This window comes from Leucoraja erinacea, chromosome 36, assembly GCF_028641065.1.
Source record: "Leucoraja erinacea ecotype New England chromosome 36, Leri_hhj_1, whole genome shotgun sequence".
Lineage (NCBI taxonomy): Eukaryota > Metazoa > Chordata > Chondrichthyes > Rajiformes > Rajidae > Leucoraja > Leucoraja erinaceus.
The window spans coordinates 11,425,149-11,710,744 of NC_073412.1; the positions used below are offsets into that span (position 1 = coordinate 11,425,149).

The 285,596-nt window shown below is 45.5% G+C and overlaps 8 protein-coding genes across 22 annotated transcripts in view; 2 read left to right on the plus strand and 6 right to left on the minus strand.

Annotated features, from left to right (window-relative positions):
* LOC129713554 (hydroxylysine kinase-like) overlaps window positions 1–4,241 on the minus strand; it is a 27,626-nt gene extending 23,385 nt beyond the window's left edge. The window contains exons 1-4 of one of the 9 annotated variants that reach the window (XM_055662691.1): window positions 3,406–3,885; window positions 3,087–3,170; window positions 1,106–1,442; window positions 804–943 (exon numbers count right to left, since the gene is read on the minus strand). In XM_055662691.1, the coding sequence (XP_055518666.1) occupies window positions 804–943; window positions 1,106–1,442 (477 nt within the window). In that variant the 5' untranslated portion in view covers window positions 3,087–3,170; window positions 3,406–3,885. Of the gene's footprint in view, window positions 1–803; window positions 944–1,105; window positions 2,495–2,516; window positions 3,049–3,086; window positions 3,171–3,316; window positions 3,886–3,995 lie in introns of those variants that run through there. The other 8 variants (XM_055662688.1, XM_055662689.1, XM_055662693.1 and 5 more) reach the window with 8 other exon arrangements.
* A 7,680-nt stretch (window positions 4,242–11,921) lies between these two features.
* Window positions 11,922–16,665, minus strand: LOC129713556 (hydroxylysine kinase-like). The gene is given in 6 exon segments (XM_055662694.1): window positions 11,922–13,121; window positions 14,670–14,853; window positions 15,809–15,948; window positions 16,111–16,454; window positions 16,456–16,625; window positions 16,627–16,665. Coding segments are annotated over 6 exon segments (1,353 nt in total). The 3' UTR covers window positions 11,922–12,645.
* A 38,547-nt stretch (window positions 16,666–55,212) lies between these two features.
* On the minus strand, window positions 55,213–66,383 carry psma4 (proteasome 20S subunit alpha 4). 2 transcript variants are annotated; one of them, XM_055662695.1, is made up of 9 exons: window positions 66,302–66,383; window positions 63,449–63,474; window positions 62,557–62,599; window positions 62,294–62,456; window positions 61,538–61,615; window positions 60,023–60,111; window positions 59,114–59,244; window positions 56,812–56,935; window positions 55,213–55,550 (listed from the first exon to the last, which is right to left on the minus strand). In XM_055662695.1, exons 2-9 carry the CDS (start codon window positions 63,449–63,451, stop codon window positions 55,396–55,398), a joined length of 786 nt encoding a protein of 261 aa, XP_055518670.1. In that variant the 5' UTR covers window positions 63,452–63,474; window positions 66,302–66,383; the 3' UTR covers window positions 55,213–55,395. The 2 variants fall into 2 exon arrangements, with proteins under 2 accessions (XP_055518670.1, XP_055518671.1); XM_055662696.1 differs by having other exon boundaries at window positions 63,449–63,473; window positions 66,306–66,354.
* Window positions 66,384–77,001: 10,618 nt separating this feature from the next.
* Window positions 77,002–93,690, minus strand: LOC129713559 (hydroxylysine kinase-like). Of its 2 annotated transcripts, XM_055662697.1 has the most exons (5): window positions 93,322–93,690; window positions 87,224–87,560; window positions 83,779–83,921; window positions 82,569–82,752; window positions 77,002–78,992 (listed from the first exon to the last, which is right to left on the minus strand). In XM_055662697.1, the coding sequence occupies exons 2-5, from the start codon at window positions 87,558–87,560 to the stop codon at window positions 78,511–78,513; spliced, it is 1,146 nt and encodes a 381-aa protein (XP_055518672.1). In that variant the 5' UTR covers window positions 93,322–93,690; the 3' UTR covers window positions 77,002–78,510. The 2 variants fall into 2 exon arrangements, with proteins under 2 accessions (XP_055518672.1, XP_055518673.1); XM_055662698.1 differs by lacking the exon at window positions 93,322–93,690 and having other exon boundaries at window positions 87,224–88,926.
* A 5,262-nt stretch (window positions 93,691–98,952) lies between these two features.
* ireb2 (iron-responsive element binding protein 2) lies at window positions 98,953–169,791 on the minus strand. The gene is given in 23 exon segments (XM_055662700.1): window positions 98,953–99,842; window positions 103,218–103,403; window positions 103,494–103,616; window positions 103,703–103,850; window positions 104,904–105,046; window positions 111,254–111,358; window positions 116,795–116,919; window positions 117,016–117,172; window positions 119,512–119,596; window positions 121,676–121,811; window positions 125,059–125,218; window positions 128,244–128,360; window positions 129,685–129,785; window positions 129,882–130,053; window positions 130,152–130,291; window positions 132,673–132,847; window positions 132,850–132,858; window positions 135,207–135,276; window positions 137,489–137,713; window positions 139,410–139,547; window positions 142,865–143,030; window positions 145,224–145,316; window positions 169,710–169,791. Coding segments are annotated over 23 exon segments (2,904 nt in total). The 5' UTR covers window positions 169,729–169,791; the 3' UTR covers window positions 98,953–99,731.
* A 316-nt stretch (window positions 169,792–170,107) lies between these two features.
* Window positions 170,108–197,769, plus strand: slc25a44a (solute carrier family 25 member 44a). Of its 3 annotated transcripts, none has more exons than XM_055662703.1 (4): window positions 170,108–170,387; window positions 181,205–181,860; window positions 183,970–184,097; window positions 192,640–197,769. In XM_055662703.1, exons 1-4 carry the CDS (start codon window positions 170,305–170,307, stop codon window positions 192,826–192,828), a joined length of 1,056 nt encoding a protein of 351 aa, XP_055518678.1. In that variant the 5' UTR covers window positions 170,108–170,304; the 3' UTR covers window positions 192,829–197,769. The 3 variants fall into 3 exon arrangements, with proteins under 3 accessions (XP_055518678.1, XP_055518676.1, XP_055518677.1); XM_055662701.1 differs by having other exon boundaries at window positions 170,110–170,383; XM_055662702.1 differs by lacking the exon at window positions 170,108–170,387 and adding an exon at window positions 172,046–172,329.
* A 27,534-nt stretch (window positions 197,770–225,303) lies between these two features.
* On the minus strand, window positions 225,304–266,889 carry crabp1a (cellular retinoic acid binding protein 1a). 3 transcript variants are annotated; one of them, XM_055662710.1, is made up of 5 exons: window positions 266,740–266,889; window positions 249,560–249,653; window positions 239,878–240,056; window positions 232,722–232,835; window positions 225,304–225,754 (listed from the first exon to the last, which is right to left on the minus strand). In XM_055662710.1, exons 1-5 carry the CDS (start codon window positions 266,887–266,889, stop codon window positions 225,704–225,706), a joined length of 588 nt encoding a protein of 195 aa, XP_055518685.1. In that variant the 3' UTR covers window positions 225,304–225,703. The 3 variants fall into 3 exon arrangements, with proteins under 3 accessions (XP_055518685.1, XP_055518684.1, XP_055518686.1); XM_055662709.1 differs by having other exon boundaries at window positions 266,734–266,889; XM_055662711.1 differs by lacking the exons at window positions 249,560–249,653; window positions 266,740–266,889 and adding an exon at window positions 244,930–245,238.
* Window positions 266,859–284,039, plus strand: skic8 (SKI8 subunit of superkiller complex). The gene is made up of 11 exons (XM_055662707.1): window positions 266,859–266,990; window positions 267,330–267,377; window positions 267,472–267,499; window positions 267,612–267,717; window positions 269,112–269,284; window positions 272,159–272,307; window positions 276,013–276,106; window positions 279,166–279,259; window positions 279,372–279,464; window positions 283,488–283,566; window positions 283,673–284,039. Exons 2-11 carry the CDS (start codon window positions 267,366–267,368, stop codon window positions 283,760–283,762), a joined length of 918 nt encoding a protein of 305 aa, XP_055518682.1. The 5' UTR covers window positions 266,859–266,990; window positions 267,330–267,365; the 3' UTR covers window positions 283,763–284,039.
* The last annotated feature ends 1,557 nt before the right edge of the window (window positions 284,040–285,596 follow it).

A 285,596-nucleotide genomic window follows, 5' to 3' on the forward strand; every position in this document is an offset into this window, starting at 1 on the left:
GTAGGCATTTACTACAAAACAGATAAATGTGCCCATATACCATGATATAAATATATACACACATGAATAAATAAACTGGTAAAGTGCAATAACAGAAAGTGGTTATTAATAATCAGAGTTTTGTCCGAGCCAGGTTTAATAGCTTGATGGCTGTGGGGATTCCTGTTCCTGAACCTGGTTGGTGCAGTCTTCAGGTTCCTGTACCTTCTACCTGAAGGTAGCGGGGAGATGAGTGTGTGGCCAGGATGGTGTGGGTCTTTGATGATACTGCCAGCCTTTTTGAGGCAGCGACTGCGATAAATCCCCTCGATGGAAGGAAGGTCAGAGCCGATGATGGACTGGGCAGTGTTTACTACTTTTTGTACTCTTTTCCTCCCCAGGGGGAACGTACATTCTACGCACTTCCACGAGTTTGATTTTTTTTTTAAACTCGGGAGAGCTCTTGAATGATCTCGTACAGTAGGACAGGGCTTTTAGTCCCGTCTCTCCCCCTTTTCCAGCTTTCTTCTCCTCTCGCCTCTCCATAATCAGTCTGAAGAAGGGTCTCGATCCGAAACGCCACCTTTCCACCTTCTCTAAAGACACTGCCTGATCTGCTGAGCGACTCCAGCAATTTGTGACCTTTTGTGTAAATAAGAAGGAAGCCTTTTAAAACAAACTGCTTCAAAATGTACTGATTGTTTCAAGATGCAAAGTAGTTCTGATCTGTCACCACAAGATGGCGCTTCTTGAACAACACAAGCAAACTGGTTTCAGACACGGCTTATTCAGAGAATGGCTGGAAGTTGAATAAATGGATTTACCGTCAGAGCTTTGTTAATCTGAGCAAGTGTTCGGCCAATTTTGTACAGGATCTGTGAGTCTGCAGAGATCCCCAGTAGTTGAGTTCCTGACAGGTAGGTCAACAATCGGACCATGTAGTTCTTATATTCTTCACCACAACCTTCAATATAAAGAATACAGTTTTCTTGTCATGTACTCTGTTTTATCCTTCTGAAGCTGAAAATATGTTTCTGATTAGTTCTAGTATTTTCAGAGAATTATGAAAATGTGGACAATTGTCAAACATCAGAAAATGCAGAGAAACCAAATGAATGAAACTCACTGATTGTCTCCAGGGACAGAATCTTGCCATCAATGGTTGGGATTGGTGTGGTTGTAGGAAAACCTTTCTGGTTTAGGAACATCATGACTCGCGTTTGTACTTCCACCAAATCAGCGTATTGGCTGTCGTCAGTGTTCAGAACCTTGAGGACGTAGCTCTCCCCGTGATCTCCACCTTCCTGGGTCTCGCACACCAGGACGTGGAAGTTCTGGTCCATGTAACTGGGCAGTGGTTTGACTTCTGAAACCTTCAGGCCGTACAACCGTCCGACCAACTCCACCACCTGGGCCTCACTCAATGAGGGTCTGATTACAGCAGCTTCATCGGAGTCAGACATCTGAAAGAGGAGAAGAATGAAACACATTAAATAAGTGAATGTCACACTCTGTGGAAACTGCAGTATGACCAAGGTTAGGATAGCTGTGCAGCACAACAACCTTTAGTCATTCATTGACGAACATCAATGTCCCTGATAGGTACTCATTGACGTACCCCAACCATACTACATGGTCCTTGATATTGAAAAGTAAATAAAGGATTAAATAGAATGTAGGTTTACTTGTATTAGTGTTACTGCATTTGTATATCAATGTTTTGAGAACGTATTGTTATTGATGATAGGAAATTAGAAAGTGTGCACAATTCCAAGGGTCAAAATCTGTATTAAAATTTAACTGTTCTGAGTATTGAAGGGTACTACAGACTTTCACTAAAAACTGCACATATGAGAACTAACTATGGAATTCAACTGACAACTTTCACACAGACTTTCACAATTCTATTTGGGATCTTGTTGCCTGTGGCCTTGAGTTTGCACGCTGTTCTTTACCACTGTGTTCAACTGACTTATTTTCAGACATTTAACCACTTTGAGTGAACTGACCCCATCAATTCTCTGCAAACTCCTACAATTTGTAATTTGCAGATGGATCTGCCCCCTAGCTGAACATGAAGCACGGGCACCCCCTCAACAGCGTACACGTCAATCCGCAGGGGAACATTTTTTATAATCCAATCCTATAATAAATCAGAATTTGGAATTGAGGTTTGGAAATTGTTGGACTACTCTGGCATTTTTAATATTTTACATTTTCACACTCAGTCACAGTCATAGCATGGAAAGGCCCTTCAGCCCAATTCATCAATGCTGACCAAGGTATCTTTTGCTCGTCCCATTGTCATCACCATGCAACTGAACTCTTACAATTTGTATTCTTTCCCCAAACACACTTTAATTACCTGTGCCCAAGGTGAGCAGCACAGTTCAGTTTCCGCACTGCTCTAAAATTCAGCTCGCAAACATCTGCCTTTACACAGATATTGACTGATTTAAATTTTAAATCACAATAAGTTCTTAAAAACACTAATATCTAAAAAAAACTACTTTCAGAGTCCGAAGAAGTGTCTTGACCTGAAAAGTCACCTATTCCTTCGTTCCATAGATGCTGCTTCACCCGTTGAGTTTCTCCACCACCTTCAATTTTACCAGCATCTGCAGTTCTTTCTTAAACATGATATTCAATACTCTATTTGTATTTAATCTTGGTAAAGAGAACGCTCTAGGGCTTGTCATGTGTTGTTACAGCTGGCTGCGCTTCAAATGAACTTCTTCTTCTTTCATGTGGCGTGCACAGCCTAAAGTTGTTGGACAATTTGTTCTATTTGATCTTCCGTTTGTGCACGTCGAGTTGATTGCATTAGTCGAAACATGGCGGACCACGTGAAGGTTGCAATCTTCCACCCCACATCAAAGGATGACTCTCAAGAACCTTGTACTGTACGGTTCAACGCATGTTCAATATGTTTAAAGTCTGGTATCCCCACATCAACCAAAACTCATTTCAAATCAGCATGTCAAAAAACAGGCCATTGTTAGCTGTAGCTGGGTGAGAATGAAAGCTGCTGTGATTTGGGAGGGGGGAGGGATGGAGAGAGAGGGAGTGCAGGGGTTACTTGAAGTTAGAGAAATCAATACTCATACCACTGGGCTGTAAGCTGCCCAATCAAAATATGAGATGCTGTTCCTCCAATTTGCGTTTAGCCTCACTCTGACAATTGAGGAGACCTAGGACAGAAAGGTGTATGCGGTAATGGGAAGGAGAATTAAAGTGTTTAGCAACTGGCAATTTAGCTAACATTTCATAATTCACCCCGTTCCCTTCCAACCATATCCCTCCCCACGACGTTACATTCTAATATATTCATACTTACTTTATTAGCCAAGTATGTTTTGCAACATACGAGGAATTTGATTTGCTATACAGTCATACTAATAAAAAGCAACAGAACACAAAAAATACATTTTAACATAAACTTTCACCCGAGTGACTCCTCCACATTCCTCACTGTGATGGAAGGTGAAAAAAAGTTCAATCTCTTCCCTTTTTGTTCTCCCGTGGTTGGGGGCCACTAGCCTTCCGTTGACGGGATGATCTTGACTCCAGTAGCCGGCAGCGAGCCCTCCGCATCGGATCGATCAGCTCCTGCATCAGTGGGATGTCAGCTCCCCCACGCCGGTGATCGACACTGGGTCGGGGCTGGTCAAAACCTTCTGCGACTATGAAGCTCCCGACTCAATCTCTCCCGAGACTGCGAGTCCTTGAGCTTAAAGTCTGCAGGCCGCGGTTGGAGCATCGATCCCAGGCAAGGGATGTGCCCCGAAGGTAAGTCCACGCCCTGTGGTGGGGCTGAAAGTCAGTCAAGTCAAGTCAAGTCAAGTCAAGTTTATTTGTCACATACACATACGAGATGTGCAGTGAAATGAAAGTGGCAATGCTCGCGGACTTTTGTGCAAAAAGCAAAACAACCTATAAACACAATCATAACACACATATACCTTTACATAATAAATGCAAACACATTAAACACGCATTTTACTATCATAACATACCAGCTCTGTAGCCGTATCTGAGTGTTGTTCTCTGCTTCAACTCAGGTTGGTACTGTGACTGCAGAGGAATTTCCACAGCATACATTTTATTTGTAAAGAGCAGCCCTCTGAGCAGACCCGAGCTAAGGAATCTAGGAGTCATAAATAAGAGCACAGCACCAACAAATCAGGTACTAACACCTGAGATGAAACAGACTGTTCAACACCAGAACAACTTCAGGGAGTTATTTTGTCCTCCAGCAAACAGCCAGATACGTCCAATTTCTCCAACACATTCAGTTGCCACCCAGTGTGCTTCATCAGGGAGTGTTGGATAGATAAATAATGCAGAAAAAAAGGGTGTGCAGAATGACAAAAGTTGTATAAACAGGCCCCGGGTCAGTAATTTAATTCAGTGTTACAAAGCTGATGACCCATAACCAAACGTTTAAGTGAAGCATTCGTTCCTTGGCCATCATCCCACCATAAACAAATAGAAATAGGGAAGATGGAACGGGTGGAAGATAAATGTACAGAGGAGGGGAAAGGAACAGAGTGATGGGTGGTGGGAGAAATGTGTCTGCACTTTCAGGTTTTGTAACACTGAAAGAATTAGAATACTGATTAGACCGATCGCCCCCAATTGGGCCCCGCGCCTAAGGGGGGCCCCGCACTAGAGTAATCCAAAGCTCCGCTCTAGGATTTTTGGAGTAATGTACTCTCGGCTCGGGTAGATCTACCCCGGGTGGAGGGGGGAGAGACAGGTGGAGAGAGAGTAGAGGGGTGGAAGGGGATGAAAGGGGTAGACATGGAGGACGGAGTACGGGGGAATGGAGAAGGGAGAGAGGAGGCGGTCTCTCACGGTCCCAGGGCAGCGTTCCCACCCCTCCAGTCGCCGTGCTTCATGCACACAGCCCCGGCTCCACCCCTCTCTCTCCCCAGGAAGACACGGTGAACAATACAGGGAGGGCCGGACCGGGGTTTGGAGCAATGTTTACAAACCTCGGCCTCAGCCACATGCGTTCGCCCTGACCCCGGCATCCGCTCCCGCCGCCGGCCCTCTCCTCTTCCCTTCCCTTCTTCCCTCCCTCACTTCTCCCTCTCACTTTTCCCTTCTCTTTTTCCCTCCCTCCCTTCTTTCTCTCCTTCCTCCATTCTCTCCCTCCCTCCCTTCTCTCATTCCCTCCCACACACACACACATCACGCACAGACCAACTCACATACACACATACACAACTAAGTTAGAGTGGGGTAGAAGCCCAAAGGGTAGGATGGGGCTGAAGCTCAAAATTTAATGCCTGGACTGGTTTGACAGGATCTAGTTAATTACATTTTTTTTTTCATTTTACAGTCACTAAAACAAGTGTTATTGTAACTATGAACTTTTCAGAGGTGAGCTACACATTTTGTTTGTTACTTGTAGGCTTACATGTATGTAATTTTATATTAAAATGTAGCTTAGATCTGTTTGGTCCATGAACTCGCAGGCACTTTTTAAGCACACATTTTGATTACTATCCATTCTACCAGAGATATGAAGTCTATAATAAACTTTATTTGTATTTCTATGATTCTACAGACCTTGGCTGGGAACCTGGGGCTCACCAAAATTGTTCCCAATTGGGCCCCGCAACTCCTAAGGCCGGCCCGGATTCTACTCCTCTAAAGAGGGTGGTGTTGCCTTCCCATGGATTCCAGTGGGCTGTAACACAGAACGTGTAATCTTCACAGTCAGAGAGATGTCTGCAGTCCTATTCTGAGAGTAAATCCTCGATTATCCCAGTAGTCAGCGCAGAATGGAAAGCCAGCAGGATTCCATTCATTATTCCATTCCATTATTGTCATGTGTCCTATCTGGGCCACATGATAATAAACTCTCTTGAATCTTGAATCACTATCGATCTGCTGTGGCAGTAAGCAAATTGAAGTGGGTCCAGGTCAACACTGAGGCAGGAGTTGATTTTGTACCACAACCAATCTCTCGAAGCACTTCATCACAATGCGTGTGTAGGAAGGAACTGCAGATGCTGGTTTACACTGAAGATAGACGCAAATTAACTCAGCGGGACAGGCAGCATCTCTGGATAGAAGGTTTTGGGTCGAGACCCTTCTTCACAATGGTGTGAGTGTCACTGTTCAGTGGCTGTTGAGGAATGTCACCTTGCTCTTCTTGGGAACCAGCATGCTAAATATCTTTCCGAAGGGAGCAGGGACGTCCGATATGGCTGCCTGTTGGTAGAGTTTCTGTATTACCAGCAAGATTCCTACATCCAGTAGTTTTATTCCACCCAGCCCTCCACCGAGGCTGTTGTTGTCAACCACCTCAATTAACAATTGAACGTAGATGCACTGTACCATTCCCTCCATTCCGCTGCTTCATTCAAAGCTATTCTGACAATATTTTCGGCACAGGTGCCTCTGAGATTTTTTCCTTCTTAAACCATGGCTTCCCCTCCACCATAGCTAAGAGTCCTTTTGCATGCACCACTGTATCTCTAAACTAAACTAAACTAAACTAAACTAAACTAAATTCCCAGGTGATGAACAAGACCGCTCACCCCCAACAGACTGGTTCCACCAAGATGCAGTACAGAATTTACCACTGGGTGCTTTCTCAGTCCAATGTGGTATGTTGCACATCCTCAGGGAAATACCTTATAACATTGTCAGATGAGCTGCTACTTCAACTTATCATCTGTGACCTGGATGCGCAGTTTCATCCTCAACATTAAAAAGGCAGGCAAACAGATCTACACTCTGATAAAATGGAAAGATGAGGCTGGAATTTCAACCGTCGAGGAAGAAGAGTGGACGAAAATCAGAACAATAACCCAGTTAGCATGACAGGGCAACAAGACACTTCGTAACAAACACAGTGATTAGGCAGGAGAGGGCCATTCTGCCACTCAAGCTTGCCCTGCTATTCAATATGATCATAGCGATCTCTAACACAATGTTTTTCTGCCTGAAGGGCCTGTCCCACTTGGGCGACCTACTCCACGAGTTCTGGCGAGTTTGTCCTCGACTCATACTCGCAGCATGGTCATCACGAGGTCGTGGGAGGTCTTCGTAACTCTCCTTTATGCTTGAGAGTGGTCTCCGCGTACTTGAGGCCTCAGCTAGGTTGCGGCATTTTTTCAATATGTTAAAAAATGCTCACGAGTAAAAAAAGGTCACCATGGAAAAAAATCAATACTTATTTTACTCATAGGCTTAGTTGTAGATCGTAGTAGGTCGGCATGTTAGTCATAGGGTAGTTGAGGGCATTTGAATGTGATCAAAGGTAGTGGTAGATAGTCTTCATCATAGTAGAAGGGAGGTCGAAGGAGGTCGTCTTCACATAAGTAGGGCATCCATTTCAGTACCACTTTCTCATGGTTTTAAGGAATATATGTAAAGATAAACACAAAGTGTTGGAGCAACTCAGCGGGTCAGGCAGCATCTCTAAAGTAAACTGAAGGGTCCCGACCCAAAACGATACCCATCCTTTATCTTCAGAGATGCAACCTGACCCGCTGAGTTTTTCCAGCACTTTGTGTCTAACGTTCGTCTAAACCAGTATCTGCAGTTCTTTGTTTCCTCATGGAATATGTCTACAACCTTATTGAATATATTTAATAACTTCACCTCCAATGCCGTCTCAGGTGGACAATTCCAACTTTCAGTGGCACAGCTGGTAGAACCAAATCTTTCTGTGAAATCCTCTCCTCTCATTTCTTCCACATTCCAATGAATATATACCTAACCAACTCATTGTCTCCTCCTTGCTCAGCCTTGCTGTCCCAAGGTAGACAAAAGTGCTGGAGAAACTCAGCGGGTGTGGCAGCATCGTTGGGCCGAAACGTTTCGGGCTGAAACCCTTCTTCAGTCTGAAAGCCTGAAACATTGCCTATTTCCTTCGCTCCATAGATGCTGCCACACCAGCTGAGTTTCTACAGCACTTTTGTCTACCTTCGATTTTCCAGCATTTGCAGTTTCTTTTGAACACTGCTGTCCCAAGAATCAGTCGGATGAACCTTTGTTGCTCTCTGTTCATGAAAAGAAAATCATCCCTTATGTAAGAAGAGCAAAACTGGATACAAAATTCCTGATGGAGTCTCACCAAAGTGCTGTCGAGCTGCAGCAAGGCATGCTCGCTCTTGTACTCACATTCCTGTCATTTGCTTTGCTATCTGCTTGCTGCACTTGAACTTGAACACTTGCATGGCACGGTGGCGCAGGTAGTGTTGCTGCCTTACAGCACCCGAGACTCGGGTTTAATCCTGACTATGGGTGCTGTCTGTACGGAGTTTGTACGTTCTCCCCGTGACCTGTGTGGGCTTTCTCCGAGATCTTCAGTTTCCTCCCACACTCCAAAGATGTACAGGTTTGTAGGTTAATTGTAAATTGTCCCTAGTGCGTTTAGGATTGCGTTAGTGTGCGGGGACCACTGGTCGGTGCGGACTCGGTGGGCCGAAGGGCCTGTTTCCGTGCTGTATCTCTAAACTAAACCAAAGTTTGCTTTCAACAATTGGTGCACAAATACAGCCAGATTATGATGCATCTTCCCATTTCCATTTGGATAATAACCTGGCTTTTATAATCAACATTTAGCAACGTTAAATATTTGCCATGCATTTTCCCAATCACACAACTAGTCTATATCACTTTGAGCCTCATTGCATCCTAATCACGGCTCAGGTGCCCTCTCCAGCTTTGAGTTGTCAGCAAACTTGAATTCAAATCCCTCATCCAAACCATTGATGTACAGTATGAGATACTGTGGTGTAAACACTAATCACTGCAGAAAGATGGCATCTGCAGAGTTTGAGTTATGAGGAGAGGCTGGATAGGTACGGATTTTTCTCGAGGCTGAGGAAGCTGAGGGGAGACCTTGCAGTGATTTTTAAAATAATGTGAGGCATAGCTGAGTTACTCCAGCATTTTGTGTCTATCCTTGCTTAGTTGTTGGCCATGAACTGTGTACAAGGCTAGAAAGAAACTAGAGTGAAAGACTCGCTGACTATTTGCATATCCTGATGATTTAACATCTGGCTCATCAGATGATATTTGCCACTCTCCTTCCCTCACAGTGAGATGGCAGTTCGCATGTTCCCTTTAAATATCCCCAGTTTACTGGAGAGTACATTATGGTATCATGCAATATAAAAAAAAAAATTAAATGTGTGGTGGGGTAATTTAGTTTAGTTTAGAGATGCAGAGTGGAAACAGGCCCTTAGGTCCATCACGTCCACGCCAGCCATCGATCACCCGTTCACACTAGTTCTATGTTATCCCACTTTCTTATCCACTAACTACACACTCGGGGCAATTTACAGAGGCCAATTAACCTGAAAACCCGCTCGTCTTTGGGAAGAAACCAGAGCACCCGGAAACCCATGTGGTCACAGGGAGAACATACAAACTCCACATGGACAGCACTTGAGGTCAGGATCGAACTGGGTCTCTGGTGCTGTGAGGTAGCAGCACTACCAGCTGCACCACTGTGCTACCGAATAGAATAACCTACAAGAATCCAGAAAAACTGCAAATACAGAACCACCTGAGTCGTGAGCAGGCCAGATTAATGGAATTTTATTGTACAATCATTTGTACATCATCAGAATGTCCTCGATGCCATGGAAATACTTCTGTAAGGTAAGAAATCCTGCATCGCCAAATGTAATATTGCTGTTTTATTTCTTTGTATCAAATGTTCCATCAAACACATTAGTGACACACACACACACACAGTGGCACACTCACAGTGACACACTGCCCAGTGATGCACCTCCCAGTGACGCACTCACAGTGACACACAGTGGCACATCGTCCAGTGACACACTCAGTGAGACACTCACAGTGACACACTCACAGTGGCACATCGTCCAGTGACACACTCAGTGAGACACTCACAGTGAGACACTCACAGTGACACAGCCAGTTATCTTGAATATATTAACTGCGTAGTGTAATTGCAATAGTCAAACTATCATGTTTGGAGAGAAATTGTATGAGGAAAGGAAGAAGTGTTGGGTCAAGCGTTCTTTAACATAAGAAAGTTTGATGAGCGGTTTTAGCAGGTCTCTAAAGGCAGCAGGTTGTGCCTTACTGTCTGGGCAAGGCCAGGCAACATTTGCTCTCGAATTAACAAGGAAAAGATGATCCAGAATCAATAATTTTGCAAAGATTATGCACTTCAATCAATTAAATTAGTACCTCTAGAGTGGGTTTATCTGGCATAGTAGTCCCAACGAGACCACTTGAATAAAGCCAAAGTTGGGAAAACCCGCACGTCTTTGGGATGTGGGAAGAAACAGGAGGAAAGAGTCCCAGGGAGAACATGCAAATACCTGCCAATATCTGTCACACAGACTGCACCCAAGGTCTGGAGCAAACCCAGATCATGGTGCTGTGAGGCAGCAGTCCTTTCAGATGTGCCAGTGTGCAGCCCCTTGTATTTCTTCATTTGTTAAATTTTGTCCACACAGAAATGGGAAAAGTAGTAGAGATGGAAGATTTTATCACAGACATTGAGAGCATTTAACAAAAAAAAGACTTGACTACTGTGAAGAAATTTTAGTGATAAAATGCAGCCTGAATCCAAGTGTAGTTTTTTTGCATCCGTTCACTTCCCTGGAATTGAAAATATCTTTGTGTGCTCACATTTCCAGTTCTGATAAAGATCATTCATGTATAGTGTTAACCCTATTTCTCTCTCCACGGATGCTGCCTGAGCTACTAAGTATCTTCAGTGTTTTCTATTTTCTTTCTATGTTACGTTATGGTATAAGTTTAAAAAAAAATAGAATTACAGTGAGAAGTCCCGCCTTGCATCACACAGGTTAAATTAAAATGAATGTGACAAATATTTTTATCAATTTTATTTTTTATTGCATGTGACAAAGCTGCTCATAGAAATAATATCAACATGGTGTAATTTACAGGGCTTTTTGCAAGGTTGTACTCGGTATTTATTTTATGGTACTTTATCATTTCATAAATGTTGATCTGATTGAAGGGTGAAAGGAAAAAAAGGCCCTGAACTCCACAGTGGTTCTGTGCAATTTCTATTAATATCCAGAGTTATGTCTGGTTCTTGAAATGTAATTCCCATGTATTCAAAATCAGCAACTTTAGACGTTTAGAGATACTGCACGGAAGCAGGCCCTTCGGCCCACCAGGTTTGTGCCGACCAGCGATCCTGCACTCTACCCAACACACACTAGGGACAATTGAACAACTTACCAAAGTCAATTAACCTGTAAACCTGTACATCTTTGGGATGTGGGAGGAAACCCGAGCCCCTGGAGAAAACCCATACGGTCATTTATATTTTTATCTTTCCGGGTTTTGGGTCATAACACCAGGAGCACTGCATCTCGCTAGGCTTCCATATCCTCACAGTATCAAATCATTATATCATCCCTTCACCATATCCATCCATAATTATATAAAACACACAGTTAAAATGCTGCAAATGTTGCATGTGTATAAAATCACGAGAGGAATAAATCAGGTAGATGCACAGAATCTCTTGCCCAGAGTAGGGGAATCGCGGACCAGAGGATATAAGTTCAGGGTGAAGGGGAAAAGATTTGATAGGAATCTGAGGGATAACGTTTTCACACAAAGGGTGGTTGGTGTATAGCACAAGCTGCCAGAGGAGGGAGTTGAGGCTGGGACTATCCCAACGTTTAAGGAACAGTTAGACAGGTACATGGATAGAACAAGTTTGGAAGAGACTGTGCAAAGGATAGTGCACAACAAAGGTGCCTGCATGGAGTTGAAGTGGAAGAAGATGAATGAACTTTGACATTACATGAGGAAAGAAAAACGTGGCCAAATGGCAATGAAGAAGAAATTCTCCGAACTGCTTTGCAATGTGTACATCGTATGTGAACTGGTCTTCAAAGAGCATTTCACAACAGATCTTTGGGTGAAGATTCAGCTATTGACATTGTAAATCAACATGTGGAGGCGTTTTGGTGCAATTTCAATCCCATTCATGTACAAATTGTAGATCATTTACAAACACAAACCTGACAGAAAATTACCCACTATGTAATTGGGAATGGTATGAGGTTTGGAGATTAGTTCCCAGATTTGTGTTCCAGTATGTGCAGGACAATTAGACAGAGGATAGTGAGACTATTTACCAGGCATCACATCTCATGATGGTTGGCTGCACCGTTTCAGGTCCACGCAGGGGAAGCTCTAGACTGGGACTCAGTGATTGTAGAGAGGTTCACACTTGGACTGTTGATTCAGTTACAGTCGAAAATGTGAATGAAAGATGGCCAGCGAAAAACATAATCCAGAGAGCAGTGCTGAAGAACTATATACCTCTTAGTTGATGCTTGGACTATCCTTGATTGGACTTTGCTGCCTTTACCTTACATTAAACGTTATTCCCTTATTAAGTATCTATACACTGTAAATGGGTCAATTGTAATCATGTATTGACTTTCTGCTGACTAGTTAGCATGCAGCAAAAGCTTTTCACTGTACCTCGGTATAGGTGACAATAAACTAAACTAAACTAAAGGATGCCAGTGAAAAATGACAAAATCCATCTGGATATAATTTCAAATGGTAGGAATATTTCTCGATTGTGTTTTAATCTTTCTTTCAAATATGGATGTTGTGGGAGAGGCAATGATACTCCGGCACTGAGAACCAATGGAGGTTTCACAGGGTGAGGTAGGACTTGGCCGTCTCAAACCAAATCTTCTCCACTGCTTCTTTTCCTAGCTCCCAGAGTTGGTGCAAATGCTTCCAGCCAGTTCTTGTTGCGATCTGTAGGTACTCTTCATTGTCTGGGTAACGCAGAATATTATATGTCCCTAAAACCAACGCCTGGGAAAACCTGCAAAGAACCAGCAAATACAAGGCATCCCTTTCCTGGAGAGTTAAAGGGATCACACTCTCGAAACCTGCGAGAATATGGCCTCCAACATGCAGGGGGTCTTCGCTGTCCAGCATGAGGTGCATTATGCAGATGGCCAAGTCATACACATAGTAACCACAAGCCGTGTCGCCAAAGTCCAGGATGCCAGAAATCTCCAGTTCCTGCTGCATGTGACCTGCTACGTTGCAGCAATCAGCTGATGAATGAAGAGGCTGCACAAGAATGTTGGTGTGGCTGAAGTCCCCGTGAATAATACCTGTTGGACATACAAATGTTGCAACATTTTACCATCTATACACAACTAAAACTCTAATCTTGATATCTTCCGGTTTGCACGGTCTTTCTATTTGCGCAAAAAAGGTACGCGATAGTGCTACGATTTTCTGCCAACTCACTCACCGTTCTCCTGTGCTGTGAGTGTACCGTTGCGTTCCGATCGGTGGCATAATGTAAAAGTTAGTGAGGTTTAAAAATCTTAAAAATCGCGCATCCGCAGATCGATCTCCTCTCCTGCCAGTCAGCGCCGCGCGGATTAGTCTCTTCTCCTGTCACTCCCCGGGATAGAAACATAGAAACATAGAAAATAGGTGCAGGAGTAGGCCATTCGGTCCTTCGAGCCTGCACCGCCATTTGATATGATCATGGCTGATCATCCAACTCAGTATCCCATCCCTGCCTTCTCTCCATACCCCCTGATCCCTTTAGCCCCAAGGGCCACATCTAACTCCCTCTTAAATATAGCCAATGAACTGGCCTCAACTACCTTCTGTTGCAGAGAATTCCACAGATTCGCCACTCTCTGTGTAAAAAATGATTTCCTCATCTCGGTCCTAAAAGTCTTCCCTCTTATCCTTAAACTGTGACCCCTAGTTCTGGACTTCCCCAACATCGGGAATAATCTTCCTGCATCTAGCCAGTCCAACCCCTTAAGAATTTTGTAAGTTTCTATAAGATCCCCCCCTCAGTCTTCTGAATTCCAACGTGTACAAGCCGAGTCTATCCAGTCTTTCCTCATATGAAAGTCATCCCAGGAATCAGTCTGGTGAACCTTCTCTGTACTCCCTCTATGGCAAGAATGTCTATCCTCAGATTAGGGGACCAAAACTGTATGCAATACTCCAGGTGTGGTCTCACCAAGACCCTGTACAACTGCAGTAGAACCTCCCTGCTCTTATACTCAAATATGGTCCAACTCATCCTGCACCATCGCATCTTTACTGGAGCTGAGGGACGCTCTGGATGGCCAACGGAGGTCTCCAACCGGACGCAATTTCGGAGGGACCGTAAATGGCCCGGCCCAGCCCAGCACATCGCCGGCACGGCACGCCCTGGCCTAGGCCAACCCAGCCTGGCCGACGCAGAGTCGACGATGTTTCCAACGTCGCCAAATGGAAAGCGTAGACTCTGATCCCGGCAGAGGAGAATGACCATCGACCAGCGCCCAGCAATTGTTTGGCAATGTAACTGCTGTGCCACCACCATACCCCAACTGTGATTAAAATGCACATCAATCAATAAGCAAGATCCAACTGTGGAAAGTTCCCTTTGCCTTCTTATATCTTGAAGTGGGATCTGCTATGATTGAAAATAATAGTAATGGTATTGGTTGTTGATTGAAATGGGTGGGAACAGACCAGCTAGTTCTATGAGCACCACAGCCAATATTCCATTCCATTGTGCACTATGTGTCAGAAGGTGAAGCGGGTGTACCATGGCCCACTAATACCTCTATTTGTTCACAACTCTCCATCTGATCTGAAATGTCATTCTGTTACCCTCATGATCAAGAAAGATAGGCACTTACTTTTATGAAAGTTGTTGATATTTGGAAGTATCTTCTTCATAAATTGCTGAAAAATTTGCTCCACAATTTGGCAATCGCTGGTATTCTTCACTGCGGACAGGTACTTGTGCAGCTGGTGAGTGTTTGAAAGGTTCCAGATGTCAGAATCTCGCTGCAGACTCTTAATGTTGGGGTGCTTGAATTCCTAATAATTGGACAAGTCCGTTAAGCTCAACCATCACCAGTGCAGTTTTGAGGTAACGTCAAGAGAATTGTCAAGAAATGTTTTCTTTCTATTAAAACTTAACAACAACCAGGGTCAGATACTGACAGTAATGCCCCTGTCCCACTTAGGAAACCTGAACGGAAATCTCTGGAGACTTTGCGCCCCACCTAAGGTTTCCGTGCGGTTCCCGGAGGTTTTTGTCAGTCTCCCTACCTGCTTCCACTACCTGCAACCTCCGGCAACCACCTGCAACCTCCGGGAACCGCACGGACACCTTGGGTGGGGCGCAAAGTCTCCAGGGGTTTCCGTTCAGGTTTCCTAAATGGGACAGGGGCATTAGTCATGTTTAGAGGATAGATATTTAAAGTTGGGTCAAGATGAACAGATCAATGCACTTTAGATAATGGTGAATGTGAGGCTAACTCATTGTACACATGAACTCCCAACTATTTCTCCCTTCCCCACCCCCTATTACTTTCCATCCTCTAGCTTCACAATCTGCAACTCTTCAACCCTGCCTCACACCTGCTTTTCTCTGGCCTTTGTTCCAACCACCTGCCCATCAAAACCCCCCCTGGCCAGTGTCCACCTATTAGTTGCCACTTAGTCCCGCCCCTCCCCCTTTTCCAGCTTTCTTCCCCCCCCCCCCCCCCCATAATCAGTCTGAAGAAGGGTCTCGATCCAAAATGTCACCTTTCCTTCTCTAAAGACGCTCCCTGATCTGCTGAGCGACTCCAGCAACTTGTGACCTTTTGTGTAAATAAGAAATAAGCCTTTTAAAAAAAATTGCTTTAAAATGTACTGATTGTATCAAGATGCAAAGTAGTTCTGATCTGTCACCACAAGATGGCGCTTTAATTTGAACAACACAAGCAAACTGGTTTCAGACACGGCTTATTCAGAGAATGGCTGGAAGTTGAATAAATGGATTTACTGTCAGAGCTTTGTTAATCTGAGCAAGTGTTCGGCCAATTTTGTACAGGATCCGTGGGTCTGCAGAGATCCCCAGTAGTTGAGTTCCTGGCAGGTAGGTCAACAATCGGACCATGTAGTTCTTATATTCTTCACCACAACCTTCAATATAAAGAACACAGTTTTCTTGTCATGTACTCTGTCTTATCCTTCTGAAGCTGAAAATATGTTTCTGATTAGTTCTAGTATTTTCAGAGAATTATGAAAATCTGGACAATCGTCAAACATCAGAAAATGCAGAGAAACCAAATGAATGAAACTCACTGATTGTCTCCAGGGACAGAATCTTGCCATCAATGGTTGGGATTGGTGTGGTTGTAGGAAAACCTTTCTGGTTTAGGAACATCATGACTCGCGTTTGTACTTCCACCAAATCAGCGTATTGGCTGTCGTCAGTGTTCAGAACCTTGAGGACGTAGCTCTCCCCGTGATCTCCACCTTCCTGGGTCTCGCACACCAGGACGTGGAAGTTCTGGTCCATGTAACTGGGCAGTGGTTTGACTTTTGAAACCTTCAGGCCGTACAACCGTCCGACCAACTCCACCACCTGGGCCTCACTCAGTGAGGGTCTGATTACAGTAGCTTCATCGGAGTCAGTCATCTGAAAGAGGAGAAGAATGAAACACATTAAATAAGTGAATGTCACACTCTGTGAAAACTGCAAGGTTAGGATAGCTGTGCAGCACAACAACCTTTAGGCATTCATTGACGCACATCAATGTCCCTGATAGGTACTCATTGACGTACCCCAATGTTTTGGGATTGACGCACACTACATGGTTCATGATATTGAAAATTAAATAAAGGATTAAATAGCATGTAGGTTTACTTGCATTAATGTTATTGCATTTGTATATCAATGTTTTGGGAACGTATTGTTATTGATGATAAGAAACTAGAAAGTGCACATAATTCCAAGGGTCAAAATCTGTGTAAAAAGTTAACCGTTCTGATTGTAATTTCAGAGTCCAGTGACTGGGACAGCGCTGCTCTCCTTGTATACAAGTAAATGAAGTGTGATGTCTAACCTTTAGTTCCACTATACGGGAGAACAACTGAACCGATCACTGGAACGCAGATTTCTTCCTGTGTAGAGTAGTTGAAGTACGCCATCACATTCGTAGCCATGAGAGATATTGGGGACAATTGCAGCGCCAGACCGGGAAGAGCAATTGCGATGGGTGGTTTGGTTAAGGGCTTGACCCACTTGGACGACCTCATCCATGAGTTAAGAAGACACTAGACGAATTTAAAAAATGTCAAGGTTGTGTTGACTCACAAAAATAAAATACCTTCTATGACCTCCTACGACTATGTCTACGACCTCCTATGACCCCCCTCGACCTCAGTCTTCCACAACTACGACTAGCTATGAGTGGAAAATGATCACATGATAAAATGATGTCATGTTTGCATTTTTTTTCTCGGGCCAGTTACCGACCTACGACTATCTACCATCACGACCTACCCACGACCTACCCACGACCTACCACGACCTACCCACGACCTACCCACGACCGACCCACGACCTACCACCACGACCTACCACCCACGACCTACCCACGACCTACCATGTAAAAACGACCTACCAGAGCTTTGTTAACTCAAGTGTTCGCCAATTTGTAAGGTCCGGGGTCTGCAGGATCCCCTAATGAGTTCCTGGCAGGTAGGTCAACAATCGGGGGGGCATGTAGTTCGTGTATATTCTTCACCACAACCTTCAATATAACGCCTACCCGACCATTTTTTTTACCATGGACATTTTTACCCGACAGATGAGTAAAAAACGCCGCAACCTACGACCTACCCACGAGTACCGGAGACCACTCACGTCATTGTTTTTACTTGAGGAAGAGTTAACTACGACACATCGTTACCGACCACGCCCTAAAAGTTAACCGTTCCCAAGACTGGGACAGCGCTGGTATACAAGTAAATGAAGTGTTAATCGGTTAGCCTCCTATAGGCCGACCTCCCACCAACCTTTTTTTTACCCATGGTGACCACGAAGTAGATGTAAAAAACGCCGCAACCTACTTTAGGCCACGAGTACGCGGAGACCACTCACGAGCTTGAGGAAGAATTACGAAGACTTCCAACGACCTCCCACGCCCTCGTGGTGACCATGTTGCGAGTATGCGTCAAGGGCAAACTCGGCGGGGGTCGCCAATTAGGTCGTGGAAGTGGGACAGGGCCTTTAAGGATCAAGGTCCTGTTAGAGCCACAAGCGTCGAGGTTGCAGTCTTTGACTATCTATCTGTGCGCTGTGTCCAGTGTGAGTGTGAATGAATATGATTGTAACTAAAATGGCCCAGTCTCCCCAAGGGGACGCTAACAGCTATAAACAAAAATTGTGGAGTTTAGTATCTTGAGACAAATTCTAATATTGTAGTATTAATTAGTTATGATGAATTGGCAGTGTTTCAAGCTTTTTACTCAGGCACAGTGTTTGTGTGGTATTGGAGTGGAGTATTTCACTAAAAACTGAACATATGAGAACTAGCAAAACAAAACAAAAACGATGGAATTCAACTAAAAACTTACACACAGAACACAGTGAACACACTGCTGAGAAAACATTCCTCCTTATAAGTGTGGGATGATTAGGATATATTAAGTGCTTCCATGTCATAAAGGGATTTTCACAGTTCTGTTTGGGATCTTGTTGCCTGTGGCCTTGAATTTGCACACTGTTCTTTACCACTGTGTTCAACTGACTTATTTTCAGACATTTAACCACTTTTTGAGTGAACCAACCCCATCAATTCTCTGCAAACTCCTACAATTTGTAATTTGCAGATCGATCTGCCCCATCTGTCCCCCTAGCTGAACATGAAGCACGGGCACCCCTTCAACAGCGTACACGTCAATCCGCAGGGGATCCGTTTTTATAATCCAATCCTATAATAAATCAGAATTTGGAATTTGAGGTTTGGAAATTGTTGGACTACTCTAGTATTATTAATATTTTACATTTTCACACTCAGTCACAGTCATAGCATGGAAAGGCCCTTCAGCCCAATTCATCAATGCTGACCAAGGTATCTTTTGCTCGTCCCATTGTCGTCACCATGCAACTGAACTCTGACAATTTGCATTCTTTCCCCAAACACACTTTAATTACCTGTGCCCAAGGTGAGCAGCACAGTTCAGTTTCCGCACTGCTCTAAAATTCAGCTCGCAAACATCTGCCTTTACACAGATATTGACCGATTTAAATTTTGTCCACTTTCTAATTCCTTAGGTGTAAGGAAAAATATGAGATGCTGTTCCTCCAATTTGCGTTTAGCCTCACTCTGAAAAATGGAGGAGACCTAGGACGGAAAGGTCTGTGTAGGATGTCAGGGTTATGGAGAGAAGGCAGGACAATGGGGTTGAGAGGGAAAGAGAGACCATGAGTAGATTTGATGGGCAGAATGGCCTAATTCTGCTCCCATAACTTATGTACTTAGGTTCACTGTCAAATACTGCCAGCTCTTTGAAAGAACTATCTGATCATTCCCACTCTTAAACTTTCTCCAAATATCACTGTAAATATTAATGTTGATTTGCATCAGAAAGAAATACATGCTGTCACCTAGCTGATAGTAGAAGCTCAGGATATCTCAAACTGTTTTACAGACAACAGCCAATAATGTACTTCTTAAGTGTGGTTATTTTGTAGAATGGGGTGTGTCGCTGTGAGTGTGTCACTTTGAGTGTGTCACTGAGTGTATCACTGTGTGGTGTGTCACTGAGTGTATCACTGGGTGGTGCATCACCGAGCGTTGTATCACTGTGAGTGGGGTACAGTGCAGAATGGGGTACAGTAGCTGTGTGTGTCACTCAGCGGGCAGATTGCAATCGGACGTCCTCACTCCACCAGTTAGCTCTCTGATGAAACGCCCCCTACTGCACGCTCACGAATGTAACATGAGACCACGTGCTTTGACGGAACCGAATAAACCAGTTAGCTGGTTACTGTTATGCTGCCTTTAGTAGAGTTACTTCTATTTTTCTCTTAGATCAGCCTGTGGTGTCTTAAAAGTCACTTTGCGGAGCCAGAAGCAGCTAACCTGAAATGGGGCCATGCGTTTGGTTGGTGGCTCTGTTCCTCCTCTCCTGCTGCATAACAGGTGAGAATGATGCCAGTGTATTTTTCACAGCTTCTGGCTGCATCTCTGTGAGGGAGTGTAAAACCTGAACAATAGTATTTGTATTAGAGTCTTTGATGTTGCAGTTTAATTGCGGGCAATTGGTTAAAAATTGGCACAGGTGAGGTTATAGTTTTTAGTTCTTTATAAGATGTTATTTTTTTTAGTTTAGTTTAGTTTAGTTTATTGTTTGCAGTGAGAAGCTCTTTTGTTGCATGCTATCCAGCTAGTGGAAAGATTATGTGGAAAGACCACAGTGTACTGATACAGGATAAAGGGAATAATGTTTAGTGCAAGATAAAGTCCAGTAAAGTCCGATTAAAGATAGTCCTAGGGTCTCCAATGAGGTGAATGGTAGCTGAGGACCGCTCTCTAGTTGGTGATAGAATGGTTCAGTTGCCTGATAAAAGCTGGGAAGAAACTGCCCCTGAATCTGGAGGTGTGCGTTTTCACACTTCTGTACCTCTTGCCCGATGGGAGAGGGGAGAAGAGGGGAGAAGAGGGAGTGACTGAGGTGAGACTGGTCCTTGATTATGTTGCTGGCCTTGCTGAGGCAGCGTGAGGTGTAGAAGGAGTCAATGGAATGGAGGTTGGATGTGATTTTGTCACAGTCAATGGGTGAGGTATTTTTGAAAGGACGATAGTGTTAAAATATATATTCTCATTCCATATGAGATTATGAGATTTCATAATCATAGATAGATTATCTACCTAGATCTTTTTTTTAAATATGTGTTAAAAAGTATGTTTTAGTGTTCCTTGGTTTGTGTTATGTGGGGGGTGGGGTGGGGATGAATGGAAACTTTTTCTTCAATCTCTTACCTCGACGGAGATGCAATTTTTTCCCGTTTCGTATCTCTGTCCGCACTGCGGCCTAACATCGCGGAGTTGGCGGCCTTTCCTGGAGACCGATCCAGCGCTCCACGCCGCGGGAGTCTGCGGGATTTTAACATCGCGGAGCTTGTGATCCCTTTGCCTGGGATCGAGGTTCCAACCGCAGGGCCTGTGGACTTTAACATCGTGAAGCCCGCGGTCTCTGGTAAGAAGAGGCCGACTCGGGAGCTCCATGCCGCGGAGAGAGTTTCAACCGCCACACGCAGGCGTTTCGATCACCCCGACGGGGGCTTCGACCACTGGTTGCGGGGGCTTTGATCGCCCCGACTGCGGACTGCGGGAGAACAAAGAGGAAGATGATTGCCGTCCATCACAGTGAGGAATGTGGAATCCACTGTGGTGGATGTTTATGTTAACTTTTATGTGGTTGTGTGTCTTGTTGCTTTTCACTTAGTATGGCTGGATGGCTACAGTCAAATTTCACTGTACCTTAACTGGTACATGTGACAATAAACTGACTTTGAAACCTTGAAATCTTGAATCGAATCTACAGGGAGATTGGTGTGTACATGTGATGGGGATAGAGTCTTTAGTAGAAGCAGGGTGGGAAGAAGTGTAGTCTAGATAGCTGTGGGAGTCAGTGGGTTTATAATAGATGTCAGTTGATAGTCTATCTTCTGTGATGGATGGATGGACTGCTCTAAATCGACGTCGAGGTGAGATTGATCCCTACTGCTAGAGTCTGAGAGAAGGCTCTGGTCTGTGTGGTGTGTGGGTGCCCGACCAATGCGGGTTCCTCCCTGCACTCTGGAATGCTGGGGCAGCTGCCCACAACTTCCCCACTGTGAAGCTGAGAACACAATAGCACAAGGACCAAAGTTCCTCTCAATCTCAAGCAGGATTGTCAACCTCAAAAAAAAGAAGTTCCTGTCATTCACAGAAACAAGGAACTACAGATCTACATCCCCTTTGCCCTGTTTTCACACCTTCACACCTCCTTATCTATCTAAGGTACACAAAAAAGCTGGAGAAACTCAGCGGGTGCAGCAGCATCTATGGAGCGAAGGAAATAGGCAACGTTTCAGGCCGCCGAAACCCTTCTTCAGACTGATCAGGGGTTGGGGGGGGGGGGGGGGGGGGAACAAGAAAGGAAAAAGGAGGAGGAGCCAGAAGGCTGGGGGATGGGAGGAGACAGCAGGGGGACTGAGGAAGGGGATGAGAAGGCAAGGACTAACAACACTGGGAGAATTTGATGTTCATGCGCCCAGGATGCAGACTCCCCAAGCGGAATATGAGGTGCTGTTCCTCCAATTTCCGGTGTTGCTCGCTGTGGCCATGGAGCTCTCTCTATTGCATCGATCTCTACAAAGCTGAGGCCACGCACCAACTCTCGGACACCTCCTCCTACTTACCCCTGGACCATGACCCCACTGACGAGCACCAGCCCACCATCTCCAGCACCATCACCGATTTCATCAACTCCAACGCCCTACCCGACCGAGCCTCCAACCTCATCGTTCCCCAGCCCCGCACGGCCCGATTTTACCTTCTCTCCAAAATCCACAAACCTGACTGTCCCGGAAGACCCATTGTCTCTGCCTGTTCGTGCCCCACCGAACTCATTTCCAAATACCTTGACTCCATCCCAACCCCCTTGGTTAAATCCTTCCCACCTATGTTCAAGATGCCTCAGACACTCTCCGTCGTCTCCGTGCATTCCATTCTCTAAGCCCTCACCCCCTCATCTTCACCATGGACGTCCAGTCACTCTACACCTCCATCCCCCACCAGGATGGCCTCAAAGCCCTCCGGTTCTTCCTCGACCAGAGGAGCAACCTATACCCAGCCACTGACACTCTCCTCCGCCTAGCGGAGCTGGTCCTCACCCTCAATAACTTCACGTTCGACTCCTCCCATTTCCTCCAAATACAAGGCGTAGCTATGGGCACACGCATGGGCCCCAGCTATGCCTGCCTCTTTGTCGGTTACGTTGAGCAATCCTTGATCAATACATACCAGGGCCCCATCCTCGACCTCTACCTCTGCTATATCGACGACTGCTTTGGTGTCACCTCCTGCACTCACACACAACTGACTGACTTCATCCTTTTGCACCACTAACTTCCATCCGGCACTCAAATACACCTGGACCATTTCCAACACTTCCCTACCATTCCTTGACCTCACTATCTCCATTGCAGGTGATAGACTTCTGACCGATATCCACTATAAACCCACTGACTCCCATGGCTATCTGGACTACACATCTCCCACTCTGCCCCCTGTAAAGACTCCATCCCCTACTCCCAATTCCTCCGTCTACACCGCATCTGCTCCACGGATGAGTCGTTCCACAACAGGGCATCTGAAATGTCCTCATTATTCAGTGAACGGGGGTTCCCCTCCTCCACCATAGATGAGGCTCGCACCAGGGTCTCTTCCATACCCCGCAACACTGCTCTCTCTCCCCATCCCCCCACTCGCAACAAGGGCAGAGCCCCCTAGTCCTCACCTTTCACCCCACCAGCCGTCACATACAACAAGTAATCCTCCGTCAGTTTCGCCACCTCCAACGTGACCCCACCACTCGCCACATCTTCCCATCTCCCCCCATATCTGCCTTCCGCAAAGACCGCTCCCTCCATAACTCCCTTGTCAATTCTTCCCTTCCCTCTCGTACCACCCCCTCCCTGGGCACTGGGGGGGTTGTTGTTTCCAATCAGTTTGTGGTATTGGTGACTCCAGTTAAATGCTGCATACTGTGTCCTGTACTGTAACTGGGAAATGTGTTCTATGCTCGGGCCCTGTAACTGGGAATAAAAATCACAAATCTGCAGAAATTTGAAATAAAAAACAGATTTTATGGAAACACTCAACAGGTCGGGCTGTATCTGTGGAAGGGAAAGCAAAATGCTGCCTGACCTGCTAAGTGTTTCCAACGGTTTCTCAACGACTTCTCCCGCCCGAGTTGCGGGGTTGAGGATGACCTGGAGCGGGACCTTACATCGCCCGGCGCGACATTAACGGCCGCGGGACTTGCTAGCGCCCGCCGGGGGGCTCCAACATCATGACCTGGAGTGTGGCCTTGCATCGCCCAGCGCAGCTTTAAAGGCTGCGGGACTTATTTACCATTGCCCGCCGGGGGCTTTGACTCTGACATCAGGAGGAGAATGGGGAGTGCAGGGGAGAGATAAGACTTTGCCTTCCATCACAGTGAGGAGGAGATTCGCAGTGATGGATGTTTGTGTAAATTGTGTTGTGTCTTGGTTCTTTACTTGTTTGTATGACTGCAGAAACCAAATTTTGTTTGAACCTCAATGAGGTTCAAAAGACAACAAATAAATTGTATCATTAATGTAACAGGGGGTTCAGACTGCTCACTTGCAGTTTTGTCTAGAGACTGTAGAGACTCTGCCATTATGGACCTCTGTATCAAGCTGTATGCGAATGTAACTCCTGTCCCCAGACCTCTGAGCCTCACTTACTCACCGTGTGGGTGCAGGTAGCAGATAGCTAGCAAAGTGTGGAATGTGCCAGTGAGTGGTTGTGCATAAGGTCACAAGTGATAGGAGCAGAATTAGGCCATTTGGCCCATCAGGTCTACTCCTCCATTCAATCATGGCTGATCTATCTCTTCCTTCTAACCACGGTGCCAGAGGCCTCAGCTAATTGTCCAGCATGGGGAAAGTATACACATATTACATGGTGCACGACCCAGGGGAGTGCACAGATTGCAAGCATTTCTCTGTTGTTGCTAGTAGTTGATTCAGAGACACACAAAATCACGGTGAACTTGTAACAGCTTATAGAGCCAAAGCCTCACTGGTGCATCAGAGACCTAGGTTCAACCCTGACCTTGAATGCTGCATGTGTGGATAATAATTGGAGTGACATCCAAAAGGTCTGGAAAAAACGTTGGCCTGGCATTACCAAATGTACAAGGGTGCCAGATGATCAAAGTTTTAGTGTAGTCCCCATTTCACTTGGGCAGAGAAGACACCAGCCATATACCGGCACCGAATGATGAAGATGTGTAAAGAGATACATTGAATGGAGATTACTGTGCAATTGTAGGGAAGGAGGATCACATTACATTGAAGGCCACCTTGTTCATTGGGAAATGGAGAATGTTGACCAACATGTCCTAGAACAGGATATACATTTGGACGTATCTCAAACGCTTTCCCTTGAGGTGAAGATAAATAGTGCTGGCTACCTATGTATAATAGGCTGATGAGTTAGAGGCTGCTGGGCTGAAATGCCATGGATCCAGTTATCTATCATGATGATGGACTGGATGGTTACTGCACAGAAGGAGGCCATTTTCTCATCATCCCTACTAGAGCAACCTTTTAGTTCCATGCAATGGTTCTTTAGTTTAGTTTAGTTTTGTTTATTGCCACATGTATCAAGGTACGGTGAAAAGCTTTTGTTCCGTGCTAACCAGTCAGTGGAAAGACAGTACATGATTGCAATCGTGCCATTTACAGTGTACAGATAGGTGATACAGGGAATAACGTTTAGTGCAAGCTAAAGTCCAGTAAAGTTCAATCCAAAATAGTCCGAGGGTCTCCAATGAGGTAGATAGTAGCTCAGGATCGCTCTCTAGTTGTTGGTAGGATAGTTGAGTTGCCTGATAACTGCTGGGAGGGAACTGGCCCTGAATCTGGAGGTGTGAGCTTTCACACTTTTATACCTTTTGCCCAATGATAAGAGGGGGGATGTGAGAGTGGCCGGGGTGCGACTTGTCCTTGATTATGCTGGTGGTCTTGCCGAGACAGCTTGGGGTGTAAACAGAGTGAATGGAAGGGAGGTTGGTTTGTGTGATGGTCTGGGCTGCATCCATAATTCTCTGAAATTTCTTGCCGTATTGAATGGAGCTGTTCCCAATCCATGCTGTGATGCATCCCGATAAAATGCTTCCTACGGCACCTCTGTAGTTGGTGAGAGTTGTTGGGGACATGCCGAACTAAGGAAGAAGAGGCGCTTTTTCCGTAGCCTCACAAATATGGCGACTTCCCTCAAAGAACATAAAAGAACCACATGTTCCTGACTCCAATCAAATGCTGCAATTTTTTTTATCCATGTGCCACTTAATTCTCTTCCTCTTTCCTTTAAACCTAGAACCTCTAGTCCTCGCCCCTTACATCTAGTAATGCTCTTCTATTCGCCAGTGTGTGCTGATCCATATCAACATCTGTCAAAGCTCCCCTCAGTTTTCTCTTCTCCATAGAAAACAGTCCAGCCTCTGTATCCTGTCCTTGTAACTAGACCCTCAACTTAGGAATCAATACTGTAAATTGTCTCTGAACTTCTCCCTAACTTCTTACCAACTTCTTGTTGTGACCAAAATTGAACACAATACTCTGGTTGAGTCCAGCTGCGTTTTATACTTCTGCTTTTATACTCTGCCTTTTTTAATGAAGCCCAGATTTGTACCCCCTGTCCTCCTGCCCAGCCACTTTCAGGGACATACACCATACTCACTCCAGCAGTTTGTGTCCTTTTGTGTATTAACCAGAATCTGCTGTCCCTGCTTTCCGCAAGAGAACATGCAAATTTTACTTCGGAGTCACGTGAGTGACTACGTGAAGAAGAACCCCGCCAGGACGCATGCGTGTCATATCGCTACACGCATCGCAACGAGTCAAAGCAGGGGGGACGACGTTCCCCTTAGCGGCAGAATTTGAAAGCCGGGAACAGCAGGTAAAGAGACTCTGCGTTCCTTCCACTTACCTTACAGGTGGAGACATGGACCAGATCCACGAAGGCTGCGATAAAGCTGGTGGGGGAGAACCGCGGAGTTGCGGGCAGCCAGCAGCAGCAGCCAACGGCACGCCAATCTCCCGTAATGGGAACAGCAGTGCCCGACTTCGCTCCCGCACCGGCCACGGCCGGGCGGTAGAGCGAAGCAAAACACTAACAGAGTCGTTGACTCCGATGAGTCCGACTCTGAATAGCCGCGAGCGGCCAGTGCCGAAAGAAAAGGTTACAGCCTTAATGGAGGCTTGCAGCAAAATCATTGACATCACAAAACCATCCATCAGACTGGTGGCAAGAATAATTGGCATTATAGTGGCTGCGTTTCCAGCCACACAAATCGGACCTTTACTTTATCAAAAATTACAGAGGGCTAAAATACGAGCACTCAGAAAATTATGGTGGTCATTTTGACAGACCAATGAAGCTATCAACAGAGGCCATAATGGACCTAAAATGGTGGAAAGATGACATTAGGCATTGTTCCAAACCAAACATTATCAGCTACCCGTCTATGGAACTACAAACTGATGCCAGTGCACTTGGATGGGGTGCTACCAATTCCATCTCCAGCTGTGGGGAAGATGGAATGCACAGGAGGCATCATTTTATAAACTACCTGGGAAGGCATTTAAGTGCATTCCATGGCACTTAAGTCATATTGTTCTGGGCAAATCACCAGCATGTTAGACTACAAATTGACAACACCACCGTGGTAGCATATAGCAACCATATGGGTGGAAACAAATCAACATTATGTGACAATCTGGCCAACACAATTTGGCAATAGTGTATCCAGAGAGAGATATTTGGATATCAGCTACCTACTTACCAGGTAAACTAAATTTAGTGGCAGACAACAGGTCATGCAAATTCAATGAAAACACTGAATTCTGTTGGATAAAAATGTATTTGCTGAAATTACAGCACGGTATGGAACACCAGATATCGACCTATTCGCATCCAGGCCCACACCAGCTATCGAATTATGTTCATGGGAACCAGAACCTGGGGCAGTGGCAACAGATGCATTTTCGCTGCATTGGGGGATTGTTTATTTATGCATTCCCTCCTTTCTGCCTCATCTGTCGGGTATTTAGGAATATACAGCAAGACTGGTATTTTGATAGTACCCGATTGGCCTACTCAACCATGGGTCCCGGTGATACTCGACATGGTATTAGAACCATGCATCACCATCCATCATAGACCTAATTTACTAGTTCATCCCGCAACAAGGGGAAGTTACCCATGTCATAATTATATAAACCTATTAATTTGTAGCGTTTGAAAGCACCTCTACTACACCTGGGACTGACGGACGGAACAGTGGATATTATTTCAGCGGCCCACAGACAGTCCACCAAAAAACAGTACTTGGTGTCATCAAGAAATGGGAAGTACTGTCACAACAATAAACATCACCCACAGATCTATGAACATCCCGTCTGTTCTGGAATTCCTGGCAAGCCTCCATTACGATGAGAGGCTCAGTCATAGTGCCACCAACTGCGCCAGAAGTGCTCTGTCAACATACCTGTGGCAAGGAACAGAGTGGCATTCTGTTGGGACACACCCTGGTAACCAAACTCATGAGGGGGCATTTTTAATGTTAATCCCCAAGAACCAGGTACTCCCAAATATGGGATGTGAGCATTGTACTGACCATGTTAAGAAACTGGTCTCCAGCTACAGCTCTGCCCCTACAGAAACTAACTATGAAAACAGTCATGCTGATGGCCTTGGTCACGGCACAAAGGGTCCAGTCACTACAGAAACTAAGGCTGGACAACATGACTATTTCATCTGGAAATTTAACTTTTCACATCAATGAATTAGTCAAACAAAAAACAGACAGGGATCAGCAGGCCTAAAAACAGAATTCAGGGCCTACCCGACAGATGATCGTCTCTGTATTGTAACACACTTACTATTACATATGGAATATACTAAGATCATCAGAGGGAAAGAAATGTCACTTTTAATCAGCTACAAACAGCCACTCAAAACAGTGACAGTCCAGACCATCTCTAGATGGCTAAAACAGGTCCTAATAAAGGCTGGAGTAGACATACGCATTTTTAAATCTCACTCCACCAGGGCTGCAGCTACATCGGCAGTTATGAAGTTGGATGTTCCTATGGACCAAATCCTCAAGACAGCAGGATGGTCAATGGAGAAAATTTTCCAATGATTTGATAACAAACCAGTTATTGAACCTGGAACATTTGCAGAAACAATTTTAAGTTCTGTAATATAATTTACCCCATAAATAGGGGCTATACTTTGGTGCTAATATATTTATCGTTGGGTTTTCAATATCGTATTGATGTCTAATGATGTTAACACTATTCTCCCCATAATCAAGGCAAATGTGATGCATGCATGGACTCGTTTCCACGGCATGAAATCACAGAGCTTTAAAATCTTCACGTAGTCACTCACGTGACTCCGAAGTAAAATAGTAAGATTAGACGAGAACTTACCAGTTTGAAGTTTGATCATTATTTTATGAGGAATAACGTTGAGGGATTACGTGCCCTCCGCTCCCACCCTTGATCATATACTCAACTGGTATCTCTTCTCTAATCTTACTATGTTTAGTCATTACAGTTATCTGTGATTTCACACCGCTGCTTTGAAGAATGACACACATGCGTCCTGGCGGGGTTCTTCTTCACGTAATCCCTGAACGTTACTCCTCATAAAATAACGATCAAACTTCAAACTGGTAAGTTCTCGTTTAATCTTACTATCCTATATAGTTACAGTATTACAGGATTGAACCCGAGTCACTGTGAGGCAGCACCATGACTGCTGTGCCACTTTACATAAACATACACCAGTACAGGAACAGGCTTCTGATTTCTATCGTGAATGGATCTCTCTGCAAGCAATACCTTTTTCTATCCATGTGCGTGTCAAATATTTTGTATCGCATTAACATTCACAGCTAATCTTTCATTTCTTATATTAATTTTACTTCCCCTCCGACTCTTCTATAAAGAATCTGGTGTTTGCAACCTGACATTTGTCACGACTAACTAGCCTTCTCTCCCGACTCTGGCGGGGAGCAGGTACCACCGACTGTGGTCACGGATTGGATTGACTGAGGTGTTGTTTAGTTTAGTTTAGAAATAGAGAATAGGCACTACGAGTCCGTGCCGATTGGTGATCCCCGCACACTTACACCATCCGACATGTCTTTGGAGTGTGGAAGGAAACTGGAGATCCCGGTGAAAACCCATGCAGGTCACGGGGAGAACGTACAAACTCCGTACAGACAAGATCATCCTTCAGCCTCCTGTGTTGATGTCCTAGCCTGCCCAATCTCTCCCTAGAACTCAGACCCTACAGTGCTGGCAACACCCTTATATTTCAGAGATAAATATCTACGGGTCGGATTGAACCCGGGTGCTGTGAGGCAGCAGCTCTACCAGTTGCGCTATTGCGCTGGCCTTTTTAAGACTATTTCCCTGGAGCGAAGGACGCTGTGGGGTTGACTTTATAGAAGTGTGTAGGAAGGAACTGCAGATGCTGGTTCACAAAAAGCTGGAGTAACTCAGCGGGACAGGCAGCATCCCTGGAGAGATGGAATGGGTGATGATTCGAGAAACGCTGATTTACTCCAGCTTTTTGTGCCTATCTTCGGTGACCTTATAGAGGTTTATAAAATCACAAGGTGAATAGCCACAGTTTTCTTTCTCCAGGGTAGAGAAGTCTAGAATCATCGGGCTTAGGTTTAAGGTAAGAGCGGAAAAATGTAAACGGAACCCGAGGGGCAACTTTTTCACAGAGGATTGTGAAAGAGGAACTGATAGAGGTGAGTACAATTATAACATTTTAAATATATTTAGAGAGGTACATGGATAGGACAGGTTTAGAGGGAAATGGGCCAATTGCTGGCAAATGGGATAAGCATGGATTGCCATCTTGGTTGCCATACGTGAGTTGGGCTGAAGGCCATGTTCCCATGTTGTATAATTCTATCAACCTATGAATCCACAAATGTCAGACCGTGACCCAAGCTCTCCTTGTCTGTCTAACCTTCCATCCCTGGACTCAGGCTGATGAACCTTGCCAGAGCAAGAACATACTTCCTCAGATACAATCAATCAATCAATCAATCAACCTTTATTGTCATCTTGCAAGCAACAGTTGTACAGTGCAAAATGAAAAGACGTTTCCCAGTGAATAGCGGAGCATCGCACATGAAATTTAAAACATTTCACACATAATAACACTAAAAACAATCCAGTCCCTGATGGAACAGTATAAATAGTTAAAAGCAGGTAAAACACAATGTTAAAATACAATAAACCAATCATAAAAATGTCCGGGGCAGCTGATTTGAGTGGCCAGTGCCAGTTATTAAAATGTCCGTGCCAGCCGCAGAATCAAGTGACTGTGAGTACAGAGTGACTGTTTAGCAGCCTCACAGCCTGTGGTAGGAAGCTGTTTAGCAGTCTTGTAGTCCGGGCTTTGATGCTTCGATATCTCTTGCCTGATGGCAGGAGATCCAGGTGTATGTGGAGGGGGTGCAGTTTGTCCTTAGCAATTCTCTGAGCTTTTTTCACGATTCAGAAACTCTGAGTTAACAGTTCTTGTACCGAGGGTAGGGAGACGCCAATGATCCTCTCTGCTCCCCTCACTACCCTCTGCAGAGCCTTCCTGTCCGAGCAGTTGCAGGTGCAGTACCACGTATTTATGCAGTACGTGAGTACAGACTCCACCGTGCCCCTGTAGAAAGTCCTGAGGATGTTGGTGGGGAGTGAGGCCTGTTTTAGTTTCCTCAGGAAGTGCAGTCGCTGATTGGCCCGTTTGACGGTCCCAGTGGTGTTCCTGGACCAGGTGAGGCTGTCCGTAATTTGCACACCGAGGAACTTTATGCTCTCCACTCTCTCCACTGCAGTGCCACTGATGTTGAGGGGTGTATGCTTTGGCTGCGCCCTCCTGAAGTCGACAACCATCTCCATACGGAGACCTAAGTTGCACACAGTACTCACAGCAGTTCCCACCAAGGCCCTGTATCATCTCCCTGTGCTTGTACTCAAGTGGTCTCAGTATGGCCAGTGTACAGCTTACCTTCTTAATCACCTGTTGCATGTGTGCATCTTAAGCAACTATGCACAAGCACACCCAAGTCTTGTTGCACCTCCCATTTCTTAATCATTTAGATATTAATCTCCCTTCTTATTTTGTGTGCCACCAAATTTACCTCACATTGATCTACATTTCACTGCAACTCGTTCACATTTGCCCGGTCACTGCCTGTCCAACGCACTCTGGAGTTGAGCTGCATCCACTTCACAGCTCCCCCTCCGACCCTCAACTGCAAATTAGGAGATATTATGCTGTATTCCCTCATGTAAATCATTAATATATCTAATTATCTAAGAGCTGGGGACCTAGCACTGATCCCTGTTTATCTCACCAGTCGCCGTGATGCAACTCACTGGAGAACCTGTTTGTTCCTACTTGTTCCTTCCTGTCTGCCAACCAGCTCTCCTTCCACTTCAGTCCCATCTGCTGTAATTTGGCACACTAATCTCTTACATGCCACTTTATCAAAAGCTTTCTGAAAGCTCATATATGTTACATCTATTCAAAAAATGCCCAGTAAAATTGACAAACATGATCTCCCCTTTGTGCAGATCATCAACTAACTCCATGTACCTATTGCCTTCATCAGCAGTTGATCTATAGCTTACTGCACCTTATTGCAGAACCAAAGTAATGATTCAATTATTCTGCCATTTGTCATTACCCATTATAAATCCCTCTGCTTCCGACTGGAAGGGAATTGGCTTCAAGAACCTGTTTGCTCTCCATTTATTCATGGAAACTTTTATGATCAGTTTTTACCTTATTCTCCAAGCTTACACTATTTTCCCTGCGTTACTTAATCCCTTGGTTCTTGTTTGCTGAGTTCCAAATTGTTCTTAGTCCACACCCACTCAAGCCAGCACCGCCATTCAATGTGATCATGGCTGATCATCCAAAATTAGTACCCCGTTCCTGCTGTCTCCTCATATCCCTTGATTCCGTTGGTCCAAGAGCTATCTAACTCTCTCTTAAAAATATCAAGTGAATTGGCTTCCACTGCCTTCTGTGGCCGAGAATTCCACAGATTCACAACTCTTTGGGTGAAAGTCTTAGTCCTAAATGGCCTACCCCTTATTCTTAAACTGTGACCCCTGGTTCTGGACTCCCCCAACATCGGGAACATTTTTCTGCACCTAGCCTGTCCAATCCCTTAAGAATTGTATATGTTTCTGTAACATATCCTCTCATCCTTCTATTTCTCTCGCAGACAATGTTTGGCATTGCTTATCCACTGTCATTCCCCAATTTACCGTAGCTAACTCTTGTCCCACATAGTTGAGTGAATAGCGACAAGTCTGAGTACAGTAGGGAGATCGATAACCTGTTTAAATGATGCCAGAATAACATTCTTACCCCTGATAGCAAGACCAAGGGGCTGATAGTTGTCTTCAGGAAGGGAAAACCGAGGGTCTTGCTGTCTTCATCAGTGAGACAGTGACATAGAGAGTCAACAGCTTCAAATTCCCGAGCTTGCACATCTCTGAAGATCTGTCTTGGGTCCAGGACATTGATGCAATCACAAAGAATTAGCAATGCTCCGATTCCTCAGATGCGGTGGCGCAGAGGTAGAGTCGCTGCCTTACAGAGCTTACAGCGCCAGAGACCCGGGTTCGATCCCAACTACAGATGATGTCTGTACGGAGTTTATACATTCTTCCCCTGACCTGCGTGGGTTTTCTTCGAGATATTTAGTTTCCTCTCGCACTCCAAAGACGTACAGATATGTTGGTAAATTGGCTTGGTAAATGTGAAAATTGTCCCCAGTGTGTGTAGAAGAGTGTTAATATGTGGGGTTCGCTGATCGGTGTGGACCCGACGGGCCTGTTTCTGCGGTGTATCTCTAAACTAAACTAAAACGTAATTTGGCAGAGTTGCCGAATACTCTTATGAAGCATCTACAGGTGCACAGTGGAGTGTACACTGAATCACGGCCTGATTCAGTAACTCAAAAGCACGAGAACAAAGGAGTTGGTGGGTATTGCCCAGACCATCATGGGTATTGACATCCTCACCACTGAAGAGATCTACAGGAAGCACTGCCTGAAGAATGCAAGTTCAAGTTCAAGTTCAAGTGAGTATATTGTCATGTGTCCCTGTATAGGACAATGAATTTCTTGCTTTGCTTAAGCACACAGAAAATAGTAGGCATTTACTACAAAACAGATAAATGTGTCCATATACCATGATATAAATATATACACACATGAATAAATAAACTGATAAAGTGCAAATAGTAGAAAGTGGTTATTAATAATCAGAGTTTTGTCCGAGCCAGGTTTAATAGCCTGATGGCTGTGGGGAAGTAGCTATTCCTGAACCTGGTTGTTGCAGTCTTCAGGCTCCTGTACCTTCTACCTGAAGGTAGCAGGGAGATGAGTGTGTGTCCAGGATGGTGTGGGTCTTTGATGATACTGCCAGCCTTTTTGAGGAAGCGACTGTGATGAATCCCCTCGATGGAAGGAAGGTCAGAGCCGATGATGGACTGGGCAGTGTTTACTACTTTTTGTAATCTTTTCCTCTCCAGGGCGCTCAAATTGCCGAGCCAAGCCACGATGCAACCGGTCAGTATGCTCTCTACTGTGCACCTGTAGAAGTTAGAGAGAGTCCTCCTTGACAAACCGACTCTCCGTAATCTTCTCAGGAAGTAGAGGTGCTGATGAGCTTTTTTGATAATTGCGTTAGTGTTCTCGGACCAGGAAAGATCTTCAGAGATGTGCACGCCCAGGAATTTGAAGCTCTTGACCCTTTCAACCATCGTCCTGTTGATATAAATGGGGCTGTGGGTCCCCCTCCTACTCCTTCCAAAGTCCACAATCAGTTCCTTGGTTTTGCTGGTGTTGAGGGCCAGGGTATTACGCTGGCACCATATGGACAGTTGCTCAATCTCCCTTCTATATTCTGACTCATCCCCATCGGTGATACGCCCCACAACAGTGGTGTCGTCAGCGAACTTGATGATGGAGTTCGCACTGTGAACGGCAACGCAGTCTTATGAAGCATCTACAGGTATAGAGTGAGTACAGCAGGGGATGAGCACGCAGCCGTGAGGTGCTCCCGTGCTGATTGTTATCGAGGCTGACACATTTCCACCAATACGCCACCACCAACGGACTGTAGTCTGTGGATGAGGAAGTCGAGGATCCAGTTGCAGAGGGATGTGCAGAGACCCAGTTCTGCGAGTTTGGTAACCAGTTTGGAGGGGATGATTGTGTTAAATGCCGAGCTGTAATCGATGAATAACAGCCTGACATATGAGTTTTGTTGGCCAAGTGGTCCAGTGCGGAGTGGAGGGCCAGCAAGATCGCATCCACCGTTGATCTGTTGTGGCGGTAAGCGAACTGCAGTGGGTCCAGGTTTTTGTCAAGGTAGGAGTTGATTTGCTCCATGATCAACCTCTCAAAGCACTTCATCACCACCGGCGTTAGTGCCACTGGTCGATAGTCATTGAGGCACGTCACCTTACTCTTCTTGGGCACTGGTATAATTGATGCCCTTTTAAAGCAGGTGGGGACCTCAGACCTCAGAAGTGAGAGGTTGAAAATGTCCGTAAAAACTCCTGCCAGTTGGTCCACACAGGTTTTTAGAACATGACCGGGTATACCATCAGGACCAGGTGCTTTACGGGGGTTCACCCCTCTGAAAAATGTCCTGACGTCGGCCTCTGTGACTGAGACTGAAATGCCATCACAGCGAATGGGGGATCGGGAAGGCACATCAGTGTTCTCCCTGTCAAAGCGTGCGTAAAACGCATTGAGCTCGTCAGGGAGTGATGTTACACCGAAATTCGAGCTGCCTCCTGGTTTCGCCTTGTAGGAGGTGATTGCATTCAGGCCCCGCCTCAGCTGCCGAACATCTGTCTCATCCTCCAGCTTGGAGCAGAAGTCCCTTTTGGCCTTTTTGATGGCCTTACCAAGGTCGTATCTGGACTTCATGTAGGCCACTGTATCATTGGAGGTGAATGCCCTGTGTCTGGACTTTAGAAGAGTGCGGATCTCAAAGTTCATCCAAGGTTTCTGATTGGGAAACACTCGGAAGGTTTTTGTAGGGATGCAGTCCTCCACACATTACTTTATGAAGGCTGTAATGACTGTGGCATATTTGTTCGTCCGTTGCCGAGTCCTTGAACATTGCCCAGTCTACAGACTCCAAGCAGTCCTGTAGTTGTTCTTCTGCCCCCCTCCCCCCCCAGTGGCTCTTTAATTGCTGCCTGTAGGCAGGAAGAAGCAGCACCGCGGTATGGTCGGACTTACCGAAGTGAGGGCGAGGGATAGAACGATAGGCATTCTTGATGGTGGTGTAGCAGTGGTCGAGGGTGTTAGGTCCTCTAGTGCAGCAGGAGACATGTCGGTGGAAGTTGGGGAGTGATTTCTTGGGGAGTGGGCAGCTATTGTTATAAAAGACATACAACATATAGGCCTCCCTCTCATCTCACTGCTACCATCAGGAAGAAGGTGCAGGAGCCTGGGAACTGTGACCTCCAGCTGCAGGAACAGCTTCTCCCCTGTACACATCAGCCTCTTGAACCACACTGCTCAACATGATGTCCAACACTACCTCAGCAAAGAACCTGTTGCAGGTTGCACAATGTATTCCAGCTTGAACTATAATTGTCTGATCACCTAGTGTAACTGATATTTTATTGGGTATTGGTATTTATTGTATATTTATTGTTTTGTTGTGCTAATGTACCCATAAAGCTGGAGCAAGTAAGAATATCATTGTCCAATTCCTAGCGCCAATGACAACTAAACACTCTTGACTCTTGAGAGAGATTCACAACCTGGCCTCAGAACCAAACACCATCACTCCCCACCTGAACGAAGAGTTATAGTCAGAGTCATACAGGGTGGAAACAGGTCCTTCAGCCCAACTTGCCCCCAACATGGTCAAGATGGGACCAACATGGCCCATCTGCACTAGTCCCACCTGTGTACGTTTGGCCCATAGCCCTGTCAACCATTCCTATCCATATACCTGTCTATTTTTTTCTTAAACGTTGTGATGTTCCTTGCCTCAACTACCTCCTCTGGCAATTTGTTCCATACACTCACCGCCCTTTGTGTGGAAAAGTTACCCCTCAGATTCCTATTAAATCTTTTCCCCTTTACCTTAAACCTTGCTTCTTCATATTGGCCCATGAACAATAATATACAATACTCAGTCCAGGATGGCCTGCTCTCCAGATTAGTTCCTCAATATATTGGTCCCTAAAACAATGCTAAATACATTCCAGGAATTCCTTCTTCACGGTATAGCATCAAAGTTCATAATCATAATCGTAATTTATTAGCCAAGTGTGTTTTGCAACATACGAGGAATTTGGTTTGCTATACAGTCAAAACAAAAAAGCACCAAGACACACAACTATATAAAAAATTGACATAAACATCCACCACAGCGGCTCCTCCACATTCCCCACTGTGATGGAAGCATTAGTCTTATCTTCTTTCGTCCTTTCCTCCCGCGGTCGGGGGAGTTGAACCATCCGCAGCCAGCAATCGAGCTCCTGCATCGGGACGGCCACAACTCCTGCGGCTTGGAGTTCCCGAAATCGGTCCCTGACCAGGTACAACGAGCTTCACGATGTTAAAGTCCGTAGGCTCCGGCCTTTGGAGCTCTAGAAGGCCCAGCAATAGGTCGCCAACCCCACGATGTTAGGCCACAGTGCAGACGGAGATACAACTCGGAAAACATCGCATCCCTGTCGAGGAAAGAGATCAGGGCCGGATTTAGATGAAGAGAGGCCCTAGGCTATTCCACTTGTGAGGCCCTTCCCAATCCCCTATGTAAGGCCCCTCCCAATCAGCCTATGAAGCCTATAGGTGAACCCGGCCCTGCCGAGCCCCCCTAAACTTAAGCTTGTGAAGCTTATACGTAAATCCGGCCCTGAAAGAGATTTTAAAAGTTTCCCCCACCACCCATCCCCTCTACAAATACAAAAACTAAAGATAAGCTAAAACATACATTTTACAACAAACTAAAAACACAAAGAATGAAAAAGACAAAGACAGACTGTTGGCGAGGCAGCCATCGTGCAAGTTGATCCATTGATTACATTTTTACCCTTATTTCATACATTTCTAATTTCCCACTTAATGCCATTACTACTACAGGTACTTTTTTGGGATCTGTATTTAACTTCCAGTAACATTCTGTATTTCTTGGTTTAACTCATCCATATTCAGGGTGACAAATCACATTCATAGTGGCACTAATCTCCTCTTTAATCAACAATAGCAGCTCACCTTCCATTCCAGAACCTGCCCTTCCCACAGATCTGAATAATCTTTCTTCCAATGTTGCCTTTTTTCCCAGGGGAACTCACTTCCCAAGAGGACAGCGGAGGGAAACAATGCCCCAATTACAATCTCGTTAAATGCAAGAAAGCAGAACCTGTGCTAAATATTTCAGCTGAGCTTTCGTCTTTGCAAAAGGAACTACATGAGTGGATGGTTCAGCATTCCTGTGAATCCCCACGCTGCCAATTCTGTGTCCAGCTGACGTGTAGAAATCATTGGTTGTCTCTCTTAATAAAGGAGAAAGGTACGTAACCAGGGGAAATGTCAGCAGAGGTATCGAGCTCCAGAGGGTGATGGCAGGAAGGATTGGTGGAGAACGGGCAGGAGATTTAGAGAAGGTCGCAGGTTTACAGACGGTGCAGACTGATTTCCGGGATGGTTTCTGGCTGGGCAAGTCTCACGGGTTGGGAAATAATAACGGAAGCTTTCAGAGAATTATGTGGAGAATCAATATGAACAGAGAGTAAAGGGCGGTACCTGGGATATTTTCACAAGGACTCGTGGAACAATACAGCACGGTTGTTTAGCCCGACTGGTACATGTTGACCAAGATGTCCACCTGAGAGAGATAGTATTCTTTGCTTATGTTTAGCTCATATCCTCTGAAACATATACCCTGTCCAAATGTCTTTGAAACATTGTAATTGTACTGACCTGTACAGTTCCTTGGCAGCTCCTTCCATAGACCCTCTGTGTGAAGTTGCCCCTTAGATGCCTTTAAATCTTTCCCCTCTGTGGTAATCTCTGGATTACCCGAGCAGCTGAATCTTTGCGTCTGTGTGTGTGGCTGCAGTTCCTCATGCCCGTGGGCTGGAAGAAGTCTTAGCCTGAGTCTACATGATTAGTGCGGATGTCAAGGGTTTTGGGGCAAAGGCAGGAGAATGGGGTTAGGAGGGAGAGATAGATCAGCCACTATTGAACAGAATTGATACAGAACAGAACAGCCGTAGACTTGATGGGCCGAATGGCCTAATTCTGCTCCTATTACTTATGCCCTTATGACACGTCTGTTAAATTCCATCAGGTGAGGTATAATAGATATTAAAATGATATTTTAAAGCAGTCAGTAGGAAAATATTACAGTCTTTAGCATGAAATTACCACTCTTGTTGATAAATAGGAACTAGTGAGAAATGAGAAGTGGCCAGTTGAATATCGCGGGAGATGTCGGTGCTCACAGATTATTGAGACGGTAACACGATGTATAACTCAGTGATTCAGTGTATGTATAACTCCTGTACAGTAGCCCGTATGTATAACTCCTGTACAGTAGCCCGTATGTATAACTCCTGTACAGTAGCCCGGTGCTGATTCGTATTGTCATAACTATTTTTTCCCTCTCGTGTACAATTCATGTCAACTTTCTTCTAAACTATTTATAACCAGGAAAACAGAATTTGGTTGGACTGTGCAGTTGTAAGGGAAAAGCAGAACAAAACACTACACAATGGAACAAGTGTCTGTGTTCTGAAGGTGATGGCGGTAGGTCACCACCATGCTGCTGTGAGTCAACATCAGAAAGCTCAGAAAATCACGCTGACTCAGACGAGCAGAACAAAAATACTTGCCACTCGTACACACTGGAGGATGTTCATTGTGATGGTAAAATCCGTAAGCTTTTAAAAACTGCAGCATGCAACTCCCTTAACCAGCTGCAGCAAGGTGGAGAATCTATGTTCAACTCCGGATCAACACCAAGTCCAACAAATGGCGGTAAGCATGAATAAAAGATTCACAAATCACAAAGTGAGCAGGTGCATCCATTATAATTTGATTCAATATCCTTCACCCTTGTCCCATTCCAGATTCCAACTCGCCCAGAGTCCAGGGACTATAAATATTTATTTAAGTTTATTTTGTCACGTGTACCAAGGTAACAGGTAAAAGCTTTTGTTAGCGTGCTCTCCCGTCAAAGATACATGATTATAATCAAACCGTTCACAGTCCACAAATAAAGGGAACTGTAGTGGCACCTAGTGGTGGCCTGGGTAATGTCAAACCCTCGCTATTGGCTGGCGCAGTCACGTGAGCGTGGGAGCGTTTTTCCCGGGTTTTTTGGCAAACCATTCATTCGAGCTCCACGCGGTTCGAGTGAGCTTCGTTACTTTTGGCTGTGTTATATCGACTCGGGTAATCGCTTTATTTTCGTTTTAAAATAAAGAACTTTGTTATACCTGACTGTCTCGACTCGCCAAAGTACATTGGAATCCGATAAAGTTTAGTTTAGTTTAGAGATACAGTGTAGAAGCAGGCCCTTCGGCCCAGCAAGTCCACACTGGCTAACAATCAACCATTCACACTAGTTCTATCCTACACACTGGGGACAATTTACAGAGGCCAATTAACCTCCAAACCCACACGTGTTTGGAATATGGGAGAAAACCGGAGCACCCGGAGGAAATCCGCACGGCCACAGGGAGAACGTGCAAACTCTGTACAGACAGCACCCGCAGTCAGAATCGAACCTGGGTCCGTGGTGTTGTAATGCCCCTGTCCCACTTAGGAAACCTGAACGGAAACCTCTGGAGACTTTGCGCCCCACCCAAGGTTTCCGTGCGGTTCCCGGAGGTTCCTGGAGGTTTTTGTCAGTCTCCCTAATGATCGATGCTAGTTGCAGGTGGTTGCCGGAGGTTGCATGTAAGACCTTCCACTGCCTGCAACCTCCGGCAACCACCTTCAACTAGCATCGCAACCTGCTTCGACTAAAAAATTACCGATTTTTTAAACGGTCGGTTTTGAATTTTTTGAAATAATCGCCGGAACCTAGAAGAAGCGGAAACCACTTTCGACCATTAGTGAGACTGACAAAAACCTCCGGGAACCGCACGGAAACCTTGGATGGGGCACAAAGTCTCCTGAGGTTTCCGTTCAGGTTTCCTAAGTGGGACAGGGGCATAAGGCAGCAACTCTACTGCTGCACCATTGTGTCGCTCCAAGCATGACTAAAGATAGTTTAACGGTCTCCAATGAGGTAGAGGGGTTGTCAGGACTGTACTCTAGCTGATGGGAGGATCTTTGTAGCTGCCTGATAATGGCTGGGAAGAAAGGCTGGGAGTTGTTGTGAACTGAACCTGACGTTAACTCTGTTCTGCAGAATGGAAACATTCATCATCTGACAAGATCATAATAATCTGTGTGGTTGTGCCAATTTGCATCCTTGGGCTGGTTTGCATTGTCGCTAGAATTTGCAAAGTCAAAAGGAAAAAAGATAGGAAATCGAAAGAAACCAAAGGTAAGGAAGAGGGTAGCATTTCTGCTTTATGTTTAGAAAATTGGGTTTAAGGGCAGGTTCCTTACAAAGATTTCAAAATGTATCTCTCCTATCTCATTGCATGGATTGTGATGGACTCAAAGCCCCGGACCCAAGGTAGGGATCACCTTCAAAGGTATCAAAGGTATCAAAGGTATTTTATTAGTCACATACACATACACCGAGGTGTAGTGAAGTGAAATGCTTTTTGCCATTTTGCAGCACACAAAAAAAATACAGACGTAACACCAATAAGAGTCTTAAACACAAAGAACATCCCCCCACAATGGCTCCCACCATGAGGGAAGACACAAAGTCCAGTCCCCAACCCCAGTTCACCCATAGTCGGGCCTATTGAGGCCTCCACAGTTGCCTCTACGGAGGCCCGATGTTCCTGGCCGTTCTCGCCGGGTGGTGGTGCTCTGGCGTCGGGAGAGTCCTCACAGCGGCATGGGAATCCTGGAACGGCTTCACTCACTTTTATTCAGTTTTTGTCAGCTTTTGCTCATTTTGATGAAATGTTCACAAGTTGCATTCCCTCAACTCCAGGGCTGCTGATGTCCCAGTGATGGCAGAGACTGAGGGCAAGTCAAAAAACATTTCGACCTGCTTTTCTGAGTTGGTCTAGTAATTTGAATCTAAACGCACGTTGTCCTCTCGGTTCTTGGTCTAGTTGCTGTGTGTAATACGATACCCGGGAGGAAAGAGGAAGACAGCGGCCATGTGGCATACTCAGTGACAAAGGTTCAGGTAGAAAGGCCTGGCGAAGGGAGAGTCAGCATTTACTCTGCGGAGCATGTGTACTGCTACATCAAAGATCCAGTGGCAACAGGGTAAGGAGCAAGGCAGTGTTCACGGCCAAAAACCCTCAACTCTTAACTCTTCTTTTTGACATCGAGTATTATATAGTTATTAATGGGATGGAGAATATTGGAATCTCCATCGTGGGTTCTCCAAAGTAGAAGGCAACTCTGGTTTCTACTTTGGCTATCAGATCATGGAGGTTGAAGGGAGACCTAAGAAGAGTATATGACATTATGAGAAATATAGATAGGATAGACAATCAGAACCTTTTTCCCTGAGTGAGAACATCACAGACTGGAGGGTAAGGCTTTAAAGTAAGAGCAGCAAAGTTTAAAGGCAATGGGCAGGGCAAGTTTTTTTGTAGGGAGTGTAGGATGTCCAGAACATGCTGCCAGGAAAAGTGATGGAGGCAGATATGGTAGAGGCATTTAAGGGGCTTTCAGGTAGGCACATGGATATGCAGGAAAAGAGGGATATACTGTAGATCACGTGCAGGCAGAACAGGTTAGTTTAAATGCTTCATGTTCGGCACTGACAATGTGTGACAAAGAACCTGTTGCTGTGTTCTGCTATTCTGTGCCCTATGTTCTATGACCATCCTCTAGAGGGTTGCAGAGCTGTACAACAAGATAGCAGTCGCCTTGTACCACTTCATCCATGCCAACCAAGTGCCCAATGGGTGAGTCCCCATAGTCTACACCTGGCCCCAAACCCTCCTCTACATGTCATTATTGCACCCACCTCTACTACTTTCTCTGGAGGGCCATTCCATAGATGCACCATCTTCTGTGTCAAAAAACAATAGCCCTCTTTCTCCACTCATCTTAAACCTATGCTCTATAGTTTTAGGTCTTGTCGGACAGTGAGATCAGTGTGGAGAATACAAACATGCTCGGGTAGTTTGAGCTTGATAGTTTGAGCTTTGTACGCGGAATATCTTGTCTTACTAATGTGATTGAGTTTTTTGAGGAAGTGACAAATGAGATTGATCAGAGTAGGGCAGTGGATGTTGTATACATGGATCTTAATAAGGCTTTTAATAAGGTCCATCATATAAGACATATATTAAGATGTATGTGATTCATGAAGACTTGATCTTATGGATTCTGAACTGGCCTTTTCATAGAAGACAGAGGATTGTAGTGGAAGATAGATTATTCTGGCTGGAGGTCTGTGACCAGTGGAGTATCACGGGAATCTGTGCTGGGACCACTACTGTCCGTGATATATATTACTGATCTGGACATAAGTGTAGATTACGTGGTAAATGTAGATTATGCACATTGTTGTATAAATTCCAAAAACCCAAAATTGTAAGAGTTGCAAACAGTGAGGATGTCAGAAGATACAGCAGGATATAGATCAGCTGCTGAAATGGGCAGAGAAATGGCAGATGAAGTCTAATGGGCGGATGAAATGGCAGATGACGTCTAATGGGCAGATGAGGTGTGGCACTTTGGGAGGTTGAATTTAAGGGGAAAATACAATTATTGGCAAGATACATAAAAGCATTGAAGTGCAGAGGGATCTTAGAATCCAAGTTCATAGCTCACTGAAGGTGGCAGCACAAGTAGATAGGGTGGTAACAACATACAGTATGGTATGCTTGGCTTCATTGCTAGAGGCATTAAATATAAGAGTCAGGAAGTCATGATGCAGGTCTAAATGACTGGTTAGGGGTATTTGAAGTATTGTGTGTAATTCACCAAAATCACCAATTTTAATGTTGTCTGAAAACGTACTAACCATGCAAATTACATTCACATCCAAATCATTGATATATATAACAAACAACAGTGGAACCAGCACCGATTCTGGTGGCACACCATTTATTCCAGGCCTCCAGTCTGAAAAGTAACTCACTGCCCCCACCTGTCACCTATCCAAGACAATTTTGTATCCCATTTATTAGCTCACCATGGATTTCGTGCGATCTAACCTTCCAGACTAGTCTACCAATTGACACTTGTCAAAAGGCCTTGCTGGAGTCTCTGGGGTTTATGTATACAAGATACAAGATACAACAAGATACATTTAATTGTCATTTGGACCCCTTGAGGTCCAAACGAAATGCCATTTCTGCAGCCATACATTACAAACAAATAGACCCAAGACACAACATAATTTACATAAACATCCATCACATTGCTGTGATGGAAGGCCAAATAAACTTATCTCTCCACTGCACTCTCCCCCCCCCCCCCCCCCCCCCCCCCGATGTCAGAGTCAAAGTCAAAGCCCCCGGCTGGCGATGGCGATTGTCCCGCGGCCATTAAAGCCACGCCGGGTGGTGCGAGGTCGCACACCGGGTCTTGCTGTTAGAGTCCCCGGCGTGCGCTCGCAGAGTCCCGCGGCCATTCCAAGCCGCGCGGGGCAGTGATGTAGGCCCCGCTCCAGGAGCTCTTCAACCCCGCAACACGGGCAGGGGAAGTCGCCGTTGCGAGAGCCCTGAAAAGCGGTCTCCCTCCAGGGACCCGCGGGCTCCCGGTGCCGCCGTCCACAGACCTGCCGTTGAAGCCTCCGACTCTCCGGTCGGGCCGCAGCAGCAGCAGCAGCAGCGCTCCTCCACCGCTCCACCCGCTCCGGACTCGGCCAGCCCCGCGACGGCGACGGTGAGTCGTCGGCACCAGAGTCCCCGGTCTCTTCCTGTTGGAGGCCGCTCCTCGTTGCAGCCCCAACGATAACAGAAACCCGACGAGAAAAGGTCGGGTCTCCCGTGCAGGGAGAGATTTAAAAAGTTTCCCCCCCCTCCCACCCCCGCACACACACACCCCAACAAAAAATAACAAAAACTACATAAAAACATAGGCAGAAAATAATAAAACGCGGACAGACTGCAGAGGCCGCTGCTGACGAGAGTCGCGCCGCCCACAATACTGTGCTGCCCACAGATGGAGAGAGGGAGAGAGACAGAGAAAGATAGAAAGAGACAATGCTTGAGGTAAGAAAGACAAGAGAGAAGAAAAAGTGAGAGCAGGTACAAAGATAAAGGAGAGACAATTAGTGAATGAGAAATTGAGCGAATGAGAGATAGAGGGAACAAGAGATAGGAACAGGGGGTGAGAAGGGAGTGTCAGAAGTGAAAGAGCAAAATCACACACATGAGAGAGACGGAAGGCAAACAGGGCTCTGAAGAGTGGGTGACAGAGAAACCCACGTGGGAAATGAATGTGAGAACTTCACTCTATATTGGATCGAAATCTAGATATGGAAAAAAACTTACGTAATTAAGTCTCCACATTTAGTGTAATTTTAATGTCACTTTTTATTTTCTGTTTATTTTCTGTTTCCTAGTGATGGAGCCAAAACAGACATCCAAGGAGAAGGAAGTAAGTATGTTTTGTGTGTGTGTGTGTGTGTGTGTGTGTGTGTGTGTGTGTGTGTGTGTGTGTGTGTGTGTGTGTGTGTGTGTGTGTGTGTGTGTGTGTGTGTGTGTGTGTGTGTGTGTGTGTGTGTGTGTGTGTGTGTGTGTGTGTGTGTGTGTGTGTGTGTGTGTGTGTGTGTGTGTGTGTGTGTGTGTGTGTGTGTGTCTTCATGTTTGTCTCTCCCTATCTGCATCCATCTTGTGTTCCTCTGTTTAATATAATCCCCATTGGCCAACCCTAAAGCTCTCCGACTTGGACCATGCCTGTGGCCAGTCTCCTTCGCTTTATCCAACCAGTTGGGAGTGATCTTCATATCTTTATATCTTCATATCCAGGCAGAGACCCCGTGGATGCAGGTCAACAACCCAAAGCTTCTTCAGCGGTGGAGGAGACCCAGCGTGGCCAGCAGCAGCCTGAGGAACCTGGAGCTACGCCTGCTGACCAGGGGTATTCTGTGATCCGCCCCCCAGCTACAGAGACAGCGAGCTCCCACCCGCGGGCAGAGCCCAGAGGTGGCTCTTTAGAGGACAAAGAAAGTCCTGATCAGCCATAAGACGAGGATTCCTACACGTGACACCCAACAGAAGAAAGATGATGGATAACATGTGGGGTACAATTATTTTGAATGTGCCCCACAGAAGCACAATGGTACAAGGTGTTTATTACAATAACAAGTGGGTTAGAAATTGAATTGTTGCATAGGATGAAGTAGTCTTACAAGAGTTTTATGTGATAGGAGCAGATTTAAGTCATTCGGCCCATCAAGTCTACTCCGCCATTCAATCATAGCTGATCTATCTTTCCCTCCCAACCCCATTCTCCTGCCATCTCCCCATAATGCCTGACACCCGTACTAATCAAGAATCTATCTATCTCTGCCTTAAGAATATCCATTGACTTGGCCTCCACAGCCTTCCACAGATTCACCACCCTCTGACTAAAGAAATTCCTCCTCATCTGCTTCCTAAAGGAACATCCTTTAATTCTGAGGCTGTGACCTCTGGTCCAAGACTCTCCCACTAGTGGAAACATCTTCTCCACGTCCACTCTTTCACTATTCGGTAAATCTCAATGAGGTCACCCCTCATCCTTCTAAACTCCAGTAAGAAAAGGCCCAGTGCCTTCAAACACTCATTATATGTTCCATTCTCATAAACCTGGACCCGCCAGCACATCCTTCCACTCTTTCACTATTCGGTACCTTATCTCAATGAGGTCCCTGTTTATCCCTCATCCCTTCTAAACTCCATTGTATTTATAGAAAAGGCCCAGTGCAGGAGTAGGCCATTTGGCCCTTCGAGGCAGCACCGCCATTCAATGTGATCATGGCTGATCATCCCCAATCAGTACCCCGTTCCTGCCTTCTACCCATATCCCCTGACTCCGCTATTTTTAAGAGCCCTATCTAGCTCTTGAAAGCATCCAGAGAACCTGCCTCCACCGCCCACTGAGGCAGAGAGCTTCCTTACTACTGATTCGACTTGCAAATTAACATTTTGGGAATCCTGCACCTGCATTCCCAAGTCCCTTTGCACGTCCTATTTCTGGATTCTCTCCCCATTTAGAAAAATGTCCATGTCTTTATTCCTACCACCAAAATGCACGACTCAATACATTGCCACACTGTATTCCAACTGCCACTTCTCCGCCCACTCTCCCAACCTGTCCAAGTCCTTCTGCAGAGTCCCCACTTTCTCTACACTACCTGCCCATCCACCTATTTTCGTATTATCAGCAAACATGGCCACAAAACCTTCAATCCCCTCATCCAAATTAATATACAACGTGAAGAGTAGTGGCCCCAGCACCGAGCCCTGCGGAACTCCGCTAGTCACTGGCAGCCAGCCTGGCAAATGCCCCCTTTATTGCCACACTTTGCCTTCTGCCAACCAGCCAACCTACTATCCATGCTACTATCTCCCCTTTGATACCATGGGATCTCATCTTCATTAGCAGCCTCACGTGCAGCACCTTATCAAAGGTTTTCTGAAAATCTACTGACTCTCCTTTGTCTGCCCTGCTATTCATTTCTTCAAAGAATTCCAGCAGATTCGTCAGACAAAACCTCCTCATTCCAAAGCCATGCTGACGTTGGCCTGTTTTATCATAAACCTCTAGGTGCTCCTTTTCCTCATCCTTTTTAATGGACTCTAAAATCTTACCAACCACTGAAGTCAGACTAGAGTTTACACTCTTCTGCTTTGCTCCCTCCTTGTACCGCGCGCGGGGTAATATCTGCAATTTTCCAATCGTCTGGGACCTCATCTGTCTCTAGTGATTCTTGAAATGTTACCATTAATGCCTCCACAATCTCTAGAGCTGCCTCTTTCAGAACCCTGGGGTGCAGTCCATCCGGTCCAGGTGACTTTCAATTTTCCAAACACCTATTCCTTAGTAATAGCCACTCCACTAACTTCCACCCCTGACTCCCTTGAACTCCAGGCACGTTGCTGGTGTCTTCCACTGATGCAAAAAAATATATTCAACTCCTCTGCCATTTGTTTATTCCCCATTATCACTTCTCCTGCATCAATTTCAGCGGCCCCACGTCCACTCTTGCTTCTTTCTTGCTCTTTATGTAACTGAAGAAAATCTTGCTACCCTCTTTTATATTATTGACTAGCTTACCTTCACATTTCACATTTAATCTCCGCATTGGCTTTTTAGTTACCTTCTGTTATTCTTTACAAGCTTCCCAGGTTTCCTGTGCCAATTTTTGTACAAAGCCCTTGACAGTCTTTCTGTCACACCTTGTGTGTGTGTGTGTGCGTGCGCGTGTGCGTGCGTGTGCGTGTGTGTGCGTGTGTGCTTTCCTCACCCAAACCCACATTCCCCCCCTCATCTTCACTATGGATGTCCTCCATCATATACACCCCCATCCCACAACAGGAAGGTCTTAGAGCCCTCCACTTCTTCCAGGAACAAAGATCCAACCACTTCTGCAACAACACTCAACCACCTTGCAGAACTAACATGAACAACTCCTCTCACTTCCTGCAAATGAAAGATGCAGCCGGTGAAAAAGTTACTTTTATAACAACTAAACCAGGTTCGCTTCTTAATAAACAGACACCACACAAACTGTTTGGTAGACCAGTTCAAAACTTTACTTAACATCGGCCGTTGGAAGGGAGCGAGAATTCCAGCTAAGTGACCAATGTAGACACTCAACTGTCCTTGGTCCTCTTCTCTGAACAACAGAATTACATTGCCTTAAAAGGGTTTTTTTGTCCCCTTAGCACATTCCACAGACATTAATCATGTCAGAGGTACAGGAAAAGGTTTCCACAGATTGCATCACATCAAAGGCCTTTTGTTTACATGGTACAAGATATACTAAAAACATTGGCCATTTGCTTTAGGTCATTTTATTTCCACTTCCCTGGTTTTTCTTTGTCACTTGGTCCCTCATAAACATTGGTCATTTGCTTTATGGCATCTCACTTCAAAGATTTGACTAGCTATGTCTCTCTTCCTCTATCACCTCCTCACTTGGGAGACAATGTTATGGTATTTATTATCCCACACACTGCAACCTTAGACAAGCCTAATTTGACACTAAATATAAACTGTAAGCTAGCCCTGAAACCTATTTTAATTTTTTTCTTATTTTTGTAACTTTATTCAGCTTCATCACCGGTGGCAAACTTGTGCCCAGAAATACCAGCTTTTTTTTACTGACAACATCGGACAGCACAGCACAGGAACAAGCCCTTCGGCCCACAATGTCTGTGTTGAACATGTTGCCATAACAAACACCTATTTGCCTGCATATTGTAAATCTTATCCCTCCATTCCCTGCATCTCCATATGACTATCCAACATAGAACAGTCTTCGCCCTAAACTTCCACTGGCACCTGGCCCAATTCTTTCTCCATTACATTGACAACTACATTAGTGCAGCCTCTTGCACCTGTGCAGAACTCATCCATTTTTTCACTTCAACGTTGCTCCCAGATTCACTTGGGTCATTTCAGGCTGCTTATTCCCTTTTTGCAATCTCCCGGTCTCCATCTCAGTAGACATTCTCTCCACTGAATTTATTGTAATCCCACTGAATTGCACAGCTCCTGCCCGCTGGACTCTTAGGCCTCTGTCTCCCACACCATCACAGATTTCATCAAATCAAACCTCCTACTGAAGCCTCCAACCTGATAGTGCCCGCACCCCGCACTTTTGTTTCTATCTTTTACCCAAGATCCACAATCAGGACTGCCCTGGTTTGACACAAAGATAAGAAAGAAAATGCTGGAGTAACTCAGCGGGACAGGCATCATCTCTGGAGAGAAGGAATGGGTGACGTTTCAGGTCGAGACCCCCGCCACCACTGCTGTGGTTCGACCGGTTTCTGTCTTCCCTTCTCACAATTTTCCATCTCCTCCACATAGAGTCATAGAGTGATACAGTGTGGAAGCAGGCCCTTCAGCCCAACTTGCCCACACCGGCCAACAATGTCCCAGCTACACTAGTCCCAGTTGCCTGTGCTTGGTCCATATCCCTCCAAACCTGTCCTATCCATGTACCTTTCGAACTGTTTCGTAAACGATGGGATAGTCCCAGCCTCAACTATCTCCTCTGGCAGCTTGTTCCATACACCCACCACCCTTTGTGTGAAAACGTTACCGCTTGGATTCCTATTAAATCATTTTCCCTTCACCTTGAACCTATGTCCTCTGGCCCTCGATTCCCCTCTTGGCAAGAGACTCTGTATCTACCCGATCTATTCCTCTCATTTTATACACCTCCATAAGATCTCCCCTCATCCTCCTGTGCTCCATGGAATAGAGGGGGTGGGGGGGGGGGGGGGAGGAAGGTGTCCCCCTCCCATTGGTACGGAACATTTGCATTTTTCAGCTTGAAATTGTGCAATATGGTGCATACTGTAGCGAGTCTTTTAACTTACACTTGAATGCAATATATATGCTTTAAATTGGATTGGAGCGTTTTTGAAAGGGGGGAGGCTGTGCGATCACTGGCCTTGGGGGTACCCGGTGAGGGAGTAGAGCAACCGAGTGGGGAGAGGGTGTGGAAGAAGGGTGTCCTCCCTCCCAGGGTAGGAACCTTTTTGAAATTTGATGTATTAAAATTATGTTTTAGTGCACTGTAGAAGTATGATTTCAATGTTTTTTGTATGAAGTATTTTTAAGAGGTAACTTTTTAAGGGGTAACTTTATCCACACAAAGGGTGATGGGTGTATGGAACAAGCTGCCAGAGGAGGTAGTTGAGGCAGGGACCATCCCAACATTTAAGAAAAAGTTAGACTGATACATGGATAGGACAGGTTTGGAGGTATGGACCAAAAGCAGGTGGCGTAGCTGGGACATGTTGGCGGGTGTGGGCAAGTTGCGCCGAAGGGCCTGTTTTCACACTGTATCACTCTATTACCACATTATACCTCCACCATGCATGAATGCTTCAAAATCAAGTGATCGAGTTTTATTGCCGTATACTCAAGCATAGAAACATAGAAAATAGGTGCAGGAATAGGCCATCGGCCCTTCGAGCCAGCACTGCCATTCAATATGATCATGGCTATTGATCTAAAATCAGTACCTCTTTCCTGTTTTTTTCCCATATCCCTTGATGTTGTTAGCCCCAAGAACTAAAATGTAACTCTCTCTTGAAAACATCCAGTGAATTGGCCTGCACTTCCTTCTGTGGCAGAGAATTCCACAGATTCACAACTCTCTGCGTGAAGAAAGTTTGTTCTCATCTCAGTCCTAACTGCCCCCCCCCCCTTTATTCTTAAACTGTGACCCATGGTCCTGAGCGCCCCCAACATCGGGAACATTTTTCCTGCAGTGAAAATCTAGCAGGCAAGCAAGAGGCTTTCACCAACCACCCCCATTTGAAGTCCACTTTCTTCCACTGTATCTACCCAGTGCTTGGTACTTACTTCCAGTACTTGTCCTCCAGGATGCACTGAGCCGCAGCCTGATCCATGCCGGTCACCTGGGCGAATTCGGCACAGAGACTCTCACGGCAGCGGCGCAACGCTTCGACGCCTCCGACGGCCTGGGACTGTTGCACTGAGGCTGCTCCATGGCCGGAGCTGCAGTGAGCGACTCGCCAGCCCGGCAAACACTCGCCAGCCCGGCAAACACTCGCCAGCCCCGCTCCCCGTCCGCATCTGTCCCCGCCGCTGCTTCTGCTTCCAACACCCGCGGCCCATGCAGTTGATATGAGTTTTGAAATTTTTGTTGATCACAGAATTTCTCACAACAGAGTGAGAAATTTGTGATCAGCGTGAGAATTTGGTGAAATGCGTGATTCTCACGCTCAATGCATGGGAGTTGGCAGCCCTGCCTCTTTCTCCCCCAACTCCAGAGCTCTCCCCCTCTCTTGTGATCCTCTCGTCCCCCCTCTCTATCCCCCTCTTTTCCACTCTCTCCTCTCAAATGCGTGATCCCCCTCTCTCACGCTCAATGCTATCTCCCTGGGAGTTGGCAGCCCTGCCTCTCTCCCTCTCTCTCTATTCACCACACTCTCTCCCCCCCCCCTCTCCCTCTCTCTCCCCTTTCTCCCCCCCCTCTCTCTCTCTCATCTCTCTCCCTCTCTACCACCCCTCCCTCCTCTCCCCTCCCTCTCCCATCTCTCCTCCCCTCTACCCTCTCCTCCTCACCCCTCTTCCTTCCCTCACTCTTCCCCTCCTCCCCCTCTCCCACCTCACTATCCCCCTCTCTCCCCCCTACCTCTCTCCCCCCGTCCCTCTTTTCTCTCTCTCATTCACAGCCCCCCTCTCGCGGCAGCGGTGCCCCCTCTCGGCTCCCCACTGTCTCCCTGTCTCCTTCCCCTCTCTCTCTCTCCACCTCCCTTTGAGAGTCTGTCCCTTCGGCACAGAGACTCTCGCGGCAGCGGTGCTTCCGACGGCTCCGTGGCCCGGGACTCTTGCACTGTCCGGAGTGCTCCATGGCCGGAGCTGCAGCGTCAGCCCTGCAAACACTCGACAGCGCCGCAAACACTCACCAGTCCCGGCTCCCCGCATCTGTTCCCGCCGCTGGTTCTGCTCCCATCCCTCCCTCAGCCCCGGCTCTCCAACACCCATGGACCATGCAGTTTATCCGAGTTTTGACCAGAGCGTGAGAAATTGTAATCAGCGTGAGGGCGTGAGAGTTTGCTTGAGGGCGAGAGTTGGCAGCCCTGTCTATCCTGGAAAATGGTGCCCTAGAGCTGAACACAATACTCTAAATGCGGTCTCACCAATGCCTTATGCAACTGCAACATGACTTCTATACTCTGACTGATGATGGCCAAAGTGCCAAAAGCTTTTTTGACCACCTTATCTAAGTGCGACTCGACCTTCAAGGAACCATGCACCTGTACTCCTAGATCCCTGCTTTACAACACTACCCAGAGGCCTACCATTTACTATGTGGACATCCTGCCCTTGTTCGACGCCCCAAAATGCAACACCTCACACTTCTCTGCATTAAATTGCATCAACCATTCCTCCGCCCACCTGGCCAATTGATCCAGATCCTGTTGCAATCTTTCACAACCATCTTCACTATCTGCAAAACCACTCATTTTTGTATCATCAGCAAATTTGCTAATCTTGCCCTATATGTACTCATCCAAATCATTGATGCAGGTGACAAACAGTAACGGGCCCTGCAACGAACCCTGAGGCACACCACTAGTCACAGGCCTCCAGTCTGAGAAGCAACCTTCCACCATCACCCACAGCTTCCTTCCATGGAGCCAATTTGCTATCTGTAGATTGGTTATTTGCTACTAGCCAACTGTAGTGCTTGTTAGTAGTGGCTCTGCCCAATATGTGTTTTATATTAACAAGAGCTTGCCTACACCATTCAATATGAGTAGCTGCTAGGAACTGTAATGTCCTGCAGATCGATGCTGTAAGTAGATTTAATAAACATGTGTTGTATTTTGATATGTGTTTGACTCGACTCATTACACTATCCATTCAGTTATCTCTCCTTGGATCCCATGCCATCTAACAGAGGAACCTTGGCGAATGCCTTACTGAAATCCATGTATACTTCTATAACTCTGCCCTCATCTACCTTTTTGGTCACGTCTTCAAAAAAATCAATCAGATTTGTGAGCCACGACCTCCCACGTACAAAACCATGCTGACTATCCCTAATCAGCCCTTGCCCATCCAAATGCCTGCTTAACTCATTCCTCAAAATACTCTCCAGTAACTTTCCAACGACAGATGCTAAGCTCACCGGCCTATAGTTCCCAGCATTTTCCCTGCAGCCCTTCTTGAAAGAAGGCACAACATTTGCCACCCTCCAGTCTTCCAGCACCTCTCCTGTATTTAAGGACGACTCGTAAATTTCAACCAGGGCTCCTGCAATTTCCCTCAATGTCCTCGGATATATCTGATCAGGCCCTGGAGATCTGTCTACCTTCATACACGACAGTACCTTCAGTACTTCTTCGACGGTAACACTGACTGCTCTTCCATTGACTGCTTCAAAGTTCCACCATCCTACTGTCTTTCTCCTCTGTAAATGCAGAGGAGAAATACTCATTGAGGACTTTGCCCATTTGCTCTCTATAGGAAGCTTTCCATTCCCGGTCATCCATAATGTCCCTTTTCTACAAATGTGGGTTCTGCTCGACTGTGCTTATCAGGACATGGTCTCACATCTTCTGTTTTCTGGAAGTCTGCTCTCACCCTACCTCACTTTAGACAGAATACATTTCTCCAAGGCCATACGTTTAATCCCACCAGTCTGCACATTCCTTTCTACAATGAGATCACACCAGCCACATCTTCTCCCCACACCTTTCGTCCTTTCAGGGTCTAGGCCTCCCTCCCCCATGACAAGCTGGTCTATTCATCCCTCTCCACCCACCCCTCCTTGACCCCTGGCACATTCCCCTGCCAACTGCAAGACTTACAGTTACACTCCCTCTTTCAAATCCATCCAGGGACTCAGCCCTTCTGGTGAGGCCAAGATTTATGTGCACCTTCTCCAGCCTCATTTACTGCATTTGTTGTTCCCGATGTGGCCTCTTCATTGAGGACTCAAAGTGCAGACGGGGTCTAATTTGCTGTGGACCTGGGCTCTGTAGCCATCGTGAACTCGCGGAGGCATCCCACCATCTCCCCATGTCCAGCCTTCACCACTGCCAAGGCACTATATAAACTAGAACATTGCCCTCACATTCCCCTATTTATGTCCTTCTGACCCACACGCTTCAGATGTACCTCCAGTTTCTGTCTCCTTTCCCATATCCCTCCCTCAATCACAACACCCAATTTTATCCCCCACCCAATTCCATCCACACAGTCCAGCACCGGCAGCCTCTGTGTTCCTGCTTATTACTCTCTTCATTGCCCTGAAACATCACTTATCCATGTTCTCAGGAGATGCTGCCTGACCTGCTGAGTGACTTCAGCATTTTTGTGTCATTCACCCTCCCTTCTCCTCATGTTCTTCCACTTACCACCCATTTGCCATCTCCCAACTCCTTTGCCTATCCTTCTTCACCCCTCCTCGATCCACAAGGCAGCCCTGTCTCACCACTCCTCCTCTACCTGCCCTCTGCACTCAGTCGTTTGCAGCCTCAGAATGTTGACAATTCCTTCCCTTCCCGTGGATGCTGCTCGACCCACTGAGTTCCCGCAGCAGATTGTTTGGTCCCTCCAGATTCCTTGAAGCCACATCGACAGCAACAATGAAGTAAATGGAGAAGGTGCACGTAAATTTTTGCCTGACTTAGGATGGGGCTGTTTAGACCCCTTAGGGCTGCCTAGATTCATCATGCTTCCGTTAACTGGGTGTATTCAGCAACAAATATATATTATGAAATAAATACATTCCAAACAAAATGTTGCCTTTGTTATTTATTTAAAAACCATTTGTCAATTACAAGTCCATATATAACAGTTATGAAAGTGTACAAGTGGCTTGTGTTACCTGACGTGTCAACGTCTCTATAGAAGAACCCGCAGACAACTAGATTTTCAATAAACTCCCCTTCGGTGCTGGCATCAGCCTTGATTAAACTGCAGTTCTACTTCTCCTTCTCTTTTTGGTCCTTTTCCTTTTTCTCACGTTCCGACTTTGCTTCCTCTTCCTCGTGCCGTTTAATCAAAACTTCCACTTCCTTCTGCTTCAGCACCTTTATCCGCGTTTTGCCATTTTCTCGTGTTAGTGTTGCAATTTCCACTGCACCAGAGGGAGATGAAATGATACGTTCAAATACCCAATTTCACACGACTTCCATTCAGAGTAGGCAAATCAAGGACTTGAGGACTTAGGTTTAAGGCAAAGTGGAAAAGATTTGATAGGATTCTGAGGGGTAACTTTTTCACAAAAAGGGTGGTGGGTGTATGAAACAGGCTGCCAGAGGAGGTAGGGAGGCAAAATTGCTGAAGAAACTCAGCGGGTGCAGCAGCATCTATGGACCGAAGGAAATAGGCAACGTTTCAGGCCAAAACCCTTCTTCAGTTGAGGCAGGGACTATCCCAACGTTTAAGAAACAGTTAGACAGGGACATGGATAGGACAGATTTGGAGGGATATAGGCCAAATGTGGGACTAGTGTAGCTGGGACGTGTTGGCCGGTGTGGGCAAGTTGGGCCCGCTTCCACAATGTATCACTCTCTGACTCTAATCGCGGTAGTCATGTAGACGTGTGCACTTTCACTCGGGAGGGATGAATGAATACATGTCAGAAAGGGCAACTATTCCAGAGGTTCCATGAATAAATAAAATCAGAATAGGCACGTCTAAGTGGACTGGAATTTTTGCAATGAGAGAAATTACACTCCAAATACTCATCAAAATATGATTGTTTAGATCCATGACATTGCCATTCTCAATGTATTAACTGGTCTCAGGCTAACTGTGGATGTGAATGGTCGGGTGTTTCTGTGGGGAGGGGATGGAAAGTGGCTGCCATTCATGCACTGGGATCTCAGTAGTCGGCAAGGTGGCGCAGAGGTAGAGTTGCTGCCTCACAGCACCAGAGAGCCGGGTTCGGTCCTGACTATATGGATGCTGTCTGTATGGAGTTTGTACCTTCTCCCCGTGACCTGCATGTGTTTTCCCTGGGTGCTCCGGTTTCCTCCCACACCCCAAAGCCGTGCAGGTTTGTAAGTTAATTGGCTTTGGTAAAATTGTAACTCCCTAATGTGTGTAGGTTAGCGTTTGTGTGCGGGGATCGCTGGTCAACACGGACTCTGTGGGCAGAAGGGCCTTTATCCGCACTGTATCTCAAACTAAACGGTTCCTCAGTCCCTCAGTCTGCAGCTGGCCAACTACAGCCACACACAAGGCACGTACCAGAGAAAGAAACGTTTACTTCCTGCCGTGAGTTTTGACTTGATCCAATTGTTCTGGCAAACTTAAGTCATGCACTCATAGAGCAGCTCATGTTTTCAGAATACTTGCAACTATAACTTTGACGTAATATTTCCATTGCTTACCTTTTTCAGCTGAAAGTTTACTGACATCCATTGTCTTGTTCAACACTTTAACTGCCAATGCAAGGGCCGATTGTAAAGTCATGTCTCCTTCTTTAAAATCTTGTTTCAGCATGGAGACAGCAGCCTGCAATTTGAATTGGATCCGTAACTAAACGATTCAGCAGCCGGCTTTACAACATCACCAACCACGTTGAAATGACTCTGACTTCTGAGCAATGCTTAGGCCCTGTCACACGAGCCAAACAGTTTCCAAGTAGCCACACCTAACTTTAAACACATTAGTTCTGACCTGAGATATAGACCAAGAGGAGGTGTATAAAAAACAGGAGGCTGATGGGATGATAACTATCACAGCAAAGTGCTGTGTTTATCCACTTCTAGCTGGAAGGGCATCACAAACATCCCAAAGATGGGCTGGTTTCAGAACAATGGGAAGGGCTCACATCAATCTCAATGAGGAATGACATATTGGGAAATCTGAAGGGGTTTCAAGGCTGTCAAGTCAGGGGGATTTGATGGCCTGTAGCCGAGGGGTTTAAACACACTGGCTAAACTCACAAAGTCCTGTGGGCACAAGGGATTGGACAACTATGTATGTAACATTCTTTGAGAAAACAAGCGGAAAATATAGACTAGTTACTTCAACATCTGTTCTTGGGAAGATACTGGAGTCCATAATTAAGTGTGTCATTTAGAAAAGTTGAACATAATCAAACATGATTTTATGAAATTACGTTTGACAAATTAGCTAGAGTTCTTTGAGAGTGGATAGCGGGGAAGCTGCTGATGTTATGTATCTGGATTTCCAGAAGGTGATAAGGAGCTGTTTTGGAAGCCTGGTGTACGTTACAAAGTGGTTGAAGTGTGTTAGCACGGATTGAACACTGGGTAACTAGAAGACAGTTAGAATAAATGAGTCGTTATCAGGCTGGAAAGATGTAACTAACGGAGTATCTCAAAGATTACTCCTTAGGCCTCCATCTATATTAATGATGATCAAGAGGAGGGAGCAGCACATCAGGGCATGTTGCGATGAGGATGTATGAACTCTGCATTTGGATCTGGATAGATTTAGCAAGTGAGCAAAAATTGGGCAAACGGAGTTGAGCAAGTACTGTACTCCAGTAGGCAGTCTGGAGAATGGGGTGAGGATGGAGGGGGTGCAATGGACGGTGTGGACATAGGGACTGTTTCTGGACAGTACAACTCAATGAGAAAGTGCATTAGAGAGGAATGTTCAGTAATAAACCACAAAATGTTAGCTCGCTGACGTGGCAAATAATTAAAAGGCAAATGGCATGTTGGCTTTTGCTGTGAGGGGATGGGTTTAAATACAGAGCTTGTCTACAGTTATACAGGGTGAAGGTGAGGTAACACCTTAAATACTGTGATTAATTTTGGTTCCTTATTTAAGAAAGGATTTAAGACTAATTCCTGGTTGTCCTATGATGAACAACTAAGCGAGTTTGACCTGTATTCTTTGGCTTTTTGAAGAATATGGGGCAATCGTATTGAGATATACAGAATCACAATTCAGCATGACAGGGTAGACGTTGAGATGTTTCAACTAGTGGAAGAATCTTGAACAAGGGCACATAGTTATAAAGGAGCCATCATTCAATACACAAATGTAATTTATTTAAAGAGGGCTAGAATACAAAATCAGGAATGTGATGCTGAGGTTCTATAAAGCGCTGTTCAGGCAGCATCTGTAGTATTGTGAGCAATTCTGGGCCCATATCTGAGGAAGGATGTGCTGGCTCTGGAGAGGGTCCAGAAGTTTACAAGAATGATCCCAGGGATGGGTTAACCTATGATGAGCATTTGACAGCAATATGCCTATACTCGCTGGAGTTTAGAAGGATGAGGGGGGGGGAACATCATTGAAACTTACCGTATAGCGAAAGGCTTGGACAGTGTGGATGTGGAGGGGATGTTTCCACCAGTGGGAGAGTCCTGGACCAGAGGTCATAGCCTCAGAATTAAAGGACATTCCTTTAGGAAGGAGATGAGGAGGGATTTCTATAGTCAGAGGGTGGTGAATCTGTGGAATTCTTTGCCACAGTAAGCTGTGGAGGCTTAGTCAATGGATATTTTTAAGGCAGAGATCGATAGATTCTTGATTCGTATGGGTGTCAAGTGTTATGTGGAGAAGGCAGGAGAATGGGGTTAGGAGATGGATCAGCCATAATTGAATGGCGGAGTAGACATGATGGGCCGAATGGCCTAATTCTGTTCCTATCACGTATGACATAATACAAAGGAGCATGGGGATTGGACAGGCTTTGCTTCAGATACTCACAGCACTGTTATTTCCAATGCAGGTGGCTTTCCATCCGCCGTAGTTGCCACTGGGGTCACTCTGATACAACTGGTAGCCGTAGTGCTTGTCCCATCCCATGTATAGCAACGAAACACCAAATGGTCGCTTCCCTGTCAGTAACATACACAGATCAATAGATGTCCCCACAGGGGGGGGAGAGAGTGAGGAGAGGGAAAGTGAGAGGGAGAGGGGGGCAGACAGGCAGAGATAATTTCTCTTTGTGGAAGTAGTGTAATAATTACAATTTATTACAAGATATTCACCAAACAAACCAATAAGCAGAATAAAATGTTCTTCACACAACGTGGCGAAACTGTGGAATGTGTTACGACAGAGATTGGTTGAGGCATAGTGTAAAGGCATGCTTAAGGAGAGGTTGTTCAGAACTGAAGGGGAAGGGAATCTAAGGTAACTCTAACACACTTAGACAAGGTTAAATGTGTGGAGGCTTACGGGAAACGTTGAAGATGGCACAGAATGGTTGAGCCACATGGCGTATCTTGCACAATGTAAATAATCCTTGTTGTCTGTGTAAAACCCTTTGAGGTACAGCAACAACCAATTTTTAATGTGAAATGTAGAGACATATCCAATCGAAATTTAGGATACGTTTGGCGATTGACATGTGCATTCTGTGTTAAACCACGCAGATTAGTTTAATCGTTAATTAATAGTCGTGATAATTTCTACCACTAATAAACACAATTGCATTGTCCCATCCCATGTATAGCAACGATTCTGCAAATGATTTTCATTGTTAAAGAATATTAATAAAACTAGGTTGTGTAATTAACACCAGATTTTTAAAAACAAAGCTGCATTTGTGATTCAATGTTGCAGAAAGTCCATGATCTTTTACCAAGCAGTTTTGATTCCACTTTGTCTTACCTCCAAACTGTGTGTAAGCCTGCTTGATATCGCAGAGTGTGGTGACCAGCTGCTCACAAGGGATGGGTTCTTGGTACTGAAGGAGATACCTAAAGGAGATACAAGGCACCATTACTGCACGCTGCCCGTGGACAATCACACCCCAGGGGAAAGTGCAAAGAAATGTTAGTTTTCCAAGAACTGTTGAATATTCTGTACAATTTTCTGATTTAAAGAGGAAGACATTTGCATTAAGGTGGAACTGTGGAACCACACGAGTTGCTGTGTATTCTCATCCCTGAGAGCTGGAAACCAACACATGCGACTCTGGGAAAGCGGTTCTTGCGTTGAGTGAAGCTTTGTTTCTTATTCATCCTTGGGATGTGGGTGATGCTGCCGGCCGTTCACTGACCACCACTATTCACCCTCAGGAAGAGGCTGGGACACTGCATTCGGAGTACTGAGGGTGTTCTCACAATGTTAGAAGGGAGGCGAGGATCTCGCTGCAGTAACAATGATCAATGGCACCACAGGGCCAGGTCAGGAATGGGGAGCAAGGCTGGGAGATTTCACAGTTGTGCTGTTGTTCGAGTGTGCAAGGTTATGGATTTTAGCATGGTTAGCACGCTAGTTGGTTAGTATGCAACAAAAGCTTTTCACTGTAAATGAACTGAAAAATGTTGGGAGTATGATCACTTGTACAAACTGCAGCCTCAGTACTTTGTCTCTACCCATCCCCACAGTTTAGGTTGTGTAGGATGGAACTGCAGATGCTGGTTTAAAGCAAAGATAGACACAAAAAGCTGGAGTAATACAGCAGGTCAGACAGCATCTCTGTAGAAAAGGAGTGTGATGTTTCGGGTGGGTCTGAAGAAGGGTCTCAACCCGAAACATCATCTATTCCTTTTCTCCAGAGATACTGTCTGACCCACTGAATTACTCCAGCTTTTTGTGACAACCCACGGTTCAGGTTAATGCACAGCTCAGAGACCAAAACAATAGCTATCAACATTCCTTCTGATGCTGGCGTTCATTACCGTGGTTCAATAGGAATTGGTATCTAAATGTAGTCATGCAAGACTTGTATGTGCTACGACCAAAACCCAGTGCAACTAAATCCCCGGGACCAATAACCCTTACATGAACAGAGGGATCCCGGCGTGGGAGAAGGTGGGGGGGGGGGGGGGGGGAGGGCTGCGGAGGGCAAAGAGGGACCATTGGGGCCTGCTTTGCTACTTTGTCGGTGCCCTATACATGGCGACTCTTTGCATACTTTGTGTACGGTTTGCAAAACAAAGAATATCACTGTGACATGTCACACGTGGTAACAAAGTATCAACCAATCGATGAAGAAACATAAAATATCCAGAAGACTTGATTGAGGCTTCTTGTACATAACTTTGTACTAACATTTTCCCTGTGGGATAGCCAGGTTACTACAGATACAGCAGCGGTAAGGATCAGTAAGTGGAGTTAGGGCAGCTGTATCAGAGGGCAGATTCTCACGATTCATACAACACTAACACCTTGGCTTACCTCTGGGCAATTAGACGCAGCTCATTTGTGAGAACGTTGGCATCGGCCGTTATTCCTGCAACGCTGCACGCCATGTCACTGCAGAGCAAATTTACATGAAGCTTAGTATGAACACAACATCAACATACATGTATAAACATCAACAAAAAAATAATAATTTGAGACTATTTTCCACAGGCAATTTTCCTTAAATTACTTAAAATGAGCAAAACACCTTTCTGGTCAACTTGGTAAGATTGTGCCTAATGTATAACTGCATTGTCATTGATCAGAAAATGTAATTTGCAAAAAATAGAATGTCACTGTACATAGGTACATGTGACAATAAAGTGCCACTGAGCTCTCTGGTGGCTGCTTGTCTGCACTCATTTCACGTTCTCTCTTTTCTACGTTAACAACCACACCACACCCACCGTGTCATTTTGAACACCACCACATCATTCCATTTACAATCCATGGAATACAGACCAGTTGATGGAATTTCAGAGGGTGGTGGGTACATGGAACGAGCTGCCAGAGGAGGGAGTCGAGGCAGGTACTATAGCAACTTTTAACGGATATTTGGACAGGTGCAGGGATAGGAAAGGTGTAAGCGGAGTCAAAAAGCGGGCAAATGGGACTAGCTTAGATGGGGCATCTTGGTCAGCATGGATGAGTTGGGCTGAAGGGCTAGTTCCAATCCGTATGATTCTATTTAGGATAATAGACTGTCTCAAGACAAGCAAACACATTTGTTGTGTCCGAGTTCACACGTACTCATTCAGTTTGTAAATCTTCTCGGAAAAGAAGACTTCGTCCAGTAGCTTGTGTATGTTGCGTCTCTCTGCAGCTAACAGGACGCCATCGTTGGCCAAAATCCCCAGGCATGTTCCAGCGTGGCCGATGGCTTCCATGGCGTACTCCACCTGGTACAGTCGCCCTACGGTTAGTTAAATGTAACGTTTTAAATCAGTTGCCGCACCAATACATTAAATCAGTCAGACTGTTCATTTTCCAGAAACGTTTACTCAGATACTCACCTTCAGGTGAAAATATGGTCGTCCGTGAGTCATATCGTCGAGACTGCGGAGACAAACAAAATAATCAGCATACTTCCTACATGAATCTTTTATAATGAGGTTAGTGCTCCTCTCCCTCCTCCAGTCATGTTCTCCCCATGGAGGTTTCCACAGCACCAGTGTTTGGCTGCTGACCCCTTATTCTGTAGCCCCTGGTTCTGGATTTCTCCAACATCGGGAACATGTTTCCTGCATCTAGCGTGTCCAATCCTTTAATAATTTTATGTTTTTTTGTATGAGAGTTGGGAAACTGCTACCCCTCATGTAGCCCCCACAGTGAGGGGCAACTTCCAACATCTAGTCGGAGATGTTTAGCTCAGCATGTGACGGAGTGGTGGTGGACACATTGCCGAGTCACTGTCACCGCAAACAAGCCACCCTACCACCACAGACTGCCGTGCCATCCACCCACTGGTTGAAAGGTACAGACAGCATGGAAACAGATCCTTCGATCCATTGAGTCCACACTGACCAGAGATCAACCATTCACATACGTTCTATGCTATCAGTTTTTCATCCACTCCCTACTCACTAGTCAATTTATAGCGGCCAATTAACCTAGAAACCTACATGTTTTTGGAATGTGGGAGCATATCGGAGAAAACCTATGCAGTCACTGAGAGAACGTGCAAACTCCACACACACAGCACCTGGGGTCAGGATTGAACCCGGGTTTCTGGTGCTATGAGGCAGCAGTTCCACCAGCTGGGCCACTGGGCCACGCTACTCCCGCTCGCGATTTTACTCAAGTCTTAAGCAAGTTTTGAAAATGCTTACACACAGCATCTCATCACGCACTGTACCTAGTTTGTCTATGGTAAATATCTGACAAGGTTAAATCCCAGTCACTCACCATTGTGCCCTTAAACGGTCAAAAACCTGGGAACAAAAGATGAAACAGTTAATAAATGCATCAAGTATGGCAATAAGTGTACCTAGTGCCCTCTTAAAACCCAGACCAGCTGTCTGTGCAGACGGACAGGAGATGCTGCAGTGCAGTCCCCTGAATGAGATGACAGAATATGTCTCATGTACAAAGCGGTAATGTAATGAGGGAGAAGGAATGGGTGACGTTTTCAGGTCATGACCCTTCTTCAGACTTCTTCTGAAATGTCCTGAAACGTCACCCATCCTTCTCACCAGAGATGATGCCTGTCTCGTTGAGTTACTCCAGCATTTTAACTACATTTTCGGTTTAAACAATCATCTGCAGTTCCTTCCTACACAGTGTAATGAGGGACCTGGTTACACCTTGAAACCTCCACCTCCTCTCCTGATGGAAAGGAACAACCTGCAGGTTGGTAAAAGGTGACCTGCCTCATTGACGACTTTAACAGAAGAAATCCGTGCCCGATTTCCATATTCAGAATTATGTTTATATTGAAGCTTTGGGCTTTCAGTTTGAAGCGCAGAAGGACTTCTCAAATGTGTTTCAGGGCAAAATGTCCCATCTGAATGTAACGGTAGTATCATCCTCCCAATGGAATATTAACTGAACGCGTTTTTGTATAATCTTCCCATGAACAGAAAATCAAAAGTACTCTGTACACACAAATCCCAGTGCAATAAAAATGAACTGCAGCTGCTGGTTTATACCAAAGAGAGAAAATGCTGGAGTAACTCAGCAGGTCAGGCAGCATCTCTGGAGAAAATGGATAGGTGACAGTTCGGGTTGTGACTCTTCTTCAGACTGATTGTGTGTGTGTGTGTGGTGGGGGGGGGGGGGGGGGGGGGGGGGGGGGGGGGGGAGAACTGGAAGCAGCAAAAGACCAGGATAATCAGGGCCGGCAACAGGTAACCTCAGGCAGGGTAATTCCAATTGTAACGGTGATTCAAGGTTACATCACTGCCACTCCTCATCCCCCAGTCAGATCCTTGATCTCATGAGGTATTACAAAGTAGACTATGGACTTTGCACCTACAATTGTCATTATTCTTTCCGCATATGCTGTCCAACACTCTTCGAGTGTTTCCAAAATTCTCTATTTTTGTCTGCAGTTTTTTGTACATGGCACCAGGAGGTGATTACTGCAGCACAGTGGACACTCACAAACAACGCATGCCTTCAAACCAGCTAAAAGTTCCAAAGTACAGTGGATGTGACATCCTCAGAACATACTCAGCACCATGCAAGTATTTAATTGTCCTATCTGGGACATATGACAATAAAACACTCTTGACTCTTGAATAATGAAGACCGAGTTTTGAGTTTTATGTCCAACAAATGATTATCTGAAGGGTCTCAACCAGAAACGTCACCTATTCCTTCTCTCCAGAGTAAGTAAGTTTATTGGCCAAGTATTCGCATACAAGTAATTTGCCTTGGTGCTCCGCCCACAAGTAACAACATGACATACAGTGACAGTTATGAATGACTCAGAAAACACTAAACGTGTGTGTGTGTGTGTGTGTGTGTGTATGTGTGTATGTATGTATAAGAGATGCTCATTTTGTGTCTCATCAAATGTTTACCCTACTAGTTTTAAACCTGTACAGATCGGGTAGTCAGAACCTTTTTCCCCAGGATAAAATACAAAAATACTAGAGGGTGGAGTTTTAGGGCAAGAGGGGCAACGTTTAAAGATGACATGCGGGGTTAGATTTTTACAGGTGGTGGTGCCTAGAACACACTGGCAGGGGTGGTGGTTGAGGCCGGTGCGATAGTGGGGTTTATTGGATGGACACATGACGACGTCGTTTTATAATCCTTCGATGTCGGCTCTTCCTATCATTGTGAAGCAGAATTCACCCCCAAGCGTTGATAGTCAAAAGTGCTGGAGAAACTCAGCGGGTGCAGCAGCATCTATGGACGAAACGTTGCCTATTTCCTTCGCTCCATAGATGCTGCTGCACCCGCTGAGTTTCTCCAGCACTTTTGTCTACCTTCGATTTCCCAGCATCTGCAGTTCCTTCTTAATCACCAAGCGTTGGATTGTTCAGCCACTAATAGGGAAGGTCAGCTGGAGTCAGGTTGGGGTTGAGACCCATCGGTCTGAAGAAGGGTTTCGTCCCGAAACGTTGCCTATTTCCTTCGCTCCATAGATGCTGCTGCTGCTGCTGCTGCACCCGCTGAGTTTCTCCAGCATTTTTGTGTACCCGGGGTTGAGACAGGTTAGTTTTAGGAGTTAGAGGTCGGGCAACATCTCTCACAGGAGGGAATGCATTTCGTTGTCTCTGTACTGTACACTGACAATGACAATTAAAATTGAATCTGAATCTGAATCTAGAGGAGAGATGGGCCGTGTACAGACAGGCGAGTGATGGTCTTGGTATCGTGTGTAGACGACAGGCGCGGAAAGCTGGAGTAACTCAGCGGGTCGGGCAACATCTCTCACAGGAGGGAAGGAATAGAAGGGTCGAAACCGAAACCGTAAACCCAGCCGGCATGAGGGGGGAAAGGGGGGGGGGGTTGACCGGTAGCTGCGGCCCTCCTCTCGGTCCCCGCTCCAGCCGCCGGACCCTGGGACACCTCCCCCCCCCCCCCCCCCCCCCCCCCCCCCCCCCCCTCTCCATCCGCCGGCCGGGATGAAGCAGCAACTTTGAGGCGGCCCGGCCGACTAGGCCGCAGTCTCCGGGACCGGCGGCGGGGCTGGGTGCGGCCCTGGCCCAGCTCCGGTCCCTCTCCCCGGTGCCTCCCTCCCTCTCTCTCCCTCCATCCCTCCCCCTGCCCCCTGGCATCCCGTCGCCCCGCTCCCGCCGTCTCTACCTGTCCTGTCCCGTCCCCGCCGCCGCCTCTCCTGCCCTGCACCGACCAAGCACTGCACCCGCCACAGCGCCCCCTGTCGCCCCGGAGGAGCCGCCGCCACAGCGCCCCCTGTCGCCCCGGAGGAGCCGCCGCCACAGCGCCCCCTGTCGCCCCCGGAGCCGCCGCCACAGCGCCCCCTGTCGCCCCGGAGGAGCCGCCGCCACAGCGCCCCCTGTCGCCCCGGAGGAGCCGCCGCCACAGCGCCCCCTGTCGCCCCGGAGGAGCCGCCGCCACAGCGCCCCCTGTCGCCCCGGAGGAGCCGCCGCCACAGCGCCCCCTGTCGCCCCGGAGGAGCCGCCGCCACAGCGCCCCCTGTCGCCCCGGAGGAGCCGCCGCAACAGCGCCCCCTGTCGCCCCGGAGGAGCCGCCGGCCCAGCGGGGCATTTTCAGCCCCATATTCCCACCACTCCAGAAACATAACCAGCAGTGGCGGACTGGCCAGGGTATCAGCTTGCCTGGTGGCAAGTGGGCCCCTGTTAAATGATAGCATTGTAGTTGTGGGTGGGCCCCCTTTGTCTCCTGGCAACCAATATTTTTAGACCCAGTCTGCCACTGATAAACCAAGTCACCATTATACCCAAGGTAGACACAAAGTGCTGGAGTAACTCCTCCATACCTCAAGTTATCCCTACTTTGAAAATATCCCAGCTACACCAATCCTTCTCCCCGCAGATGCTGCCTGCCTCGCTGAGTTATTCCTGCATTTTGTGTCTATCTTCAGAGTACACCAGCATCTGCAGTTCCTTTAGTTCTCTGCCTCAGAGGGCGGTGGAGCCACGTTCTCTGGATGCTTTCAAGAGAGAGCTAGATAGGGTTCTTAAAAATAGCAGAGTCAGGGAATTTCTTCGTCCAAAATATTCCAAATGGAATTTAAACTGGATATGGGGAGAAGGCAGGAACGGGGTACTGATTGGGGACGATCAGCCATGATCACATGGCCTACTCCTGCACCTATTGTCTATTGTCTATTTACACACATTTTGTCTGCAAAATCTCATGGTGTGCCTACTTTGAAGAAGTTCTCTGACGAACACACGATTATACCCAAGATAGACACAAAAAGCTGGAGTAACTCAGCAGGTCAGGCAGCATCTCTGGAGAGAAAGAATGGGTGAAGTTTCAGGTCGAGACCCTACAGACTGAGAGTCAGGGGAGAGGGAAACGGGAGATATAGACGGTGATATATCACTACATGCAAATGAATGAAAGATAGGCAAAAAAAGTAACAATGATCAAGGAAATGGCCCATTGTTGGCTGTGCTGGGTGTAAAACACACATGGCTGTGGTTAAAATGTAGACTGAGGTGGAGAGCAGGAGGAATCCCAGAATGGGTGCAGGGTGGGAGGGTGTTGAACCCTCGTCAGAGAGAGAGAAGGAGGGGGTGCAGTTACAAGAGTACAGCACCTGCAGGAAACTTAGCATGTTGATTTTTATCCATGAATGAAATCAAAGAGAAATCTAGTGGTTAGTATAGATTTATATATGGTTAGCAGGTTAGTATAGATTTGATGATGGGACCCGAATGGCCTCCTTCAGTGCTGAAAGGAAACATGTTTTCTTTTTAGGGATACTACATGGAAACATGCCCTTCAGTCCACACAGTACATGCTGGCCATCGCTCAGCTGTTCACACTAGTTCTATGGTATCCCACTTTCTCATCCACTCCCTACACACTAGGGGGGCAATTTGCAGAGACAACGTAACTTAAAAACCCGCACGTCTTTGGGATGTGGGGGGAAACTGGAGCACCCGGAGGAAACCCACGTAGTCACAGGGTGAATGTACAAACTCCACATAGACAACACCCGAGGTCATGATCGAACCAGAGTCTCTGGCGCTGTGAAACAGAAACTTTACTGCGCACAATATGTCGCCTGAGATGCATCCGTCTCCCTCTCTCATCGGTAGGTAGTTCCATCTTGATTAAAACTTTTATTAGACTATAGATTTCTTTTAGTATTCAGGCTTTAACAAAGTTTTCTCCGCAGGAGCCTATTTACATCTTCATTCCCTCCTTTTTCTTTTTCAATTTCAATTTCAATCACTCCTCCCAATGTTCCATCCAATGAGCATCTCTCAATTTCACAGTTCTGACAAATAGTCGCATATCCAAATCGTTGGCTTTTAAGATGATGTTGGATGTGGGAGGAAATGATCGGAATTATTTGGCCAGGTGTAGTACACTGTGCCCAAGTATTGATAGTGTTCATCACCATGCATCCTGAACCTGCAAACCCAACGAGTTATTGTCACACAGCATGGAAACAGGCCCTTCGGCCCAACTTGTTCGTGCAGACCAAGATGCCCCATCTAAGCTAGTACCCATATTCTCGAAGACTGAGAGTCAGGGGAAAGGAAAACGAGAGATATAGACGGCGATGTAGGGAGATGTATATCAAATGAATGAAAGATGTGCAAAAAAAGTAATGATGATCAAGGAAACGGTCGATTGTTGGCTGGGCTGGATGTGAAACACACAAGGCTATGGTAACAAGTGTGGGTTAAAATGTGGTGGTGGAGCCAGAGAGATGCATATAACGGTATAAGTGTCTTTTAAAAGCTGTAATAGTACCTGCCTCAACCACTTCTGGCAGCTCGTTCCATGTACCACCTGCTTCTGAGTGAAAAAATTATCCCTCCGTTTCAAATTAAATATTGTCCCTCTAAACTTCAACATATCTCCTCTTGCTTTTGATTTCCATACCCAAGAAAAAGACTCTGCATTCATCCTATCTATTCCTCTCAAGATTTTACACACATTTATAAGAAGACCCTTCAACCTCCTCCACTGCAAGGAATAAAGTCCTGTCTAACCTGCCTAACCTCTCCCCCTATTGAGACCCTCAAATCCTGGCAACATCCTTGTAAATCTCATCCATATCCCGCAACACTGCTCTCTCTCCCCATCCCCGCACTTGCAACAAGGGCAGTCCCCCTAGTCCCCTCCCATTCCCAATCCGACCTCTCTGTCTTGAGTCTCCTCCATTGCCAGAGTGAGCAACACTGGAAATTGGAGGAACAGCACCTCATATTCCGCCTGGGTTGCTTGCGTCCGGATGGCATGAACGTCGAATTCTCCCAATTTTGCTAGCCCTTGCTGTTTCCTCCCCTTTCTTAACCCTCGAGCTGTCTCCTCCCATCCCCCCCGCCCTCGGGCTCCTCCTCCTCCCTTTTTCCTTCCTTCTCCCCCTCACCCCCCATCAGTCTGAAGAAGGGTTTTGGCCCGAAACCTCGCCTATTTCCTTCGCTCCATAGATGCTGCTGCACCTGCTGAGTTTCTCCAGCATTTTTGTGTACCTTCCTTGTAAATCTTCTCTGCACTTTCCAGCTTAACAGTATCCTTCCTAGAGCAAGGTGACCAAAACCAAACACAATATTTCAAAAGTGGCCTTACCAATGTTTAGTACAACTATCACATAACACTCCAACTTTTATACTCAATACCCTAATTGATTAAACCTAATGTACCAAAAGCCTTCTTGGCCACCCTAGCTACCTGTGATGCCACTTTCAGGGAACCATGTACCTGTCTCCAACTTGACATTACTTCTTTTTTTATTGCCCAATCTGAATCTCGACTCCGGTCAAAGAAAGATAGGCTCTTGCATTACTGAAACCTGCTGGGATTTGCAAGTATCTTTTCCTTAAATCGATCAATAATTTGTTCCAGCGGGTCAGGCAGCATTGCTGGAGAACACTGATAGGTGATGTTTCGGGTCAGAACCCTTCTTCAGATGACACTGAATTACTCCTGCACATTGTCTTTTTTTGTAAATCGGCATCTGCACTTTAAACTTTACTTTGGAGATACAGCGTGGAAACAGGCCCTTCGGTCCACCGAGTCCACGTCGACTAGCGATCACCCCATACACCAGCACTATCGTCCACACTAGGGACAATTTACAATTTACACAAGCCTATTATCCTGCATTGTCTTTAGTCCTAGGTCTCCTCTATTGTCAGAGTGAGGCTAAACGCAAATTGGAGGAACAGCATCTCATATTTCGGTTGGGCAGCAAATGAATATTGATTTCTCTCACTTCAGGTAATCCCGGCATTCGCTCTCTATTGTTCCCCACCCAAGTCGCACCAACTTCTTGTTTTCACCCAACAAACCTCTAACAATAGCTTGTTTCCTTTATCGTCACTACCTCTTTGCATATCTTTCATTCATTGTTCTTTATCTCTCCGCATCATCGTCCATATCTCTTGTTTCCCTTTTCCCTAACTAGTCTGAAGAAGGGTCTCAACCCGAAATGTCACCCATACCTTCTCTGCCCGTCCCGCTGTTACTCCAGCTTGTTGTGTCGATCTTCATTTTAAATCAGCATCTGCAGTTCCTTCCGACACAACCTACAAATCTGTGTGTCTTTGGACTGTGGGTGGAAACCGGAGCACCTGGTGGAAACCCATGCAGTCATAGAGTCATCTCATGTTACAGTGTGGAAACAGGCCCTTCGGCCCAACATGCCCACACCGGCCAACATGCCCCAGCTACACCAATCCCACCTGCCTGCGCTTGGTCCATATCCCACCAAACATGTCCTACCCTGTACCTATCTAACTGTTTCTTAAACTGGGATAGTCCCAGCCTCAACTAACTCCTCTGGCAGCTTGTTCCATATACCCACCACCCTTTGTGTGAAAAAACTACCCCTCACATTCCTATTCAATCTTTTCCCCTTCACCTTGAACCTATGTCCTCTGGTCCTAGATTCCCCTACTCTGGGCAAGTAGCCACCTCTATAAGATTACCCCTCATCCTCCTGTGCTCCAAGGAATAGAGACGCAGCCTAGTCAACCTCTCTCTTTCACTCAGACCCTCGAGTCCTGGCAACACCCTCGTAAATCTTCTCTGAACCCTTTCAAGCTTGACAAGGCAGTCACAGGGACAACGTACAAACTCTGCAGTTCTTTGTGTCGATGAAATTAGCAAACATTTAAAGTTTCAGCAATTGTTGATATTAAACTTTTATAATTGGAGCCACTCTATGTGCTATAATGAGGAGGGATTTTTAACAAATTCTACCAAAATGTTTACTGACTGTTTCAGACTAAAGATGACCTGACGTAGTTCCAATCTGTTACCAGCGGAGGGCGCCTAGATCTGAACCACTAGATTGGATCACAGCACTGATCCTTGGGGCATCTTAACATAAACATAGAAACATAGAAATTAGGTGCAGGAGTAGGCCATTCGGCCCTTCGAGCCTGCACCGCCATTCAATATGATCATGGCTGATCATCCAACTCAGTATCTTGTACCTGCCTTCTCTCCATATCCCCTGATCCCTTTAGCCACAAGGGCCACATCTAACTCCCTCTTAAATATAACCAATGAACTGGCCTCAACTACCTTCTGTGGCAGAGAGTTCCAGAGATTCACCTTATATGGACCTATTCACAAAGCCTTGTAAATCTGAGCAAGAATTCATCCAACTTGGTACAAGATCCATGAGCTGCAGGGATTTTCTTCAGTAGAGTTCCCACCAGGTAGGTCAACATGGTTCTTATATTGTTGACCACAACCTGGGGCAGTTTTCTTGTTCAGTAATCAGCCTGTTTTTTTTTCTAGAGATTATCTAGTTGCATCTAAGATGCAAAAAGAGAACATAAAAATATTTCTAGCTCTGCCCTACAAGAGTCCATTTGGCCAAAGTAAAAGATTTATATTCTTGTCAAAATGTCTGAAACATTCAGCTCTCTGTGAAGGAGTATTAAGAAATTGATAAGGAAAGGGATAGAGAATGAACGAGCTACCTAGTAAGAAACATGAAAATGCAATGTAATCACTTCCTTAGGTATGTGGAAAGAAAACAAGATGGCAAAGGTTTATTGCACCTATAACGTTAACTATTTTTCTTTCTGTAGATGGTGCCAAACATGCTGAGTGTTTCTGGTATTTTTGGGTTTAATAATGGCGTGTTGACTTGGAATCTTCCACAGTGTCATTTGTTAACATCAATGGGTGGTCCATGTGTTGTAGGAATGGAGGTGAATGGGGCACGGTTGGCAGAATGCAGGGAAAGCAGCAACAAAGATAAAAAGATTCCAACTCCACCTCATGTTCCTTCTCACCTTAATCTCCAAATCCCAGAAGGTAGACACAAAATGCTGGAGTAACTTCGAGCCAGCACCGCCATTCATTGTGATCATGGCTGATCGTCCCCAATCAATAACCCGTGCCTGCCTTCTCCCCATATCCCTTGATTCCACTAGCCCCTAGAACTCTATCTAACTCTCTCTTAAATCCATCCAGTGATTTGGCCTCCACTGCCCTCTGTGGCAGGGAATTCCACAAATTCACAACTCTCTGGGTGAAAACGTTTTTTCTCACCTCAGTCTGAAATGGCCTCCCCTTTATTCTAAGGCTGTGGCTCCTGGTTCTGGACTCTCCCAACATTGGGAACATTTTTCCTGCATCTAGCTTGTCCAGTCCTTTTGTAATTTTATGTGTTTCTATAAGATACCCCCTCATCCTTCTAAACCCCAGTGAATACAAGCCTAGTTTTTTCAATCTTTCCTCATATGACAGTCCCGCCATCCCAGGGATCAATCTCATGAACCTACGCTGCACTGGGCAGAGATTTGATGCGATACGATACGATAAACATTCCTTCATCCCCGGAGGGAGATTGTTCGGCCAACAGTCACCACACACAAGGTGCACAAAAACTTGAAATTAAAAGTGAAAACAAAGATAAAAGACAAGCGACTGTTGTGTGGCTGCCGTGTGCACAGCGCCTTCACCGGAACAAATGAACAAACAAACAAACACAGACTTATCCCCTGGGCAGAGGATTCTAAAACTAAAGTGCCCCCCCACACCGGGCCCCACTTTGTTCTCCCACCGTCCCTCACGGTGGTCCCCCTAGGTCGGGTCCTACACTGTTCTTCACGATGGCCCCAACATGCCGCGTCCCCATTGTCTTCCCCTACCCCACCCCCTCCATCGCCACTGAGGTTCCCGCCGATGCTCCGTTCCTGCCGAGGCCCAACCACCGCCAAGGATCCCGTTGCTGTCGAGGCTCAAGCTGCTGCTGAGGCTCCTTCAGCCCAGACAGGCCTCGCCGCCTGGCTGCTCCGCGGTTCTCTGGGAGGCCTGAGGGCCGAGTTCCAGTCATCGGCGTCGCGGTTGTTCGGTGGGTGGATCGAGCCCACGCAGCTCCCCGGGACACTGAATGAGCAGGGGTGGAATGAATGCAGGCAAGTGGAATTAGTGCACACAGGCATGATGGTCACCATTTACATGATGGGCTGAGGGGCCTGTTTCAATGCTGTAACATTCCATGACTCTGATATCAGAAGCCAGAGTGTCCAAATACAAGACCACAACGATATTTAGTGTACTCTTTATTAGTTAGAAATGAAATGATTAATGCTGGTTAAATCAATTTTGAATTGAATTGTGTTGAAAACCACTAAGAGTAAATCAGATTCTCAATCATTTCAGCTACAATCACACCTGACGTAACATTGAGCAGGGCTTGCTTGTGACGTTCCTCAATACAGGTGTAGACTGATCTAGATCTCTATCAAAGTGTCAGCTTTGATGTAGTCCTGGATCTCCACTGCTGCTGTGGGAACAAAGTGGCATCCAGCCTCTCACACGGGTTTGTCCATTCAATGATACCAGTGGTGATGTATGACCCTCCTCCATTGTGGTGGTGCCAGACTGCAGCAGGTAGTGCTGCTGCCACACGGCTCCAACTTCAGTCCCGACATCCTCCGCTACCCATTTAGTTCTCCTCGTGCGGGCTTTCTCTGGGTGCTCTGGTATCGGCCCACATCCAAGCTATGCTGATTGTTAGGCTCATTGGCTCCTGTAAACTTCCTCCAGTGTGGGTGTATGAGTGGCTTGACAATGGGCATGTGAGTGAGAATAGGTTCAATGGTGGTTTATTTACAGGAGATACAGGGAGGAATGAACAGTACGGTGGCGCAGCAGTAGAATTGCTGCCTTACAGCACCAGAGAGCCAGATTCGATCCGGACTACGGGTGCTGTCTGTACAGAGTTTGTATGTTCTCCCTGTGACCTGTGTGGGATGTCTCCGGGTACTTCGGTTTCCTCCTACATCCCAAAGACGTGCGGGGTTTGTAGGTTAATCGGCTTCCTAAATTGTCCCTGGTGTGTTGCACGCAAAACTGGAAATAACATGGAACTAGTGTGAACTAGTGATCGATAGCCAACAAGGACGCAGTGGGCCAAAGGGTGTACCTCTAAACTAAACTAAACATGGGAATATTGGAACTGCTCTGAGACCCATCAGTGAGTCAAGAACCGAGTTATAAGGTCATAAAATATAAGTGATAGGAGCAGAATTAGGCCATCGACCTGTGGCGCCTTCACGCTCACGTTGGTTTTGCGTCAGCCTGTCACCGTTGGCGAATCGCCAGCAGCCTCACGAGAAGGCCCAGCCACAAGAGCTCAATAACAACTACAAGGTCAGACGCACTAAATGGCCTTCTCTGCACACGGGTTATGATTGGTGAGAATGTAGGTAAAAGAGGCTTCTGGAATAAACGTGACATGTGGTGTCTGGCTCAGCTAAGTGTCGTTTTTTCTTTGCTTTCTGTCGTGGGATTCAGTAGGTCCCACAGGACCACCAAGTCTACTCCGCCATCCCATCATAGCTGATCTATCTCTCCCTGCTAACCCCATTTCTCCTCTCCTCTGTCTCACTTCCTTGTCTGGAAGTGTTCTAAATCCCTACCATCCCAGAAGCACTGTAGTCCTGAACATCATTCCTGAAGGGTTGGCTCGGTTTGTGTTGTCCCATTAATGGACACAAAAAGCTGGAGTAACTCAGCGGGACAGGCAGCATCTCTGGAGAGATGGAATGGGTGACGTTTCGGGTCGAGACCCTTCTTCAGACCTCGTTAATGTTCTCTGGGCCTCTCTCTTGCTTTGCCCTCTGCTCCTCCAACTGCAGTCGTGGACAACCTAAGAGGGGGGGTGATGTCTCGGTTGGGTGGTCAACTGACAGATGGCAACACACTAACCTCTGTGTCAGCGCCATGGATCAACAGCCTCATACCAGAGCCTTGAGCTCTAGTGCTCCTTGGGCTGCCAGCACTGCAGTGTGTTGTGTGCCAGAGGTATGGACATACAAATGAGAGACTGTACTCACCCCCTCAGTGCCTAAAAAACCCAAAGAGCAGGAACTTCCAGCTGGCAACCTCTCAAATACCTCTCCCTCCACCAGCACCACTGAAACAGACTGACTGCTGATTACCGAATAATTTTACTTGCAGTGTTTCTCTGTGTAATGACTGGAGTAATGGCCATATTTCTTCTGGCAGTCCTTTGAAACATACTTCTTATAATCCTGCCCTCCTGAAAAGAATCATTTTCCCACTCACCTCATCAACCTCACCCACTGTAGGACGTGACTGCTGAAACAGTGTCCGTATCACCCTTGTATAGGAAGGAACAGCAGATGCTGGTTTACACCGAAGATAGACACAAAATGCTGGGATAACTCAGCGGGACAGGCAGCATCTCTGGAGAGAAGGAATGGGTGACGTTTCGGGTCGAGGCTGCTTCTTCATCCATTCCTTCTCTCCAGAGATGTTGCCTGTCCCGCTGAGTTACCCCAGCATTTTGTGTCCTTCTTCTGAGTAAACCAGCATCTGCAAACACACGCAGATCTTGTACTGAAACACCAGTCACCTGGCCAGGCTCAATACAAGGTCATTGTGACCCCTCCTTGAGTTATCTTCATGATCTTTCAGGAAATTCTTTTGTAGACATCTAATAAATTCTGCCTCGTCCATGCCTTTTACACCGAGTAAGTCCCAGTCAATACTGCAGAAGTTAAAGTCACCCATTAGACCCTGTTGCTTTTCTATATTGTGTCCATACATTTGTTCCTGGCTACTAGGAGGTCTATAGTTTAGTATAAGGGAGGATAAGTTGCTCTCTCTCTGGTTTTGTGGGTTACGGAAATGTGCGTGTACACTCTTCCTCAGATGGTCATAAGTGATAGGAGAAGAATTAGGCCATTCGGCCCATCAAGTCTACGCCATTCAATCATGGCTGATTTATATCTCCCTCCTAACCCAATTCTCTTGCCTTCTTCCCATAGCCCTAGACACCTGTACTAATCTAGAATCTATCTATCTCTGCCATCTCTGCCTTAAAAATATCCAATGGCTTGGCCTCCACAGCCTTCTGTGGCAAATAATTCCACAGATTCACCACCCTCTGACCAAAGAAATTCCTCCTCATCTTCCTAAAAGAACGTCCTTTAATTCTGAGGCAATGACCTCTGGGGAAGGAGCTGCCTGATGGAATGGGCAAGGTGTACTGTATACTCTGTGAGATGGTGTGCTCCTTGCATCTGTTACACAGACAGACTGTTTGACCCCCACCCCACCCCTCATGGCCTTGAGCGTCTCAACACCATCCCAAATGCTCCTTCTCCACATGGGTCGGCCCTGGGTCAGAGATTCCAAGGAATGTGGAGATACTGCATTTCTTTGAGGAGGCTTGATGGACATCCCAGAACCTTTTACCACTTGGTTGTATCTTCCCACAATGGAGCTCAGAACAAAGGGAGTCAAGAGTCTTGGATTGGGATCACTTACTCGAACCCTCAGAAGGTGGGTTCAGCAAAAGAGGCTGAATGAGTCCCACCTGCCTGCACTCGTAGGATTACACTGATGAGTGTAAAGGGCCCGTCCCACTTTCACAACTTAATTCACAACCTCTGCCGAGTTTGCCCTTGACTCATACTCGCAGCATGGTCGTCACAAGGTCGTAGGTAGGTCGTAGGTAGGTCGTAGCAGGCCGTGATGCTAGTCGTAGGTACTTGTGGCATCAAGTAGGTCGGGGCGTTTTTTCAACATGATGAAAAATGTCCACAAGTAAAAAAGGTTGTGAATTAGGTTGTGAAAGTGGGACAGGCCCTTAATACTGTCTTGGTGCTGCACTGTTGACAGATTAGCTCTGAGGATGAGGAGAGAAATATTCTCATCTCTCTGGTAGAGGTAAACAATTGGGTCTTATACATAGTTTAGTGCCCCAGACTTTTACTTATTTCCCTACCTGAATTGGAGTCCCCTTAGCTCCTGAAAAACAAACAATTCTTTTCTTTAGTTTGGTTTAGAGATACAGTGCGGAAACAGGCCCTTCGGCCCACCGAGTCCGCACCGTACAGCGATCCCCACACATTAACAGGGGTGGGAGATTGCAACCTTCACGTGGTCCGCCATGTTTTGACGAATGCTATCATCCTGCCGTGCACAATCAAATAAGATCAATTAGAACAAGTTGTCCTTCAACTTTAGGTCATGCACGCCATACGCAAGAAGAACAACAGGAATGAGTGGGTTAGCGACTGATGAGCATTTGGTATCACGGGGCCTCTACATGCTGGAGTTTAGGAGGTTGAAGGGGGACCTCATTGAAACTTTCAGAATAACGAAAGGCATAGATAGAGTGGATGTGCAAAGGATGTTTCCACTGGTGGAAGAGTCTAAGACCAGAGGTCATAGCCTTGGAAATAGACACTCATTTAAAAAGGTGAGGAGGAACTTCTTTAGTCAGTGGCTATATAATCTGTGGAACTCATTGCCACAGAGGGCTGTGGAAGCCAAGTCAGTGGATAGATTTAAGGCAGAGATAGACAAATTCTTGATTAGAACGGGTATCGAGGGTTATGGGAAGAAGGCAGAAAAATGGGTTTCGGAGGCAAAGATCAGCCATGATTAAATGACGGAGTAGACTCGATGACCTAATTCTACTATAACTTGTGAACATGTTGGCTGGTATGGGCAAGTTGGGCCGAAAGGCCTGTTTCCACACTGTATCACTCTATGACTAAATATATAATATAATGAAAATAGATCTCACTGCCGAGAGAAGCATCTACTATCACCCTTTTACATCTTTTACATCTCATTTTTATAAATCTAGTGTTATTCTTAACTATATTCTGCACTGTGTATCTAATCCTTTGCTCTACCTGTTGTAATTGGTTTTGATTGTAATTATGTGTAGTATTATCTGGCTTGATTGGGTAACATGCAAAACTTAACTCTCCACTGTACCTCAGTACATGTGACAATAGTAAACCTCAACCTAGATCTTCATCAGTAGGTCCAGAGGGCATTTACCACTGACACAGACCACAGTTTGAGCGTTGGCATGACCTGCATCCTAGTCATTGTAGATAGGACTTGGCCGTATCAAACCAAACCTTCTCCACCACCTCTTTACCCACTTGCCATAATTGGCGCAGGCGTTTGCTGCCCACCTTCATTGAGACGTTGAGGTACTCCGCGTTGTCTGGGTCCAGGAGCATGTTGTGCCTGGCCATAACCATGGACTGTGAGAACCTGCAGAAAACCAGCAGGTAGATGGAGTCCCGCTCCTCCTCCGTCAGTGGGATCACGCTCTCAAAGCCCGCGATCACGTGGCCACCCACGCCAACCGGATCCTGGCTTATGATGGTGAGATACATGACGGTTATCGCCAGATCTTGCACAAAACACCCGAAGCTCATGTCCCCAAAGTCCAGGATGCCCGAAATCCGTAATGCTGATCCCGGACAGCTCTTTCCTGTTCTCTCTACTGCTTGCTCAATTGGTGAATCCAAGGGCTCCAGCAGTATGTTGTACTCATTGCAGTCACCGTAAATTAAGCCTTCAAAACAAGTCACAATAAGTTCATATGTTTTCTGAACAGAATTAGGCTAATTGGCACATCCAGTCTACTCTGCCATTCAATTATGGCTGATCTATCTTTCCTTCTCAACACCATTCTCCATTTTATGAGGATGTAGCCAGGACTAGAGGGTGTGAGCTATTGGGAGAGGTTGAGTAGGCTGGGACTATTCCTTGGAGTGGCGGAGTTTGAGGGGTGATCTTATAAAATCGAGAGGAATAGATCGGGTAGATGTACAGAGCCTCTTGTCCAGGCTAGGTGAATCGCGGACCAGAGGACAAGACTTTACAGTGAAGGGGAAAAGATTTAATAGGAATCTAAGGGATAACTTTTTCACACAAAGGATGATGGGTGTATGGAACAAGCTACCAGAGGAGGTAGTTGAGGCTGGGACTATCTCAATATTTAAGAAACAATTAGCTAGGTACATGGATAGGACAAGTTTGAAAGGATATGGATCCAACGCAGGCAGGTGGGACTTAGGTAGCTGGTGCATGTTGGGCCAAAGTGCTGTTTCCACGCTGTATCACTCTATGACTCCAACATTCTCCCCATAACCCCAGACACCCGTACTAATCAACAATCTGTCAATCTCCGCCTTTAGTTAGGCAAATTTGAAGAAAGACCTTGGTGGGTTGGAAGGAGGATTCATTCAAATGGCCTCTGGATTTTTTTCTTACAGAACTGGGTATGTTTAATTAGTTTAGAGATACAGCGCGGAAACAGGCCCTTCGGCGATGAGTCCGTGATGACCAGCGATCACCCCGTACGCTAGCACTGTCCTACACACTCGGGACAATTTACAATTTTTACCAAAGCCAATTAACCTACAAAACTGCATATCTTTGAAGCGTGCACGGAAACCAGTCACGGGGAGAACGTACAAACTCCATACAGACAGCACCTGTGGTCAGGATCGAACCCGGGTCTCAGGCGCTGTAAGGCAGCGACTCTACCGCTGCGCCACCGTGTCGCCCCTTTTGTTGCGCAAATGTGAAGAGAGACATTGGTTGGCAAGAGAAGGATTTAATTTATTCAACTTATTGGGACAGAATATCTGGTGTGTGTGGCAGTGAGGTTGGTGAGTTGGAGGAGGATGGGAAGAACAGATTACCAGAGATACCTCAAGCTCTCCATCATTGTTTGTCCCACCTCATGCCTAGGTCTGGCTGATTGCTGCAATAAGCCCTCTATCACAATCCCAGAATGATCGATAAAAGTTTCTTGATTCTTAAAATACCCTTTAAGTTTGAAATTCCTTGGAGCACAGGAGGATGCGAAGTGATCTTATAGAGGCGTATACAATCATGAGAGGATTAGATTGGGCAGATGCACAGAGTCTCTTGCCCAGAGTAGGGGAATTGAGGACATAGGGTCAAGGTGGGGAAAAGATTTAATAGGAATCTGGGGGGTAACTTTTTCACACAAATGGTGGTGGTGGAGTTATGGAACAAGCTGCCAGAGGAGGTGGTTGAGGCGGGTACTATCTCAACCTTTAGGAAACAGTTAGACAGGTACATGTATAGGACAGATTTGAGGGATCTGGGCTAAACGCGGGCAAGTGGGACTAGTGTAGCTGGGACATGTTGACCGGTGTGGGCAAGTTGTGCTGAAGGGCCTGTTCCCACTCTATGACTATGAAATACAAACAGGCAGTTGAGCATAGAAGTTGAGAGGTTATGTTACAGTTGAACAAGACATTTGTGAGACCACATTAGGAGAATTATGTTCCGTTTTGGTCACCCTTTTATAGGAAAGGTTATTAAGCTGGAAAAGATCTCCTTCCATCCCAAACCACTCCTTCCCCAGGTACTTTTCCCTACAGCTGGTAGAAATGTACACCTAGAAACATAGAAACATAGAAATTAGGTGCAGGAGTAGGCCATTCGGCCCTTCGAGCCTGCACCCCCATTCAATATGATCATGGCTGATCATCCAACTCAGTATCCCGTACCTGCCTTCTCTCCATACCCCCTGATCCCCTTAGCCACAAGGGCCACATCTAACTCCCTCTTAAATATAGCCAATGAACTGGCCTCAACTACCCTCTGTGGCAGAGAGTTCCAGAGATTCACCACTCTCTGTGTGAAAAAGTTCTTCTCATCTCGGTTTTAAAGGATTTCCCCCTTATCCTTAAGCTGTGACCCCTTGTCCTGGACTTCCCTAACATCGGGAACAATCTTCCTGCATCTAGCCTGTCCCACCCCTTAAGAATTTTCTATAAGATCCCCTAAATTCTAGAGAGTATAAACCAAGTCTATCCAGTCTTTCTTCATAAGACAGTCCTGACTTCCCAGGAATCAGTCTGGTGAACCGTCTCTGCACTCCCTCTATGGCAATAATGTCCTTCCTCAGATTTGGAGACCAAAACTGTACGCAATACTCCAGGTGTGGTCTCACCAAGACCCTGTACAACTGCAGTAGAACCTCCCTGCTCCTATACTCAAATCCTTTTGCAATGAAAGCTAACATACCATTCGCTTTCTTTACTGCCTGCTGCACCTGCATGCCTACCTTCAATGACTGGTGTACCATGACACCCAGGTCTCACTGCATCTCCCCCTTTCCCAATCGGCCACCATTTAGATAATAGTCTGCTTTCCCGTTTTTGCCACCAAAATGGAAACCTGTCACCTGCCACCTGTCCCTATACCTCCTCCCTCGACTCCATCACAGGGACCCTGGCTGTCCTTTCAGGTGAGACAGCAGTTGACTCCTCTTCTCCCCTTATCTTATACCAATTTGCCAGCCGGCAATACAGGGTATGGGTCTATTTTATTCCACTCAGCTGTGGTAACGCAGCAAGACAGCATTCTCCAGCCGGTGGTAGAAGGAGCAGGGTGACCCTCCCTGTAGCAGCTGCAACTCCACATTGACCAGAACAACTCCAAACTGGTTATTGGAAGGGGAAGAGAACAGGACCCTGGGTCTGGACCAGGCATGTCGTGTGGAGATGGACCTCAAGAGAAGCTGCTTCTAGGATGCAACACCACGACTCCTCAGGAAATGGAGCCACAATCTGGGGGGTAACTTTTTCAGTGGTGGAGTTATGGAACAAGCTGCCAGAGGAGGTAGTTGAGGCAGGTACTAATAATAATAATAATAATAATAATATCTTTTATTGTCATTGCACATTAGTGCAACGAGATTTGGTATGCAGCTTCCATCCGGTGTCAAAAAATAAATAAATAAATAAACTGTGCGCCGTGACCATCTGAGGGAGACAGTCCAGGGGGGATGGGGGGCACTCAGCAGGACCGGTTCAGAGCCGCTATAGCTCTGGGATCCCCTACCTTTAAGAAACAGTTAGGCAGGTACATGGATAGAACAGGTTTGGAGGGATCTCGGCCAAACACAGGCAAGTGGGACTACTGTAGCTGGGACATGTTGGGCCAGTTCAGACTGAAGAAGGGTCTCGACCCAAAATGTCACCCATTCCTTCTCTCCAGAGATGTTGCCTGTCCCACTGATTTACATCAGTGTTTTGTGTCTATCTTTGATTTCAACCAGCATCAGCAGTTCCTTCCCACACATTGCCAAGAAAGATGATCTTACCTTTATGAAACTTGTCCAGGTTGGGACGGATCTTTTCCTTGAACTGTTGGATAACTTGCTCTATTATTGAGAGCACTTCACCCTCCTCCATTTCATGCAGGTGCCTTTCCAGCAAGTGCGTGTTTGAAAGGTTCCACATAAACCCATCTCGATGCAGACTCTTCACAGTTGGGTGATAGAATTCCTAATTGTTACAAAATGCGTTATTGCCTCAACGAGTGTACGTTGGTGGGAGTGAGCAAATGAGAACATAGAACAGTATAACACAGGAACAGGCCCTTCAGCCCACAATGTCTGTGCCGAACATGTTGCCAAGACCAAATTTTATCTGCCTTCATATAATCCATATCCCTCCAATTCATGTGCCTATCCAATAGTTTCTTACCACTGAATGAAAGATATGCAAAAAAGTAACAATGAAAATGGAAACAGCATTGTTAGCTGTTTACTAGGTGAGAACGAGAAGCTGGTGTGATTTGGGTGGGGGAGGGATGGAGAGAGGGGGAATGCAGGGATTACTTGAAGTTGGAGAAATCATTACTCATACCATTGGGCTGTAAGATGCACAGAGTCTCTTGCCCCGAGTAGGGGAATCGAGGACCAGAGGACATAGGTTCAAGGCGAAGGGGAAAAGATTTAATAGTAACTTTTTTGCACAAAGGATGGTGGGTGTATGTCACAAGCTGCTAGGGGAGGTAGTTGAGGCTGGGACTATCCCAATGTTTAAGAAACAATTAGACGGGTACAAGGACACGACAAGTTTGGAGGGATATGGACCAAGCGCTAGTAGGTTGGATTTGATGTAGCTGGGACATGTTGGCCAGTGTGGGCAAGTTGGGCTGAAGGGCCTGTTTCCACACTGTATCACTCTATAACTCTAATGTGACTGTGCGTACAGTGTCTACACCTCTGGATGTAAGCACACCAACCAGTAGTGCTGCAAAGGCATAAATAAGACCTCGTAGATGATAATTTCTAACACAGGAGGATGACATTCCGCCCATGGATACTGAAGCAGTTAATATTCTCTTGCCGGAGAAGGAGAGATGACAATGGACTGTGTGGTATTCAGAGGAGAATGTGGCAGTATAAACCAGCAAAGCCTGGTCACACAAACGTTTAGTAACTCAGTGAAGGCCTCCCACTGTTACAGTCCTCAGTATACGGTATGTCTACAAATATAATACAGGTGAGGAATGTAATACAATACCTCATGCAGTGCTTTGTCCATTTGGGCAATGGTTCTGCCCAATTTGTAGCAAATCTGATGATCCAAGGTGAACTTTGCCATGGGTACTCCGGGCAAGTACGTCAGCAGTCTGATCATGAACTGTTTGTAGTCACTACCCTGCTCTGCAAACAGAGTTTCATTTTTGATTGATTCAAAGACACAGCTTAGAAATAGGCCCTTCGCCCCGGATCACCCGTTCACACTGGTTCTGTTATTCCACTCTCTAATCCACTCCTTAAACATTAGAGGCAATTTTACAGAGGCCAATGAACCTACAAACCTGCACGTCTTTGGGATGTGGGAGGAAACAGGAGCACCCAGAGGAAACCCACGCGGTCACAGGAAGAATGTAGAAATCCCACAAGGACCACACCAGAGGTGAGGATGGATCCCGATTACCTGGCACTGTGTGTAGGTATGTTACAAAACCTACCTGAATCGTGGCTGAGCATCTGCCCCACCCCTTGTGTGTGATTTTGGAGCTGTTTGGAGGGGGCGGGTTTAAAACCCAATTTTTACTAGGCTGTTCCAATCGCAGATGTTCAGCCTAGTAAATCATTAACGGAGAATCGCTGCAAGACCCGGTCCCAAAAGCTACATCAAATCCAACCTACTAGCGCTTGGTCCATATCCCTCCAAACTTGTCCTGTCCTTGTACCCGTCTAACTATTTCTTAAACATTGGGATAGTCCCAGCCTCAACTACCTCCCCTATCAGCTTGTGACATACACCCACCATTATTAGTTTTATAGGCCTCGAATAGTAGATATAATAAATTTAAAAGCTCTCGTTCAGTTCGCAAGCTCTGGCAGCCCCAGGGTTTTATAAAGCAAACAATTAAAGGTATGTACCTTATTTTTACATTAAATGGGGCATGTATATAACCCTATAATTATAATTTTCTATAGCGAGTAGCTCATTTTGGGCTTTTTATATCCCGCAGTATTTTTCTCGGCATTTGAGGGCACAAATCCAGCGCGATTTGAACGTTCTAAACCTGCGCGTTCCACATGAACCCACTAGAAAACCGATTTAAATGGGCATTTATTTACAGCAATTGAACACTAAATTCCTTCCATTTGGCCTATAAATTAATGTAAATTAGATATAAAAATCATGTTATATTGTGAATTATTTGTGAATAATCTTTGGACACTTAGGCTATTTAAAAATGTTAATCTTTCCTTAAGAAATGTGCTTTTGACTATCCAAGATCACAGCTTTTTTGTAATGCCCATTGAAAATCAATAGGGAACAAGATGCTAATTTCCGAGTATGAAAATGGTCATAACTTTTTTAATACTTGAGATATGAAAGTGAATTTGGTGTCAAATTAAACTTATTGTTATGCTTTATCTGATGGGATAAATTGCAGACTTGATTTTTTAAATCTCAAAATTTTGTAACATTGCTACTGTGTGGCAGACGATACGACCATCGTCACAGTTTAAGGATAAGGGGGAAATCTTTTAGGACCGGGATGAGGAAAACATTTTTCACACAGAGAGTGGTGAATCTCTGGAATTCTCTGCCACAGAAGGTAGTTAAGGCCAGTTCATTGGCTATATTTAAGAGGGAGTTAGATGTGGCCCTTGTGGCTAAAGGGATGGAGAGAAGGCAGGTACAGGATACTGAGTTGGATGATCAGCCATGATCATATTGAATGGCAGTGCAGGTTCGACGGGCCGAATGGCCTACTCCTGCACCTATTTTGTATGTCTATGTTTCTATGACCATAAGACATTGAAATTAAATAATGCCATTTGGCACATCTAGTCTGCTCCACCGTTCGATCATGTCTGATCAATTTTTCCCCCTCAACCCCATTCTGCCTTCTCCCTGTTTGACGTCCTTACTAATCAAGAACTTAGCAATCTCCGCTTTAAATATACCCATTGACTTGGCCTCTACAGCCGTCTGTGGCAATGAATTCCATAGATTCACCACCCTCTGACTAAAGAACTTTGTGTTCATCTCCACTCCTATCTGTTCTAGATAATGTCACAAGTTGAAACACAATTGGTTTCAATGCCTGTGATCCCATTAAAACATCGACAGCAGCAAACGAGATGTTGAAGGGAAATTGGGCCATGCACAGTCAGTCCTTGCCCAGAATGTGTTCCACTCTGAGCAGTACACGTTGGCAAGAATATATGTTTCATAGAGGAAGAGGACTTAACTTTCTGGTGCCTTTCCCCACAGTGGAAATGTTTGATTCTGCTGTGGGGGGACGTTTGTGTTGAACTCTATAATGTGTTGTGTCCATTTTCTTTATTTTTTTTAACCTTTTTCTATTGTATGGAAACTTATCATCTATATTATGTAAAGCACTTTTGGGTGTCAATGCGAGTTGACTTAAAATGTGCAATATAAATAAAACTTACTTACTTACTTACTATGCAGAAGGCCAAACACAAAGATGATGTCAGCAATGTAATTATAATGGAGATTAATTTTGGAAAGTCAGACTTGATGGTATTAGTGTGTTCTGAGGGAGAATAACTGTTAAAGTGCCAGCCACGCAGGAGTGGGTGGAGGGGAAGGGAATGAAGTTCCTGAACTGTTTCAATGGTCCTCAGGACTGGGATTAAATGATCTATTTGTAAATACATCGTGGGAATGGAGTCAAGGTGGGTAAATGAAGAATGTGCCAGATCCCTAGCCAGAAACTAACCATTTCCAAGATTCGATTTGCCTCCTGATACTGCAAGATCTCAAAATACTATTAACCAGTGCTTTTTAGTGACGGTAGTGACATTAGCTGACTCCTCTACAAAGTTAAACATCATTATTTCATTTTCGCAAGTTTATTAATTGTGCATACTGGCACCTTTTTATTTGCAAAAAAATTATTGTTATTAACACATTATAGTGAAGTTTTGCTAGGTGTTGCCATGTATCCTCATGCAGTTATGCTGGGGAATGTGACTATTATACCTATGCCAATTAGAAATGGCATTAAGTCAGTGAACCATTCATTTAAATGGTGAAGAACTACTATGATGGGGGAAGAGTAAATATTGGATATTTAACATGCTTTTGAAATAAATATTCTTTGATGCTTTAATTGTGTTAAAATATAATTATCTAATTTCTTATTGTTAGATTTGAGTATTCTTGACGCGAGCAGTCATTTAGAGACATTCACAGGATTTTACAGCTTTGACAGCCAGCAAAGCTTAGACTTGGCTTTTCTGACTGCTGAAGTTTCTTCAGCTCATCAGTGAGTTAGAGAACAAATAGGTCCATGAATGATAGGAGCTGAATTCGATCATTTGGCCCATCAAGTCTACTCCGCCATTCAATCATGATTGATCTATCTTTCCCTCTTAACCCCATTCTCCTGCCTTCTCTCAATCACTGCCTTAAAAATATCCATTGACTAGGCCTCCACAGCCGTCTGTAGCAAATGAATGAAACTCACTGATTGTCTCCAGGGACATAATCTTGCCATCAATGGTTGTGATTGGTGTGGCTGTAGGAAAACCTTTCTGGTTTAGGAACATCATGACTCGCGTTTGTGCTTCCACCAAATCAGTGTCTTGGCTCTCGTCAGTGTTCAGAACCTTGAGGACGTAGCTCTCCCCGTGATCTCCACCTTCCTGGGTCTCGCATACCAGGACGTGGAAGTTCTGGTCCATGTAACTGGGCAGTGGTTTGACTTTTGAAACCTTCAGGCCGTACAACCGTCCGACCAACTCCACCACCTGGGCCTCACTCAATGAGGGTCTGATTACAGCAGCTTCATCGGAGTCAGACATCTAGGAAACAATAAAATATTGAAAAAACAAACCATCCTCCACAAGTGCCATAGTCTTGATAAAATTTCCTTAGAGTGGACCATTCATTTGAATGGAGAAGAACTACTGTGAGTCATACAACACAGAACAGGCTGTTCGGCCCAACTTGTCCATGCTGACCAATATGTCCGACTGAGCGAGTTCCATTTGCCTGTGTTTAAGAAGGAACTGCAGATGCTGGAAAATCGAAGGTCACAGGTCTGAAGAAGGGTTTCGGCCCAAAACGTTGCCTATTTCCTTCGCTGCATAGATGCTGCTGCACCCGCTGAGTTTCTCCAGCTTTTTTGTGTACCTTCCATGTGCCTGTGTTCGGCTCATATGCCTATAAACCCTTTATATTTATGTATCTGTCCAAATCTCTTTTAAATGTAGTATTTACACCCACTTTTAAACGTTTCTCTGGCAGCTCGTTCCATATACCCACCACCCTTTGGATGAAAAAGTTGCCCCTCAACTCCCTCTCACTTTAAACGTGTATCCTTCAGTTTTAGATATCCTTACCCTGGGAAAGAGACTGTGACCATTCACCTTAACTATGTCTCTCCTGATATTATACACCTCAATGAGATCACCCCTTAACCACCAATGCTCTAGAGAAACAAATCTTAGCGTATCCAATCTCTCCTTTTATTTAACGCCATCCAGTCCCATATCTTCCGCACCTTTCCCAGCTTATTGATATAGAATGATTGTGGCAAGGCTTGTCAGCTTTAGTGGGCTGCGGAGCAAACTCGGGCAGTGTCGCTGGAAACGTTGCATCCATCCCCAATCCCTCAATGCATTCTGTGCCAGCTTTGTACAGAACGGTGGCATCAACCACCCACCGGCGTGCCTATACCCACAGTTACTGTCGCAGATGCCAGATCGATGTCGCTGAACGTGAAGAGCAGCTGACCCAGATGGAGTCACCGGCTCCCTCCTCTGCACCAGCATATACCAGCTGGCAAGAGTGTTCACAGACTATTTATATATCTCCCCCACCCATCCCACCAGCTTCTCGTTCTCACCCAGCCAACAGCCAACAATGGCCTGTTCTTTTATCATTGTTACTTTTTTGCATATCTTTCATTCATTGTTTTCTATCTCTCTACATCATCGTCTATATCTCTCGTTTCCCTTTCCCGTGACTTTCAGTCTGAAGAAGGGTCTCGACCCGAAACGTCACCCATTCCTTTCAAGATTCAAGATTCAAGAGAGTTTATTGTCATGTGTCCCAGATAGGACAATGAAATTCTTGCTTTGCTTCAGCACAACAGAATATAGTAGGCATGAATACAGAACAGATCAGTGTGTCCATATACCATTATATAAATATATATACACATGAATAAATAAACAGATAAAATGTAAATAAACAGATAATGGGCTATTAATGTTCAGAGTTTTGTTTGAGTTGAGTTTAATAGACTGATGGCTGTAGGGAAGTAGCTATTCCTGAACCTGGGCGTTCCTTCTCTCCAGAGGTACTGCCTGTCCCGCTGAGATACTCTAGCATTTTGTGTCTATCTTCGGTTTAAACCAGCATCTGCAGTTCCTTCCTTCATAGATACAGACAATAGTCTTTAACCTCTCATTCCTCCATTCTGAGGTTTCCACCTGTTTTAAGAAGACTCCTGTCATCCTGGTGCTAAAGGCAAGCAAGGTAGATGGCAGAATGACTACAGCCGATGTCTCAGACATCCACCACGTTTGAGAGGCTGGTCATGGTGCACGTGAAGTGCAGCCTCCCAGACAGCCTTGACCCACTGCTATTCACCTAGCGTCACAACAGGTCCACGGCAGACGTCATCTTCCTGGCACTATAATCATCCCTGGAACATCTGGATAACAGGACACCCACATCAGACTCCTATTTGTTGACTATAGCAGTTCTTTCAACACCATCATTCAACTGAACCCATCTCCAAGCTGAGTAGGAAGAAACTGCAGATGCTAGGCATAAAAGGCATAGAAACTGAAGAGGCATAAAATGCTGGAGTAACTCAGCGGGACAGGCAGCATCTCTGGAACGAAGGAATGGGTGACGTTTCGGGTCTGAAGAAAGGACTTGACCCGAAACGTCACCTATTCTCTCCAGAGATGCTGCCTGTCCCGCTGAGTTACTCCAGCATTTTGTTTCCATCTCCAAGCTGCTGGACCTGGGAGTCAGCACCCCATCTGCAACTGGATCCTTGCCTTTCTGATCCAGACACCAACCAGCAACTAAAGGTGACAAAACATGCTCAGTGATAATTCCGGTTCTTTAAGGATGTGTCCTCAGCCTCTCAGTATACTCCCTAAACACCAGAGGTGCCAAGTTTTGTCAGAGCATTTCAGTATTCTAGTACCTGAAAATCAATATTTTGCTGAGGAAATCAGTATTTTTACGCGGTGCCATTTTTCTGAATTTTTTTTCCCCGATATGTGCGGTCATACCCATTTTAGAGTACAAAAATGCATAACTTTGCTACCAATTGACATGTCTTCTATGCACCTTACTTGACAGTGCATTCATTGCCATCTCTTTGTATACTGCTGTTTCAACGGCTGCTTCCTGCTTTTAGCACCAGATGATGATGCAGAAGCCATTTTGGAAGCATCCCTCTCCCTCCCTTGCGCTCTCTCCTTCCTCTCTTTCCCTCCCTCTCCCTCCCACCCTCCCTCTCTCTTCCTCCCTCTATCCTTCCTTTCCCCCCCTCCCCCTCTTATTCCCTCCCTCCCTCTCTCCTGCTCCCTCTCTCCTTCTCCCTCTCTCCCTCCCAAACAGTCTGTGACCCTTGGCGCTATGTTTAAAGCCCAGAGCGCTCCAGCCATTAGCGCTACATTTAGAACCCATAGTGCTGCAGCCAACAGCTCTTTGTTTAAATTCCCACGTTAAACTGACAGCGCTGTTTAAACCTGGAGCGGGACAGGCAAATCAAAGCTTACAAAAATAATCATCCAGATCTTGAATTTTAAAATGCTATCATTTTTAGAGGTACAGGATGACTTTTTATATCCTTTCATTTTTTAAGCAGCAAGATGAAGCAGGAAGTCGGGCTGATTTAAAAAAAATCCGTATTTAACAAAGCAAAATCGTACATCAGTATACTTATCGCATTTTTGTACAATATACGGAAAATCCGTAATACTTGGCGGCTCTGAAACACCCACAACTGTGCGGCCAAATTCTGCTCCACCTTCACCTGCAAGTTTTCAGACGACAACACTGTGGTGGGTGGGATCTCGAACAATGGTAAGATGGAGTACAGGGAGGAGATAGTGAGCTTAAGAGCGTGGTGTTAACCCTCTGTCTTTTATGAGTAAGCCAGTTCTGAATCCAAACTATCACCTCACCATGGATGCCATGCATGTTAATCTACTGGAGCAGCCTACCATGAGAGACTTGAACAAATGCCACGCTAAAATCCATGCAGACAACATCCACTGGCCCCCCTCATCGATCACCTGCATCACCGCTTCAAAAAAAATCAATCAAATCTGTAAGACATGACCTGCCATGGACAAAGCCATGCTGATTGTCCCTCTGAAGAAGGGTTTCGGCCCGAAACGTTGCCTATTTCCTTCACTCCATAGATGCTGCTGCACCCGCTGAGTTTCTCGAGGACTTTTGTCTACCTTCGATTTTCCTGCAACTGCAGTTCCTTCTTAAAAACTGATTGTCCCTAGTTATCCCATTCTCTCCCAACTGGGAATAAATCCTTCCTGAAGAATCCTCTTCAATAGCTTCCCAACTACGAGTCTCACCGGCCACAATTTCCCTGGATTCTCTCGACTTCCCTTCTTAAATAAAGGAGCAACATTAACTACACCAAGTCCTCTGGGACCTCACCCGTTGCTAGAGAAGATGCTACAATCTTAGTCAAGGCTCCCTCTTAATAACCTGCGATAGATCCCATCAGGTCACAAGGAGTTATCCACCTTTAATGCTCTTCAGGAGCCCAAACATAACCTCCTTCCTGATCTCAAACTCCCCTTCTCCACAATGATCTCACTGTCCTCCATGTCCTGCTCCTTAATGAATACAGATGTACAGTACTTATCTAGGACCTCACCTACATCCTCTGACTCCAAACATAGATTCCCTCCTTTATCCTCGTGTGGTCCTTCTCTCTCCTTGGTTACCCTTTCGTTTTTAATGTACGTTTAAATTGCGTTGGAATTTTCTTTAATGCTGCTCGCCAATTACATTTCATAGGTGCTTTTGGCCCTTCTAATTGCCCGCATAAGTTCTTGCTTGCTTGATTTATATTCCTCAAAGCCCTGTCAGATTTTATTTTTCTACCGTAAATACAGTTCTTTTTGACCAATTTTGCAACCTCTAGGTTGGGGTTTGGGTCATCCATGGTTCCCTTAACCTGCTGTCCTTATCCTTCCCACCTACTGGAACATGCCAGTCCTGTACTTTGATTAACTGGTGTTTAAACAACTCCCAGGTTAGATGTGGACTTACCATTAACAGCTGCTTCCAAATTGACTCCTCCTGACTGCTATCAGCCTTGCCCCAATTTAGCACTCCCCGAATGTCCAGCTTGCCCTTATTCGTAACTATCTTCAAACATATGGAGAAGTGATCACTGTTCCCAAAATACTCTTCCACTGAAACACCAAACATATTTCCGGACCTATTTGCCAACAGAAGGTGCAGTCCAGGACGTCCTGTGCTCGTGTTTCAGGAAAATCTCTTCAATAGAACTAAAATAATTCTGGCCTGTCCAAATCGCTTCCACCGAACAAGTCCCAGTCAGTGTTGGGGAAGTTTAAGTCACCCACTACAACAACCCTGTTGTCTTTGCATCAATGTACATGTCGTCTGAAGAAGGGTCTCGACCCGAAACGTCACCCATTCCTTCTATCCAGAGATGCTGCCTGTCCCGCTGAGTTATTCCAGCATTTTTTGTCTTTCTACATATCTGTCCCTCTATTTAGTTTAGTTTAGAGATACATCATGCCGACCAGGATACATTAACACTATCCTACACCCACTCGGGACAATTTACATGTATACCAAGTCAATTAACCTATAAACCTGTACGTCTTTGGACTGTGGGAGGAGACTGAAGATCTCGGAGAAAACACACGCAGGGGAGAACATACAAGCTCCGTACAGACAGCACCCATAGTCAGGATCGAACTCGGCACTCCGGCGCTACTGTCCCACGGTGCGAGTTCATTCCAAGAGCTCTCCCGAGTTAAAAAAAAATCTAACTCGTGGTAAGCACGGAGAATGAACGTAGCGGGTACATCGGAGCTCGGGGACGTCTCTTAGCACTAACGGCAGGTATTCGGGAAGACTCGCTAACGGCAGGTAAGCACGGGAAGACTCGTGAAGATTTTTCAACATGATGAAAAATGTCCACGAGAGCCCCGAGTACCGACGAGTGGCCATTACAGTAAATGTCCGAGTTCGAATCAGGGCAAACTCGGGAGAGCTCTTGGAATGAACTCGTACCGTGGGACAGGAGTTTAAGGCAGCAACTCTACTGCTGCACCACCGTCATCTATCAATATTGTTGTCCTCTGACTGCACTTTGGAATAAATCCTTTCCCTCCGCTCAAGGCGACGCCAACTTGCAAAGAATCTGAGCTGGAATAAAGAACGCCAAGGTGACTTTGAGGAACCCATTGCGCACGGACTCTCACCTGCAACGTTAATGTTAAATATAACTGCAAAACGGTAAACAAAGCCCAGGTAACAACCTGTAAGCACCCCACTGATCAAAAGTCAAGAAAACAAACGTACCTGTTCAGATTTGTGGTTTTCGCTTCGGACTTCTTTAAATTAGCAGTCACTTTGGAAAAGATCCACGTTAGGTTAAAAGGCTTCTGTCCAATACAACTACAGATTTCAGCTGATAAAATTTAACTCTTTGTGAACCAACTAGACGTATTTGTTTAGCAAATTTTGACCCGGGTTTAATCCTGTATACAGCTGCTGTCTGGAAGGACAGTTCTCCCTGTGACCACGTGGGTTTTTCCGGGTGCTCCGGTTTCCTCCCACACTGTTAGAGCATGGAGCAGCATTATCGCGGATATTCCCCACCACCTTCAGCAACGATCCAGACAATCTCATTCTTCATCTCTTTTCCCCATGGCTGTGAAATAATTTCTCATGCAAATACCTATCCCACTGAAAACGTTGAGTGAATCAGCATTCATCCCGCCCTCTGGCCAGGAGTCCTAGATCATGACTGCCTGCGACGTACCTTTTATTCAAATCAAGCCCCAGCCCCAGCCCACCCTTCTGCCGACAAACTCAATTCCTAGCCTCTGGTTCTCGTGCTCTGTATTGTTTTTCACTTCCTTTAGATCCGCTAAACACTTCTAACAAATCCTCCCTTACCCTTCCCAGTTAGCTGATAGGAAGATGTAAAACTATGAGAGGCATGGATAGGGAACACTGTCAGAACCATTTTCTCAGCGTGTAAATGGCAAAGACTAGGGAGCGTAGCGTTGAGGTGAGAGGGGCAAAGTTTAAAGGAGGTGTGCGGGGCAAGTTCTTTTTACACTTGGTAATCGGTGATGGGTGCTTGGATCGCGCTGCTGGAGGTAGTCGTTGAGGCAGATACGTTAGTGGTGTTTAAGAATAGGCGGGGAATGGAGGGACATGGCAGATAAACATTGGTCATGGGACAACCAACCTGCATTAACACAGATTCCCCCAATTGACTGTGGAAATCACCTGGGAACCTACAAACTGCTGGCTGTCTGCCCTCCACAGCCTCCAACCTTACCTTTCCCCAGCCCAGCATGGCCTGGTGTTACCTTCTCCTCAAAATCCATAAACAGAACTGCCCTGGCAGACCCATTGTTTCTGCCTGCTCCTGTCCCACTGAATTTGACTCCCCCCCCCCAGGTCCAATCCTATGTCCAAGACACTTCACACACCCTTTGCCTCTTCAATTACTTTAATTTCCCAGCCCCCACTCCCTCATCTTTACTATGAACCTTCAGTTAATTCCTTCCTACACCTCCCTCAAGTGCTAGGTTCCATGAAGTCAATGAGTCACTTCCCGGGCAGTGTGGAATACATTTAAACCACCTGGCACTCAAAGGCTGTGGAGGCCAAGTCAGTGGCTATTTTTAAGGCAGAGATAGATAGATTCTTGATTAGTGCAGGTGTCAGAGGTTATGGGGAGAAGGCAGGAAAATGGGGTTAGGAGGGAGAGATAGATCAGCCATGATTGAATGGCAGAGTAGACTTGATGGGCTGAATGGCCTAATCCTTCTCCTATCACTATGACCTTATGACAAACAGTAATTTAGCCCATTGGATTGGGAAGTGGTGTTGGTGAAATACTAAGTTTCAGTTCATGCAAACTTTTTGGGGATTTTCATGCTGAATAATTTGAATAATTTAAATATTTCTTCAGTGTCGACCTGAAACATCACCCATTCCTTCGCTCCATAGATGCTGCTTCACCCACTGAGTTTCTCCAGCATTTTTGTCTACCTTCAATTTCTCTAGCATCTGTAGTTCCTTCTTAAATTCCGGAAGTGGCGGTGCTGTGAAACGGCTGTGGCTCGCCTGCAGTCTGTCTGTTTTTGCTTTTTTGTGTTGTTTTTTTTTGGTCTTGTTCAGTTAAACTTTTGGTTATTAGGTTGTGTTATGTGTGGGGTGGGGGCTGAAACATGGCTTTCTGTCTCTCCCTTCGGGGGAATGCGACTTTTTTGTCGTATCCCCCTTCTCTTCCCCGTCTGAGCTGAGGCCTAATGGCGGAGCTGGCGGCCTCCAACCTGCGACCGACCTCGAGGCTCCGGAGGTTGAGCCAGCCAGGACTTACCAACGCGAGGCTGGCCGTCTCCGAGCTGCGGCGGCGTTCAGGCAGCGGCACGACTCGGCGCTCTGGTGAGGGCGGACGGCGCGGGGCTGAGATGCTCCCGTGTGGGCGGCCCGGTGCGGGGCAGAGACGCTCCCGTGTGGGCGGCCCGGTGCGGGGCAGAGACGGTGCTCCGGTGGCTGAGGGTGCGGCGACCTGAATCCGGGGCTCGGCCGCGGGCCAGTGGACGACATCGTCGGGAGCTCGCGGGTTTCAGGCTGGTGCCACGGGTGCCTGTTTTCTGGAGCTCCCGTGGCAGCAGCTGCGTCCGCTGGACTGGAGGGCGGCAGCTTCGACCACCCCTGGGCTGCGGAGCTTGAACCGTGGGACTGACTTACCATCGCCTGGTGGGGTATCGCCTCAGCGCAGAGAGGAGAAGAGGGGGGAAGAGACAGCAACCCTAAGACTTTTGCCTCTATCACAGTGAGGAGGTGCTTGGTGAACTCACTGTGGTGGATGTTAATTTGTGTTTATTGTGTGTTGTTTATTATTACATGTATGGCTGCAGGCAACGACATTTCGTTCAGACCGAAAGGTCTGAATGACAAATAAAGGATTCAATTCAAATATTTCCAGTAATCCCAATTTTTGTTTTGCACTGTAACAACTGAATTTGACAGCTGGCTCAGACAGGAGGAGACGATGAGACGTATGCAAGTCTGCTTCATCATCTTTTGAGTGTGGGTCTCATTCCTGCATCAATCCCTGTCCAGGGAACCACATGGAGGAAGCTCCACGCCATTTAATTACGGCCTGCATTCTCATGCCCTTGGTTCAGTGCACTGTTCATCATACATTACAATTAAGTTGAAGCAGACACTTCAATACTTCCTGGGGTAATGTAATCACCCAAATTATATTACAGAACTATATTAGACAACTCCAGAAAAGCAAATCTTTCAATCCTTGCTGCTTGAGATGCTTGTAGATGCAGTAAATTGGTTTAGTTTAGATACAGCACGGAAACAGGTCCTTCGACCCACCGGGTCCGCGCCGACCAGCGATCCCCGCACACTAATACTACCCTACACAAACCAGGGACAATTTTTACATTTGCCAAGCCAATTTACCCACAGACCTGTACGTCTTTGGAGTGTGGGAGGAAACTGAAGATCTCGGACAAAATCCACGCCGGTCACGGGGAGGACGTACATACTCCGTACAGGCAGCACCCATAGCCGGGATCGAACCCGAGTCTCCGGAGCTGTAAGGCAGCAACTCTACTGCTGCGCCACTGTGCCAATTAAAAAGTGATTTGGAAGAACAACCACTCAACAGGTTTAGCTACAGCAAAGGTATTTACTCAAGTGCAGAAAGAACGAGAAGGAAAATGAGTCTAAAGGTTCCCGACCTGAAATATCACCTATCTTGTTCTCCAGAGATGCTGCCTGACCCGCTGAGTTACTCCAGCACTTTGTGTCTTTCCTTGGTAAACTAGTATCTGAAGATCCGTGTTTCTACAAGATGAAATAACGGTTCTGGTTAATGATAATCCATTAACAGTGGTAGTGAGGCGAGACTGGACGTTTAGTGAAGTGATTTTTATTAACAATAAAAACGGAACGAAAACTCGTATAATTCGCGTGTCTGGCTTAGCGAACAAAAACAGCTCCGGTTGCTGGGAGGAGCACTGATGAATTAACTAAAAAGCCCGTGAATGAACCCCCGCGATCACACTATAGTAGGAAAGAAGTAACTGGCAGCGTGCGTGCGTGCGTTCACATCTTCTCAAAAAAGCAACGCACTAACGGTAAAAATTTCACATATTCCGATATTTATCCCCTGGAGTCCGAAATCACCTTACCTGAAAATGTTGTTCTTTATTTCTCGTTTAAGAAGGAACTGCAGATGGCTGAAAATCGAAGGTAGACAAAAATGCTGGAGAAACTCTGTGGGTGAGGCAGCATCAATGGAACAAAGGAAATAGGCAATGTTTCAGGTTGAGAACCTTCTTCAGACTGATGTGAGGTGGGGGGGCGGGAAGAAGTCAGGACGAGGCAGAGACAGTGGGCTGAGGGATAGCTGGGAAGGAGAGGAGAAATTTCAGGTAGTCCCTGCTTTCTCCTCCCCTTCCCAGCTCTCCCTCAGCCCACTGTCTCCGCCTCTTCCTTTCTTCTCCCCCCCCCCACCCTTACATCAGTCTGAAGAAAGGTCCCGACCCGAAACGTCGCCTATTTCTTTCGCTCCATAGATGCTGCTTCACCCGCTGAGTTTCTCCAGCATTTTAGTATACCTTCTTTATTTCAAGTCAAGTCATGTCAAGTTTATTCGTCACATGCACATACGGGATGTGCAGTGAAATGAAAAGTGGCAATGCTCGCGGATTGTGCAAAAAAAACAAACTACAAACAGAATCACATATTCACATAGATTTAAGAGGGTTTCACTGCCATACTTTGTTAGTACTTGGGAGTTGGAACTTAGAGATTAGTTAAAAAGGCACATGAAAGTTAAAAATACGCAGTTTTCGCGGAGCTGCCACTACGGCGACTGGACAGGGCCGCGCCATCTTTTTTTTTCTCGAGTTATTTATGAAAATGTTCACAAATCCCATAAAACGTAGAAAATAAAACGTCTCTTTCGCTGATGACGTCACACTGGATCTGCCCGCCTGCCGTCTGCTCATGCTGCCAGTGACGTGCTTGCGCTGCGAGTGACTTCAACCCCCCACCTCTCCCTCTGTAAGCCTGGCCCGCCACTCCAGAGCTGTAGGTTAACCCGACAGGACAGGCAGAGTTGAGCTGGAGTTAACTCCTCTTCTCCGCACTGGCTGTGGGCCTGGGCCGCCCCGGATGTCTACGGCCACCCCCGGACGGGGGCTGTGCACTCGGGAGGGAACTGGGATGGTCCAGTGGCGGTTCGGCAGCGCGTGTGGCGCTGGAGACCCGGGTTGGATCCTGGCTGCGGACGAGGCGCCATTCCGTGTGCATGCAGCAGCACGGTTGCTGAGAGTGTTTATCACGAGTGACCTTTGACAAATCCCATGAATCCTTGCGTTTTTCAGGATACCGAACTCGCTTTATGAGCCATCCACCGCGTACAGATACATGATAAAGGAAATAACATGAATAACATTTAGTGCAAGATAAAGTCCAATCAAATATAGTCTGAGGGTGTCCAATGAAGTGGATAGTAACTCAGGGCTGCTCTCTAGTTGTTGGTAGGATCAGTTGCTTGATAACAGCTGGGAAGAATCTGTCCCTGAATCTGGAGGTGTGTGTTTTCACACTTCTATTCCTTTTGCCTGATGGGAGGGGAGAAGATGGAGTGGCCAGGATGAGACACCTCTTTGATTATGCTGCTGGTCTTGCATGTTCACCAGAGATGTTGCCTGACCCGCTGAGTTACACCGCCACTTTGTGGCTTTTGAAGCAATTACTATTTATTTTGTTGCAATAACATAGCATTGGTTCTCTGCTAATAGATTATTCCTGTTGACAAATAACAAAGACTCTTGTGTAACCTGAATACCTTCATATGGAGTCTATGCTAACAATACTCAGGAGGCTTTGTGCATTGGACTTTTCACAGACCAGTAAACGTCACGACACGGATTGATGGTTCTGATAGTTTATTCTTACAACCTATTAAAAATGTACAGTTCATCAGTAGCATTTTGTACGGGAGAATTGTCACTAAATACACCTATCCTGGACACTCATTTGTACAATACCAAAAGTTCTGATTGTAAAACTGTCATAAGGTTCTTGGCTGTCCTTTAAAAGTGTCAATCTCAAACCATCTGCCAGACAGCTCTGGCCCAAGTTTGTACACTGGGGTCTGTTTGCAACAACTACCTTTATTTCACAGTGTTTCAAATACTCGTCATCTTTTTTTTCCTTTTCGGTTTGGGAGACCACATACAGCAGAAGACTGAGACGAGGCCAAATCATGATAGAGCACGATCGACAAAAGAACGGGACATTTACAAACAAACTGGGCTTGTAGAAAAAAAACCACGAAAATCCCATGATAATAAATGTGCAGGAAAAAGGCATTAGTGAATTAAAAGAACAATGATGTCAAGTGGATGGCTCTCGGTCCGCAGAGTGGCACACGTGACATGTACATGAGATTAAGTCACAAAAAAGGTACGAAAAATTAATACAATGATTATAAAACCTAAAAGGAAGAAACCAAGTGTGGTTGAAGGCAAATTGTCCGTTCACAGCCAGTTGCGAGGTGCCAGTAGACAGTTTCTGAAATATACAGTACAGCGAGCATGAAGGATGCCAGCCACTATCTCCACCGCTCCGACAGAGCCAGAGGCAACGCCATCCATGGACAGGACCCAAACCGTGGTGCCGAGAAAGTCATGTGACTGACTTTGTTGTTATAACATCTTTCTAGCGACATAGTTCAAAATACCACCCTGTCTGTAAAAGGTGACTTCCATTTGATTGTCAAACTTTGCTGCAGCTTTGAATGCCTTTCCTGTGTTCGTCTGCAAGACAGAATATATGACAGCTTTTGATAATGAGGGCACACAATGAAAGTTTACTTCAAACTTCGCTGCAGCTATGAATGCTTTTCCTATGTTTGTCTGCAAATCTCCCCCCCCACTCCCCCCCGAAAACATATGGAAGAAAACTGGCAACCAGCAATGCTTTGCCCCTGGATTTTCATCGAGTCATACAGCACAGACACAAACCCTTCAGCCACAGGGTAGGAATGAGCTTGAAGCAACTATGATGATGTGGCATTTATGAAATCAGAAACCCCTGTTAGCCTCAAGATTGATAGGCCATTGGGTAGGAATGAGCCTGAAAATTAGTTGGTCGAATCCTTGATTTTGACAAATCTATTCCCTTTGATGCGAGACGTTACAAAAGCCCATGAATCAGTTCTGGATGAGAGCCGCAAATTGCTTGGAGGACACACAAGTAACGTTGATACTCAAAGCTTGTCTAACCTCGAAAAGGTTGATTAAAAGAGTTGCAGGGAACTCAACCCTGAATTTCAAAGATGGCAAACCCTCCTAGAAATCATGACATTCTAGAATCTGTCCCAATTCTACATTTAGTAAACTCTAAGGGTCCGAATAGTGGCACAGCAGTAGAGTTGCTGCCTTACAGCGCCAGACCCAGGTTCGATACTGACTACGGGTGCTGTCTGTATGGAGTTTGTATGTTCTCCGTGACCTCATGTGTTTTTCTCCGGTTTCCTCTCACATTCCGAATTTTGTCCCTGGTGTCTAGGATGGTGTTAGTGTACGGGGTGATCGCGGGTCAGCACAGACTTGGTGGGCCAAAGGGCCTGTTTCCGCTCCGTATCTCTAATGTCCAAACGTGATCAACGATTTGTCCCTAGGATGTAGGAACAAACCAGAGTATGATGATCATTGGTGCGCGCTGACTCAGTGGGATGAAGGGCTGTATCTCTAAAGTAAAGGTGACACTTGGGTTCAGGACTGAAACTCCACCTATTTATGTCCTTTAGAGATGCTGCCTGACGTGCTGTTACTCCAGCACTGTGTCCTTTTTCAGACGATCTAGTCCTTGAGGGACATGCCAGCTATCACCAAGACATCAATAGGTAATAAATGCAGACCATTTTATATTGCATAATTCAGCCCAATTTGCCCGTGCCAACCAGGATGCCCATCTCCTCTACTTCCATATCCCTCTAAACTTTTCCTATCCATATACCTGCCCAAAATGTCTCTTCAATGTTCTTTAGTACCTGCCTCAGTTACCGCCTCTGTGAAGGTCGTGCGCTGATTAGTGCGGAGATGAATATCTTAGCATTTTTTGCTTTTATCTCAAATTTACAGCATCTGCAGATTCTTGAAACCCATGCAGTAAGAAGGAGAACTTGCAGACAAAAACACAGCACCAAAGGTCAGAATCAAACTGATGAATGAGGGGAGGGGGATTTAAGGGAGGGCACCAGTAATTGTGTCGTTAGGGAGAGCACACATCCCATATTCTATGCCACCCAACTGACTTGAATGAAGGTGACGTGAGAGAACGTGAGAGAGAGTGAGAGTGGGTGTGAATGCGAGGTGAAGTTCACCACTGATATTCAGAGACACTATTGAATTAATCAAATAACCAAGCGAACCGCTAGAACTAGAATGAATGGGTCAGCATGGACTCAGGGGGCCGAAGGGCCTATTTCCATGCTGTGTCTCTAAAACTAAAATAAAGAGATAAGGAACTTCAAACTGTGCAAGATTTATTTCTAATTTTTGTAACAGCTACATGCCTGCCAATACTGGAAGTTTGAGATTAATGAGCCTTCATGTAAAATGCCTTTCACACAAACTCTTTCACAAGCAGAAAGCAGGCACCGTTGCTGTGCTTTTACACTCTCCCCATGCCAATTGCACTTCCTGCAAAGCTGGCATGCAAGGTGCTGAGCAAGCAAAGCCAGCACTCGATCTTTACTCTGTTCACTGGCACATTCCCTCGCCCACGGTGTTCCAAACTGCCCCATTCTCAGCTGTTTTAGGCCATATATAATCATATACAAATATGCACAAAGGCATCAGGACGGATCCAACCCACACCCCGTGCCAATGTACCTAATGTTAAGTGTGAGCTAGGCTGGAAGACTTAGGAGAAAGAAACCCTCTGGGCAGGACTCCTGCCAAGGTGGCCTCTGCAGAAATACAAAGGGGTTCAGGGAATAGCATTCAGATTTAACTGTGATGATGTTGTTGTCTAAACTGCCCCTAGCCATTTGTAAAGGATGGAAGGAACATTTGGACAGGTACATGGATAGGACAGGTTTGGAGGGATATGGACCAAATGCAGGCAGGTGGAACTAGTATAGCTGGGACATGTTGGACGGTGTGGGCAAGTTGGGCCGAAGGGTCTCTTTCCACGCTGTATCACTCTAAGGATTTGTTCATCGGATATGTTGCCGACCCCGCTCTGTGAGCGGTTGGGTAGGCATTGATGATCGATGCAGGCAGTGGTCTGTGGGAGGCCAGGGAGTAGGGAACACAATCTAGATTGTGCAACCCCTCCTCACAGTGTGACCAGGTCAATCCTGGGGAATGGATGTCACATCCCGGCAATTTTGGTCTCCTAATTTGAGGAAGGACATAATTGCTATTGAGGGAGTGCAGCATAGGTTCACCAGGTTATTTCCTGGGATGGCGGGACTCACATATATTGAAAGAATGGGTCGACTGGGCTTGTATTCGCTGGAATTTAGAAGGATGAGAGGATTTCTTATAGAAACATATAACATTCTTAGAGGATTGGACAGGGTAGATGCAGGAAAATTGTTCTCGATATTGGGGGAGTCCAGAACCAGGGGTCACAGTTTAAGAATAAGGGGTGGGTTATTTGGGACTGTGCTGAGGAAAAACGTTTGCAGCCAGAGAGTTGTGAAACTGTGGAATTCTCTGCCACAGAAGGCAGTGGAGGCCAATTCACTGGATGTTTTCAAGAGAGTGTTAGATTTAGCTTTTAGGGCTAAGGGAATCAATGGATATGGGGGGAAAAAAGCAGGAATGGGGTACTGATTTTGGATGATCATCGATGATCCTATTGAAATGCAGTGCTGGTTCGAAGGGCCGAATGGCCTATTCCTGCATCTATTTTCTATGTCTCTACCTGCGACTGCATGGACTCCCTCCCACATCCGAAAGATGTGCAGGTTTGTAGTGTGTAGGAGTGCCCTAGTGTAAAGTGGGATAACATGCAACAAGTGTGAATGGGTGATTGATGGTCCGTGTGGACTGGTGGGCTGAAGGACCCGTTTCCATGCTGTATCTCTGAAACTAAAACCTCATCTTATCTGTACCTGGCAAAGCGGATGAGCATGCAATTAAACTAATAATCTGCATTGGATTTACTGTCCTTACCGTTATGTCCACTGTTACTCCTGGAGACAGCTCTTTAGGGATAATTATTGTGTAACGCTCCTTTCCCGTGAGTCCCAGCTTATCTACAGTTTCACCCGGAAGGAACTGAAGGGGAATGACGCCCATTCCAATCAAGTGATTCTTGTGCATCTTCTCATAGCTCTCTGCCAGGATTGCCTTCACTCCCTGCACAGGATGAAACAGATGATTAGAGCAGCAACTTCAAGCAACATTCGATGGCAAAATTCTTGCAACTTGTGCGGAAACGAGTTGTACCAGCAAATAAGGCCCTTTGGCAGCCCAGTCCCTCGAACTACCCGAGCCGTATTTCTTCCCGGCTAAAATGATCAATGGAAAGCCTTCTCTCTGGTAGCGTTCTGCTGCGTCAAACACATCGAGCTGCAAAGGTAAAAAGGACAAAGCCTCAGTGAAAGGGGAAATGGACACACCTTATGGTTCAAGCATCAACCACCCCAAGTGCTCACCGTTTGTCCTGATGGGATGTGCAATGTTTTAGGTGCAGTTTTGCCAATAAATTTGTTCAGGAGCCTGATGTTGGCGAAGGTCCCTCGAGTCATCACGGCGTCGTTACCCCTTCTCGCTCCGTAGGAATTAAACTCACGGGGAGTGAGGCTGAAGGTTGAAAAAAAGGATTTGCAATAAACTTAATTATTGCTTTAATCATTGAAATTCAGTCTGAAAACTTGGCTATTGGTACGTACAGACAGCACCCAGAGTCGGATGGGTGCAGTCTGTTGGGATTTTGTACCTGGGTCTCTAGCGCTGTAAGGCAACAACTCTACCGCTGTGACCCCAACTTCTAAACATGGAAACAGTGCAGCACAGGAACTGGCCTTTCAGCCCTCATCACCGTGCATTGGGGAATTTATTCTGGCTGAACAAATTCATCCAACTCCTTCAACCAATAACTTAAACCTATAATTTTTTTAAAAGAGTATACACGAGTTTCCAAATTTAAAAAGATCTGAAAAATTAAAGGCTATGGCCCTGAAAGAGTCAAAAAAGACAAAGTGCTGGAGCAACAGTGGGTCAGGCAGCATCTCTGAAGAACATGGACAGGTGACATTTCATGGGACCCGAAACATCACCTTTCCTTGTTTACTGGAGCTGCTGCCTGATCCGCTGAGTTAATCCAGCACTTTGTGTCTTTTTTTTTGTAAACCAGCACCCGCAGTTCCTTGTAGCACCCTGAAGAAGTGCTTCATTTCAGATTTTCAGTCACCACTTATTTCTCTTTTTAAAATAACTCAATTGAATTAATTTGTTTATTTACATACGTCTGACTTTGATCTTGATTTTTTACATAATGGATCCAATGCTCTCATTTTAAACTCCATTCTTTAACAGTAGACAATAGACAATAGGTGCAGGAGTAGGCCATTTGGCCCTTCGAGCCAGCACCGCCATTCAATGTGATCATGGCTGATCATCCCCAATCAGTACCCCGTTCCTGCCTTCTCCCCATATCCCCTGACTCTGCTATCTTTAAGAGCCCTATCTAGTTCTCTCTTGAAAGCATCCAGAGAACCTGCCTCCACCGCCCTCTGAGGCAGAAAGTTCCACAGACTCACAACTCTCTGTGAGAAAATGTGTTTCCTCGTCTCCCTTCTAAATGATAAGCAGTAATAGAGTGAAAATGCTATCTCCTGTCTAGGAAGCACTCACCCCCTGGAGGTCAGGTACCGAGCTGCAGCGCTGTTGCGGGCAATGCTGCCAGCAGGGGAGATGTGGTCGGTGGTGACAGAATCGCCCAGGTATAACAGCACATGAGCATCTTCGATGGACTGTACGCAGCTGGGTTCCTTGGTCTATGGAAAGAGAAAGAGCAAGAGAAGATGAGCACACACAGAGAGCAAGCACATAAATAACTGTGGCCACGATCAGAGTGAAGACAAATGCTTGGAGTAACTCAGCGACTGGGACAGCTTCGCTGGAGGACACCGAAGCAGCAATTCAGGTCAGGACCCTTCCTCTCACTGATCCTGAAACTGGAAAAGAAGTGGAGGTGGGACAGAGCCAGCAAGTGATAGGTGGATACAGGTGATGGAGGGGGCAAGGCAGACCCACTGAGTTACTCCAGCATTGTGTGTTCTATGCAAGATTCTGGCATCTGCAACTCCTTCTAACAACAATTTTAAACCTACATATTTTTTAAAAGAGTACACATGGATTTAAAAAGAGGACAGATACATGGATAGGACAGGTTTGGAGGGTTATGGAGCAAGCGCAGGCAAGTGGGACTAGGGTAGCTGGGACATTGTTGGCCGGTGTGGGCGAGTTGGGCCGAAGGGCCTGTTTCCACACCGTATCACTCTATCACTCTATGACATGACAAAAAGGATTTGGAAAATGTTGTGCCTGGATTTTATTGGATACAAATTTTAAGTAATCTTTCTCATACCGGACACCATCTGTCCCCAGAATGGGGGATGATATACATTACAGGCTGGTGCAGAAACAGAATAGGCAGCGATTTCAGATCTAAACATTTTGACTGTTGACGTTTGGGATTTGATTCTAGCCTTGGTTTGTATTCATACTACACCGGGGTTGAAAACACTGACTTCACTGTGAACTGGAAAAAAAATCAACATCCATTTAAAGCTTGGTTTGAATATGGCTACAAATACCCAGCATAATCTTCTGGAATAGCACCTTATCCGTTCTCCAATATTGTTTAATCAGCCATTGGTATCAATGTATTCATTGTGTGGCGATTAGTAGAGAAATATGAACATAAATATTCATGTAGGTAGAGAATAAACAAATTCATTTCCCATCCTTTGGACAAAACAAACTCAACTAAACACAACGAACTGAACTCCATTAGCTGTGCACAAAACCCTGCAGTTACTTTCCAATCAAGGACAACATTGTACTACAGATATGCCCTGAGACTAAATTAGCCAACTGCCTGCTTTCATCTTCTCTAGATTGAAGGTGAAAGCTCTCAATTACCAAGTCACAAGTTCCTGGAGAGAAACCGGAAGCTGACTCGACGGTCCTGGTGCAGACAGCAATGTGAAAGTGGCAATCTGTAGATAAAAGTGGAAATCTGCAAATGCTTTCCTGATCACCTTTACTATAATTTATCATGAAATCAAACTCCATACAAACTTGTTTACAGTCGTTCATATGGTCATAAGTGACTGTGACTGGTCGGGTTGCACCTAAACTATAGGAGGACCAACATCCCAGCGGGGAGGATTGCTAATGCTACACGGGAGGGTTTAAACTAGATTGGCAGGGGGGGGTGGGATCTTGTGCAGGACAGAGGCACGCGAGAGGCTAGAAGTTGTTATGGAGGGCGGTTAGTGGACAAAATAGGCAGGTGAAAGGCAGAGAGCGAGGAAGGAGAGTTGATTTAAACTGCACATATTTTAATGCAAGGGGCCTGACGGGCAAAGCAGATGACCTTAGGGCATGGATAGGTACGAGCAACTGGGATGTTGTAGCCATGACTGAAACCTGGTCAAGGGACGGGCAGCTCAATGTTCCGGCGGGGTACAGGAGCTTCAGGAGAGAAAGGGTTAAAAGAAAAAAAAGGAGGGGGGTTGCATTGTTGGTTAAGGAGGATGTCACAGCTATGTTCAGAGGTGACATTACGGATGGTTTGTCTAGTGAGGCTATATGGGTGGAGCTGAGGAACAAGAAACCGATGATCACTTTGTTGGGGGTGTACTACAGACCTCTAAATAGTCAACGGGAATTTGAAGAGCAAATGTTGGGAGATTGCAGACAGCTGCAGGTCAAATAAGGTTGTTGCAGTAGGGGATTTCAACTTTCCCAATATAGACTGGGAAAATCATAGTGTGAAGGGTTCAGATGGGGTGCAATTCCTCAAAAGTGTTCAGGAGAGTTTTCTTAAGCAGTATGTGGAGGCCCCCACACATGAGAGGGCAACACCGGATCTAGTATTGGGAAATTGGGAAGGGCAGGTTAATGAAGTGTGTGTGGAGAAGCCTTTTGGCTACAGTGACAACAGTTTGATTCGGTTTAAAATAGTTATGGATCGGGACGGAGAGGGTCCACGTGTTAAAATGCTCAACTGGGGTAAGGCCAACTTTGGGAGTATGAGAGAAGGTCTCGCTCAAGTTGACTGGAGCAGGTTATTAGATGGGATAGGAACATCGGCCAAGTGGGATGTTTTTAAAAGTGTACCGTAGAAAGCTCAGGATGTGTACGTCCCCGTTAGAGTGAAGGGCAAAGCAGGCAAACGTAAGGAAGCTTGGCTGACGAGGGACGTTGGTCAAAAACAAGAAGGATGCATGGGGCAGGTACAGGCAGCTGGGATCAAGTGCAACCCTGGAGGAGTTTTGGGAACTAAGGAGCAAAACTAAGTTTGTTAAGGGCTTGGACATGCTTGAGGCAGGAAACATGTTCCCGAACCAGGTGCCACAGTTTAAGAATAAGGAGACGAGGAAAAACTTTTAGAACGGAGACGAGGAAAAACTTTTTCTCACAGACAGTGGTGAGTCTGTGGAATTCTCTGCCTCAGAGGGCGGTGGAGGCAGGTTCTCTGGATGCTTTCAAGAGAGAGCTAGATAGGGCTCTTAAAAATAGCGGAGTCAGGGGATATAGGGAGAAGGCAGGAACGGGGTACTGATTGGGGATGATCAGCCATGATCACATTGAATGGCTCGAAGGGCCGAATGGCCTACTCCTGCACCAGTTTTTATTATATAATATTAAAACGGTTGTGCCTGCTGGCTTTATGCCTGACTTGTGGTTGCCAGTCTGTGGGTGCCAGCCTTTGATTCGTTGCTACGCCAACGTCAGACCCAGAGACGCCGACTTTTTTTCCATTTCGGTAGAGATTTCACTTTTCATTCCAAGTATCCACTCCTCATTAAATTTTGTTGTGTTTATCTACACATTTTTAATAAAAATCATTCTTCCCCCACCGCACTCATTTTGTCGCCTCCTGCTGGCCAGCGACCATAACGGCTGCTGGCGCCCGCATCTCGCCTCAAAGACGCCAATTAAAAACAGCCGCACTGCTGATTCCTGAGCCGCTTGAGTTGGAGGACCACGTCTCCCGTGGGGGCTACGGGTAGGCAATGGCTGCATTGGGGGAGCAGACCCAACGGGTCTGCGCTTGGTCTAGTTGTCTATAAAACTAAAAAAGGAAATCAGAAGGGCAAATAGGGGCCAGGAGATAGCTCTGGCGGGTGGCATTAAGGACAATCTCCACAGATTTTATAAATACATAAGGGCGAAAAGGGTAACTAAACAGAGTGGGACCTTTCAGGAATCAAAGCAGTCACCTCTGTGTGGAGCCACAGGAGATGGGCAAGGTACTAAATTCTCCTCTGTATTTACCGAGAAAGACAGTAGGACGGAGGAAATTGGAGCAGTCACTGGAAGTGTGCTGAGAACAGTCAGGGTTACAGTCAAAGAAGTACTGAAGGTACTGTTGTGTTTGAAGGTAGATAAATCTCCAGGGCCTGATTAGATGTATCCAAGGTCATTGAGGGAAACTAGAGTGGAAATTACGGGAGCCCTGGTTGAAATTTACGAGTCGTCCTTAAATACAGGAGAGGTGCCGGAAGACTGGAGGGTGGCAAATGTTGTGCCTCTTTTCAAGAAGGGCTGCAGGGAGAATGCTGGGAACGATAGGCCGGTGAGCTTAATGGGCCTGCCCCACTTAGGCGACTCTTTAGGGGACTGCCAGAGACTAGTTTTAATTGAATAACCTTTAATAATCCTTTACAGGAAATTACAGTGCCACAACAGCTACAAGATAGACATAACACCACACATTTCCTCAGATAGCTTCAATACTTAATAAGTTAAAATACAATGAATGAATGCTACGCCATGGAATTCACCTACGACACCTGGCGACAACCTACGACAGCACCTACGAGAACCCATGACAGCAAAAATTGTCCCCACTGTCGCCGAAAAATGTTCAACATGTTGAAACTTTTGCGGCAGTCGCCTGTAGTCGCCCAAGTGGGACAGGCCCATACCATCTGCAATAGGTAAGTTATTGGAGAGTATTCTGAAGGATAGGTTATACAGTCATTTGGATGGGCAAGGGCAGATTAGGAATAGTCAGCATTGTTTTGTATATGGGAGGTTGTGTCTCACAAATCTGATTTTTGAAAACGTGACCAAAAAGGTTGATGAGGGCAGAGCTGTAGATGTTGTGCACATGGATTTAAATGAGGCATTCAACAAGGTTCCACATGGTAGGCTGCTCTGGAAGGTTAGATCGCTTGGGATCCAAGGAGAGACGGCTGAATGGATAGCAAATTGGCTCCATTTAAGGAAGCAGAGGGTGATGGTGGAAGGTTGCTTCTCAGATTTGAGGCCTGTGACTAGTGGTGTGCCTCAGGGTTCGGTGCTGGGCCCGTTACTGTTTGTCATCTACATCAATGATTGGGATGAGAACATACAGGGCAAGATTAGCAAGTTTGCTGATGATACAAAGGTTAGTGGTTTTGCAGATAGTGAAGATTGTTGTGAAAAAATGCAGCAGGATCTGGATCGATTGGACAGGTGGGCAGGGGAAATGGTTGATGGAATTCAATACAGAAAAGTGTGAGGTGTTGCATTTTGGGACTTCGAACAAGGGCAGTAAATGGTAGGCCTCTGGGTAGTGTTGTAGAGCAGAGGGTTTTAGGACTACAGGTGCATGGTTCCTTGAAGGCTGAGTCACAGGTCAAAGGTCAATAAGGTCAAATAGACTTTTGGCATTTTGGACTTCATCAGTCAGAGTATTGAGTATAGAAGTTGGGAGGACATGTTGCAGTTGTATAAAATGTTGGTGAGACCGCATTTAAAATATTGTGTTCACTTCTGGGCACCATGTTATAGGAAAGATCTTGTCAAGCTTGAAAGGGTTCAGAAAGGATTTGGAAGGATGTTGCCAGGATGGTGTGTGAGCAATAGGGGGTTGAGAGGGTTGTGTTTCTATTCCATGGAGCACAGGAGGATATGGGGGATCTTATGGCGGTATATAAAATCATGAGAGGAATAGATCGAGTAGATACACAGAGTCTTTTGCCCAGAGTCGGGGAATCGAGGAGCAGAGGACACAAGTTCAAGGTGAAGGGGAAAAGATTTAATAGGAATCCGAGGGGTAACCTTTTCACACAAAGGGTGATGGGTGTATGGAACAAGCTGCCGGAGGAGGTAGTTGAGGCTGGGACTATCCCATTGTTAAAGAAACAGTTAGACAGGTACATGGAAAGGACAGGTTTGGAGGGATATGGACCAAGCGCAGGCAATTGGGACTATTGTAGCTGGGACATTGTTGGCAGTGTGGGCGAGTTGGGCCAAAGGGCCTGTTTCCACACTATCACTCTAGGACTGTGATAGGGGCAGAATTAGGCCATTCAGCCCATCAAGTCTACGCTACCCAATCATGGCTGATCTATTTTTCTGAACCCCATTTATCTGCATTCTCCCTATAACCCCTGACACCCGTACTAATGACGAATCTATCTATCTCTGCCTTAAAAATATCCATTGCCTTGGCCTCCACAGCCTTCTGTGGCAAATAATTCCACAGACTCACTACCCTCTGACCAAATAAATTCCTCATCTCCTTCCTAAAGGAATGTTCCCTAATCCTTTAATTAAGGCTATGATCTTGGGTCCTAGACTCTCGTACTAGTAGAAACATCCACTCCACGTCCACTCTATCCAAGCCTTTCACTATTCGGTAACTTTCAATGTGCCTTCCCCTTCATCCTTCTAAACTTACGCGGGTATAGGCCCAGTGCTGTCAAACGCTCATCATATGTTCTATGTTGTCCTATTTTCTCTTCCATTCCCTATACACTAGGGACAATTTACAGAGGCCAATTAATCTACAAACCTGCATGTCTTTGGGATGTGGGAGGAAGCCCATGCAGTTAGAGGGAGAACAATGCCTGGATCGAAACCTGTTCTCTGGTGCTGAGAGGCATCAACTCTACCAGCTGTGTGACCAAGTGATAAGATCAACATGAACACAGTGGCCAATACAGAAACAGCAATCAGTTTATTAAAATATTACTTACAAGTTTATCAAAAAATGAAGGACATCTGATGTAGGTTGACTTTGAATCCCATGGATACAGAAGTGACTCTGGAGCTTCCAAGGCATTCCAGCGATTATTTCCTTTCTAGGGCGGAAAGAAAATATTTTTGCTGAATACCACTGACATTTTCACTGGGTGGTTCCTATAATGGCCGCCTCGCCAGCAGCCTGTCGAGTCCCTTCTCTGTTTTTGTTATTTTGAGTGTGTTTTAAGGGTATATGTTTGAGTGTTTCTTGGTATGTTTTATGTGGGAGGTGGGGGAGAAAATATGGGGAGACTTTTTTCAGCCACTTACCTCGACGGAGATGCGATTTTTTCACCGTGTTGCATCTCCGTCCCTACCTGCGGCCTAACAACTGGATTGATGTGGCCTTTCCTGGAGACTGGTCCGGAGCTTCAAGCCGAGGGCGCGGAATGGACTTACCATCGCGGAACGGCCGACATTTTGCCGAGGATCGCCAGCGAAAGCGCTCTGACCGCAGGGTCTGTGGACATTAACACCATGAAGCCGCGGTCTCCGGTAAGAAAAGGCCGATTCGGGAGCTCCATGCTGCGGAGTGTTCTGATCCGTCCCGACACCGGAGTTTCCATCATCCCGACACGAGGGTTTCGGACATCAGACCGTCGGCAGCGGCGACTGCTGAGGGATCATGGCCCGGACCACCACGGGTGAACAAAGGAGGAAGATGACTGAACTTTATCGCCTTCCACCACAGTGCGGAGTTTGGATTCCATGTTAAATGGTATTGCTGCTTTTCACTTAATGTGGCTGTATGGTAACTCATATTTCACTGTACCAAAGTAGTTTTAGTGGCAATAAATGCAAACTTGAACTTGACATTGACAAATTCCTTTAAAAACTAAGGAACTAAAATGTTCTGAAGAGGTGTGCTGGCCCAAAACTTCGTCTTCCCATTCCCTCCATGGATGCTGCCTGACCTGCTGAGTCCTTTCAGCACTTAGTATTCAACTAAATATTTTGGATTTCTCCCAATCTAACATAAGAGAGGAATTTAGTTTGTGTGTTATGTGTAGAAAGGAACTGCAGATGCCAGACCGTAGACAGACATAAAATACTGGAGTAATACAGGCAGCATCTCTGAAGGGAAGGAATGGGTGACGTTTCGGATCGAGACCGAAGAAGGGAATTAAAAGGTTTGGCAGTTGGAGTTCAACTTGGATGTGCTCACGTGCAACGGCACAGTAGCAGTTGACTATTAACTTGCTGCGCGTGTGAGCCACGGGGCTGTATCGGTTAATTATTAAACGGAGTGTTTACACAACGCATGGATCTCTAAACCTCCGTCTATGATTTCCTACATTGTTTCAAAATCATTATTAGCTGCAATAATGCATCTCATCTTTCGTCAGGGGACATGCTTACATCCCAGCTTGAGAAAGGGAACACCTTTGCTGCTTTGACACGGAATATGTTCATCCTGCCATTACCACACGTACATCTTGCATTGGGCATATATAAATGAGTTAATAAATAGTTGATTTCACAGAGACATGGCTCACCCCAGCTCCCCAGACTCAGCGGTCCAGCCTGAAGGTTTCTCCATCCATCACATGGATTGTACACTGGCATCTGGGAAAGGGAGAGGAGTCTGCCTCATGGTCAACTCTGCGTGGTGCTCAGATGTGGCAGGCTTATCCAACTCCTGCTCTCCACACCTGGAACACCTGGCTGTGAAGTGCCGCCCCTTCTACCTACCGAGGGAATTCACCTCCATCACCCTGACCGCGGTCTACATCCCACCCCAGGCTGATGTCCACCTGGCACTGGGGGAGCTGCACACCGCGGTCAACAAGCACCAGACAGCTTACCCCGAGGTGTTTACCACCATAGCCGGGGATTTCAACAAAGCCAACCTGAAGAAATAGCACCCTAACTTCCATCAACATGTCCCTTGCAGCACCAGAGGACCAAACACCCTCGACCACTGCTGCATGACCATCAAAGACGCCTATCGCTCTATCCCTCGCCCTCACTTTGGTAAATCCAACATACTGCGGTGCTGCTGCTTCCTGCCTACAGAAAGCAATTGAGGAGCGCACCCTCAGAGGCGAGGACAGTACAGAGCTGGGAGGGGTGGGGGGGGGGGGGGGGGGGGGGAGGGGGGGGAAACTGCTAGAGTCAGTTATTAAAGATGGGATAGCAGCACATTTGGAAAGTGGTGAAATCATTGGACAAAGTCAGCATGGATTTACGAAAGGTAAATCATGTCTGACGAATGTTATAGAATTTTTCGAGGAGTAAGGGTAGCGTGGATGGGAGAACCAGTGGATGGGTGTATCTGGACTTCCAGAAGGACTCGGCAACGGACCTGAATGAATACGTCACGGTCGTTACAGACTTTCATAAAGAAATGTGTGGAGGACTGCTGTCCTTCCAAGTGGTCCTTTTCCTAACCAGAAGCCTTGGATGAATCATGAGATCCGCACTCTTCTGAAGTCCAGATCCCAGGCATTCAGGTCTGGACTGCAATGCAGAGGTCTACAAGAAGATCCAGATAATGTGGAACCTCGATAAGGCCATCAAAAAGGCGATTGGGAAAGGGGGAAAGCGTGACTGGGTTCTGCTCATTGAAGGTAGGCTGGAGCAGGCAGTAAAGAGAGGAATGGTATGTTACGGCAAAAGGATTTGAGTGAGCAGGGGGTTCTACTGAATGCATCACCTGGAGTATTGCGTACAAGGCGAAATCAGGAGGTATTGCCATGAATTGTGCAGCGAAACTGATTCCTGGGATGTCAGGACTGTCCTGGATAGACGACTCTCTAGAATTTAGAAGTTCTCTTATAGAAACTTACAAAATTCGCTTTGATATGGGAGAATACTGATGTGCCAAGGGGTCCAGCGATAAGGGGGAAATCCCCAACTTTTTTCGCTGTGAATGGAACTCTTCAGAGTAGTCAGGTCATTGGCAGGGGCCCGACGTCAGGGGGTATGGAGAGAAATACGGGATACTAAGTTGGATGATTCAGAGGCTCGAAGGGCCGAATGGCCTACTCCTGCAAATTTCTATCCTATGTTTCTATGAGGAAGTCGTCAGGGAATGTTCAGGGACTGACCTGAATGTATACCCAGTCGTGTTCATAAAAAAAACCTGTGCGGACTGTGTGGAGGACTCCCATCAAAAACCTTGGCTGGAGCCTTGGATTACATGGACACTCTTTTCCAATCCCAGGCTTTCAGGTCTGGAAATGCTGAGGTCTGAGGATCCCACCTCGATTTAAAAGGGCATCATAATAGGCCCGGTGGGACCAAGAAGAGCTGGAGGAGAGTGCCTCACGGACTATCGTGGCAGGGCCTGAATGCAATCTCCTCCGTCTGTGGTGAAATCAGGAGGTGCTTTGAGTCAGTTGATTATGGCGACATATCAACTTCTACCTTTGATTGACAAAAACCACTGATGTGCCTTCCGAGCCCCCTGCAGTTTGCAGTCTCCGTCACAGAACAAACTGATCAACTCCTGGATGCGACCTCGACCCACTGCAGTTTGCTTACCCCTCCACTGATCAACGCTGGATGGATCTCAACAAAAACTCTGGACCACTTGGACAACAAAAACTCATATGTCAGGCTTGACTATTCATTGACTACAGCTTGGCATTTAACACAATCATCCCCTCCAAGTTGCTTACCAAGCTCTCAGATCTGGGTCTCTGCGCATCCCTCTGCAATTGGATCCTCGACTTCCTCATCCACAGACCACAGTCTGTCCATATTGGTGGAAATGTGTCATCTTCGATAACAATCAGCACGGGAGCACCTCAAGGCTGCGTGCTCAGCCCCCTGCTGTACTGACTCTATACTCATGACTGCATAGCCGGTCATAGTGCGATCTCCATCATCAATGTTCGCCGACGACACCACTGTTGTAGGACGTATCATTGATGGGGACGAGTCAGAGTATAGAAGTGAGATCGACCGATTGACCAAGGTGCCAGCACAATAACCTGCCTCTCAACACCGGCAAAACCAAGGAACTGATTGTGGACTTTGGAAGGGGTAGGACAGGGATCCACAATCCCGTTTATATCAACGATGGTGGAAAGGGTCAAGAGCTTCAAACTCCTAGGCGTGCATATTTCCGAAGATCTTTCCTGGTCCCACCACACTGATGCAATTATAAAGAGAGCACATTAGCGCCTCTACTTCCTGAGAAGATTATGGAGAGCCGGTATGTCATAAGAGGACTCTCTCGAACTTCTACAGGTACACAGTAGAGAGCATACTGACTGGTCGCATCGTGGCTTGGTTCGACAACATGAGCGTCCAAGCGGAAAAGAATGCAGAAAGTTGTGACCACTGCCCAGTCCATCATCGGCTCTGACCTCCCCACCATCGAGGGGATCTATCGCAGTCGCTGCCTCAAAAGGGCTGCCAACATCAAGGACCCACACCATCCTGGCCACACACTCATCTTTCCGCTGCCATCAGGTAGAAGGTACAGGAGCCTGAAATCTGGTACATCCAGGTTCAGGAACAGCTTCTTCCCCACAACCATCAGACTATTAAACACGCCATCAAACAAACTCTGAACTATAACAGCCTATCGCACTTTATCTGTTTATTTATGTGTGTATATATATGGTCTATGCTATATAGACACACTGAACTGTTCTGTATTTATGCTTACAATACTCTGTTGTGCGGCAGCAAGCAGGAATTTCATTGTCCTCTGGGACACATGACAATAAACTCTCTTGACTTGACTACTGCATTCATGGATAGTGTTATCTTCTGCCAACTAAGACTGTGACAGTGCGTAATGTGTTGTGGAGTAACGCAGCGCATCAGGCAGCATCTCTAGAGAATATGGATAGGCGATGTTTCGGGTCAAGGCGGTCTGACAAAGTGTCCAGACCCAAAACGTCACCCATGCATGTTCTTCAGAGATGACATCCCGAACCAATCACCTCATTCTCACCCCTTTCCCAGAGGAGCTGCCACATTCAGTCTGAAGATGGGTAGATGCACAGAGCCTCTTGTGCAGAGATAGGGAATCGAGAACCACATGTTTAAGGTGAGGGGGGGGAAAGATTTAATAGGAACCCGAGGGGTAACTTTTCCACACAAATGGTGGTAGGTATATGGACTCGACCAGTCCTGGTTGTAAATGTCATAGGATTGTGGTGTCATACAGAGAATGCTAGTCTCATGCACTCCTGCCAACCAGAACACATTGCAGGCGCAAGGAACTGCAGGTGCTGGTTTACAATAAAAGACGCACAGTGCTGGAGTAACTCAGCGGGTCAGGCAGCATCTCTGGAGAAAAGAAATAGGTGACGTTTTGAGTCGAGGATTTTTTTCTGACTGCAGTCTGATGAAGGGTCTCGGCCTGAAACGTCATCTATTATTTTTCTCCAGAGATGCTGCCTGACCCGCTGAGTTACGCCAGCTATTTGTGTGTATCTTTGGTTTAAACTAGCGTTTGCAGTTCCTTCCCACACATTAAGAGAATTAGTGCATCTTAAATTTGCTCTGTCTTTTCCTCTAAAAGAATGACTAACCTCTATTTTTTCTCTCAGTTCTCTGAACATGGATGGGATCACGTGTTGCTCCTCCACTTTCTGGATCTCCTCTCTGCTCGGCCAAATGTCTTGCAGGTAGATTTCTTTCCCGTCTGAGTTTACACCTTATATATAGTGGTAAAAATTAAAATCATTTTATCCAATTTAATCAAAATGAAGCTTTAAAAGTGTCAAAGATCACTGACAGACCAAATGCTTACCTAGAGGCTCAGTTTCAAAGTCTATGTTAACTGTGCCAGCAATGGCATATGCCACCACTAATGGAGGAGAGGCCAGGTAGTTGGCACGAATGCAGTCGCAGAGGCGCCCTTCAAAGTTTTTATTTCCGGATAAAATTCCACATGCAACTAAGTCACCCTGTAGCAAAGAGGGAAAGAGAGCAAGTCAGCTAGCTGATCACTTATAATTTTTATTAAACGGATTACCACAAAATGGAAACACATTTAAACGTTATTACAGTTAAGTTAACATCTGTAGCAGATCCAACACCATCTTTGGAGATATGGCATTTAATTCAGATGGGTGCGAGGTATTGCGTTTTGGGAAGTCAAACCAGGGTAGACTGTCAGAGTAGGAGCCTGGGGAGTATTGTTGAGCAGAAGGACCTAGGAGTGCAACTTCATTCCCTGAAGGTGGCGTCACAGGTAGACAGAGTGGTGATGAAGGATCTTGGTACACTAGCGTTTATCGGTAAGGGCATTGTGTATTGAAGTTGGGATGTTAGGCTATACAAGATAGCCAAGGCCGCACCATTGTGCTCCGTTTTGGTCACCCTGTTGTCGGAAAGTTGCTATTAGAAAATAGTGTCAAAACGATTAACCTGGAGGATGTTGCTAGAACTCGAAGACCTGAGCCGTGGGGAGAGGCTGGGCAGACAGGTTGTTTATTCCCTGGAGTGTAAGAGGCTGAAACGATTAACCTCGAGAATGTTGCTAGAACTCGAAGACCTGAGCCGTGGGGAGAGGCTGGGCTCTAAGAAATATTTACATATTCCGGTAGTGATTTATCCCGTGAAGTCAAAAATCGCCTTATCTGAAACATTCATGCATTATTTCATAAAAAGATCTGCTTTTTCCCTGTGTTTACAGCTGTGGGAACAATGGGATTGTAGCCCTGCTTGCCATTGTTGCTATCCAAGTACACCGAGTCCTGCTAGCCCTAGCAAGTGCAAATGCATTTTTTTTTAAGTCTCAGTACACCGAGTACTTTTTTTTTTAAGTTTAAAAATGAGGGAGGCTGCATAAGACGAAATGAGAAGTCCCTACGCAGTTGGCGGCTATGGGTGAATGGTGGAATATTGCGTTGGGTGACCAGGCCTCCCGTGTGACAGGGACCCAGCGGGTCCCACTTGGTCTAGTAATATTTAAAAAACAGGGAAGGAGTAGAAGACTTTGGGTTAAATGCTGGCATATGGGACTAGCTTAGATGGGGCACCTTTGTCGGCATGACCAAGGTGGGCTGAAGGGCCTGTTTCCATGCTGCTTTACTCTAGAACCACAACTTAGAGAAAAATGTGTGCATAAATCATGCTCAATGTGTCGAGATTGGTGTGTAAAGTGTGTATAATTTATCTTGTGCTAGTGTGGGTGGCACAAGAGGTGTGTGTGTGTGTGTGTGTGTGTGTGTGTGTGTGTGTGTGTGTGTGTGTGTGTGTGTGTGTGTGTGTGTGTGTGTGTGTGTGTGTGTGTGTGTGTGTGTGTGTGTGTGTGTGTGTGTGTGTGTGTGTGTGTGTGTGTGTGTGTGTGTGTGTGTGTGTGTGTGTGTGTGTATAGAGAGTTTTCACATTCTCTATATAATCCCCCCAGAACTCCTATTTTCCCCCATATTCCAAATATGTGCTGGTATGTTAAGAGGCTATTGGGGATTACCACTTTATCAATGATTAAAAAGGGATGAAGAAAGGAACCACACAAACATACAGAGCACAGACATAGACAGTTGAATTTACTTTAGAGATAGAGCATGGAAAAAGGTCCAACAAGTTCACACTGACCTTCGATCACCTGCTGACACTAGTTCTATGTTATCCCACTTTCTCATCCACTCCATACTCACGCAGGGCAATTTTACAGTGGTCAATAAACCTACAAAACTGCTCGTCTCTAGGATGTGGGTGCAAATCAGAGCCCTTGGAGGAATCCCACTCTGTCACAAACTCCACACAGATAGCACTCAAACCTGGAGTCTGGCGCTGTGCTGCTCAAGATCCTCCAGTCAAAGGACATATACTCTCATCACAAAATTTGTAATTACAAAATTCACAGTGAATGTTTGCCCTTCCCCAGAGAATATATTCTACAATAATATTGCACATTCTATCAACACTAGAACAAGGTTCATATTATGAGCTGTTCAAGAAGGAACTGCAGATGCTGGAAGATCGAAGATAGACAAAAATTGGGACCTCTAATTTCAGATAGTCCTTACTTTCTCCTCCCCTGCTTAGCTCTCCCTCAGCCCACTGGCTCCTCCTCTTCCTTTCTTCTCCTCCCCCACCCCGCCCCCCACCCTCACATCAGTCTGAATAAGGGTTTCGGTCTGAAACGTTGCCTATTTCCTTCGCTCCATAGATGCTGGACCCCGCTGAGTTTCTCCAGCATTGTTGTCTACCTCATATTATGAGCTGGTTATTCGTTTATCAACTGTCAGAAAGTAACAGAACAGCATGAGAGTTACACACAGACATCTGCATTTACCGTTTTGATTCCAGTGATAACAGGCTCCGGTAATGGGGCTGTGTTCCCCACGCAGGTGGCACAGCCATAGCCAATCACTTCAAACCTGTTTCAAAAAGATAGATCACTTTAGTTTAGTTTGGAGATACAGCACGGAAACAGGCCCTCGGCCCACACACACTAAAACTATACTACACACACTAGGGACAATTCACAATTTTACCAGGACAATCAGCCTACAAACCTGTACATCTTGAGCGTGGGAAGAAACTGGAGCACCCAGAGAAAACCCACACAGGAGAATGTACAAACTCCATACAGACAGCAGCCATAGCCAGGATTGAACCCAGGTCTCTGACGCTGTAAGGCACCGCTCAAATAAGTATAATTCTTTCCTTTAGCTATATTACATTTACCATTGGAAAAAATAAACATAAAATTAAAATACTGAAAATACTCAGCATGTCTGCCTGCATCTGCGGGTGGAGAGTTAATATTTCAGATTGAAGAGGTTAATAAAGGATTGTTGTCTTGTAACTGACTGTTTCTCTTCGCAGTCATGGCCTGACCTGCTTACAGCATTTTGTTTTGACTTCCCTTTTACCACTGTTGGGTCATGGCTGATCAGTACTTAAATTCACAGATCATTACAGCTGGATAAGATGCAGCTGCAGAACACCACTGGAGATCCTTTTCCCCCTGTGACTATCAAACTGTACAACTGCTCCCCCTTGTGTTGTGGGGTAGAATGACTCCCTCCCCTTCACCCCCCCAATCTTTGCACATCCCCAATCCTGGACTTTCCACGTGTCATTTCAATTTCATGTATGTTCCACAATAGACAATAGGTGCAGTAGTAGGCCATTCGGCCCCTCGAGCTAGCACCGCCATTCATGTGATCATGGCTGATCATCCCCAAGCAGTACCCCGTTCCCATATCCCCTGATTCTGCTATCTTTAAGAGCCCTATCTAGCTCTCTCTTGAAAGCATCCAGAGAACCTGCCTCCACCGCCCTCTGAGGCAGAGAATTCCACACTCACAACTCTCTTTTTACATTTTACGACTGTTGGCAGACCAATTTCCCTCCTGGGATAAACATTCTATTGTATGGTATAGGATTTTGGTTAGGCCGCATTTGGAATATTGCGTGCAGTGTTGGTCGCCCCTTTACAGGGAAAATGTGGACGTTTTGGAGAGAGTGCCAGAGGAAGTTTACCAGAATCCAGCCTGGTTTGGAGGGTTTCAGCTACAGGGAGAGGTTGCATACACCATGATTGTTTCTCCAGAATGTCAGAAGTTGAGACTTGATAGAAGTATATACAATTATGAGGGGTATAGATAGGGTAGACAGTTAAAACCTATTTCCAGGGTGGAAATGCCCAACACTAGAGGGCGTAGCTAAAGGTGAGAGAGGGGTGAAGGTTAATGGAGTTTCATGAGGCCGTTTTTTCACTACACAAAACAGTGGGGACTGGAACGCATTGTTAGGGGTGGTGATAGTGGTGTTTAAGAGGCCCTTAGATAGGCACATGCATGTGCAGGCAATAGTGGGATATAGATCATCAACAGGCAGATGAGATTTGTTTAACTTTGCATCGTGTTCAGCATAATCATGTGGGCCGAAGGACCTGTTCCAGTACTGTTCTGTTCTAGGTTTCATTTCCCAAGTCAGAGGGAGGCTTACACTTGTCAGCATCTTAATAGAAGGATGTGTAGCTTAATCTTGAATATTAATATAATGTAAATCTAACATCCCTAGTGAGAACTAGACTAAGTGGGACCCATTGGGTCCCCGTCACCCAGTAGGCTTGGTCCCCTAACACAATACTCCACCACACATCCATAGCCCCCAACTGCACAGGTGCAGCTCATTTCCCTCATCCCAAGCACTCTCTTCACCCTCCTTCTTCTTTCTCCTCCCCCAATCCCTCCCTCACCCCTTTCCCTCTCCTTTCCCCTACCCTCAGTCACTCCCTCCCTCCATAACTCCTCTCCCCTCCCTACCCCTCTATCCCCCACCTCCACCTGTCCCCCACACTATCCCTCCTCACCTCCTTCACTGCCCTCCTCTCCCTCTATTCCCCACTCCCTACCTCCTCTACTGCCCCCTCTCCCCACCCCTCCCTCCACCTGTTATATGGTTAAGGTTATGAGTGAGAAGACCAGTGACACGAGAGCACCTACCCAAGGCTGTGGAGATAAGGCAGCACACCGCTGGCATTCATGTAATAGGTCACCATCCCACTGCCGGGCGACAAGCTGGTTTTAATGTAAGGCTTTACAGATAGGCCCGCTTCAATGGCCTTTTTAGCCAGCAAACCTGGATGAAATATTTAAACATTTGTCAGAACCCTTTATAATAACAGGTAAATTAATGCATGAGCAAACCTCTAAAGACGTACAATAGGGAAGTTAGAACTCTCTTTACAAGCTCAGAGTTCACAAGCTCAGAGACACAAGTGGACAGAGCAGTGTCCTTGCCTGTCTTTGTCGGTCAGGTTTATTGGGACAGGGTTACGTCCGAGCCCGGGTGATATGAGAGGGGGACTACTCACTGACCAGGGGCGCCCTGGGGGATATCCGGGACCGCTGGGCACTGCCGAGGGTGGAATGCATCCTTAATAAGGGTGATGAGATAGTTGTATAATAGTATATTTAGTATTGAAGATTATTTGTTGGACTTGTGTCATGGTGGTGGGTTTTGTTTTGATTTATTTTGTACTGTACATATTTTTGTAAATAATTGAATACATTATTTTGGTTTAAAAAAGGGTTATTGAGTCCTGAAGTGGGGATGTCACAGTACAGCTGTACTATCGGTAAGGCCACAATTGCAGTGCTGTGTACAGCTCTGGTTGTCCTGCTACAAGAAGAATGTCATTAAACTGGAAAAGGCGCAAAAAAGATTTATAACCATTGAACTGGATTAGTAGGTTTGAGGCTGGATAAGGTGGGCCCTTATTTCCTGGAGTAAACTTACAAAATCAGATGTTTACAAAATCACAAGAGGGAAGATGAAATGAATAATCACAGTTGATTTTCCGATGAAAGGGAAGTCTAAAATTAGAGGGCACAGGTTTAAGGCTGGAGGGGAAAGACTTAAAAGGAACCGCAGGCAGTCTTTTCCACACAGAGGCTGGCTGGTCAGTTCGGTTTCGTTTATTGTCATGTGTACCGAGGTATAGTAAAAAGCTCCTGTTGCGTGCTTTCAAGTCAGCAGAAAGACAATACACGATTACAATATTTGTGGAATTCCCTTCCACAGAGGGTAGTGGAGGTCAAATCACTGAATGGATTTAAGAGAGAGTTAGAACTCTAGTGGCTAATGGAATCAAGGGATATGGGGAGAAGGCACGAACGAGTTATTGATTTGGGACGATCAGCAATGATCACAATAAATGGCGGTGCTGGCTCGAAGGGCCAAATGGCCTCCCCCTGCACCTATTTTCTATGTGCCATTAGTGTATAGATACATGATAAGGGAATAACGTTCAGTGCAAGATAAAGCCAGCAAAGTCTGATTATGGATCGTCTGAGGATCACCAATCAGGTAGATAGTAGTTCAGCATTGCTCTCTGGTTGTTGAAAGGATGATTCAGTTGCCTGATAACAGCTGGCAAGAAACTGTCCCTGAATCTGGAGGTGTTGTTTTCACATGCATACCTTGTGATGTATACATGATGGGAGCGGGGAGAAGAGGGAGTGGCCAGAGAATATGGAACGATCTGCTAGAGGAAGAGGTAAAGGTGGGTGCAATTACAACATTTCAGAGACACTTAGACAGGCACATGGTTAGGAAAGGGTTGAAGGATTATGGACTGGACATAGTCAGCTGAGACAAGCACAGCCTGGCAGCTTGGATGGGTTGTGCTGAATGACTCTTGGCACTTCTTGAATTGTGCAGTCATAGAATAGAGGAGCCTTGCAGACAGCTGAATCTGCTCCTCTTTTATTTTGGTGCAATCCAATGAGATACATTCCTTAACTCACTGTGGAATGTGTATCTGTGTTAGGGATGGAGTCTGGGGTGGAGTGGGTACAATCCCAATTGGTTTACTTGACCAGACCTCACAAACATCTGCCTCTGCAGTCTTGATTTCGCCCATTTCCCAATATTTCTCTTCTCTGCTCGGGCTAAACTCTCTCTGCCAACTTCAGAAAAACATCCCTGTTAGCCCCTCAAGTTCCAGGCTGTTGCTTTTCCAATGGATGGAGGGGAATTAGCCCAACACATTTTATGTGGCATTTTACCATCAGGTGACCTGAGCTCAGACTGAGGTGCTCAAGCTAAATGCAAACACGGGTAATCTTTGGCAACACCTTTTCCCATTATAGGCAAAATTAAGAAATAGGTTTAAGGTGAGAGAGTAAAAATGTAACAGGAAATGAGAGGCAGGCTTCTCACACAGTGGTGGGTATATGGAACAAGCTGCCAGAGGAAGTAGTTGAGGCAGGTGCTATAACAGCATTTAAAAGCCATTTGTAAAGGTAGGTATGTTACAAAACCTACCTGAATCGCCATTGGGAATCTGCCCACAGCCATGTCCGCGATTTTGGTGCTGTTTGGAGGGGGCGGGTTTAAAACGTGATTTTTACTAGGCTGTACTAATCGCAGATGTTCAGCCTAGTAAATCATTAACGAAAAATCGCTGCAAGACCCGGTCGCAAAAGGTATTATTAGTTTTATAGGCCTCGATAATATAGTTATAATAGTTTTAAAATTACTGTCTCATTCCGCAACCTCTCGCAGCCCCAGGGCTTTATAAAGCAAACAATTAAAGGTATGTACCTTATTTTTACATTAAATGGGGCATATATATAACCCTATATATCAAGTTACCTATAGCGAGTAGTTCATTTTGGGCTTTTTATATCCCGCAGTATTTTTCTCGGCATTTGAGGGCACTAATCCAGCGCGATGTCAACGTTCTAAACCAGCGCGTTCACATGAACCCACTAGAAAGCCGATTTAAATGGGCATTTATTTACAGCAATTGAACACTAAATTCCTTCCATTTGGCCTATAAATTAATGTAAATTAGATATAAAAATCATGTTATATTGTGAATTATTTGTGAATAATCTTTGGACACTTAGGCTATTTAAAAATGTTAATCTTTCCTTAAGAAATGGGCTTTTGACTATCCAAGATCACAGCTTTTTTGTAATGTCCATTGAAAATCAATAGGGAACAAGATGCTAATTTCCGAGTATGAAAATGGCCATAACTTTTTTAATACTTGAGATATGAAAGTGAATTTGGTGTCAAATTAAACTTATTATTATGCTTTATCTGATGGGATAAATTGCAGACTTGATTTTTAAAATCTCAAAATTTTGTAACATTGCTAGTAAAGGTACATAGACAGGAAAGGATTAGAGGGATATGAGCTAAACGCAGACAAATGGGACTCATGTAGATAGGGCGTCTTGGTTGATATGGACCTGTTTGGACAAAGTGGCTGTTTCTCTGCTGTATGAAGATGGCACTGGATCCCTAAGACAGTGATATTCTAAGCGAAAACATTTTTTTTTACTCTGAATGAACTGGTCTAACGGTACTTTACCTGCTGCGAGCATGACGGATGGGTTACAATTATTGGTACAGCTTATTACCGCAGCAATGACAACAGAACCGTGGGCAAGGTTGTAATCTTTTCCCTCAAACTCAATGGCAACGACCTCTTTCTGCTTTTCTGGAAGAACCTGAAAGCCTTTAAAGCCAACCTGCAAATAATATAAAATTTAGAATGCAGTTAGGAAGCCAACCAGGGTTAAACGGGTCCAATATAATCTCCCCAAGCAAACTTCAATGATGGTAGACACAAAAAGCTGGAATAATTTAGCGGGTCAGTCAGCATCTCTGGACAATAGGTCACGTTTTGGGTCGAGACCTTTCTTAATGATATTTGTTGCAAAAATGTTTATCTCCAACCACTGCTGGTTCAGTCCGAGAACGAAGGGGGACCCGGCAGGGCTGGTTCGCTGCTGTGAGCAGAAGATAGGACTGTTCAGTGAACTTTATAAAACATTGTCGTTGCCAGACACATGGGGGCACTTGTGTGCTGCCTAGGTGAGGCCAACTGTAAGATTTTACTGGGTTGTATGAAAAACACAGCAATACACTGTACCTAGGTACTTGTGACAATAAAGTATCATTGAATCAGTCATCCCCGAAACTTGCCGATCCACAACTGGCTGTGCGGCTCAACAGTCAGGGATCCTTCAGTGGCCAAATTAGCAATTAGTTGGTTTCAATAACAGCCAAAAGTGGGGAGGGGAGGGGAGGAGGAAAGAGACATTGCTAGGCAAAATCCTGTTGTTACCAGATACCGTGCCTAACCCGAGGCTAGGGATAGCAGTCCAGAGCAGCCAGAATAAAGATCAGCGAACCCTGCACACACTGATGATGGAGCTGGAGCTGTTCGTCAATGGGATTCAGTTACTTTTACTACAAATATGATAAATCGCTGAGGAAGAGCAATCACAGTACGAGTCTCCAGCACTGTCATCGTGCGATTAGCATCCTGATTAGAAAGTCCATTATTCAATTGATATGTAAAGCTAAAAGGAAAATAAATGACCTGGGCTGTGATTCCCAAACTCACACACTGTACAGGTACTGCTGTCAGGGTCAGAGTGACAATCTCATCATGATAAAAGTAGCAATTATTCAATAAATAATCATTTTTAAGGAGGAGATTGACACATATTCTTGATTACTAAGTGTGTCAGGGGTTATGGCGAGATGGCAGGAGAATGGGGTTGAGAGGGAAAGATAGATCAGCCATGATTGAATGGCAGAGTAGACTTGACGGGCCAAAAGGCCTAATTCCGTTCCTAGAATTTATGAACTTATTTAATGGGAAAACATTTCAGTCACAGGAGAGTTTGGATTGAGTTCAGAGCTACTGCATCATCTAAATACAGTAAAACTTCAATAATCCAAAACTTCGATCATCCAAAAATCCTGATGGGGTTTGGCATCGGCTCACTAGTTATGCCTCTTCTGCGCACTTTCCATTGCCCGGCTCTCCATTCCTGCGCTCTAAACTTACCGGGCTCATTGGAAGCCTTACTAAACTACAGTATATCACTGCAAACACATAACAGCAGGGGACCGCAGATGCTGGGATCTGGAGCAAAATAAAAAGGAGAGCAAATGGAGGAACTCAGTGGGTCAGGCAGCATCTGTGGGGGCGAAAATGAACAGTAGCTTAGGTGAAGGATCTCGACACAAAAGGTCAACGGTCCACTATGCTGACAGACCGGCTCAGCTCCCCCAGATTTAAAAAAAATTATTAGTAGTATAGTATTCAGAGGTCTGGAATGTCTGTCAGTATCCAAGCGTCTGGATCTTGACAGCGCAGGATTATCAGAGCTTTACTGTATCTAGAAGTTCTTTATAAATAACAACTACAAAATGTTCATTAAATACTCCAAGTGTAATTGGAAGTTGTGACAATTCAACCATGTATCCCACATGCACAGATTGGTACTTTGCTGACTCAGCAAGCGTTCCCAGGAATGAGAACACGAATGGAATTAGCACCAAGAGGGTCATTACAACAGGTTACTGGCATTGCAGCTATGGCACGAGTACTGTCACTCCTCCCACCACTGCAGCTTACTGTGCTGGGAAGATTGTTTCCACTAGTGGAAGAGTACAGGACTAGAGGCCATAGCCTCAGAATTAAAGGACCTTCCTTTAGAAAGGAGATGAGGAATTTATTTAGTCAGAGGTTGGTGCATCTGTGGACTTCATTGCCACATAAGATTGTGGAATTAAAGTCAATGGATATTTTTAAGGTAGCGATAGATAGTGGAATAAGCTTCCAGTGGAAGTGGTGGAGGCAGGTTCATTGGTATCATTTAAAAATAAATTGGATAGGCATATGGATGAGAAGGGAATGGAGGGTTATGGTATGAGTGCAGGCAGGTGGGACTAAGGGGAAAAAAAAAATTGTTCGGCACGGACTTGTAAGGCTGAGATGGCCTGTTTCCGTGCTGTAATTGTTATATGGTTATATATGGTTATGGATTCTGGGGTTCTGGGGGGAGAAGGCAGGAGAATGGGGTTAGGAGGGAGAGATAGATCAGCCATGATTGAATGGCAGAGTAGACTTGATGGGCCTATTTGCCTAATTCTGCTCCTATTACATGACCTTATGATTGCGCCGTGCAGCAGCAGATCACCTATGGCTCAGTGTGGAGAGGCCACTGTGGGCAACCAGGACAAACAGTGCCGTCATTAAACACAGTTAATGGGCTAATGTCACTGATCACTAGAATCAGTCTTCCGCGTCACCTGCTGGCAGATGTGATGGAACCAGATGAAAGTGTTACCAACCGGACTCTTTCATTGACTGTACAGTTCACCACAGGTCCAAGTAGTTTAGAGAGCTCCAGTTTGGAGATCGAGCACGGAAACAGGCCCTCCAGCCCACGCCGACCAGTGATCACCTCACACAGTAGCACCATCCTATACACTAGGGACAATTTACAGAACCTGTGCGGTGTTGGGAGTGTGGGAATAACTGGAGCATCACGGCAAAACCCACGCGGTCACGGAGAGAGCGCACAAACTCCATACAAACAGCACCCGTAGTCAGGATCGAACCTGGTTCTCTGGCACTGTCAGGCAGCAACTCTATCGCTGCGCCACCGTGCCGTCCCTTTGTCTGTATGGTAACAAGCTCAATGACCGTTTATCAATATTCGCAGAGCTGAAAATAACTACAACTGGACATACCTTTTCACTCAAGCTGTTCTGGAAATCTTTCTTCATATTGGTGACCATAACTCTGTCTTGTGGTCGTTTTGGACCGCTCACATATGGGGCAATAGCTGACAGATTTAATTCTATAACCTGAGGAACAGTCAGACATTGTACAACTTTAGAATAAATGAACCAAACAAGAATAAAATAAAGTTGTAGCCAAATCAGCACTATACACCCTTCTAGACAACAGCATTATCTTCAGGTAATGAAGAAGTTGTCTCTCAAGTGTCACTTCTTAGTGTTTCACAGTTTAGGGTTACTTAGTCTATTTGGATTTGATGAATAGATTCTAGTTTCGGTTTTTGATTTTGTCTTATTACTGTAATTGAGATATAATTTTAAAAAATCGTGTCATGTGTAATGTAGTGCAAAGAATTAAACAAATAGGTACGTAAAATGCAAGTTAAACTTTATTACAAAGAGGTTTACTGAGACGACACCATGCTTGCCTCCTCATCAAAAGGAAGGATGCTTGATTGAATGCCGAGAGAGAGGGGAGCAATTTTTTTGCCCAGGAGTGCGGTGGCAACGGGAATGTAGTTGCAGACTTTAAATTGACAAAGCTGATAGCAATCAAGAAAGCTGGTGATAGGCTGGGGCTGTGGGACTTCTGTTGAATTCTCTGCCACAGAAGGTAGTTGAGGCCAGTTAATTGGCTATATTTAAGAGGGAGTTAGATGTGGCCCTTGTGGCCAAAGGGATCAGGGGGTATGGAGAGAAGGCAGGTACAGGATACTGAGTTGGATGATCAGCCATGATCATATTGAATGGCGGTGCAGGCTCGAAGGCCCAAATGGCCTACTCCTGCACCTATTTTCTATGTTTTTATGTTGAAATAAATCCATGATTTTAGTGAATGAAAGAACAGTGTATTACTGCTTCCTCAGCATCATGCAGTCCTGGGGCACCCAGTGTAAATTTAGTAGAAACAAGGAACTGCAGATGCTGGCTTATACCAAAACAAAGTGCTGGAGTAACACAGCGGGTTCGGCAGCATCTCTGAAAAAATAAAGGACAGGTGGCGCATTGGGCCAGGACACTTCTTCAGACTAAAGAAAGGTCCGGACCCAAAACGTCACCCATCCTTTTCTCCAGGGTTGCTGCCTGACCCGATGCGTTACTCCAGCACTTTGTCTATATTTCAATTACACAATGCAGGTAAAAGAAAAAAAGGGCATTAGTGAGAGATAAAGTTGCAGAAATGGGGCCTGGGGGGGGGGGGGGGGGGGGGGGGGGGGGGGGATGTGGCAGCATTGGGAGCCAGAATGATCGCAATTGGATGAATGGCCTCCAATGTCATAATAAATAACCAAGTATATAGTAGATCAACATACATTTGCAGCATCATTCTCTCTTTAATATTATACCCCTTACATTGCACCGTCTTGTCCAATGTATCAAAATCAATCACCTGTGAATACTCTGGGTCATCTGAAGGATTCTGATAGTCTCTGAATAGTTTCACAGCTTTTAAATATGTTTCCACAGATTCAAGCTTCTTCTCAGCATAACCTGTTAAAAGAAAAAGTATTTTAAATAAATTGTAGGAAAAAGAAATAAAAGTGATGAGCTTTGAATAATTCCACAAGTTCTCCAGCATTCGCGGACCTGTTTGTTTTAAGTGCCTTAAGGTGACATCATCGACTGGGAAGAAGCTCACAGTGGCACCATATTCAGGAGACATGTTTGCGATCGTTGTTCTGTCTGCCACAGACAACTGGGATACCCCTGGGCCAAAAAACTCCACAAACTTGCCCGAAACTCCAACCTGCCGAAGTTGCTGCAGGAAACAAATGGGTGGAATGAATCCATGTATCTCCTGGTTTATAATCTGGTTTATAAAAGTTACAAGAGATCGCTTTCAAAGTTTCACCCTACCTTGGTTATACTTAAAACAACATCAATCGATGTAGCCAAAGAGTTTGTGGTACCCATCAGCTTACAGCCGACGACTTCGGGCAAGGTCAGTGTGACTGGTTGACCCAACATAACCGCCTCACTTTCTATCCCGCCAACCCCTGGAAAACAAATCAATACATTCCTCAAGCAACCACGAACAGGGCAAGTAAGTTTATTGGCCAAGTATTCACATACAAGGAATTTGCCTTGGTGCTCCGCCCACAAGTAACAACATGACATACAGTGACAGTAACGAATGACTCAGAAAACACTAAACATTAATAATAATAAAACATTAATGATAAAACACCATTGATCAAGCATGTGAACCAACAAAATACCAGATCAAAGGGAGGCTACAGATATTTGGCTGTTGAGTAGAGCAACTACTCGTGGATAAAAACTGTTTTTATGTCTGGCTGTGGCAGCTTTGACAATCCGGAGTCGCCTTCCAGAGGGAAGTGATTCAAAGAGTTTGTGGCCAAGGTGAGAGGGGTCAGAGATGATCTTGCCCGCTCGCTTCCTGGCCCTTGCAGTGTACAGTTCATCAATGGAGGGAAGGTTGCAGCCAATAATCTTCTCTGCTGATCGGACGATTCGCTGCAGCCTCCAGGTGTCTCCTTGGCCAAGGAGAGTAGTTTAGTTTAATTTAGAGATACAAATCGGAAACAGGCTCTTCGGCCCACCGAATCCACGCCGACCACCAATTCCCGCACACTATTGCTATCCTATACACTGGGGACAATTAACAATTTTACCCAGCCAATTAGCACACAAACATGTACGACTTTGAAGTGTGGGAGGAAACCGGAGCACCTGGAGAAAACCTACGCAGGTCACGGGAAGAACGTAGAAACTCCATACAGACAGCATCCCTAGTCAAGATTGAACCTGGGTCTCTGGCGCTGTGAGACAACAGCTCTACCACTGCACCACCGTACCACTCACTTTTATGGTAGTTCTAGAATATCTTAAATCTGAAGAAGGGTGCTGACCCGAAACGTCACCTCTTCATGCTCTCCAGGAGTGCTGCATGACCCACCGAGTTACTCTAGCACATTGTGTCTTTTGCAAAACTGTATCTTCAGTAGATACAGTCTAGTCAAATCTATCAAACACTCCACTTAATGTAAGGAGTTAATTTTCCACCCAATCATTAAATATCACATTGCCGAAAGATACACTATGCACACACACACCCACACCCACCCACACCCACACCCTTTACTTTAAATCTCTTAGTACAAACATTGGAATCAAACAATTATTGCTGACTGCTCCCATCTTAGCCACCAAATGATTGAAAAATTCATTCAGATTTGTTCGATAATGCAGGGAATTGAGGGATCACATACAGGCAGGGTGATTAGTTTAACCTGGCATTATGTTCAGCACAGATATTATGGGCTGAAGGGTCTTACCCTTCGTTGAACGAGTGCAGGCTAATCTACAAAACTACAACCTATACATTTTGCAAATTAGGTAAAGAGGTGGTATTTTAAAAAAAATAGACTTTCTTCTGAATTTTTCTAAGACTCATTTTTAATCAAGTGACCAATTGAGGCTCATGAAAGATGTATTAAAATAACTTCAGCATCCAAGGATGGGAGTCGGAAGAAGGGTCACCTATCCACGTTCTCCAGAGATGCTGCCGGACCTGCTGGGTTATCCCAGCACTTTGTGCCATTTTACGGGGATTCTACTTTTGGGTTGGTTCTGCTCCTTACAAACCATGTATCATGTGAGGGTGTTACAATTCTGAAAACGAAGATTCACAAAGAACTGTACGACAAATAGAGAACAGAACTACTAATTAGAGAAATCACCCATTGAAGCAGACTGCACACTGAGCTTTTAAAATAAATGGTCCTACCAAAACTGACGCTGCAAATTGCCGACGTGGTGCAAAGCAGCATGCTATGGAGCGAAGGGGAAATATGGCGGGGAAGCAGCTGCTGGGTGTAGGTTTGACGTCCGTTGGTTGAAGGGACGAAACGTGCCTGCCTAAAAAGTTTCCGATCGCTGGAACTTTTTAACTCAGCGGGCAGGTAGCAGCCTATTGTCAATTATTAACCACCCGCGCAATATACCCTCACTTCTCTTTTATGAATGGGGATTTAGTTCCCCTTTCTTCGAGGACCGACCGGAGGTTCCGCTGTCACCTCTGCGGGCCGCCCTCGGTGTTTTGTCTATGGGCCGCTTCGAGTTTTCCATTTGGATCGTCAAGAAGGACCTTAAAAGGTTGCCATACCTGTATTACTGAAAAACACTAAACACTGCAGCAAATTGCTAGGCACGGGGATCGTGGTCCCAGTTTATTTCTCTTGGCTTGTTCTGTCTCTGGGTACCCCTGGGAGTTTCTTCAGGTGAGATTGTTTGTTTTTAGCTTAAACATGCAAATTGCTACATGCACGCGGAGATTAGTACACTTCAACAAATGATTTAAGTGATTAACAACAATCGAGGTGCAAAGGATGAGTGAAGTCAGCTCTCTACTCACCCCATCCAAGGATACCAAGGCCGTTCACCATTGTTGTGTGGGAATCAGTTCCCACCACACTGTCGGGGTAGCAAATCCCTCCGAGGTCAAATACCATGCGGGACAGGTACTCGAGGTTGACCTGGTGGACTATCCCACTCCCCGGCGGTACCACAGTAACATTTGGAAAGACTTGGGGGAAGCCCACTGAATCAAAAAGGTAGACCATGGGAAAGGGGAAATAAAAGAGGTTTAACATTAAAACTATAGAAACCATCCCTTCTTTTAACATAACAATTTTCTTGCCATTTCTGTCAATCATCTGATTACTCTAGGCTTTGGTTTGCATTTTTGCTTTTTCACTGTTCATACCACATTTCTGAAAATATTCTAAAACTCCTTAACTTGCTGTTACACCCTAATGTTGCTGTGATCCAGAGCTGCGTGAGTGCGTGTTAGTGCAACACGGCGAATGTTTGCAGTTTAGAGATACAGCATCTTTTAGAGATGCAGCATGGAAACGGGCCCTTTGGCGCACTGAGTCCACATCAATCATCACCCGCTCACACTAGTCCTACAGTGCCCTCCATAATGTTTGGGACAAAGACCCATCATTTATTTATTTGCTTCTGTAATTTGAGATTTGGAATAGAAAAAAAAAATCACATGTGGTTAAAGTGCACATTGTCAGATTCTATTAAATGCCATTTTTATACATTTTGGTTTCACCATGTAGAAGTTACAACTCTGTTTATACATAGTCCTGCCCATTTCAGGGCACCATAATGTTTGGGACACATGGCTTCACAGGCGTTTGTAATTGCTCAGGTGTGTTTAATTGCCTCCTTAATGCAGGTATAAGAGAGCTCTCAGCACCTAGTCTTTCCTCCAGTCTTTCCATCACCTTTGGAAACTTTTATTGCTGTTTATCAATATGAGAACCAAAGTTGTGCCAATGAAAGTCAAAGAAGCCATAATGAGACTGAGAAACTAGAATAAAGCTGTTAGAGACATCAGTCAAACCTTAGGCTTACCCAAATCAACTGTTTGGAACATCATTAAGAAGAAAGAGAGCACTGGTGAGCTTACTAATCGCAAAGGGACTGGCAGACCAAGGAAGACCTCCACAGCTAATAACAGAAGAATTCTCTCTATAATAAGGAAAAATCCCCAAACACCTGTCCAATATGAGATCAGAAACACTATTCAGGAGTCAGGTGTGGACTTGTCAATGACCACTGTCCGCAGAAAACTTCTTGAACAGAAATACAGAGGCTACACTGCAAGATGCAAACCACTGGTTAGCTGCACAAATAGGATAGCGAGGGTTACGGTTTGCCAATAAGTACTTAAAAGAGCAACCACAGTTCTGGAAAAAAGGTCTTGTGGACAGATGATCAACTTATATCAGAGTGATGGCAAGAGCAAAGTATGGAGGAGAGAAAGAACTGCCCAAGATCCAAAGCATACCACCTCATCTGTGAAATATGGGGGTGGGGATGTTATGGCCTGGGCATGTATGGCTGCTGAAGGTACTGTCTCGCTTATCTTAATTGATGAGACAACTGCTGATGGTAGTAGCATTATGAATTCTGAAGTGTATAGACACATCCTATCTGCTCAAGTTCAAACAAATGCCTCAAAACTCATAGGCCGGCGGTTCATTCTACAGCAAGACAATGATCCCAAACGTATTGCTAAAGCAACAAGGGAGTTTTTCAAAGATAAAAAATGGTCAATTCTTGAGTGGCCAATCCAATCACCCGACCTGAACCCAATTGAGCATGCCTTTTATCTGCTGAAGAGAAAACTGAAGGGGACTAGCCCCCAAACATAAGCATAAGCTAAAGATGGCTGCAATACAGGCCTGGCAGAGCATCACCAGAGAAGACACCCAGCAACTGGTGATGTCCATGAATAGCAGACTCAAGCAGTCATTGCATGCAAAGGATATGCTACACAAGACTACTTTCATTTACATGACATTGCTGTGTCCCAAACATTATGGTGCCCTAAAATGGGGGGGACTATGTATAAACACTGCTGTGATTTCTACATGGTGAAACCAAAATGTATAAAAATACCCTTTAATAAAATCTGACAATGTGAACTTTAACCGCATGATTTTTTTCTACAAATCTCAAATTGTGCGGTACAGAGGCAAATAAATAAATGATAGGTTTTTGTCCCGAACATTATGGAGGGCACTGTATGTTATCTCACTTTCACATCCACTCCCTACACCGAGGCAATTTGTTCTCCAACTTTTACAGAACAGTCACTAAGTGTGGAGGCGGCACCCCGTGGTTCTCGAGCTGTGTGCCGCCCCATGAGGATGCGTTTGTGGCTCCCTTGTCACTAACCCCGTACACCACAACCCAGCACCTGGGAGCAGGTCAGTCTGACACTGAGCACTGGGGACTCGGGAGTGTTACCACATAACACTGACGTACTCTACATAGGTCTGCTGCTGTAGTGGGGCAGAGCTAGGCACAAGGGAACTTATACAAGAACCGATGCACAAAAGCCACAAGATGTTCAATATAAAGGCTGACCTTAAGAAACTGTAGCCGTTCTTTATTTCTGTTGAATTCCATTTCTTGGCCCTTTAATAATGCTTCCGGTCTAAAGAAAACAAATAATAGCAATTCACAAAATATATTGCAATTAAAATGTAGTTAAATAAACTGCAACAATGACGTGGAACAAATATTAACTGGACACAAACTAAATACATTTATTTGCCTTTGGTCGCAGGTGGACAGGAGTGTTTATCCTGTAGAGACACTGGAGAAACTCATTTGTGTACCTACAGGATAAAAACTCCTGTCCCCACATTCCAACCTGCGACCAAAGGCAAATAAATGTATTTAGTTTGTGTCCAGTTAATATTTGTTCCATTTGCTACATTTGAACATTGAATTCTCCCAATGTTGTTACTCCTTGCTGTCTCCTCCCCTTCCTCAGCCCTCCTGCTGTCTCCTCCCATTCCCCAGCCTTCGGGCTCCTCCACATTTTTCCTTTCTTCTCCCCGCCCCCCCCACCCCCGATCAGTCTGAAGAAAGGTGAAACGTTGCCTTTTTCCTTCGCTCCATAGATGCTGCTGCACCCGCTGAGTTTCTCCAGCTCTTTTGTGTACCTTCGATTTTCCAGCATCTGCAGTTCCTTCTTAAACACAGTGTTTATCCTGTGATTGCTCCAATATTCAGAGATTGTTACTGATCTGTGATCTCACATCATACACCCATCTTTGCCCCATGTTTCCGAAAACCTCTAATCGACTGAAATGTATCAGACCTGGTAACCAACCGAGCTTCCACAGCTGATTATGGACCAGTTTGCTGCATTCTTTATCACCTCATGCAGCATCTTCTAGTTCCACATCTAAAACTGATGGTTCTAATGTTTTCTCAAGCCAAAGCCTCACAGTTTTGGATTCCCAACTAAAGCAAATGGTTTTTCTTCACCCACCATATTATTTTTCTCCGTTACGATGGTGCAGCGGAAGAGCTGCTGCCTTACAGCACCAGAAGCCCGGTTCAATCCTGAGTACGGGTGCTATCTGAACAGAGCTTGTACGTTCTCCCTGTGACCGCATGGGATTTCTCCAGGTACTCTAGTTTCCTCCCACACTCCAAAGATGTACAAGTTTGCAGGTTAATTGGCTTTGGTAAAATTGTAAATTGTCCCATGTGTGGGATAGTGTTAGCGTACAGGGTGATCGCTGATTGATGTGGAGTCGATGGGCTGAGTTGGATATAGCTCTTAGGGTTAACGGAATCAAGGGGTATGGGGAGAAAGCAGGAACGGGGTACTGATTTTGGTTGATCGGCCGTGATCATATTGAATGGCGGTGCTGGCACAAAGGGCCGAATGGCCTACCACTGCACCTATTTTCTAAATTTCTATGATCCCGTGCTGTATCTCTAAAGTCAAAAGTCTAAATACCTCAAAAACTATATCACCCTTTCATTTCCTAAATTGTAAGGAATACAATCCAAAACGGAATAAAATTCAGCCATGATTTAATCTCAAACTTGGTAACATTCTAGTAAAGAGAATCCGAGGAAGAGACCCAACCTGAAATGTCATCTGTCCGTTCCCTCCCTCATGCTGCCTGGCCCGCTCAGGTCCTCCAGCACTGTGTTTTGATCATTCTAGTAAATCTCTGCTAGTCTCCTCCATGGCAAATGCATTATTCCCATATGTGGCATCTAGATTTGCACTAAGTACACCAGAAGTGGTCTAATCGGAGCACACAGCACAATTACCCACACCTTGTTTTCTAGCCCTCCAGAGACCAGTGTTTCATTATCTATTTTGTGTGTACGACAGACATCAAGAGATGGGCACAAACCATCCCTCCCACTTTGTTTCTCTCCAACACGGGAAAGGAGGTACTGAAACAGTACTAAACAATAACGTAGACTTCAAAGCCAGTACTTAGTTTAGTTAATTTTAGGGATACCGCATGGAATAAATCCTATGGCCCACAGAGTCCACACTGCCCATCGATCACGTGTCGCACTAGTCCTATTTTCCCACTTCCTCATCCACTCCTGACACATTGGGGCAATGTTTACAGAGGCCAATTAACCTACAAACATGCACGTCTTTGGGATGTAGGAGGAGGTTAGAACACCCGGAGGAAACCCACATGGTCATGGGAGACGTGCAAGCTCCACCATGTGGGTTTCCTCCGGGTGTTCTAACCTCCTCCTACACAGACAGCACACAAGGTCAGGATCAAAGCGGGGTCTCGGTCGTTGTGAGCTCTACCAGCCCCTTCTAACTTCCAACAATATTGAAAAAACTGAAGCAGAAGCAAACGCCGTACTCAGCCACAGGTTGCAGGTGGAAAGGGCAGAGCAAGGGAGTGCTCTCTATTTCTGCGCCGCGAGATCCCAGGGACATGGACCCTGCCTCCCTGTTGCACGAACTGAAACAGCCGCGGAAGCTTCGACACGGTGATGTCTTTGACTGCAGCTTGCCGTTGTAGGGTTTAGCTGCCGACCCACAACCATCACCTCCGCCGCCAGGGTTCGGGGCATTTTGTATGGCACTGTGGAATGAAAGCCACATACAATTATCCATTATGGTAAAATAGTATAACGTATAATCACATTAATAATATTTACAGGTTTTACATAATAACATTTACAGGGTTTCTTTTTGATAATCCAAATTAAACAGGAGAGCAGAATTCTTTAGTTCCATAATTTAATTTAAAAGCTTATAAATATACATCTTATTGCTGGATTAGGTTAACAAACTGCAACACAGAGGTCACCCAACTTGTGTTGATGCTGCCTATACCAACACAGCTGTATTGGTGACTGATGCATTTGTAGGGTCATGGGGAAAGAACAGGTATTGATTAGATTGTTTATGCAAGGGAGCCAGTACAAACCAGGCCAACTGGCCCCTTCTGTGCTTAATAATATTGTGAATTAACCAAGGATTCTGCATTCTGTTTTCTGAAGAAATAAAACTTCAGTACATTGATGAACCTTTGATGTCCTTACAGAGCAACAGTTATTCTCTTCACGACAAACGGAGTAAGGCAGAGTGGGTGAAGGTCTGGGGTGGGATCAGTCTGAAGAAGGGTCTCGACCCGAAACGTCGCTCATTCCTTCTCTCCAGAGATGCTGCGGCACCCACTGAGTTACTGCAGCATTTTGTCTACCTAAGGTCTGGGGTGGGATGATACAAAACGTTGAGACACAAGGAACTGCAGATGCTGGAATCTTGCACAAAACAAAGTGCGGGAGGAACTCAGCAGGTTAAGCAGCGTTTCTGAAGGGAAGAGGTTGGATCGCTCCTCAAACTGATGTCTGAAATCTGGAGATTTCCCTATCCAAAATGTTGCTTGTCTTTTCACTCCATAGAAGCTGCCTGACTTGCTGAGTTCCTCCAGCACTTTGTGTTTTGATCCAGAAAGTATCCTTGGTTCAATTTATTGTCCAACTTTGTCAGTATGAAAAGCTGCACAGCTGCAGAACAGAATCAGACAGCATAGGTGACCATAAGGACATCATGCCTGCAATGGTTTGTAATTAGTTCCATTCCAATGCAGATGCTTCCAGATAATTGCTTCTTGTTAAGAAGCCAACCAATTCTCTTTTAAAAGTTACTGCTGCTACCACTGTTTAAGGCAGAGTTGTTCAAAAAACCTGCTGTGTTAGGTAAACACTCATCTTGTGAATTCATCTATATTAACCAAAATTAATTGTGCATGTTGCTTTAATGTAGCCACTATTTTAATATTGGTCTCACATTTACCTTCACAATTTATTTCTGTTTTGTTTTGTGCTGTACAAAATATAAATATATTACACACATACATCCAAACAGGCACTTCCCAACTTACGCAATAGATGACTTAAGTAAACTCGCACTTGCGTAAATAATTCTGTACTCAGTCCCGAGTGAAATCAAGGGAGTTTGCAATTTCCACAACACTGTACGATCACTCAGGTTTACATTGAAAACAAGCCGGCCATGGCAGTGGTGGTTAACAAGGCGGCCACGTGTCGCAGAAAGCGTCTCGGACGGAGCCAGACTGAGAACAGTTAATACTCTCCGCAACTTATTTCGGGCAGTGGCTGGGGATGCCAATTCCAACTTTAGGTTAATCTGACTACATAGGGTTCACGGAACGTAACTCTTTTGCAAGTCCGGGAATGCGTGTACACTGGTAAAATAACTGGTATAGCAACGTAAAATTGCAATGTCATGCTCATTATTTGTTTGCTTGCCTTTTGCTGTAGTCAATCTGTAGTGAATGGTCAACAATCAGGTCAGTTGGACAGACAGGGCCGACGTTGGTTGGGTCTCCGCCAAGCTTCTTCACTGCTTCTCTCATGGCAGCAAAGTCCACCACTGCAGGAATGCCCCTGAAACAAACCAGAACAACAACTCGAATCAACAAACACCTCCTGCTCTTTTAAGGAACAACTATTTATTATTGCTTTACCACTTGTGGAAGTTTTTCATTGTACATTGGTACACATGACAATAAATTAAACTGAATGTATTCAAGAGAGGGTTAGATATTGTTCTTAGGGCTAACGGAATTAAGGGATATGGGGAAAAGCAGGAATTGGGTACTGATTCTGGATGATCAGCCATGATCATATTGAATGGCGGTGGTGGCTCGAAGGGCCGAATGGCATACTCTTACACCTACTTTCTAAGTTTCTATGTTTAAGAAAGATTTGCAGTTGCTGGAAAAATCGAAGGCCGACAAAAGTGCTGGAGAAACTCAGCGGGTGAGGCAGCATCTAAGGAATAGGTGACCATTTGTCACCTATTCAAAACGTCACCTATTCCCACCGAAACGTCACCTATTCCTGCGCTCCGTAGATTCTGTCTCACCCATTGAGTTTCTCCAGCATTTTTGTCTACCTTTTTCTAAGTGTCTATGAACTGTGTGCAAATTGGTAGTGATATTTTTTATAATACGAGGGATTATGGTTCAAAAATGCCTGGAAGCACATTTTTCTCTTGTGTTCTGTACAGTATGCAAATGAAGGTCAGTTGCATCAAAGTGCACATTGATAGTGAGCACAGGGCGACGAGCGTGATCAAAGGCGAGGAGGAGGGCCGCCGGGAAACATAGGGGGGGGGGCCACGCGGGGGGGGGGGGGGGGGGGAGAAATAAGAGGGGGAGGGGGTTTACCTAAAATTGGAGAATTCAGTTCAAACCGCTTTGAAGCGTTGAATTTTACAATTTAAGTAAACTAACCTGCAAACAACATTCTTTTATTAATCTTAAAAAAAAAAGTTATTTCCCCCTCTCTTCCCTGTGCCCAACCTAGACTCTTGCCAATTCCTCCACGTCCACCTATATTCCTTCCTCACTATTCTTGACCACCATTCATTAAGGAATATCTATTACTACTGTTCATTGTGGACAATGAGAACACTTGACTCATTTGACTGAAATCTTGCTTTGTTTATTTTTGCTTTATCATCAGGAATTTTAACTAAAATACAATGTGAAAAGAACATACAAAGAAAAGCTGGGGGAAATCAAGAAACAAAGCGGACATAAATAAATAAATAGACAGGTTTTATAACAGGATAGGATATAGGAAATTTCATTTTGATTAATAAAGCACACTGCACCAGTGAATTTAAATCACAATTATACATCTCTAACGTTTTAAACGTAACTGTGGGCAATTAGCAAGTGTTCAATAAAAGTACTGTCCTCATCAAAGCAAGGAGACAAAGAGTGCATTCCAATCTGGTTTTAGACATTTATAGACATTCTAAGGAGGAAGCAATTGCAGTGAATGGCTGGCACATCAAAATGCTAAAATATTTATCAGTTGTTTCCTTGACCTTGCACCTAGAGAATCAACACTAAACATTGACTTCGCAAAGAAGAAATGTCATTGCAACAAATCATGCATTCATCTAGTCTGCCACTTTAACAATGACTTTTCATCATTAAAAATATTTTGATTTAATACAATCTGGAATATAAAAAAAGTAAATTGACAAATTGGAACTGTCAGGTGGAGGTACAGTCTCACATCACCAGGTTCAGGAATAGTGCATATCAACTTCCTTGAACCAAACTATATAATCCTAATCTAATCTCAGCACCTCTTGCACTAATAAGAAGTTGTTTTCCAACTGTTTTTCTTTGCAAAATGTCTTCTTATCTTTGTATGGTCTTTTTCTTTTCAATGTCAGACAGTTTATGTAAAATATATAATCATATGTGTTCTTTGAGGATATGTGCCCACAATACTGCTGCACGCAAGACTTTCATTGTGTCTCTACCTCATGGTACTTGCCCATATGACTGACCGATTGGAGCAGTGGAACATCTCGGCTGCAGGGTTTAACATGGCAGATGAAGCAAGAGTGTCACTGATGGCAGTGTGGCTAAATTACCACAACACATTTGTGAGGGCAGTCTCATTTAAATAAGGACAATGGTGTTTAAAAGGCAAAGCGACAACCATGATGTATATTCTTGCCTTTTCTAACATACGATGAGCGTTTGATGGCACTGGGCCTCCATTCGCTGGAGCTTAGAAGAATGAGGGGGGACCTCATTGAAACATACAGACTAGTGAAAGGCTTGGATAGAGTGGATGTGGAGAGGATGTTTCCACTAGCGGGAGAGTCTAGGACTAGAGGTCATAGCCTCAGAATTAAAGGACGCTATTTTAGGAAGGAGATGAGGAGAAATGTGTTTAGTCAGAGGGTGGTGAATCTGTGGAACAGATTCATTGTGGAGGCAAAGTTAGTGGATACATTTAAGGTAGAGATAGAAAGATTCTTGATTAGTACAGATGTCAGAGGTTATGGGGAGAAGGCAGGAGAATGGGATTAGTAGGAGAGATAGATCAGGCATGATTGAATGGTGTAGACTTGATGGGCCGAATGGCCTAATTCTACTCCTACCATATGATTTTATGATCTTTTCTAGCAGTCCCTCAAGTTCAAAGATGACTATGTTGTGGGTTCCGAGAGGCTGATGTGACCAATGCAAATTCCTCCTTCATATCCAATGAATCCCAATCCTTCCATTGCTGGGGGTAGAATTAAGGATGTGTAGGTTGGTTTAAAAACCTGAAGGGAGGAGGATTTAAAAAAAAAAAAAAAAAAAAGAAATTCTCTCCCCATCTATAATTTGGGATTCAATGCTGGGGCATTGGCCTGGGAGACATTGGAGGGACAGCACATCAATTGACTCGGCATATTCAGTGGTAACATACACAACACCTTCTGAATAATCTGCTCTTCAACTATCTCTGGCCAAGGCACAGAGCGATAATCAAAGGTGAAGAATGGCGTGCTCATAGGGCGATGTCGAAGAGGCAACGAAGGCCGCTGGAGACCCTGAAGCTCCATTAGATCAGCTGCTACTCCGGGTAGCCGAGTTCGTGGATTGGACCTGGTGTGTAGTGGTGGAGCTACAGCAGGGGACATCAACAAATCGTCTGGCCAGTCCGACCCTCTGTAACTCCGCCAGTGCCGCCTCCAGGGAATTCTGATTTGAAGGGTACAATATGTCATCTAAAGCATGACGACTCTTGTGTACCGGCTCAGTGTGGTCTACCATTTTACACTCAAATACTTCGTATGATTGTGCTGACAGAGTAATTTTCCTCACCAAATCTTCAAATGAAGCCAATTTCAGTCAATCAATATTGAAACAAACTTAGTTTTGAATCCAAGCTAGACTCACGTGAAATCTTGCAGAAGGACACGGGCCGGCCAGAATGGGACATCTGTTTGGGTTTGTTGATTTTTCCAATCAAGAATAGTTAAAGCATCTTCTTTTTTCACATTATGTCCATCACAATTTCGAATAGCAGCCTCAAATAATACACGGATGGAGTATGGCAGTCCCACTTTTAGAAACAAAGGTCAAATCAAATAATAAACGAGTGTGAAAACAATGAAATATTTACCTAACATTTTGTGCTTACACATGCCACAAAATGCCAGTTAATGTTTTTTTTTTAATGCATCTCAAATATAAATACATAGGTTTATCAGTGGCAGACAAAAATACGTTGAACAAAACTACAACATTCAAAGATTCAGATTCAGATTCAAACGTTATTGTCATTGTGCAGTGTACAGTACAGAGACAACAAAATGCAGTGGATATGTGTAAAAGGATATGTGAGAGGAATAAACGCAGTCTTTTGCCCAAAGTAGGGGAATCGAGGACCACAAGACATAGGTTCCTATTAAATCTCCCCCTCCGCTTTAAACCCGAGGGGTAACGTTTTTTTACACAAAGGAGGTCGGTCTATGGAACAAGCTGCCGGGGGAGGTAGTTGAGGCAGGTTCTTTCGTAATGTTTAAGAAACAGTTCAGATAGGTACATGGATAGGTTTGTTTAGAGGGATCTGGGCCAAACGCAAGTAGTTGGGACTAGTGTAGATGGGGCATGTTGGTCGGTGTGGGCAAGTTGGGACAAAAGGCCTACTGTACGACTATGCAATTATTTTGTTCACTGCGTTCATGAATTGTACCTTGCTTCCATCTTAATCTTACTGTGTGTTTTTAAATAAGGTTGACAATACATCAGTAGAACAGAACAAGGTCACAGCTATATCAACCTTGTATTTGCTGCTTTCTCTCTCTTCTGCAGACATATTGCCTTTTCCTTTATTGAGACAATGACTCGTGCTTACATGCAATTCTCCATGGATTGTCACCTTGTTGTGGTGGAGAACCTTGTGTGGTCCCGAGATCCTGAGAGCGATGCTGCCTGGAGCTATGCGGTAAGGTATACCCATGGTGGTAAGGTCGAGGGGAGGTCCCTGACAAAGAGCAATCCAACCAAGACCTCAACAGTGGAACAGGCGGAGGATGATGGCTGACCTTAGTGGAGGGTCACAATGGCTGGGAAGGCGGATGAAGACTGCAGCAGAAAAGGGTCTCCGGTCTTCTCGGACTTCATGCCACTGGATCCTGACGAAGATCTGCCAAGGACCATGTATGTGGTGGCTGTCTGTGCACCAGTGTTCCCACATTAAACCAAGTCATGCACAGGCATCCTCCAACCCTGGAAATACCCATAGTCAGCCAAGACCGAGGGGGACCTAAAGGACATGCAATTCTCCAGCAGCAGTGTGAGAGCGTGTAACAGTTCAGTCTAATGACCACTGTTCCACGTGAGTTTTCAGGTCAACTCGGGAAGCTGGCCAACTAACACCTCCCTTGACCCTGGGACTCCACAGCAGTTGTAAAAAGGCTGACGATCTCAGCAGATCACGAATCCAACTTGGTGAAAGACTCTTTCGTCTGCCTGAAACTTGTTGGGCTCCCAGCACAGCAAGATGTCCATCAGGAAAGGTTGTCAAATGACCTATTCCAGACTGCAAGACGACATGCCGAGGGACACACTGTAGCCTGGTGCAGCCAATGCCGAGGCTCTATGGGGGGGGAGGATCACAGCCTAGGGTATTTTCATTGCTGGACACCCCTCAAACAAGGGAATGGTTATTACCTCAAAGGGTTACATGAGTGGCAATGGTGTTTTGTTTTGTTTAAAGATAGGTGTGAACGCTACTGAGTACAGATGCCGAGAATTCCTGAAGAGTTTTTTGGCACAGTTTTTGTTTTGTACTTTCTTAAATTCTGAATCAAGACAATGTTTTGGAGAAAAGATAAGAATCAAACTATGCAGTTGCTGTTACATAACGCCAGTGACCCGGGTTCAATCCTGACTCCAGGTATTATCCGATACTTTGCACGTCCTCCCTGTGACCATGGGGGTTTCATTTGGGAATTCTGGTTTCTTCCCAAAGACATGTAGATTGGTAAGTTAAATAGCCATTGTCAATTGCCCCAGGCGGATGAAAGTGATGGAATCAGAGAGCACTTCATGAGAATGTGTGGAGAATTTAAAAAATAGCATTAATGGGAGTATTATAGAAAAGTTGATGGTCAGTGATTGTTGGCCACATTGCCCGTTTCCAATCTGTATGATTGCAGGAAGTTATTGAATGGATATGTAAAGCAAAGCAGTATCCACCCCTTCATTTCAAATAACAGTATTGGCCAAAACATATTTGAAAACATCTCACCATATCTTGGGTCACTGAGTTTCAGGACATTGAAGTATTTTTTCTCAGGATCATCTGCAGATAATGGCTCAATTAAGTGATGAAACGGATGTCCTACAATGGAAAGAGAAAAAATGTATATTGTATAACTTTAAATATATTTATGTTTAACAATCTACTACACCTTCTAACCCCGACATATCTGATTAATTGTTTACTTGGATAAAGTACAAGGGCTGGCAGAGTATTAGCTTTCCAGGGTTCGACACAACAAAATGAACGATCTATTTAATAAATAAACAGTGAGGTGAAGGGCGTACATACAGGTTTGAAACAACTTCAAGCTGAGCTATACACAGAGCATCAGTGGCACAGCTGCCAAAGGTATGGAACTCAATGATTCAACTCTATGATTCAATTACTCATTTCAATGATACTTAATTCAATTATATTTTATTGCTACATGTACCAAAGTACAGTGAAATGCTTTGTTTCGTATTCAACCCGGAAAAATTGCAGATTCGGTTTGTCAGAGAGGATTCCCTTGAACTTCTACAGATGTACAGTGGAGAGCATATTGACTGGTTGCATCATGGCCTGGTTCGGCAACTTGAATGCCCAGGAGCGAAGACTGCAAACAGTTGTAAACACTGCCCAGTCCATTACGGGATCCGACCCAACCCTATCATCGAAGGGATTTACAGGAGTCGCTGCCTTAATAAGGCAGCCAGCATCATCAGAGCCCCACACCACTTGACCACACTCTCATTTCATCTCTGCCATCGGGAAGAAGGTACAGGAGCCTGAAAACAGTAACGTCCAGGTTCAGGAACAGCTTCTTTCCCTACAACCATCAGGCTATTAAACACTACATCCTCCATTAAGCTCTGAACAACATAGACTATTATTGCACTATTATTGTTGTTTGTTTTTTATGTGTACGTGTGTGTATGTGTATGTACGTGCGAGTGCGGAAGTGCGTGCGTGCGTATGTGCATATAAACACGCTGAACTTTTTTCTCATTTATTGTGTTGTTTACAGTGTACAATATTTACATATTCTGTTACGCTGCTGCAAGTAAGAATTCCATTGTTTGATCTGGGACATATGACATTAAAACACTCTTAACTTGGAAGTCATATACCAGACCTTGCCTAGGCAGCACAAAAGTATCGCCACGTTTGTTGCTGACAATATGACAAACGTTCATGGAACAGTCCTGACTACTGCCTGACGCATGTGTGTGTCAACTGACCCCCCCCCCCCCCCCCCCCCCCCAGGTCCCTCTCCAGTGCTGCCACCACCCTCACTCCCCTGTCCCATCGTTCTTCGGTTGCCGCCAAGTAGCAAGTAGCTGAAAACTAAAGCATCAGATCTCTATCCTTGAGCATAGATAACTCTCAACTACATTCCAGCTTTTTCCTTTATTCATTTTTTCAGGCTCTCGTCAAAGGCGGGGATTCTCCATCCCTGACCACGCTTAAGAGTGGGTGGTGAGCAGCCACCGTTACCCACGACAGCCCGCGATACAGTAGAGGAAGGAGTTCCGTGGCTCGCACACGGTGGCTACCAAGGAATGGCAATACCACTAGAAGTCAAAATAATGCGCAACTCAGAGGGGAACCTGTAGCTGGTGGTGTACCCATGCACCTGAAGCTCTCAAAATATGTAGGGAAGAACTGCAGATGCTGGTTTAAATTGAAGGTAGACAAAATCCTGAAGTAACTCAGCAGGGTCCGGCAGCATCCCTGGAGAGAAGGAATGAGTGACGTTTCGGGTCGAGACCCTCTTCAGACTGATTGCCTTTCGTCTGACTGGTTAGCACACAGCAGAAGCTTTTCACTGTACCTTGGTACATGTGACAATAAACTAAACTATTGCAGGTGGTGCACAATGTACCTGCTACATAGCAATAGTGTGGGGGATTAATGTTTGGATGTGGTAGATGTCAAGCCCTGGATGGTGCAGAGCGTCCTTGGTATTGTCAGAGCTGCAAACATCCTGGGCACGTGGAAGGAAATCCTTCACAGTCCTGATATTTGCCTTGTATATGGTGGAAGGCCATCAAGAGGGTAGTTAGTTGCTGCAGAATACGCCGACTTGTTCTCCTCGAACTTGTGGAGCAGACACCTTGAGCCAAATGGCCTAATTCTACTCTTATGTCTTGCTGTCTATTTATGTAAGTGGTTCCGTTGAGTTTCTTGTCATTCATGTACCCGGGCTGTGGGAGGATAGCCCCATTGAATGTCAAATGCAGGTGCTTAAACAAGATGAACAAGTTTAGATCCAAGCTAATATTACTGGCCCAAGCTGTAAAGACTGAACTGTAAAGAAGAGGAACCACTTGCTGTAAGATGCCCAGCCTCTGTCACTGTCTAGCATCAGTGAAGTGAACATTGCTTGCCACGTATCAGCCCTTCCCAAATGTTAACTAGCCTTTACCGCATGGACCATTTCAATAGCTGATGAGTTGCAGACAAATGAACATTTTCAATTATCAGCAAACACTCTCACTGCAGACTTAATGAAGGAAGATACGTCAGGGATGAAGCAGCTGGTGGTGCTGGGCCTAGTGTATACCCCAAGGATCTCCTACGGCGAGCCCCTGGGAATGGGAAGATTGACAATTACTAGCATCTCCTTTCTGTGAAACAGATCATTACCCAAGAGTACGCAGCAAACAACCTCCCCATCCAGTGTTCCTGTCGTATTTAAGTCAGTTGATCAATTGTAGACAGCCACTACATAGCAACTCCTCCTTGTCCATAAAATCTGTTTATCTATACTTTGTGCGAAGGCCATGTACGCTCTCTGCGATATTCATGTTTAAGGTGGAGCTGTCGTGTTATCAAAGAGCCAGCAAACACTGGCGGAGTTTTGCACAAACGTCTCTACTGCTGTACCAACCAGCAACTGCACCCAGCGGTGGGCTGCAAATCAGGGGGAAGAACGGCAGTTGAAAAGTAAATGCTGAAGACACACTCATTTTTGGACAGAATTAATGTTTCTTAGGCTTTTTTGGTTCAATGTCAGATATGCTAGGTTTTAATTCATTCTCATCCTATTCCTTCTTTTCAACTGGCACTTTAATTCTTCATTTCACTTGCATTGCTCCTGTTCTACAATACTGCTCTAATAAATCTTGAGCAAAACACAAAGTGCTGGAGAAATTCAGCGGGTCAGACAGATTCTATATAGGCAGTTGACAGGCGATGTTTTTGGTTGGAACCCTTCTTCAGAAGTCTGAAGAAGAGTCCCAGCTCAAAACGTCTATCCATCCCCATCACAGATGCTGCCCAAACCTGCTGAGTTCCTCCGGTACTTTGCTTTGAGCAACTTTCCAGGATCTTGAGCCTCAGATACATCTTGGTGCAAGGCTAAGAAACAGCTCAGTTTATCTCTATAAAACATACTTTTCAGCCTTGGCACAGTTACATTAGCTTATATCTGGACCCAATGACTTCATACTCCCCTCTTCACTCAACCAGAGTGCATTGTAATTAAGTTTACATCCAACATACCAATGACAGGGGAAGTATTCCCCTACTGCCTGAAGGGGTTCCCTTCTGAAGGGTGGATCAGCCTTTACTCCAGTTTTAATGTTGTGTACAGCCACCATTAACACCACCCCAACCCAGGCCCCGCTTACAAATTGCATCTTGTTACATTCTGTCCGGCCCCCACCTCTCTTCCAGCTTTCCTCCACTCCACCACAATCAGTTTGAAGGAGGGTTCTGACCAAAAAGTCACCTATCCATGTTTTCCAGAGATGCTGCCTGACCCATTGAGTTACTCCAGCACTCTGTCCCCTTTTGGGTCTCTTTTTGTAAATCAGCACCTGCAGTGCCTTGTATCGACATCTTGTTTATCTCTCTTACCACCTCACTTTGCCTTGCTTCTATCATGTAATCACACCTGCCATCCACCTTACACCTCAGAGTCATAGAGTCAGAGTGAAAGAGTGTGGAAACAGGCCCTTCAGCCCAACTTGCCCACACCGGCCAACATGTCCCAGCTACACTAGTCCCACCTGCCTGCGCTTGGTTCATATCCCTCAAAACCTGTCCTATGTACCCGTCTAACTGTTTCTTATCATCAAATGCCTTTAGAAATTTCCTTGCAACCTGTATATTTTGTTGTGGATAAATTATGTGGGAAGCGAGAGTGTTTCTGTACCAATAGCAATAACGTCCCATGCTATGGTCACGTCATGGTCAATTTCTGTCCTTCACAGAAAACATGCTTGCATCAATCTGTAGTGTGCATGGTTAAGCATATGTGTTACCATGGTCCAGGATTTATTGACACAGGTTGATCATACGCTGAATAATCCAACCACATTTTTGTTTGGAACTGGAAAGAAATAATAGAAATTGATTTCATTGCAACGTGTAAAACGAGTTGAGATACTATATTATAATTTTGCTGCATGTTATTGTGGTATATATTATGTCTTGATTGGTGAATATGTTTAGATTGTGACTTTATTTGAAGCAGAAATAATATGTGAATGCTTCATTGAGCATAATTCCAACTGGTAACTACGCACTTTGTCCGAGCACATTATTGCACGCGTCATGCAAGCCGTCTTACATGACCACCTAAACTGTCATTTGGCAACCGAAAAAGCTGCCTAGGGTGCCTGGCTGACAACAGAGAAAAACAAAGTGTGAGCCCTGTTTTCCCCTTCACCTTGAACCTATGTCCTCTGGTCCTCGATTCTCCTAATCTGGGCAAGAGACTGATTCCTCTCATGATTTTATACACCTCTATAAGATCACCCCTCATCCTCCTGCACTCCAAGGAATAAAGACCCAGCCTACTCAGCCTCTCCCTATAGCTCACACCCTCTAGTCCTGGCAACATCTTCTCTGAACCCTTTCAACCTTGACAATATCTTTCCTATAACATGGTTCCCAGAAATGAACACAATATTCTAAATGTGGTCTCACCCACTGCTGTCTCACCTTGTTTCTTTTCCTGCGAAGGAAATAGGCGACGTTCTTCAGACTGAAGACCGGTCTCGACCCTAAACGTTGCCCATTTCCTTCGCTCCATAGATGCTGCCTCACCCGCTGAGTTTCTCCAGCATTTTTGTCTACCTTCGATTTTCCAGCATCTGCAGTTCCTTCTTAAATAACTGTTTCTTTTCCTATTCCCTTTTACTTACTTCACACAGCTGTAAAAACTTTCTTGAACTGCTCTTATTTAATGAAAGGTGGTTGCTCAGAAAATTCCCACTCCACAGATGCTAGAGTGTTAAAAATATTTTTCTGCAAAACCTTCAAACGCAAACCGTATGCTTGCCTTATAATGCTAACAAGCTCTTCATAAAAATAATTTAAAGACCACATAATCTATTTTTGTCTTTCTTTTGCAAAGCCGTCCTGAAAGAGGTTGCTTATTTTTATTTTCAATCATCTGGTGTTGACACCTGGCTTCAAGAGGTAGCATTAACATAAAAATAGATCTGATTACAAAAAGCAGTGCGAGTTCCCAATCTAATTTGCTCCTGTATAACGCTGTATAATGGATCTGTTTTTGTCCATTCCATTTATTTTCATCTTGTCCAGTAAACAGTACTGATTTTAAGATTTTAGAGATTCGACACGGATTCAGGCCCTTCGGCCCACCGAGTCCATGGTCACCAGTGCTCACCCCATAAACTAACACTATCCTGCACACTGGGACCAATTTTTATAATTTTACCAAGCCAATTAACCTACAAACCTACAAGTCACTGGAGTGTGGGAGTAAACCGGAGCACCCGGCCACAGGGAGAACGTGCAAACTCCGCATCCATGGTCAGAATTGAATCCAGGTCTCTGGCGCTGTTAAGCAGTACCTCTAAAGGGCCTGTCCCACTTGGGCGACTGCAGAGTGTCAGTGACTGACGCCCGTAAAACCGTCAAATTGCAATACACACACGCTGGCGTATGCTGTCATGCGGGTGATGCCCGGTTAGGGTTGAGGCTGTAAAATATTCTTCCTTCAATGCATGGATTTTAAACATTAATATGAAATTTAATACAATAAAATCAATTGTGCAAATGAAAAGATGTGTGAGTCGTTCCTTTTTATTTATAGATGTATTGGTCCGCTTCCAGATCCGATCACCAAGGATGGATTCAGTGAGTGTAGACTGAACTCCCCTCTCCCGCCCCCATCCCTCCTCCCCTCCTCCCTCCCCTTCTCCCCTCCTTCCTCCTTTCAGGGGAAAGTGGGGAGGGGGGGTTGGGTTTGGAGAATGGGAGAAGGGAGGGAGAGGGGGAGAAGGGGATGTGAGGAGAGGGGATAGTGAATAAGGGGGAGAAGAGTGGAGCGGGGAGAAGGGAGGCGAGGAGGATGTCCCGTATTTGTGGACCCAGCCTGTGACAGCTAGATCCCACTAACAACTCGTGGCCAACTGTTTAGTTCCCATGAGGAGCAGGCGGAAGTTAGGGTTAGGGCTAGGGTTTCCTCCCGCACTGCAAAGGCGCACGGGTTTGTATAAATTGTCTGTAGCATGTGTGGTATAGTGTGTGGGGCATCACTGGTCCACAAACAGGGGGGGGGGGGGGGGGGGGGGGGAGGGGGGGGGGCAGTGGATAAGGGGGAGAGGAGTGGAGCAGGGAGAAAGGAGGAGGGGGGGGGGGGGAGGGAAGAAGTGGGGAGGAGGGGGGGGAGGGGAGAAGGGTAGGGGGAGTGGAGAAGGAGGGATGAGGGCAGGAGGGAGGAGGAGGGGAGAGTGGAGTTCACCCTCACTGAATCCATCCCTGTGAAAAGAGACAGTGATCGGATCTAGAAGCGGACCAATATATCTATAAATAAAACTGAACGATTCAGACATCTTTTCACTTGCACAATTGATTTTATTGTATTAATTTTATTATATTAATGTTTAAAATCCATGCATTGAAGGAAGAATATTTTACACCCCATCTGTGGTCCCTAGCCCCAACCCTAAGCGGGCATCACACGCAGGGCAGCATTCATCAGCGTGTGACAGGGCGCATGACATGATGAGACACCCAAATGTCGCCCCAAGATTTTGAACATTCCACAATCCTGGGTCGACAGGGAAGCACAGCGCATCACTGCATGCGTCGCTACGCCTCACCACGCGTCACAGCATGACAACCACATTTTCGGCTGTCGCCCTAAATGTTGCCCAAGTGGGACAGGCTCTTAACACTGCACCTCCCCGTTCGAACAGTTGAAATACAAATAAAAAATAATCAAATATTCACATTACCATCTTTGGAAATATGTTAGATTTCCCCTTCAGTCTTATTTGCTCCAAAGGAATCAACCACAGCCTAGACAATGCTCTCCTCACATCCATTATTCACCAGCCATGACAACACTCAAATTGTGACCCTCTCCATTGCTTTCACATCCTTCAGTAGCAAGGTGAACCAAACTGCACTAGTATTTTGCCATTGGTCTTATGGGCATTTTCGCAGTTTAACCATTACCTGGTCTTGTATTCCATGCCTATTGAATCATCATATGCAAATGTACTGTACTGTATCTTCAGGAATTTGGGAAACAAACACCAGTCTGATGAAGAGTCCCAACCGGAAATGAGTTCTGCCTAATCCTCAGATGCGACCTAACCCACTGAGATCCTCCAGCAATTTATTTTTTCCTAAAGATTCCACCATCTGCCTTCTATTGTGTCTCAAAATGCTTCTCTTTCCCCATGTAAGTTTTAGCAGCAGAATTAGGCCATTTGGCCCATCAAGTCTACTCCGTCATTCAATCATGACTGATCTATCTTTTCCTCTCAACCCCATTCTCTTGCCTTCTACCCATAACCCCTGACACCCGCACTATTCATGAATCTGTAAATCTCCGCCATAAAAATATCCATTTACTTGGCCTCCACAACCTTCCGTGGCAATGAATTCCGCAGATTTACCACCCTCAGACTAAAACAAATCATCCTCATCTCCTTTCCAAAGGTGCATCCTTTTATTCTGATGCTATGGCCTGTGGTGCTAGACTCTCCAATTAGTGGATACATCCTCTCCACATCTACTCTATCCAGGCCTTTCACCATTTCACAGCAGCCCCATAACTCGTGTAATGAGAGCTTTGCTCTCCAGAAATACATAGTCACATTCTCACACTGGATTAATTTGCATTTTGTTATTTAAAAAAATCCAGTACTAATCTTCCTGTGGGGAAATGCAGCAGTCAGGAGCTTGTAAGTGAAACAAGGGGAATCATTATTCATCAGTTTTGTGGCTAAAGTTGAATGTTTGACAGGGAGCAAGGTACGGCAAGGAACCACAACGTGGGATCGATGTATATTGACAGAAAATGGGCAAATTGTGCTGGAGCCGACAATACAGAAAAATTGGGGTCCAAATGAAAATGAAATGCATCAGAAACAAGAACAGAAGGCGGCAGATATTTGAGCAGTAGTCTTTTCATTTCAGGTCTACTTTTCATCAGAAAAATAACTGCAATATTGTACTCGCATTAATGAACTGTTTTTTTTCCCATGCTTTCTGCTTTTTCCTTTAAAAATAATATGTGGAATCCTGACGTGAAAATGTACTCAGACTGAAGGGCCTTGACCCAAAACGTAACCTATCCATGTTCTCCAGAGATGCTTGCTGACCTATGAGTTACTCTAGCACTTTGTGTCCTTTTGTGTATCAACCAGTATCTGCAGTTCCTTGATTCTACATAAAGGTCAGACAGAGCATGAAATTCAGTTGTTAGAACTAAACTCTTGCTTACTTTACTTTTTTTCTGGCAAGTTTACTAAACACATTTCCTAGCTTTTGACAGTTAGCTGACAAGATAAGATGAGGCTGTCTGGCCCACCCACTGCATGGGCTTCCTCGACGCAGAGGCAGAAAGCATCCCAGAAGCTATCTGCGGTTAGGCTGTCCAAACATAGTCAGGGTTAGTTTGCAAATTTGATAAATAAAATGTGGAAATATACACAAATGGCGTCATTCCGCAGCTGGAACAATGAGTGTGTTTCTGAATGGAAAATATTATTATTTTGACTAGTATATAAATTGCAATGGAGGCAGAATTATTTGTCCTTCAACTGAAGCAATTCTGCAACTTAGCCTTGGAGGCTCATTTTGAAGTGTGATACTATATAGTTGTTCAACAACCTCTCTATTCAGATTTTTTTTTTGTCCCTGCTTGCACTGTTTACTGTAAACATGTTTGCATTTCCTCCACAAATGGGATTATATACTTTGCCCACTACTCAAAGTGAAAGGTTCATCTGTTTTGAAAATATACAATTTCAGTAACTCCAACAGTATTGACACCTCCAGCAGGGAGGTGTCAATAATTTAAAAAATACATTTCCCTGTCAAACCTTGTTGATTCCCTTATGTTGAATTACTCATTCAAAAGAAGCCTATTCTCCCACATTCAGATATCCATTATTTCTCTGGATGAATCCCATCTGGTCTATAATCCCATCAAGATCCACCATGGAAATGGAAGAGGTCATCCGTAAATTGCTCCTGATAATGACGTCTTATGCTTTCCTGAATACCATGAAAAGGACAATCAAACCAAATTAGGGTTAAGGGGCTGTCCCACTGAGGCGGCCTAATCTGCGAGTTCAGACGAGTTTCCCCTCGACTGAAACTCGCAGCATGGTTGACACGAGGTCCTAGGAGGTCTTTGTAACTCTCCTTCATTCTCGAGAGTAGCCCCGCGTACTCGAGGCCTCAGCTAGGTTCCGGCGCATTTTTCAACATGTTGAAAAATGCCCGCGAGTAAAAAAAGGACGCCATGGTGGAATAAAAATCAATGCTTTTTTTACTCGTAGGTTTAGTCGAAGTAGGTCGTAATAGATCAGCATGTTATTCGTAGGTAATCAAGGGTAGTCATAGATAGGCTTCAACATAGTTGAAGGTAGGTCGAAGGAGATCGAAGGAGGTAGTCTTCAGTCTCCACAATTCGGTGTCCAATTTTCCCGAAGCTAGTCGAAGGAGGTCTTCAAACAGACACTTTTTCAAACTTTCCTAAACTCTTCTAAATTCGCCAATCAGGTTGCCGCAGTGGGACAGCCCATTTAGGGTTTGAATTTTCAGCCATTTAAATTTGTCAAAGCTACAATAGGGATGAACAACTTCTTTAAAATCTAAATTACTCTAATTCCACTCTCATTTCCCTTATACAAGTCTCTTATAATGAAAGCAGAAAACACTCAACAGATCAGTCAGCATGTGTAGAGACAGAAGTAAAGTCAATGTTCCAGGCTAAGGACCCTTCATAACTAGGACATATTTAGAATTGCAGAAAAGGGGAAGAAGTGCAGAGAAAAAAAAAAGGCAATGTCTCTTACAAGATGATGATGAAGTTAGGTCATCTCACTAGATGCAAATGCAATGCAAATAGATAGATGAATGTGAACAGAAGGAACACATCTATTATGTAATACAAAAAAATGCAGTAGCTGAAATAAATATTTAAAATATTCAAGTCAGTTAACATAAACAAAGAGGCAGAAAATGAGATAACATTACAGGTTGATGATGCATCATCAGAATTTGTGATTTGTGGCAAACTGGAAAGGCTGGTTTTCTGAAAAAAAAATCCAGTGTTGAATCCTGAGACGTATAGTGTGCCTAGTTGGAAGATGCTGGTCCTCAAGTCTGAAGAAGGGGTCTCGACCCGAAACTTCACTCATTCCCTCTCTCCTGAGAAGCTGCCTGTCCCGTTGAGTTACGCCAGCATTTTGTGCCTACCTTTGGTCCTTAAGCTTATGTTGATTTGTTGGAATCATGCTGGAAGTCCAAGCCAGAGGTCAGATTTGGAGCAGGATTAAGAATTAAAGTGACAAGTAACTGAGAACTCTGGTCTAGAAGTGGCACTGTCTCGAAATGCCAGCCCTAACATCAAGGATGATCATCATTAGGAAGAAGGTATAATAGCCCTGTCCCATGGTACGAGTTCATTCCAAGAGCTCTCCCGAGTTAAAAAAAATCAAATTCGTGGTAAGCACGGAGAATGAACGTAGCGAGTACATTGGAGCTCTTAGTGGCTCATAACGCTACTCGGGAAGACTCGCTAACGGCAGGTAAGCACGGGAAGGCTCATGAAGATTTTTCAACATGTTGAAAAATGTCCACGATAGCCACGAGTACCGACGAGTGGCCATTACCGTAAATCTCCGAGTTTGAATCCAGGGTAAACTCGGGAGAGCTCTTGGAATGAACTCGTACCATGGGTCAGGGCTTTAAGAGTCTGAAAACTGTAATGTCCAGGATCCAGAACAGCTTCTTCCAAATACCATCACACAACTGAACACTACAAACTTCAACCAAACACTGAACTACAAACTGCCTGGGTCACACTATATTGATTATTTTTTAATTGAACTTTTTGTTTGTTTATTATATTACCTGTTGAGTACTGTGTTGAGTACTGTGTTGAGTACTGTGTTGAGTACTGTGTTGAGTACCTGTTATGCTACTGCTCCAAGTAAGAATTTCATAATTCCATTCGATACATATGACAATAAAACACTCTTGACTCGTGATGGATTCTGTTTTTTGCTTTCCTCCTTTTGATATCAAAAGGCTTTCATTTCCATCCACTTTTACTCAGAGTAATGCAAAGTTTCTGCAAACAGCAACTAAAGCTGATGCCAAAGTATGGACAGCAAATTCCTACACATGGCGGAGGCAGGTATTCTACTTTGAGCTGGAAACCTTCTTCACCTCAGCTGGGACCACAATCAAGCACTGGCCTAGACTGTGTGCTTGATGTGAATCTACAACACACCCAACAGCAGCAAAAGTGCTATCACTGAGCAAGGCTGCCACCCAAATTTAATTCACGCTAAAATTAGCCTAATTCATCATTTAATTTCTTCCTCCTGCTGCTTTCCATCATTAGCTCCAAAGTAATGGCAAATGCCTGGAATATGCCAAACTCATGGCTAAACACCAAAAGCTAAACGCAATGCAGGGCCAATGAATAAGGTGAACCATCTGGTGCTCCGAAACACTAACTGTGAAGGATGTACAAATGGTTCAGAAATACAGAACGCTCCAATGACTAACGGGTCTGTCCTACTTGGGGATCATATGCGCGTAATTTATGAGACATCATTTACGCGTTACAACGCACGCTGCGCACATGATGCGCGCATGGTGCTTGGTGACATCAGCAGTGACGCGCAGTCACGCACGGCGCCCCAGGATTTTGGGATGTACAAAATCTTTACGCGCCATCTGCGTGATGCACAAATGACCCCCAAGTGGGACAGGCCCTTTATTCTCCAACTCCAATAAAGGTCGACAGGAATGCGGAAATAGAGCACAGCGGGAACAATTAACAAACTCATTTGAATCCTTTTTCCAACTCATTTTTCTCTCAGTTCCATATTTGTATCATTTTCATTGAATTTCATCTAATCTAAAAGAGTTCCGTCCTGAAACATTCCCTATCCATGGCCTCCAGAGACGATGCTTGACCCACTGAGTTTGACCCACCCATCCAGTGCTTTATTTTACTCAAGAATCCATGCTTCACTTAATCATTATTAGGAATTTCAACAAAATCAGTCATTGTCCTTTGTGGATTATTAGCAATAGAAAAATTATTTATTTCCAAATGAATGCTGTATCGAATGGTTTGTTGTGCAATTCATTAATCGCAAATGTGCAGAAAAGCGGCTGTCCCTAATACCCACCGCAATTTTCTTTGGACAAATTACAAAAAATAAAAATAAAGACTTGCAAATAACAGCTCTCACGATTCCAGATCTTTCCAAACAAGATTATGGCCTATGAAATAGTTCTTGAAACACACTCGCTGCTGTGTAGAAAACTAGGCAATAGGTGGGCACACAGCAAAATACAACAAATGGCCAAATGACTTGCTTCATTAAATCTGAGATCAATATTGATCAATTTTATATGGAATAACTTTCAGTCTTCTTTGACGTAGTACCAGGGTTTATACTAACATGCAAAAACAGATTGGTCATCAAGTTATTACCTCTTTTGCAAAAGGGATCTCCAACAGTGTACAACCCCTCAGTCCTGCACTTGAACATTAGCCTGGATTTTGTGTGCTCAGTTCTCCTGATCAGGACACACACCATACAATCGGAAGTAAGAGTGCTATCAAGAGTGTCACAACTGTGTCTGACATTGTATATATTTGTAACATCCTGGTTTGGATCTCTAGAAAGCTGCTACTTTTGCTTACTCATTCCTAACTTTGTTACTGAACCAGTTTTACTTTAATCGAAAACTGCACATTTATTTTACTGATTTTATCTTCTTTTTTTTGTGAACATTCAGAGGAAAGCTGCGAAGCTCTCATTAACAAGGCCCAAACTAGGTGATACCACACACAGTTATTTTCATGTGTGATCCTAATCATCAGAACCTCAACCCAAAACATCTAGCATCCCTCTTCTTCCATATATATGCTGACTGATCCGCTGAGCTCCTCCAGCAATTTATTTTTCGCTCTGGAGTGCAGCATTCGCAATTGTTGTATTTCCAGATGCCTACTTGACTTTGGCAAGTAGTGGCAAAGAGGATAGGTCAAGGGAAGAAAGCTGCGTTATATGATTGCATCCCCAGTCGACATTAACAATTACACACAGCCTACAAATTGTAAAAAAAGGTCAAAGGCATTGATTATACTAATGAGAGGTGAGATTTAAAAGGCATTTCAGGAGCAAGTGTTATTTTACCCAGAGGGTAGTTCGTTTCTGGTACAAGTTGCCAGAGGAAGTTATAGAAACAAATATATTACTTAAAAGACATTTGGACAGATGTGTGGAAGGTATTTAGACAGTTGTGTGGAAAGTAAGGTTTTGGAGTAAGCAGATAGGGAGAGAATGCTTCTTCCCTGTTATGTGCACAGAAGCACATCAGTTAATGCTGCTGGGGCACAGTTCCTGCAACCCAGGTTCAATCCAGTGCTTCCCACCTGGAGCTTGCAGGCTCTCTCCGAGACTGCAATGGCTTCTCCCAAGTGTTCCAGTTTCGTACCACATGTCGAGGAGATGCTGGTCAGTTAATTGGTTTCAGTTAATTATCCTTAGTATAGGTAAGTGGTGGGAGAATGAGGGTGGTGAGAGAGAATGAGCTAGCTCTGGGATTCATGTGATTGCTTGGAGTCTTTATGTGCCAGAAGCATCCATCCATGTCATATGAAAACATGACAGAGAGAATTCTAAAGACACATACCCTCAGAACAAAATTGCCCCATTACATTTTAAATGGGTAATCACTTTCCCCCCCCCCCCCTTTAAAACATGATTCTCATGTCAAACATAGGGCCTCGACCCAAAACATCACCTATTCTGTCTCCAGAGATGCTGCCTGACCTGCTACTCCATTTTTTTGTGTCAATCAACAAACCTTCCTCCCCACCATGTCAAGATTATTGAGGATCTCATGTTTCTGGCAAGTCCCCACTCACTCTTCAAATCTCCAATGGATACAAGTCTAGTCTTCCCAACTTCCCCTTATAATACAATCCACCCATTCCAGGTATTAGTTTAAACCTTCTCTGAACTGCAGCTAACATATTGACATTTTTTTACGTAAGGAGGTCAACACCAGGCATGGTCTCACCGATGTCGTGTTTAGCTGAAGCAGAACCTCCCTAACTTTGCATCCATTTCCCAGAGCAGTAAACAACATTTGTGTTCAAGAAGGAACTGCAGATGCTGGAAGATCGAAGGTACACAAAAATGCTGGAGAAACTCAGTGGGTGCAGCAGCATCTATGGAGCAAAGGAAATAGGTGACGTTTCGGGCCGAACCCTTCTTCAGACTGATGGGGGGGGGGGGGGGGGGGGGGGGGGGGGACCCAAAAGAAGGATTCTGTCTCCAGAGATGCTGGGAGGAGGAGGAGTAATGAACAAACTTTGTTTCTTCATTGTGAACAATTCTATCTGCAGAGAGTACAAACTAAATAACTAAGGTAACATATAACTATTACGTAAGGTTAGGGTTGTATTGTGTGTAACTTTGCATCCATTTCCCCCAGAGCAGTAAACAACATTTGTGTTCAAGAAGGAACTGCAGATGCTGGAAGGTCGAAGGTACACAAAAATGCTGGAGAAACTCAGTGGGTGCAGCAGCATAATGGAAATAGGTGACGTTTCGGGCCGGATTAGCAAAGCAGTAGAAGTGGAGCTCTACCTTCAGCTTTCAATACAATGAATGGGTATAGTAGAAGAAGAAAAGGATCTTGTAGTGATTAAAGATACAAAGAAGTTGTGGCAGTGTGAGCAATCCAAATTAAAGATTCATGCTCGGTAGAGGGGATGCTGCCTGGGTGCAACGTGTAATTAGGAAAGCTTACCAAATGTTGTGGTAAGCTTTCCTAATTGGATGGGTGATGTTTCAGGTCAGGACCTTTCTTCAGACCGAATGCCCAGCACAGCAGGAAGAAGAACCCTGACCCGAAACGTCACCTATCCTTTTTCTCCAGAGATGCTGCCTGACCCGCTGAGGTACTCCAGCATTTTGTCTTTGATATAAACCAGCATTTGCAGTTCGTTGCTTCTAATAATGTCTCTAATAATTAGCTGTAACCTTGGAAATAAAGAGAGCACGAGTTAACAAACTTGTTTCAAAATCCAATAGGGATTTTGAGAATAGGCAAATTAAGATTGCCTGTACATGTTTGCAGCTTTCAACGTGTACGATCTAATTAAGAGTCCAGCACAATGCTGTGTGGAGTTTGCAAGCTCTCCATGACCATGTGACTTCCTCCCACGTCACAAATACGTGTGGGTTTGTAGGTTAGTTGGCCTCTATAAATTGCTTCTAGTGTGTTGGAAATGAAAGTGGAATAACATAGAACTAGTGTGAAGGGTTTATCAATAGTCAGAATGGACTATGTAGGCCAAAAGGCCTGTTTTCATGCTGTATCTCCAATTTAAAAGTTCCTCACACACACTGTAAAAGTGCAGTTTTAAGCTCCATGTTACTTCATTCTACCTTTAGCAGCAGATAGAAATTATACTCAATATTCATGCTGATTTGGTTAAATGAGCATACAGATCTATTTCAATAAACAATTGTGCTGGCTCAACATTAAAGAACATTTCCAATCTATTTTTGCAGCAAAATAATTGGTTGGCCAAATACTATTCCCTTGTTTGAACTTCCCACAGGTTTATATATAATTTAACTGCTCCACAAAGGTCATGTACAGATAGAAGAGATCCAAGACCTGAACGCTGGTACTCGCAGCTACAGTAATCCAATTAGAAATGATCACCTCGGGTCATTCGCATCCTCCCCCACAGGAGATATTTAACCAGGTTATTGAACTTGCATCTAAGGACTTTCACCTCAGACGGTAATTCCCTGGAAGCCAATTAATCAAATACCACGCATTAGGCAAGTTACAAACAAAATTAACACTGCAAAACAAAACAAAACAAAAACGTTGCCCTGTTTTGAAATTAAAAAGCTGAGATTTGAAAGATTAGAAAACCTAAAAAAAATGTTTAAGTCCCCAAACCAGTCAACCAACATCTGCAGTGAAGAGACACAAGAAGCCTGAGTAACTCAGCAGGTCCGGCAGCATTTCTGGATAAAAGGGATAGCGACGTTACAGGTTGAACTTCAATCTGATGAAAGGTCTCGACCCAAAACATCACCTATTCCTTTTCTCCAGAAATCCTGTCTGACCTGCTGAGTTACTCCAGCTTACTTCAGTCTATCTTTAGTTTAAACCAGCATCTGCAGTTCCTTCCTACACATCTCATCTAGAGAGAGCAACCACTTTTGGATTATTAAGCATATTTCCTTCTATAGATTTTTGCTTCAACAACAGTATATCCAGCATTTTATACCTTAACACCAATTGCTCTAAAGATTTTTAACACCTTTGCATATGTACCAGTAACACCTGTACTTCCGAAGACTTTAAGCTAATGCAAATGAATTATATCAAAATATGAGTATGAGAATAAATATGAGAATATGATATCAAAATATCAGTCTGAAGAAGAGTTTTGACCCGAAATGTTGCCTATTTCCTTCGCTCCATAGATGCTGCTGCACCCACTGAGATTCTCCAGCACTTTTGTCTACCTTCAAAATATGATATAATCCCTTCATCCAAATAGCTCCTTTTTACTCTCAGCACTTTGTGTTTTACTCAAGACATCAGCATCTGCAGTTTCTTGTGACCTCGATATTAATCATGTAAACATTTTGCAGTAAAATCAAGAGTCTAAACTCTGGCCATCTTCCTTACTCCCTGCAGGAAACAGAACGATGTTGATTATCATTAAAATAGCAGTCTTCTGCGGCAAGCGAGTCACACATCTACCCAAAACCTCTTTGCCACTTACAAAGTCACGTTAGCAGTGTAATAAAACACTCCCCACTTATCTGGATGGCAGCAGCCACAACATTCATGATAACTGTCTAGTTGATCATGAACACACCCATTGCCTTAAACATCATCCATCAGCTGCGCCCGTGTTTGAAATATTATGACCAGGCTTCTTTTGGAGCAACTCCCAAAACCACGGCTTCCAGTCTCCAAAAGGCAAAGCCAGCAGGTCCTCAGTTTGCACAGTGGAGTTTGCACATTCTCTCTACCATTGCATGGGTTTCAGCTAGTTGCATGGATTTCCCCCCACATTCCAGGTTAATTAGCTTGCTGTAAAATACCCAATTGTAAATAGATGGAGAGAATCAAGGGAAGTTGATAAGCATACGACAGAGTCAGTTTATAGGGGAATAATTGAGGAAAAGCGATTGGTGGAAATGCAGAGCTGACACAAACTCAACAGACTCCTATGTTACATGGAAATATATGGAAATATATATACCCATAGGAAAGTATAAGAAGGGACTGCAGATACTGAAAAAAATCGAATGTAGACAAAAATGCTGGAGAAACTCAGCGGGTGAGGCTACCATTGGAAAGTATGTCTACTTTTCAGCAGTATCGTATGGAGAGCAACCCAACAATAGGAATCTAGGCTGGTGCTCAGGTACATGCAAGCTATCTACAGCTGGTAGCATCTTCAAAGTCAAGCAACAAATAAGTGATTGAACCTAGCATCTTTTCAACTGGCGTTAATATTGTTATTCCTGCTACAAAAACGTGCTCTTGGAATATTTACATTAAATCCTTGCGTTGAGAGGACTGCTTTTGCATTTCATTCATAGCAAATGCAACAGTAAAATCAGATTCAGATTCAGATTCAATTTTAATGGTCATTGTCAGTGTACAGTACAGAGACAACGAAATGCATTTAGCATCTCCCTTGAAGAGCGACATAGCAAACGATTTGAATAAAAAATAATAATAAGTGTCAAGCAACAAATAAGTGATGGGGGGGGGGGGGGGGGGGGGTGATTGGCAGTCGCCGAGGTACGTTGTGGAGCAGAGTGACAGCCGCCGGAAAGAAGCTGTTCCTCGACCTGCTGGTTCGGCAACGGAGAGACCTTAGCGCCTCCAGGATGTAGGGGGGTAAACGTCCATGGTTACGTTGAGAGAATATTTACATGCTGAGCGCCCGGAGGGGGGGGGGGGGGGGGGGGGGGGGTGGGGGGGGGGGCGGGGTGGGGGGGGGGGGGGGGGGGGGGGGGGGGGGGGGGGGGGGGGGGGGGGGGGGCCGGGGGGGGGGGGGGGGGGGGGGGGGGGGGGGGGGAGGGGGGGGGGGGGGGGGGGGGGGGGGGGGGGGGGGGGGAAATTGTGGGGGGGGGGGGGGGGGGGGGGGGCGGGGGGGGGGGGGGGTGAAGAAGCCTTTGAGCGCCCTGAGAATGCAAGCCTTTGGGAACTGTATACATGGGGGCTGTTCGGCAACGGAGAGATGAGTAACAGTCCATGCTTTGGGGTGAGAGCACTGCGTTGCTTTTGACAATTTCAACCGGTCATGCGTTGGCAAATGCAACAGTAAATCCTGTGCTCAGTCCAGGATGACGTTGACAGAATGTTGTAGTGTATCATCATTGCTATGTTCTACATTATTCTATTATCAAACACCGACTGCACCTCCACAGACACCTCTGTCAAGCTTCTCAAGTTTGCGGACTACACAACCCTGATTGGACTGATCCAGGAATGGGAGGAATCTGCCTACAGACAGGAAGTGTCACAGCTGGCGTCCTGGTGCCATTTCAACAACTAGAGCTCAATGCTCTTAAGACAGTAGAATTGATTGTAGACTTTAGGAGAGCTCCCCCTCCCCTCACCACACTCACCATCAACAACACCACAGTCACATCTGTGGAGTCCTTTAAGTTCCTGGGAACCATCATCTCCAAGGAACTTAAGTGGGGGGCTACCATCGACTCCACAGTCTAAAAGGCACAACGGAGGATGTACTTCCTACGGCAGCTGAGGAAGCACAATCGGCCACAGGCAATGATGGTCCAATTCTACACGGCCATCTTAGAGTCTGTTCTCACCTTCTCCATCATGGTCTGGTTTGGCTCAGACACCAAGCACGACACCTGGAGGTTGCAGCGAATAGTCCAATCAGCTGAGGTGGTTAATGGCTGCAACCTTCCCTCCATTGATGAACTGTACACTGCAAGGGCCAGGAAGCGAGCGGGCAAGATCATCTCTGACCCCTCTCACCCTGGCCACAAACTTTTTGAATCACTTCCCTCTGGAAGGCGACTCCGGACTGACAAAGCTGCCAGAGCCAGACATAAAAACTGTTTGATCCATGAATAGTTGCTGTACTCAACAGCCAAAAATTTGTACTTTCCCTTTGATCTGGTATTCACATGCTTGATCAGTGGTGTTTTATCATTAATGTTTTATTATTATTAATGTTTATTGTTTTCTTTCGTAACTGTCACTATGTCATATTGTTATTTGTGGGCGGAGCACCAAGGCAAATATGTGAATATTTAGCCAATAAACTTACTTACCTATTTACTTACCCACTAGAATTTTTTTTAATAAGCTTTGCCATTCTTTAAGTTTTTTCTTCGCCACCTTTTATTCGTCATTAAAAAAAATCTATTTGTTTTGCCTTTCATCTTTCAGAATGCTCTATGAAACCAGTTCCAATAAGATAAGAAAGGCCTTAAATATTAAATGTTCAAATATTTCTTCCGCCGGCACTCAATATCCACAGCTGTTTAATTCAACCTCCTTGAAATCCAGTGCATTAATCATATGCTTTTATTCTATTGCAAATACTCAACTATTCAACATTTGCAATTCCTTTTTTCAAATCCATAATTGATCCAGCTACACCACACAGTGTATTTCAGATCATTAACACCCACCGTGCCAACAAATTTATCTTTATGTCTCCTTTGCCAATCCGTCCATGCCCACCTTCTGGTGACCTTAACTCTTCAACTAAGGGAAAGGTTAACCAACTTTAATTAAATCCCTGTGATCTTCACAGCCTAGCATCTACCCTGACATTCAATGGCATTACCACCTTTTGAGTTGCTCACATTACCATCGGTGTTTAGTGTATATATACAGCATGGAAACAGGTCCTTTGGCCCACCGAGTCCACGCCAACCATCGATCGTCTGTTCACACCAGTTTGACTCACTACACACTAGGAGCAATTTACAGAAGGCAATGGAAATTCACTTGGAGCAGCCACCTAAACACTGTGGCTTGAGAGAAGGTGAAGGACAGAGTATCCTTTTGCTCATGGTTCAGCTTCTGATAACCCAGTTTTGTTCTACCTTCATTCTACAAGGACCAATGTCAGGATAGTGATGGAATATACTCCAATTGCCTGTTAGAGTAACCAGCAACTTTCCAGAAGCTAGAAACAGCCAGGACAGAACAACTGTCTGATTGGAATCCTGACCTTAAACATTCATTCATTCCACCACTAACACCATACCTCGTGCACTTAGAGCCCAGTGACATATTCTTGCCACTTTCGAGGAACTTTTAATACACCCTGTGCTTAACGAAGGCTCCTACGATTTCTATAACACAGGAGCCGAAGTACTCACATGAGCAGCAATAATATCCATTAGTGGCTGCAGTATGCATCATCTACAAAGCCAATACCTTTCAACGTTTTTCTAACATCTCCGCAACCTGTCATCTCTAACTTCAAAAAGGACACGGTTCAAAGGCATAATGGGCCTGTCCCACTTAGGCAACTGCAGGAAACTATGCAGTCGCCACATGTTCGCGGGTGGTTGCCGTGGAGTTGCCTTCATGGTTGTGAGGAGTTCCCGCATTCTGGGAATTAGTCGCAGCCTCATTATGGTCGCCGCAAATTTTTCAACATGTTGAAAAATTAGCGGCAACTAGAATGAAGCCACCATGAAGAGTAGCGAGATTTTTTGTGCCGTAGGTGGATCGCCAGGAGGTCCTAGTGGGTTGCCAGGGTCCCCCATCTCCCCTCCTCTTTTAAAGGACTTATTGTACACTGTGCTTTAGCCGCCTTAATTACAGCGCCAACCTTCCTATTCATCGCGATGTGTGTCTGAATCACATTGGCTTTGCACCATGTGAATTTCACTCACAGAGCTTCCCCCCGCTTGCCCAGTCCCCCGCCTGCATAACGGGCTGGCAAAGGAAGCGAAGGATGTGTGTGTTTGTGTCTGTGCGCGCGTTCCACTCTGACAGTCGCCGTTCCAGTTGCCGGTTTTTCAGGCCCATAAGGAACCCATCTGGAAGCTCCCCTCCACATCACACTCCATCCTGATTTGCAAATATAAAGACACTCTTTTCATTATCACTTTGTCTAAATTTTGGAACAAGCTACAGCACGGTGGGAGGACCTTCATCACAACAAAAAGTTCAAAAAGACAGCGCACCATCACCTTTTCAAGGGCAGTTATAGATGTGCAATAAAGGTTCAGTTGCCAAAGGTGCTCACATCATTAAAATATAGAAATATTTATAAAACAGAAACATCTGGTTATTAGAGTGAAAAGGCTTTAACTTCAAAAAATCTTTCAATATTTTCCATTGAGTGCTGAAATGTGCCCCTCGGCTTTCCTCACAGATGACTTGAAGACATTAAGTGAAGTTAACTATGCCAATTTTTAAATCATTTATTTACATTATTCAGTGATTAAAAACATCTTGATGTAAAGTTTGAGATCTTTTTTTAAATTTCAACTTAATATATATACCCTGTCAGTTTAACGAAGGCCCCCATGCTTTCCATAACACACAGGAGCTGAAGTATTCATGAGCAGCAATAAGCATTTGATCAAAATAAAAGGCTGCATTGAAAAATTCCTCATGTATTTGCCAAGAATAAGTTACTGGGCTAAGAGGACCTGAGCTGCAGGAAAATGTTGGGCAGGCTAAAACTTTATTCCTTGAAGCACAAGATGCTGAGGAATGATCTTATTGAGGTGCATACAACCATGAGGGAAATAGATGGGATGAAAGCACAGTCACTTATCCAGGGTACGAGAATCAAGAACCAAGGTCATAGGTTTAAGGTGAGAGGGGCAAGATTTAATAGGATCCCACCAAGCTGGTAGAGCAGATAGTTGAGGCAGGTACAATAACAATATTTACAAGACTCTTGGACAGGTACACAAATAGGAAAAATTTAGAGGGATATGGGCCAAATGCAGGCACATGGGACTAGCTTAGAATGAGCATCTCAGTAAGCATGGATGATTTGGGCCTGTTCCGTGTTGCATGATTATATCTCTAAACATTCTGAAGATATTTTAACTAAAATGAAGAGAAAATGCTTAGGCATGTTTGTTAGAATGGATATTAACTTTACATTAATCCCTTAATCATTCTACACATGCAAGGTATTCCAATAATTTGGCATTAAATCACGCAGTTTAAAGCAATTTGATATCCAGGTTCAAATATAAGAAAAATGGCTCTATCAATTATCTGTACAAAATAGTTATTCCTTCTGGGTTTAGATAGATTAGATGATGGAGTAAGTATGATTGATCTGGATTTGTTGAACAGCAACAGCATTAGGAGTAAATATCTTGAGCGAAAATTATTTCATACTTTTGTGATTTCACGTCAAATGGCCCTCAATGTGAGAAAAATCTTATTAGATCTTTAAATCACAGAATTCGCTCTCAAGCAATGTCAGCGCCATACTTTGAGTTCCATCAATGAGTGAATCAATTCAGGAAACCAAGCAATGCTAACTTAATAATAGCAACTCTGGATCAGCACAAAACAGAAATTAGATATGAAGGTTATAAATAAATAATTTATGGCTTAGCTGGTGAGAAGATGTACATTGATTCAGCCCACCTTCCTCCATAAAGCACTTTAGATGTGCAATTTTCAGAACACAGTGAAGGAACATCTTGCTAGCTCTCTGAAACACATTCCAGCCCTCCCCCTCTCATGCCCTTTTAAACATCATCTTGATTTATGTGCCCCTAACATATAGGTCATAAGGGCATAAGTGGCAGGAGCAGAATTAGGCCATTTGGCCCATCAAGTCTACTCCACCATTCAATCATGGCTGATCTATATCTCCCTCCTAAGCCAATTTCCCTGCCTTCTCCCCATAACCTCTGACACCTGTACTAATCAAGAATCTATCTATCTCTGCCTTAAAAATAGCCACTGATAGCCTCCACAGCAAATAATTCTACAGATTCACCATCCTCTGACTAAATGCATTTCTCCTCATCTCCTTCCTAAAAGAACGTCCTTTAATTCAGAGACTATGACCTCTAGTCCTAGACTCTCCCACTAGTGGAAACATCCTCTCCAAATCCACTCTATCCAAGCCTTTCAATATTCTGCAGGTTTCAATTATGTACCCCCCCTCCCTCCTCCTCCTCCCCCTTCTAAACTCCAGCGAGTACAGGCCCAGTGCCGACAAAAGCTGATCATATATACTGGTGCGGCAATGTATTTTCCAATTCCTAGCCTGGGTAATGACCAGAATTTCACATCTGAAAAGGGCCCCGACACGTTAACTGCACACTACATGTGACAAATAAAACTGACTTTGAAAGGTCTGTCCATTTTCAACTACAGATATATTGCCTGACCCAGAGTTCATTCAACGCTTTGTTTTTTTTTGCTGCCATCTGCAGTCTCTTCTGTCTCTATAATTTCTTCTCAGATTCAGTGAGGGAACAACAGTGAGGGAAAGCTCAGCACTTCATTCGGTTCCGCAATCAACACAACTAAACAGTCACCAATAAAGCAACCATACAGATGCAGCACTGCCTTATATCAAATGATGTAAAGAGGAATTTAACTTTCATTGAAATAGAGAAGGAAAAGCCGTAGTCTCCGTCTCATTCCGCCAGGGAAGGCTGCACTCTCAGCTGTGAAAAGAACAGCATGTGGCCTAAATGGACTGTTGTCAGATTCACGGTCCATCAGGTACCAACTGTCCCTCTGTTCTCCCCAGGCCCGTCCCCTGCCCTTGGCTCGCTCTGTCCCATCAGCGCCGCGTTTAAAGCAGCCCCAAGCATTGTCCAGTCAAACCGAACCGGGAAGGAATAGCCCGCTACCCCTCCGCCCTGGCCATCAGCACGGGGGCTTCTGGCACTCAAGTCAGGCGCATCGCGATTGTAATGATGGTTTATCTCAGCCGATGCCGGTGCCGGTTCCTACCTGCCGTGCCCGCCGCCATCGCTCCATCCAAGCAAAGCACGGACAGCCGCACCGCGCACCATCCCACATTATCATTGGAGCTCGGTGCAAGCCAATCACAGGCCGCCAACCGGGACCCCATAGCAACGGGCCCACCCTGCCTCCCTAGCAACCGGCCCTCCAACCATAGGATCTTTACCTCCAACAACCCTCCAGCAACGCCAGCAACCACGTGTATTAAATATCAATCTACCTGTCAAGTCAAGTTAAGTCAAGTCCTGTCGGAGGCAATCCCTGGATTATTTTTATTAAATGCTCCGGCTGGAGGAGCAGCGTTGGGCCGATGGGATTTTGAGGCCTGACCCTCTTCCCGCACGCGGGGTAGGGGCCTGGTGGGGTAGGGGCCTGGTGGGGTAGGGGCCTGGTGAGGTAGGGGTAGGGGCAGTGACACCCTCGCCCATCTCCACCTGTCCGGCGTCGCCCAGCTGCCGTTGCCTTTGAGGAAGTATTGTCCACAGTGAATAATTAGGAGTGAATAATTACGCCAATTGGATCCAGCGAAGGAATTCTATCAGGATGGTGTGCGCCTTGGAGGGGATCCTGGTGATGAAAGTCCATGCTCCGACTGTGTTCTTATCTGCAACATACACCTGCCCAGCTGCTGGAGGCGTGCAGCAGGTTCAGTGTTGGATTTGGTAGGTAGTACACACAACAACCATAATATTTAAGAGGAAGCCGCTCAATAAGGTCATGACTAATCCAATCTTGGCTTCTGCTGTCTGCCCATAAGTGACGAGAATTGCACACATACTGTAAATTAAGCTATGGCTAATTAATTTTTTAATAGTTGTAGATAGACACAAAAAGCTGGAGTAACTCAGCGGGACAGGTAGTATCTCTGGAGAGGAGTGGGTGACGTTTCGGGTTGAGACCCTTCTTCAGACTTGTATAGTTGTACGTTCTTGTATTCTATGCCTCAGCTAATGAATGCAAGTAGGCTATATGGCTCCGTAAACCAATTTATCTACCAGTGCTGATGTATTCAGGGATCATTGGATGTCTCAGCAAGGTTCCTTTGTTCCTCTGGGGTGGAGAATTGGAAAGATACATAACATTTCATATGAAATGAGAGCCTGTGGCCCATAGATATCCACAGTCGGTCCCGTTAAGAATCTTTCAATAAAATCACAATCCATTCTTCTCAACTCCAAGGATAGAAACCTTTCTTCCTATATCTGCCCAAAACAATGTGAATCAATCGAATGAACCTTAAATATGGAGATCAAAATGAACTTCCAGGTGCAATATCAGTAGTGCTCTATAAACCTTGAATGTTGTGCAACAAAGGAACAGACCAATTGATCAGCAATGTTTGTGCCAAACATGACATCAAGTTAATCTCCTCTGCCTGCACTTGATCCATATTGCACCACCACCATTCCCTTGATATCCATGTGCCTATTTAAAAGCCTGCCTGAACAAAAACCTGCCCAGCACACTGTCTTGAAACTTTCCCCCTCATTTCTCACCTTAATGTTATGCCCTCTCATCTTTGATATTTTCATGGAAAAATATTCTGACTGTCTAGCCTCTCTATGCCTCTCATAATTTAGTATACTTATATAAAGTCTACCTCTTTTGATCTAGAAGAAATAAATCAAGTTTGTCCAACCTACTCTTAAAGGTCACGCCCTCAAATCCAGGCCAAATTCTGGTACATTTATTTTGTATCATCGCCACAGTCTCCATATTCTTCCTGTCATGGGGGCGACCAGAACTTCACACAGTACTCCAAATGCAGCCTAATCAAAATTTCATGGTTGTAATATGACTTTTCATGACTCTTATACTCAATTCTACAATGATGAAGGCTAGCATACTATACATCTGCTTTACCATTCTATCTACTTGTGATCCTACTTTCAGGGAGCTATAAACTTGGACCCCAAGATCTCTTTGCACATCAACGCTGTAAGGGTTTATGCTATTAACTGTATACTTTCCTTTTACATCCAACCTTCCAAAGTGCAACATCTCACACTTGATCATATTAAACTCTATCTGCCATTACAACACTCATACTAAACTGATCTAAATCCAAGGTAGAAACAAAATGCTGGAGTAACTCAGCGAGTCAGGCAGCATTTCTGGAGAGAACAAATAGGTGATGTTTTGGGCTGAGACCCCGCCTCAGACTGAATCCAGCTGTATCTTCTGACAGCCAGCCTCGCTGTTAAAAAAAACAACCCACCTTTTATACTCCATAAAAGCCAATAATTTAATAACTTTGCTAATTCCTTGCTATAACTTCATGCTAATTTTCTGTGTTTCATGTAATAGGATCTTCAGATTCATTTGTACAACAACATTATGTAGAATCAATCTACTATTTTTTCCATTCTTCCTTCTAAACTGGCTAACTACATTATCTCACATTATACTCCATCGGCCAAATTCTTGCCCAGTCATTTAACCTCAGGCTTTTTGTGTTCTCACAACTTGCTCATTGACCTATTTTGTCTTGCCAGTGATGGTGGGGGTGAATCAGTTTATGTTGATGGTTGAAATACCAATAAAGAAGGCTGCTTCATCCAAGGTGATGACGAGCTGTTCAACAATTGCTTAACCTGTATTCATCCAGGTAAGTGGAGAGTGTTCCATCACGCTCCTGACTTGCATCACTCCACTCTCATCCCTGTGAGAAATCAGGGAGCCCTCAAACAACAGATGCCTTTGAACCTACACTATATAATTCCCTCTCTAGACTTTGAGATGCATCAGTGTCATCTGGCATTAGTAATACTTGGGATTGTACAAGGATTGCCTTGGAGGCTCTACAAACGAAGAAACTACTTGAATTTATTCAGCCTATTTTGCACTTCTGAATTGACTTAAACCCAATGAAGTTCTTCTGAAGTATAATTACTAATATAGAAAATTAATTGCATTTTCGCTTGGACAGCTTACACCCCAGCGATACGACTATTGACATCACTAACTTCAAGTAACCCTTACTTTCCCTCTCTCTCCATCCCTCCCCTTCCCAGTGTTCTGACCAGTCTGACTGTCCCCCTGATTATATTGTATCTCTGTTTGCTTTGTTGTCAACTTCTAGTAAACAATGGTCTATTCTACTTTTTCCTTGAGCTTCATCTATTTTGATTTCTTACTCTTCCTTGTCTCTCTCTCCTGATGCTCAGTCTGAAGAAGGGTCTAGACCCAAAACATCTCCCATTCCTTCTATCCAGGGATGCTGCCTGTCCCGCTGAGTTACTCCAACAATTTGTGTCTATCTTCGGTGTAAACCAGCATCTGCATTGCCTTCCTGCACAAATGAATTGCCAGTTTACCCAGAGCAAGATTCCACATTCAGCAACACAATAATAACAAAATAACCTGCTTCATTGCTGTAAAAAAATAATTATTGATCAGCTCTTCATGGATCTTTCACACCTACCCCTGTGATTTTGAAATATTATCATGGGTTATTTTATTTCTGTTGTGATTATGTCACCTGAACTAGAAAGATTGCTTTGCTCTCTCGATGCTGCACTAGTGTCACCTGTGATTATATGATCACATCTCAGGAGGGTATACCCCTGGAAGGTTTATTCGCAGATTATTGTAGGAAGGGTGATTTTTATGGAAAAATATAATTTTTTTAAATTAATTTCTCTTTATATTAATTGTAACTATATCGATGATAGTAAAAAGGTTATTTGATTGGATAGGGTTGATAAGTGTACTTGGACATCCAGCCAAACCAAAATGTATAAAAATGCCTTTATTAAAATCTGGTAATGTGCACTTTAACCACATGTCATTTTTTTCTATTACAAATCTCAAATTGTGGAAGCAAAAAAATAAAGGATGGGTCTTTGTCCCAAACATTATGGAGGGCACTGTAGGTTCTGGAAACTTCTGCAAGTTGATGGCTTTTTTTCCAAATCAACCTTGCAGGAGCAGTAAATAATTGTTGTTTATTGATATATCATATGAGTATTAGAACAGAAACAATTCTCAAGGGAAACAGAACTGGGTAAGTTATTTGGATAACAGCCAAGGAGACTGCCTTGAATGATTTTCAGTGATACTAGGTGCCGTGAAGCCAAAGGGAAACAAAATAGTGGGTGGCTCAATATGAATGAAATATAATACTTCCTCTGTCTAGAGGTATCGTGGGAGGAATATCTGAATTATTTTATTTTATTCTTTATGAAAGATTATCATTGAAGATCTACCCATTCAGCAGAAACCTGCATATTCATTTTCAATTGTGTTAATGTATAATGTTATTTAAATCCTTCAATGTAATTCCCTCTCTTGGCTTCTCCGTAATGTGACCAAAGCATTACCTGAGTTAGCAAAATCAAGAGCTGTATAATATGCTGCAGGATTTTTTGGTGGGAGTAGAAGTATAGGAAATAATGCTTGCGTGAGCTATCTTAGATCATAATTGACATCTTATTGGCATTGCCTACCTGAAGAAGCAGTTTATATCAGGTGAGATATAAAAAGATTTGGAGAACTTGCTGAGCAAGTTCAAACTGTTTCTTCAACCAAAATGTCACGCATTCCTTCTATCCAGAGATGTTGCCTGTCCCGCTGAGTTACTCCAGCATATTGTCTCTATCTTCGGTGTAAACCAGCATCTGCAGTTCTTTCCTACACAAAACACTTATCTTGTACTGGCATTGGAGATTAGTCACGTGTCTGACCTAAAGTCTGTCTGTCACTCACTATCTCATGACCACAACACTTGGCAATCCTAGTCAAACAATGGACTCAAGATCGGAGTCAAACAATGATAAGACAGAATACAGGAAGGAGTGATATGGTGTCAGGACAATAACCTCTCCCTCACTATCACTATGACTATGACAAAGGAGCTAATTTTGTAGGAAGGAACTGCAGATGCTGATTTAAATCGAATATAGACACAAAAAAATTGGAGTAACTCAGTGCGTCAGGCAGCATATCTGGAGAAAAGGAATGGGTGACGTTTCAGGTCGAGAACTTTCTTCAGACTAGGAGTCAGAGGAAAGGGAAACAAGAGATATAGACGGTGGTATAGAGAGATGTGGAACAAATGAATGAAAGATGCAAAAAGTAATGATCAAGGAAACGATCCATTTTTAGCTGTGGGCTAGGTGGAAACGAGTTGTACCGACAATGAAACTCAGCAGGGTGTAGTGAAACTAGTGCAACAACTAGTGGGGGAAGGATGGAGAGAGGGGATGCAAGGATTACGAAGTTAAAGATATCAATATTCATACCGCTGAGTTGTAAGCTTCCCAAGTGAAATATGTGGTGCTGTTCCTCCAATTTGCGTTTGGCCTCATCCTGACAATGGAGAAGGCCCAGGACAGAAAGGTCAGTATGGGAATGGGAAGGGGAGTTAAAGTGTTTGGCTACTGGGCGATCACGTAGGCCCAGGCGGACTGAACAAAGGTGTGCAGTGAAATTATAGCCCAGTCTACTATGTATTAGAGCCCACAACTGGAACAACGGATACAGTAGATGAGGTTGGAGGAGGTGCAAGTGAGCCTCTGCCTCACCTGAAAGGACTGTCGGGGTCCCTGTACAGAGTCAAGAGAGTAGGTATATGGACAGTTGTTGCATTCTCGAGCGGCAGCATTTTGAGACAGTAATCCATGCCTTTATTACATCTAGGCTGGATTACTGTAACGCGCTCTATTTTGGTGTTGCTCGTTCTTCACTGGCTCGTCTCCAGTTGGTTCAGAATGCTGCTGCTCGCCTTTTAACAGGGACTCGAAAGAGGGAGCACATATCGCCAATTCTGGCCTCCCTACACTGGCTCCCGGTGCACTTTCGGGTTCATTTTAAGTTACTGTTATTTGTTTTTAAATCTCTGAATGGGCTCGCCCCGCCTTACCTCTCTGAGCTGCTCCACCCATACACTCCTGCCCGGTCCCTCAGGTCAGCTGGTCAGCTGCTCCTGGAGGTACCGAGGTCTAGTCGGAGGCTCAGAGGGGATAGAGCCTTCTCTGTTGCTGCTCCGGCACTCTGGAACACCCTGCCACTGCACATCAGACAGGCCCCCTCACTGTCCATCTTCAAATCCAGTGTTAAAACGCATTTGTACTCCCTGGCTTTTGACCATGCCTGAGGCTTTGCTTCTGTTTGTGGTGTTTTTGATGTTTCTTTATTTTACATGTCTTTTCCTACTATTTCTTTTGATTGTTATTTTTGGTGTGTATTAACTTTTTTGTCAATGATTAGTGATGTACAGCACTTTGTTGCAGCTATGTTTGTTTTTAAAGTGCTCTATAAATAAAATTATTATTATTATTATTATTATTATTATCTCTGCGGTTGCTGGGGAAGGTTTCTGGGGCTGGGGTGTTTTGGGTAGGAAGGGATGTCTATCAAAGGAGCTAATTGTTGACTTCAGGAAGCATGGTGGAGTACATGCCCCAATCAGCATCATTGATGCATATGAGGAAATGATTGAGAAGCACATTGTTGTGACAACCAAGAAAGCACGCCAATGCTTCCATTTCCTGAGGAGATTGAAGAAATTCAGAATGTCTTCTACAGATGCTCTCGCACACATTTAGCTCTTCTCGGAAACTTGCATCTTTTCTAGCGTTTGTGACTTTGCCAAACTTGGTGTATACTACACAATGCTGAGATTTTTGCTTCAAGCTTTGTTGTAGTCTGCAGCTGTTGTCGTGAAACTCCTGCGAACTGGCTCTCATACTGTTGAAATACATGATGGACTGTTCGTCCCAACTGCCTGCCATTGAAGTTAGTGAATAGTTTTATTGTTCTGAAATTGTCAAGTTACTGCCTTTGACTCTGGCTCCTTATAATAAACACTTCTATTTGTCCTTGATTTTAAACATCTTTTCCTCTGGGATATCTCACCCAGGCCTAATTCTCACTTTCAGCTTGTCCCATCAATATGCAGGTCTGTGTCTTAATTGCATGGTTGTCTCTGTACATTGTTCAATAGTTAACACGTTTTGGCCTAGAACTTTATTGCCTTCATACTGCAACACCTGCCTCACTCAAACTACAGCAAAATAAGCATGTACCTATCCATTAACCATTTGCCTCCTGTAGAGTCAGCAATAATTCATGACTCTCAAGGAATGCCCTCAGTATGCACATTATTTCTGATATGATTCACCCTGGAGATATCACTTTCTTTAGTCAGCAACTGCTAACTAACCCTTCCTCATTACTCAATACCCAGTTTAGAATAGCCTGCTCTCTCTCGTTGGTTCCTCTACATGTTGGTTTAGAAAACTATCCTGCATACATTCCAAGAAATCCTTTTCCTCAGCACCCCTGCCAATTTGCTTCACCCAATCTATATGTAGATTGAAGTCACCCATTATAATTGTTTTACCTTTGTTGCACGCATTTCTAATTTCCTGTTTGATGCTATCCCCAACTCCACTACTACCGTTAGGTGGCCTGTACACAACTCCCACCAGCGTTTTCTGCCCTTTAGTGTTTCACAGCTCTACCCATATCGATTCCACATCCTCAGGCTAATGTCCTTCCTTTCTATTGCGTTAATCTCCTCTCTAACCAGCAACGCTACCCCACCTCATTTTCCTTTCTGTCTATCCCACCTGAATATTGAATATCCCTGGATATTCAGCTCCCAGCCATGGTCACCCTGGAGCCATGTCTCCGTGATCCCAACTATATCATATTCATTAATAACTATCTGCACATTCAACTCATCCACCTTATTACGTTTTTACAACACTCTTACCTCTTATACAGTTATGTGGAAAGTGGCCCTTTCAACCTACAGGGCTCATGGTCTTGTAGCTCTTGAGCATCCAATATATCTGAAACAAGCACTGCCTGCCATGTCACCGCTCTACCTGGAGAACCCTGTTGTCCATTGTCCAATCTAAATTACTGTCCTGCTACTCAACCTGGGAAGTAGCAGCAATACTCCATCTCTGTCACTGAAAGTGTAGTGTCTTTCAGTTGCTGTATGCAGAAGTATGGCAGAACATTGTTTTTTGAAAGCAGCATCTCTGAATTAAAAAGCCTGATACAACACCATATTGTGATATAAATGTTATTGGCCCTCTTATTTTATTATGCCTTCGATGCTGTCAATGGTAAGTTCAGTACCCCAAAGCTAATCACATTTTCTGATGTAAAGAAGTAATAGAACTGTGCCTGTCACTGCCTTCTCAAGATAAGTCGAGTGAATACCAGGGAAAGGGTCTGATATAACTCCATGTTAGGGTATAACTTTTGTGATATCTCAAAATGATTAAAGACATATGAAGTAGAAAACATACTGTACCGCGTGATTACGTCTTAATCTGCTCTTAGTGCATATGTTTGGATCTTAAACAGCCTGTACCCTAGTTGTGTCTACAACTTATCATTCAAGGCAACTGTTATGTCCATTGCATGAACAGATCCTCATAATTATCTTTGTCAATATTATTGCATTATTCTTATTACCCTCATTGTAAGCCCACTTTCTTTCTTGATCTTCTGTCCAACCCACCTTCATATTTCATGTCATGTCATGTAAAACCACCGGGTGGTGCCATCAGCGATGGCAGCCTCGCCAACGGTCGTCTGTCTGTCTTTTCATCCTTTTTTTAATATTTAAAGGCCATTCTCACGTTGCGAGTTGACACAAGAGGTAACCCGAGTTAAACCTCGTGGTGATAACGTACGATTAGCGTAGGCATTCGTGGACGCAACGTAGTGCATCGTGGCGCTAACGGCAGGTACTCGTGTAACTTGGCGACTCTTGCAAAAAATCAAACATGTTTGAAATTTTCCACCAGTCAATTTTACTCTTGTGGTTAAGAATTGAAACATTTTAACTCGTTGTAATAACGTAGTGGCCCGTGCGTTTACCTTAGTGTATCGTGAGTCTACCGTGGGAACTCTTTAACTCAGCGGGCAGGCAGCAGCAGATTGTGGATCCCTTCAGTTTCCCAGCGACAATCACCTGCCATAACGCGAGAGAGATCATGCACTGTTGTAGGTCTCCTTTGCACGTCGGTGTTTCTGTTTTTCTCCACTCATTGTTGGCCCTATCTGTCACCACCCCCACCTACGCCCCTGTGCTTCCCGGCCATGTGTGTGACCCCTTCCCTCCCCAGCTCCCCGCCCATTGCACTGGCGCGGGGTCTTTGCACTGTCTTCACGTCGGCGATGCCAACAGGTCGATGCCAGTCGCCCCGGGGAAGTCGCTCCCTTCAGTTTCCCAGGGGGTCGGGACGGGGCTGGAGTTGGGAGGGAAAGGTGGTGGGTGGGTTAGGTGAGCAGGAGAGTGGGGTTGTTTGAAGTTGCAGAGGGAGGGGGCAAGGGCGGTACAGTTCCCAGTCTCAGCTCCTGTCCAGGGGGGTGGCCGGAGACGTCAGGACCAACGGGACACCGACCCCCAGGCCCACCAGGCCCACTGCAAGCACGGAGATCCCAGAGACCCACAGCCAGCAGCAACTCCAGCCCAGCCCCGCTCCAACTCCAGAGGAACACGCTCCCCGTAGGGGCAGAAGCTGATGGTGTGCAAGGTACGTCTTGTTCTTGGGGTGGCGGATGAGGGGGCGCAGCTCGGGCTGTGAGCGTATCCTGCTTATTGAGATTAAAATTTTCTCTTAACTGAGAAAAGAAACTGGTCCAACTTGCTGACTGACTTGTACCAGTTTCGATTTGGTGTACAGTCATATTTTTTTTCTGCACTTGTGTGGGCGTTGTCAGACCTGATCTTTGGCAAAGTGTATGCCTTTTTCTGATCAACAGTTAATGACAAAATGGGATGTTGCATTATGTAGATTAATGGGGATAAACCAGGAGGTTTGTTTTCATGCTTGCAGACAGTTCAATTTCAATTTCAACTTTGAAATCATATATTTGCTGGGAAGTTTATATAGATGGCTCATCAAAATTAAATTAGATGAATATAAGAAATTAGAAAAAGACCAGCAGTCTTCATTGGACAAGATAACAGATGCTCTTCTACCACAAAACCAATTTCCTGTCCTCTCCCTATTTATATGTGATGATACCATTCATTATCCCTTTATTGATTTATTTTTAAATACAGTCAATGTCTTAGCCTCCATATTCCGCTGATGTGAATAATTTCTAGTTCTTAATGCTTCAATGAGGTAATCTCTCATTCTACTATAATCTCTAGAGGAGACCCGACCTACTCAATTTCTTCTCTTATGACCAACCTACCATGTCAGGTATCCAGGAAGCAGTCTGGTGAATCTCGCTACATTTTTTCTGTAGCAAGTATATCCTTCTTTGGGAAAGGAATTAAAAATTACTCTGGTCTAACTAAGATCCTATATAATATTAGTAAGATATTCTGGTATCCTAATAAAGGTAAACGTACCATTTACCTTTGCTACTCTCTGCTGTACCTACATGTTACTTTCTGTGACCAACGTACAAGGATGCCCAGTAACATTGAACATCAGAATTGTCCCATTCTCTCATCGTTTCTGGTTTTTTTAATTGAATAACTTCAGCTAACTGAGTCTGGGCAAATCATCAAGCATCCATTTGCACTACTGTAAGTTAATTGCATTTATATTTATCCAACATTCTCAGCAACACTGCCCCCTCCCCCTGTCTGATCCTACCACTCACCCACAGGGTCAGGGTAACTCGCGCGCGGTACGATACGATAGAAATGTATTTATTCCAGGAGGGAAATTGGTCTACTAACGGTCATAAAACACAACACGATGAAAGAAATATGAAATTCATGTGATTAGTGGAAATGTTTGGAGATGTGTAAAGATTGGGGAGGGGGGGGGGAGGAAGGGGGGGGTCAGTCTACCCCACGACAGAAGGGGGAGGAGTTGAGTTTGATAGCCACAGGGAAAAATGATCTCCTGTGGCGTTCTGTATTGTATCTTGTTGAACCAGCCTGTTGCTAAAGATACCCCTCAGGTTGACCAGTGTGTCATGGTGGGGGTGAGCTGTACTGTCCAGGATGTTGTCCACCGGCCAATTAACCACATGAGCCAGGTAAATATGGGAGAAAACTAGAGCACTCGGAGGAAACCCACGCAGTCACAGGAAGAACATGCAGACTACCCACACAGACAACACCCAAGGTCAGGATTGAACCTGGATCCCTACTGTGGGGCAGTGGCTCGACAAGCTATCCCACTCTGCAGCCAATTAGAGAAAAGGTTCAGTTTAATGGTTTTCATCTTCAAAAGAGAATACTAGGTCTTGGTTCTGTTGCAGTGGTGAAATGGAGCATCTGCAGATGATATATTTGCCTCCAGAATTCCTGGAATGTTGAGAGCAATGGTGGAAGAGGAATTTCTATTCTGACTGTTATTCAGTGCAGGGTCACATTCTTTTCATTCATTTGATATAATTTCATATGAATTGTTTGGTTCATATTACAAGCATTTATAGGAAAACTCTTGAACTTGAGAGGAGCTTTAATCTGCCATACATTTTTAGGTTGTCTTTAGTTTACAACAGAGATTCTGAAACTCAGCATCCTTCCTGTCCTTTTACAGATCGCTGTGGTTGGCAAAAACGAGAGTGTTCAAAATGCAAGCAGAACGAAACATTCGGATAATAGAATGGGAGGACATGGACAAGAAAAAATTCTACTCTGTTGGTTTTCTCATGGCTCTGTCAATCCGCTTAGGAGTTTATCCCATCATACTGATTAGAACACGGCTTCAGGTCCAAAAAGGCAGGACCCATTACAAAGGCACTTCTGACGCATTCAGTAAAATTCTAAAATTTGAGGGGATACGAGGACTTTACAGAGGGTTTCTGGTGAATGCGTTTACCCTAATCTCTGGCCAAGCGTACGTTACGACCTATGAACTGGTGCGCATGTACGTATCCCGCTACAGCGACAATAATACAGTTAAGTCCATTATAGCTGGAGGCTCAGCATCCATTGTGGCACAGAGCTTCGTAGTGCCCAGCGATGTAATTTCCCAGCACATAATGATGGCCGGCCAGAAAGGCTACAGGGGCCGATTAGAGATGTTCCAGATACCAGGCACTACCAGACGAAACTTTGGCCAGGCAAAGGAGATAATTGTTAACATTTTCAAGATTGATGGCCCACGAGGATTTTACAGAGGATATTTAGCTGCCTTGTTGATGTACATTCCTCACAGTGCAGTGTGGTGGCCTTCTTACCACTTCTTTGCAGGTATGTGATATTACAGTCCCTCTCATATCATCCTTTTATTAAATGTAGTGGGAACAAATAACTTGGAACGAATCGATGTTTAAATGCAGCGCGCAATCAGCATTGTAGGTCCTCCCAGCGTATGGTAGGGTTCTGTTCCTGAGAGTTGTATGTAACCTGAATAGAGGGCAACAGGTTGGTGCAGCCTCACAATACCAGAGACCCTGGTTCGATCCTGACCTCGGGTGCTGTCTTTGTGGAGTTTCCCCCTGTGACCAAGTGGGTTTCCTCCAGGTGCTCCGGTTTCCTTCCACATACTGAAAGTAAGAATGCAGGTACAGCAGGCAGTGAAGAAAGCTAATGACATGTTGGCCTTCATAAGAGAGGAATTAAGTATAGGAACAAAGAGGTCCTTCTGCAGTTGTACAGGGCCCTGGTGAGACCACACCTGGAGTATTGTGTGCAGTTTTGATCTCTTAATTTGAAGAAGGGCATTCTTGCTATTGAGGGAATGCAGTGTAGGTTCACGAGGTTAATTCCCAGCATAGTTGGACTGTCATATGATGAAAAAATTGAGCGACTGAGCTTGTATTCGCTGGAATTTAGAAAGATGAGAGGCAATCTTATAGAAACATACAATATTATTAAGGGATTGGACACGCTAGATGCAGGAAACTTGTTCTCAATGTGCAGAACCAGGGGCCACAGTTTAAGAATAAGGGGTAGGCAATTTAGTACTGAGATGAGGAAAAACCTTTTCAGTGGTAGGAGTGCACATCTTACAGCCTTTGTAGAGACAAGGACCCTTCTTCACTTTGGGGACATCTTCCATTCTGTGCATGCTTAGCATTACCAATAAGCATAATGGAGTGGATTCTCAACATTGTACTCCACTGCTGTCTACAATTTTAAGAGCTCAACATGGCCCTTGTACTAACATTATTATCAGGCCAAGAATCTATAGACAAACATATAGGCAAAAGTTGTGCAAAGTACAGTACATCTTATTATGAGGTATCAGCTGCAAACTTCCTCATCATGCCTATCCCAGCTAGGTCCAAGTCATTCACAGAAATTGCACAAAAGTAGACATCCTCTCCACATCAGCCCTGGCAAGACCCCTCAGAATGTTATATGTTTAACCCTATTCACTCTTCTAAACTCTAGTGGATACAAATCTACTCCCCGTCCTACCTTCAAAGGCGAATCCGCCCATTCCAGAGACCCAGTAATAAACATTCGTTTCTGATCAGTTTGAGTATCAGAAAATTTAAAAGGCTCGGAATGGGTTTGCATTATCCTAGGCAGATTGTTTACAATACAATATCAACGAGATCTCAACAGGATAAGGGACTAGTATTTAATGCAGAGAGGAGGTAGAATTTCTGCTGTCTGAGAATTATGATTTTTAGGCATTCTCTGGTGCATCTACTACGGGTGATCAATAAAGTGTATTTAGAACAGAGAGAGATAATGGACTATAGGGAAATTGAAGATTCAGAGAATTGGAAAGAAAAAATATATCAAATGGTGGTGCAAGGACCTAAAGCATTTACTCCTGGTATTATTATCTCTGCTCTCACTGTGGATTCTAATAGTGTATAAAGGTGAAGCAATAATCTTCCATTTATAGAATTAGTTCAAACAAGATAGATATTGAAGGACATATGTTAGTCATACTTGGTAACCATTTATTTACTTTATCTTGGCGATATAGCATGGACACAGACCCTTCGCTCCACCAAATCCACGCTGACCATCGATCACCTGTTCACACTAGTTCTATATTACCCCACTTTCGCATTCCTACACACTTACAGAGGCCGATTAATCTACAACCCACACATCCTTGGGATGTGGGGGGAAACCACGACACCCGGAGGAAACTAACGTGGTTACAGGGAGAACGTGCAAAGTCCACACAAACAGCATCAGAGGTCAGGATTGAACCTGTGTCTCTGGCGCTGTAAGGTAGCAGCTCTACCAGCTGCATTACTATGCCACCCAAACAAGTTTAAAACAACTTATCTGTGAAAAAACCTCACATGCTTGCAAGATTGCAAGAAGTATCTGGGTGAAAAAATATCTTGTTGTATGTATTCATTCCCTGTTTTTCCGTGTATCATTTAGAGCAAATTTCAAAATGGACTCCCATTGAATGGCCTCATCTGATTATTCAAGGAATAGCTGGACCAATGGCAGCAATTGCAGCATGTACAGTCACCAACCCAATGGATGTGATCAAAACAAGGGTTCAGGTGAGGATGCATTCATTCCAAGCTTGCCAATGCCATCAGCAAGACCAACATTTAATGTGCATTCCAGGGGGCTTTGAAAAGCAAATGTCTAAATGTGCAGCTAGTTTGAGCTTCCAGGATTTCTACCCAGTGACGATGGAAAAGAATAACAATTTGTCCAAATTAGGGAGGTGAGACTTGAAAGGGACGTGAAGGTGATAGCATTTCCATTTCTCTACTCTGTCATTTAGTTGGCCGATGAGGTTTGGCAAGTTGCTACAGGTTATTGTGTAGATTTGGATTACCCATTAGAGATTTTGTTTCCGGATGAGTATCATATTTTATACTTAATTGAAACACTTCAGGGTTGACTAGCCTGTTGGCACTGCTTGCTCATGCTTGTGTTGAAGAAACAGTTCATGGCGGAGATAAGCAAGAGTCGTCCTTTGACATGCAATGTCACTGATGCAAGCCTTCAGAGGATGTTGGCTAACAAAAGGTTAGCAGAGGAAACGGATACATTCTTATCTTCAGGTTCAACGTTTAATGCCTTTAAACATTTTTCTGACTTGCGAGCTCTGAAAGAGTGAAAGAGCTGCAAGCATTTTAGCTCTTTTTTAGTTTAAAATGTTTCCTTCAAACAATCTGCATGCTGTAGCAGCAGCATGTCCAAGTAACATTTCACAGTCCCAAATTACTGGGTCACAGTAACATGGAACACTGAAACCACAGCAATGACTGTGGTTCTTTGTTTTCCCTGGTATATAATCTGGTGGATGTCTTTAGACTCTTCTCTTATTTTATTTAATCGTCCACAATCATTCACACATTATCATTGTCTTATCTAACTCTCGATACAGCTATTCATTCTGGGAACTCTAAATTTGTCAGTCCAATCTTATGTTTTGTGTTTACCCAAAATGGCTTGCCTCTATTTTCTCTGAGACTGATTGACCTTCAAGTAGCTGTTTCCAATTCCCTTTGCTAACTTCACTTCTCGGCTTTCACTTCCCCCAATTTCAAACCTTTAGTCCTATTGTTTTGCCTTTTTGTACTGACAATACCATCTATCTGAATTGAGAATCTTATCCCCCACCATTTTTCTTACTTCCCAACTTCATCATGCAAAACTAAATCCAGAATCCACCGTTCCCCTTTTGCTGATCACGCTAACTATCGGCTAAAACAAAAAGCTCCAGAATGTGATAAAATAATTCTCTACCCAAGTTACGGTTAAAGTCATTGAAATCTCCACATATTACCATGCCATTGTTTTTGAACTTGTCAGACATTGGTCTTCAGATTTGCTTCATCTATCTCCCTCATATGAGCTGCACAGCAGAAGGACCATGCAATAAAGAATGATAGATTGAACTAAAGAAGTTTGGTTGGAAGTCCACTGTACATCATCAGCACTATACATTGGCCTTTTTTGCAGTATGAATAAGGGTCCTGACCAAAACATCCCTATCCATGTCCTCCAGAAACATCCCCTATCCATGTCCTCCAGAAATGCAGCCTGACCAGCTGAATTACTCGAGCACTTTCTGTTTTTTAGTAAACATAGAAAATAGGTGCAGGAGTAGGCCATTCGGCCCTTCGAGCCTGCACCGCCATTCAATATGATCATGGCTGATCATCCAACCCGGTATCCTGTACCTGCCTTCTCTCCATACCCCCTGATCCCTTTAGCCACAAGGGCCACATCTAACTCCCTCTTAAATATAGCCAATGAACTGGCCTCAACTACCTTCTGTGGCAGAGAATTCCAGAGATTCACCACTCTCTGTGTGAAAAATGTTTTCCTCATCTCGGTCCTAAAAGATTTCCCCCTTATCCTTAAACTGTGACCAACTTGTTCTGGAATTCCCCAACAACGGGAACAATCTTCCTGTCCAACCCCTTAAGAATATTGTAAGTTTCTATAAGATCCCCCCTCAATCTTCTAAACCAACATCTGCAGTTCCTTGTGTCGCTGTTTTTGTTTCTTTATTCAATCTATCATACTGTTTATTGTATGGTCCGTCTGCTGTGTAACGCATATGTTGCTGCAATGTTAGCAGCTCAGGTTGAGGTACATCTGGAGCTGCTGCCAACATTCCCTTCTGCACTTCATTGAACTTGTGTTGGTCCATAACCTAGATTGTCATGGTCAAGTAAGATTATGCCAGGCCATGAGATTGCCGGTTCTGATAATAATACAGTTCATCTGCCCCTGCTGACTCTCGGCTCCTCATTGAAGCCCGTGTGTGCTTCCATTAAGCAGGATGGAGAATATCTTCCAGCTGAAGGTGGCATTTTTCTCTGCACAATTTTGTGATATGTGGCCACAACAAGAAATAAACTGCTGGGGGAACTCAGTGTGTCAGACAACTGTGGATGGAAATAGACAGATGACATTTCAGGTTTAATTTAGATTCGTTTAGAGATACAGTGCGGAAACAGGCCCTTTGGCCCACCGAGTCCACGTCGACCAGCTATCCCCATACACATACTATCCTACACACACTAGGGAAAATTTACAATTATACCAAGTCAATTAACCTACAAACCTGTGGGAGGAGACCGGAGATCCTGGAGAAAACCCACTCGGGTCACAGAAGAACGTATAAACTCCCTACAAACTAGCACGTGTAGGCAAGATCGAACCCAGGTCTCTGACAACTCTACTGCTGCGCCACTGTGCCACCCCAAAGGTTGGGATCTCTCTCTGCTCTCAAGTGACTGAACCTGAATCATCTTCTGTACATTCCCCACAGATGCTGCCTGGCCTGTTGAGTGGCTCCAACACTCAAGATGCTCCTATGCTAAAGATTCCAGCATCTGTGGTTCCTTGTGTTTTCATGCTGCAACAATATGTAGATTTGGTGATGAGAAGGTCAATAGGTTTATCCTTCATGTTGTTCATTCACTTCCTGCCACAGACCTAATCTTTCATATCCCCCCCCCCCACCCCCCCCCCCCCCCCCCCCCCCCCCCCCCCCCCTTGAGAATCATCCAGCTGCCACTGAACTAATCTTACTGGCATGGCATTAAAGTCCCCCAGTGGCTGAATATTTTGTGTCCTTCTACTCTCAATGCTGTTTCCATGCTATACATGGTATCCCATTGATTCATTAGCTAAGGGATGGTGGGAGATTGCAACCTTCACGTGGTCTGCACTGTTTCAGTGAATGCAATCAACCTGGCATGCACAATCAAACAAGATCAAATAGACCAAGTTGTCCTACAACTTTAGGCTGTGCACGCCATACGCAAGAAGAAGAAGATTAGCTAAAGGAGGGCACCAGACGGTCATCAGAAGATTTACCCTTGTTTGGCCTGAAACTGGGAGGCTCTGTGTTATTTGGAATCATGTTGAGGACTCCCAGGTCTACTCCCTCCTATTTTAAAACCACTGTCCTCGCCTCTCACAATTTGATTTTGTCAATGAGACTAATTGTACCCAGAATTGCTGTCTCAGCCTGTTGATTGATGAGACTGTGAGACATCATATAAACTTTCCAGAAGACAATGATGTTGGTCCATTTGGACTGACTACATTGTGTTGTAATTTAGTGTTCCATCAGCTTAGTCCTTGTTCCTCTTTAGTACAGCAGTTTTGAATGATGTTCAGTTCTGCAGGCCCATTGTACGAGCAATGGATTTCTTTCCTGAAGAACGTTAGTGAACTAGATGGGTTTTTATAACAAAATATATAATTTCTGCCATGATGAGGTTAGAACCCCTGCCTCATTTGTTGGATTTAAGACTCTGCCACCATTCAGATTCTGGAAGAAATAGAACCAATAGTTGGTTATCCATCCCTTGGAGTCTGCTCTGCCATTTGTTAAGATCATGTCTGATCTTATACCTCAGTGCCATTTCCCCCAAAGCCCTTGATTCCGTAAATGGCTCGAAACCTATTCACTGATGTTTTGAATGAACACAATGACTGAGCCTCAACGCCATTCGTGATAGAGAATTCCAAAAGTTCATCAGTTATGTATTGAAGACATTTCTCATCACAATTTTAAAAGGTTTATCCCAGTTCTTGATGTATGATTTTCATCACCTATTCTACAGTGCACCAAGTAGCCTCAATACCATGCTGACGGCCACAATAAATACAAGTGGTGAATCTCTGGAACTCTCTGCCACAGAGGGTAGTTGAGGCCAGTTCATTGGCTATATTTAAGAGGGAGTTAGATGTGGCCCTTGTGGCCAAGAGGATCAGAGGGTATGGAGAGAAGGCAGGTACGGGATACTGAGTTGGATGATCAGCCATGATCATATTGAATGGCGGTGCAGGCTCGAAGGGCCGAATGGCCTACTCCTGCACCTAATTTCTATGTTTCTATGTAAATGCTCAGATAATGGAGTTGATACAGTTTCAAATAGACTGCATATTTTACCTGTTATACTAGTTACTCCTATTGCATTGTTTCCTCATTTTTCACTTCCAAATGTGGACCTTATTCATTTCTCAAGATCTTCAGTTTATACTTTATCAAAAATCAAAAATTTACGTAGTCATATTGTAAACACCCTGATAACTGTTTCAGTGTAGTCTTACTGAACAATAATTGTGCTAGTAACCTCAAAGGGAATTCAAGAAGGAGAAAACCAAGCAGGAAGGGGAAGTTTAAAAATGTGGTAAACCGAAATAAACAAACGGCAAAAGCTCAGCCATGCAGTAAAGGGGGTCAAAGTACAGACACAATATTAAACATGACCATATTAAGGGTGCTGACCACTTGCCAAATTTGTAATCAGGTAAATTAATTAATGGTATAAATCAAAGTAAATGGAGAGGATCCCATTGGCATTACTGGTGTCGAGGAAAGAGCGTTCACGTCGCGCCCCTGTTTCCACCAATCTTTCCACCACCTGCGCACAAGAAGCGACAAGGCAGGCACCATTGTATACAGATGCCGAGAAGTGTGTTCAGTTCTGGCTGTGGACTCGATAAGAAGATTGCCATTACTGACAGGTGGTTACATGAGAGCTTGGAGTTAAATATTCCAGGCTGTTCACATTTAGGAAGGACAGATGAAAAGGAAAGAGGTGATAAAGTATGAAGGTTACACAAAAAAGCTGGAGAAACTCAGCGGGTGCAGCAGCATCTATGGAGCGAAGGAAATGGGCAACGTTTCGGGCCGAAACCCTTCTTCAGACATAAAGTATGAATATGGGAGGAGATCTGTGCAGTGGTATTAACTGATCTTGGCCTATCATATCATGATGCTTAACTAGAATCAACTTGGGTTGAGCTAAGAAATAACCACAGTCAGGAAACAGTGATAGAAGTTATTTATAGGGCTCAAAATAGTTGTAGTACAGGGCTTAACCTAAACCAGAAAACTCGATCAATGTTGAAACAAGAAAAGACACTTGGGCAGGCACATGAATAAGGAAGGTTTAGAAGGATATTGGCCAATCATGGGCAGGTGGGACCAGTGTAGATAGGGCATCTTGGTCAGCACGGGCAAGTTGGGCTGAAGGGCCTGTTTCCATGCTGTATGACTCTAAATATAGTGACCATGGGAGACTTTAACCTTCATATAGATTAAAGCAAATTTCATTTGCCACAATGAAGTGAAAGATGAAGTTGTGTATTATAAATAAGAGACTTTACTGGGTCAATATGTGAGGAATCAACTGGGAAGAAAGCTATCTTGTATCTCAGTTTTGTGCAGTAAGGGTTAATTGATAGCCTTGTTGTTGAGGGGTCTTTGGGAATGAGTGAGCATGTGATAAAATTTGACACCGTGTGTGAATATGAAGTAGTTTAATGTGAAACAAAGGTCTTAAGTTTAAACGAAGCAAAGTGTGAAACCATGGGTCGAGAGTGGCAAAAACATTCTTTCAATCACAAAAGTCCAACAGGAACAGTGGTTCAACTAAGACTGAGATAATTAAGTCCAAGATAGAGACCTAAAGTTGCCAAAAGTGGCAGCAAACCTGAGGATTAATTATATTTTAGAACCCATTGAAGGAAGACCCAAAATTAATAAAGAAACGGAAGATAAAATCTAAGTGTAGACTCATGAGAAAACTGGACAGCAGGGACTTTTATTGGTATAATAAGTGGGACCCGTTGGGTCCCGTTCCCCCAACTCAATATTCCACCACTCACCCATAGCCCCCAACTGCACAGGTGCAGCTGACGTTTTTAGTGTTTAAAAGGGCAATAACTTGTAAAAAATAAGATCAATGTGAATGCATCTCACCCTCCCTCTTCAGTCCCTTATTCCTCTCCTCCATTAAGGGCGATCTGAAAATGCAGAAAGGCCCCACTGCGCACGCGTGGGCGGAAAGTAGGGACGCTGTTTTAAGTTATTTTAAGTTTTAAATGTCAATAACTTATAAAATATAACATCAATCTGAACGAAACTTGTTTCATTTACATCGCAGGACAATGTGAGGTGGGCCAAAAATTGTAGCGCTATTATGTACCGTTTTTGCGCAAATAAAGGTACAAGCATACAAACAAATAAACAAATAAAGGTACAAACAAGATGAGAGTTTTAGTAATATACTAGATTAAGTGGGACTCGTTGGGTCCCATGTCACACGGGAGGGCTGGTCCCCCGACACAATATTCCACATCTCCACCAATTCCAATATTGGTGGCCAGTGGGGTGGCTTTCTGGAGTGCTGGCATGGGTTCTTGGGGTGGCAGCTCAGTCCCTCAAGCCTGATCTGCTGGCAGCTCACTCATGGCTGGTGGGCTGGCAGTTGACATGTCTATTCCTTGAAATTCCATTTCAAGCAGGGTGCAAGGCCACCAAATTCAAATCCATGTTCCTACCATTTCAGGCAGGGTGCAAGGCCACCAAATTCAAGTGCAGTTTCTTACCGCTATGAGCAGGGTGCAAGGCCACCAAATTCAAATGCAGTTTCCAACCACTTCAAGCAGGGTGCAAGGCCACCAAATTCAAATGCAGCTTCATACCATTTCATGCAGGGTGAAACCACCATTAATCCACACAAAACACCAAACTCACAGTTCGGTAGACATTCAATGTGTTCAGTTGATTAACAGCTCAGACATAGTCGTGACCTCTCCCTCCCCCATCATGCAGAGACTAAGCCACATCCACACTTCCGGGTTTTATAACCCCTCCCCCTCCCACCGGAAAAAGTGTGGCTTTCATGGTGTGATTGACAGGAGAGAGATTCTCAACATTTTTTAAACACTAATAACACTTTTATTTTTCATTGATGGGAAGAATTCTCTGCACCTGCTCAGCGGAGGGGGACTGAGTAAGATGGCCAAAAATCACAGCCGTAAGTGGTAGCGTTTTATCTAAAATCAATATAGAGTGCAAACAGGAAGTAAGTGCATTTGCAGTCGTGCCTTTCACCTTCAAGCCAAAGCACCCAAGCCACCATTTGCAGTAAGTAGTACCTTTCAACTTCATGCCACCATTTGCAGTAAGTAGTACCTTTCAACTTCATGCCACCATTTGCAGTAAGTAGTGCCTTTCTACTTCAAGCCAATACACCCACGCCACCATTTGCAGTAAGTAGTGCCTTTCAACTTCAAGCCAAAGCACCCAAGCCACCATTTGCAGTAAGTAGTGCCTTTCAACTTCAAGCCAAAGCACCAAGCCACCATTTGCAGTAAGTAGTGCCTTTCAACTTCAAGCCAAAGTACCCAAGCCACCATTTGCAGTAAGTAATGCTTTTCAACTTCAAGCCAAAGCACCCAAACAACCATTTGCAGGCAGTGCCTTTTTACTTCAAACAAACCATATTTTCATTTTCAAACCACATTAAGGGTACTCACAATTGTGTAGACATTTGTTCAGTGTTATTCAGAGCTCAGAGAGACGTGACCCTTGGCTTCATCCATCTTGCAGAGACTGAGTGAGGCACACCACTTCCTGGTTTTATAGACCTTCCCCCTCCCTCCAGCAGGAGCAGCAGAGAGAATGGTGAATTAAAAAAAATAATTAATATCTCTCTGATTTGTCATCGATGGGTAAAATCCTCCGCACCCGTAAGGTGGAAGGGGGCTCCGAGTGAGGTGGACAAAAATGACGGCCGTAGGTGGCGGCGCTCTCTCGGAAATCGCAGCGCAGTGGGCCAAAAGCGGTCAAGATCAGAGTTTTAGTATTATAGAAGATAGATACAATGGATAAAAACAATGATCCCAAGTGTGAGTCCTTGCAGACAGAGAATGTATTATTGGGAATAACAATAAGGCAGAAGAATTAAACAATTACTCTGTGTCTGCCTTCAAGGAAGGAGATACTGTTTTCTGTATGTTTTGGCTGTTGTTATCTAAGTTTGAAGAATAGTATAAGCAAGAAAGACATGATGTTGAGTAGAATTCAAGGTCTACCCAATTCTAATCTGAAGAAGCGTCTCGACCGGAAACGTCACCCATTCCTTCTCTCCAGAGATGCCTCCTGTCCCACTGAGTTACTCCAGCTTTGTGTGTCTATTTTCGGGTTAAACCAGCATCGGCAGTTTCTTCCTACATATTGTGTCTACTCAATCAATCGGAAACACTGAAATTTCTCAATCCGTACAACTTCATGGGACTTGTCAAATGTTTTTTTCTCACATTCAGGTGGGGGACAAATCGATAAGTGACACTTTCAGGCAGCTCCTGAGAGAGGAAGGTGCGTGGGGCTTCACCAAGGGGCTCACCGCTCGCATCTTATCTACAGCTCCAACAGCTCTTGCCTTAGTGGTTGGTTACGAAACATTGAAAAAGATTAGTTTAAAAGAAGAATTTGTGGCAACTAGACATTGGTAAAACCAGTATTGCATTGGAATAAAGTGCACAAAAATGTTTTGCGTTTTTTACTGCTGCTGTGTCAAACTTTGGCTCTTACATGCACCCTCACTGTCGGACATTACTGAACTCCAGTCATGGAGATCCACAGAACCAGAAGCCAATTGTGTTTCACATATACTCAGATATTTTGTTAACCTGAGTGCACAGTGCATTCAGAAAGTATTCAGACCCCTTCACTTTTTCTACATTTACAGCCTTATTCTAAAATGGATAAAATTCATTTTTGTTATAATCAATCTACACACAATACCCCGTCATAAAAAAAGCGGAACCAGGTGTTTAGAAATTTTTGCAAAGTAATTAAAAAGAAATAACTGAAGTATCACATTTACATAAGTATTCAGATCCTTTACTAGTACTTTGTTGAGGCATCTTTGGCAACGATTACAGCCTCAAGTCTTCTTGGGTATGACGCTGCAAGCTTGGCACACCTGTATTTGGGTAATTTCTCCCATTCTTCTCTGCAGATCCTCTCAAGCTCTCTCAGGTTGGATGTGGACATCGATGCACGGGTTTCGAGTCCGGGCTCTGGCTGGGCCACTCAAGGACATTCACAGACTTCTCACAAAGCCACTCCTGCGTTGTCTTGCCTGTGTGCTTAGGGTCGTTGTCCTGTTGGAAGGTGAACCTCTGCCCCAGTCTGAGGTCCAGAACGCTCTGGAGCAGGTTTTCATCAAGGATCTATCTGTACTTTGCTCCGTTCATCTTTCCCTCGATCCTGACTAGTCTCCCGGTTCCTGCTGCTGAGAAACATGCCCACAGCATGATGCTGCCACCACCATGCTTCACCGTAGGTATGGTATTGGCCAGGTGATGAGCGGTGCCTGGTTTCCTCCATACATGACGCTTGGCATTCAGGCCAAAGAGTTCTTGGTTTCATCGGACCAGATAATCTTGTTTCTCATGCCTTTTGGCAAACTCCAAGTGGGCTGTCATGTGCCTTTTACTGAGGTGTGGCTTCTATCTGGCAACTCCACCATAAAGGCTTGATTGGTGGAATGCTGCAGATATAGTTGTCCTTCTGGAAGATTCTCCCATCTCCACAAAGGAACTTTGGAGCTCTGTCAGTGACCATCGGGTTCTTGGTCACCTCCCTGACCAAGACCCTTCTCCCCCGATTGTTCAGTTTGGCCGGGCAACCAGCACCATGAAGAGTCCTGGTGGTTCCAAAGTTCTTCCATTTAAGAATGACAGAGGCCACTGTGCTCTTCGGGACCTGCAATGCTGCAGGAATTGTTTTATACCCTTCCCTAGATCTGTGTCTCGACACAATCCTGTCCCGGAGGTCTATGGACAATTCCTTCATCTTCATGGTTTGGTTTTTGCTCTGACATGCACTGTCAACTGTGGGATCTTATATAGACACGTGTGTGCTTTTCCAAATCATGTACAATCAATTTAATTTATTACTGGTGGATTCCAATCGAGTTGTAGAAACATCTCAAGGATAATCAATGTAAACAGAATGAACCTAAGCCCAATTGTGAGTGTTTATTAGCAAAATGTCTGAATACTTATGTAAATGTGATATTTCAGTTATTTCTAATTACTGCAAACATTTGTAAACACCTCTTTTCGCTTCTTAATTCTGGGGTATTGTGTGTAGATTGATGTTAAAAGAAATGAATCCATTTTAAAATAAGGCTGTAACAATGGAAAAAGTGAAGGGGTCTGAATATTTTCTGAATGAACTGTAAATGTGGCATCTAACGTATGCAGAAAAAGGAAATCGATTCATTCTGATTTTGTTTGTTGTACCGATGTTGAATGAGTAAAATGCTGTATCATCTTCAAGTCTTTGATCTTACGTTGAAGCAATTTTAAGCTATTTAGCAAAATGTAACAGAATTAACATTTGCTGATCTTTCATTGAGTGAACTTTTGAAGGTTTACTGCTACTCATACAAGCATTTGTTTTGTTAAGTGCCTTTACATGTAGCCCTCCCAGCGCATTAGTGTAATTCTGTAAACACTCTCTGGGATGGGAACAAAGTGAGCAATGGTATAATTGTATCAGACCTGGAGTGCTGTTTTGTCCCTTATTTTTCAGTTCACAGGTTTTTAATGCCAGTGGACGTTTGCAGTAAGACACTACTAATCTTTAACAATAGCTATAAAGAGATCTGTGTGTTAAATGGATATCTATTCACATTTAATTAATTGATTAGTAATGGACTTTTCAGATGGTAAGTACAAAAACTTCATAAAGTTTTTCATTGTTACACTGGGCATTGGAACCTGATACAGTTTTCAGCTCACTTAGGGTCAGGTGTCGGGGGATAATTGGATGAGAATGAGAATACAAAATATACTTCAAATATATTCCATTTTAAAATAAGATACATTGTTCTTGTTTTTACTTCTGTTATAAATTCTGCTATTAACCAATTTGTTGTAAAGCAAATACAAGTTCAACAGCAATATTTGTTAAAGTATAATTATAGCTGGCACGTTGAGGAATCTGTATTCTGAAGATTTCAGGAAGTTATTAATTTCTATAATTATCAGGAAGATTAAATATAGATAGGAGCAAACTGAATAACTGTGTCTAGGATGTATTAACTGCAAACATTGTGCTAATAGCTGATACATGGAAGGATATGTGTGTAATCTTGTTACTGTGCAATCCAATAGAGAGAGATGAATTCCAACTCTATGACACCAGAAACTGCTCGTAATTACACTCCTGGCATTCTCTACTACGACAAGGAAGAACAGCCCAACATCTAATAATGTTCTATTGGTGTTTAGTTGCTTTATTCTTATTAGTCTATTGAAATCATCCAATATATCGTGACAATCAATGTTGGTCATTGATTAATGTATCACTTTCAGTGACCAATGTTTTTTTGTCTAGTTATCCAAGTGACATTTTTTGAAACTGTTCATTCTTGTAGCTTTTTTCTGAGTCTTTTCCAAGGCTGGTATATTACCTACCATATGAGTACACCAAAATGTTGTCTTTTAATCAATAATCAGAATAGGTTTCATGATTCTTTTCCGTGTACATGGAATTCATTCCAAAATTGTTACATGAACACCCTTGACACAGATCAGCACCCCCATACCCCACGCCCCTTGATCACCCTGATATCTCACTGTCCCAAGGCCAACATCTTCATATCACATGACTTTGAGACCGGGGTCAAGGAAAGAGCGTTCACGTCGCGGCCCTGTTTCCACCAATCGTTCCACCACCACACACAAGAAGCGCAAGACAGACACCATTGTGCAGATGCCGAGAAGTGTGTTCAACTCTGGCTGAACAACTTCTAATCTTGTGAGGATCCCAACCCAAAACATCCATCCATGTTCTCCAGAGTTGCTGCCTGACCCGGCGAGTTACTCCAGCACATTGTGTCTTCTTTTTTTGTAAACCAGCATCTGGAGCCCGTTGTGTCTCCACTCTCAGCCTAATCACATTAACTAAGTATGTATATAAAATATATTAATATCCTAAAGCTCCCTGACTTTACTAGATTTTCTCATTTTTACCTTGGTAACCTTAGTAGCTTTCTCATTTCAATCCTGTGAATTCTGCACCAACAAGAATGCAGTGGAACACTGCCACCTACAGGTCGTAGTGCGAGTGGCTGCTACCTCCATACTGACTTGGAAAGACATTGCTGGTCGTTCATTAGTGCCCAATCCCAGACTCCCTGCCCATGGACACTGCAAGAGCACCTTCATCAAAAGGACTGCAGCAGTTCAAGTAGGTGGCTTTCCCAGGTTAATTAGAGATGGACAAAAATGCTGATGCTTACATCCCAAAAACATAAATAAAAATCACGCTCAAAGTAGTGAACAATGTATGATTTGAAAACAACCGCTTCATTTTTGCACGTTAACAATCACTCATTATACTGTTTGTTTGTTCTTGACAGTATCAGTACAACTCAAGGCTCCCGTGATCTGCATTGAACAAAACCCTGCTTGCAATGGCTGCTGTGTAGGAAGGAACTGCAGATGCTGATTTACACCGAAGACAGACACAAAATGCTGGATTAACTCGGTGAGACAGGCAGCATCTCTAGAGAGAAGGAATAGTGAGGTTTTGGGTCGAGACCCTTCTTCAGACTACTGGTTATGTGAGCTTGCATCCCCTTTGCCACTGGTACACTCAGCCCACTGCACAATCTAGAGCAGGAAGTATGTAATAAATGGTAGGGCTCATAGAAACATAGAAAATAGGTGCAGGAGTAGGCTATTCGGCCCTTCGAGCCTGCACCGCCATTCAATATGATCATGGCTGATCATCCAACTCAGTATCCTGCACCTGCCTTCTCTCCATACTCCCTGATCCCTTTAGCCACAAGGGCCACATCTAACTCCCTCTTAAATATAGCCAATGAACTGGCCTCAACTACCTTCTGTGGCAGAGAATTCCAGAGATTCACCACTCTCTGTGTGAAAAATGTTTTTCTCATCTCGGTCCTAAAAGATTTCACCCTTATCCTTAAACTGTGACCCCGTGTTCTGGACTTCCCCAACATCGGGAACAATCTTCCTGCATCTAGCCTGTCCAACCCCTTAAGAATTTTGTAAGTTTCGATAAAATCCGCCCTCAATCTTCTAAATTCTAGCGAGTACAAGCCGAGTCTATCCAGTCTTTCTTCATATAAAAGTCCTGACATCCCAGGAATCAGTCTGGTGAGCCTTCTCTGTACTCCCTCTATGGCAACAATGTCTTTCCTCAGATTAGGAGACCAAAACTGTACGCAATACTCCAGGTTCAAGGGAATATTGCAGAAACAGAAACAAATGAGAGGTGCAGGTACATAGTTCAATGAAGTTGGCAACGCAGCTGGACAAGATGGTGAAGAAGGCGTTTGATACACTCGCAATATCAAAGTTACTTTCCCCTGCAGTGTTTTCAGAAATAAAGGTATTTTTAAAAGCTATGTTTATTTTTCACCATCATCAATTATAAGAAGTTAGAAGATATTGAAACTTATGCTTTCTTGAGGGGTTTTGCAGGGTGGATGTTGAGAGGATGAACTACCTTCTCCCCATATCCCTTGATTCCACTAGCCCCTAGAGCTCTATCAAACTCTCTCTTAAAGGAGGTGATCATAGTATGGAAGTAGTTGAAGAGTATCCATTGGCAGCAGCGGAGAAGGATGAGAAGCAATGTGTCAGACCATGCTGGGTCGACAAAGGGTGACCACGTCACTGACAAGGCACAGGATGAGAGACTTGGTCCTATATCCACCCCCTTGTATAATCCATTGTTTCTATTAAAAAAGTAACATAAATGTCAAGAGTCAAGAGAGTTTTATTGTCGTGTGTCCCAGATAGGACAATGAAATTCTTGCTTGCTGCAGCACAACAGAATATGTAAACATAATACAGAACGGGAGAAAAAAGTTCAGTGTGTCTATATACCGTAGACCATATATATATATACACAGTAAATAAACAGTTAAAGTGCCATAGGTTATTGTTCAGAGTTTGTTTGATGGCGAGTTTAATAGCCTGATGGCTGTGGGGAAGAAACTGGATGTTCCAGATTTCAGGCTCCTGTACCTTCTTCCCGATGGCAACGGAGAGATGAGTGTATGGCCAGGATGGTGTGGGTCCTTGATGATGTTGGCAGCCTTTATTCTCTGGCACATCAAAAACCTAACGTATTCTCAGTTTATAATACCAACCAATCAAGTTGATTTAACATCTATGCTGAGTATAATCTGTACATTTCATACTGAGACATGACAATCATTCAACCAGAAATTATAACTGGTAGGTACCTCTGGTGAGGGAAACCTCTGGTTCTCTGCCATCGTTGCCAACAATGTGGACACCAGAGGGCAGTGTAGCCACATGCATCATCAATGGGCGATGCAACATGCTGGAGCAGCTCAGCGTGTCAGGCAGCATCTCTGGAGAACATGGATCTGAAGAAGGGTCCCAACCCGAAACGTCACCTATCCACTTTCCCCAGAGGTGCTTCCTGACCCGTTGAACCTGGAGTCTCCAATATCTTGTTGGCTTTCAGTAAGGTGAGAGGTGGAAAGTTTAATGGAGATATGTGGGGCAAGGTTTTTACACAGAGTGTGGTGGGGACCCGGACTGTATTGCCGGGGGTGATGGTAGAGGCTGATATGATAGTGGTGTTTAAAAGGTTTTTAAATATGCATGGAAGGAAGTGCACGGAATGGATGGATATGGATGGTGTAGGTAGATATCAGTTTAAGGCATTATGTTCGGCACAAATATTGTGGGCCACAGGGCCAGTTCCTGTGCTGCACTGTTCTATATTCTAAGTAACTCTGGGCCACTAGAGGTCAAAAAGGCCCTGGATGATCAATCTGGTGAGGTGCCAGGATCCAGACTGACTACTTTAATGTCATTTTTGAGTCACGAGTCAAGAATGTTTAATTATCAAATGTACTGACAACGGAATAATGACATTCTTTCTTGCTGCAGATTAACAGGCCAGTAAACACAATAACTCCAGATAAATCTATTACTTTGCTGTTAAAACACAAAGTAGGTACGATAACACCAGGATAAGAGCACAACCAATAAAGCCAAGCCCTATAAATTAGTACAGGGTATCTAAACTAAAGATAGACACAAAATGCCAGAGTAACTCAGCGGGTCAAGCAGCATCTCTGGAGAGAAGGAAAGGGTGATGTTTTGGGTCGAGACCTTTCTTCAGACTGAACTAACAGATCAAAACTACCTATCTACACTTATGCTATAGGATAATAACTAACTTCTTATTCAGTAATATGCTATCTACATGTTGTCAAACATACAAGCTAAATGTTTAACCAAGAAGGTAGATAGGCAACGTTTCAGGCCGAAACGTTGCCTATTTCCTCCGCTCCATAGATGCTGCCGCACCCGCTGAGTTTCTCCAGCAATTTTGTCTACCTTCGATTTTCCAGCATCTGCAGTTCCTTCTTGAGCTGTTTCTAAGATAGACACAAAAAGATGGAGTAACTCAGCGGGACAAGCAATATCTCTGGAGAGAAGGACTGGGTGACGAATTCTGAAGAATGTTCTCGACCTGAAACGTTGCCTGTCCCACTAAGTTACTCCAGCTCTTTGCGTCTATCTTCGGCTTAAACCAGCATCTGCAGTTCCTTCCTACACCTTATCCATTTCATTTCTGCCTCCAACTGACACTGTTTCTTCACCAGATCCACCTTGCTTTGCTCTGCTGCCTCTGATGTCTCCTTTACAGCCTGACACAAACTCTGCCCGTGAATTGTGATAATATAATAAATTAATAATATTACTAGTTAACCATAATAGTGCATTATTAAAACCAGTCCACATTTTGACTGTACACAGCATGCCTTGGGATCCGGTCACTGTGTCAATAGAAACAGGACAATTATGATATGAGTTCAATAGTTCTAACCTCTTTATCATGTGTGGTACCAGTGCAAAAAGTGTTGAAAGCATATAATACTTTAACATCTAACCTAACTTGATCGGAAGCTGATAGTTACTAGATGGGCAGCAGCCTTGATGATTCACCACCCTTCTGGGCAGCATTAAACTATGTTGTGGAATGTCAATTGCTTCAATCATATCCTGCAGATGGTGAGAGGAGGGACTCCCAAGAAAGTTGAGCAGATGTGTTTGCATTTATAATCACGGCCCTTGTCCCACATAGCTGCATCGATGTTTGATGACTATTAGTGGATGAGTGAATAATAACAGGCTAAAGATAATCACCATGGCAGTGCTCTAACTGGTTCCACCAGATGTGCCACAGAGATGATTCATCTCCGCTTCATTCTGCGATCACCCCCCCCCCCCCCCCCCCCCCCCCACCACCATCACAAAAGCTGCTTAATTTTAGTTTAGAGATACAGTGTAGAAACAGGCCCTTTGGCCCACCGAGTCCAGGCCGACCAACAATCACCCGTACACCAGTTCTATCCTGCACACTAGGGACAATTTACAGAGGCCAATTAACCTACTGACCAGCACGTCTTTTGGAGTGTGGGAGGAAACCAGAGCACCCCGAGAAAACCCTCGCGGTCACAGGGAGATTGTACAAACTCCGTACAGACAGCACCCATAGTCAAGATCAAACCCGGGTTTCTGGCGCTGGAAAGCAGCAACGCTACCACTGCGCCACTGTGCTGCCCCCTCCAAACCATTTCAATTTACGCTGTGTGACATGGTTTAGGTTAAGGCTTATTATTGTCTCGTGTACAAAAGCTTTCTTTTGCACGCTATCTAATCAGATCAGATAATACAATACATAAATGCAACCAAGTCGATCTCAACTGCAATAGATAGAGCAAAGGGGAAGAGTGCAGAATATAGTTCTCAGCACTGTTGCACATCAGTTGCATTGACAAAGTCCAATTTGCACAATGGGGTGGAATTGAATTGGACAATACCCTAGCCCATGGAAGGACCGTTCAGAAGCCTGATAACAGAGGGGAAGAAGCTGTTCCTGAGTCTGGCAGTGCGTGCCTTCAACCTTCTGTACCTCCTGCTGCACAGGTGGAGGAAGAAGAAGGAATGGGACAAATCTTTGATTATGTTGGCTGCTTTTCCAAGGCAGCGCGAAGTGTAGATGGAGTCAACGGTGGGAAGTTTGTGTGATGATCTGGGCTACATCTTCTGTGCTCTCTGCAATTTCTTGTGGTCTTGGGTAGAGCACATGATTTAGCAAAGATTACAGAGATACTTGGGTCTTGCTATGCGTAATGTGTGCTAGTGACAGAACCAAGAGGAAGAACATTGGTGTCTGTTTCCCACTTCTGATGAAAGGCCACTGACCTGAAACACTTACTTAGTTTCTCTCACCACAGAAGCTGCCTGAAACATGCATAGAAATTAGGTGAGTAGGCTATTCGGCCCAGAATTTCATGGCTGCTTTCAGTATCCAGAAGGCTTAGCCACAAGGGCAGATCTCGATCCTGTCTGTGTGGCAGAAGTTGGCACCCTTCTCTCTGTGACCTGTGTGGGATTCCACCGGAAACTCCTTAAGTTTCCTCCCACTTCCCTAACAAAAACGCAGGTCGATTTTGAGTTTCTATAAGATGGGCTGAATCTCCTAAATTGTATAAACCAAGTAAGGAGGGAATCCCAGGAATCAGGAATGGTGGGAGACTCCCTCTATGGCAAAGTGTCCTTCCTCAGATTTGGAGACCAAAATGTACGCAATACTCCAGGTGTGGTCGATGGTACGACCAGTAGAACCTCCCTGGTCCTATACTCAAATCCTTTTGCAATCGCATATTTGCATATTTCTGTTCCTGCTTTTATTACAGAAGGCAGCGCTCGATCCTGTCTGTGTGAACGACTTCCTCCAGTACCGCTGGGTTCCACGTTTTCCCCATCCCACCCTCTGTGGGTTGAAAAAGTTGCCCCCCCGGAATTGGGAATGTGGGGAGAATAAAGTGGGACTTGAGAAGGATAAATGTAAACAAGTGGTCGATGGTCGACCCAGACTCGGTGTGCTGTCGTGGTTATTTCTGTTTATTTTATTACAGAACCTGCCTCAACGACTTCCTCCAGTAGCTCGTTCCACGTTCCCACCACCCTCTGTGTGAAAAAGTTGCCCCTCCGGTTCCTGTTATATCTTCCTCCTCTCACATTAAACTATAGCTTCTAGCTCTTAATTCCCCTACTCTGGACAAATGACTGTGCATTCACACTATCTGATCCACTTCTGATTTTATACACCTCTATAAGATCACTCCTCAGCCTCTTGTGCTGTTAGGAATAAAATCCCAGCCTGTCCAAGCTCTCTCTGTAGTTCAGGCTGGTGAGGATTAATGACCCTCTGATGTTGCTGCTTATGTTGTGAATGTTCAGTCTCCATTCACTGTGAATACCAGAGACATTTGGAGTGTGAAGAATCTGTGGTCCCATCGTACTCTCCTCAATCACCATCACAGCAGCCATTCCACGACAAGCCTCCACTCCTCCAGTCAGCCAGGGCGCTCCTGAATCTGCAGCAGTGTATGGAAATTACGCCTCTGCTTCTCAATCTAATTGTCTTTTATAATTCGGAGAGAGGCAGACCCCGGGGGCGGCTAACTGACCTGACGTTGATTGAGTTGAGGTGACACTCGCTCTGTGTCACATTAGCCCAGGCAGAGGCTGCAGGAACAGCATCTGGTTCGGAGCTGCCCTGACCACCCTCAGCTGGTTGGAGGTCACTCAAAAAATGGAACGCCAGGAAACGGCATCGATAAATGGCACTTTGATAAACTTACTCGTTAACCTGTGGCACAGAGGAGGATTAATGGGGCAAGGACAAGCTGAGCCTCACACACTTCCACAGGCTGCTTGCTTGCGTTTCATGGGATATCGGGGGGAGAAAGCAGGAACGGGGTACTGATTTTGGAAGATCAACCATGATCATATTGAATGGCGGTGCTGGCTCAGGGCCGAATGGTCGAAGGGTCGAAGCACCTATTTTCCATGTTTCTATGTTGCAGCTCATGCTAAACCCAGTCTGAAGCAGAGTCACTGACTGTCCAGAAATCATGGGGTGCTCTGAGAGCTCTATTGGAGTTGTGTAAATATCACCAACAGTTTGTCCTGGACCAACCACAGAGAAACCATGGTCCAGAAAGCACACCCATGCCTCCACTTCCTCAGTGGATAAAGGAAGCTCAGCATGACTGCGACAACTCGCACCAACTTCTACAGATGCACCATAGAAAGCATCCCATTGCGATAAATCACAGCTTGGTTTGGCAACAGCTTGTGGATGTAGCCCAGCCCAGAATCCCCTCCCCCCCATCCCGCCATCGACTCCATCTACACTTCACACTGCTCCAGGAAGGTTACCAACATAGTCAAGGACCATTTTCACCCAGATCATTCCCCTTTCCACCTCTCTTGCTGGGCAGAAGGTACAAAAGCTTGAAAGCACGTGCCACCAGATTCAGCAACAGCCTCTGCCCCACTGTCATCAGACTACAACATAGCCTGATAGCCCCAGTTATCAATCTCACAATCCTAAATCCCTACTGTACCCAAACATCAATACTGTCCCAATGTTCAGGCCATTGATTCCACCGTTGATGTTTGGCTTGAGGATGCAGAGATTGATACCTGGATTTTTGAGGGCTGTTCTGTCGCGATGTTAGGATATTGATGGAGATTGTTAGATATTCCAAGTGGGATGTTGGCAGTAATATTGGATGTTGAGGATTACCAGCATAATGGGATACCGGCAGTGATCCCAAATATTGGGATACTCGTCGGGAGCTACAGCATGGAGATAGGTCGTAAAGCCCATCGAATTGTACTCGCTAGAATTTAGGAGATTGAGGGGGGATCTTATAGAAACTTACAAAATTCTTAAGGGGTTGGACAGGCTAGATGCAGGAAGAATGTTCCCGATGTTGGGGAAGTCCAGGACAAGGGGTCACAGTTTGAGGATAAAGGGGGAATCCTTTGGGACCGAGATGAGAAAAGCATTTTTCACACAGAGAATGGTGAATCTCTGGAACTCTCTGCCACAGAAGGTAGTTGAGGCCAGTTCATTGGCTATATTTAAGAGGGTTAGATGTGGCCCTTGTGGCTAAAGGGATCAGGGGGTATGGAGAAAAGGCAGGTACAGGATACTGAGTTGGATGATCAGCTATGATCATATTGAATGGCGGTGCAGGCTCGAAGGGCCGAATGGCCTACTCCTGCACCTATTTTCTATGATTCTATGTATACACTGACTGTCAACCACCCACTTTACACTAATCCTATATTAATCACATTGTTTTTTTAACCATGCATATTATCTTCAACTCCCCCAGAGTCTACTGCTTACCTACACGCTGGGTGTAATATACAGTGGACAATTAGCCTACTGACTCTGCAGAGGATGGGGGCCATTCACGCCGAGTGTGATTGCAGGGAGATAGACTTGGACAACCCTTCCCCAACAACCAACCTCTGACTGGGAACAATGCAGCAGCAGTCCTGGTTGTGCAGCGAGGCTGTTGGATCGAGCATATGTGGCAGCATCGTGGCACAGCGGTAGAGCTGCTGCCTCCCAGCCCCAGAGAACCGGGTTCGATCCTGACTATGGGGACTGTCAATATGGAGTTTGCACGTTCGCCCAGTGACCGCGTGGGTTTTCCCCAGGTGCTCCAGTTTAGAGAGTCAGAGAGAGAGAGTAATACAGTGTGGAAACAGGCTCTTCAGCCCAACGTGCCCACACTAGGCCCACCTGCCTGTGTTTGGCCTATACCCTCCAAACCTGTCCATTGTCCTTTCCTTCAACATTCCAAAGACACGCAGGTTTTTCAGTTAATTGGCCTCTGTAAAATGGCCCAAATGTCTAGGATAGAACTAATGTATGGGTGATTGTTGGTTGGCCAAAGATCAGTTTCCATCCTGTACCTCTAAAATAAATGATTTTAATTTCAACAGATTTTTAGTTTGCAGTTTTGTCTGGGACTAAGTGCAGTGGGATTGCCTCGTCCTGGGAGATTGGCCATGGTGAGCACTGATTCTGCCCAGGCAGGTAAGTGAGTATCACTCAGTGGGATGTGGGAACAGAGAGGCCAACTCAATTGAATGCAGGACTAAAGAGGGATGGGAGGTAATTCTGAGACGCAAACATAGAAACATAGAAACATAGCAAATAGATGCAGGAGTAGACCATTCGGCCCTTCGAGCCTGCACCACCATTCAATATGATCATGGCTGATCATCCAAATCAATATCCCATACCTGCCTTCTCTCCATACCCCCTGATCCCTTTAGCCACAAGGGCCACGTCTAACTCCCTCTTAAATATAGCCAATGAACTGGCCTCAACTACCTTCTGTGGCAGAGAATTCCAGAGATTCACCACTCTCTGTGTAAAAAATGATTTTCTCATCTCGGCCCTAAAAGACTTCCCTCTTATCCTTAAACTGTGACAGTTAGACTTGAACTTAAACTTAATCAGTTAGAGTTAGTGGATAAAACCATGGCCGGTGGAGGTTACTGGAGAATGTGGGGAGGGGGAGGTCACTCTAGATCCAAGAGGAGCAAAAAGGAATGATTGGTGAATGGAGAAAGACCGAGAGAGTGAGGCTGGGAGTTCTGGCTCCCTCTACAGCAACCACTAAAAGCAAGTACGGAAACATAACCAGCCAAAGTGCCTAATGGAAGATTGGTTTTCATCTCATGGGGCTGTAGTGTAGAGGGCAGGAAGCCCTGGGCAATTACCAGAAGGTCTCTCTTCTGCTATTTGTGGATGAAAGACATCTTTACAGGAAGTGTTCTGGTCTCCAGTGAAAGGGTATTTAATCCAGGTTTAACTATAACATCTGTCTACATAAATTTCTTCACAGCTTTTTAATATATGAATTAAATGTACCTAATCCACTTGCATTTATTGGTTGGGGGTTTGAGTACAAGAGTCAGGAAGTCATGTTGTATAAAACTCTAGTCAGGCCATATTTGGAGTGTTGTTGGTACACAAAAATGCTGGAGAAAGTCAGCGGGTGCAGCAGCATATATGGAGCGAAGGAGATAGGTAACGTTTCGGGCCGAAACCCTTCTTCAGTGTTGTTGGCAGTTTTGGTCACCCCCTTACAGGAAACATGTGGTGGCTTTGGAGAGGGTGCAGACAAGGTTTGCCAGGGTGCTGTCTGGATTAGAGGGTGATTAGTTCGGAAGTCTGGGAGCAGTAGGGAAAAGCTGATCTTAAGTCTGGACATCTGGGCTTTCAGGCTCCTGTATCTTCTCCCAGAAGGGCGAAGAGAGAAAAGGGACTGGGCCAGGGTGGCAGGCAACCATCATAATATGTCCAACTTTCCTGATGCAACATGCCATGAAGATGGACTGGAAGGAAGTGACGATCCTGTGATGGGCTGGGCTGTGTTCACCACTCTCTGCAGGTCCGGGTGGTCAATAGCAGAGCAGTTGCCATACCACATTGAGAAGCATTAGAATACTTTCTGTAGCACATCTGTAGAAGTTGAGGAAAATCCTCATGAACATGTCATCTTGGCCACCTAAGAAGGTAAATATGCTGATCACAGCATCAGTGTGAAGGAACTCAGCGGGTAAGGCAGCATCATATATGGAGCAAAGGAAAACGGCAACGTTTGAAACACTTCTTCAGACCCATTTTGGCCCGAAACGTCGCCTATTTCCTTTGCTCCATAGATGCCGCCTCACCTGCCTGCTGGGGGGTCCAACTTGGTGACATTTAGACCTGGAGCGGGGCCGTACATTGCCCGGCGCGGCCTAAAATGGCCGTGGGACTTACCATCGCCCGCCTGGGGCTTCAACATCGGGAGAAAAATGGAGAGCAAGGGAGAGAAAATACTTTGCCTTCCATCACAGTGAGGAGGTGGTTCACTGTGATGGATGTTTGTGTGAATGTTTGGTTCTGTGTCTATGAGGAATTGTTTTTTTGTTTGTATGGCTGTAGAAACAGAGTTTCGTTTGAGCCTCACTGAGGTTCAAATGACAATAAATATTGTATTGTATTGTATTGAGTTTCTCCAGCATTTTTGTCTACCTTCGATTTTCCAGCACCTGCAGTTCCTTCAGGCAAGGTTGCTGAATTTACCATGTGTCAGCTGAATGACCATCGTTTCCACTGGGAATGGGAAGTGACTTCAGGTCCTGGGTTCATGTTTAAGCATTAAACACCCTCGCCAAACAATGTGAACATTTATTGCCTCCCTACCGTGGGAGTTTACAACAAATACCCTGCGGTCAGGCTGCATCTGTGGAAGGAGAAACAGGATCAACGTTCCATGTCGGAGACCCCTCGTCAGAACCAAAGATTAACTCTGCTTCTCTTTCCACAGATGCTGACTGACCCAGCTGAGTGTTTCCAGCATTTTCTAGATTTCCATCATCAGCACTTATATTGATTTGGCTGTCGTACTTCCCACATTGAGCCAGCTCTGGTCCAAGCACACTCATGCTGAGATGTGCAGGGACTATTAGTGATATCATTCAAAGTAGAAATCTTTCACCTCTACCCCATTGTGGGCAAAGATCCTATTGCGGAGCAAGATAGACCACTCCTTCTAAATGCAATGGGCTGACATGTAGTACGCAACGGAGCGGAACGTGGGCCTTTTTTCCATCCATTTCAGTTACCCGATCCGACCTGATCTGACCCGACCCGACCCGACCCGACCCGACCCGACCCGACCCGACCCGCAGTGTAATCAACGTTGCAGGGGAACAGTTTGTGTTAATAAATTATAATTCTGAAAATGAGGAGAAGATTTTTACCAAATAACTTTTATTTTTACGAGGATGTTTCCGTAACCGGCTTCCGTCTCCGCACTAGTATCCTACGGGATCTTTGGTTGCGGAGACGGAAACCGGTTACGGAAATGGGGCCGAAAATTACCCATGAATCTGCCCATGACCGTACTACGTCCTTTCCGTCGAGTGATCTATCTTGCTCGCTGTAGGATTGTGGGCATTGGACTTTGTTTATGGAACTGATGTGCTGCAATGCTGAGAATTGTATTCTGCACTCTGTATCTTCCTCTTTGCTCTATCTTATCTGACCTTGACTTGATTGTGTTATGTATGGTATCATGTGATGTGTTTAGCAGGCACGCAAAGCACATCTTATCAACTAAAGTCATGCTTTGCAATGAGCTGTGCAGAAAGGAACTGCAGATGCTGGTTTATACAGGAGATGGACACAAAGTATTGGAGTAAGTCAAGGGGTCAGGCAAGTAAAAATGACGGGGGACGTTTTGGGTCGGGACCCTTCTTCACACTCAGTGATGCTGCCTGACCCACTGATTTACTCCAGCACTTTGCAACTTGCACTTGCTGGTCTGTGAGGGCAGGTGAGATCATGTTCATGCCTCCTGACGCACGGTGACCCAGTTTCCTCCCAGAGTCTGGACGGGCGGGTAGATGACGAGAATGGTTCTGACATCTCGCCAGGAAAGTTAATGAGGGAGTTCAAAAAGGCTTCAAAAAAAGCCAATTAAATTAAGAGGGCTGTGCTGGTCCAGAATGATGGGACCACATCGGGCCTCCTTTTCACACACTTTGGCTCCTTCATAATTTGTGTGCCTGCTACATGTTGGGACAATTCACTCGATAACTCCAACAAGTGGTGACTCAAGCATAAAGTTCACCCCAGGGTTATAGCAGGTGCTGACCAGGGCTTAAATGGCAATCTGTAATTAAGTTTGTATGAATGGTTTGTTCATAGAATATTAGTTCTTTTATTCGGGGACTGAGCCTCATTCATGGGGTTGCCTGACAAACTGTTTAATTGAACAATAGTGCAACCACCAAATGGACTTTTCCAAGCTGAGACTCTGCAACATTCCACTGGTCCAGTGAAATTGCATGATTGTTTCATAGGCTCTGTACTTTGGGATCTGAGTCATCACTGCCTCCGGAGAAGCAGACACTTCAAAGTGTTTCCTCTCTGCTGCCTCTTCTGCCATTGCCCTTCCTCGCCCTTAATCAAAAGCGACGGAAGATTCAAAAGTGTTTTTTTCATTCTGTTGCATGGTCATTACTGGAACTCTACAGAACCAACTCCTTTGCTCCTGAAACATGAGAACATTGGGAACAGCATGAAGTTGATCAGGTTTTCCAACCTCCACTGATTTTCATGAAGGTTAAGGCTGATTTGTGCCTCTTCTCTTTACCCCTAATTCACCCCTTGACCCCGTGTCCTTGACCTCTCTTCCAACAATAAGCCGAAACCGATACCCACATCTTTCCCATTTCTCCGCCATCCCTGAAATAAATAGAGAAGATACATGCAGGAAGAAACTGCAGATGCTGGCTTACACTGAAGATGGACACACAATGCTGGAGAAATAGGCAGCATCTCTGGAGCAGACGAATAGGTGATGTTTCGGACCGAGTCCGAAGAAGGGTCTCGACCCAAACCGTCACATATTCCCTTTCTCCAGAGAAGATACTTGGACATCTAAGTGGATAGTAGATGTCTAGATGGATATGGGCCAGTCATGGTCAAATGGTCCTAGTTTGGAGGGACATGGATGAGTTGGGCCAAAGGACCTGTTTCTGTACTGTATGACTCTATGTCTATGTCTAAGGTGCTATAAATACTCAGCAGGTCAGGCAGCATCTGTGCAGAGAGAAACATCACCTATGGATTTGTTCCACAAGTGAGACATTGAACCTTCTGAACCTTCTAAATTGTTGAAGTCGGCAGGGCAGTACTCTGCATATCGCCAACTTGGACAATTTTACATTTTTATCTAGCCAATTAATCAAGCCAATTAAACTACAAACATGTACGTCTTTGGAGTGTGGGAGGAAACTGAAGATCTCGGAGAAAACCCACGCAGATCACGGGGAGAACGTACAAACTCCATACAGACAGCACCCGTAGTCGGGATCGAACCCGGGTCTCTGGCGCTGCATTTTGCTGCAAGGCAGCAACTCTACCGCTGTGCCACCGTGACCACGACCAATTGTGTTTCCTTGTCTAAGTCAAACTCTGCAACGTTGAACAAAGCTAGAACGATCAACTGGGAAATGTATGAAACCATTGAGTCACAGTAACCATGGATGAACAAACACTTCATGGACAATGTGCTGACCTTAAACCCACTGTATGAAGACACTCACGGATACTCACTCTCTTGCTGTGTACCGAGTGGGGTCTAAAGCAGAGGAACCGTGGGTGCAGTCAGGGGGACAAGAGACTCTGTCATCTCCAGAGTGGAACCCCAGGACAGTGAAAAGAACAACTAGCTCACAAGATGCTACAGAAGTTAACGAGTAGCTTCGTTATTGAATACACTGACGTCTGACTGCCAGTGTCGGAAAGCACAACTAATTTAAATCCGAGATTTATTTATCCAAACGAGGAACTGCAGATGCTGGTTTACAAAAAAAAGACACAAAGTGCTGGGCTCATTCAGCGGGTCAGACAGCGTTCCTGTAGAATATGGATAGGTGACATTTCATGTCGTGTCTGAAGAAGGGTCCCGACTCGAAATGTCATGGATCTATTTTCTCCAGAGATTCTGCCTGAACTGCTGAGTTACTGCATCTTTGTTTAGTTTAAATACAATTTATTTTTGGAGTCATGGTATCATAGAGCTGTACAGCACAGAAACAGGCCCTTTGGCCCATCGTGTCCATGCTGGGTTAGTCTCATTTGCCTGCATGTGGCTCATTGTCGTCTCAACCCTTCCTATCTGTATATCTGTCCAAATATCTTTTGAAATATGTAAATGTATAAATTGGTGTGAATGTTATATATATTGACACCGGATGCAGTAGATGAGGATGGAGGAGACGCACGTGAACCTCTGTCTCACCTGGACGGACTGCTGGGGTTCCTGGATGGAGGTGAGGTTGCAGGGAAAGTACTTGGGGGTGGGGTGGTTTGGATGGGAAGGGAAGGGTGAACCAAGGAAGGCAGAAAGGGGTGGAGATGGGAAGATGTGACTAGTGGTGGGATCGGACATATGGGAAGCGACTGGCCAAGGGGGGATAGAATGGAATCAAGGTATGTGGAGATGAGTTCAGTGGGGCAGGAGGTGGTCTCACGAGTCGGTGAGACCTCAGCGGTGGTCGATGGCGTGGGGGAACCGCCGTGACGGGTGGCGGGGGGCGGTGGATGGAACAAAGGAGGAGTCGGTGCAGGATACTCTGTCAGTGTTGGTTATGTGGTGACTATTTTTACACATAGGGTATGCAGCAAAGAATTCCACTGTGCCTTGTCACATGCGGCAAAGTATTCCATTCCATGCCCCCATCAATACTCATTGCAACCTCTTCAATGGATGTCATCACACTGGCCATTCAGAATCTGCCCATGACAAGGAGGCCACATTAACCACCTCTGGCCAGTCCCACTCTTCCCAAATGATCACTAATCCTCTCCCTCGGGCATTGTTAACAATATGTTTTCCTACCACTGGTCTGTATTTCCTTCTTTCCTGCTGCCCTTCTTGAAAAATGGAGACAATGTTTGCCAGTCTCCGTTCATCTGGCACCTCAATTGTTCAGCAACCCTCGTGACTTCACGATGCTCTTCGCTGGGCAGTTGTAGACTTTCCTGAAAGCTGCTGCTCCCAATGTTCCTTTGCCTGGTCCTCCCCAATGTTATTGAAGTTTGCCTTTCCCCCAAATGAAGAACTTTATTACTAGTCCTTTCCTTTTCCACAAAACATGGCAACTTCTGGGTGAGGTCTACTGTAAGATTTTACCGGGTTATATCCAAAAACAAAATATTTCACTGTACCTCGGTACATGACAATAAAGTATCATTGAATATCATTTTGTTACAATAGACAATAGACAATAGGTGTAGGAGTAGGCTATTTAGCCCTTCGAGCCAGCACCGCCATTCAAATGTGATCATGGCTGATTATCCCCAATCAGTACCCCGTTCTTGCCTTCTCCCCATATCCCCTGACTCCACTATTTTTAAGAGCCCTATCTAGCTCTCTCTTGAACGTATCCAGATAACCTGCCTCCACCGCCCTCCGAGGCAGAGAATTCCACAGACTCATAACTCTCTGTGAGAAAAAGTGTTTCCTAGTCTCCGTTCTAAATGGCTTACTCCTTAGTCTTAAAGTGTGGCCCCTGGTTCTGGACTCCCCCAACATCGGGAACATAGCGTGTCCAAACCCTTAACAATCTTATATGTTTCAATGAGATACCCTCTCATCCTTCTAAACTCCAGAGTGTACAAGCCCAGCTGCTCCATTCTCTCAGCATATGACAGTCCCGCCATCCCGGGAATTAACCTTGTAAACCTACGCTGCACTCCCTCAATAGCAAGAATGTCCTTCCTCAAATTAGGGGACCAAAACTGCACACAATACTCCAGGTATGGTCTCTCTATGGCTCTGTACAACTGCAGAAGGACCTCTTTGCTCCTATACTCAACTCCTCTTGTTATAAAGGCCAACATGCCATTTGCTTTCTTCACTGCCTGCTGTACCTGCATGCTTACTTTCATAAACTAATGAACAAGGACCCCCAGATCCCGTTGTACTTCCCCTTTTCCCAACTTGACGCCATTTAGATAGTAATCTGCCTTCCTGTTTTTGATACCAAAGCGGATAACATCACGTTTATCCACATTAAACTGCATCTGCCATGCATCTGCCCACTCCCCCAACCTGTCCAAGTCACCCTGCATTCTCATAGCATCCTCCTCACAGTTCACTCTGTCACCCAGCTTTGTGTCATCTGCAAATTTGCTAATGTTACTTTGAATCCCTTCATCCTAATCAGTGATGTATATTGTGACTAGCTGTGGTCCCAGCACCAAGCCTTGCGGTACCCCACTAGTCACTGCCTGCCGTTCTGAAAGGGACCCGTTAATCCCTACTCTTTGTTTACTGTCTGCCAACCAATTTTCTATCCATGTCAGCACTCTACCCCCAATACCATGTGCCCTAATTTTGCCCACTAATCTCATATGTGGGACCTTATCAAATGCTTTCTGAAAGTCCAGGTACACTACATCCACTGGCTCTCCCTTGTCCATTTTCCTAGTTACATCCTCAAAAAATTCCAGATTAGTCAAGCATGATTTCCCCTTCGTAAATCCATGCTGACTCGGACCGATCCTGTTACTGCTATCCAAATGTGCCGCTATTTCATCTTTTATAATTGACTCCAGCATCTTCCCCACCACCAATGTCAGGCTAACTGGTCTATAATTCCCTGTTTTCTCTTTCCCGCCTTTCTTAAAAAGTGGGATAACATTAGCTACCCTCCAAACCACACAAACTGATCCTGAGTCTATAGAACATTGGAAAATTATCACCAATGCATCCACGATTTCTAGAGCCACTTCCTTAAGTACCCTGGGATTCAGACCATCAGGCCCTGTGGATTTATCAGCCTTCAGTCCCATCAGTCTATCCAACACCATTTCCTGCCTAATGTGGATTTCCTTCAGTTACTTCGTCACCCCAGATCCTCTGGCCACTACTATATCAGGAAGATTGTTTGTGTCTTCCTTAGTGAAGACGGATCCAAAGTACCTGTTCAACTCATCTGCTAATTCCTTGTTCCCCATAATAAATTCACCTTTTTCGGTCTTCAAGGGTCCAATTTTGGGCTTAACTAATTATTTCCTCGTCACATAGCTAAAGAAGCTTTTACTATCCTGGTTTATATTCTTGGCTAGTTTACCTTCGTACCTCATCTTTTCTCCCCGTATTGTTTTTTTTAGTTATCCTCTCTTGCTCTTTAAACATTACCCAATCCTCTTGTTTCCCGCTCATCTTTGCTACGTTGTACTTCTCTTTTATGTTTATACTGTTCGTGACGTCCCTTGTCAGCCACGGTCGCCCCTTACTCCTCTTGGAATCTTTCTTCCTCCTAGGAATGAACAGATCCTGCACCTTCTGTATTATTCCTAGATATACCTGCCATTGTTGTTCCAATGTCATCCCTGCTAGTGTATCTTTCCAGTCAACTTTGGCCAGCTCCTCCATCATGGCTCCATAGTCCCCTTTATTCAACTGTAACACTGACACCTCCGATCTACCCTTCTCCCTCTCCAATTTTAGATTAAACCTGACCATATTATGGTCACTACCTCCTAATGGCTCATTAACCTCAAGTTCCTTTATCAAATCTGGTTCACTATAGAACACTAAATCCAAAATTGCCTTCTCCCTGGTAGGCTCCAATATAAGCTGCTCTAAGGATCCATCACGAGGGCACTCTACAAAGTCCTTTTCTTGAGGTCAAATACTAACCTGATTTTCCCAGTCTACCTGCATGTTGAAATCTCTAAAACAACCACAGCATTACCTTTGCTACATGCCAATTTTAACTCCTGATTCAACTTGTACCCTATGTCCAGGCTACTGTTTGGGGGCCTGTAGATAAGTCCCACTATGGTCTTTTTACCCTTACAATTCCTTAGTTCTATCCATCCTGACTCCACATCTCCTGTTTCAATATCACCCCTTGCAAGGGATTTAATTTCATTCCTCACCAACAGAGCTACCCCACCTCCTCTGCTCACCTGTCTGTCTTTTTGATAGGAGGTATATCCTTGAATATTCAGTTCCCAGCCCTGGCCCTCTTGCAGCCATGTCTCTGTAATTCCCACAACATCATACTTGCCAATTTCGAACTGAGCCTCAAGCTCGTCCACTTTATTTCTTATACTTTGCGCATTCATATACAGCACTTTGACCTCCTCACACTGCTCGCAATTGGCCCTGACCTTCCTCTTTCATCCCTTCTCCAACTTTCCTTCCCATTAATTCGAGAATCTTTTGTAATTTTTCCTGTACTCACTTCCCCTTCAACTCCATCTTTATACTCCCAATTTGTCAACCCCCAACACTATTTTGTTTAAACCCACACGTGTAGCCCTAGCAAACCTGCCTGCCAGAATGTCGCCCCCCCCCCCCCCCCCCCCCCCCCCCCCCCCCCCCCCCCCCCCCCCCCCCCCCAGTTAAGGTGCAACCTGTCCCTTTTGTATAGGTCACCCCTACCCCAGAGAGATCCTTGATGAAAACCCGCTCCAGAGCGTTCTGGACCTCAGACTGGGGCGGAGGTTCACCTTCCAACAGGGCAACGACCCTAAACACACAGGCAAGACAACGCAGGAGTGGCTTTGTGACAAGTCTGAATGTCCTCGAGTGGCTCAGCCAGAGGACGGTCTTGAACCCGATCGAACAACTCTGGAGAGACCTGAACATAGCTGTGCATCGACGCTCCCCATCCAACCTGACGGAGCTTGAGAGGATCTGCCGAGAAGAATGGGAGAAATTACCCAAATACAGGTGTGCCAAGCTTGTAGCGTCATACCCAAGAAGACTTGAGGCTGTAATCGCTGCCAAAGGTGCCTCAATAAAGTACTGAGTAAAGGGTCTGCATACTTAAGTAAATATGATATTTCAGTTATTTATTTTTAATTACTTTGCAAAAATTTCTAAACAGCTGCTTTTGCCTTTTTTACGTTCAACCCTGTGGCCACAGAGGTTTCCTCCGGTGCTCCAGTTCCTTCCACATCCCTGTAAATTGCCCCAGGTGTATAGGGAGTGAATGAGAACGTGGGACAACATAGAACTAGTGTGAACGGGTGATCGATGGTTGGCATGTACCCGATGGGCTGAATGGCCTGTTTCCATGCTGTATCAATATTACAGTGGTAGAATTGTACCAGGGGCCCATGTGTCTGATGTTGTGGTTAGTACTGAAAGCATTATGCATCAATCAGGGAATAGTTCTGTAACACTAGGGCAATCAGGAGCCATCTATTATAGGAGAATAGTTACTGTATATGATGATAAATTAATAGCCCATTATGCAGGATAAGAAGAAAAATGTGACATCTTCAGTGAGTCGGGCTGGCTGGGGGAATGGTGGGAGAGGGGATTTGATCTTGAGATGCCACGTCTGTTCAGAGCAAGTGGAGCATGGTTAATGAAAGTTATTGATGGTGCTTTGACGCAGGGGGTTACAGAGCAGCAAAGACCAGCAGTGGTTAGTAGTGGCTACCCCTGGCCAGCCAGGATCAGCCGGCCACCCTGCTTTGTACAGTCACAGTGTGACCCCATTCACCTCTGACCCCTGCTGTCCTCCTTCCTGGTGGGACCCCGTCATCGGGAGCCTCTGATCCCCCTGTCCCCACCGCTGGATGGGCCACCTTCCCTGAAGAGCTGGTGGAGACTGAAGAGGGGGCTCGACCCGACACGCCACTCCAGGTCCCGCTGAGTTACGCCAGCATTTTGTGTCCATCTTCAGTTTAAACCAGCATCTGCAGTTCCTTTCTGTCACATTTCGAGACTCCGGCCCTGCCTTTTGTGTCTTTTCCCACAAGACAGCAGATGTCAGGGGAGAGAGGGCTGGCGAGCAGAGGCACCACCCCCCCAACAACGCTCCCCCCGTGTCCCATCCCCATGAAGAGCGGCCGGAGGACGAGACGATTGTTCTGGGTGACCATCCATCAGCGGAGCCTGTCACGCACCTGCCACCGGCACAAAGGCCTCGCCTCCGCGCTGACACGTCCCCCAACAATACAGGCCAGCCAGCCAGCCAGCAGTCCCATACACACCCCCCCCCCCCCCCCCCCACCACTCCCCAATCACCTCCCCCCAAGGCAATCCCCCCAAGCATTGAGCCCACCGTCCCTCATTCACTGCCCCAACAAGACAGCGCGGGCCCCTGACCAAGGTGACCCTCATCACTCAACCAGCGGGGATATGCATCTCCATCTGACTGTGATTAGCAGCCAGGAAAATGAATGCAGCCCCAGGGCCAGAACAGGACAGGCAGCTTGTTTATATATAGGAGCAGGCAATGTCACATTGCAATGTGCTCTCACCACAGACTGCAAGCAGGAAAGGCTCATCTATAAACATGTCACCACCAAGTGCCAGCTTGACTGCTGTGGGTCATTTGTATCTCCTTTTTTAAATATTGTATTGGTCCTTCATCAAGTTCTTTCTAATTAAGCACACGCATAGATTTCCCTTTATTTTGTTTCCCTCACCCCTGACTCTCAGTCTGAAGAAGGGTCTCAACCCCAATCTATTCTTTTTCCCCAGAGACGCTGCCTGACCTGCTGAGTTACTCCAGCTTTTTGTGCCTATCTTCGGTTTAAGCCAGCGTCTGCAGTTCCTTCCCACACATAAATTAACAAGAGGGATATAAAATGCTGGATTAACTCAGCGGGTCAGGCAGCATCTCTGGAAAACAAGGAATAGGTGACGTTTCGGGTCGAGACCCTCCTTCAGACTTATTAACAAGGCAGCACCATAGTGGACCTAGTGGGATAGTTGCAGCCTCACAGCACCAGAGACTTGATCTTGATCTTGACCTCTGGCGCTGTCTGTGTGGAGTTTGCACGTTCTCCCTGTGACTGTGTGGGTTTCCTCTTACACTCCAAAGACATGCGGGTCGGTAGGTTGATTGGCCCTATATAAATTGCCCTTAGTGTGTAGGAAGTGGAATAACATAGAACAAATGACAATGGGTGATGGATGGTTGGTGTGGACTCGTTGGGTCAAAGGGCCTCTTTTCCAGGCTGTCTCTAAACTAGACTGAACTAAAACTGTCATTCTAGATAAGTAAACTCTCTGCAATTAACTAAACACATTCCATTGACCATGCGGGGTCATTAACTAAACCCAGTCTTCCTCCCCTCCAGGTCATCCACTATTTGGAGTAGCGAACCCATCAGTCTCCTCCATCCTCTCTGTGTCTGTTCACCACCTCCCGGTAGCACATTGGGGTCCCTGTATGAGTATCTCTCCCACTCTCACCATCGACGGCACCACTGTCTCCCCATCTCCCCAGGCCCGCAACCTTGCCGTGATCTTTGATTCCACCCTCTCCCTTGAGCCTCACATCCGCCATGTCATTAAAACCTCCTTCTTCCATCTCCACAACATCACCAAACTCAGACCCTCTCTCACACCTACCGCTGCTGAAAGACTCATCCATGCCTTCATCTCCTCCCGACTGGACTATTGCAACTCACTTCTCCTTGGCATCAGCTCCACCTACATCAACCGACTACAACTGGTCCAGAACGCAGCCGCCCGACTCATCACCCACACCAAATCCTGGCATCACATCAGTCCTCAAACAACTTCACTGGCTTCCCATCCCACCAGATCACCTACACTCCAGTCCTCACCTACAAACTTCACCTGGCTCCCATCCCCCCCATATCTCACGACCTCCTCTCCCAAAATCCTAACCCTCACGGTCTACAATCCACATCAGCGCCGGTCCTCCTCTCCATCCACAAGTCCCCCCCCCATATGGGAACAGAGCCTTCTCCTCTCCCCCTGGAACTCCCTCCTCCAACTGATCCGCAATTCCGTAACCCTCACCATCTTCCAGTCCCGCCTCCGGTCTCCTCACCATGCCCATCCAAGTCCAACCTCCCCCTCCCTTTTCATTGGGCATTAAGAGCCTCATACTTCTCCAGGGTAGCTCCCAGGCTCTGGAACTCCCTCCCCCAACTGATCCGCAATTCCGTGTCCCTCACCATCTTCCAGTCCCGCCTCAAGACCCATCTCTTCACCTCTGCCTATCCTTAGCCCCACGTCCCCCTCCCTTTTCATCTGTGCATTAATTGCCTCATATTGTGTTTTGTGTTGAATTCTGTCTTTACTTTGTGTACTAGTCATGTCTCTACTATTTATTTCATTCCCCTTACATGTTTTTCCTCTACCTGCTAAATTTTTGTAAGGTGTCCTTGAGACTCTTGAAAGGCGCCCATATGACTGTATCACAATTGTTGGCGCAAAATACAGCCAATGTCTTTAATGGTTGATAAAGCTGATGCCAACTTATGAAAAAAGGCACAAGTGCTGGAGTAATTCAGCGGGTCGGGTAACATGTGTTCAAGAAGGAACTGCAGATGCTGGGAGATCGAAGGTACACAAAAATGCTGGAGAAACTCAGCGGGTGCAGCAGCATCTATGGAGCGAAGGAAATAGGCGACGTTTCGGGCCAAAACCCTTCTTCACCAGGTAGGGTCAGGTAACATCTCTGGAGAACGTGGGTAGGTGACGTTTTGGGTCGGATCCCTCCTTCAGACTGCCCGACCCGCTGAGTTTTTTGTGTGCTTTGTGTTTTTTCCTCTGTCGAGGCACCCTGTCTCATGCCTGCTGGTCTCCCTGGATACCGGGCCCACAGACCACAGTGGGTTTCATTCTCAAACAATGGCCCAGACAGTGATATAATTTGCAAAGTACCCCTGTGACACCTCATGCCAAACCACGTCACCCTAAAAACATTTGCAGCTCCCCCTTCAAACATTCAGTTAGACCCAGCCACACGATGTCAGCAGCAGGTTAACCCCCCAAAGTCCCTCAATTAGCCACTTACATTCTGCAACGGCCCATAACTTAAGGTCATAAGTGATTGGAGTACAATTAGGCCATTCAGCCCATCAATCTACTCCGCCATTCTATCATGGCAGATCTATCTGTCCCTCCTAACCCCATTCTCCTGCCTTCTCCCCCTAACACCCATAGACTAATCACAAATCTATCTATCTTTGCCTTAAGAATATCCATTGGCTTGGCCTCCGCAGCCTTCTGCGGCAATGAATTCCACAGATTCACCATAGATAACCACACATTATTCTCACTGAGCGCCTTTATGAGTGGGACAGTCCATCAAAAGCGAAGCTCCCATTCAAATCCTCTCAGGCTCCACTAATCAGAACTGCCTTTTAGCTCCATTAGCTCCCAAACATGGTGAAGGAAGCAGTGACCAAGACACAGTGGACAATAATTCGATTATTCCCCCTGGGACCGATGCCCCCTCCTCGCTCTAAGCCAGGCTCCTGCAGCTCACAAAGACTTGTAGCGAGTCGGCATTGTCATTGTCTCCGCTTTCCACGGATGTGCGGGCCCGTTTACACACAGAGAGAAATAGTGGCTTGCAGTAATTACACCGACTCCCACCAGCCTGGACTGGAGGCAGCATCAAGTGAAAGGCTACAAGTGCCCTGAAACAAAGGCCTGTGTGTGGGATCAGGAAATGCGTCAGGGACAAATCGGCCGCGGGTGGCCACCGCCCGAGTCGCCGATCAGTGCCCTTCCCAGAGAGAGGATCCACCGTCTCCTCCCTCCGTCTGAAGAAAGGTCTCGACCCGAAACACCACCCATTCCTTCCATCCACAGATGCTGCCTGTCCCGCTGAGTTACTCCAGCATTTTGTATCTATCCTCGGTGTAAACCAGCATCTGCAGTTCCTTCCTGCACATTTCGTCAAGTTATGCCTGCTTTGAAGAGTTTCTCCTCCTCACTCTGGCGAGAGTTCTGTGATACCTCCTGCTCTCCAACTCTAGTGCGTCCTGAAGAAGGGCCTCCACTCGAAACGTCACCCATTCCTTCCATCCAATATCAATATCAATATCAGTTTTCTTCATAAAGTGCAAGTGAAATGAATTTGCCAGCAACGGTACAATGAAACAGAACACACAAAAACACAATCAAAATGTAACACAAACATCCACTACAGTATTCATCACCGTGGTGGAAGGCACAAACATTTGTCCGGTCCTCCTCCATTTTCCCCCGTGGTCGGGACCTCAACCCTCCGCAGCCGCCGCTGCAGGCGTCCAGATGTGTAGACAAGGTAAAGTCCAGGTAAATCCTGAATCGGTGCCTCCCCACCAGAGACCGCGGCTTCAGGTTGGTGTAGGCCGCAGGCCGGCGGTCGAAGATCTAAAGACCCCGCCGCGCTGCAGGAGGAAGCACCGCAGACCACAGGGGGTATGGGTGTGTCCAGAAATCTGCCTGAGTTACTGCAGCATTTTGTGCCTATCTTCACCACTGCTCATGGGGTGAGGGTTGAACTGGATTCTCCAACACCCTGCAATGCTGGAGGAAGGTGAAGGGAAAGGTGGGCGGGTAGTTGGAAATAAGGGTGAGGTCACCTAATATAAACCCCAGGAATACACGGCCACATATAAATCCAGACTTAGATTGCTTTCTCTGGAACGCCGGAGGTTGCAAGGAGACCTGATAGAATTAGACAAAATTATGAGGGGCATAGATAGGGTAAACAGTCAGAACATTTCTCCCAGTTTGAGTAAATCAAATATTAGAGAGCATTGCTTTGAGGTGAGAGGGGCAATGTTTAAAGGATGTGTAATTTTACACTGAGGGTGGCAGGCGTAACTGTGGTTGAAGAAGATGCAATAGTGGCATTTAGAAGACTTTGGTATAAGCACATGGATATGCAGGGAATGGAGGGATATGGATTATGTGCAGGCATATAAGAGTTGATCTTGGCATCATGTTCCGCACAGACATTTTGGACCGGAGGGATTGTCCTCGTGCTATACGTTCAATGTAAATGAAAATCAAATCGTTGTTGGAAATCTGGAATAGCGACAAAAAATGCTGGAAACACTCAGCAGGTCAGACAGCATCTGCACGGAGAGAAACAGAAGTTGGCCAGGAAAGAGCAGAAAGTCATAGTCATAAAAGCATCCAGCGTGGAAACAGGCCCTTCAGCCCAACTTGCCCACACCCAGGGACGGAAAACCCGGGGGGGGCCAGAGGGGACACGTCCCCTACATGTTTTGAGAGGTGGGGGACATCCCCCCCAAGTTTTTGTAATCCGGATTTTAAAATCCGGTGAAAGCTCCGCTTTCCGCGAGACTGTGGGGGTGGGACTGCTGATGGAGGGCGCCGATTGGAGGAGAGAGAGACATCAGTCAGCAGGCAATGGGGGTGGGACATGATGATTCAGCACGATGATTGGAGGAGGGAGGAGTGGGGGGGAAGGGGGGTGGTACTGAGGATAGTATCAAAGTATCCAAGGTATTTTATTGGCCACATTCACAGGTGTAGTGAAGTGAAATGCTTCTTGCCATTTTGCAGCACATAAAGAAGGAATACAGACATAACATTAATAAGAGTTTTAAACATAAAGAACATCCCCCCACAATGGTTCCCATTATGAGGGAAGGCACAAAGTCCAGTCCCCAACCCCAGTTCACCCATAGTCGGGCCTATTGAGGCCTCCACAGTTGCCTCTATGGAGGCCCGATGTTCCAGGCCGTTCTCGCCGGGTGGTGTTGCTCCGGCGTCGGGAGAGTCCTCTCAGTGGCTTGGGAACCCTGGAACGGCCGCTTCCGAACTGGAGGCCGCGGCTTCCGAAGCCAACAAGGCCGCGCCGGTTAGAGCTCCACAACTGGCGATCTCATCGAGAGATCCCAGGCTCCCGGTGTAAAGTTCAGCGCCGCCGCCCGCAGCTGGCCGCTCCACAGTCCCGCAGCTCCGCGATGTTTTCCTCAGCGATCTTCAGCTCACCGGAGCTCCAGCGCGGCGACCCGGGCAAGGCATCGCCCGCTCCGCGATAGCGCTCCAGCGCTGTGCCGCCGCCGAAGCCGAGGTTCTGGGCGGTCCACGACAGGAAACGCCGCTCCAGGCCCGCTGGTAGGCCGCGAGGACGGGTCGAAGCTGCAGCCCGGAGAAAAGTTGCCTCTCCGACCAGGTAGGGACCCTGAAAGGTAGTTTTCCCCCCCCCCCCCCCCCCCCACATAAAAAAGTCTAGACCTCCAAACAAAACACTTTAACTAACTAAAATTTAAAAAAAAAGATGAAGAGGCAGACAGCTGCTGGCTGGGCAGCCGTGCACAGGACAGCGCATGATTGACAGCGCAGGATAGAGCGCAGTGATTGGAGGAGGGAGACGTGGCACAGACCTGCGCCTCATCCACAGGCAGGATCGATCCCGGCCGGCTCTCCGGCGCTGTCCTCTCCCGAGTACCCCCCCCCCCCCCCCCCCCCTGTGGCCGACCGCTCTGGCCTTTGTGGCCAGAGAGGTCGGCAGCAAAGATCCTCCGCTATAGGATCTTTGGTCGGGAATCAGACGGGCCAGCGCAGAGGTCCCGCCAGGTGAGCTTACAACCCTTCCTGGACTGGCGGGAAATACGGCCAACATGGAGAAGCAGCGCTGGTATCCCGTCAGTCCAGACAGGGCTGTAGTTAACCCGGTGAGACAGGCAGAGTTGAGCTGCATTTAGCGCTGGATTGAGCCTCCGAAGCCTCGCATGCGTGTTTGTGAGTGTGCGCATGCGCGCGTGGCCGCCAAAAAATTGTATCCCCCCCGTCCCCTCCATTTTTTGATAGTGAGTTCCGCTCTTGCCTACATCGACCAACATGCCCATCTACACACCCCACCTGCCTGGATTTGGCCTATATCCTTCTAAACCCGTCCAAATGTCTTTCAAATGTTAGTGCCTCAACTATCTTCTCTGGCAGCTTGTTCCATACACCCACCACCCTTTGTGTAACTTTGCCTTAGGTTCCTATTAAATCTTCCCTCCCCCCCCCACCTTAAATCTATACCCTTGATACCCCTACTCACAGTAAAAGGCTGTGCATTTACCCTAGCTAATCCCCTCATGATCTTGAACACCTCATCCTCCTGCCCTCCAAGTAATAAATTCCTAGTCAGCTCAACCTCAGGCCTCCGAGTCCTGGCAGCTTCCTTGTAAATCTTATCTGCATCATTTCCAGCTTAACAACATCTTTCCCAGGGCCAGCCTTAGGAGATGCGGGGCCCAATGGGAACAATTTTGTTGAGTCCCAGGTTCCCAGCCAAGGTGTGTCAGCCCTGTTATTTAGTATATATTATGAAATTGTACACTAAGGTGCTTTGGATTATACACTGTGTGAATTTCTCCTGCTCCCGCCTGAAGTCAGTACCTCCACTGGCTTCAATCCTTTACCATAGGTGCTAATTACCATTAAACTGCATTATGTGATTGGCACAATGCCCTTGGAGACAGCGGCTGATTGGACGGGAGGAGACCGATTTGTTGATTGGACGGGAATTTTAAGGCAAGCTGGTCGGTGATTGGACGCAACCACCTTAGAGACAGTGGTTGATTGGCTGCAAAATAATCGGGCACAAAAAAATTGACAAATAGGAAAACAAAAAAATCGTAATTCTGATTTAAATCGGATATAAGGTACATAGTGTGGGTATCGATTAATTCTAGTCAACAGATTTTAAAAAATAATCTAACCCCATTAATTCACTCAAGGTGTATTATGATGTGTTCTACAGTATGAAGTGTACAGCAAAACTTGCACTTCAAGAGTGGTCTATTGTGTTGTTTCTTCAGCGGACCATGGATTTATTTGAAAGGTTGACACTAAATTCTGGTGTAAGGAAAGCTGCATTCTGGAGAATTGATGTTGATGAGGTGAACTAACCCGACGAGATTGAGACATGCTATTAATGTATTCTGTTTTTGCAAGAGGAAGGCAGGCAAAATACTTGAATATATTTGAAAAGCAAACATCACAAACAATAGTGAGCCACTGGTGCACTCCAGGAAGCAAGGAGTGAGTTTTCAATAATTCTCAATGTGTCATCAATACATCAATCTACATTCCTCAGTAAATGTAACTGTGTTTTGACCGCGTTCCTTTGAATAAAATTCACGGGACTCCGCATTGATGACACATTGTATAACTACGTGTTAACTACTGGCTCTTAACAAGTGCTAACAGTGGTAGTTTATCCATGTTCGTTTTTAACAAGGCAAATTTTTTTTTTTAGTCTGTATTTATCAACGCGTGCCAGAGACCCGGGTTCAATCCTGACCACGGGTGCTATCTGTGTGGAGTTTGTACATTCTCCCTGTGACCGTGTGGGTTTCCTCTGCGTGCTCCAGTGTCCACCCACATCCCAAAGACGTGCAGGTTCGTGGGTTAATTGGCTTCTGTGAATTGGTGGTGGGAGTGGATGTGAAAGTGGGATAACATAGAACTAGTGTGAACAGGTGACCGATGGTTGGCGTGGACTCGATGGGCCAAAGGGCCTGTCTCTCTAAACCGTATCTGTAAACTAAACTAAAACACAACAATGGTCAATGAAATAATGATCTCCCAACACCAGGAGATCCTGTGACAGGGAGATCTTTTGACGTTAACAGAGTTGATCTTCTCTGACAAAGACAATTGGTCTGCAGGTACCATGAGATGACAAGCTAGTCTTTCTTTTAAGAAAAGAAACAGCAAATACGTTCGAAGATTCATTTTCTTCTTGATTTTATTATCAGATTCACTCCGTTTCCACACAATTTCAATCATCTTTTGGAAATGAGCAATCCAATATCTCTTCAAGAAGCTACAGAGATACAGGCAATCGCTTGAGCATGTGATACATCCGCTGGCATGGGCAGGTGCTTGGCAGATCTAAGTCAGAAATACAAAAGACTAAAACCAATTGAGAAGCCATCCACTAAATAATCTACCTGATTCACACATTCACTATTACAGACAAAGAGGTTTCACAACTTTAAATCAAACACAGTTACACTAAATTAAAACTTGGAATGTCACAGTTTGGCATCAATAACTTGATACACCATGCACAAGGAGGTGCTTCTGCAGCGAGTGGGCTTTCCCCGCGTGAATGGATGGGCGTGTTGTTATTCTTTAACGTAGATCCTCGTACACACCACTTCGTTGGCAACCAGCGTCTGGAAGGAAAGAAGAGACAAGTACTGTATCGGTTGTACCAGCCCGTCCGGGAGCCCAGGAACTACATATCAGATTCTAAAACGGGCAGCCTAGGTGGTGGTGCTGCTGCCTCACAGCGCCAGAGACCCGGGTTCGATCCTGACCTCAGGTGCTGTCTATGTGGAGTTTGCACATTCTTCCTGTGACTGCGTGTGGTTCATCCCGGTGCTCCGGTTTCCTCCCGCATCCCAAATACATGTGGGTTTGTAGGTTAATTGGCCTCTGTGAATTGCCCTGTGTAGTAGGTGGATGAGAAAGTGGGATAAGATAGGAGTGGTGTGAATGAATGGTCGATGGCTGGCATGGACTTGGTGGGCTGAAGGGCCTGTTTCCATGCTGTATCCATTTCAATCAAAAAACATGCAATATCCGTGTATGTAAGCTATGTACTATACTATGTACATATAAATACATGTATACTCTGTACTATGTATTACATATCACTAGTATTTTTGACAACCACAGGATATTTCATAGCGCTAACACAGAAGTATTTATATATTGTAGTCACTACGGCTTGTCCGCCAGTTAGTGCTCAGCAAGTTCCGGTAAAGGGCTGTGAATGATTTCCACTGGTATTTGTTAATAAAATTTGTTGATCTTCATCGAGAGTTTCCGGCACTGTGGCGCAGCAGTCGAGTTGCTGCCTTTCAGCGCCAGAGACCCGGGTTCGATCCTGACTATGGGTGCTGTCTGTATGGAGTTTGTACGTTCTCCCTGTGACCATGTGAATGTTCCCTGGGTGATCCGGTTTCCTCCCACACTCCAAAGACGTACAGGTTTGGAGGTTAATTTAGCATCGGTAAAAATTGTAAATTGTCCCGAGTGAGCAGGATAGCGCTAGTGTACGGGGTGGTCGCTGGTCGGTGTCAACTCGGTGGGCTGAGGTGTCTGTACCCACACTGTATCTCTAAACAAAGTAAACTAAATCTCCTTCCAGTGGAGGGTTAGACAGGCATCTCATCCCTCTGGTGCTGTGTTTGAAAGACAGAGCGGGAGAAGCAGTGTCCCAGAACCGTCCTGTATTAGGACTCAGAAGGCTGGATTGTCACTGACGACTGTGGAGGCCAAGTCAATGGATATTGTTTAGGCAGAGATAGCTAGATGCTTAATTAGTATGGGTGTCAGGGGTTAGGGGAGAAGGCTGGAGCATGGGGTTAGACAATAGACAATAGACAATAGGTGCAAGAGTAGGCCATTCGGCCCTTCGAGCCAGCACCGCCATTCAATGTGATCATGGCTGATCATCCCCAATCAGTACCCCGTTCCTGCCTTCCCCCCATATCCCCTGACTCCGCTATTTTTAAGAGCCCTATATAGCTCTCTCTTGAAAGCATCTAGAGAACCAGCCTCCACCACCCTCTGAGGCAGAGAATTCCACACACTCACCACTCTCTGTGAGAAAAAGTGTTTCCTCGTCTCCGTTCTAAATGGTTTACTCCTTATTCTTAAACTGTGGCCCCTGGTTCTGGACTCCCCCAACATCGGGAATATGTTTCCTGCCTCTAGCGTGTCCAAGCCATTAATAATCTTATATGTTTCAATGAGATGCCCTCTCATCCTTCTAAACTCCAGAGTGTACAAGCCCAGCTGCTTCATTCTCTCAGCATATGACAGTCCCGCCATCCCGGGAATTAACCTTGTAAACCTACGCTGCACTCCCTCAATAGCAAAAATGTCCTTCCTCAAATTAGGATTAAAAGGGAAAGATAGATGAAGCATGATTGTATGGCGGAGTAAACTTGATGGGCTGAATGGCCTAATTCTGCTCCTATCACATGAATTTATGACTCAATCTCAAGTGAGATGTGAAGCCACAATATTCTGACTAAGAGGTGGGAGTGATAGCTTCTGAGTTGGGATTAGCTATAGCCCAGATAATTATTTGGGCTACTTATCCGAGTGTGTAGAAATACAGATGTGTGTACAAATGTTAGATCGTCCACCGATGTTCCCAGAACGGCACTGCAGATGTTGAATCTTACTTTTTTTAAAAGTGCTGGAGGAACTCAGTGGAGGGTTTGGAGACATTTTGGGTCGGGGTCCTTCTTCAGGCTGATGGAGGTGAGAAAGCTGTAAAAATAGGTGGGGGCGAGGCAAAATCTGGCAGGTGATGAGTGGATATAGATGAGGGGGAGGGGGGGTGGATCTAGTAGCAATGTTACAAAATTTTGAGATTTAAAAAATCAAGTCTGCAACTTCTCCCATCAGATAAAGCATAACAATAAGTTTAATTTGACACCTAATCCGCTTTCATATCTCAAGTAATAAAAAGGTTATGGCCATTTTCATACTCGGAAATTAGCATCTTGTTCCCTATTGATTTTCTATGGACATAACAAAAAATCTGTGATCGTGGACAGTCAAAAGCCCATAACCTTCTTAAAAATTAAGAGAACTGAATGAAATTTTCAGTTATCATAGATTGAAGCATTCTGAAACAAATATAAAATAATCTTACTTGGATGACCTGAAATTAAAGCATATAATTAGTTAGTTATCCAATTGTAGCTAATTTCAAACTTCAATTACTAGTCTAAACATCTATCCATTTCTTAATAAATGATTAACATTTTTAAATAGCCTAAGTGTCCAAATAATATTCACAAATAATTCACAATAAAACATGATTTTTAAATCTCATTTACATCAATTTATAGGCCAAATGGAAGGAATTTAGTGTTCATTTGCTGTAAATTAAAGTCAATTTAAATCGGCTTTCTAGTGGGTTCCTGTGAACGCGCTGGTTTAGAACGTTCACATTGCGCTGGATTTGTGCCCTCAAGTGCCCAGAAAAATACTGCGGGATATAAAGAGCCCAAAATGAGCTACTCGCTATAGAAAACTTTATATACAGGGTTATATACAAGCCCCATTTAATGTAAAAATAAGGTACATACCTTTAATTGTTTGCTTTATAAAACCCTGGGGCTGCGAGAGGTTGCGGAGTGAGAGAGTGATTTTTAAACTACTATAAATATTATACAAGGCCATGAAAACTAATAATACCTTTTGCGACGGGGTCTTTCAGCGATTTTCCGTTAATGATTTACTAGGCTGAACATTTTCGATTGGAACAGCCTAGTAAAAATCGCGTTTTAAACCCGCCCCCTCTAAACAACGCCAAAATCACACACAAGGGGTGGGGCAGATGCTCAGCCACGATTCAGGTACGTTTTGTAACATACCTAGATCTAGGTGAAATGGTTCCAAAAGGTACCAGATAAAGAAGGAAGAGGCGTGAGAAGTAAGGCTGGGACGAGGGATCGTGTGCAGAAGATGTGAAGTGAAAGAGGGGTGAAAATGAAAAGTGGGGTATTGGGAGTAGGTGGAGGTATGAGATGAGTGGAGGGTGGAGGGGAAAGGAACAGGGTGAGGTTGAGCTGAGGTCAGCTGAGGTGTGTGCATTGGGAGGGTGGCAGGTCATCGACGGGTGGGAGGAGGCTGGGACATGTATAGGAATTTAAAGAGATCGGGCTGGAGCTGGGCACCCAGTACTGGGCTACACAGTGGGCTACACAGGGAGATGCCGTTAAATCTCCTTGCCCTGATGACAATGTTTCAGCAACTTGGTTGCCCCGGGACCATGTGGCTAATTACTCAACCGGCAACAAGCATGGTTTTTCTCTGGAATATCTGGAGGTTATTCTAAGGGGAGTAAGGGGCGTCCGTGGCTGACAAGGGAAGTCAAGGACAATATAAAAATAAACGAGAAGAAGTATAACATAGCACAGATGAGTGGGAATCCACACAATTAGGAAACATTTAAAGAGAAACAGAAGATAACTAAAAAGGCAATACGGGGAGACAAGATGAGCTAGCCAAGAATATAAAGGACGATAGTAAAAGCTTCTTTAGGTATGTGAAGGGGAAAAATAGTTAAGGCCAAAGTTGGACAGAAAAAGGTGAATTTATTATGGGGAACAAGAAAATGGCAGATGAGTTGAACAGGTACTTTGAATCTGTCTTCATTAAGAAGACACACAATCTTCCAGATGTACTAGTGGCCAGAGGATCTAGGGTGATGGAGGAACTGAAGGAAATTCACATCAGGCAGGAAATGGTCTTGGGTAGACTGATAGGGCTGAAAGCTAATAAATCCCCAGGGCCTGATGGTCTGCATCCCAGGGTACTTAAAGAGGTGGCTCTAGAAATCGTGGATGCATTGGTGATCGTTTTCCAATGTTCTATAGGTTCAGGATCAGTTCTTGTGGATTGGAGGGTAGCTAATGTTATCTCACTTTTTAAGAAAGAGGGAGAGAGAAAACAGGGAATTATAGACCAGTTAGCCTGACACCGGTGGTGGGGAAGATGCTGGAATCAATTATAAAAGATGAAATAGCCGCACATTTGGATAGCAGTAACAGGATCAGTCCGAGTCAGCATGGATTTACGAAGGGGAAATCATGCTTGACTAATCTTCTGGAATTTTTTTGAGGATGTTACTAGGAAAATGGACAAGGGAGAGCCACTGGATGTAGTGTACCTGGATTTTCAGAAAGCATGCTATAAGGTCCCACATAGGAGATTAGTGGGCGAAATTAGGGCACATGGTATTGGGAGTAGAGTGCTGACATAGATAGAGAAGGGGTAGGCCATTTAGAACACTGATGTGGAGAAACGTTTTCACACAAAGAGTTGTGAATCTGTGCAATTCTCTGCCTCAGAAGGCAGTGGCCGATTCTCTGGATGCTTTCAAGAGAGAGTTAGATAGAGCTCAAGGGATATGGGGAGAAGGCAGGAACAGGGTACTTCTTGTTATTGAGTCCACACACAAGATTAGAAATTGTTCAGCCAGAGCTGAACACACTTCTCGGCATCTGCACAATGGTGTCTGTCTTGTGCTTTTTGAGCGTGGTGGAGGAAAGATTGGTGAAACCAAGGAAGTGACATAAACGCTCTTTCCTTGACCCCAACGGGGTATTGATTGTGGATGATCAGTCATGATCACAGTGAATGGCGGTGCTGACCCGAAGGGCTGAATGGCCTGCTCCTGCACCTATTGTCTATTGTTGAGGGAAGATTTGACAGAAGTATTGTGATACGAGAATTTTCCCAAACAGTCTGTGGCACATAGCGCTGTGGCCGGTAGCACTATGTTTAAAGCCCATAGCCGACAGCTATGGACCCCGCGCACACCAAGACAAGTATGGTTTTTGTCCTCTCTTGCAAATAAAACTCATTTGTAACTAAACAGATGAGTGAGCCTTTTTCTGTTCTACTCGTCAGATCCTTGAAGATGTTCCCTTGGAACAAGTATAAAGAATTACGAGAGGAATGGATAGGCTAGACAGGCAAAACCATGTCCCAGGGTAGATACTTCTTACACTAGAGAGCACAGCTGTAATGCGAGAGGGGAAGGTTTAATGGATATGTGGGGGGGGGGGCAAGTCTGTTCACGTGGAGAGCCAAGGATGGTGGTGGAGGCAAATACGACAGTGGTGTTTAAGAGGCTTTTACATAGATAGGCACATGCAAGTGCATGGAATAGAGGGGTGTGGACAGATGAGATCAGTTTAACTTGGCATCATGTTCGGCACAAACATTGTGGGCCCAAGGGCTGCTTCCTGTGATGTACTGTTGTATGTTCTAAAAGCATCATCATACACACATACATCCAACGTGGAAATCACATTGTACCTACAGGCAACGTGTGTGCAGGGAGCACCCAGCAATCACACAGTGCGCTCTGGAGACCTGTGGCTTCCTTGCAGAGATCACTGGAGCCAGGAGGCACTGGAATCTAGCGTGGAACACAGAGTGCTGGAGATACTCAGCAAGTCAGGCAGCATCTCTGGAGGACGTGGATAGGCAACATTTTAGGTTGCTTGTCGACGTAGGGGAGAGAATGCTGAAACATAGGTGGAGGGGGTGGGGGGGAGACAAAGCCTGACAGTGAGAGGTGGAAGCAGGAACTGCAGATGCTGGTTTAACTGAAGATAGACACAAAAAGCTGGAGATACTCAGCAGGTCCGGCAGCATCTCTGGAGAAAAGGAATAGTCGTTGTGTTAGTTTCACTGTCCTCCTAATGAGTTTCATTGTCGGTATAACTTGCTCACACCTCACCCAGAGCCAACAATACACTGTTATCTTGATCATCGTTACTTTTTTGCTTATCTTTCATTCATTTATTCAATATCTCTCTATATCGCCATCCATATCTCTCGTTTCCCATTCCCCCGACTCGAAGGGTCGGAAGAAGGGTCTCGACCCAAAATGTCACCTATTTATTTTCTCCAGAGATGCTGCCTGACCCGCTGAGTTACTCCACACAGTAATCCTACACATTCTAGGGACCATTCTAGGGACCAAGCCAATTAGCCTACAACACTGTACCTAATAAGTGAATGCAGATCTGTTTCTGGGACCAGCACGCAGATGGTCGCCATCTTCATACGTTAATGAGTAACAGGAACAGAATAAGGTCATTCGGCCCATCAAGTCTACTCCACCAATCGTGGCTGGTCTATCTTTCCCTCTCAACCCCATTCTCCTGCCTTCTCCCCATATCCCCTGACACCCGTACTAAGTATCTATCTAACTATCTCTGCCTTAAAGATATCCATTGACTTAGCCTCCACAGCCTTTTGTGGCAATGAATTTCACAGATTCACCAGCCTTTGACCAAAGAAATTCTTCCTCATCTCCTTCCTAAAGGAACGTCCTTAAGGTCTGAGGCTGTGACCTCTGGTCCTAGACTCTCCCAGTAGTGGAGACATCCTCTCCATATCCACTCTATCCAAGCTTTGAGGGGCACAGAAGAGAGAGAGGGGGATAAAGTGGTGGGGGGGGGGTTACCTGAAATTGGTGACCAGGGTTGGATTCTGTGGTCCTGACGTCCAGCTGGGTTGCCTGGACACTGGGGCTGGACTGGGTTTCACGGGGCAGGCGAGGTGCCGGTGTTAACCTCACTGGGTGATACCTACCAGGATCAGCTCGTTGTTCTTCAGTTCCCGTGTCCAATGCGTTTTAGGCCCACTGCCGCTGAGAAGAGTTTGCTTGCAGTAGATTTTGTTCTCATTTTCCCACTTTGGCAGGCTCTGTGGGACAGGAAGAGGTCAGCATCAATAATCCCAAAGACACCATGAGCTGGAGTCTCACTCTCACCTTCCCCACTAGCAACTGGGCAGGAATAATCGGTTGGCATGGGCAAGACGAGTCTAACTCAGAGATACTATTCCGTGTTGCTAGCTACGGGCTGACATAAATACATCATTCACTCCTTCACGTCCGCTCCAAAAATCCAGCGGACAATTTTACTTTACAGTCAGATTGTGAATTTGATGATGATTGGGTGATCTGCAGAGAAGTAGAGTTATGCCCCTGTCCCACTTACGAAACCTGAACAGAAACCTCTGGAGACTTTGCGCCCCACCCAAGGTTTCCGTGCGGTTCCCGGAGGTTGCAGGTGGTTGGTGGTTGCCGGAGGTTGCAGGTGGTTGCTGGAGGTTGCAGGTAGTGGAAGCAGGTAGGGAGACTGACAAAAAAACCTCCGGGAACCTCCAGGAACCGCACAGAAACCTTGGGTGGGGCGCAAAGTCTCCAGAGGTTTCCGTTCAGGTTTCCTAAGTGGGACAGGGGCATAAGATCAAAGACTGTTCACTTATCCTGATGCAGGGTCTTCAGCCTGAATCATTGACTCGTCTCCTTCCTCCTCAGACGCTGCCTGATCAACCGAGTGTCTCCACCATTTTTATTTCAGGTTTCCAGCATCTGCTGGTTTTGATTTTCATCTTTTTAACATGTGGCTAATGACTGTAAAACCCAGCACATCCACTCACATCCTTCTGCAGATACACCAACCCCAGCCTGGCTGACACTCGGCTACATTCACTGCAACGCCGTTCGGCCCATCGAGTCTGTGTCAGCTCCCAAAGGTTTTTTTTTCATTTTAGGGATACAGCACGAAAACAGGCTGTTTGGCCCACTGAGTCTGTATCGACCAGCGATCCCCGCACAGTAACACTATCCTACACACACTAGGGACAATTTACACTAATACCAAGCCAATTTACCTACAAGCCTGTACGTTCCTGGAGGGTGGAAGAAAACCAACGATCTCAGAGAAATCCCACTTGGTCACAGGACGAACGTGCAAACTCCGTGTAAACAGCACCCGTAGTTGGGATCGAACCCGGGTCTCTGGCACTGTAAGGCAACAACTCTACCGCTGTACCCTTTGCATGGTTGGCATTTACTACCTACAAGGCTGCTGGCAATGTGAAATAAACCCTGCATTATATAAAATATATACCAAGGCCAATGGAGACATATTGCCAGACCTTTTCCACTCCCACCTCACTTTTCCCGATTTCTCCCTGAAGAAGGGTCTCGACCCGAAACGTCACCCATTCCCTCACTCGGATGCTGCCTGGCCCGCTGAGTTACTCCAGCATTTTGTGCCTATCTTCAGTGAAAACCCAACAACTGCTGCTCCATCCCACACCCCCTACAGGTATATCTTTTCCAGCTTTCTCCTCAGTACTAAAGAAGGATCCTGACCTGAAATGTCACCTGTCCATTCCCTCCGGAGATGCTGCCTGGCTCACTGAGTTACCCCAGCATCCTGTGCTTTGTTTAATAAATATCCTGGTTGGACCAGGTACAATAACAGTCCTGGTAAAGCGGCATTGTGGCGATTTGTGAACAAATGATTTAGAACGAGTGCTGATTGTGTCAGTGAGGTCAAGCACCAATAACACTCAACTGTCAGTGGTAATGGTGTAATGATTCAGTGTGTCACACACAGCCAGAGATGGCGAGACTACTGCCACTGAACTTAAGCAGATGCCTAAGAGCCAATAGTTCATCCATTTGATTTTTAATTCTCTCAGCGTGGTGCAATTAGACCAATTGGTGGCTTAAAGTTATTTTAAGGAAATCTAAATATAGACACAAAAGTGCAGGAGTAACTCAGCGGGGCAGGCAGCATCTCTGGAGAGAAGGAATGGGTGACGTTTCGGATCGAGACCCTTCTTCAGACCCGAAACGTCACCCATTCCTTTTCTACAGAGATCCTGCCTGTCCTGCTGAGTTACTCCAGCATTTTGTGTCTATCTTCGGTGTTGGGGAAGTCCAGAACAAGGGGTCACAGTTTAAGGATAAGGGGGAAGTCTTTTAGGACCGAGGTGAGAATTTTTTTTCACACAGAGAGTGGTGAATCTGTGGAATTCTCTGCCACAGAAAGTAGTTGAGGCCAGTTCATTGACTATATTGAAGAGGGAGTTAGATGTGGCCCTTGTGGCTAAAGGGATCAGGGGGTATGGAGAGAAGGCAGGTACAGGATACTGAGTTGGATGATCAGCCATGATCATATTGAATGGCGGTGCAGGCTCGAAGGGCCGAATGGCCTACTCCTGCACCTATTTTCTATGTTTCTAAACCAGCATCTGCAATTCCTTCCTACACATTAAGGAATTCCAATCTTCCCTCAGGAATTCTGGTTGAATACTCGGCATTTGATGTTTGCATATCAGAAATCTGAGAGTTCACTTCTCCCACTCAGTTGTCAGGCTTCTGAACGGTCCTTCCATAGGTGAGAGTATTGTGCGATTCACCTCTACCCCATTGCAGACATTGGACTTTGTCTGTGGAACTGGTTCGCTGCCATGCTGGGCACTATATTCTGGACTCTGTGTCTCTTCCTTTGCTCCACTTATTGTACACAAGTTTGGTTTGATTATATTTGTGTATAGTATTCTCTAGTCTGTTTGGATCTAGTCTCGTTGTACCTTGGCACGCGTGACATCAATAAACCTAAGTTACCAGAGAACAGTTGCTGGCAGACATGGACTTGTCTGTCGAACTGATGCGTTACAATGCTGAGAACTATATCCTGCACTCTGTATCTTTCTATTTGCTCTACTGACTGTACTGGAGTTTGACTTGATTGTATTTGCATATGGTATATCTGATCTGAGCCCTAGTGAGACCACACCTGGAGTATTGTGGGCAGCTTTGGTCCCCTCATTTGAGGAAGGACATTCTTGCTATTGAGGGAGCGCAGCGTAGGTTTACAAGGTTAATTCCCGGGATGGCGGGACTGTCATATGCTGAGAGAATGGAGCAGCTGGGCTTGTATACTCTGGAGTTTAAAAGGATGAGAGGATATCCCATTGAAACATATAAGATTGTTAAGGGATTGGCCACACTAGAGGCAGGAAACATGTTCCCGTTGTTGGGGGAGTCCAGAACCAGGGGGCACAGTTTAAGAATAAGGAGTAAACCATTTAGAACGGAGATGAGGAAACACTTTTTCTCACAGAGAGTGGTGAGTCTGTGGAATTCTCTGCCTCAGAGGGCGGTGGAGGCCGGTTCTCTGGATGCTTTCAAGAGAGAGCTAGATAGGGCTCTTAAAGGTAGCGGAGTCAGGGGATCTGGGGAGAAGGCAGGAACGGGGTACTGATTGGGGATGATCAGCCATGATCACCTTGAATGGCGGTGCTGGCTCGAAGGGCCGAATGGCCTCCTCCTGCACCTATTGTCTATTGTTTGGATAGCATGCAAAGCAAAGCTTTACACTGTACATAACAATAATAAGCCTAAACCTTCCTCTGTCTGATGGTGGCTTGGAGAAGCTCCATCAGTTAGCACATCCCAGCAAGTTGACAAACCGACCCCTGCTGGTGGGGTTCAGAAGCACAGTGCAGCAGGTAGTGCCGCTGCCTCACAGCTCCAGTGCCCCAGACTCCACCCTGACCTCTGGTGCAGGTTGTGTACAGTTTACACATTCTCCCTGCCTGCGACTGTGTGGGCTTCACACAAGTGTGATCAAGTCAAGTATCAAGTATATCTTTATTGCCATTTTCCTGAGTACTCACATACCCAGAGAAAACAAAAAAAACGTTGCTCAACCAGTGTCCATTCTGTGTGCAGTAAAAAATAAATAGAAATAAAATATACATATATCATGAACAAATTAAACACCCTACTCTCTACTAAACATCAACAGGCGATCCGATCGGCAGCGGCACGACAGTGGCTCTGCTGCAGTGTGTCCAGGTTGGTGGTTGGTGCGCGATACTTTGGCAGGGGGCAAAGTCCATTTATCAGTCTTATAGCCTGCGGGAAGAAGCTGAGGAGCATCCTGCTGGTTTTGCAGCTAATGCTCCTGTACCTCTTCCCAGATGGCAGGGTGGAGAATATGTGGTGCGATGGGTTGGTAGATGGTGCGGGGAGACCAGGTGAAGAGACAAGATGGAGATGGAGATCTTCAGCAAAACAAAACAGTGCTGGAGGAGGGAGCTCAGTGGGTCAGGCAGCATCTCTGGAGGCAGTTAGGCTGGAGAACCAGCGAGTTGATAGGAATGTGAGAGAGAATAGGTTGCAGGGTAATGAGTGGTGAAATGGGAGAGTTCTGAGAGACAGTATAGACTCAATGGGTCGAATGGCCTCCGAAGAAAAATATGTAAAAATGAATGAAGATGTAGGGAACTGCAGATGCTGGTTTAGAGGGGAAAAAGACACAAAGTGCTGGATTAACACAGCAGGTCAGGAATCATCTCTGGAGAACATGATGGGTGATGTTTTAGGTCGGGACTATTTTTCAGACTTTTTTCTGCATGTAGAAAAGATTCATCAACTGGAAATGTAGATGGAAAGATTCCACTCCATTGCTCCTCTCCTCGTGATCGAGAGGAGTGGTGGAGGGACGTTCGGCCCATCATACCCCTGAGAGCTCTCTGACCCAACCAGCCAATTAATCCCATCCCCCGCTCTGTACGCATTGCCCAGCAAACCTTTTCATTTTCAAGTGAAGGCTGTGACCCTTAGGATGCAAAGTTGTAAATAGCCGCACTCCCAGTCTTACTGACTGAGTTTGACTAGCAGGAATATCTGTAGGAAAGAACTGCAGATGCTGGTTTAAACCGAAGATAGACACAAAAAGCTGGAGTAACTCAGCAGGATACGCAGCATCTCCGGAGAGAAGGAATGGGTGGCGTTTCGGGCCGAGACCCTTCTTCAGGGGAATGGGCGGTACAGAGATACAATGTAGTCGTAGATAGTAAGACTGGTCGGAGAACTGGGAAGAAGGAGGGGATGGAGAGAGAGAGGGAAAGCAAGGACTAGTTGAAGTTAGGAGGAATATCTTCGAGAAGTTAATTGGTTTTAATCCTTCACCTTCCAATCCAGGGGCTCCCAACACACTAAAAAAAAAATCTGAATCACTTAGACAACATTTGTTTGATTTGAGCGAATTAGGTTTACCTCAGCCATTGAATTACACAAAACTTCTGAATTAAAACAAATTTTAAATGAACAAATTAGTTAGTTAAATCGAGATTGATGACGTTTCGGGTTGGGATCCTTCTACAGCCTGACCCGAAATGTTACCTATCCGTGTTCTCCAGTGATGCTGCCTGACCTGCTGAGTTACTCCAGCACTTTGTCTCCTTTTGTGTAAACCAGCAGCTGCAGTTCCTTACTTAGAAATATGTTATTGGAAATATAGTCCCTGTAGAAATCCTCCCATCTACCCCATTTGAGACACCCGGAGAAAACCCACGTGGTCACGTGGAGAAGGTACAAACTCCGTACAGACAGGATTGAACCCGGGTGTCTGGCGCTGGGAGGCAGCAACTCTACCGCTGTCCCGATTCGCAGTAAATATGCTTTTTAAACCGTGCATGGATGGCGTGCTGACGTTGTGAAAAGGCGCTATATGAATGCAAGCCGTTCATCTTCAGCTCAACATTAGTGAAGGGGCAATATTGATCACAATAGGAGTTTGATTCAATGGGCTGGAGTTCCGCTCATCGAGTTCAGCTGACGGCGACAATAGATTGATGAGCAAGTGTGAGGCAGGCGGGCAGGGGTGGGAGGACACACACACAACCGGGCTGGGGAGAGGGAGTAAAGGTTCCTTTCTCCACGCCCCTCCTAACCACGGGAGATCGCCTCATCTATTCAGCCGGTGTCAGTTCAGGAGCTGCTCAGATGCCACTGGGAAGCAAGTTGGCCGCACCGTCATTAATTTAATTTCAGACGGGCTGTCGCCGCTAATGATGGATTAGTCACCACTCACTTTCAGAGGCTCCGCGGGAGAGCCAGCCGCTGTCCATTTGTTGCACGTTAGTTAGTGGTGCATTGATTCAGTGGCTCCCCCCTCCCGCCCCACGCCCCAGTTAGGAAGCCATCTCACTGCTGACACAGGTCAAAATATCACCCAATTAATTGGAAATTAGATTAACCAATAAGTCAAATTTAACAGCTAGAACTTTTGAATCTTCCACCGTATTAACGCGGGGCATTTGACATTATCAGAACTGGCAATAGCCCCCCCCCCCCCCCCCCCCCCCCCCCCCCCCCCCCCCACCCCCATCCCCCCCCATAACATCCACCCCTCGCTCTTCACATCCTCATCTCATTACTCCAGTCAGACACAAAATGCTGGAGTAACTCAGCGGGACATGCATCATCTCTGTAGAGAAGGAATAGGTGACGTTTCGGGTCGAGACCCTTCTTCAGACTCCCTATCGACCCGAAATGTCGCCTATTCCTTATCTTCAGAGATAAGATAAGACAGCCTGTCCCGCTGAGTTACTCCAGCTTTTTGTGTTGATCTCAGTGTAAAGCAGCATCTGCAGTTCCTTCCTACACGTCCCGTTACCCTTATCCCCACCCCCTCCCCCTCACACTCCCCTCCCCCACACTCCACACCCCCCCCCCATCCCCCCCACACCCCCTCCCCCACACTCCCCTCCCCCACACTCCACACCCCCTCCCCCACACCCCCCTGCCACAAATTCACATTCCTCCCCATCATATCCTCAACACCTCCCCAGTACAAAAGGTCACAAAGTGCTGAGAGTCCCGACCCGCAAGCTCCCCTCTACCCATGTTGGCCAGAGTAGGTGCTGAGTCGCTCCAGCACTCGGTGTCCTTCTATGTAGGGTGCGGGGATTGTCGGGGAGTGGGGATATGATGAGGAGGGGTGTGAAGTTGGGACAGGGTGGGGCAGTGTGTAGAGTTCTTTGTTTTCTACCCCCCCCCCCCCATTCTGCACCAAGATTGGCATCCCAGCCTAACCCCAACCCCAACCCACCACAGCCCAGCCCCTGAATCCCAGCTAGTTCCCGTCACCTTGCACTTCCTGCCGTCCACCGTTTCCTCCTCAAACTCCTCGCCGACGGTGAAGGTGATCTCGGTGGTCCTCACCGTAGTGGACGTCTTGATGTAGAAGTGGTCGCCGTCCTGGCGTATCTCCACCAGGGGTTTGGACGCCGCGGCCCCGGCCACCTTCCTCAGCATGGCGTTGACCCCTGCAGCAGACAGCAACCGGGGAGATGGAGGGTGATGGGGACAGAGCAAGCCGCCCAAAAATAACAGCCTCGCATGATTAAACCTCCCTCGTTGTTCCCTTCGCTGCCCCTTGGGGCACGATGAGCAACTAACTAGTCTTTTCTATTCCAGGGACTAAACACAATTTGACATTAACAATAACAGCAGTTGAGCGCCTGCTGGAGGCGACAACTTAATGTGTCAGACCTCTGACATGTACCCGGTTACTTATGGGCAACACTGACTATTATGTGGACAATAGACAATAGGTGCAGGAGTAGGCCATTTGGCCCTTCGAACCAGCACCGCCATGCAATGTGATCATGGCGGATCATCCACAATCAGTACCCCGTTCCTGCCTTCTCCCCATATCCCCTGACTCCGCTATTTTTTAAAAGCCCTATCTAGCTCTCTCTTGAAAGCATCCAGAGAAACTGCCTCCACCGTGAGGCAGAGAATTCCACAGACTCGCCACTCTGTGTGAGAAAAAGTGTTTCATCGTCTCCGTTCTAAATGGCTTACTCCTTATTCTTAAACTGTGGCCCCTGATTCTGGACTCCCCCCAACATCGGGAACATAAGATTCCCCCAACATCGGACTGAACAATAAGACAAGTGATGGAGGGTCCTGCAATGCATCAGGAGCGAGTGTCTAGAAGTTGGGTTGATGCCCAGAGGTACAGAGTAGACAAAAGTGCTGGAGAAACTCAGCGGGTGAGGCAGCATCTATGTAGCGAAGGAAATAGGCAACGTTTCGGGCCGTGCTGGGCTAATTCAGCAGGTCGGGCAGTCTGTAGAAAGACACAAAAAGCTGCAGTAACTCAGCGGGACAGGCAGCATCTCTGGAGACCCGAAACGCCACCCATTCCTTCTCTCCAGAGACACTGCCCGGCCCGCTGAGTTACTCCAGCACTCCGCGTCTATCCTCGGGTTCAACCGCCATCTGCAGTTCCTTCCTATACATTTAGTCTAAAGAAAGGTTAATCCCCGGGATGGCGGGACTGTCATATGCTGACAGAATGAAGCAGCTGGGCTTGTACACTCTGGAGTTTAGAAGGATGAGAGGGTATCTCATTGAAACATACAAGATTGTTAAGGGTTTGGACACGCTAGAGGCAGGAAACATGTTCCCGATGTTGGGGGAGTCCAGAACCAGGGGGCCACAGTTTAAGAATAAGCAGTAAGCCATTTAGAACGGAGACGATGAAACACTTTTTCTCACAGAGAGTGGCGAGTCTGTGGAATTATCTGCCTCAGCGGGCGGTGGAGGCAGGTTTTCTGGATGCTTTCAAGAGAGAGCTAGAAATAGCGGAGTCGGGGGATATGGGGAGATGGCAGGAACGGGGTACTGATTGGGGATGATCAGCCATGGTCACATTGAATGGCGGTGCTGGCTCGAAGGGCCGAATGGCCTACTCATGCACCTATTGTCTGTTGTCTATTGAAAAGTCCTGACCCGAAACGTCACCTATCCATGTCCTCCAGACTTGCTGCCTGATCTGCCGAGTGACTCCAGCACTTTCTGACTATTTGATATCTAGAGGCACCAGTGAGAATATCAATAAATTCAACATTGTGAATCGAATCTAATTTCCATGGGACGCAGATGTGTTCAGTAGGATCCTCCTGCCGTCTTTGCGTTCACTTGTTAGTTCCCTGCTAGACAAAAGTGCTGGAGAAACTCAGCGGGTGCAGCAGCATCTATGGAGCGAAGGAAATACGTTTCGTCCCGAAACCCTTCGGGTTTCGACCCGAAACGTTGCCTATTTCCTTCGCTCCATAGATGCTGCTGCACTCGCTGAGTTTCTCCAGCACTTTTGTCTACCTTCGATTTTCCAGCATCTGCAGTTCCTTCTTAAGCAGTTAGTCCCCTGCCCTCTGAGGCAGCGCCGCCAGTCTACTTGTTGTGTCTTGAGCAACTAACGCTGGCTTTATACACGAATAGGAACAGAATCGCGCGGCACAGAACCAGGCCCTTAACCCCACTTCTTACCACCATCAAGTACGTTGGTGCAGCGGTAGAGTTGCTGCCTCACCGCGCCCGAAACCCGGGTTCGATCCTGACTTCGGGCGCTGCATGTACGGAGTTTGTACCTTCTCCCCATGACCTGCGTGGGTTTTCACCGAGGGCTCCGGTTTCCTCCCACACCCCAAAGACATATAGATTTGTTGGCTAATTTGCTTGGTAACAATTGTAAATTGTCCCTCGTGTGTGTAGGATAGTGTTAGTGTGCGGGGGTCGCGGGTCGGTGCGGACTCGGTGGGCCGAAGGACCTGTTTCGCGCTGTATCTTTAAACTAAAAATAACTAAACTAAACTAAAAGTGAGTCCCCATCTGTACATACAATCAGATTCTCCTCCACCTCACTGCGGACATTGGGCTTTGCCACCGTATTGCCGAGAGCTGTATTCTACACTCGGTGTCTTTATAACAAGAGGAGTCGAGTGTAGGAGCAAAGAGGTCCTTCTGCAGTTGTACAGAGCCCTAGTGAGACCACATCTGGAGTATTGTGGGCAGCTTCGGTCCCCTAATTTGAGGAAGGACATTCTTGCTATTGAGGGAGTGCAGCGTAGGTTTACAAGGTTAATTCTCGGGATGGCGGGGACTGTCATACGCTGAGAGAATGGAGCAGCTGGGCTTGTACACTCTGGTGTTTAGATGGATGAGAGGGGATCTCATTGAAACATATAAGATTGTTAAGGGTTTGGACACGCTAAAGGCAGGACACATGTTCCCGATGTTGGGGGAGTCCAGAACCAGGCAAACAGTTTAAGAATAAGGAGTAAACCATCTAGAAGGAGACGAGGAAACACTTTTTCTCACAGAGAGTGGTGAGTCTGTGGAATTCTCTGTCTCAGAGGGCGGTGGAGGCCGGTTCTCTGGATGCTTTCAAGAGAGAGCTAGATAGGACTCTTAAAAATAGCGGAGTCGGGGGATCTGGGGAGAAGGCAGGAACGGGGTACTGATTGGGGATGATCAGCCATGATCACATTGAATGGAGGTGCTGGCTCGAAGGGCCAAATGGCCTACTCCTGCACATTGTCTATTGTCTTTCCCCTCATTCTACCTATAATAGTCATAAGGTATAGGAGTATAATTAGGCCACTCGGCCCATCAAGTCTATTCCGCCATCCAATCATGGTTGCTCTATCTCTCCCTTCTAAGCTGGTCGCGTTCGGCTTGGGTTTTATTTACATGTGGTATTATCTGATCTGATTTAACAGCAAGACAAAGTCTTTCACTGTAAACCTAAACCTATAGTACTCCCATGTAACAACACTTGACCCATAGCCCTCTATGACTTGGAAATGCAAGGAATTAGTGCCTGGAGGCTTCACCACTTCCTCGGGCATTGCATTCCAGATTCCCATTGGTGAAAAGAATGTCTCCTCTGATCCCTTCTAAACTTCTGACCCCTTATTTATAAACCTATCTTTCCGGTTTTAGATGCCTCTGCTATGGGGGATGAGTTTCTCGCTGTCTATTCTATCAATTTGTTTCCCAGAATAAAATATATACTAAACACGAACAGTGCAAAACACTCTTCAGACATTCTCAGCGTCTATACATGAAGTAGTGTAATAGTCAGTAGTGTTCGCACCTATCCTTAAAGCAATCACCCTTGCCACTCACGTGGCCCTTGAGGTGATATTCCTTCTCTTGATTGAGCGGTGCCCCCATCACACTCTGCCCCTCAGTTTCCCACAGTGGAAACACTATCCTATCCATGTCCCTCATCATTTTGTGCAGCCCACTATAAAGTCCTTAAGTCCGATGCCTCAAAAAGGCTGGCAGTATCATCAAGGACCCACACCATCCTGCTACCTTCAGGTAGAAGGCACAAGAGCCTGAAGACTGCAACGACCAGGTTCGGGAATAGCTACTTCCCCACAGCCATCAGGCTATTAAACTTGGCTCGGACAAAACTCTGAACATTAATAGCCCATTATCTGTTATTTGCACTTTATCAGTTTATTTATTCATGTGTGTATATATTTATATAATGGTATATGGACACACTGGTCTGTTTTTGTAGTCAATGCCTACTATGTTCTGTTGTGCTGAAGCAAAGCAAGAATTTCATTGTCCTATCAGGGCCACATGACAATAGACTCTTGAATCTCGAATCTTGAATCTTGAGACGCAAACTGGGACTTGAGGGTTAACCTCTGAACAAGTGCACCGAAAGATGATTTCTCTCCTAAACGACAACCGTGGGACCTATTATAGGTAACGGATTCATGTATTGATGGTGATGGTCAAAGAGTGAGGAGACAGGCCCTTCGGCCCAACTTGTCCACACTGACAAACATGTCCGATCTACACTAGCCCCACTTGCCTGCATTTGACCCAAATCCCTCTAAACCTGTCCTACCCATGTACCTGTCTCAATGTTTCTTAAACGTAGCGACAGTCCCTGCCTCAACTACCTCCTCGTTCCATACACCCACCACCCTTGGTGTGAAAAGGTGACCCCTCTGGTTCCTGTTTAATCTATTTCCCTTCATCTTAAACCCATGTCGCCTGGTTCTCGGTTCCCCTACTGTGGGCAAGAGACCGTGTGCGTCTACCGGAACTGTCCCTCTCAAGATTTTGTACCCCTCTATAAGATCATATTGTTACCCTGCATCTTACGGCACGTTCTACTTTAGGAAAAAATAAACAGATTGTCTGGTTCCCCAACGCTGATGGTTTGATTGTTAAAACGAAAAAGTTCCAAACGAAAAATCGAGCATCATGTAAAACCCCTACCTAGTCGGACAACAAATATCTCCACCCGTTATATCAACAACAGGACATTAGAAACAGCTCTCAATGGTTCGGGGTTATGTGTACAACTAAAGCATTCCTTACCCAGTACTTTCAAGAGATCGTCAAAATTTTCGCTGCTCCTCATCTTCCAAGTGCCAGCGAAGTTGGGCATTTTGTGTGAGCGTTGGGGCTGAGGCTGGGCTCTGTGCTGCGTTTATTTGGACGGCGATGCAGATGCCACACGCTGGCTGCTCGGAGACCACAGCCGGAATCCACCAGCTGCTCCCTCTCAAACTCTGCTGCTTATTACACGCGGGGCTCTCGGCTCTCAATCACACGCCTCCGTCCCAGGGTCCAAACCTCCTCCACGGCCGCCTGATATTTAAAGCGCCGGGTGTTTCTCTGTCTCTTTATGTGCGGCCGGTGGGTGGGACCTGTGTCTCCGTCTCCGCTGTCAGACCAGCTGAAGAAACTCAGCCGGGATTGGTCGTGGGGAGATAACTAAAGCAGTCTGCAGAAGGGTCCCGGCCCGAAACGTCACCCATTTCTTCTCTCCACAGATGCTGCCTGTCCCGCTGAGTTACTCCAACATTTTGCCAGCATTTTGTGTCTATCTTCGAACTAAAGCACAGTCTGGGGAGGGGGTCCTGAGATATTAACCCCCTCGCCCAGTCACTGGTCTCACTTGCCAAGCACATATCGCCCAGCACTACATCTCAAAGCTAGACGGGCCCCTTTAACTTCCCACAATAGCACAGGCTGCTGAGGTGGTGAACTGATTGCTTCATCCCTTAAGAGTCATGAGAAGTCCAGAACCAGGGGCCACAGTTTAAGAATAAGGGGTAAGCCATTTAGAACGGATACGAGGAAACACTTTTTTTCCACAGAGAGTGGTGAGTCTGTGGAATTCTCTGCCTCAGAGGGCGGTGGAGGCGGGTTCTCTGGATGCTTTCAAGAGAGAGCTAGATGGGGCTCTTAAAAATAGCGGTGTCAGGGGATATGGGGAGAAGGCAGGAACGGGTACTGATTGGGGATAATCAGCCATGATCACATTGAATGGCGGTGCTGGCTCGAAGGGCCGAATGGCCTACTCCTGCACCTATTGCCTAACCAAGCAAAAACCTACATTTGCCACCTCCTGGTGGGCCTCAGCACATTGTTAGTAAGCTCTCTAGCCTGAGGTGGGGAAAGCTACACATTCCCTGCTCACCACTCCGGGATTCTCCTCTGTTGAAGTCACATCTCTTCTGATCCTGCCCCATGCAATCCTCGGGGCTTTCCCAGCTTGGCCTTCGTTTGTTGCTCCTCGGCTTGGGCTTACTGTACGTTGCTATAACTGGGGTTCAGCGCTGGGTTATTCTGCGCATCCGTCACTTCAGTTTGAATCTACGCTCGCTCACACACTCACTCACTCACTCACACACTCACACACACTCACACACTCACACACTCACTCGCTCACTCACACTCACTCGCTCTCACTCACTCACTGCGGACGAGCTTGGCGTTTCATGCCCGCTTTCACACCCACCCCCTTACATTTTCGGGGCAATTTTACAGAGGGCCAATTAACCTACAGACTCACACGTCTTTAGGATGTGGGAGGAAACCGGAGCACTTGGAGGAAACCCACTCAGTCACAGGGAGAACGTGCAAACTCCACACAGACAGCAGTCGCACCCGAGGTCAGGAACCCGGGTCTCTGGCGTTGAGAGGGAGCAGTTTTACCAGCTGCGCATCTACCAATAGTGAGAACCACTGGTTTCAGCTCCAGCAGCCGGGGCAATCCTGATGTTTATGAAGGAACTGCAGATGTTGGTTTAAACCCAAGATAGATGCTGGAGTAACTCAGCGGGTCAGGCAGCGCCTCTGAAGAGAAGGAATGGGTGGCGTTTCGGGTCTGAAGAAGGGTCTCGACCCGAAATGTCAGCCATTCCTTCTCTCCAGAGACGCTGGCTGACCCGCTGAGTTACTCCAGCATCTCGTGTCTATCTTGGGTTCGACCCTGACTGCCAGTGTGGAGTTTGCACCTTCTTATATTTGCATGGCTTTGTTCCAGCTGCTGTGGTTTCCTGCCACATCCAAAAGACACGCTGATGGAATCAGACACAATGGGCAGAATGGCCATTGAGTCTTAAGTCATGTGTAGTCGTTTAGGTCTGTTTAGAAATACAGCATGGAATCAGGCCCTTCGGCCCACCGAGTCCATGCTGGCAATCAATCTCCCGTTCACACTAGTTCTATGTTAGTTCACTTCCCCAGTCCACACACACACACCAGTGACAATTATACCAAACCCGCACGTCTTGTGTATATTGGAGGAAACCGGAGCATCGGGAGAAAACCCACGCGGTCAAAGGGAGAACGTGCGAACTCCACGCGGGCAGCACCCGAGGTCGGGATCGAACCTGGGTCACTGGTGCTGAGAGGGAACTTCGCCACTGTGAGGACTGGAGATACATGTTGGACAGAGCAAGTGAGAACAGCAGATGTCCATAGGGTGAAGAGACTACAAATATAAAATACAAATACAAGGCCACAGCGAGCGGACAGTGACCGCTCCACTGTGACTCCGTTTCACACACCAGCCCATTTGTTAGCGGCACGTATTCGGGGAGAAATTCCTCCCCTAGTATTTTTAAAGCAGAACAGCGACAATAGTTGGTTGCAAGATAAAATCACAGCTTGTGAAGAATGCGCTGGATGCCAAGTTGGAGCGATTGATTATTGATCGGGATGTGACTGGCCTGTCGCCTCCAGCAGCACCAGGGGCAATTGATCAAACTCATCAATCTAACTGCACTGCTGTCAATTATTTGGCAACAAAAGCGAGTCAGAGGTGTACAGATGAGGCTCGGGGAGCTGGCCTCCCCTTGACAAATTTACCTAAGCTGCAAATAATAAGGCCAGAGGAGATGCGTTGCGTTTATTGATTGAAGAGCAGGCTGGGACCTCGCCGACTCCCCAGCCCCGCCTCGGCGAAGGCAATACATCATCTCTTCACACGGCTCGGGGATAGTCGCTGCCGGGAATTGCTGTAGGTTTGTGCGCTCAAATAACACTGGCAAATCAAGCATATCAATGTGGGCAGCAACTGTCTAGTTTAGAGATACAGCGCGGAGTGAAGGGGGGACCTCATCGAAACCTACACAATAGTGAAAGACTTGGATAGTGTGGATTCATCGATACATAGACAATAGGTGCAGGAGTAGGCCATTCGGTCCATCGAGCCAGCACCGCCATTCACTGTGATCATGGCTGATCATCCACAATCAGTACCCCGTTCCTGCCATCTCCCCATATTCATTGACTCCGCTATCTGTAAGAGCTCTATCTAACTCTCTTGAAAGCATCCAGAGAATTGGCCTTCCGAGGCAGGTAATTCTACAGTCACAACTCTGGGTGAAAAAGCTTTTCATCTCAGTTCTAAATGGCTTACACCTTATTCTTAAACTGTGGTCCCTGGTTCTGGACACCCCCAACATCTGAACATGTTTCTTGCATCTAGTGTGTCCAATCACTTAATAATTTTATATGTTTCCATTAGATCTCCTCTCATCCTTCTAAATTCCAGTGAAAACATGCCCAGTCGCTCCATTCTTTCAACATATGACAGTCTCGCCAACCCGGGAATTAACCTTGTGAACCTACGCTGCACTCCCTCAATAGCAAGAATGTCCTTCCTCAAATTAGGAGATCAAAACTGCACACAATACTCCAGGTGTGGTCTCACCGGGGCTCTGTACAACTGCAGAAGGACCTCTTTGCTGCTATACTCAACTCCTCTTGTTATGAAGGCCAACATGCCATGAGGTTTCTTCACTGCCTGCTGTGCCTGCATGCTTACTTTCAGTGACTGATGTACAAGGACACCCAGATCACGTTGGACAGAAGGAATGGGTCCTTCTGCAGACATAAATATATAGTATGGTATAAATATATATAGTATTTATTTATAAATAAACTCAAGCCAAACTCAAGTGCTGTACAATAGGTAAAGCTAAGCAGGACATGTTGAGTGCAGGATATAGCTCTCAGCATTGTAGTGCATCAGTTCCATAGCAAGTGTTGGCAGGCAACAGTGGATCTGGGAGGGGAGGGTTGATTCATGTGAGATGGGGGGTGAAGGCTGGAAGGTGATAAGCAGAGGCAACAATGGGCTGCAGATTATGAAACTTGTGCTTCATGAAGGTGAAGAGGCTTGGAGTGAAATCAGCACTGGTGTGCAACCCCCAAATCACAGGTTCATTTTAAGAGGGCAGTGATGTTATAATGCCTCTGATGATGGACCTTGGCTCCTCCATAGACTCATATAGTCATACCGTATATACATCTTTCCCATGCCGACCAAAATGCCCAACTACAGTAGTCCCACCTTAGTTTAGTTTAGAGATACTGCATGGAAACGGGCTCTTCAGCCCACCGAGTCCGTGCTGACCAGCGAACCCCACACATTAACACTACCCTACACAAACTAGGGACAATTTACATTTATACCAAGGCACTAACCTATAAACCTGTATGTCTTTGGAGTAAGGAAGGAATCCGAACATCTCAGAGAATACCCATGCAGGGAGAACGTACAAACTCCGTGCAGCCGGCACCTATGATCAGGATTGAACCTGGGTCTTTGGCGCTGTCAGGCAGCAACTCTACCACTATGCCACCGTGCTGTCCACCTGCCACCTTTGGCTCATATCTCTCTGTACTTTCCCTATCCATGTGTCTGTACCTCCAGTTCTCATGTTCTTCAACAGAGCAGATCCTTGTCCAAGATCAAAACCAGGAATTACAACACGAGATAGGCTCAGCGTGTCAGGAGATATCTGTGGCGACAGAAACAGAGTCAATGCCTCAGATCAATGAGCTTCATTCCAATCTTACTTCAATGGCTCATCTGATTCTCTTTGCTCAACCGTGAAGGACCTGTTTTGAAATGACATCTTGCACTTGATTTCAAATGGTGGAAGTGGCATTTCAAATTCATTGCAACATGAACAACCCTTTCACACAGTAAAGGATCCAACATGCTTCACATTGTAGTGCAGGGGGATGAGGGGTGATCTTATAGAGGAGCTCAAACCCATGAGACCAATAGATCAGGTAAACACAGTATTTTGCCTAGAGTGGGGGAATCGGAAACCAGAGCACATAGGTTTAAGGTGAGGGGGGAAAGATTTAATGAGAACATGAGGGGTAACTTTTTATGCAAGGGGGTAATCGGTGTATTGAATGAGCTGCCGGTGGAGGTAGTTGAGGCAGGTTCTATTGCAACATTTAAGAAACATTTAGACAGGTACATGGATAGGATAGGTTTAGAGGGATATGGGCCAAAAGCAGGCAGGGTCAACTAGTTTAGATGGGGCATGTTGGTCGGCATGGGCAAGTTGGGCCAAAGGGCCTGTTTCCATGCTGTATGACTGTAAAAGTGCACTCATACACAAGTAACGTGCCCAATCCTGTTGAAGGTGCCCTCAGATAGAGGACCAGAATGGTGGAAAAGAGAATTGCAAGTGCTAGAAAATAGAAAATGACTCTCCATTTCATTCCACGGATGCTGCCTGACTCGCTGAGTTCCTCCAGCATTTTGTGTCTTTCCCAGACAGTGATTGGAGATGGAAACAGTGTCAAGGTCTCAAGTCAATGGGCTTCATTCCAATCTTCCTTCAGTGGTTGAACGCCACATATGCTGCCTGACCCGGAGTTCCCCAAGTGCAGGCGTCATTTCAAAACAGAAAATGCTGGAAATGCCCAGTAGGTTAGAACTCATCTGTAGAAGGTAAAGCAGGTAAAGAAGGTAATGTTTTGATTGAAGATCCTTCCTCAGCTGAGTATTTCATGCGGTTTCTGTTTTTACTTTAGGGGGGCCAAAATGTTGTCAACAAGACATGTTTTATGAAGTGTCTAACAGATGGAGTTTGTTGAATGCTCATTCCATTAGGGTGGAGCAGTGGTGGAGTTGCTGTCTCACAGCGCCAGAGACCCGGGTTCAATCCTGACTATGGGTGCTGTCTGTACGGTGTTTGCACGTCCTCCCTGTGACCACGTGGGTTTTCTCCGGGTGCTTTGCATAGGGAGCAATCAACCAATGGGAAATTCACTGATAGACTTTAGATTTTTGAGATACAGCGTGGAAACAGGCCCTTCAGCCCATCGAGCCTGCACCAACCAGCGATCACCCCATACTCTTAACAGTATCCTACACACTAGGGACAATTTTCAAATTACAGAAGCCAATTAACCTAAAAACCTGCACGTCATTGGAGTGTGGGAGGAAACTGGAGCACCCGGATAAAACCCACGCGGTCACAGGGAGAACGTACAAACTCCGCAGACAGCACCCGTAGTCATGGTCGAACCCGGGTCTCTGGCACTGTAGGGCAGCAACTCTACCGCTGCACCATCTTGCCGGTCTGAATGGAGGGCTAAGATGTTTGGCGTCTGGAATGGAAGAAGGATCAACTGGGATTCTGCCATTAAAGATGTTAGTGGCTCTTGCTCATTCTAAAGGCATGGATTCCATGGGTTTGGGCTCAAGGGGGGAATGAGGAAGAGAGAGAAAGAGAGAGAGAAAGAGAAAGAAAGAGAGAGAGAGAGACAGAGAGAGGGAGAGCAAGAGGAAGGAGGGAGAGAGAGAGCGACAGAGACAGAGAAGAAGAGTACCATTGGCTGTGTATTGCCATGTTTGTGATGAACTACACCCACACACTGAACATGTAGATTGCATTTCTTGTTCAAAGAATGCATTTCTTACTGGACTTAAATGTCAAGTGCAAGTGATAGTGCAGATGCCAGACTTAGGTGAATACTCCCATCATAATATGGTGCGGTGGGATGCAAGCAGAAGCCTCCACGTGGTGCACCCCGGGCAATACTGACGACAGAAACTGTACCACAGTGACTGACTGAAGTAGCCAATTCTGCAACCACCGACCGTCAACTGTCACTGACCGACCGGAAAGACGTGATATGGAAGATGGCCGGACACAAGGAAGAAGATTGTGTGGTGATGAGGTTTCAGGTTAGTTTTTGAAGTCTGCATGTACATAGTATGCTCCGAGATTAGGATTGACTGCTCTTTGAAATCCTCCAGCAATCTGAGTTCCTTGCCTGTCAGTAAGTCCCTTTCAGGCTACTTTCGTGCTAAGAAAATTGGGTCATTTTAAAGCCCTGTCACTTTACAGGAACCCTGAATATTTGAGTGCGTAATTTCATTCCTTCCACTAGGCACTGATGTTAACATTAATAGTTAACTAGGAGTATCATTATTAATGTAGACAGGGAGAGGTTATTTTTGTAGAAAATAATGTGCAGTGCAGCTCGAGACCTGGAGTGAACCAGGATTTGGCTGACAGCGCAGTCTGTACTGTATTCTGTGTGCTTTCTTCCTACTGACAACTACTGACAACAGATGTCCTGTTCCACTAGTGCAGCTCTGCAAACCTGTGGGCCTTTTAGTTTACATTCCGTTAGAGATACAGAACGGAAACAGGCCCAGTGCACGCCAACCGACGATCCCCATACACTAGGGACAATTTACAATCTTTACCAAAGCCAATTAAATCTACAAACCTGTAGGAGGAAACCGGAGCACCCGAGGATAACCTACGTGGTCACGGGGAGAACGTACAAACTCCCTACAGACAGCACCCGTAGTCTGTATCGAACCCTGGTCTGTAAGGCAGCAACTCTACTGCTGCACCACTGTGCTGACCATTTCCATTGTAACTAACGCATTATTCCAACATACATCTGAATTATGAGCCGCTCAGCTCCTCAAACCTATTCCAAGAATGCGGTAGACCTGATTGTCACCTCCCACCTGCAGTATTATTTGCTTAGAAGGTTATCAATCTTTGCCTTAAAAACATTAAAATACGCTTTTTGACGAAAATGTGAGGCTATCCATTTTGGTAGCAAACCCAGGAAGGCAGATTACTATCTAAATGGCGTCAAGTTGTGAAAAGGGGAAGTACAACGGGATCTGGGGGTCCTTGTTCATCAGTCTATGAAAGTAAGCATGCAGGTACAGCAGGCAGTGAAGAAAGCGAAAGGCATGTTGGCCTTTATAACAAGAGGAGTCGAATATGGGAGCAAAGAGGTCCTTCTGCAGTTGTACAGAGCCCTAGTGAGGCCACCTGGAGTATCGTGTGCAGTTTTGGTCTCCTAATTTGAGGAAGGACATTCTTGGTATTGAGGGAGTGCAGCGTAGGTTTACAAGGTTAATTCCCGGGATGGCTGGACTGTCATATGCTGAGAGAATGATGCAGCTGGGCTTGTACACTCCAGAGTTTAGAAGGATGAGAGGAGATCTTATTGAAACATACAAGATTGTTAAGGGTTTGGACACGCTGGAGGCAGGAAACATGTTCCCGATGTTGGGGGAGTCCAGAACCAGGGACCACAGTTTAAGAATAAGGGGTTAGCCATTGAGAACGGAGACGAGGAAACACTTTTTCTCACAGAGAGTTGTGAGTCTGTGGAATTCTCTGCCTCAGAGGGTGGTGGAGGCAGGTTCTCTGGATGCTTTCAGAAGAGAGCTAGATAGGATTCTTAAAGATAGCGGAGTCAGGGGATATGGGAAAAGGAAGGGTACTGATTAGGGATGATCAGCCATGATCACATTGAATGGTGGTGCTGGCTCAAAGGGCCGAATGGCCTACTCCTGCACCTATAGTCTATTATCTATTGAAAGATTTACACACCTGGAGTGAGGTAGCAAATCTGTAGCACAGGATCACATCAGTGATAAACCACAATCTGCCCGTAATAGACAGAGCTCAACGATCTTGTAGCTAACAAGTCTGTAGTTGTGCCGTATTATGTTGCGGGTTATGGTGGGCAATAGTGCAGGAGGTGGGCTCCATAAACAGGGCCCACCCAGTGTGTGAATGCAACCACAAGTGTTCAACCATAAGTGTCCACTGGGTGATTCATCCTGGCTTACTCACCAGATCCCTATCATCACAGAGCTAGTGTTTAGTCAATTAGCATCAACCCATGTGATGGCAGGACAAGCTGGAGGCACGGGACATGGGAATGATAATGTCCCAGCTGGAGAGCTGAAGACCTGGGCTCCAGAACTAGTTGCGCCTCAGATACAACGATGGCATCTAGCAGACAATGTGGAGTTAGAATTCAGAGATACAGAATGGAAACAGGCCCTTTGGCCCACACCGACCAGTGATCACCCCATACACTAGCACTATGCTACACACACTGGGGACAATTTACAATTTTACCAAAGCCAATTAACCTACAAACCTGCATGTCTTTGGATTGTGGGAAGAACCAGAGCACGTGGAGAAAACCCACGCAGTCACGGGGACAACATACAAACTCCGTACAGGCCGCGCCTACAGTCAGGATCGAACCCAGGTCTCTGGCGTGTATGGCAGCAACTCTAAAAGCTGGTGGACGTGGAGGTGACCACTCTTGCCATCAATGGAGCATTTGACCGAGTGTGATGTGAAGAAACTATTATCCCAACTCCAGGCCAATATTGCAGATGATTCTCTGGTCAGTGTCCTGGGTCCATCCAACATCAACTACTTCAATAGATAGACACAAAATGCTGGAGTAACTCAGCGGGACAGGCAGCATCTCTGGAGAGAAGGAATGGGAGACCCTTCTTCAGACTGATAATCCAGCCATCATAAGGTCATAGATGGGGACCTTTCCCCAGAGATCTTATCCAATTTCCTTCTTAATAGTCTGTCCAAGGAAATTTCTACCAACAGAACCTTTCTTTACGTGTAAAGGATTCTGCCCACAATTCCACTGTGTATCTTGCCCATCACTTTCAATCTTTGTACTTGGTCTCCTAATACCATCAACTCGATTTTGTGCTCTATCTGGTCCTGTCGTAACCTTGCTCATCTCTGGTGAAGGTGCATTCAACCATCTCTGCTCCAGGGGGATTCGTCATGTAACCTTGCAGCAGACATTCTTACACATTAGAAATATTCCTCTGAATCTATTCTGCAAAACTCAAACCGAGGCCAAACCAATTATGGAAACATACAGTGTGGAAACAGGTCTTTCGGCTCACCTGCCTGCATTTGGCCCACATCTCTCTCAACCTTGTTCTCATAGAAATTCACCACAACCATCCTGCTTCTGTTCTCTATCGTTGAATCCCAGGATTGGAAATGTTTCACTCTTATCCCATCGATCATGTACAATAATTCATGCATCATGTATACTCGCAAGTACCTCTGTTCCCAAATGTAGCCACAAGGAACTGCAGATACTGGTTTACAAGAGGACTCAAAGTGCTGGAGTAACTCAGCAGCTCAGGCAGCATCTCTGGAGAACATGGATAGGTGACGTTTTATGTCAGGACCCTTCTTCAGACTCAGCAGAGGCCCTACCTTTGTACCCCCACATCTCAACGTGTCCTGAGCCCACCGTGATGTAGACCTCTTCTTCTGTCACCATCACCTCTAGGTTTTCTATGGGAAGGAGTCCTCGCCTTGACCCTTTCTCCATACTTCCCGTTCCTCATGGACTCACACTGCCAGCCTTCAACCCTCTCTAGAGCTTTTTATTTCCAATTCCCGGCAAGCCATCAACTCTTGACTTCTCTACTTCCCTTACTCACTCCCATCTCAACCCCTCTGAACGCAGTCATCTGTTCATTTAGTCTGGAGAAGGGTCCCGACCCGAAACGTTGCCCATCATGTTCTCCAGAGATGCTGCCTGACCCGCTGAGTGACTCCAGCACTTTGTGTAATTCAACATATAATCAATAACCACACTGCTCATGCTAAAAAACCACACAAAGTCCTCAGTGGAACCAAAGACCATGGCCTATAGTTCATAGTTGAGGTTAGTGTTTTGTGGTCTTCAAAAGCTTCTTGTTGGGAAGAAGTTGTTCTTTAATCTGGTGGTCGTGGGTTTCAGATGTCTGAACCCTTTTTCCGATGGGGGGAGTGAAATGAGAGCGTAGTTTGGGTGGTGTGGGTCTTAGATGATGTTGGCTGCCTTTTTGAAGCAGAGCCATTTGTAGATCCCTGCGGTGGTGTGGAGTGCATTACTCATGATGGAATAGACAGTGTTCATCTCGGTAATCTCCTTCATTCCTCAGCGTTCCGAGTCGCTGCACCAGGCTGTGATGCAACCAGTCAATACGCTCCCTACCGTACAAGTTCAGGAGAGGATTCGTTAAAGTATCAACTCCCTTCAATCTAATAAGGAAGTAGAGGGACGACACGGTGGCACAGCGGTAGAGTTACAGCTTTACAGCTCCAGAGATACAGGTTCAATCCCGACTACGGGTGCTGTCTGTACGGAGTTTTTACGTTTTTCCCCATGGGGTTTTCTCCGAGACCTTCGGTTTTGTCCCACACTCCAAAGATGTACAGGTTTATAGGTCAATTGGCTTGGTATAAATGTAAATAAATTATCCCTGGTGTGTGTGGGATAGTGTTAAAGTGCCGGGGTTGCTGGTCGGTGCGGACTCGATGGGCCAAAGGGCCTGTTTCTGCGCCGTATATCTAAACTAAATAAAACTAAACCAGAGGCATTGATGAGATTTCTTTATGATTGTATCAATGTGCTGGGCCCAGGCCAGATCTTCAAAGACATGCATGTCCAGAAACGGAGGTGCTGACTTTTACCACCATCAACCCATTGATGCAGACAGATTCATGGATTGTCGGCTTCCATCTACTAAAGCCAACAGTCAGCTCCTTGGTCTTGCTGACGATGAGAGGAAGATTGCTGCTCTGGCACCATTCAATTAGTATTTTAATCTCCACTAATACTCTTTGAGTCATCAGTACCTATTAATTGTTCAAGAACGATGGCCCATAGTCTTTGGATCCACTGAGGACGTTGTGGGTTTTTTTATTTTCCACTAGTTATTTATCGATTTTTTGTTTATTATATGTTGAATTACACAATGTGCTCGACTCACTCAGCGGGTCAGGCAGCATCTCTGGAGAACAAGATCGGCAACGTTTCGGGTCGGGACCCTTCTTCAGACTCCTAAGTGAACGGACGACTATGTGTTCAACGGGGTTGAGATTGGAGTGGGTAATGGGGGTAGTTGGAAGTTGCCATTATTTGTCCGGGGTGGAAGATTGCAACCTTCACGTGGTCCGCCCTGTTTCGACGAATGCAATCAACCTGGCGTGCACAATCAAATAAGATCAAATAGAACAAATTGTCCTGCAACTTTAGGCTGTGCACGCCATACGCAAGAAGAAGAGAAGATCATTTGTCCAACACCATTTGTCGTATGTACTGAAAACGCAACAATGAAATTCTTACTTGCAACAGCATTAAATGTCTGTAATGATGGTGCTGGCTTAAGGGTTGGCCTGGCCTCTTCCCCTACAATTTCTTCTGCTATTATACATTACTTTTGTTATTTGCCAGTCCTCTGACACTCTCCTGTATTGTTGGCTTAAAGATGGTGTTGGAACTGTGTCTGGCTGCACAGTCATGGGTATAGAGTGAGTAGAGCAGGGGTCTGAATGAACACACAGCCCTGACCTCTTGCAGTGCTGATGCCTGTTTTGGAATCAATCTGTACTGACTGTGGAAGTACAAGATGCAGTTGCATAGGGATGAACAGAGATCAATTTTCTTGAGTTTGACAACATTTGGAGTGAAACACATTTTAACTTCAAAAAATCATACAAGAGTCAAGAGTGTTTCATTGTCCTATGTATCGTAAACACAGCGAGATTCTTACTTGCAGCAGCATAAAATGTCCGTAAACACAGTACTCATAGATAACATAATACACAAAAAAAGTTCAATAAATTAAAAAAAGACAAAATTAAAGCTAAAAGGGCCAAAGTTTCTAGTGAATCCAAGACAGTTCCTAATTTGTGTTTTAGTTGATGTCTATTGTGTTCAAGAGGCCGAGGCTTGTTCTGTTCCTGAACCCAGAGGTCATGGTTTTCAGACTCCTATACCTTCTTCCTAATGGTAGGAGTGAAATGAGAACATGGCCAGGGTGGTCTGGGTCCTTGATGATGCTGTCTACCTTTTTGAGGCTGTGACTCCAGTAGATCCCTTCAATGGTGGTCTTTGTAAACAAACATCTGTAAAAGTCAACTATATTTTTTCCTAATTGTTGTTTTTTTAAATCTACCCCAGCACAGGTTAATCTATCAGACCTGGGTATGTCAGGCTGCCTCGTGTTGAACAAGGCAGGCGCTTGGCCCACCAGAGAATCATTGCTTTTGGGGAATGAGCAGGAAGGTGGAGTTGAGACGAACAATCAGATCAGCAATGAATGACGGTGCTGGCTTAAGGGCCAGTCTGGCCTCTTCCTCCCCCTTCAATTTCTCCTGCTGCTATACATTACATTTGTTATTTCCCTGTCCTCTGACGCTCCCCTGTATCAAGGGATGATTGGAAGAATATGCCACACACCGACCGCTCTGTAAGCTTTATCTCCAGAATGGGAAAACTTGATTTGAAGCATTGCCTTTCTCGTGCATACGGACAAACACAAATGCTGATGTATTAGTAACAGGAGTGGACCATTCGGAGCCTGCTCTGCTGTTCAATGAGAGTGTCGCTGATTTGACTGAAGCCTCCACTCCCCGCTTACCTGTTTTTCTGTGTAGGAAAGAGCTACAGATACCGGTTTACACCGAAGATAGACATAAATTGCTGGAGTAACTCAACGGGTCAGACAGGTTCTCTGGAGAAAAAGGATGGGCGATGTTTCTGGTCAGTAGCTTTCTTCAGACTGAAAGTGGTGGTGGGGGGGGGAGAGAACTGGGGGTAGGAAAAGGCCCTACATATCTCTGTGCTTACCTGCTTATCTATCCTTCTAACTTAAAAATCTCCCGTCTCTGCCTCCACTGCTCTTAAGAAACATTGAAATTTAAATAAATAATTGGTTAAGAAGGAACTGCAGATGCTGGAAAAATCAAAGGTAGATAAAAATGCTGGCGAAACTCAGAAGGGTCTCAACCCCAAATATTGCTTATTCCTTCGCTCCATAGATGCTGCCTCACCAGCTGTGTTTCACCAGCATTTTTATCTACCTATAAATAATTGGAGTACTTTTAAATATTTCAATTAAAAAGTTTGTAACTGACCTGAAATTTAACGTTTAAGAAGGAACTGCAGATGCTGGAAAATCGAAGGTAGACAAAAGTGCTGGAGAAACTCAGCGGATGCAGCAGCATCTATGGACGTTTTGGGCCGAAACCTTTCTTCAGACTGAAATGTAACATTCTCTCTCACAGCCAAACTTCTCCACTGAAATAAATACGGCACGGGTTCATGTGGCAGTTCATCAGATCTTTAGCTTGACTTTGGTTTAGACATACAGCGCGGAACCAGGCTCGTCAGCCCACCGTCCGTGCCGACCAGCGATCTCCACACACCAACACTATCCGACACACACTAGGGATAACTTACAATTATACCAAGCCAATTAACCTACAAACCCGTAACCTACACTTTGGAGTGTGGGAGGAAAACAGAGGAACTCGGAGAAAACTCTCGCAGATCACGGGGACAATGTACAAACTCCGTACAGACAAACTACTACTGCGCCACCGTGCCATCTTCGTCTGGGAGAGTAAGTGTCCACCACAGGACCACACGGTGGTGTGGTGGACCTCAATGCTACGATGCCATTGGGAAGTGGCCACATGAGGATCTGTCAAGAAGTTTGTGATTTGTAAGTTTGCACTCCAAATTTCTTAACAGGTATTATCAGGAAAGTCCTGGCATTTGAAAGGATAAATACTGTGTATTAGAATGAACAGTCAGTATTTAGTACTGGCTCACCACCCATTTTCCGGCAACTGATGTTCCGGCTCCAATTCAATCCGGACAGAATTACAAGAGTGCACTTGTGACCACCCCCCCCCCCACCCCCCCCCCCCCCCCCCCCCCCCCCCCCCCCCCCCCCCCCCCCAGAAAATGTGGCGCCTAGGCTGGATGAGGCCTATAAATAAATTTCAAGATCCTCCTTTATGTCTACAAAGCCCTTAACGGGCTTGCCCCCACCTACATCAAAAGTCTGCTTACCCACCTCACCACCTCCAGGTCCCTCAGTTCGGCCGACTTGGGGATACTGAACATCCGCTCATACTAGACATAAGCTCAGGGATGACCGCGCCTTTGTGGTTGCAGCTCCTAGACTGTGGAACAGCATCCCTATTCCCATCAGAGCTGCCCCCTCCATCGACTCCTTTAAGTCGAGACTTACAACTCATCTCTACTCCCAAGCCTTTCTTGACGTCTCTGAGCGAGGGCTATATGTAAGTAGTGATGTTTGTATTTAATCTATGAACCACTGTTGTATAACGTTAGTACCTCCACCAATGTAAAGCACTTTGGCCAACGAGAGTTGTTTTTTAAATGTGCTATATAAATAAAAAGTGACTCGACTTGACTTGAATTGGCATGTCGAGTTTGCCCCCTGTGGCCGGGACTCTGGAACTGCAGCCTGGCCGGAGCCAGCAGATCTGTTCCCATAGCCAACTTCTGAGTTCTGATATCTTGGCTCTTCAGCTGCCTAGGTGGACCGCTGGTATCCTCTCGGAAGCTATGATCTATGTTGGTCCGATCTATGTTGATACAGAGAAGAAGGATACAGAGAAAGGTTGAACAAGTTAGGGCTTACAGAGAAAGGTTGAACAAGTTAGGGCTTTATTCTTTGGAGCGCAGAAGGTTAAGGGGGGACTTGATAGAGGTTTTTAAAATGATGAGAGGGATAGACAGAGTTGACGTGGAAAAGCTTTTCCCACTGAGAGTAGGGAAGATTCAAACAAGGGGGCATGACATGAGAATTAAGGGACTGAAGTTTAGGGGTAACATGAGGGGGAACTTCTTTACTCAGAGAGTGGTAGCTGTGTGGAATGAGCTTCCAGTGAAGGTGGTGGAGGCAGGTTCGTTTTTATCATTTAAAAATAAATTGGATAGTTATATGGATGGGAAGGGAATGGAGGGTTATGGTCTGAGCGCAGGTATATGGGACTAGGGGAGATTATGTGTTCGGCACGGACTAGAAGGGTCGAGATGGCCTGTTTCCGTGCTGTAATTGTTATATGGTTATATGGTTATAAGGCTCTGGACCAAGGATGCTGGATATTTGGTGGTGGACATGTAATTACTTAGTAATCTCATTGAACACCTCTTCCTTGGGGAGCACATTTTATTGGACTAATCCCCTATTGACCAAAATATTGTTTCTGCAGATCAATTTTGAATGGACACTCCATGCTGCCACCATACCAGCTTTGCCCATGGCCACTGGCTGTACTATTCAGGACGCTGTGATTGACATCATCCAGCTGACAGTCTTAACTCAATATAAATGTTCCAACACAGCTCAACATTTGATTTGCTTTACTCACTGCCATTGGGAATACCCCGAAAATCAATCACATCTATTTGCAAAAAAACAGCTTGATTGGAAATGGACCTGAAATCAGCAGAGGATGAGAATTTAATTATGACTGACAGTGCCTTCATGTCCACCAACGTTTGATTTTAAGCCTCGTTCTTGTTTACAAATAGCTCTCGTTTTCTTTACCTCACTCTTCCAACTCTGTAATATCCAATCCTCCTCATTATCTCAAAACAGAATTAAAAAATAATAATTTATGTAACCCCAGTGTTAATTGTCCCATCGTTAGTATCAGTGGAGCCCTGCAGGTCACAACTTGCAGCTGCCTGTCCTTTCACCCTTTTTGTTATTTTTAGTCTGTTTAAAAAGTTTGTTTTGGAGGTCTTTTAGTCTTTTTTAGGTTGGGGATGGGGGGAAAAAACAGACAATAGATGCAGGAGTAGGCCATTCGGCCCTTCGAGCCAGCACCGCCATTCAATATGATCATGGCTGATCATCCCCAATCTGTACCCCGCTACTGCCTACTCCCCATATCCCCTGACTCCGCTATTTTTAAGAGCCCTATTTAGCTCTCTCTTGAAAGTATCCAGAGAACCTGCCTCCACCGCCCACTGAGGCAGAGAATTCCACACTCACCACTCTCTGTGAGTAAAAGTGTTTCCTCGTCTCCGTTCTAAATGGCTTCCTCCTTATTCTTAAACTGTGTGTGGCCCCTGGTTCTGGACTCCCCCAACATCGGGAACATGTTTCCTGCCTCTAGCATGTCCAAACCCTTAACAATCTTATATGTTTCAATGTTTTATATGGGAAGGGGCAAACTGTTTTTTCCAGTCTCTACCTGGTTGAGGATGCGTCTTTTCTCCAAGCCGCATATTCACCCTCCACCTCACGGCCTACCATCTGGATTGGCGCGGCCTTTCCTGCCGGAGACCGGCCTGAGCTTCAGCAGCGGTGCAGCAGTTACCATCGCGGAACGGGCGATTCTTATCGGGGATCGCCATGTTGGAGCTCCGAAATGTTGGGCCAACTGATTGCATTGTGGAGCTGTGGTTTGCGGCGCTTCCAGCCGCGGGTGGCGTTGGCTCTAACATCATGGAGCCTGGGATCTTTGCCGAGGATTACCAGCGTTGAATCTCCGCCCTGCTCGGCCTGTGGATTTCGGGAGTCGCGGTCTCCGGTAGGAAGTGGCCGATTCGGAAACTCCAAGCCGCTGAGTGTTCTCCGTTCCGACGTCGGAGCTCCATGATACCGGAGAGAGGGTCTGAAAATGTGGAGGCCTAAAAGGCCCTGACCACGGGTGAACGTGGAATAGGACTGAACTTTATTGCCTTCCCTCACAGTGGGAAACGTTGATTCCGCTGTGGGGGATGTTTATGTTAAATTCTATCGTTTACTGTGTTCTTTTTATTCGTGTGGCTGTAACAAGTCGATGGCCTCGCCGCTGTGTTTGGCTGCTTGTCTTCGCCTCTTGCCGCTCCTGTTTGCCCATGCTCTGTTTGTGTCTACCTGCTCTGGTCTGGACAGCACTTTGGTCAACGTGGGTTATTTTTAAATGTGCTTAATAAATAAATATATATTTATAATTATTATATTAACTGTGCTGGCAAGTACTATAACAATGTTGAAGAAGCATTTCAACAAGTACATGGATAGGATAGGTTTACAGGGATATGGGCCAAACGCAGGCATGTGGGATTAGTGTTGGTCGGCATGGGCAAGTTGGGCAGCAAAGCCTGTTTCCCTGCTATATCACTATGATTTGAGTATGATTAGACTATGATCACCAAACAGCTCTTTCCTGCCATCTGGTGGCTTAACAATGAATGTGATTCACCGGTCCTGCAAAAGACACTGAGAATATTACACAGAAAAAATTGGTATGTCTCTAAAAGGAGATAACTTTTGTCCATATCTCTTAGACCATAGACCAGGGATCATTACTGCTGGACAGATTATGAGTGTGGTGATATATTCAATACTGCCGAGACCAAGAGCATCGTCTGTAGACAAAAAGGCTGGAGAAACTCAGCGGGTGCAGCAGCATCTATGGAGCGAAGGAAATAGGCAACGTTTCGGGCCGAAACCCTTCTTCAGACTTTTCCCCGTTGCCTATTTCCTCCGCTGAGTTTCTCCAGCATTTTTGTCTACCTTCGATTTTCCAGCATCTGCAGTTCCTTCTTGACCAAGAGCATTGTCTGCCAGGATCAACTGGAGTAAGTGTTCTGGACTTTTAGTGGGCCAGTGGCAGGTGGGACTCTCTGCTGGAGATGGCATTGTACGTGTGGAGCACCACACACCTCCTCTACCTGGGGTCTCCCTGAGTCCCACTGAGGATTCTTGGCCGACGAACTGGCAGGATCTGGAGATGAAAGTCGTCGTCCGGCTGGTGCGCTGGTCAGGCTTGCTTAAAGTTCGTTCTTTCCAGGGTAGGGTGCTGATCATAAACCAGCTGGTGGCCTCCATGTTATGGTACTGGCTGGCTACTCTGGCCCTACAATACAGAAGAAGTCAGTGGATTTCTTTTGGGGAGATAGGAAGCACTGGGTTTCCACAGCGGTCCTGAGTCTCCCGTTAGAGGAGGGCGGCCAGTCCTTGGTATGCGTGCGTACCCAGGTGGCGGCTCTCCGTCTCAGGACTCTGCGGAAGAACCCCACCCCCCCCCCCCAGATGGCACGCTCCGGCCACGTGTTTATCCCGCCGGGGCAGTTGCCAAAGGGGGGGTTTGTGGCTCCCGGTGGCAGGCATCAGTTGACCCGCCACACAGGGACTGCCTAGTTTCTATTGTGATGTGTTAAGAGTGAGGAATTTGGTCAATTTCAGCCAGCGCATTGCCCCTCAGGGGAGGGGGTGGGATGTGTCGTGGCTGCAAGGTGGGGGGGGGGGGGGGGGGGGGGGGGGGGGGGGCCTCACCCTGTCATGGCGGGTGTCGGGGAGAGGAATGATTCTGACCAAGCTCATCCCCGCTCCGCCGGAATTGCTCATCAGGGCCCAGGCTCCGGAATGGTCACACCAGAGTCGGTTGCCTGCCCCTCTTCCGGGCCCATGTCCGTGCTCGAGTACGCTGGTCGCCGCAAGAGGTTGAGAGCATTGTAAATAAAGGTTGCACCATTGTATTATAATGACTGCTTGATGTATTGAGAGAGAGAGAGAGAGGATTCCCATCCATGCACATGTCCAAATGTCTTTCAAAATGTTGTTATTATACCTGCCTTGGTAACTTCCCCACAACCACTGTGGACAAAAGTTGAACCTCAGGTTCTTATTAAATCTTTCCCCTCTCACCTAAGTCCCCTCATTCTTTTTGGTCCCAGACTACCTTTACCTAGTTAGATTAGTTTGGTTTGGGGACATAGCACGGAAACAGGCCCTTCCGCCCACCAATGTACACGCTGATCACCCGTTTGCACATGTTCTACATTATCTCACTTTCTCATCCACTCGCTACACAATCTGGGCAATTTTCAGAGGCCAATCAACCTATGAACCTGCACATCTTTGGAATGTGGAGGAAACCAACATTATATTGCACAGGGAGAATGTGCAAACTCCACAGAGACAGCGACCCAGGTCAGGGTCGAACCCAGGGCTTGGAATTGACCAGATGTTCCCCATTACGTCCACATAAACTCACAAAATCAACCACCACCAATTGGCGCATTTCACAGTAACATCATCAACATCTGCACTCCAGGACATTTGATGCTTTGTAATATCTTGGTTCTGGTTTGTACCCTAAGGATTTCTCTTCCCGTGAATAGTCCCCACCATCTGGCATCTAATTTGAGGAAGGACATCGTTGTGATTGAGGCAGTGCAGCGTAGGTTCACAAGATTGATCCCTGGGATGGCAGGACTGTCATATGAGGAAAGATTGAAAAGACTAGGCTTGTATTCACTGGGGTTTAGGATGAGGGGGAATCTTATAGAAACATATAAAATTATAAAAGGACTGGACAAGCTAGATGCAGGAACAATGTTCCCAATATTGGGTGAGTCCAGAACCAGGGGCCAAAGGTCTTAGAATAAAGGGGAGGCCATTTAAGACTGAGGTACGAAAAAACCTTTTCACCCAGAGTTGTGAATTTGTGGAATTCCCTGCCAGAGGGCAGTGGAGGCCAAATCACTGGACGGATTTAAGAGAGAGTTAGATAGAGCTCTAGGGGCTAGTGGGATCAAGGGATATGGGGAGAAGGTGGGCACGGGTTATTGATTGGGGACAATCAGCCATGATCACAATGAATGGCGGTGCTGGCTCAAAGGGCCGAATGGCCTCCTCTTGCACCTATTTTCTATGCCATCACTCCGCCCAACCTTATTAATGCTGAGAAATTGGCCCTCACACATGTTTTTGTCACATGCAGTTTGTGCACATGAGATTGTCACTGCTGAGATTTCTGCATGGACCAGTAGAGAAGGGAGAAATAATGTTGCTAACTCCAGTAGCAATTCAACAGCACTTGCAGCGCCGGAGACCCGGGTTCCATCCTGACGACTGATGGAACGCAGGTCTGTATACACGTAGCAGCTCAACTGTACAGAATGTTTATCTTGAGTGACCTATGACCTGGGCATGCTCAGTTGAAATACCACACTCGCTTATTATCAGGGCTGCCAACCCTCATGCATCAAGACTCACGCATTTGACGAAATTCTCAGGCTCTCACGCTAGTGACAGAAGTTCTCACGCTCAAAAAATTGTTTTTTTAATATAAATAAATAAAGGCACACTCCTATGCCACCATACCACCCCATATATGTTTTACATATATATCTTAATTTCATTGAACCATATACGGTTGAATATGTGGCATTATTTTTGTCTTGTTTCTATAGTTAAAGGGTAAGGTTGATTGCTTTATTTGTGCAGAACAATGATGGATGTCTGACGCCTCTTGCCTTGTTTCTATGTTTCTGTTTCTCTCTCTATATATATGGATAACAGCATGGATTATAATCTGATTTCCATGTATGAATATATTAAGGCCATTCATGTGCTGCACCTGTTGATCGGAGCCTGGCTCTACTGTGGAATGTAATTAGGAATGTAATTTAGCCTAACCTAATCCAATTTGAAGCATGAATATTGCATTCAAGTGTAAATTACAATACTCGCTACAGTATGCACCAGATTGCACAATTTCAAGGTGAAAAATGCAAAAGCTTCCTACCGTGGGAGGGGGAGACCCCCCTCACTCACCCCCCCTCACTCCCTCCCTCCCTCACTCACCCTCCCTCCCCCCCTCGGTTGCTACGCTCTCTCGCAATTTCTCACTCTCAACTCTCACCAATGTTGGCAGCCCTGCTTATTATTGTTGGCCTTGCCGTGGCAGCGTGAGTGTAAATGCAGTCAATGGACAGGAGGCGGGTTTGTGCGATGGTCTGGGGAGGGAATGCGAAAGGCAATGAGGGCAGCGGCCGCTCGGCCCACAACGACCCTGCTGTCTCGAGGGGGGGGGGGGGGGGGGTGTGGTCTCCACCCAGGCCGCATCCCCTCAGGAACCCGTACAGCAGCAGCTTTGGAGTTTAGAGCAGCGGTGGAGCTTGTTTCTGCGCCGTATCTCTCACCCTCACCCTCACCTTCACCCTCAGGCCCAGGGCGGCGGCGGCAACGTTGTCAACCGGCGCTAGATCAACGCAGCGGCGCCGGTGGCCCATGCCACGTGACCAGGCCGTTCCGCGCATGTGCGTCAGCGGGACCCGCGGCGTCACTTCCGGGCGAGTTGTCATGGCGCCCGAGGCCTACTGATCCCGCCTCGTCCCCCCCTCCCCTCCCTCACGCTGCAGCCGACCTCACATCGATGACCGCCGGGCTCCGGCCGTAGCACCAGGTGGGTTCTCACTACCGGGCCGTTAGCGGGTGCAACGATAAATCAACCCGGGCCAGTGTGCACCGGGTCAGCACCTGGCCCCTGCAAATGTCCCTCCTCCCCATCCTAACCCTCCCCTATCCTTATCTTCCCTCTCCACCCATTCTTTCCTCCACTCGCTCCCTCCCACCCTGCCGACCACTCAGACTGTCTGCTTCCCTGTAGCTCAGTAGAAACCAGAGATACATGCCTTTTAAATATGTTTAACTTGGTATCACGGTCTACACAGACATTGTGGGCCGAAGGGTCAGTCCTTGTGTTGTTCACTGTTCTAAGTACTTTGATGCTTTCATTCCACAGTAAATCCTCAGTTCTTGTCGGTCAGAAGCCGGGAGGATGAGCACGCAGGTAACTGCACGCCATCTGTGTCAAACAATCCAAGTGTTGTCATTCACTGTCCTAAACCAGTTTGTGCGTTAACATATTTATCTCTTGTTTTCAGTACAGCATCTTATTCAAGCAAGAACACGGTGAGACAGTTTTATATTTATCCTGAAAGCAGATCTATTGTTTCAACTGTATGATGCTAACCATAGTTGTATATTTATTCAATGTGTTAAAACCTCTGTTTAATTCTTAAAGCTCATGAAGACTCTATCTGGTCTGTGGCTTGGGGAAAGAGTGAGAAAGATGGCTCAGAGACCATAGTGACTGGCTCATTAGATGACTTGGTTAAAGTCTGGAAATGGTAAGTCAGCTTTTGACATAGAACTGAGAACTCGTGGGGGGGGGGGGGGGGGGGGGGGAATGCTGGACATACTTGGGCCATACAAGAGAGCAGAGAAAGAGTTGTGTCAGATTAATGAGCTTTCATCAGCAACTTGGATGCTTTCCTTGCAGCAGAGGAGATGTGCCGAATGAGTTTTCGATAATTAGAGGTGTGGATGCTGAGAATTTTTTTCCATCGTATAAGTATTTAAAGCCAGGCATTATAGATTTAAGATGAGGATACGGAGGATATGGGGAGATTTCACTGTACATCTTGTATGTGTATGTGACAAATAAAGTTGCCGACTTGATTTGTGGAAGATCTTTCTCACTATTACCCCTGCCTCTCCGATCCTTATGAGACCCAGGATCCCATTCACTTCACACTTTAAAATGATTTTTCACCCAAACGGTACTATCTGGAACACACCAGCTAAATGGGTGGTAGAGGCAGAAAGTCTCTCAGCACTTCAGTATCCGGATGAGCACCTAATTTGCCTTGGCACAGGCTGAGTGCTGGGTGCTAATTCATAATGATTTGCCAAGTCTACTACAGCCGACGCCAGAAGTGCTTTTAAAATTTTTAATTTAACCACAGTGGTTATACGGCATCAGAGCAAAGCATTAAAATATCTGCAGACCTTAACTAAAAAGTGAACACATCATAACTAACAAAGCAAAGAAACCATGGAACTATAAAGGACTGAAGACTGAACATGACCAGAGACAAAAGACACTTGACATTCGCTCATAACATTTACACAGAATACATGGCTGAAAAACAAGCTTCCTTATCTATATCGGGTGACTGTTGCCCTTTGAATATAGCAATCAGAATGAGAACCGCAAGGGTTAAAATGTCTGCAGCTATCATAGAAACGGTTTGTACTAGATTTCACAGAGACACAGCTTTTGCAACCCCCCCCTGCCTTGAGTCTATTAAACACTACAGCCTCCAAATAAGCTCTGAACTAGATAAACTATTGTTATTAATACACCGTTTTTGTGTTTGTGCATTATAGTGTATGTATATATATTATATATATATGTGTGTGTGTGTGTATATATATATATTTATATATATATATATATATATATTGTGTGTGTGTATACACACATACATAGTGAACTTGTTATTCTCGTCTATTCAATGTTTTCAGCGTACTATGTTTACATATTCTGTTCTGCAGCAAGTAAGAATTTAATTGTTCTATCTAGGATATATATGACAATATAACACTCTTATCAGAAATAACAATCCTGGGAGCCCCACAAACAAATATTTTGTCCGCTCCAAGATTGCAATCATAGTGCCCATCAATAATGTGCAGGCTCCCACAACATCTAAACCTCTCTTTGTCATATTTGCTTCAGGCAAGACGAGAAGTTGGAGCTCCAGTGGACCCTGGAGGGGCACCAGCTGGGAGTGGTATCGGTTGACATTAATCACACCGGGACCACTGCAGCCTCCAGCTCTCTGGATGCACACATTCGCCTCTGGGATTTGGAGTTGGGGAAACAGATCAAGTCTTTGGATGTTGGGCCAGGTAATGTGTTGACTCTGTATTTCTGCTGCCTGCACTTGTTGCCTTAAAGTAACATAATCATTCAATATTATTAAATTCTAGTGAAATAACGGACTCAAGGTATTATCATCGATATACTTCACTTCCAGAAGATTGTCGGCTTATCCTAAGTCTTTGTATCAGACCACACTCATGTGCTTCTGTCAGAATATAAACAAATTAGCTGTAAAGCTCTTTTTCTGAAAAAGGCAGTCAAATTATAATTGAGATACAATTGGGAGTCAGAATGGAGGAAACTTCCAACAAAATACTTTAAAAAAAATCTGATATAAGCCTTCATTAATAAAATTATCTTAAATTATGGCTTTGTACAGTGAGGTGGTGATGGGCTGGTCTGAATGTTTGCTGCAAACCTTTTGATGATTCTTGGGGGAATAATTGGTTAATTGTAATGCTGGAGTTCAGGTATGCGTGAGGGTGTCCAGGGCACAGGACCCTAGGGCTGGGTGGTGGTTCCACAGCTGTGTTTTCCATGTTTACATTCATAAGTAATGTGAGCAGAATTAGGCCATTCGGCCCATCGAGACTACTCCGCCATTCAATCATGGCTGATCTATCTTTCCCTCTCAACCCCTTTATATTCTAGCCCTTTTGAATTGAATGCTAACATTGCATTTGCCTTCCTTACTACGGATTCAACTTGCAAATTAACCTGTGTAAGAAGAAACCTGTCTGAAGAAGGGTCTCGACCCGAAACGTTACCCATTCCTTCTCTCCAGAGATGCTGCCTGTCCCGCTGAGTTACTCCAGCTTTTTGTTGCAAAATAACCCTTTGGGAATCCTGCTCCAGCGCTTCCAAGTCCTATTGTACCTCCGATTTCTGAATCTATGCCATTATTCTTCCTACCAAAGTGCACGACCGCACACTTTGCTATGCTGTATTCCATCTCCCACTTCGTTGCCCACTCTAATAACATGTCCAAATCCTTCTGCTTCTGCAGACTCCTTGCTTCCTCTACACCACCTGCTCCTCCACCTATCTTTGTATCATCCGCAAACCTGGCCACATTTCCTATCAATTTCATCATCCAAATCATTAATATACAGCATGATGGACCCAACACTGACCCCTGCAGTACACCATTAGTCACCGACAGACAACCAGAAACAGCCCCCTTCATTTCCACTCTTTGCCTTCCGCCATTCGGCCAATCTTCTATTCATGCTTCCTAGTACCCCCCCTCTAATACCATGGACTCTCATCTTGTTTAGCAGCCTCGTGTGGCACTTTATCAAAGATCTTCTGAAAATCCAGGTAAATAACATCCACTGACTCTCCTTTGTCTATCCAGCTATTATCTTCCTCGAAGAACTCCAAAAGATTTGTCAGGCAATATCTCCCCTTCACAAATCATGCTGACTATTTTATCATGTGGTTCCGAGTAAGCCTGTAGTTTCCCCTCTCTTGCCTCGCTGCCTTTGAGCAGTGGAGTAACATTTACAACTTTTCCAGTCCTTGGGGACCACTCCTGATTCTAGTGATTCTTGAAAGATCACTACTGCTGCCCCACAATCTCTAAAGCTACCACTTTCTGAACCCTGAGGTGTAGTCCACCTGATCCAGGTGACTTACCTGCTTCCCAAGCACCTTCGTAGTAATAGCAACTCCACTAACTTCTGTCCCCTGATTCTTGAACTTCTCGCACATTGCTGGTGTCTTCTGCTGTGAAAACTGACACAGAACTAATTAAATTCATCCACCATTTCTTTATTCCCTATTATTCTCCAGCATAATTTTCCAGTGGTTCAATGTTCACTCTTGTCTCTTGTTCACTCTTTATATATCTGAAGAAAATGTTGGTTTCCTCATTTATATTATTGGCTCGCTTACCTTCATATTTTACCTTTTCTTTCTTTATTGGCTTTTTAGTTGCCTTCGGTTGTCTTTTTAAAGCTTCACAATCTTCTAGCTTCCTGTTAACCTTCACAAAATGATATACTTTGTCTTTTACTTTTATGCTATCTTTGACTTCCTTTGTCAGTAATGGTCGCCTCATTCTCCCCTTAGAATCTTTCTTCCCCTTTGGGATGAAAAACCCCTGCGTCTTCCAAATGACAACCAGAAACTCCTGCTCCACCATAATCCCTGCTGGGATCCCTTTCCAATCGGCTTTAGCCAGCTCCTCCCTTGCATCTCTATTCACCTTTATTCAGCAGTAATACCAACACATGTGATTTGGTCTTTCCCTTGACCTCATATTTCCTTCGGGCAGCTTACACCCCAGCGGTATGAATATTGACTTCTCTAACTTCAAGTAACCCTTGCTTTCCTTCTCTCTCCATCTCTCCCCCTTCCTAGTTGTCGGACCAATCTGACTGTCATAGAGTCTCAGTATGCTCAGTATGATAATTTCGAAAGTAGATACAGGAGTAGGCCTTTCGGCCCTTCGAGCCAGCACTGCCATTCAATATGATTATGGCTGATCATCCCGTATTAGTACCCTGTTCCTGCTTTTTCCCCATATACCTTGATTCTGTTAGCCCTAAGAGCTATATCAACTCTCTCTTGAATACAAGCTGGGAAGAAACTGTCCCTGAATTTGGAGGTGGCATTTTCACACTTCTATACCTTTTGCCCGATGGGAGAGGTGAGAAGAGGGAGTGGCCAGGGAAGCTGCAACTCATCCTTGATTATTTTGCTTGTCTTGCCGAGGCAGCATAAATGGAGAAATAGAAGGAGGTTGTTATTGTGGTTATTAATGTATTAATTTTTTGTTTATTATACATCTATGTGTATCGCGTTTACGGGCCGATTAAGCTGCTGCAAGAGTTTCATTGTTCCGTTGTCAGAATTTTGACTCTTGACTAATTTAATGAAATAATGTATTTTCTCAGTTGATGCTTGGTCCGTGGCCTTCTCTCCCGATGGCAAGTTTTTAGCGACTGGGAGTCACTTGGGAAAAATAAATATATTTGGAGTTGAAAGTGGAAAGAAGGAATCTTCTTTGGATACAAGAGGGAAGTTCATCCTCAGCATTGCATACGTAAGCAAAGCCGGGATCATTCTGTTTTCATTTGGCTTGATGGATGGGACTGAGGGCAGTCTGAAGCATGTTTCTGGTGAATGTGTTTGTTTAAATGTGTTGCCAATCTTGTTGATTTGCCTCTGTGAACCCCAACTATCAGGAATTGCCCTTTGCAGCTCGGTGCATGGGATCCAGAGCCAGTAATATGAAAAGCAAACACTTTTTTTTCTTTTTTGTTACTTCTTTTGTGAAACCCTGTTATTTCTGGTCTCCATATCTGTCCTCCCTTGTCTCCCTTAATTTTGATTGCCATGCCAAATGTTAGTTGCTCCTTCAATTTTACAGAGCTTGAGCTCTGAAATGCAGTCCATAAACATACTTCCTTTTGCCTGATGGGCAATTTAGTCCAACCCCTCCCCTCCCCTGGTACTTCCTCTTGCAACCGCAGGAAATGCTCCACTTGTCGCTTTACCTCCTCCTCCGACTCCATTCAAGGACCCAAGCAGTCTTTCCAGGTGAGGCAGAGGTTCACCTGCACCTTCTCCAACCTCATCTATTGCATCTGCTGTTCTAGGTGTCATCTGCTCTACATCGTTGAGACCAAGCGCAGGCTTGGCGATCGCTTTGCCCAACACCTCCGCTCGGTTCTCATTAATCAACCTGATCTCCCAGTGGCTCAGCACTTCAACTCCTCCTCCCATTCTGAATCCGACCTTTCTGTCCTGGGCCTCCTCCATGGCCATAGTGAGTCCCACCGTAAATTGGAGGAGCAGCATCTAATTTTTCGCTTGGGTAGTTTACACCCCAGTGATATGAACATTGACATCTCCAATTTCAGGTAGTCCTTGCTTTCTCCCTCCTTCCCCTTCCCAGCTCTTCCACAGCCTACTGTCTCCATCCCTTCCTTTCTTCTCCCCATCTCCCAACCCCCCCCCCCCCCACTATCATTGTGAAGATGGGTCTTCACCCGAAACGTCACCTATTCCATCGCTCCATAGATGCTGCCTCACCCGCTGAGTTTCTCCAGCATTTTTGTCTACCTTTACTTCTTTTTGAGATTTGTAAAACCTTAAACCAGGTTCCTGTCTTCTTTACCCCATTGTGGACGTTGAACTTTGTTTATAGAATTGAGGCCGAGAACTATATTAGGCACTATCATCCCCTTTGCTTTATTAATTGTACTTGAGTTTGAACTGATTGTACAGGTGCACAACCTTTTATCCGAAAGCCTTGGGACCAGACACTTGTCGGATTTCGGACATTTTCGGATTTCAGAATGGAAGATTTTTAGCGTAGATTAGGTAGGTAGCGCGGGCGGCTTGAAAAGTCTGGAGCAGCTGCCTCCTCCCCGGAGACCGGGAGAATCATTGCATAAATGTTAGTCAGTTAGTTTGGAGGGATTTTATGTGGTGGTGGTGGTGTAGGGGTGAAGGGGGAAACTTTAATTCTTAGTCCCCTACCTACCTGGTCGGCGACTCCCCTCGGGCGGCGCCAGTTGTAGCTCCGACCCCCGGCAATACCCCTGGCTGCGAGGCGCTCCAAATCCACGGCCGGACGTCCCAGCTCCGAGAATGTCGGGAGTCGGCGGCGTCGCAGCCAAAGATCCTAGAGGAGCTCCGCTTAGGATCTTTGGTCGCAGCTGATACAGCGGGGTGCGGGCAATGCCTTACCGGGTCGCCGTGCGGCAAGCTCCGGAAACTTCTTCCAACATTGAGCGTCGCTGGATTTGGAGCCGCCGCGGAGCTGGGGGCTCCGTCCGGCCGCGGGCGGCGCCGGTTGGAGCTCCGACCCCGGCAACTCTACCCCTGGCTGCGCGGCTCCAAATCCAGCGACGCTCCGCGATGTTGTGTGTCGGCGGCCACAGCGCTCCGGAGCTTGCCGCACGGCGACCCGGCAAGGCATTGCCCGCACCCCGCAGGCATCCCAGCGCTGCGACGTCGCCGACTCCCGACAAGCTGGGGCGTCCGGCCGCGGGCCGCGCTGGATTTGGAGCGCCTCGCAGCCAGGAGTAGAGTTGCCGGGGTCGGAGCTACAACTGGCGCCGCCCTGCGGCCAGACCGGCCACAGCGCTGCGGAGCTTACTGCACAGCGACCCGGTAAGGCATTGACCGCTCCCCGCCTCTCCGACCAGGTAGGGGACTAAGAATTAAAGTTTACCCCTTCACCCCCCTTCACATAAAAGCCCTCCAAACTAACTGACTAACATTTAAGCAATGATTTACAGATGTTTAAGCGTCTCCCGGTCTCCAGGGAGGAGGCAGCCGCTACAGTAGTACAGACCTGGGTTGACCGTGGGTCGTTTTGGGTCAGGTTTGGCGCCAAACGCGAGCTTTGGTGCGCAGACGACATCCGGAAAAAATGGCCGGTTTTCGGAGCTTTTCGGTTTCTGGAACACCGGATAAAAGGTTGTGCACCTGTATTTATATATGGTATATCTAATCTATGTGAATAGCATGGAAACAAAGCTTTTCACTGTACCTCAGGACGTAATAATAAACCTATATCTGGCCCAAGATTTTGATCACTGACAACTGCTATCTCAGGACAACAAACCTTTATGGCCAGCTAAGACATTACATTAAAAAAAAAACATTGGAGTTGAAGGGTACAAGATGGTGTTTAATATGTGGTGACTCTTGTGTACGGACTCAGTGTGTTCTACTATCTTAAACTGTGTGCAAAAACGAATGTCACTACTTAGGTACATGTGAACATAAAGTACCATTGCCTGCGTGGCTCACCAGAGCTGTGAAAGATGGTGCTTTGAAACTGCAGCATTGCCACGTTAATTTTGGATACCTTGAGCCTGCCCCTGCAAACGCACGTAGCCACACTCTTCTGAGAAGTCTACAGAACATTTGCATGTTATTAGGGCATCACATTTAATTTGGACGGCACAGTGGCGCAGCGGTAGAGTTTCTGTCTTGCAGCGCCAGAGACCCGGGTTCGGTCCTGACTACGGGTGCTGTCTGTACAGAGTTCATACCTTCTCCCCATACAGTGTGAGTTTTCCCTGGGTGCTCCAGTTTTGTCCCACACTCCAAAGATGTACAAGATTGTAGGTTAATTGGCTTTAGCAAAGATTATAAATTGTCCTGGTGTCTAGGATAGTACTAGTGTAATGAGATTGCTGGTTTACTAGTCTGTGTTCCCTTGGGCAATGTTTCAGCTAGAAAGGGTGCCTAGAAGATCTACAAGGATGTTGCCAGGACTCGAGGGCCTGAGCTATAGGGAGAAGTTGAGCAGGCTAGAACTTTATTCCTTGGAGGGCAGGAGGATGAGGGGTGATCTTAGAGGTGTACAAGATTATGAGAGGAATAGATCGGGGAAATGCACAGCCCAGAGTAGGGGAACCGGGAACAAGAGGATATAGGTTTTAAGGTGAAGGGGCAAAGATTTAATAGGAACCTGAGGGGGAACTGTTTTACACAAAGGGTGGTGGGTGTATGGATCAAGCTGCCAGAGGAGGTAGTTGAGGCAGGTACTATCATAACATTTAAGAGACATTTGGACAAGTACATAGATTGGACAGGTTTAGTGGGATATGAGCCAAGCACACACAGGTGGGACTAGTGTAGATGGGGCATGTTGGTCGGTGTGGGCAAGTTGGGCCAATGGGCCTGTTTCCACGCTGTATGACTGAGCGGCTGTACTGGTGATTAATTAAATTGGGGTTAAGATTATTAATTCACAACCTGACGGATGAATCTCTGTTTCTTGCAGAGTCCTGACGGGAAGTACCTAGCCAGTGGTGCCATTGATGGGATCATCAATATGTTCGACATTGCAACCGGCAAGTTGTTGCACACGCTGGAAGGTAAAATGTACACACGGGGGCTGTGGTCGGTGGAAAACATCTACAAAGTGTGAATAGTGGAGACATCACTGAGCCAACATATGGAGTTGGTCAAGGAGGCAGGAATGCTCATCCACTGTGGTTGATTCCCCCAGAGAGAAAGGCCGGCAATCTGTTCCTGAACTGAAGAAAAGGCCCCGACCGAAACGTTGCCTATCCAGTCCCTCCCTAGATGCTGCCTGACCCGCTGGGTTCCTCCAGCACTTTGTGTTTTGACAGTCAGTACCCACTGGTAGTCAGTATTTGCAGTGATGCAACTGGAATTGATCAAATTGTGCTGACGTTCTATGGCAGCAGATCTGAATAAGCAGGCAGAGGCCAGCTTTGGATAGATTCCCATGCAAATAATAGTTGTTTTTTGGAATCCCAATTTCCTGCACACATCCCCCACCCCACACTCTGCTGAAGCTGCCGCTCGTGAGCTTCTGAGTTAATTGCTTCTTGAGCAGTTATTTGCTCCATTGGCCAGGTGTGTTCCCTGCCATGTAACATACTTCTATGGCGTTTGACTCAGAAGGTGTTTAGCATTTAGTCATTGTTGTTCTTGCTTGCGTCCATTGCAAATGTCTCTTGTTGCTACATTTGCCTGTAAGATCCATGCGTAGCAAATACAAGATGGAGTGTTTTACTACAATGTGAAATATACAGGTACACCACTGTTTTCCAGCACCCTTGGTTCCAGGGCCTTGCCCGATTATCTGTTTGGCTGCACCAAGAACAGTAATGTAATAATAATTCAATAATACACCTCTGACCCACCAATTATACCCCTACACTGTCTCTAAAGCACCATGGACTGCTAGAAACCTAAATAATTATAATAATAAAAACAATTAATTATTTCGGGACAAAGGCACACGTCCCAAAAGAGCACATGCCACACTCAGTGCCAACTGTGGTCGCACAGTGAACTAGTCTGTCGGCCGTAGGAATCCCAATTGCGTTCTCGTAATTTTGTCTGGATTAAAGGAGGTGCCGATCCATCAGTTGCTGGAAAATCGGTGGTGTATCTGTACAGATTTTTAAAATAGCTTTTCAATTTTTGGGCTGGCAGGGTGGCACAGTGGTAGCATTGCTCCCTTATGCCCCTGTCCCACTTAGGAAACCTGAACGGAAACCTCTGGAGACTTTGCGCCCCACCCAAGGTTTCTGTGCGGTTCCCGGAGGTTGCAGGTGGTTGCCGGAGGTTACAGGTAGTGGAAGCAGGTAGGGAGACTGACAAAAACCTCTGGAAACCGCACGGAAGCTTTGTGTGGGGCACAAAGTCTCCAGAGGTTTCCTAAATGGGACAGGGGCATAACAACACCAGAGATCCGGGTTCGATCCTGACTATTTTCGCCCCCTCCATAGCACAGAAACTGCTCTCCTCAAAGTCCTCAACGACCTCCTCACCTCTGCTGACACTGGTTCCCTCAACGTCCTCATCCGCCTCGACCCGAGCGCAGCCTTTGATACAGTGAATCATAACATCCTGCTCACCAGACTCAGAAAGACCTCGGCATTGAAGACTCTGCACTCAGCTGGCTCCGTTCCTACCTTTCCAACAGATCTCACTTCATCTCTCTCCACAACCACATCTCTGCTACAGCCACAGTCACTCAAGGCGTTCCCCAAGGCTCCGTACTCGGCCCCCTCCTCTTCATCATCTACATCCTCCCCCTTGGTCAGATACTCCGCCACTTCAACCTGGACTTCCACTGTTACGCCGATGACACCCAGATCTACCTCGGCACCAAATCATGACACTCTCCCATATCAATTCCTGTTTGTCAGCTATAAAAACCTGGATGCAACATAACTTCCTCAAACTCAACAGCGATAAGACAGAATTCCTCCTCATAGGCTCCAAATCCACACTCAGCAAAATCAATAACCCCACTCTCACCATCGACGGCACCATTGTCTCCCCATCTCCCCAGGCCCGCAACCTTGGCGTGATCTTTGATTCCACCCTCTCCCTTGAGCCTCACATCCGCCATGTCATTAAAACCTCCTTCTTTCACCTCCGCAACATCGCCAAAATCAGACCCTCTCTCACACCTCCCGCTGCTGAAAGACTCATCCATGCCTTCATCTCCTCCCGACTGGACTACTGCAACTCACTTCTCCTTGGCATCAGCTCCACCTACATCAACCGACTCCAACTGGTCCAGAACGCAGCCGCCCGACTCATCACCCACACCAAATCCTGGCATCACATCACTCCAGTCCTCAAACAACATCACTGGCTTCCCATCTCCCACCGGATCACTTACAAAATCCTGGTCCTCACCTACAAAGCCCTCCACCATCTGGCCCTCCCATATCTCACTGACCTCCTCGCCCCCTACCAACCCTCACGGTCCCTCAGATCCACATCAGCCGGTCTCCTCTCCATCCACAAGTCCAACGTCCGCAGTTTTGGGGACAGAGCCTTCTCCAGGGCAGCTCCCAGGCTCTGGAATTCCCTCCCCCAACTGATCCGCAATTCCGTGTCCCTCACCATCTTCCAGTCCCGCCTCAAGACCCATCTCTTCACCTCTGCCTATCCTTAGCCCCAAGTCCCCCTCCCTTTTCATCTGTGCTTGAATTGCCTCATATTGTGTTTTGAATTGAATTCTGTCTTTAATTTGTGTACTAGTCATGTCTCTACTATTTATTTCATTCCCCTTACATGTTTTCCTCTACTTGCTAAATTTTTGTAAGGTGTCCTTGAGACTCTTGAAAGGCGCCCATAAATAAAATTTATTATTATTATTATTATTATTATTAAGGGTGCTGGCTGTGCGGAGTTTGTGCGTTCTCCCTGTGACCGCGTGGGTTTTCTCCGGGTGCTCCAGTTTCCACCCACACTCCAAAGCCATACAGGCTTGCTGGTTACTTGGCATAAAGATTGTAAAATGTCTGTAATATGTAGGACAGTGCTAGTGTATGGGGATCGTTGGTCGGCACGGACTCAGTGGGCCAAAGGGCCTGTTTCCGTGCTGTATCTCTAAACTAAATGACTTTGTTTTGAAATGGTTCAACTCTTTAACTTCCAGGCCACGCCAAGCCAATCAGATCTCTGACATTCTCCCCTGACTCTCAGCTTCTAATTACTGCTTCTGATGATGGTTACATAAAGATTTATGACGTGTGAGTAGTTTCATTGCATTTATTTGATGATTTTTTAGATTGGGCTTCAACAGTCCTACTATATCACGTGGTCCTGGTTCACACAACTCCTTGTGTCTCTTCCTTCCTGCAGACAACATGGCAATCTTGCAGGTACGCTGAGTGGTCACGGATCCTGGGTGTTGAGTGTCGCTTTCTGCCCAGACGACACACACTTTGTATCAAGGTAATGCTGTATTCATTGTTTGTTTAAAGGCCTAGTTTTTGAAATGATGACTTCAACTCCTTTGTTCTGAAGTTATGCAGTAAGATATTGTGCAAATGTTCAGCGAGATTTCTGAGATCCCTCTCTATGCTCTTTCGTTGGATGCACCAACCAGGTTAACTTGAGACCAACATTTTGTTTATACGTGGTATTCAGTGCTAAGACCAAAAAAGTAGATCACATTACTCCAGTTCTGAGGTCCTTACACTGGCTTCCTGTCTGTCAAAGAATTGATTTCAAAATACTACTGTTGGTTTACAAAGCACTGAATGGTTTAGGACCAAAATACATTTCTGATCTTCTGCTTAGCTACGAACCACCCAGACCTCTCAGATCGTCTGGGACAGGTCTGCTCTGTGTCCCCAGAGTCAGAACTAAACATGGAGAGGCAGCATTTAGTTTTTATGCACCACATATCTGGAACAAACTCCCAGAAAACTGCAGTCTGCTGCAACTCTCAGCTCTTTTAAATCTAGACTGAAGACTTTTCTGTTTGGCGATGCCTTTCAGTAAACAATACTGGTGCACAACCTTATATCCATAAGCCTTGGGACCAGACACTTTTTGTAATTTGGAATTTTTCGGCTTTCGGAATGGAAGATTTTTAGCATAGATTTTAACGGCTGGCTCAGTGGTAGAGTGCTCGGCTCATATCCGCAAGGCCGCGAGTTTGCGCCTCGATCCCGGCAGTTACTCGATCGCGAGTTTGAGTCTTCAATGTAGTTTTTTCTTGCAGAATAGGAGAGAATAGGGAGGGTTAGGCTGGGATCATTCTCTGCGAGATGATCTTAGTGCGGGAGACAAGTGTAGGAGAGGTGTACTGACTGTGTGGGCAGAACTTTGGAAGTGATTGCCCACCATTCTCAAAAGCCGCTGTGTCTCCCTGTCCCTGGGATAGCAGGGGGCGATCAAACAGCACAATACCCCCCTCCCCCTCCAACTCCAGAGGAATCCGCTCCCCAATGGGCCGCTACGGCGACAAGTGGCAGTTTGCCCACAGCCCGAGCTGCGCCCCCTCATCCGCCACCCCAAGAACAAGACGTACCTTGCACACCATCAGCTTCTGCCCCAACGGGGAGCGTGTTCCTCTGGAGTTGGAGCGGGGCTGGGCTGGAGTTGCTGCTGGCTGTGGGTCTCTGGGATCTCCGTGCTTGCAGTGGGCCTGGGGGTTGGTGTCCCGTTGGTCCTGACGTCTCCGGCTACCCCCCTGGACAGGAGCTGAGACTGGGAACTGTACCGCCCTTGCTCCCACCCTCTGCACCTGCAAACAACCCCACTCTCCTACTCACCTGCAAGGGCAGTACAAGGGTGGCTGGAGACGTCAGGACCAACAGGAACCCGCTCCTCGATGCGCCGCTACGGCGATAAGTGGCAGTTCGCCCACAGCCCGAGCTGCGCCCCCTCATCCGCAACCTGGGTTCCTCTGGAGTTCGAGCGGGGCTGGGCTGGAGATGCTGTTGGCTGTGGGTCTCTGGGTTCTCCGTGCTTGCAGTGGGCCTGGTGGGCCTGGGGGTCGATGTCCCATTGGTCCTGACGTGTCCGGTGACTGGCACAGACCTGCTGGCATCGCCGACGTGAAGACAGTGCAAAGCCCCCAAGCCGGTGCAATGGGCGGGGAGCTGGAGAGGGGAGGGAACGGGTCACACACATGGCCAGGAAGCAGAGGGGTGTAGGTGGGGGTGGTGACAGATAGGACCAACAATGAGTGGAGAAAGACAGAAACACCGACGTGCAAACGAGACCTACAACAGTGCATGATCTCTCTCGCGTGGCAGGTGACTGTCGCTGGGAAACTGAAGGGAGCGACAATCTGCTGCTGCCTGCCCGCTGAGTTAAAGAGTTCCCACGGTAGACTCACGATACACTAAGGTAAACGCACGGTCCACTACGTTCTTAAATCGAGTTAAAATGTTTCAATTATTAACCACAAGAGTAAAATTGACTCGTGGAAAATTTCAAACGTGTTTGATTTTTTGCAAGAGTAGACAAGTTACACGAGAACCTGCCATTAGCGCCACGATGCACTCAGTTGCGTCCACGAATGCCGTACGTTAATCATACGTTATTACCACGAGGTTTAACTCGGGTTACCTCTTGTGTCAGCTCGTAACGTGAAAATGGCTTTTAAAAGTTAGTCCCTGGTGAGTTGAGCCCTCTAACACTGAGCTAAAACTAAGATATTATCTGAAATAAAAAGTTCCAATGGTCTCATAACTCTACAGATGCTACCTGTCCATAGTCTTTCCAGTCGACAAAAATGCTGGAGAAACTCAGCGGGCGAGGTAGCATCTATGGAGTGAAGGAAAAAGGCGAAGTTTCGGGTCGAGACCCTTCCGGGTCTCGACCCGAAAAGTCGCCTTTTTCCTTCACTCCATAGATGCTGCTTCACCCGCTGAGTTTCTCCAGTATTTTTGTCTACTTTCGATATTCCAACATCTGCAGTTCCTTCTTAAATAAATCGTTTTTTCCAGTGCATCGTTTTTATCTCGGATTTACAGCATCTGCATCATCGTTGATTTTTATTTTTTGGCCTGGCCTCCAACATCAGTAGATAGCCTACAAATAGCAGATCATGTACCTGTCCACCTGCAAAACATTTTCTCACTTTTGCATGGAAGTCCTCTAGCACAAGCCAAGAAGGGAATGGGAGGTGGGATGGTGTTGACGTGAAGGGAGAGGCTGTATTGTCGGCCACATATGCCTCTCGTTGAAATGTGTTTTTGTATGGTAATATTTGGGGACAGCATGGAATTATTGTAATATAAATGCTTTCCCTGAAGGCCAATCTGCCTTGGAATAAATGTATAATTTTTTTTTTTGTGCATTTTGGCATGATGAAAGTTAGGCTGCAGTATACTGAAGGGTCTAGACCCGAACCTTACCCATTCCTTCTCTCCAGAGATGCTGCATGTCCCGCTGAGTTACTCCAGCATTTAGTGTCTATCTGTATTTATTTAGAGCTCAGTTTAGATGGTCTTCATTCTGATCAAAATAGTTCATGAAAGTAAAATGCTATGTATTATTGTAGCTGTTGCTCACTTGTTGACTGCTGTTAAATCAATTGAACAGACTGCAGAATCATCTATTTGATCCAGAGCCTGTGCATCCTATTTAAGAATGCTATGCAATTTAAAATTGTACATAGATTATATTATTCAAAAACAAGATTGAACAAATGTTATCCAAATATATCCGCCACTTGTGATAAATGTCTAGTCCAAAATACAACTATAACACACTCCTTAGTTTCCTGCATAAAACTTTATAGATTTTGGAATGATATTTTTGAAATATTTAGAAAATTATTCAAGACAAGAATGGAACCTAATACTGAAATGATTATATTTGGCGTAATGGAAGATGGGAATAAATTGAACACATCTCAAAATCTATTCTTTAACTATGGTTTAATAATAGCAAAAAAATTAATACTTAAATTTTGGAAGGGTACATCAATACCAACGCTTAAAATGTGGATTGCGAGTATGTTGGACACCGCTCATCTTGAGGAAATGCGATTCCTCCTGATGGATAAATCAGACCAATTCATAACGAGTTGGTCTCCATTCGTCGTTTTTTTGGAATCATATGGTGCAACATAATTGTAAAAGAACTGTTTCAGGACTGGACGAGGGTTGGTCAAGATTATAAATAATGATCTCCTTTTCTTATTTTATTTTCTATTTTCTCTTTCTCAACTTTCTTCATTTACTCGTTTTCTTTCTTCACACACTATATTTCACATCTTTCTATCCTTTACTATCTAACTTCTTTTTCTTATTCTAATCTTTTTTCAATGTAACAAAAAAAAGGAAATTGTACATAAAATGTATTATGAAAATATATATTAGGCACTTTGGTGCCATATGATTGTACTTCTAATAAAATTTAAAAAAAATAAAAAATGCTATGCAATTTGTCTTGCACTCCTTCTCCTGCCCTGCTTTAGTTGTTCAGTTTGTAACCAGCTTGTTTTCCCATCAGCTCTTCTGACAAAAGTGTTAAGGTGTGGGACGCTGGCTCCAGAAGTTGTGTACACACATTTTTTGATCACCTAGATCAGGTAACTAACCTTAAAACAAATGTCCAGCATATCTGAGTTAATTAAATTCTGTGCTGTAACTGTTGTAAAATGTCTCCCTAAATAAAACATTCCGCATTCTCAACAGGTCTGGGGTGCTAAGTACAATGGAAATGGGTCAAAGATAGTATCTGTCGCAGACGATCGTGAGATCCATATTTATGACTGTCCAATCTGAAGTGTTCTCCTGCTCAGAATATAAAACCGAACCAAGATCTCTCTCGACTCCAAACTGATGCCTCTCTGGGAATGTGTAAAGTGTGATTTTTATGTCAACAATTATGAAATGGAAGGAACCATCATGAAATCTGAGTTTGTAAACCATTCATCTTATTTTAATTTGGTTTATGTGGGAAGATTTTCTCATAGTTCTTATTTACATTTATGCTGTTCCCCAAGTGTGTATTGTTTTTGTTTTATTTTTGTAGTTGCTGAAATAAACATGGTTTTATATATGTGATTGGAGTCCTGATTCAGCAGATGAAATGATGCACGTTTCTACATAATCACAGCTGCCCGTCAGGTTGGTTGAAAATCACATTGGTCACAAAATTAATCTGACCTGTTGGAACTGCCATGATCATCAGGAAAAGCGCAACTTGAGGCTTTGGCTTGAGAGGCTTCCTTGAGAAGGGCCGAGGAAGAGTGCTGACTTATCAAGCCCAGAGCAGCAGCAAATGGGAGATGCAAACAGCAGTTGGAAATACATTGGGGAGGCATGCGGGATTACGTGATGTGGAAGCTAGTGGATCGCTTGGTGGTTCGTAGTGACCACATCTGCAGCAAGTGTTGGTTGATCGAGTAACTCTGGCTCAATGTTGATGACCTGGAGTGTGAGCTTCAAATGCTGAGACACATCAAGGATGAGGAGAATTACCTGGACGTTTCTGGAGGCAGTCACACCTGTTAGATTAACTGGGTCCAATTTGATCCATGGTCAGGGGGGTTGGAGGATTGAAGTGAGGTAGGCAGGAGGATCCAAGAGGCAGTGTTAGAGGAGTCTTGGCCCTTGAGCTTGTCCAGTAGGTCTGAGATTCTCACTCCCTGTGCAGATGAATGTGGGGGCTGTAGGAAGACATAGGCTATTCTCTAATTGGGGGGGGGGGGGGGGGGGGGGGGGGGGGGGGGGGGGGGGGGGGGGGGGGGGGGGGGGGGGGGGGGGGGGGGATTTAGAAATCGGAGGAGCATTAGGTGGGTGGTGGTGGTGCAGGATTCTCAAAAGATCAATTTGCAGGTTGAATAGGTAGCAATGAAGGCACGTGCAATGTTAGCATTCATTTCAAGACGACTATAACATGAAAGCAGGGATTTAATGCTGAGGTTTTATAAGGTGCTGGTCAGGCTGCATTTTTTAGTTCCATATTTGAGAAGGTATATGCTTGCATTGGAGAGGGTCCAGAGGTTTCCTTGGGATGATTGCGTTAACATGAGCGTTTGATGGCTATGGGCCTGTTCAGAAAGCTGGAGTTTATAAGGATGAGGGGGACTCTTTTTGAAACTTAATAGTAAAAAGCCTGGATGTGGAGAGGATGTTTCCACTTGTGGGAGTATAGGACCAAATGGCACAGCAGAGAATTCCATAGTCACAACTCTATGTGGAAAAAGTGTTTCCTGAATGGTAAACATGGTATTAAAACAAATATTTCATTGACTTGTATTAGATAATCTCTGTGCTAAATGCCTTACACCTTAAACTTATTCTTAAACTGTGGCACCTGTTTTTTGACTCCCCCAACATCAGGAACATGTTTCCTGCCTCTAGCGTGTCCGAACCCTTAATAATCTCATGTTTCCTGCCTCTAGCGTGTCCGAACCCTTAATAATCTCATGTTTCAATAACATATCCTCTCATCCCTCTAAATTCCAGAGTATACAAGCTCCATTTGGAATACACACATTATATTTGATCTCTATGAACCTACTTTTGTTTTAGTTGTCCAATGTCTCCTTGATCAACAGAATTATGGAAATGTAAAACATGGCATTTTTTAAGTAGCTTTCGGTGATTAGCT

Coding starts and splice junctions, on each gene's coding strand:
- psma4 (XM_055662695.1), bottom strand. Junction 59,245..60,022: donor GGCTTACACACAGTTTGGAG/GTAAGACAAAGT, acceptor TGTTACTGACAG/GGAAGCGACCATTTGGTGTT. Junction 55,551..56,811: donor TAAACTTTCAGCTGAAAAAG/GTAAGCAATGGA, acceptor CCTCTGGTGCAG/TGGAAATTGCAACACTAACA.
- LOC129713559 (XM_055662697.1), bottom strand. CDS start 87,560: ATGTCTGACTCCGATGAAGCTGCTGTAATCAGACCCTCATTGAGTGAG. Junction 82,753..83,778: donor TGGACAAAGCACTGCATGAG/GTATTGTATTAC, acceptor TGTAACAATTAG/GAATTCTATCACCCAACTGT. Junction 78,993..82,568: donor CCTGGACAAGTTTCATAAAG/GTAAGATCATCT, acceptor CTTGTTTTGAAG/GCTTAATTTACGGTGACTGC.
- slc25a44a (XM_055662703.1), top strand. CDS start 170,305: ATGCTCCGACTGTGTTCTTATCTGCAACATACACCTGCCCAGCTGCTG. Junction 170,388..181,204: donor TTCAGTGTTGGATTTGGTAG/GTAGTACACACA, acceptor GTCCTTTTACAG/ATCGCTGTGGTTGGCAAAAA. Junction 181,861..183,969: donor TTCTTACCACTTCTTTGCAG/GTATGTGATATT, acceptor TGTATCATTTAG/AGCAAATTTCAAAATGGACT.
- crabp1a (XM_055662709.1), bottom strand. CDS start 266,889: ATGACAACTCGCCCGGAAGTGACGCCGCGGGTCCCGCTGACGCACATG. Junction 240,057..249,559: donor GAAGAACATGAGAACTGGAG/GTACAGACACAT, acceptor TGTCTGCTGCAG/GGGTCAACGCCATGCTGAGG. Junction 225,755..232,721: donor AGAACAACGAGCTGATCCTG/GTAGGTATCACC, acceptor CTTTCCTTCCAG/ACGCTGGTTGCCAACGAAGT.
- skic8 (XM_055662707.1), top strand. Junction 267,500..267,611: donor CTTATTCAAGCAAGAACACG/GTGAGACAGTTT, acceptor TAATTCTTAAAG/CTCATGAAGACTCTATCTGG. Junction 279,465..283,487: donor GACACACACTTTGTATCAAG/GTAATGCTGTAT, acceptor TTTTCCCATCAG/CTCTTCTGACAAAAGTGTTA.